This window comes from Meriones unguiculatus, chromosome 12 (genome assembly GCF_030254825.1).
Source record: "Meriones unguiculatus strain TT.TT164.6M chromosome 12, Bangor_MerUng_6.1, whole genome shotgun sequence".
In the NCBI taxonomy this organism is placed as follows: Eukaryota; Metazoa; Chordata; class Mammalia; order Rodentia; family Muridae; genus Meriones; species Meriones unguiculatus.
In genome coordinates this window covers 30,436,293-30,661,446 of record NC_083360.1, presented here as the reverse complement: position 1 = coordinate 30,661,446, position 225,154 = coordinate 30,436,293, and the positions used below count along the sequence as shown (strand labels likewise).

The 225,154-nt window shown below is 47.3% G+C and overlaps 4 protein-coding genes and 1 long non-coding RNA gene across 16 annotated transcripts; 3 read left to right on the top strand and 2 right to left on the bottom strand.

Annotated features, from left to right (window-relative positions):
- The first annotated feature begins 42,836 nt into the window (after window positions 1-42,836).
- Fgfr3 (fibroblast growth factor receptor 3) lies at window positions 42,837-58,126 on the top strand. Of its 5 annotated transcripts, none has more exons than XM_021651626.2 (18): window positions 42,837-43,080; window positions 43,402-43,607; window positions 48,598-48,867; window positions 49,165-49,218; window positions 50,881-51,050; window positions 51,138-51,261; window positions 51,343-51,533; window positions 53,199-53,343; window positions 53,810-54,000; window positions 54,352-54,497; window positions 54,728-54,849; window positions 54,932-55,042; window positions 55,121-55,311; window positions 55,437-55,559; window positions 55,640-55,710; window positions 55,912-56,049; window positions 56,202-56,307; window positions 56,481-58,126. In XM_021651626.2, exons 2-18 carry the CDS (start codon window positions 43,505-43,507, stop codon window positions 56,625-56,627), a joined length of 2,403 nt encoding a protein of 800 aa, XP_021507301.2. In that variant the 5' UTR covers window positions 42,837-43,080; window positions 43,402-43,504; the 3' UTR covers window positions 56,628-58,126. The 5 variants fall into 5 exon arrangements, with proteins under 5 accessions (XP_021507301.2, XP_021507290.2, XP_021507271.2 ...); XM_021651615.2 differs by having other exon boundaries at window positions 54,349-54,497; XM_021651596.2 differs by lacking the exon at window positions 53,199-53,343 and adding an exon at window positions 52,378-52,528 and having other exon boundaries at window positions 42,908-43,080.
- A 2,235-nt stretch (window positions 58,127-60,361) lies between these two features.
- Window positions 60,362-100,165, bottom strand: Letm1 (leucine zipper and EF-hand containing transmembrane protein 1). The gene is made up of 14 exons (XM_021651571.2): window positions 99,883-100,165; window positions 98,485-98,545; window positions 88,071-88,521; window positions 81,943-82,086; window positions 80,888-81,025; window positions 80,194-80,397; window positions 73,844-73,963; window positions 71,295-71,426; window positions 70,728-70,868; window positions 69,968-70,102; window positions 67,847-67,981; window positions 66,002-66,189; window positions 64,662-64,800; window positions 60,362-63,302 (listed from the first exon to the last, which is right to left on the bottom strand). The coding sequence occupies exons 1-14, from the start codon at window positions 99,959-99,961 to the stop codon at window positions 63,153-63,155; spliced, it is 2,217 nt and encodes a 738-aa protein (XP_021507246.2). The 5' UTR covers window positions 99,962-100,165; the 3' UTR covers window positions 60,362-63,152.
- Window positions 100,166-100,265: 100 nt separating this feature from the next.
- LOC132646800 (uncharacterized) lies at window positions 100,266-122,955 on the top strand. 4 transcript variants are annotated; one of them, XR_009585067.1, is made up of 5 exons: window positions 100,266-100,887; window positions 101,117-101,192; window positions 116,409-116,572; window positions 117,914-117,972; window positions 122,200-122,955. It is a non-coding gene; the product is annotated as an uncharacterized LOC132646800 (long non-coding RNA). The 4 variants fall into 4 exon arrangements; XR_009585066.1 differs by having other exon boundaries at window positions 101,112-101,192; XR_009585064.1 differs by lacking the exons at window positions 116,409-116,572; window positions 117,914-117,972; window positions 122,200-122,955 and having other exon boundaries at window positions 101,117-108,104.
- A 2,855-nt stretch (window positions 122,956-125,810) lies between these two features.
- Window positions 125,811-200,359, top strand: Nsd2 (nuclear receptor binding SET domain protein 2). 5 transcript variants are annotated; one of them, XM_060365498.1, is made up of 24 exons: window positions 125,811-126,013; window positions 126,801-126,870; window positions 143,095-143,720; window positions 146,034-146,196; window positions 155,147-155,313; window positions 155,850-156,329; window positions 163,362-163,506; window positions 166,733-166,851; window positions 170,167-170,248; window positions 171,495-171,619; window positions 181,726-181,857; window positions 182,653-182,776; window positions 183,581-183,781; window positions 184,755-184,934; window positions 185,274-185,430; window positions 185,566-185,771; window positions 187,124-187,227; window positions 187,503-187,772; window positions 189,366-189,482; window positions 190,751-190,786; window positions 194,034-194,175; window positions 194,438-194,544; window positions 195,700-195,904; window positions 197,174-200,359. In XM_060365498.1, exons 3-24 carry the CDS (start codon window positions 143,124-143,126, stop codon window positions 197,443-197,445), a joined length of 4,131 nt encoding a protein of 1,376 aa, XP_060221481.1. In that variant the 5' UTR covers window positions 125,811-126,013; window positions 126,801-126,870; window positions 143,095-143,123; the 3' UTR covers window positions 197,446-200,359. The 5 variants fall into 5 exon arrangements, with proteins under 5 accessions (XP_060221481.1, XP_060221483.1, XP_021507219.1 ...); XM_060365500.1 differs by lacking the exon at window positions 126,801-126,870; XM_021651544.2 differs by lacking the exon at window positions 190,751-190,786 and having other exon boundaries at window positions 125,812-126,013.
- A 319-nt stretch (window positions 200,360-200,678) lies between these two features.
- On the bottom strand, window positions 200,679-220,756 carry Nelfa (negative elongation factor complex member A). The gene is made up of 11 exons (XM_021651528.2): window positions 220,324-220,756; window positions 210,633-210,804; window positions 208,764-208,925; window positions 206,175-206,264; window positions 204,497-204,627; window positions 204,339-204,408; window positions 203,671-203,759; window positions 202,818-202,929; window positions 201,752-202,020; window positions 201,504-201,603; window positions 200,679-201,414 (listed from the first exon to the last, which is right to left on the bottom strand). Exons 1-11 carry the CDS (start codon window positions 220,531-220,533, stop codon window positions 201,230-201,232), a joined length of 1,590 nt encoding a protein of 529 aa, XP_021507203.2. The 5' UTR covers window positions 220,534-220,756; the 3' UTR covers window positions 200,679-201,229.
- Window positions 220,757-225,154: the final 4,398 nt, after the last annotated feature.

Genomic DNA, 225,154 nt, shown 5'->3' with positions numbered 1-225,154 from the left:
AGCTCTTGGGAGGCAGTGGCAGGTGGATCTCATGACTTTGAGTCCAGGCTGTGTACATAGTTCCAGAACAACCAAGGTCACAAAGTAAGAACTTGTCTCAAACCACTGCACCCCACCCCGCCCCCCAAAATTCCATGGGTAGTACAGGCCAAGGAAACTGCTTTTCCAGACAGTAGGTGAGCTGTACCTAGCCCCCAGCCCCAGGGATTGCTGTTTGGTTAAGTCCTCTCCCCAGCTCATGGTGACTTTATTTTCACAGGCCTAGTAAAATAAGCTCAGCACCAGAAGAATAGCCTAGCCACAGACCCCCTTCCCCCCCGACTTTAATCAGTAGTCCCAGGCCAGGCTTGTGGCTCCTGGGAGCTTGAGCCCCACCAGAGGAAGCCCAGTCACCTCTGAAGTTTCAAGACCATGTAAGAATGTGGGACCCAAGCTGTCTCCCTAGGCCAAACAAGACCCTTTAGAGAGAGCTAAGTGGACCCTCCAAGTGGATGTTTGAGCCAACCATCATTAACCCATCCACATGCCTGGCTTTCTAAAACTGCCTCCTCCTGATGCTGTGCCCAGCCCAGGATGAACACCAAACACTCTTGACCCCCTCAGAGTCCTGACGAGTGAAGTCCTAGTCTCTGGATGGCCTTGAGTGGTGTTTGTGGTAGTACAGCCTTGACACCCAAATCTGTACCCTAAACTCCCTCTTCTGCCTGATGCGGGCTGCATCCATGTCTGTTGTGTCTCCGGAGAAGGCCTCAGAGAGGCCGGGTGTCTGAGATGGCCACCTGGGAATAGGAACTCACTGGAGTGGTGGACCCACCTCTACGCCTGAGATGGATCTGCCTTTCTGGGGTGTGCTCAAGGGTAGGTCACAGAATTGAGCTATGTCCGAGGGGTACAGGGAATCCCCATGGTAGCCCTGTGTATATATGGACAGGCACATTTGTGCTGATACTCTAGTGGCCTCTGTTCCTGATCCTGGGAATTGATCTCAAGCTTGCCTTTATCAACCATCAGGTCAGGCAGCCTGCAGGGGGCGCCATTGGACAGGCCTGACCCCTCGTGTAGCCTATGGGAGCGGTCTCCCAAGCCAGCCCTATATTCCCAGGCTCCTGCACCTGGGTCTCGGACCTTGGAGCACCCTCCTGGCCATCCCATCAGAACCCGGACCAGCTGCTAACTGTCACTCTGATAATAAATGCCCTCGCCAACTCCCCCTTCGTCAGAATGCCAGGCCACAGCAAGAGGCTCCAGGCCCTAGGGTGGAAATTAGTCACAGCAGGCGCGGTCGGGAGTCCATAAGCAACGGGAAACCTTGCCTGGGGCTCAGTGTTGAGCAGGTGTGGATATTGTGTCCCCCAGACTCACCTAATCGTCATCTATGCAGTCCTTGCTACCCTGTGCTCCCTCACATTCTGAAGTAGCAGGCCAGAAACCCCAGAAGACTGGAAGATCACAGTGTATGTGAAATAGATGAATGAACTGCACAAACTAGGACAGTCACACCCCAGAGCTTGTCTCTCCCACTCAAGCCGGCCCACCAGGGCCAGACTCCTACAAGTGGCCCCCTGAAGGCCATCATCCCCGTATCCTAAGGGTCCTCTGTGTGAGGAGCACCCACAGACATTCAGGAATGTTAGTCACCGGGGTTGCCCCTTCAGTGGGGAAGGAAAAACGCCTGTATTCCACCCAGAAGGCTGAGAGCGGATGCTGCTTGTACCTGGTGACCTGCTATCCAGGGGATAGACCTCACCCACCTTGTGCTATAGAGATGGATATCACCCAAGCTTCCCCGAATGTTTAACCCGGTCTCTCCCTCCCTAGCTCCAGTTAGCAGAACCCACCCTGCAGTCCATGTGACCACACTAGATTCCAGGCCTTTTATCGATAGAACCCGCCCTCACGGTCATAATCCCACCTTCAGCTTTGCTGTGCACGTAGTGGCTGTGGCCAGGAGACTTTCCCAAACTGCTGTTTTAAATACACTGACCACCACCACGCGGCAGTCTGATCCAGGATGACAAAGTCACTCTGAACTGAGCTTTCATCATTTCTTCGCAGGTCACTTCCTTGCCATGACCACCTGCAGGGTCCCCCTCACTCCTGTAGCCTTCCACCCCTTCTGCCCACTCCTCAAACCCTCCTGGAGCCAGTAGCCCCAATCCGGGCTACACTCGGGCTAAGGAGCTGCTGTCACATGCACACAAAAATAGTGGCAGAGGTACAGCCAGAGCCGTGGGAGGAAGGATGAATTCGTGGACAGAGCAAGTTAGCTCAGTATGACATTCACCAGGGCCCTTCTAGAAAAGAAAGGACCCCGTGACAAGCCACCGGCAGGTGACCTGTGCAGTGCTGGTGCTGACGCCCACTCCTGCCTCAAGCGGGTACTCAAGGCCAGAAGGTGTGTCATCTGGCCTCTAGGTCTCCAAAGTATATCGCTCCTGGAGGACCAGTGGTTTGTGGAGAGATTTGGGGGCTGATCTCGCAAGAAGTGCAGTGTGGGCAGAACCCTAGGCCCTCTACAAATGCTTACCAAGGCACAGAGACTGACAGCATCTTGGGATCCTCCGAGTTGAGTAGGATGAACTAGGGCAGAGCTGGGTTACAGATAATCTGTGGGAACCCCCTAGAGGAAACTCTGAGCCCTATTGTGGTACACCATACACCATCTGACAGGGTAATGCCAGAGCCGAGCCCATGAGGCCAGCACTGCACACGCTTCAGGTGGGCCCCCAGGGGGCTCTGAAGCCTGGTAGGGCTAACCCTTCTGCCTGGGGTATCTGTCCGGGCCTTGGGACTGTCCGCCCACACAATGTCTCCCACCCAGCCCTTAAACAACTTACCCACAGTCACATAAGGGTGGGACCCAGTGACAGGGACTGCCAGTCTCCCAGTGCCTGTCCACCAGGGACAGGACAGCCCTTCTACCATTGAGCTAGTCCGACTAGCTGCCCTGGCCTAGAGGACCTGGGCCTGGAGTCTTCAGGCAGACTCCCCCACCCTGCCCAAGCTCCAGGGTAAATGTCCAGACAGCAGGTCTGGCTAAAGATCAGAAAATAACATTCCTTGTCTAGGGCTGGAGTCAGGCAGCGCCAGGCATAGACCCTCACCAGAAACCCAGGTTCATATATAATGAGGGCTGAACCCCAAGACTCTAAGAGTCCTGGAATATTTGACCTTTCACTCCCATGTCATGTGTCAGCACCCCCTCTGTTCCTGGCCATCAAAGTGTGAAGGGAACAGAAGAGAGAAGCAGACACATTTGGGATATGTTCCAAGGACCAGGGTGTAAAGAAGAGGGGGAGTTCTAGGTCTCCCTTTGTGGTCCCCAGTCCTCTCCTCATTGTGTCTTTGACCCCGACCAACACTCACCACTGGAGGCCCATCACTTCTCCACTCCCCACCTGTACCAGCCAACACACTAGAGCACAGAAGGGACTTTTCCCCAGAGAGGGAGAGAGTGGCGGGGGAACCTAGCAAGATCCAGCTTCCCATGCAAGGAGACAACAGCCCCAATTGGCCCAGGGTCCAACCAACACCTGGGTAGGAACGGTAGTTACTCTCCATCTGGAAGGTCAACTGGGTAGGGTCCACCCATTTCCTACTCTGCCCTGGGACAAGTGACACTTAGGTTTCCCTGGACCAGAGTCCATCCCTACTCCCCACCCTAGACATGTAGAGGCCACTGAGTGGCTCATCTTGTACAAGGCCAGGCCGCCAAAGCAGCCTGGCACTGGGTAGGCCTGAGTCAGCCTGCCTCTTGCACTTGGGCCTCACTGAAGAGGCACCAGACATCAGAAACATATGGCCAGCAGTGTCTCCCACCCAGCCTTTGAGCAATTTACCCACAAACACATAAGGGTGGGACCCGATGTGACAGGGACTGCTGGGTCTTCCAGTCCTTGTCTACCAGGGACAGGACAGCCCATCTATCATTGAGCTAGTCTTACTAGCTACACTCTGGCCTAGAGGACCTGGGCCTGCAGTCTTCAGGCAGTCTCTACACCCTGTGCATTTTGTTAAGGGACGCTTGCCTCTCTATGCTGGAGATGAAACACCAATGGCAGAAATTAAGCCTCTTCTTTACCCACCCTGAGCAGGGGACACTATGAGCCCCCCCCCCGTGTTAGGGCCTTTCATCTAGAAGAGGCTTCAAATGCTGGTAAAGGCCTCACTTGTCCAACCTCTGTGTCTCCAAGGGATCCATGCGTCTCTGAGAGGCCCTGCCTGGCACCAGGACTGCCAAAGGCAGGAGGGCTGGGCCAGGTATGTGCTGCCCCAACGTGCCTGCTTGCTCCCTCAGGAGGCCTGATGCGCCAGGTGCTGCTCCCCTGCCAGGAACATGAGCTCACCTAGACCCTGGGGCAGGATGGGAGAGGCATCCCCACCCTACAGGCAACGTGACTTGCCCGAGGTCACAAAGCCATCTCTTTGGCTCCCCACCCTGCCCTAGCTACCCACCTCTGCCACTTCCTGGAACACTCCGGGGGGCCTGAACCTGTTAGTCTCTCGCTGAAGTCCTGGCCTCACATGTGTGGTGATATTGCCAGTCAGCTCTGACAGGGAGCCAGGGACATGAGGGAGGGTCCTCTAGACTAAATGGGTTCAGTAAACTGAGCCCTAGCAACTGGCTCAAGACACCAAAAGACGTGAAGGCAGGATGTCCCATGCAAGGTATGGGATGCCAGAACCCTTTGGATCTTGGCATCATAAGAGGGGGGAGCCCAGGCTCCAGCAGAACCACTCCAGGCCAAGTGCGGAGGGGTCTCTGTCCAAGCACAAGCTGGCAGTTAATGGTTGTTGTTGTTGTTGACATGTTTGGCCTCTGCTCCTGCTAGCCAAGCAGGAAGTGCCAGGGGCTCTCCCTGCGGGCTGACAGCCAGGCCGCCTTGGTGTTTCTGGGAACCCCCCTCCCCACACGCCCAGAAAACAGGAATGTACCCTTGCCCTTAGTCTAGGCTTGTCTGGCTCCAGGTGTCCCACCAAGCCCCACTGCAGTGTCCCCTCCTTCAAGCTGGGGACAACTGGGTGAGGCCAGAGCAGCCAGCAGAGAAGGCTTCCTTTAGTAGGAAGCTTCAGACCAAGAAGAGGTGCAGTAAGTGTTTTTGTTTCTTTAAAAACCCAGTTACAAAGCCGGGAGCAGTGGCACACGCCTGTAATCCTAGCACTCAGAGGCAGAGGCAGACAGGTCCCTGTAAGTTTGAGGCCACCCTGGTCTACAAATTGAGTCCAGGACAGCCAGGGCTACACAGAGAAACCCTGTCTCAAAAATAATAATAATAATAAATAAAAAGTTATGTGGATGTTTTTGTTTTAATCCCAGGTGTGGAATAAGAGGCTGCTTTAGAGGTGATCAGGATTTGCCTCCTGCACTAAAGAGAGCTCCTCTCCCCCCCTCCCCTGGGGCACTCTGCAGAAGGCTACTGCCCTCCCTGCTGTTCCTGGTTGCTGTTGTTGAGGTTTAATGAGGAGAAGCTGAAGACATTCTGAGGAAGATTGGACTTACCCTTGGGAACCCACAGGCTCCAATCAGCAGGAAGTGGTCTAAAGAGATCTACACTTCCTTTCCCCTCTAAGCTTTCTCTACTACCTAGTGTTGGAGGGCTGGAAATGATTAGGGTGGAGGAGGATGACAGATACAAGAACCCAAGTAAAATAGCTAAAAAAAAAAAAAACTACACCAACAGAAAGGTGTGGGCTGGGCCGATAAAGGATGCTAGAGTGAGGAGGTATACATCCCAAGGAAAGGTGAGAAAGCCAAAGATGCGAACCAGGTGGTAGAAGGTCTAGGCCTAAGCTGGGGCATACCTATTTTCTCTAGCAGTTCCTCCGGTATAGCCATGTTCTGTACCCCTTTTTCATAAAGACCCCAATCCTGAACTTCAAAACTCAAACCCTTAACCTTAACCACAAGGGAATATGCAGCCTCTTTAGAGCAACAGCACTACGTGGAGAGAAGAGCCAGAATACACAGGGCAATCACTGTGAGGCTGGACCCACTTCTGGTCACCAGCCTCCAGGGGATGAGGAAGTAGCCCTGCCCTGTACTTCCGGCACACTGATAGATTGCCCAGCCATGTAATCATCTATAGAGGGGGTGGCCCTTGGAGGAGCCTTAGTCCAGAAACTTCTCTCTGGCAGAGTTGATAGCTTCAGGCCCTAAGAGCATTTCCTGCTCAGGAACCCATGTGTGGGCTCCTCCTAGCCATGCACAAGTACTTTCCCACAGGGGGACCAGAAACTGAAACAAGCTCAGGAATAGCCTACGACTGGAACTTGAACTTGAGGGTAGGAGTGGGTGCTGAGCTTTCTGGCACAGGTCATAGAGGCTGGGACCATGGGTGTATTCAAACATGGAGATTGAAGTCCAAAGAAGTGATAGGCCTCAGGGAGCTCCCAGGATGGGTAAGGATGTTCTGGGAACCATCTGGGATGCCTACAGTGGTCTCTCAGGCCTGGATTATTTGGTGCTGGGTTGGGGGCGTGTGTGCCCTCTTAAAGGAATCCTGAGTCTGAGAGCAGCAGCTGCCAAGAAGCTCTGAGCCTCAAACACTAGGTGGAGCCCTTCTCCTGGCCACACGAAACAGGCACCCCAACCGATGGGGAGGTGGGTGTCCTCACCTCAGTTTTTCTGGAGAGGACTGCCTAGTACTATACCACTCAAGGACTTCTTCCTGTGAGGAAATGCCAGGATGAGGAGGCTTTGTGCTGCTGGGAGGTTAGGTGACGGGACATGGCCACTGAGGGTCTGTCACCAGTTCTCTGATTTAAAGACAGTGGGATAGGGATGATAGTCATACTAGGGACTTGATTCTGAGCCAGCTAACTAGGGAGGAAGGCTGGTGGGGGAGGGGCTCCAGCTGGCCATACAGTAGGAATTTAGCAGGGCACACACAGTATACAGCATGTATACAGTAAATGCCTAGACACACAGTAGGAACTTAATCTATACAATAGATGCCTGAGTATACAGTAGACACTCGGAATAGCTTTCTCTTTGGGGCTCTGGAATTGAGCTATGTCGTGTGTCAGCTGCCACTGTCTGAGGAACACAGGACCAGGGGGAACAAAACTGTGGAGAGGGACATTTTGGAAAAGACTATATACTGGAAAGCTGCCTCCAGCAAGAATGGTGATGTCTTCCGGGTCACTCCCTCATTGCACTGATTTGAGGGCTGGAGGTGGTCACGGCATGAGGTTATGAGGGACCAGGGGACCTAGCTTGAAACCTGAGCTAGGGTGGCATGGGGACACTGTGGGCTTGGAGAATGGGAAGAACCTTTAGGGCAGATAGGCAACTCCAAGCAGGAGAGGGACTTACAAGACACAAGCCGGGATCCTACCAAGAGCCCATTCCTTGGGCTCCTCCAGCAGGTACCGCCAGTGGTTAAGAAGCACCTGGAGGGGGGTGGGGTGGCTGGAGAGAAGGCTCAAAGCACTGGCTGTTCTTCCAAAGCAATTCCCAGCAAACACATGGTGGCTCATAACCATCTCTAATGAGATCTGGTGTGCTCTTCTTGGAGTGTAGGCATACATGCAGGCAGAATGCTGTAGAAATAATAAATAATAAATAAATTGAAGAAAAGAAGAAGAACCACCACCACCACCCCTCAGGGGAAAAAAGCCAGAAGATGTTGCAGCCCAGCTAAGAGCAGGCGCAGACAGCCCTCCTGGTGCTCAGAACACAGGCTTCCCATGGAAGCAGCATCTGTGGATGTCTTGGGGGCATGACTCCTCGCCCTTGTCCCTGCCCACGAACACCAGCTTTTGGGGGGCAGTTCCTTTGTCACCAAGAAGAGCTGGCTCTTCTCCCAGGGGGCATCATAGTAGAAGACAGCCGTGAAGCCAGCTAAGCCAGAAAAGCTCTCTAGGTCCACGTGCCCTCATGCTTGATGTCAGCATGATCTGATTTCATAACCAGTCTGAATTCTGCCCCAGTGGAGAGTGGAGCACACAACTCGATATATTTTAATTATATATTTGAACACCACCAGTACAATTGTTTCCAGATGGGGACCCCGAATGGGCATTCTTCCCAGCAAACTAGGGTAGAGGAGGGGACACAGACCACAGACCCACCCCACACTGACCATGGCCCCTGGCACAGGGCTTGCCCCAGTGTTTGCCAAGAAGTCTGTGCTGGCTAGGAGTGGCTGTTACTCTCAGTCATACTTTCCATTTGACAGGGGAAACTGAGGCTCAGAGAATCAAGTTTGGAGACGCTGACCTGTCTGGACAACACAGTAAGATATGGCAGTTGGTGCCATGACCTCAGGCTGGGAGGTTGCTGGGGTGAACAAAGCCAGACCCCGGAACAGTGGGGCAGGGCCCAGGATGACATCTCATGCAACCTGCTTAGAAGCTGACCCAAGGGTTCCACACACAAGGTGAATGTCTCCAGTTCTCATCTCAGCTGGGCGGCAAGGAGGAAGATCACTAGGCAATCAGTGATGGAGACCTCAGAAGTCCGCCAGCTAATAAGATTTGCCCACTCTGTCTTCCTATCGCTTCCCATGGAGGGGCTGCCGGAACAGTCTAGAGATACTTCATCCTGCCTGGCTGCACCCTACTCCAGCCTGATAGGTCTGAGGCTAGGCACAGACCCAGTTCTGTACACAGAGGATGGATGAGCAGTAAGGGACCAGAAGGGCTTCCAGGAGACCCCACCCCAACTCCTGTCCAACAGAGGCTGGGCAGCTAGGCTAAGGAGGACAGGACAGCTTTGAAGAGTAGAGGAGAACTGGAGCCACAAGGCCTTGAACTGGTCTGGTCTCCAGGGTGTGACTACAGTGTGCTTGGGTAGTGGAAGAGCTGCATCCTTAGCCTTGGCCCAGTCCTGATGCTGCTTCCCCAGGTGGGATGGACCAGCGCTGCAGACAGTCCTGCCTTACCTCAGATCAGGGATCATGTGAAATGAGCAGCTAGAGAGAAGGTGCAGGTGACCCAGTGGTGTCCTTAGGTTATAGACACACAGGTCACCAACGAGAACATCTAGGTCATGGCCTTGCTCATGGGGCAAGCTCTTGCTGCCCATGTTTGGCTAAAGCTAGCAACCCAGAAGTAAACTCATCCCTGGTCTGGCTCCTTACAAGCCTCTACCAGAGGCTCAAACAGAGGAGAGGGGAACATTTGGCCACAGTAGGCAGGACAACCTAGTGCTGAATGTGAGGAGCTCAGAGGCACTTAGAGCTACCGCGGTGGGTTTGGGGGGCAGGGGTTCCAGCCTGAAGGCCGTTGGTTGGCTTGTTGGGTGGGTAGACAGACATTATTCTATCTCCTTCACAAGGAGGTTCTACCTTCCTTGTGACCCCCAAATGACCTGAGTGAATACAGGCTGCCAGGGTCAACGCACAGGTACATTGCGCCCTGGGCTCCAGGCCAGTTCACTCTCTTACTGCCAGGCCCGGGGCACCCACAACAGACATGACTTCATCCTCTTTCGGCCTCATGCCTGCTGGGTGAAGAAGAGGTGGGGGCACCTATGGGCCCACCAAGGCAAGCAGGCAAGCGTGGGTGCTTGTTCGCATGGGCTTTCCAAGGCAATGACTCATCTCTCTCCACCCACCGAAGGCCCCAAGCCTGTCTGTGCCGGGTATCCCCAGGCCAGACCCTCACTGTCTCTACGTGGGACTTGGGCACTTTTTAGCTTCTGAGGCCCCTTTCTACTAATACTGACAGCCCAGGAAGAAAATGGCTTACACTTGGACTGCAGGGCCTGCCCACCTATCCTTGTCCCATGGCAAGCAGCTCAGAAACCCACACGTACCTGGAGATGCCAAATCAATTTCCACTCTCCACCCTCCACACCCCCATCACCCATCCTCTTAGTCCTGTCATACCTTCAGGTACAGCTCTCAGGATCCCCAAAAGTGCCAACTCCATTTCCACTCTGTCCTCACACCCCCATCGTTCCTTACCCTACTACCCCTCTCTCCATACCATTCCTAACAGGTGCTCACCCTATCAACCTCCTAGGTCCTCCCTTCCCACTATTTGGCCCCTGCCATGAGTTCACCCCACCACCTCATTCCCTTCACTCTAGAGCCCACACCGAGGGACAATGTAGCCGTCTGCGGTCCACCACTCCTCTAGACTTCCGGCCACACCTGCACTCTCCAAGCTCTCTATGGAGCCTACCCACCATGTCCTCCCCTTGTCCCCACTCTTAGCCAACCTTGTGCATGTCTATCCTGCTCACCCCCCACCCCCAGATCACTCTCTCCATCTGCTGCTGGTGGTCTGTCCATTTATCTGCTGGCAAACATTTACCAACTTCGTACACTATCCCTGCATTGTTGGGAAGGAGCCAAGTTCTCATGGAGCTTGTCCCCCCCCCCCCCCCGCCTGGGTGATGTTGTCAATAAATAAGCCAAATGGAGTGGCCACCAGCTGGCAGTGATGGGTGTCCTGGTGATTATTATGGGTGGGTATGGTGGGAGAGTTAGAGAGGACAGCAGGTGTCAAGGAGGGAGTCCATGAAGGGAAGTGCTTGGAGAGACAGTCCCAGGGCAGAACTCCTGAGTGTTCACTGTATACCTCAAGTCAAAGCTCCCGGGAATGAATCTGAGGGCCTATTTGAAAGCTTCTGGGTCTTTGGCAGAAACACTGAACAGAACTCAGAGGGGCCTTGCCCTATGGTGGGTCTGCCTAGGAGGCTTCACTGAAGTAAAGGGACCCAGGAGTCCTTTGCTCAGGACTATGCAGGTGGAGTGGCAGGTCACAGCCACACACTGCCACCTCCATCTGCCCTGGCCTTCAAGAGCGAGTGACAACATGGGTGTCTTCACTGCAGCCCTGATGGCCTCCAGCTTGGCACCTTTTCTTGGCAGGAAACTCACGGTCCTCACCCCCTCCTCCCTAAACAGCTCGCGACACTGAAAACCTGCTACTGGATTTCTGCCTTGGCCATGGAGAACAGCTTTGCACGAATTCAGAAAGCCCTCACTCCTTAGGGAGCCATGTGTACCGCTGGTGGCTAGGTCCTCCTAGGACATCAGCATCAGGTAAGTATGTGTTCCGTGAGCTGGCCAGCCCTCTGCTCTCAAGCTGGCAATAGGAGAGTATGAGCATAGTTCTCCACATTCGTCCCAGTGCCCCGCCCCCATCTGGGATGGCACTCAGGGTCCAGCCTATCCCAGTACTCTCCCCTCATCTCATCTTCCCTGGGCATCTCACCCACGTTCACCTACCTCCCAGGCCCGGGAGGTAAGTCACAGAGGGTAAGGTCAAGCTAAGCTAGCATCCTGGGGGATGGGGGGCTCTACCATTGAACTCCAGGGCCCTGTTAAGGAGCTGCTGGGCTTTGGCTCCAGTTTCACTACTAGCAGGCTGACTCAGTCCCACAGAGAGGCTGGAGGCTCTAGGGACCCATCCACACCCCTGCCCACTCTACTCCCTTCCCCAGCTCCCAAGACTCTTGCCAGAAGACAGGCTCAGAGATAAGGTCTGAGGGAGAAAACAAAACAAAACAAAACAAAACAAAAAACTGGTGGCCCGCCCCGGGCCTGATTAGTTGCAAATCCCAGGAAGTTTCCACCCCATTCTGAAACCCCATCTCTTCCACTCACTACCATAATTCCATTCATTGTCATCATCCCGATTGCTAGCTTTCAGCCTCTAGCACCCCCTCCTCTCACAGACTGACTATAGAGGTGAACCAAATAAGGCAGGAACTGACCTGTCCCATCTTTGCTTTAAAACACACAAGAAGTCCCCAGTATCCCAACTCCGGCCGGCCCTGCACGGCTGTGGCCTAAAGAGCCTGTGGTGCAGCGACATGTCTCTGTCACAGCTTACTTCCTGCTGTGCCAGACTCCCTCAAGTGAGGCAGGGCAGCAGGGAAGAATCTGCCCGAAGAATCTGGATTGGGGAAACTGGAGACCCTCCAGGCCCTGGAGGTGGACAGGCAGGACTACAGAAATACAGATCGGGCTAGATACCTGAACAAAGTAGCCGTGTGCCCACCAGCTGCCCGGTTCAGCCCTCCAGCTCTGGGGGTGGCAGCTGTCGAGACAACAGGTCACCTACGACTCTGGGGAGAGCCAGATACTTTCCCAGTCCAACATGTATCCTGAGGCCTGAGGACATGGGTCCGGTGCGGTGCCCAAGGCAGGATGACAGGCATTGGGAGGACCTAATGGGCACTGGGGCAAAGAAGCTCCATGAGCACTGGGGAGGCAGATGCCCCAGAGAAGAGGACAGAGCTGAGGACCCAAGGCAGGAGGCTCCGCTGGCCACAGGGTGTGGGCAGGCTCAGCCTCAGTTGGCTGCACGGTGTGCTTGGTGCCGTCGGGCAGATGACTTAATCACAGTCGGGCTTTGTCCCTGGGCACCGGCCCCCCTGCCTGGATCCTCCGCCTGGCCTGGCGGCAGGCCGCACGCCCCCACCCCCTACCCAGCTCCTAGCAACCTGCAGCCAAGCATGGGCAAATTCAGAAGGGCTGGGGGCTCTCACCAGGCCTGGGAACGATGCGGGGGTGGCCATGGGGTGCGGCCAGGGCGGATCCATCCAGGGCTGGACTCTAGGGACTCCCTCCCAGCCTGGCCCGTGCCAGCCCCTGAGGAGGGCATCCTGGGAGTGGCTATAGCTGGCATTTTGGCAGACAAGGCGCCAAAGCCAGGGGCCGGGGGCTGCAGCCCCTTCTCTTCCTGGGGCCCCCACCCGCCTGATCCTGTCAGAGCCTTAGAAAGAGAGACAAAGGCCCTGGGAGGCCCTTGGAGGGCTGGGACAGAGGCAGGAGATGGAGTTTTAATGACCACGCTATAATGGTGGGAGCAAAGGCAGCTCGTTAACCCTGTCGGGGCCTTAAACTGGGCCCACCTGAGGCTGGCCAGCCCCCCTCCCCAGCCCTTCTGCTGTGCCTATCACTGACCAAAGGAGACTCAGGAAATAAGGTGCAAACTTCACCTCCAGAGACAAGGCCAGGATCCCACCCTGTGTTTCCCAGCCACTGCCCAGTACAGAGCAGGCTGTGAAGTGGGTGGGTCATGGTTGGACCCAGGCCCAGAACACCGCACACCCATCCGCCATCATTTCCTTCTACACTTGTGACTTTCCCGTTTCCTGACCCTGGAACTCAAGTCCAGCCTGGGTGTCTCCTGTATGTGGGAACCTGCCCTCCTCCAGGCTGAAAACCCTGGCAGAGCCTGCCTGGGTCGGACTCTGAATGTTGTCTCCATTCTCCCCATCCCTGAAATATCCGACTCTGGAAGGTAGAAGAAATTCAGAGCCAGTTGTGAACTGGATTCTAGAAAGTACCGGTGCTAGCCACCAGTTTATGTCCCTAGGAGGGCTCTAGGCCCTACCTCATTTCCCCCACCTCTAACAGGGGCGTGTGGCCAGGGAGCAGGCAGGTGTCTTAAGGAATGAATGAAAATAGTCAACTGCAAGTATAGGGTTGGTGGCACAGGTGACAGGGTGAAGTCTTGGGTACAAGAAGCACTGGTAAGCTGGGTGGCACACACTTGTGATCCCAGCACTCAGGGAGGCAGAGGTAGGCTGATCACGGTGAGTTGGAGGCCAGCCTGGTCTACAAAGCGAGTCCAGGACAGCCAAGCGTACACAGAAAAACTCTATCCTGGAAAAAAAAAAACAGAAGAAAGAGGAAGAGGAGGGGGAAGAAAAAGCAGCGGCAGCAACAGAAGAAAAAGCAGCAGCAGCAGCAGCGCTGCTGACCCCAACAGCCCTGCCTGAGCAAGGGAGGAGCAGAAAGTTCCATCGGGGGTAGTATATAGACAGCACTCAGGGACTAAAGGGAGTAGCCCTTCCCCAGACACAAGTGGGTAGGCTGGCCATGCTTATGGGGAGCCTTGTGGAGAAGGGAATAAAAACTGTTCAGTGGGTAAAAGCCCTCCAGAGTGGAGTGCTGATCTCATCCCCAAGGCTGCATCCCAGCCAGGAGCCTTGAAATCAGCAGCAGACAAGGAGATGAAGGCTCAGACAGGGTGGTGTGCCCCTCGCTCTTCTGCATTTGCTTCAGGCACAAGGTTCCTGTTCAAGAGGGTTGCTCTATCTGCCCGCTCCCTCTAGGCACGTACTCACACAGACTCAGAAAACAGGGAGAGCTTTGACTCCTCGTTCTTCTGGTCAACAGCTTCTCCAAAGTGGCTTGAGCACCAGAGGCCTGTACTGATGAGGCCTGAGCAGAAAGTAGAGGGTAGAATTATGGAAAGCACCTCTGCCCTCAGGACCCCAACCAGGAAGTTTGGAGAGCACTGGACGTGGGAGGGAGAGCCCTACCCAGGTCAGGTAGGGGATCAGATCATGGGCCGTCAGGGTAGACAAGATAAGTGGAGGATGGAGGAAGCCAGCCAGAGGAGAGAGGGCTGGGAATTTGGGTGGGCAAGATCAGAAGAGTCTTGAGAGCTGGGAGAACAGATCTGTCGGCGGCTGAGTTTGGGATGAGTGTAGCAGAAGCACATGTGGCCGGAGACATAGTCAAGATACCCTAGAGAGTTCAGCTGCCAAGAGCACTTGAGGTAGGCTGGGAGATGGGCTTTAATCCCGGCACCCAGGAGGTAGAGGCAGGCAGATCTCTGAGTTTAAGGCCAGCCTGGTCTACAGAGTAAGTTCCAGGACGGCCAGGGCTACACAGAGAAGCGCTCTCACAGAGGGTCCCAGTTCAGTTCCCAGCACCCATACGGTGACTCATAACTATCTGTGACTCCAGTTCCAGGTGATCCAGTGCCGCCTTCCGACCTCCGTGGGCACTGGACACACACTTGGTGCACACGCACACATGTAGGCAAGACTCTCATACACATACAGTAAAATTATTTTTTAAATCTAAATGGAAAAAAAAAACTTTTTAACTGATGACCATTCATGGGATCCAAGTGCAGAAGCTGCATGGACAGACATGTTTGTCTGCATCAGAAGGGGAGCCTGCATGTGTGTTAAACCACAGTTGTGGGGGCTGGAGAGATGGCTCAGTGGTAAGCTCTGACTGTTCTTCCAGAAGTCCCAAGTTCAATTCCAACCACATGGTGGCTCCCAACCATCTGTAACACGATCTGAAGCCCCCTTCTGGCATCCAGGCATATATGCAGAGAGACTGCCCATAAATGTCAAATAAATAAATAAATCTTAAAAAAACCACACAAACACAGTTGTGTGCCCAAATGACAAGGATCTGGGCCTCTGTGACCTATGCTATCAGGATAGGTCTTGGTGGCTGGCAAAACATTCAACAGCTGCTTCTCCATTTTAGTTTTCATTTTCCAGGTGTTTAAAGGGGCCTAAAACACTGGCTTATTACCCTGGGTGGGACTCGAACCTACAATCCTCAGCTTAGGGCAACAATATTCAACCGTGCCTTTCGTGTACTTGGGAGGTGAGCAATGGCCGTAAAAGGTCACAATGCTCGTTTTCCCTGGAGCTTCCTCAAGTTCTGGGTACCACTGCACCCCATTTCCAGGTTTCTGGCCCTAAGATATGCACCTCACCCCTTCCTCTTTGGGGTGGGAGGTCCTGAAATGGGGTGTGGCCCCCCAGGAAACGCAAGCCTCCACTCAAACAGCTTAATTCAGGATATCCCACTGTCGGAAGCAGTACTGCAAAGCTCAGTTTTCTCTCCAGTGGAACAGGCCAGGGGCATCCATGACAGAGGGAGAGGGCTAACAGTGGGCCCGTAGGTTCACGGGTGTGGCTGACTGCTGCCAAGGCACAAACAGTCAGGTTTGTTTTCATCCACGGGGTTCCGAGGGGTTTCCAAAAGCCCGAATAAGGAACGTGGCCCAGGAGGGAGCGTGCTGCTGTGAATGGAGCCTGTGAGCCATCCTGGGGCTGGCTGGGGGGCCAGGATAAAGGGCCCCAGTCATGCTGCTGGGCTGGCCCAGCGCGAGTGTGCTAAGTTGAAGCTATAAATTACCCACGGCCTCAGCCAGCGCCACCGCAGGGCGGGCGGGGCAGCCGGGAGGGGGCTCAGGCTCTGTAAATCGGCCCTTTCACCGCTGGAGGCCTCGCACGAAAGAAAAACTTTGTTTTATTAAAGCAACATCAGGGTTGTGGCCGCCAGGCCGAGAGGCGCCGACAGTAAGACTGGGCACCAGGCAGGCGGGGGGCTCCTGCCGCACCGGGGCCTCACAGAAAGGCCCCTTCAGGAGCAGCAGGCTTCGAAAGAGGGCCAGTGGGGGGCTCGCTGTTGCACCACAAGCCCACGGCCTCACCCTTTGCCCCAACAGGGAAGACCTTCTTTGGGTCTTTCAGTATTTCAAACCAACCTATGTTTGGCCAGGACATCTGGGACCAGAGATGGGGTCCTAGGACAGCCGCATCCCCGTGGGATCTGCTGTGTCTTGCTTCTGAGTGCTGGCAAGAATGAAGACAGACATGAGTCTAGAGAGCTCAACCTGGTGGGGTCAGGCCCTGCTGAGGAGAGCAAGCATTTGACTGTCCCAGCATATGGAGGCACCAAGGGGGACAGAGGAAGGAAAGTGAGGGTTGGTCACTTAGAATGTTTGGACAGTTTAAGTGGAAATGAGGGGAAACTAGGAGATTTATCCCCAGTCCTGTGATGACCAGTGTGCCCTAGGGTCTGGAAGATCCAGTGAGCCAGGGGGTGGAGGAGACCCAGGAAAGAGAATGGACCAGGCCCAGGATAAGATGGTCCTTGTCCCAACCCCAGCGTTGATCTCTTCAGCAGCTCTCACAGAGCGAAGCCAGTCTTGTACCCATCTGCCTCTGTCTTCAGCCTTCCTACAAGTTATAGTGGCGTATCTGCCTGTAGCTGGTCCCACTGTGGGTGGCATTCATTTGCAAGCCGCCCCCCTCCCCACCCCTGCTTGTGCCACTGCAGGGGCAGAAGCCTGAGCCATTCTCCTGACCTAGCAAGGGACAGGAGCTCAGCACAGAGAGGAGGACCCGGGGCCTCTTTGTCAAAGATGCTGCTGGTTTTGTGTCCAGTACTCTAAATGTGACTGTTTGCCTCCTTGTAGTTTATAGCTAACAACTCACCTCTCCACAGCCCCCGGGGCGACTGTATCCCCTTCTAGGATCCAGAGTGTCTTGGAGAAACACTGTCCCTGGGACTTGGGTCACTCTCCTAAGGAGCACAGACTATGGCCCAAGATGCTACTGTCACTTGGGTGAAAAGTATGGAGCCAGGAGAGGGTGTCTCCTGGAGAAATGTCCAGGAGGGCTTGTGGGAGGAAGAGGCTCTTGTGTCTTCAGGGATGAGAAGTTAGGGTTGGGTGGCTCTTAGGTGCTCAGCACTGAGGTATTCTGGCCCTGGTGAGGAGATAAGAGAAGCTGGCCCCTGGCCGGTACACAGTGGTATAGGAATGGCAAGGAGGACTGGCTCTCTTGCTGCTGAGAGGCTCTCTAGCACAGATCAGGCAGGGTAGCAGCCAGAAGGAAGGAAGAGAAGTTCTGAGGCAGAGCTGGTTTCCCACACCAGGAGGTGAGGAATCTCAGGCCTTAGGAAGCTCCTCCTGGACTAGTCTCCTACCCTGTCTTAAGGCCCCTTCCTAATGCGGTAGGCAGAACCCAGGTGGGCTGTAGGGGTCCGAGCAGGTCCTACCAGGACACTAGAGGGCAGGGCCTGGGAGGCGGCTATGCCCCTGGGGATCTTCCAGCCCCAGCTGCCACCCAGGAGATGAAAGTGTCTGCCCCACAGTGCCCTTTGAAGGCTGTGGGAATGCCCACAGGGCAGACCATGCCGGGCACAGGGAGGGGGGCTACTGGGGCTGTGACCCATCTGAGATGCCAGCAGGCAGAGGAGGGCAGAAAGTGCCATCCTTCTTGACTCAGCTACAAAGGCAAACCCCGTAACCAGCGCTTCTGTCTCCAAATCCCATAGGCTGGCAGAGACCTTAGGAATGTGGCAGTAGATGGTTGGTCCCTTCCAGTCGTTGTCCTGAATGACATGGACTTTAAGGCTCAGCCAAAACCACAGGACCCAGAAGGCTAGCCCTAGAAGGCTCACCCTATTTACAGATCCAGGCTCCAGCCCCTGCTTTTGCACTGGCCAGTAGAGAAACATGTCCCAGGCCATGCCGTATGTATGGGGATGCCCTGGCCTGGGAACCATGGCCCTGCCTCTAGCCTTGCCCTGGCTTTGAGCCCAGTGAGGGCTTGAATCCTGCCTGCCTCTAGGGATGGGGTGGGCGCGGGCTCCCAAGGACCTGAGGACAGGGGCGGGGCCTGTCGTTCCTGGGGTGGGGCCGGTATTGGAATGTTTGCGCTCAATGTTTGTCCTGGGGGGGGTGCCACCCGGGGGAAGCAGAGTGGGAGGGAAGACGGTGCGGGGGTGTTCAGGGCACGGAAGCCCAGCTGGGTCTACAGCTCGGTCAACCAGGGTTAGACACAGGGACCCTCAGCCAGGATGGGGAATTCCAGGGCCAAAGACCTGGACACAAAAGGGTTCTTCCTGCCTGCACCCGACCACTTGTGGGCCCTGGCTGGGAGGCCTGCACGCAGCCCACACTGACATGCCCAGCCCGCTCCGCCCCCGTTAGTCGCCCCCTCCCGGGGCTTCCCAGCCCGGCGCGGAGATTATGCAAATCCCCGGCGGCTCCTTAATTAAATCCCTAACGAGGCGCTGGGGCCGGGCCAGGGGCGGCGCTGAAAGCTGGGGTCACGCTCCGGAGGGGCCGCCGTCTGTGCCGCGAGGGGCCAGCGCCGGGCCAGGCCTGAGCGCAGAGCACGGAGAGGAGGCTCAGTCCGGGCCCCGCGGCCTCCCCGGCCTCGTGTGTGCGCTACTTCGCGCCGAGTCCCCGCGCATTGCGCGGGGGCCAGTCCCCGGCAGGGAGGCCGTGGGCGGAGCGGCCGTCGGGGCCAGGGCCCCCCGCGCCCTGCACTCCCCTTTCAGCCGCCTGTTGTTGGGCCAACAGCTCGGGCCGCGGCCGCCTGAAAGGCCGGGATTAGCGAACATTAGCGGCCTTTGAGCGGCGCCCGGGGCGCCCCTTCCCGGCCACGCCCCACGCGGCCGAGCCCTCGCCCCCTGGGACTGAGCGCTCGCGGCCTCTGGGGCGTGGCAGGCAAGAAGTGCAGCCAACTCCGCGACCTGGCAGCCCACCCGCAGGGCTAATCTTAGGGGCACGCCATACCTTGATCATCCATGGCTGCCAGAGGGGTGGGGGGTTGAAGCCCCTTGGCCTCCAGGTTCGGGGAGATGCGTGCTGCCCACTAGGCCTCTGGCTTCCCATCTTCCTCACCTTTCGACGCACTGTTTCCTCCAGGCAGCCGGCTGGATTTTCCAAGCTCAGCTCCGAGCTCTACTGCCCTTTCCTCTTCTTTCCCTCCCTACCAGCCTGGACTCAGGGGTATATGGGCAGGTTAGCTTGTTACTCTGGTTTGAACTTTTTGTCTCAGTTCTGGGGCTCTGAGGCAGTGTCTCCTATTAGGAGGACACTTCCCCAGACAGAATTCAGGGGTAATTCCCTTTTTCTGAGTGCTGTTTCTATGCTGGGCACAGGTCTTGGGTTAAAGTAGGGAAAAGAGGTGTTCTTACTTTCTACAAATAAGGGAGTGCCAGGATCACTGTCCAGCACAGCTGGCCTCCACTCCCTCTATCGTTACCTGGCCCAGCTCCCTCCAGCCACCTGTCTTCTGAGGAGGGGCGGGGGCTGGGTTGCCCTCGCAATGGTCCTGCACCTTCCTCCCCAGGCTCCACCAGGGGTTGGTTGGACCTCCTCTCCTTAATCCTCCATTCTGTTCTTGCTCCGGTGCCGGGCCTGAGAGCCCACCTGCCTTTTGGGACCTGTTGAGCCACCCAGTCTGACAGACATGGGCACACATGCCCCCACATGCCCCCCACACACACCTGCAGCTCCAAGTGCCCCCGCCCCAGGAGAGTAAACACCTTCACCTGAGGAAGCAGTAGGCTCTGAGAGAAAAAATGTGGCCAAACCTGACCCAGGCAGGCTGTAGAGAGCTGGCAGCCCCCACTTCTGTACCAACACAGAGTTATGCTGGCCTCTCAGATTTGGTGGTAAGACAGTCCTTCCACCTTCCATCCGTGGGCTGGCACCCATATTGGTACTAGAGTCTGGTAGGTGGGCACCCTTTTCAGGGTAGGACTTGGTGTGTGCACAGAAAAGCGGGTTGCTCCTAGTCCTCCTGAAGAAGTAGGTTCTCTTGGAGCATGGAGGGTCCCAAGTCTACATTCTCATTTGCCCAGCAGTTTTGTCTAGAGAAGCCAGGTGTGGCCTACTTGTATAATCAATGTAAAATTTGCCACCTGTGTTGCTCTGTGTCTCTACAGAAGGGTTAGGACCCTATGAAGACCTGTATGGGGCTTAGGAGAAAAACCTAGCCATGGTATGCCTCACAGGGCCTACTGCTGCTGGAGACAGAAATCTGCTGGTACCTTCTGTCCTGGGCCCCACCAGGGCAACTCTGAGCCTGGAAGCCCACCTTTGCCAACAGGGAAGATTCTGTGACTAGCTCGAACCCCTTCAACTTCTGGAACAGCAGAGTGAGGAAGGCTAGGTCCTCTTGGGCCCCCACTAGCTATGACAAGAACAGGCCTGGCCAGATCCTATGGCTCTGGAGAAACCACAGGAGCCTGGGGTTTCTTCTGGAAACCCGATCAAGGATCAAGTAATGATAGGGTTGGTGTGGGGCAGCTGACTGAGAGGAGCCATCCACCATCAGCCGCTGAGGACCCTCATGTCCCTGCCCTTCGAGGCTTCTTGCCTGGACCCTTTTTGTCCCCCAAATTCTCATCTTCAGTTTGCCTGGCTGGCCTCCCTTGTGACCAGTCCAGCCTGTTTTCCAAACAACTTTCTGAAGCTTCTGGGTCGGCTGAGAGTGTTCTTGTAAGTCCTTTAGGGTGGAGTGTCTGGCCAAGCAGACTGTCAACCTGTAGGTCCTCACCTAGACCCCTCTCGCTTGGTCTACGTGAGGACCAGAAATAGCAGCAGATCAGCTAAGGGCCCAAGAGTCCTAGTGGGCAGGGTTGTTCGCTCTGTTTATAGAGCTCCAGGGTCGTAGCTGGGTGGCTTTGGGCCTGGACCTTCAGTTCCGCAGTCCCCAGAGAGCCAGCACAGAGATGGTCCTAGGGGATCCGGAGTGGTTGCCTATGCCCTCTCACCCACCATGAACCAAGGTCTGTTTCTGTACATTGTTAACCCACCGTCCCCAAGCACCCTGAGACAGGGCCCTGTGAACCCAGCTTTTAAAAGGGAACATTGAAGAAGGCACCTCAATGAACAGATACCCTGTCTGTCATCTTGGCATGGAGGATGGGGATAGATGTGACCACACAGGACTCCCAGGCACCAGGGCACACACCATACAAGACAGGCCAGCAACAGAAACCCCCCCTCAACTGCTTCAGCCCAGGCGGGCAGTTTTAATTACCCTTCTCGCTGGGCCCATTGAGCTCTTGCTAATCTGGGGCCTCCTCTGTGGGCAGCTCAGGCGGGCGCCCCCTCCCCCTGCGGGCCGGGCACAGGGTCCCCGGGTTCTCACGTCCAGCCAGCCCCAATTAAAGCGAGCTCCGCAGGGCTGCTGCTGTGCTAATGAGCTCTGTGGGCTGCTGGGCTCAGCGCCAGGGGGCGCAGGGCGGGGGTGGGGTGGGGGTTGGAGTCGGCCCTGGAAGGGTGACTTGGGTCCATTCCCAGGGAGAGGCTCAAAAGACACCCCCCACTTAGCCCACCTGGCAGGATGGGCAAGCAGGATGAGCTTTTTGCCCCTCCCCAAGAGAAAGGCCTGTCTGGGTAAGGCCTTGGGAACTGTGCTTGGGAGTCAGGTTGCACCCACAGCAGGGTAGGGGCTGCTAGGGCAAGTAGAGCTCAGTGAGAGGCTGGACTCTGGGGCCTCAGGCCTACCCTCACAGCCCCTTCAATAGTTGTAGACAGAGGAGCAAGACCAGGGATTTGCCAAAGGCTTTAAGGCCCACCTGGCATGCCCGTCTGAGACTGGGAGGCTCCTGAGAGCACTGGTGGGTTTTGCAAACTTCCTTCTAGTCCAAGATCATCTGGCCTCTTGGGGGCTGAGGTCTGGGCAAGGGACCAGGCCTGGCCTTGAGCCCCAGGGTAAGGCCCAGCATTCACAGTTAATGTAGTGAAGAGGACGCTGGAAGGCCTCTGGGATGGTCCCTGGAGACACTGAATGCTACCAGACTAGGATAGATGGCTGATGGATACTGGCAAAAGGGCTGTGTGTGCCAGGGGCATTCCCCCAACAAGCTATATTGTCCTGTGTGGTCTTGAATTGCCACTTTTCCTGGGATGAAGTCTAGAGGCTGAGCCCCAGGAGCCAGCACTATGGTCAGGGACTCTTGTCCTCTTTGCCCTGTCTAATGCTGGTGCCTCGTGGTTTTCCTAGGGCCTCCAAATCTGAACTATGGTGCACTCTGGTAGGCTCCTCCACCTATACACTGCCATTTTGGGGCTCTAGACTGAAAAAGAGTGAACCAGAGCAGATGAGCAACAGGCAGCTTTGGGCCCTCCAAGCAGGCTAGGATATGGCTGAAAACACAGACCTTATCTTTTAGGTACCAGCAACATGTATCAGAATCCTGACCTTGCTAACCTGGAGCGTTCTTGGGGTCCATTGTCTGTTAGGGGCACTGTTAAAGACTTCGGACACAGAAGCACACACGAACACACAGCCCCCGGGGAAAGCATGGGCCTCATGCCTGGGACAGTGGTGTGTGTGTGTGTGTGGGGGTGTCTTGGCCCAGCTCTGGCTGGGTTGGGGCTCAGTAAATATCTGTGGTGTGTGGCAGTGGAGACCAAATTTGTGTGCTGAGATTTGGAGGCCACAGGATGACCCAGTTTACTGAGAGAGCCTGAGCTGCGCAGGCAAAGGCAGGGGTTGACAGAAGCCAACGCCAGGGCACACAGAGTCCTAAGTGCTTCTCACACATGCCCGAAGACCCAGAAGTGATGGGGACCCAGGGAAGACCACTGGAACCTGAGACCTGAGGTGCATCCCCAGGCTAGTTCCTGGCCAGTACATCTATTTCCCTCCCTCCTGCCCCATCTCAAACTGTGAGACCAAGGCCATGAGAATCCGTAGGTCAGCACAAGATGCTTCTGGTTACCTTCTGTGGGCACAAGGCCATGGCTGGAAGCTATGGGAGTGCATAGAGCTGGCACAGGCCTCAGTACATCTATATAGCCTCCTTTCTGGACTCTCTGTGTGTCTGGAGAGGAAAGCCAGTGGGTACAAGGGCATTTTGTGTTCTAGAGTTTAAGCGGTGCCTTCACCCTTAGGTCAGCACCCCCTCCCCGTGGGTCCCCTGGGGCCACCAGGCTCTGTTGAGCTGAGATCAAGCAAGGGAGGTGCCTGGGACCTTCATGAGACAGGATCAGTCTGAGTCCTGGAGAAAAGCTGCTGGGACACAGGAAGAGGAACAAGCTGCTGGCTTCCAGCCGTCCTTCCCTTGGGCCTTGGCCCTTGGTGCCTCCGCTCTGCCTCACTGGAGCCTGGTGCCAGCCCTTGTTCCCTGGACAGCCGGTGAGCGCTAGAGGTGTTATCTGTGGCAGCAACAGAATGGACACGTCGCGCCCAAAGGAGGTGTCGGCGCCTGGGAAGAGGCCAACTAGAAATCCGACCTCACTGGCTACAAAACTGGAGGGCTGTCCCGGGAGACACAGAGATAAGCCTGACCCTTGTCCCTGCCTCTCCCAAAACCGATCAGTCCCAGATAGCGACAGGGGCCTGGAGCACTTTCCAGAACAAGCAAGCCCTGGGGAGGAAGGCTCTGGCTTGGAGGCAGAGGGAATGGGGGGTGTGTGTGTGACAAGGATTGATCTGTGGCCCACACTCCCAAAACCCGGGGGGGTAAGCTTCCTGATCAGATGGCAGTAGATCTGGGACAGGGTTGGGGCCGGTATTGACTTACCTGGTGTTCTCACACTGCCTCCCCCTGGGCATCCTAGCCCCAGACTCTCCCCAGGGGTTAGCCACAGAACGTTGCTTACAGATGGGCAGCCGGGTTTCTGCTCATCAGTGTCCTCCATCTGTATCCTGAACCCCCCCTTTACTAACCACATGGTTTTCATCACTTAGACCCTGACTCAGATGGGGACCGCTTGGGAAGATCGGACCTCTCGATGACCTTAGGTGCTCATCTTGCAAGTGTCCTGCTGGGCCAGCCTGGGCTTACAGGGAAGGCATCTCAGTCTTGGTTTGGTGGTGGTGGTGGTGGTGGTGGTGGGGTATGGGCAGCTGTCTGGGTAGCGTGCCACACACACACACACACACACACACACACACACACACAGCAGAGCTGGCTCTGGGGACAGAAGGTATGAGAGGTGGCAATGGGGACCTGGTCGTTTGCAGCATCTCTTACTGAAAGCACAAAACCCAGTTGATTCTCACTTCAGGCCCTTGGGAGTTGGGTTGAGTGCCACAGGTCCTAGGACTTTGTGGGACCCAGGCCCCCCACATGTCCTCCAGTGTCCCACAAGCTCACCTCTGTGTTCATACCTCTACAGATAGCTACTGGGAAGTACTGTATCTTTCACCCACCCTGCCTCCCTCTCCCTCCTCCCATCCTCTTCTCTTTGAGATGAGGTCTCCTCATGTTGTGCATCATGTTGGTCTTGAACACCCAGACTCAAGAGATCCTCTAGCCTGATTCTCTTGAGTGGAATGATACGCTTAACCCCACACCTAGCCTCTGTTCTCTCTACCTGATTGGCTCTCCACTCTTGTCCATGAGGAGGCTGTTCCTCTGTGACAGCTCATTCTGGGAGCTGTGCCCTAGCCACCTCAGCAGGATTTGTGTGATCTTGGCCTGTGCTCAGTTCTCATTCCCATTGCAACCAGAGCTGATACTTGAAGGAGCCCAAAGCCACAGGTACATTGGAGGCTAATCAGGTGCCCCCTGGAGCTCTGCCAGTCATGTTCCAGAATTGCAGGAGCAGGGTCACACTGGCTCTCTCCAGCACCAAGGGGAGTGACTCCCAGAATGAGGCCAGAGGATGAATAGGTGTATCAGTGTCTCCGAAGAGACCCTGTGCCTTCTCCAACACCAGCCAGATGCGTCCCAGCCGTGTGGCTTTTGGGTTCTCGAAAGGGCCCCCTGGGCTGAGGCTGCTGCTACAGGCTGTGGAAACGGTGGCCTAGATCCCAGGTCTGATTTGGGAACTCTTTGGTAGTTTTGGAGTGAGCGGCTGAATACAGTTTGAAGCAGAAATTGCTGCCTGCAAATATGCTAGCTAAGCAGATCTGTGGGCAGCAGGCTATAAGACTCTGCCAGGGGACACTGTGACGGCATGTTTGAGCAGTCTCTCACATCTGGGCTCAGCTCCGAAGGTCCTAGATGGCATCAAATGGAGGAAGATAACTTTGGGGCTTACTTTGGGGGTTTCTGGGCACAGGCAGACTGGTTCAGGGGGCTTTGTGCCATGCTTCCTGTCTTTGCTGCCTCAGCTATAGCGACTGTAGCCACAGACTGAGGACCCCAGAGTCCTGCCTTGAAGTGGTATGTTCATCCCATCAGACATAGACACAAAGACACTGGACAGACAGCGCAAGCTCGTACCCACTTCTCCCACCTTGCCTCTGATGCCTGTGAAAGGGCCCTGTTTGTGTGTGTGAGTGCTGGCAGTAGCAAGAGTAGGGCTGGGGTAATGTGGCCAGTGCTGGGTCAGCACTGCTTGGCCTGAGAGTGACAGGAAGCTTCCCCTGCTTCTCCCCAGAGCCCTAGGCCTGGGGCCCAGGACATAGTACTGGCCTCACTATGCCAGGGAGGGAGCCAACCATTCAACCTGGATGGTCAGCTGTGCTCTGCATCTATCCACAGTGTACCTCCACCAGAAAGTTCTCTGGAATCAGAACTACCTGGGTGTCCAGGCCAGACAAGCCTACAGCTGATAGGCTCTGGGACCCAAGTGGCCCAGTGCTGTTAGGAGGGACTATGTGCCATGTCTGTTTAGGGGCCAGCGAGGCTGTACCCAAATCCTTTTCCTGAATGTACCTCCACTGGCCTCATACTAGATAATCTGTCAGCAAATTCACACACTCTGCCTACAAGATACCAGGTTGGGTTTAAGAGGGCAGTACCAAAATAAAGGGTTTAAAGAAGTTATTATTATTATTTTTTTCCAAGACAAAGGTTTCTCTTTGTAGCCTTGGCTGTCCTGGAACTCACTCTATAGACCAGGCTGGTCTTGTACTTATAGAGGTCCACCTGCCTCTGCCTCCCAAGTGCTAGGATTAAAGGCGAGCACCACTACTGCCTGGCAGTTAAATAAAAATGTAAAAGCACATTGGATGAGGCGTGGTAGATCACACTGTAGTCCTAGTACTCAGGAGGCTGAGGCAGGAGGATTGCTTTGAATTTAAGGCCAGTCTGAGCTACATTGTTTGACACTGTCTATAAAAAGTAACAACTAAAACAAATGCAAATAAAAGGCCATACCCACATTGGAAGACCATTAGCCTTCCCTAGCTGCTTCCTGGGTCAAGATCCCTCTCCTTGTGGTGAGACCCTCCATTTACCACATGGCTTGTGTTGAGGCCTTCTGCACCCTCCAAAAAAATAGTTTTTAAAAACCCTAGGTTGGGGTCTGGGGATGTGACTCAGCTAGTCCGGTGACTAACCTGGCATTCGGGAAGCCCTGACTCCTATCTCTCAGGCCACATAAACCGAGCATGGTGGCACAGTGCTCAGGAGGTGGAGGCAGGAAGAGCAGGCGGTCCAGGCCATCCTCAGCTATGTAGCAAATCGGGGAAGAGCCCGAACTACCTGAGACCTGTCCCTCTTCCCCAAATCAAACTGTTAGGTCATGTCTTTCTTCAGACACCCCCCCATGGGTCCCTGCTTCATTCCAATACAAGTCCGTCTTCCTACCCCACCTCCCTCACCTGTGTGTGCGTGTGTGTGTGTGTGTGTGTGTGTGTGTGTGTGTGTGTGTTTGAGACAATGAGATAGGGTTTCATGCAGTTCAGGTGTGAGGCTGTGTTTCAACTCCTGAGCTTCTACTTTGCAAATGATGTGCCACTACATCAGCAAGTTTTCTTGTTTTTTATTTGATTTTATGAGTCTATGTGTGCCTGAGAGAGTATGTATGTCTAGCACATGCATTCAGGGGCATTGGAAGGTCAGAAGAGACACTCTGAAACTGGAATTAAAGAAGGTTGTGGGTGTTGGGACCAAACCCTGCTCCTCCACAAGAACAAGCAAGTGTTTTTAACTGTTGAGCTATCTCTTTCTCCAGTCCTCCAGCAAATCTTAATTGCAACTTGATGAGGTGGCAGGGGTGGGGTGGGGTGGGGCAGCTTTTTCCTTTCTCCTTGCTCTTCCTCTCACTTGCCAAGGCCTCTGGGCCTTTGCAGGGGCTATTCTAGAAACAGCAGCGTGGCACAGTTAGAGTCCGGGCTATGGGATCCTTTCCTCGGTGTCTTCTCTACTCACCGTGTCTCGTGAGGACGGAGCCTCAAGCTTAGTCCAGCGTCTGGGAGTGTAGCAGCCACATCCTCTGGGATTTTCTCTCTTTCATTCATTCACTGGACTGACAGGAGCAGGAGCACGGATCTGTGGTAGGGCTCATGAGTATGGGTCATTTCTATAAGGCTCCCAGCTTGCCATGGGCCAGGCATGTGTTAGTGTTCTGGAGGACCCCCTTGGCAGACTGCTCACTGGCTGTGTGCCCCACCTCCGGCCTGGACCACTCCCCCACCCCCACAAACACACACCAGACTTTGCTCAAACACAGCTCCGTTTCTATTTGTGCTGATGATTGTCTACTTGGACAAAGGCCCCTTTCAGGGACGTCAGAGGTTCAGCAAATAAATAAATGAATAAAGTCCAAGGGAGGAAGAGGAGAACGAGGTGGCGGGCAAGGCAGGGACCAGGCAGCCCCAGGCTCCCATCAACTGGCCCAGCTCTCAGAGGTTCCCAGAGATAAAGGGATGTGCTCTCCCTCTGGAGGCTCAAGCTGCTTTTGTGAGGGTTTAGAATGTGAGGCCTAGGCACAGACAGGGACTTCACCCACAGAGGGATGGCCCCTGGCGGGGGCCTGGAGTTTGTGTGGCCACTGTCACCCTGGGTGATGTGTAGAGCAGAGAAATAGCAGTCCCAATCATGGTAAAGTGGGTTGGCAAGGCTGCATAAGATGCTTGGTGTGTCCCTCAAAGCCATGCACATCTTCCTGGGGGTCCCTATTTGGAACTGGAAGGGGGGGTGACTCTGCTGTCAGAGGTGAGGCTGGGATGAGTCAGCAGGACTTGGAGGTCTCAATGAGATGCCTTCCAGAATTAGAGGCAGGAATGTTACCTCTTTTCTTATGCCCCTCCCCTCTGAGTCCAGATCACGAGAACATCCTAGAAGAACCTGGGTTTATCTCAGCTTGGCCTGAATCAGATCCTGCGGGGAGACACCTCAGGTAGCCATAGCTCAACCTCCTGCCAAGCAGAGTGTCAAGTCTCTAGCGTAGTCCTGAGCCCTTCTGTCCACTCAGCCTTGTCCCCCTGAGGGACCATAGTAGGGCATGGGAAAGCAGATCCTACAGTTAGCACCTCCTTAGCCCATTGTTCCAAACCCATCAAAGCTGGAAAGCCATGAAAGATGGCAGAAGTTGTCCTGGAGGGCTGCCTGGAGGAGTGGGGGACCAGCCTGCAGGAGTGACTGGCTGGGTCTGGTAGGAGCTGGCGGGTTGGCTGTGGGGCCGACTAGCCCCTCTAGTCCTGGCCTGGCCAAGCCCCTAGGGCAGAGCTGACTCCTGGCCATTCCTGGGACAACAATGGCCAGCATTTAAATTCCAATTGAGTCGGCCAGAGTGGCCCCGGGCGTGAGAACAGGAGCCCCCACCCCCAGCTCCAGCCCCGCCTGCCGCATTCCTGCCTCCCCGGAGATGGCCGTGGCCAGGCCGTCTCCAGGGGGCCGGGAATGCAGCACTCAATGGAAGGGGGACAAGGGCCCATTGAACAGTGACGGGCAGGATTGAGCTGTCAGCCCCCCCCAACTCAGGACCCCTCCTCTGCCCCCACCCTCTCTCCCTGGTGTTACTGATGTCGGCTGCTCCTGGGACCCCACTCATACCTCCTGTGGCTGTCCTTGAGCGAGCATGGGCCTTGTCCATCTGGCTGACTGCAGGTTCTGCCCTCTTGGCCCCTTCTACCCAGCAGCCAGGGAACTCTCGAAGCCTTAATCATATCATGTCATGCCCCTGAGTAAAGCCTGTTATTGAAGGCAGGCTAGCTGACCCTGCTTTCCTTTGCTCTGTGTGTTTTCCCCCCTCAGCCTCCTCTGAAACCAGGGCCCCTTTCTCTGTGTAGTAACTGTCCCTGCCTAGCACTAGGGACACCAACACATATTTAAGTATTCAAGGTTTGAATGCCAACCCCGTTGCCCATATTTCCCAGGACCTCTAGGTCCCTGGACCTAGAGACCCCAGACAAGGCATGGTATCTTCAAGGCAGCTATATAGGGAAGGGCAGAGTGGCCTTTATCAGCCCCACTAAGTCCCTGTGGCTTGAGGTCAGTGCTGTGAGGCTGGCTGGAGGCTTGAGAAGCCTGAACCCCAGTTTTTGCTTGGACTTGCCTTCTGTATCCCACCACTGACCAGGCACTAAGCTGAGCTGTGCCCATCAACTTCTGTACTGCCCCAGGCGGAGCTAGCGCTAGCCCAGGACTTGACTGCAGTGCTGGTTATGTCTATTTGTGTACAGCCTGTTTTCTCCTGCCAGCCAGGGCCAAAGCACCAGGAGGGTATCGGGGAACTGGAACCTGGGACTGGCAGTTACCAGGAAGTGCAGAGGCTCTGCAGGGCTGCAGGAAGTCCTGGTTCTGATAAGAGGCTGAGTAAGGTCTGAGGACAGGCAGTCTGTCACCCATCCTACAGAGACACATGGCAGCTACTCGTGCAGTGTCAGTGGTCCCCAAACATTAAGGTATAACAGGCTGAAAAGGCAGGCTAGATGGAGCAACTAATAAGGAGCTCTTGGCAGCACCCCATTCCATCACCACCCCCAGCTCTAGCGTCACCCACAGGACTCTGTAGAACTACCTGCTGTCCATCCTAACTCAGAGTGGCACAATAAAAAACAGGGTGGGGGCATTGCTGGGGATCACTGAGCCAGCCTCCCTGCAGAAGATGTCTGGAACCCAGCTTCAGGTTAGCCATGCTTCTCAGGCTTGAAGGACAACTCCTTAGCCTGTATGGCTCAGATGAGCCCAGCTATGACAGATGTGCAGTGGTTGTGGACACGAACAAATAAATGAGTGACCGCTGATCATACAGATAGAGTAAAGAGAGATAGGGTGAGGAGAGCGAGGAAGCAGGCGCCCAAGAGGCCTGCAATACCGGCCAGTGAAGCCCCAGGCCTGGACCACCCTTGCTCTGATTTGTCAGAAGCCCAAGACCCAAATCCACCCATCTGTATCTCTCCCTGTTTCTGCCTCTTCTGCCTCTTCTCTCTGCCTCTCTCTGGGCAGTAACCGACATCTAGTTGTAGCTGACAAGATGTTGGGTCTAGAGAAGGCTGCAGGCATTAGCCTGGCCCCTGCGAGGAAGCCCTGACCCGGTCTAGTCCCCCAGGCCTCTGTGTGTGGGTGGCCACATATGGTCAACTTCAAAGAACACCTCATCAGACATGTCTCTGGAAAAAAGCCCTTGGTCAGCTGGACCAGCAGAGTGGAATGTGGTGTCTTCTGGTAGGCTGGGCCCAGGAGCCACTTTCTAGGCCATCATCCTTCATAGTTTGCCTGGGCTGGGCTGGTGGTAGGAGCCAAGCAACATCCAGGCATACTAGGAAGTCAAGTTGTGGGTAAGTGCTCTAGGCACTGTCCACCCCCTGAGGATGCTAATTTTATCTAGGTATTCATGTGCTAGGTTAGGACATCATCCATCATGCCTTGGGGCTTAGCTGTTTACTCATTGGGTCATTTTGATAATTCCAGGTCTAAGCACAGGCTCTGCCCCAAGTCAGGAGGTCAAGCCTAAGGCAGATCCATCCTCTGCCCTAGGGATGAGAGTGAGGCAGAAATGAGAGAGGGAGCTGGGTGGTGGCACATACCTGTAAGCCCAGTGCTTGGGAGGCAGAGGCAGGTGGAGCTCATGAGTTCAAGGCCAGCCTGATCTACAAAGTGAGCTCTAGGACAGTCAGGTTACATAGAGAATCCCTGACTCAAGAAACCATTAAAAAAAAAAAAAAAAAAGGAATGAGCGAGGGTGCTGGGGAGTGGGGAGTGGGGAAAGCTCCAGGAAGAGGAGCAGCAGACTAGGCCTGAGGTGGTCTAAGGAGCTGTGGCTATGGTTGTGGTGGGAGTATAGGCAGAGAGAAACTCCAGCTTGGCTTAATGAGGAGCCCAAGAGCCACATATCTGTCAGAGAGTGGCCACAAGCCCACTCAGAGCTGCATAGGTTCCAGGACTGCCTGACAGAGAGCTAAAGGGTGATGTCAGGAAGCCATGAGGACATCAGGTGGTTTGGGGCAGATGCAGTAGCCAACAGCTCTGTGAGGGGAATTCCATCCTACCTATGGCTAAGTGCCAGTCACAGGTACCCCTGCTCAGTGTCCTTCAGCTGTCCTCTGGATGACCTGTCTTGCTAACTCAGTGCCACAATATGATCACATCGTGCCTTTGGCCTTTCTGTTGGTTGCCAGGTCCTTGCTGTTCTCCATGTGTGGTTCAGGATGGGAGAGGAAAAGAACATAGACTGGATGAGCTCTACATTTCATCTATTTTGAAACAGGGTCTCATTATGTAGCTCTACCTGTCCAGGACTTTGCTCTATAGACCAGGCTAGATGTGAACTCACAGACATAAATCTGCCTCTGCCCATTGTTAGATTTAAATTTATGTGCCATCGTACCCAGCTTGTTGTTTTTCAGATATATCTATTATGTAGCACAGGCTGATCTGAATTTGAGGTGCTGGGTGCTGGTATTACAAGTGTAGCTAACATGCATGGCTATATTGTTCTTTTGTTGTTGTTTGTTTTTAGAAACAGGATTTCTCTGTGTTTTCCTGGTTGTCCTAAAATCAATTTGTAGACCAGCCTGGCCTCAAACTCATAGAGATCCACCTATCTCTGCCTCCTCCCGAGTGCTGGGATTAAAGGCATGAACTATCACCGCCTGGCTCTTCTTTGTTTTATTTTGGTTTTTGAGACAAGGTCTGGCTATACAGTGGTGGCTGGACTGGAACATGCTCTCTAGCCCGAGCTAGCTTGGAACTTTTCTGGATCCTCCTGCCTCAGTCTCCTAAATGCTTGGAGTATGGGCACTTAACACCATGCCTGGTTTTATGCAGTGCTGGGAATTGAACCCAGGACTTCATACATTCCAGGCAAATATTTTCCTAGCTGAGCTCTATCCCAGCCCTTGCCCTGTTCTCCTGTCCTTGTTTTGGCTACCAGGGAGCTCAAAGCTAGTCAATGAGCTTTGAGGAGTGCAGGGTGTGTGTGTGTGCACACCTGTAATCCCAGCACTCTGGAGGCAGAGACAGTCTCTGACTTTGAGGCCAGCCTGGTCTATAGTGTTAGTTCCAGGATAGCCAGGGATACCAGAAAGACCCTGTCTCAAAAACAAAAACAAACCCCAAAAACACCTAGGCCCAAGAGCAATAATCCTCTCTCTCTGGAGTTCTGGAATGCTTTTGTTTTCTTGGCCTAAATAAACATGATGTGTAAAAGCTGTATTTTCTAGGAAGTGCCAGGCTCATCCTGCACAGCAGCTGTGTCTGCTTCTCCAACAAGCACTTTTCCTCTCTGGCAGCCTAAGGCCTCAACAGCTTAGCCCCTTCAGCCCCCTCCCGCCAAGCTCCAGCAAAACTAGCTCCTACAAGTGTGCAGCAACTGGCTCTACACTAGGAAAGGGTCAAGTGATAATCCTGGACACACACACACACACACACACACACACCTGTTGTTTATCCTCTGAGACGGAAACATTACCTCCTTCAGGGAAGCTCCTTTAGCAGGAAGGTAAGCAACTCAAAAAGCTTCGGGAAGTCCCTGAAACTGACCAAATTCACTAGGCTCTTTCCTACCAGTGTAAGCAGTGAAAAAGGAGAGTTTCCTCTTAGACAAGCCAAGCTGCAAAACAACTCTTGAGATCAGACCCAAGGCCTGGAAAAAAACAGAAACCAGTGGCACTGCCTGGAAGAGGTTTAGACCAACTGAGGCACGTGGAAAGGAAACTCTCCGGCCTGTTGAGCTGTGTGCAGGCTGTACTTTGTGTTCCAGGGTCCCAGATTTCTGAGCTGCCTCCTGTGCTGGGACAGGCTTTGGAAATGAAGCTGTCTTTGAGTCATTTCTGCTCCTATAAGTAACCCCAACAAAACATTTCACCAAGTTGGACTTTGGTGCTATCTGTGCTTTAGTCTGTTGTAGCGTCTTTATCTGGGGCAAGCAAACATGTATGTTGCGTCTCCCCAGGAAAAGTTTTGCCACGTAACACTGGGTCAGAATATGGTGTTCTTCTGGATGCTCAGGGGCTCCTGTACAGTGCACGTTCACACTCTTCACCCTGTTAATCCCTGCATCTAGCCAGCTGTGCTTGGGGCCACACTGGCTCCTGAAGGGCCTGAGCACAGGTAAGGCCCTGTCAAAGTCTCACTCCACCGTTGCCCAATAATCTCATGAGCTGGTCTTGAGTTTTAGGAGCCCCAAGTCATTCCACTTCAGCTTGCAGCCTCACCCACAGACCTCAGCACTTCTGAAAATACTTATGGCTGATGGCTCGGCTCAGCTTGTTGCCATTAGTCTCTCGTTCATCCCCCTTGGTTAGGGAACCTAGGGGTCTGCAACTAAGGACAGAGCCCCTGAGAGAAGCACTGGAGACCTAGGGTGGCATGGGCACTCAGCTGAAACCCAGCAGCAGGCTTTCTTCTACTGACTTGGTGACCGAAAGTCCCAGACCCAGACTGTGGTTTTTGAGAAAGGGTTTCTCTGTGTAGTCCTGGCCATCCTGGAACTTGCTCTGTAGAGCAGGTTGGCCTCGAACTCACAGAGAGCCTCCTGCCTTTGCCTCCTGAGGGCTGAGATTAAAGGCGTACAGCACCACCGCCAAGCTACAAACCCAGATTTTGGCCACAAGGTTCTATCCATTGTGGTACAGAAGTGTTGGGAAGGATTCCAAGGCCAAGGGAGCAGCCACGTAGAGACTGTGCGGTATTTGACTAGTAATGTCCCCCATGGATGGGGACTGGCATATAGTAGCGTGCATACTATGGAGGTACCAACCCCAGAGTGGACTCTGACAACCCAACTCTTCTAGAATCACAAGGTACACAACCCTGAGAACTCACCTCTGGTTTTCTCATCAGTCCCTTAAGTAAGCCTAGCTGTTGACAGAGGTTGGTTTGGGAGATGCCATGGTCTGAGGAACTTCAGGCCCCCTTCTCTGTGACATTGGTGGACTCTGGCAGAGGACAGGGGGCAGGACTGACCTCCTTGTGAAAGAGAGTGAGGTTGCAGATTCTGACTGTCTTGTGGTAGGGTTTGGGCTACCCTTTTCAGTACTTGTCCCATCCTAGCCTCCTGCTTTCACACAGCCCACCTCAGATGCTTTTTGCCACTTCCACATCCTCCCTCTCTTTGCTCATGGGCCACCTATTCCGAGGCTGAGGGTGGCCTGAGGGTTGATGGTTGTGATTTCAATGTGCCCAAGATCCAACCTGTGCCCTCCTTCAGAAGTCTTTAGTTACTAAGACCTCTCTTCAACCCAAGTCATACTTTTTTTTTTTTTTTTTTTTTTTTTGTAAATAATATTGCAGAGCAGAGATGCCCAAGACTTCTCCTGAGCTGGGGCCCCAAGCCCAACATTGTTTAATAATGGGTAGCTAGGTGGTTGTCTGCTGGGGGCCAAGGCTGGAAGCTAGTAGGGACTGCCTCAGAGCTGGTGTTGCTGGAGTTGGTAATCCTGCATATTTAAAATGTTCAAGAGCCTCCAATAAGGAGCTGGGGGTGTGTGACACTCAGAGATCCAGAGTAGAGGCCTGGGGGAGGGGCATGGTAGCAGGGCAGGTGGTCTAACATCCACCACAGCGGAGGCAGGTGGAGTTCTCTTCACCCTCCCTTCCAGAACAGGAGGTTCAGGGCAGGCCTGGAGAAGCTGAACAGAGAGGCCTTGGGGAGCGGCACCCATCGAGTCTCCACCTGCCCAACCTGCTGGTTTCTGGCACTACCAGTTCTGTGAGCTCCACAGTAGCAGGCTGCAGAGCCTTTAAGCCCTTTACAACGAGAAAGCGTGTGTGTGTGTGTGTGTGTGTGTGTGTGTGAGGTTAGGGTGCTACTCTAGGATACTTGGGTCTGGGATGCCCCTGGGATCAGAAGAGGGGCCTCAGAGTAACAAGGAGCCTCACCCTGGTACAGCCCATGAGCGAATGTAGCAAGGGTCTTGGGTGGACATTCTCTGTCTTAGGAGCTAGAGGAGGGTCTTCTAATGCTGATAGGTGGGTGGATGGGTGGTCATTATTTGGGGAACTTGCCTGCTCTAATGAACCCAGCAATGAGAACCAGGACCAACTTCTGGTGGGGTGTGAAGACAGGCAGGCCTGGGAAACGCAGGTCTTGTGCGGCTAAAGGGTATTCCAGAGATGGAGTAAGGAAATGGGGAAGGATATGGGGTAGGGGTAGCTGCAGCCCTGCTCTTCTGTGAGCCAGGCCAAGGTTGCAACCAGAATGAACACTGGGCACAGAGGGGACCCCCGGGTGAGGTTCACACCATAGCCATAGGTTAGCCCTTGATGATCCTGGCATCTTCTCTAGGGTGTCCATGGGTGAAGCTGGCTGTCCTGGGTACCCTGAAAGTTGTTGGGTGGGAGGATGTGCTGCCCCAGGGGGATCTGGGATAGATTTTCCTGGGGCAGGCACAAGGGGTGGTTCTTGACTTGATATGTGCCTCAGGGCAGGAGGCTGGCTGCCATTTTAAAGACTTATACTTTCCATCAACTACCTTATCTTCATCTCAAGGAACCCCAGAGGTTCAGGGTCTCGGCAGGGAGTCCTTTCCTGAGGACAGTGGTCACTTTGGTTGTCCAGTAAACTCTGGTTACCCAGCTTTGGTGGGCCAGCCTGGGAAGTAAAATGTGCTGGGATATGCTTGGATATGCTTTTGAGCTAGGGTAGGCACATGGGAGACTGATGGAAGCCTAGAATTCTAACTGAGGCTCTTGTAGCTTCCAGATGGTTGTACAGGAGCGCACACAGGACAGAGTCAGGTGTGCCCAGATGGGTATGGGTCCCGAGCTGCCGCCATGAGAGTCCCTGTCCTGCCGTAGGCATGTGCTCTGCTGGGTGAGATGAGGCGCTGCTGGCACAGGGGCCTGCCCAGCCTTGCTCTGACCCAGTTTTCCAAGCCCAACCCAGTCCTCTGCACCCAGGCAGACAGGCAGGCAGGCAAGGGGCAGTGGGAGCTCACAGAACTTTTTTTTTTTTTTTTTTTTTAGGAATGCCAGTGCCTTGGCCCACAACAGTGAGTTGCCAATGATCTCACCTGATCCTTCCTTGGAGTCTCTGTTCTGTGCCTCTGCCTCTAGGTGAACTGATACCTTGTTCAGAGACAGACCCTGTAGTCCTCTACCACAGACCTGGTGGTGTTTCCTTTAACGCCAGCCTGGAAGCCAGTTATGGCCTTCCTAAAGAGGGGGACCCTTAGGTGACAGGTACTTGTGGGAATATGCCATGGAGTCACAAGAGTGGGTAAAAAAGTTTCAGAAAAACATTCCAGGGAAGGGGAGGGTGGAGGGTGCTTGTGGACAAGGAGGCTGGAGTAGCAAAGCCTGCAAGAAGCCTGCTGGGAAGCGGGGAGGGGTAGAGAGTAGAAGGGACTGTGGGAACTCAGCTCTGGTAGCAGACTGCGTAAGCCGCTTTGATCCACACTGAGGCAACACAGACCCTAGTTCTAAGATAACGTGGGCTTGGGAACCAGGGCCATGGCCCCAGCTGCCCTCCCAGGCTTCATCTCTCCCCTGCACTGGAGAGACACTGGTCCAGGTGGTGATTGGCTCTCTGAGCAGGCTCTCCTGAAGGCTGGGGCATGGATTCTTTTGTTTTTGTTTTTTGTTCTTTCTTTTCTTTCTCTCGTCCCCCCCCCCCCCCCATTTTTTTCTGAGATGTTTCTCTATGTAGCCCTCGCTGTCCTGGACTCACTTTGTAGATCAGGCTGGCTGGGAACTCACAGAGATCTACCTGCCTCTGGAATGCCCAGCGGGGGGCATGTTTCTTAAGCCGAGCTGGCAGGACAACATGAGACCCACCAGGCTCCAAGGACAGGGAGTTTGGTGTGCCAAACTCAGGAATAGACAGGTCCCTTTTGACCCTGCCTTCCTCTGAATTAATTTTTTTTTATCCCTTTCCCAGCCAGCTGTTAAGAGTCTTTGACTTGGGACCCACTACTCCCTAGCTGGGGCCTACAAGGACAGACAGCCTTGTTTAGGCAGGGTCAGCATGGACACAGGTGTGGACTGTTGGGGGTATGTGCACACTGCCTGGGAACCCCATTATCAGACTCCTAACCGCTGCCTCAGTGGTGGTCGGTACTCTCACACCCCAGAGGGCTGACTCACCACTCTCTCAGTCCCTATCCCTCCCAGACTAGTGGACAATAAAGCTGTCAGCAGCCAGGGCCAGGGCCAGGCAATGGGCGTGGCTAGGCGAGGGCCTCAGAAGCAAGGACATCTCTATTACAGGCTGTAGACCCTGTCTGTTCATCCTCTTCAGTTCATTCTCTGGGGGGCTGGGAGCGAGTGGTGACTCAGAGAGAAGGGGCCAGAATAGTTAGCAAGGTCAGTAGGGAGCTGGAAGCCAAGGTGGAGACAGGTGCCTGCCCACCCCTCAGGCCTCTTAATGTACCTGCACTCTACAGGTGCCCTCTGGGCAGGAATACCCTGGGTGAACATTCTGTTTAGCCCCTGAGGAGACCCTGAGAAAATGGATTCTCACAGAAAAGGGATGGTCACAGAACATGCCTCAGCTTTCTCGCCTGTGATGGGGTGCAGTGCTTAAGCAGATGGCACTGTATACCTAAGCAAAGGTGCAGAACAGCATCAGTCAGGCCCTGGTGGAGTCCAGCAGCAAAAGCACCTTCAGAGGTGGATTGGAGAGAGCTGGCCTCTGTCCTTCACCCCTCCATCTATTTCCCCTCAGCTAACTCCCCGGCCTAGCATGCCTAGTTTGTGAATGGGGCAGGGACTAGCTTAGGGACCCAGGTCCACTTCTAGGCAGGCCTTATCCTCTTACTGTATTCTGCTGCACACAGAGGTGCTGAAATTTGGGCCTATGGCCCTTGGGCCCTAGCTGGGACACTCCTGAAAAGTGAGCTCCTGAATGGGCTGCGGGTCGTGAGTTGGCAGCCTGTATCTGATGAGTTCTCTGCAAACAGCCACCTCTTCCAAGTAGCTGTGAGCAGCCTGTGTGCTAGCACCTCCAGCATCCTCTGAGTTTCACCAGGCCTTGTGGGTGGGCTGGTTCTCTCCCTCAGGCTGATGGGGGGCGCTTAGCCCAGGGTTGGTGGGGTCCTGACTGCTCTCAGGACTCCCTAAGCATTTGACCGTTCCCAAACTCAGCTGAAACATCTCTGGTGACTGAGTACTAGGACAGTGCCTCCTTATTCCCCATCTGTCAAATGGGGCTGCTGTGAGGGGCTACTAGGACCACCAACTTCACATTCTCCTGGCCACACAGGCAGACACACACATGCACCCAAGCTGGCTGCTCTAAACTCTGGAGACTTGGTTGAAGGTCACATGTGGATGATGGGTGTGATGTCTAACCAGCAGAGGGGGACAGAGCAAGACTGCCATAGGTGATGCCAGGAGGGGCCAGTGGACTGAGAGGAAGGGGTGCAGCGCAATAGAGCCCCACTGGGGTGGAGGAGGAGGGCGTGGCAAGGTCTGCTGGGCCCTGGGGCCTAGATTCCTAGTTCTGCCGGAGCCTGCAGAGTTAGGACTTGTTTATTCTTGGCAGGGAGGCTAGTCCTGGGGGGGTGGGAGGGGGGCAAGGCCTTTTCAAAAAAAAAATAATAATAAAACATTCATTTAGAAGGCTCCCAAGGCGTGCTGAACTGCAAAAGGGTCCTGGAAAAAATGTTGAGAGGGTTTAAGTGTAAATGGACCCAAAACACCATAATTAAATTTCCCTTAAATTTACCAGAGTTTGGGGTCAAAGAAAAAATAAAACTTAGGGAAAATACACTTGAGGTTTCAGGCCAAGAGCTTAGGAAAATAGATTTCTGAACTGCTCAGCAGCTACTGGCCTGGCCCTGCCAGCCCCTTGAGCTGTCGAGGCCTTAACCCTCTCTGCTCAGCCCTGTGCATATGCTGCTCCCAGGGGTGTCCCAGGCACCTTGGCTGCCCTTTGTCAACTCCTGCTGCTTTCTGCCGAGCTCTTCTATGCAAGGTAGCCCTACCCTTGCCCTGCATCTGTCCATAGCTCTGATCTCCATTCTTTCCTCACCCAGGCACATTTTCCAAACCAAAGGTTCGGGCTTGAGGTCTAGTGGTCTGAGTGAACCAAGGGGCAAGAAGGCCAGAAAGCTTGGTCTGGAATATCACAGCGTATCCAGGCTCCCGACAGTGCATGATTCATGTTCTTGCCCTTTTTGCTCAACCTGCCAGGAAGCTCACAGCTAAAATTAAGGATCTTACATAGCAGCTAGTATTGACTGAAGGCTTTTGGAATATTTTCTCTTCTTGTTCATGCTCTTTAAAATTCCATTTCTGTTATAATGTGCAAATCAAATGTTCTTTTTATTTTAATCCTCAAATTCTGAGAATAAATTTGAAAGGCTTAAAATTACCCCCACACTTTCAAAGCCACATCCCTATACAAACTTGCTCGCTCTTTCTTCTTTTGGGGAGCTGGGTCAGGCCAGTCCTCTAAGAGGGAATCCTGAGTCCCTTTCCCCACGGTGCTGCACTGGCTCCTGAGTTATCAGCACACAGTAATGATGTTTCCCAGTCGGTGGGAGAACGGGGACTCCTAGGAGGAGGCAGAGCAGCTCTAGGGCTCAGAAAGCCTTCGGTCCTATCGGCCAGTAGAGAGCACCTGGGGCCCAGCTTCCCTTCTCCCTTTGCTCAGTCTCATGGCAGCTGCCCCTGCTTGACCAGGTGACATCCCTGAGGCAACCTTGGCAGGATCCCAGGGCTTTCCCTGCCTGGATTCAGGCCCGTGTGGCCTATAGCAGCTGTCACATGCCAGGAGCCCTGCACAGAAGAGGTGAGTTGTGAATCCAGGTCAGTCCAGGAGAGCCCCGCTGCTGAGAATACCTCACTGCCATTTTCCCAGCCTCGGCCCTGGCCTGGCTGGGGAGGTCAGGGAAGGGCCCTCTCTCTCCTTGTTGGTCAGCAGCATAAGCCCCAGAAAGCTGAGGCCACCGAGCTGAGTCCCTGAGCGGTCCCTGGTGTGCCTGACTTGGCCTCTGCCCTCCTCAACTCGTGTTCACTGATTCATGCTCATCCATTTGTGTGAGCTTTAGAAAGCTGGTGGGGCTCGGGAGGTGGGCGAGGGGGTTTTATCATCAGGAGACCCTCCCTATCATCAGCACTAGCTGTTGGCCGGATACAACCCTTGTCCCCTGCCAGAGGCCAAAGAGAACCACCTCCTCAGAGCCTGGTTGTAGCAGCAGCCTGGAGTTCAGCTGAGGGGCCTGGGATAAAATGGTGGATAAGTCAGAGACAGCAGTATGGAGGTTTAAGGGTTGGCACCATCATGGCACAGACATGGTGGGCTCAGCCACATCTTATGTAGGTCTCTAAGAAGCAGGTGGACTCCTGCTGAGCCAACTGACCTGGGGAGAATTATTTCATGTAAGAAAATCACACTGACAACAGATCATGCCTTCCAGAAATTATGTGCTGGTATCAAGGGTAAGGTGAAGTGAGTGCAGCTACTTTGAGACCAACTCCCACAGAATCAGTGGAGTCTTGAAAACTCTGTGCCCCTTTGATCTAAGGGCCACCAGACAGTGGCAGCCATGTTGGAGAGTCTATAACCACCAGGCCATGTCAGGATGTGCATGTGTCAAAGGACCAGAAACCGTCAGCTGTGCAGTGGGCAGGGCGGGTCTGTGTGCTGCCTTCTGGGATCTATGAATGGGATCTTATTTGGAAAGAGTCTTGCAAGCTTAACGGTGGGAATAAGTCTGAGGTGAGGTCATCCCACACGTTATGGACAGCCCTGAATCCAACCACAAGTGTCCTTATGAGAGATGGGAGACATGGGAGAGATGACATAGGCACAGAAGCCATGTGAAGGTGCCCAGAGTGAGACGGCCGTCAGTCAAGGACGGACACCTGGAGGCTCCAGAGCTGTAATAGGCAGGAGAAGCCTCCTCAGGGCCCACAGACAGCCCATCCTGACCTCAGACTTCTATTGTCCTGAATTGTGACAGTAAATTTAAGACAACGGGATTTTAATCTGGCAGTAGGCTCAGGACAGAAATACAAGTTGTGAACCCCACACAGGTAGTTTTCTGGGAGGGGGGCCAAGTCCCCCACACTACTGAAGTTGCAGGGGTCCACAAGAGCTGGCCAATGTCAGACCACAGGGTTGGGGAAGGAGCCGAAGAGTAGAAGTACCCTGTCTGGAGTCCTCTTTTCTGCACGTTACCCATTGGCCCAATCTACTCAGAAGATGGAATGCAAGGTAGCCTGGGCGATACGGTCTGTTGGGCCATGGGGCTCAGAGAACAGCCAGCACTCTGGGAGTCTGACTGGATGTCTCCACCAAGGAGTTCATCCCAGAAATAAAGAAGTACCGCTGTTCAGACAGATGCTCAGCTCCTAGTTGGTACCCGGTGCGGAGGGCTCTGGTAAATTGTCCAGAAGGGGGTGGACCGAGGGGTCAGAGCTCACATTCTGGTTGATTTAATTGAATTGCCAGTAGATTAGGAGAGTCCGCTATGACCCCCTGTGGTGGCATCCTGGGAGAGGACCCGAGGGCAGCTTCCTGGGGACGCTATGGGAACCTAGGACTGGATTCTAGACAGTGTTCTAGACAGGGAGGTGTGCGTGGCCAGAGAAGGCAACACAAGAGACAGTAGGCGGAGTTCAAGCTACACACAGCCAGACTGGGCAGAAGCATTGAGCCAAGACCCCACCTATCTGGCTCCCAAGGCCTGTGACCTTGTGGAGCTTGGCTTAAAGTGAGACTAGATCGTCTGTCTTCTAAGGGTAGATTCAGAAGCCACCAGTGTGGTGGGTGCTGTTTTGTAAGGCAGCCCTTACGGCTTGCCAGCATGATGGGGTGGCCAGGCTGATCCTCCAAGAACCAGCTGTCAGTATGATACTCCCCAGATGGTGTGTGTCCCCAGGATGGATGGGGAACGCTAGGACCTCCACAGGCTGGAGTTCAGGCAGCCCTAGAGCAGGGCAGGCTCCTCCACCTGGTATCTGCGGCTCTTCTTGTTATTCTGAGGCTGCGCAGTCAGTTACTTTTGAATTTGTGTCTTCCTGGGCAACTGTGGACATCACCCCCTGAGCAGGACACTCAGCAGCTGAGCTCGCCCGGGCCACTGGCTGGTTAGATAAATATAGCAGCAGAGCAGCGTGCCCTCCTTTTTCAGGGTGCAATCCCTGCAAAAAGTATTTACACAAGCTTCCACCGTGTAAACTTTGCTCCATCCTTTATCGCAAGGCCGCTTGCTTCCCAGGCGTTTGTCCTCCTGGAATGCTGTCAGGCTCTGCTCCTGAGGACCTACCGCTCTTTGCTCAGGGGCTAGTTCACTGTGAAGCCACCCTAACACCTGGACCCCCCCTGAGGTCACCCCCTAAGCCCCTGGGCACAGCTTTATCGCACGTAGGAGCGTGCTAGCAAAGACAGTCCTGAGCTCCGCTTTGCGTTGCTTGGAGGGGTCGAGTGTGCGACCCCGGCCTCGCCCGCCCCGCCCCAACTGGGCTCCCACGCCCTCCGGGACCGCCCGGCGCCCCCGCCTGACCACGCCCCCTCGGGTCCCCCGCCCCTTGGCCGCCGGGGAAGGGGAGTGTTCGGGGCGTGGCGGGAGCAGGCCGTCCCCCCCCACCCCCACCGGCTGCTGCGCGCCGGGCAGCCCCAGTTCAGTGCAGTGTGGCAGCGAGGGTGGCGGGAGCGGCTGGCGCCGTGCGGTCCGCTCCGGCGCAGGGAACTCACCGGTGGGCGGCCGGCCGCTGGGACAGAGCTGACCCTGGGAGGGCGGGCCGGGAGCCGAAGCCGGACCTGCGCGTGCTGAGCTGGGGCTCCAGCGGCCGCCAGGTGGGTGGGAAGGAGCCGGCTGGTCCTCGGAGGGGCCGGGCAGGCGCTAAAGCAGGCACGGCGCGCGGCGGGCTGGAACCGGAGCGGCCCGAGAGTGCCGCGACGTCCGGCTAGGCGCGGGCTTCCCGCTCTGTAAAGTTTGTGGCCGTTGCCGCCGTCCTGGGAGGGCTCTGCGGCAGCCCGGGAGGAGAGGAGGAGGGAGGGACCGCGGCTGGGAGGAGGCGCCCGGCGCCAGGCAGCCCGGGAGAGCTAGGAGGCGGCGGGCGGGGCGGCCGGGGTCCCCGCCGCCCTCCCGGGTAACTCGCTGGTCTCCTCCCGTAGACTCCGGAGCAGCGCCCTCCCGCCGGCGCCGGAGCCGGGCGTGGGGGGGTGCAGCATGCCGGCGCGCGCCGCCTGAGGACGCCGCGGCCCCCGCTCCGGAGCCATGGTAGTCCTGGCCTGCGTGTTAGCGTTCTGCGTGGCGGCCGTGGCCGGAGCTACCTCCGAGCCTCCCGGCCCGGGACAGCGAGTTGTGCGGAGAGCAGCAGGTAAGGGCCGAGCCAAGGTACCGTTTTGGGCGAGGAGGGGCTGTCAGGTTGAGGAGCAGCACCGGGGCCAGGGCGCCGGGCCGTGTCCTCCGCCCCGCAGGCGGCTGTCATCGTCCGCGGCGGTGTGGGGGGTGTCCGGAGTCTCAGAACCGCCGCCCAAGTGCGAGGCGCCGGGGGAGCTGTGCGCGGTGGCTCCCCGCCCAGGCGCGTCGGGAGGGCGCGCGAGCCTCGACTTCCCACGATTCTCACTGTCGCCTCTCGGGTCTGCGGGGGTAAAACCCCCGTTCTCCCAGCGCAGTTCTTGCGCTGTCGCGACCGAGGGGGGCTGGACGCCGGGGCTGGGTCGGAGCGTCCCGGGCAGAGCTCGGCTCTCGGTCTTTCACGTGACAAGGTGACAGCGTCTGGGCTGTCGCTCCCCTCTCCCTCTGCGGGCGGCCCGAGGGGTCGGTTCCCAGCGGCGCGCGCGGACCGCCCCGCAGGCCGCGCTCTGCGAGGCGAGCGGCAGTCGCCCCGGGGTCCTGGCTGGCCGCCGAAGTCCGCTGGGACGCCGAGTGTCGCCCGACGGGGCCGCAGCGCGTCCCGCGGCCGCCGGGAGGTAGGACGGCGCGATGCCCCCGGACTGTGTCCGGTGGCAGCGTGGCAAAGCAGGGCAGCGGTCTGGCCGGAGGCCGCGCGCGGGGAGGCTCTCGCCCGGTAAGCTGTCGCCCCACCCGAGCTGAGGCCCGAACAGCCTCCTCTTTGTACCCCGGCGGCCACAGACCGCGCATTGATGGCGGCGCGGCCTCTCGGGGAGGTGCGAGCGCGGCGGGCGCAGCGGGAGGAGGCAGATGGCGGCGTGCCCCTCCCGGCGCCCCCGCGCCCCTTTCTCCTTCAGCGGCTGCAGCCTCCCGAAACAATGTTTTATGAATGAAAGTGGGCCGGGAGCTTGAATGTGCGTGTCTTTCAGCGGCGTGACAGAGGCGGTCGCGAGGTCAGCGCGCGCTTTTAGCGCCTGTTAGGATAGCCCGGCTCCCCGGACGCCGAATGGGACCACATTAGCATGTGCATTCAGATGAAGATATTACTTGAGTCGGGTGTCAGTGAGCTCGAGCGAGGGCGGTTGGGTGGGGTGCACGCCCTCTCCGTGCCTCCAGGCGCGACCCTGCTGCCGGAGCCCGAAGCTGGGGTGGGCGGCCGGGGCTCGGTGGGATGTGCGCCCGCCCCTCGCTTCTGCGTTGGAACTGATGAGACAGGGAATTGATAGGCCAATAAACTTAATCCGGTTCCTTAACGAGACGGGCCGGGTAGTAAAAATACAAAGACTCAGTGAAGTTTACAGAGGTCCGGGCTGGCGCTTTCCCCGGGAACATAAATTACCAAGCTAGAGCTGTCTGGGGTCAAGGGCTGTAGGGCGGGGCCGGGCCCCAGCCTAACCTGGCCACCTTTGGTGGCCCAGCTCTGGTAGTGTGCTCATGGGGGGGGGGTAACCCCTGGGGTAACCCACAGAGGATCCAGAGGCTGACTCTCCCTCCGTCCTGTAGTAAAGGGAGGCAGGAGCCTGGTCGTACACCATTTTGGGCGTTGCCTGTGTGGTTCCTCCCCACCTCCACCCCCCCAGGTTGGACTTTGAGCCCTGCAGGCCCTCCAGGTGGTTCATTAACCTGGGCCTGTCTTAGACCCTGAAGCTTTGGATCCTATGCCGAGTCTAGAAGCCCCTTGCCTCCAGGCCTCAGGGTTCACTTGGGCCTGAAACTGGGACCTGCTGGGACCTGGAATCCCTCTTTTTGTGCAGTGGTACCTAGAAGAGAAATGAGTTCCCCCCGGGGTGGGTTAGAGGGAGGATGAGGTCTTCGGGGAGAGGTGGCCTGCCAGGTTGAGTAATGACTGAGCTATGAGCGAAGTCACCTGGGATTGCGGCCTGCCTAGACTTGGGTACCCTCCCGGAACCTAAGTTTCCTCACCTGTCCTGCCAAAGAGGACTGGTAATGGCAGAGTTGTTTCGGGGATTAAACCAGATAATCCCCGGTAAGCCCTCATTAGCCCGCCCAGCCTCTGGATTTTTCTTTCTCTTTCTTCCTAACTTTCTTTATTGACTTTGGTGTGAAACTGCGGAAAGTGGAATGTCTCCTGTTGGGATGGTGGGGAGTGGGGAAGAGGAAGACAAGAGACCCTTGGTTGTGGGGCCCTTTCGGGCACCCTCCTTTCTCTTGGGCTACACTCCCGGCTGTGTCCACTACCAGAGCAGACGTTGCTCAGATCCACATCCTGGTCTTGCTTCAAAGTCAAAGTCCCTGGAGTCCCTTAGGGTGACCAAGCTCAGAAACAGGTCTGGTGTGCAGTTGTGTCTCAACAGTAGTGACCAGGACTGGGTATCAGGTCCCTCAGGCGGGGGAATGCAGCCCTCCCAGTAGCTTTTCAGATATGGTCTGATGACATTGTTTGATTCAAGAGGCCCAGGCAGAGGTCCCCCTCCCTCATGCCCACACTTCTTTTTACAGGCCTCAGACACTTAACCACACCTTTCTGGACCTTAGATCTGCAGGGTGGGCTTTGCACATTGTGCCATAGTGGGGGAAACTGAGGCAATCTGGGAGACCCTAGGCTCAGCACAGTCTGACTTGGGACACAGTGTCTCATAGTCTGCACCAGTGAGAGTGTGGTACCCTGGTCCATGTCAGTATCATGTGGCAGTGGGGACAGGTGCAGTGGGGTTCATGTGGTGGGGACATGGCCCCATTAATGGGCTCGCTATCCATGCCTGTGTGTTGCGTTTGACTTTTTTGTTTGCTGGGGCCTAGGGAGTTAGTGTGCACTGCTGGCGGCTGGGAGCTCGGTTGGTCAGTGCTGAATAGGCTACTGCCGCCTCAGAATATGGTGTCGCATATTCCGTGACCATATTCTGTGTTGTTTGAAGTACCGTCCACACTGTCCTTCCCTTGTATCTGCCTGACTCTTGACACAAGTTCCTCTAAGCCCTGTGACCCTGGGGCCGTTGCTATTGGTGGGTATGTTGTTGCCTGAGACCCCAAAGTCCAAGTGTCTGTCTTTTTCTGGTGGACAACATGGTGGACAGGGCAAAGGTTAGCTCTGAGCTGACTGAGCCTTTTCCCCTCACCACCCCATACCTACAGCCATCTGCCTCTCCAAAGTTCTGGCTTGAGGTCTGCTGTGTCCTTTTCCAGTTCATTTTTGGGTTAGGTTAAAGCAAATACTTATGTGAATGGCTTGACCTGTTGTCTTGGCCAGACCAAACCGGAACCAACTGGCTGTTGGCCTTTGGCCAAGGCCTGGGCTAAGGCTTTTGACCAGCCTGTTCTTGCCCTTCTGTGGGGGGAGAGTTCAGGCAGCTTCCAGCAATGGGTGGTCCCCATAGGACATGGTGGCATGACTGGAGACTGGAAGTCAGGATCCTGGCTATAGGACCCTGTACTCAGGACCGCTGAAAGCTGTGGGGCTCCGAAGGACATGAGCTTTGTGGATGCTCTGGGGACATAATGGGTTCCTCTGGCTGTCGGAATTGTGATGGGCTTTGAGCCTGTGGGCTGACTCTGGGATGGACAGAATTCGGCCTGACTAAGGACTGGTGTGGCCAGAGTGGACAGCTGGGCCTCGAATCTAGGCCGTGCGACGGTGGAATGACAAGTGACATTATAGCCAGTCCAGCTGGATCTGAGGAAGGAGGTCTGCTCAGCAGGACCACCCACTCCTGTCCTGGGCCCCAAGCCCAGCTGCTCTGTGATGGGCATTGTCAGGCCCTGGCAGGGAGGCCTGGGGGAGACAGCCCAGCTGGTGGGGTGTCCCTGAGGGTGAGGTCTTTGGGCCCCCTCCTGAGCTGGGCAGCACCTGGGCAGGGGAGAGGTGTATTACCTGTGCTGCCCAGTGGAGAAGCTATGCTACTCCAGTCTCCTAGTCCTCAGAGTGGGTGGCTCGCTCCCCGTGGCTCACACGGCCACTCTTGACAGCACCCCCTAAACCTGGTTCTCATTAGTGAAGGGGTGGAGTTCCATGTCCTCAGCCACCCTGTTAGCTCATGGGAGTCTCTTAGACCACTGACGAGACACAAATGACCAGACTGCTGTCCTTGATGTATGTCCGCCCTTATTTAGCTAACTGGCTGCTATTTGGAATGGGCATATAAGCTGCAAGGCACGGACTGTCCCTAGACTGAGGATCCTGGTATACTTCGGCCCCTAATGGAGGTGCACAGCTCTTGGGAAAGGAGCCCTGTGGTTTATGCAAGCAGGGGTACCCACCTATGGTTTTGCATGACCTTCTGTGGTTTTCGCTTTTTTCATTTACCTTGATTTTGTTTTTTGAGACAGTCTCTCACTGAAGCCAGGCTGCCTCAGTCTTTAGAGCGTATGAGCCACCATACCCAGCTTTCTCTTTCTTGTTAAAGTGTGTTCTGTTCCTTGGCTCTCCACTCAAACTGCTTCAGAAGCCAAGATGAGGGTTGGGTGCTAAGAGGGCCCTGAAAGGGCTCCCTATTCCTTCTCTGAGCTTTGAGCCAGAGGCCAGCGAAGAACAGCCTGTCCCCAACCTGCTTTTGTGCCTCTCTGTGAGCTAAGGATTGATTTTACATTTCTAAATGGTAGCAGGATCAGAGGAAGAAACTGGTGTCTTTTTTTTCCTGGTGCTGGGAATGAATTTCAGGCATTCTGGGCAGGTGCTGTACCACAGAGCTGTCCCTCAACCTTCTTGGCCTGTTAAGATCTTCCAGTTAGTGGGAGGCTGCTGTGTCTCTTCTCTACCATCTCCCAGCTTCCTCCTACAGGGCAGAGCAGAAGCCTTACAGCGACCATTGACGGAGCTGAGATATGCACCTGGGCTCTTAACTAAAAACAGTTTCTCACCCTTGGTTTGAATATCGTCTGGCAGGACCCCAGACCCTAGGAGCACACCCCTCACTTGACCACCACAGCCTTTGCTAGTCTGTTGGTAAAGTAAATTGCTGGGCCTCCAGTATGCTCCTTTGGAGAACCTGTTTCGTAGCTTTCCATTTCCTCCACAGAGGTTCCGGGGCCTGAACCTAGCCAGCAGGAGCAGGTGGCCTTCGGCAGTGGGGACACCGTGGAGCTGAGCTGCTATCCACCTGGAGGTACCCCCGCAGGCCCCACTGTCTGGGCTAAGGATGGCGCTGTGCTGGTGGCCTCGCGCCGCATCGTGGTGGGTCCACAGAGGCTGCAGGTGCTGAACGCCTCCCACGAGGATGCAGGGGTCTACAGCTGCCAGCAGCGGCTCACTCAGCGTGTGCTGTGCCATTTCAGTGTGCGTGTGACAGGTAAGTACCTGTCGGGTCACCAGGTGGGGTGGGCAGCTTCATGGCGAGGACGGTCAGGACAGTCCCAGGTGGCAGTGTGGCTGCAGCATCCCTGGCCTAAGCGTTACTAGCTGGAGATAGGAGGAGGTATCCCCGAGTACATGCTATCTGAATGAATGGCCTTGGGAAGCCAGAACCCCAAAGGCAGAGAGTAGTGAGCCCTGAAGGTGGAGAGCAATGGGGACCCCAAATAGGGAAAGTAGCAAGTCTCTGGATATGGGGTATCACAGAACCACTGCCCACTTGGAACTATTGCAGATGCTCCATCCTCAGGAGATGATGAAGATGGGGAGGACGTGGCTGAGGACACAGGTGAGAGGAGAGCCTGGGCACACTGGGCTGGTGAGGGCTGGGCTGCCTCCTTTCTGTAGACTTGATAGACACTACTACAGGTGGATAGACCGGAGTACAGTGCTCCAGGAGCAGTGAGGGGGTGGGGCTGGTCTGCAGGGACTCTGGTAGGGACTCTGGTGGGAAGGAGCGTCACGGGCGTGAGTATAGCCAGGCACGGAACTCAGGTTGCTGCTGAGGAGCAAGTAGACCCAGGGATTAGGAGAACCAGTGGCTGTTGGTTCAGGAGGTCAGGAGAAGGGGAGAGTGGCTGTGCCTTGCTGAGGGGGTGTCACAGATGGCTGGTGTGTGTGTGTGTGTGTGTGTGTGTGTATGCAGGTGAGGGCCATCATGGTGGCTATAACTTGAGACTAGGCTGTGTGGACTGAGTTCTTGGACCATCTGCAGAATTCTGGGACAGAGTAGACAAGGTGTTGAGAGGACTCAGACAAAATTTATGGGAAAACAGGAATGAGTCTTCTGGGTGTGTGGGGTCAAGAAGTGTGGGCGTCGGGACTTCTGTGAGAATGAGAGTGTGGAATCTACATGGAAGCAGGTTTGGAATCTGGGACTGAAGCCAACAAAGGCTGCTGTCCTGATGAGTGTCTTGATTTCTCGTTTCCCCTTTCCCTTTGGCTACCAGGTTGTTAAGAGCAAAATTCCTAACGCACTCGCCCTATGGCTCCTGCCCTAGCCACATTGCCAGGGCCCCTGCTCTGAGTTTGCTTGCTTCTGTCTTCCTGACCTTTCCAGGCTCTATTTGGTGTTTGTGCCCTATATGGGCTTTGCCCCACATGGCCTTAGGCTATGAGGTGACTAAAGGGTCGCCTTCTGGACCTTGCCTGGCAGTGGGCAATATTAAGTTACCATTGTCTCCTAGTGTGGCAGTCTCTGCCAAGGCTACTGGGAGCCTGGGAGGGCAGCTCAGCTTGGAGGGGCCCCTCATTGGCGTCCGCACACTGTTCTCTCCTACCCTGAGCGGTGGCTCCTCCCCCCACAGATACACATGGTCCTGTGATGAGAACAGTGAGGCACTGCCTCCCTACTTATTTATTTATTTATTTTCGAGACCTGGTTTCTTTTGTAGCTCTGGCTGTCCTGGAACTCACTCTGGACAGAGACCAGGCTGAACCCAAACTCAGAGATCCTCCTGCCTCTGCTTCCTGCTGGGATTAAAGGGGTGCATAACGCTGCCTGTGACTGCCTCTCTATTTTATCCTGAATCCCTGCTGTGTCCCTCAGCTGCTTCATGAGTCCCAGCAGGCTGGCATCCTCCACCTAGCCCAGAGGACGGAGGGAGCTCAGTGGAGGGGGGAAGCATGACCTAAGGGAGCCTGCCAGGCCCTGGGCACTGCAGAGGCTAGCTTGGTGGGATGACCTGGCCTAGCTGTTTCCCAGGATCTGCATCCTTTGGGTTCTCCCTTCTGGGGACCTGCACCTGTGGGCCTGCACCAAAGGTCAAGGAGAAGATATGTTCGAATCCGAGCATAGGGCAGCTGTAAACACTTAAGTGTCCAAGGCTTCAAGGAGCCTGTTGAGGCAGAGCAAATGATACAGAAGGGGAAACAGGCTAGAGGGTGGGCAGGCAGGGGAGTTTTGGAAGAGTGCATTGATTACAGCTGTCACGGGCATTTCTGCCACCAGGGGCCCCTTACTGGACCCGACCGGAGCGAATGGATAAAAAACTGCTGGCTGTGCCAGCTGCGAACACTGTACGCTTCCGCTGCCCAGCTGCTGGCAATCCTACCCCCTCCATCTCCTGGCTGAAGAATGGCAAAGAATTCCGAGGGGAGCATCGCATAGGGGGCATCAAGGTGGGTCTGGGAAAGGGGCCTGGAGGGGGTAGGGCCTGGACACGGGGTGTAGCTTCACTCACACTCACTCATAAACTTCACCCACAGCTTCGGCATCAGCAGTGGAGCCTGGTCATGGAGAGTGTGGTGCCCTCTGATCGTGGCAACTACACGTGCGTGGTAGAGAACAAGTTTGGCAGCATCCGGCAGACGTACACCCTGGACGTGCTGGGTGAGGGCCAGGCCGGGTGGCTAAGGCAGGGTGTCCCTGGGTCCCTCGGCCCACTGCTCCTGACCTGGCTCCCTCTTGCAGAGCGCTCCCCACACCGGCCCATCCTGCAGGCTGGGCTGCCGGCCAACCAGACGGCCGTTCTGGGCAGCGACGTGGAGTTCCACTGCAAGGTGTATAGTGACGCGCAGCCACACATCCAGTGGCTGAAGCACGTGGAGGTGAACGGCAGCAAGGTGGGCCCTGATGGCACGCCCTACGTCACTGTACTCAAGGTGGGCTCCGCTGCCTTCTGGCGGGTGGGTCACTGGGGGCTGCCTTGGCTCTCGTCCATAAGTCCCTCTTAGCTGAGGGATATGTTGGGTTTTAGGCCCAGGTGTTGCAGTTTCGGAGAAGGGACAGCAGAGTCCCAGTGCCCCAAGCAGGCTCTGTGTGACTTGTGCCCTGCCATGGGACCTGTCTGCCACCAGGGCCAGTCTTCTCTTGGGTGACAGTTACGGTGGCCCGGGGCAGGAGGACGACTGCTGAGTTAGTAATCTCTGGGCCCCAGAGGACTGGCTAGATAGTCCCCAGCTGGCCTGGACTGGCTGATGTTCTCTGCCTGCAGTGTTGCACTGGCTCTGTCCTGCCTTCCTCTGCCTGTAGCTTTGTTCTGTGGCCTTGGGTGGGGGCCACGGGAGTTGGGATTTTTCGACACTGGAAGGCCAGAGAGAAACAGCTCTTCAGAGACAAGGAGGTCTGGTGGTAGAGGGGACCAGGAACTGGCTGGAACAGGAATCTTGGCTGTTGAGAGAGATCCCTGGAGTCCCGTCCAGTGTGCCTCTGACCATGGGTGTGGCCATTCATGGGAATAAGCTAGTTGCTCTAATATGACTCCCCGACCAGGGGTTTAAAGGCTGTGGGTTCTCGTTCTCACTCTGTGTGTGTGAGTGAGTGTGTGTGGTGGTGGACATGGAGAAGATCTCTGAAACCACGTCTGCCACTGCCCTCCAGGCAGCCTTCCAGGTGTGGCTGCCCAGCCCCCAGCCCATCCTTGGGGATCTCCCTTGCCCTGCCTCATCCACGTACCCTTCTGAGCTGGCTCGGGGTGTGCCTGAGCCCAGTCTCTTGTCCCCGCAGTCCTGGATCAGTGAGAATGTGGAGGCAGACGCACGCCTCCGCCTGGCCAATGTGTCGGAGCGGGACGGGGGCGAGTACCTCTGTCGAGCCACCAATTTCATAGGCGTGGCTGAGAAGGCCTTTTGGCTGCGTGTTCACGGGCCCCAAGCAGGTAACGACTCTGTCCCACACCTGCCTGGCACGCTGAGCTCCAGCTCCAACGCCCCAGCCATGCACCTGCCTGCATGCCCTGCACGACCCCATCCTGCTTGATTCTGCCTGTGGCTCGCACTGAACTTGTGATGCCCCAGCAATACTGATAGCCCCCAGCTGTCCACCCGCTTCAAAGCCCCCCCGGGCCTGTGCTGTCCTTTCTCATCCCCCACTTGTGTACTTTTTAGAAGACCCTTAGAGCTTGCCAGGGCTGGAGTCCTGTGCTGCTTACAAGCATCGACTCACACCCGTCTCTGGCTGACTGATGCCTTCTGGCTTCCCATCCGCACCTCTGCCTGCCTGTCTTTCCATCTGCACCACTGCCGTTTCTGCACTAACTCTGCATGCTGCCGTCGTGTGGCACCATGCTGCCCACGTGCCTGCTGCTCACACTGGGACAGAGGACTCGCCGCCGGTGGAGGGACTGGCTTCGGGCTCGGTGCCTCGGTGCAGGAGGCAGAAGGCCCCGGGCCCCCGTGGCTGTGGTGGGGCCATGGTGGTGGCCGAGGTTGTGGCGGCGGCGGCGGCGTTTTCCTTGCAGCCTAGCTGGATCATCTCCGTGTGGATTGCTGTGGTGCCCGAAGGGAGGTGCTGGCGCTGGCCTATCGCACTCTCTTCTCTCTTTGTAGACGGCAGGCGCTAACACCACCGACAAGGAGCTAGAGGTTCTGTCCTTGCACAATGTCACCTTTGAGGATGCGGGGGAGTACACCTGCCTGGCGGGCAATTCTATCGGGTTTTCCCATCACTCTGCGTGGCTGGTGGTGCTGCCAGGTACTGGCTTCTGCTGCTGCTCACGCTGCACCTGTCCTCTTGGGGTGCTGGCTCAGGACATGCCAAGGCTGCCAGGGACCGCAAAGGGTTCCCTCATGACTTAACGGTTCCCTGCCCTGTGAAACTTATCCAGGCTTTGTGCTTGGTATGGGAACATTAACCCTACCCCATCTTGGTCCTTCATTCTCCAGCTGGGCCCCCACAGTCCTGCTCTGAGGCTCTGGCATCTCCTGGGCGCCTGGGTGGCGGTGTGGGTGCTTCTGGTTCTGCTGGGCTTCTCTCCTGGGTGTGGCCCTTGCTGACATGTCTTTTTGACTATACTACCAAGCTGAGTGGTCTTGGGGGCTATAGGCCCCCCCATCTTCCAAGTATCCAGTTCCCTTTCCTCTCCTACTGGTACCTGTGGTTCTGCCTGGTGGGAAGTTCAAAAAGGCTGGATGAGGCCCCCAAATTTGTGTCTTTGCAGCTGAGGAGGAGCTGATGGAGGTTGGCCAGGCTGGCAGCGTGTATGCAGGCATCCTCAGCTACGTGGTGGGCTTCTTCCTCTTCATCCTGGTGGCGGCAGCCGTGGCGCTCTGCTGCCTGCGCAGTCCCCCAAAGAAGGGCCTGGGCTCGCCCACCGTGCACAAGGTCTCTCGCTTCCCGCTCAAGCGACAGGTAACAGAAAGTAGATACCAGGTTTTGAGCTCTCTGTCCTGCCTTGGCTCTCCTAGAGACCCAGCAGGGCCCAGGGCCTGCCCAGGAGACATTTCTTTGCAGTTTGGGTGGGCTGATCCCTTCCTACCTCTGATCTCCATAAGAAGCCCAAGTTAGTCTGAGGTGCACAGTGATTTTTAGTAGTCACTGCTGTATAGAAGTCAGAGCAGCTAGCCAGCCTGTTTTTGGCCCCACGCCTTGCCTCACTTCGACTTGACCTGCCATTTTTTGGGGGGGCCACATCACCCCACCCCTTTTCCAATGCCCAGCCTACGTTGTGTGGTACCAACCTGTCTCTGATGACCCAAGCAGGTGTCCTTGGAGTCCAACTCCTCTATGAACTCCAACACACCCCTCGTGAGGATCGCCCGGCTGTCCTCAGGAGAAGGTCCTGTTCTGGCCAACGTCTCTGAACTTGAGCTGCCTGCCGACCCCAAGTGGGAGCTCTCCAGGACCCGGTCAGTGGTGGCGAGGGACAGTATATACTGTGGGGTTTAGTGTATGCCTAGTAGGGAATGGGCGGGGGCCTGTTGGAGGTACACCTGAGGAGGAGTGCTGGGAAAGATGTGAGGGGTTACTCTATGTCTTGTGAGCAAATGACCCTTAGAGCTTCTGGGATGTGTCGGTACATGACCATGAGGGTTGGCGGTTCTGGGCACACACTCACTGGCTGTGCTTCTGTGGCCAGGCTGACTCTTGGTAAGCCTCTTGGAGAAGGCTGCTTTGGCCAGGTTGTCATGGCAGAAGCTATCGGCATTGACAAGGACCGCACTGCCAAGCCTGTCACTGTGGCTGTGAAGATGCTGAAAGGTAAGGAGGAAGAGAAGTAGAAGGGGCATTTGAGGGCTGTGGGGCCATCAGTTGACGCCCCCCCCCCCCGTTCCCGGCACAGATGATGCCACTGACAAGGACCTGTCAGACCTGGTGTCTGAGATGGAGATGATGAAGATGATTGGCAAGCACAAGAACATCATCAACCTGCTGGGGGCCTGCACACAGGGCGGTAGGTGCCGAGGGTGGGCGGCCTGGCACGGCAGGACCTCCGAGGCGCACAGCATGTCTGAGGCACCTGTGTTCCCAGGGCCCCTGTATGTGCTGGTGGAGTATGCAGCCAAGGGCAACCTACGAGAATTCCTGCGGGCACGGCGGCCCCCAGGCATGGACTACTCGTTTGATGCCTGCAGGCTGCCGGAAGAGCAGCTAACCTGCAAGGACCTAGTGTCCTGTGCCTACCAGGTGGCACGAGGCATGGAGTACCTGGCTTCTCAGAAGGTGAGGAGAAACAAGGCCCAGGCCAGGTGGGCCTCTCTGGGTGAAAGAGTGGATGAAGAGTTTGCCTGGGCTGGGGAGGGGCTAGCTCTCTTTTTTAAAATTTTTTTAAAATTATGTCTCCTCAGTGTATCCACAGAGATCTGGCTGCCCGAAACGTGCTGGTGACAGAGGACAATGTGATGAAGATTGCAGACTTCGGCCTGGCCCGCGATGTGCACAACCTGGACTACTACAAGAAGACCACGAATGTGAGCCCTGGCCCTGTGTGGTTGGGGTGTGGGCCCCCATCAGGGGACACCTGAGTGCCAGTGTCTTTTCCTCTGCCCAGGGCCGGCTACCTGTGAAGTGGATGGCACCGGAGGCCCTGTTTGACCGAGTCTACACCCACCAGAGTGATGTGTATGTATCCCCATAGTCAGTGGAGATCTGTGGACAAACAGGATGCAAATTGCCCCTCTCAGAGTTTTCAGGGTCTTGGTCTTCTCATGGGGCCAACACCACTGTCCTGGCCTCTCCCTTACTCTGGTGTCTTGCCCGTTGGTCGGGCTGCTGTAGCAATGGGCCAAGAGTAACAGGCCTTTTGTCCTCTCTCCCTTGCAGCTGGTCTTTTGGGGTGCTTCTCTGGGAGATCTTCACGCTGGGGGGCTCACCATATCCTGGCATCCCAGTGGAAGAGCTTTTCAAGCTATTGAAAGAGGGCCACCGCATGGACAAGCCTGCCAACTGCACACATGACCTGTGAGCAAAGCATCTCTTGCTCATTCCTCTATGCAGTTTCGGGGGGGTGGCAGGATTCCTACCCGGGCCCTTGGGATGAGCAGGGGACTGGTGGCCTGGGGTGAGGTCGGGACGGGCAGCAGGCCAGGGACCCACAGCTGTGCTTGCCACAGGTACATGATCATGCGGGAATGTTGGCATGCAGTGCCTTCACAGAGGCCCACCTTCAAGCAGTTGGTAGAGGACTTAGACCGCATCCTCACTGTGACGTCGACTGACGTAAGTGCCACTCAATCCTGGCCCCTCTGGCTGCTTTGCTTCCCGGGGGTGGGGCTCTTGGAGCTCCAGTAGTGGGACTGGCCTTCAGGGGCACGGCCTGAATACAGATGGCCGTGGGACTGAAGAGGGTGCGTGCTAAGGCACAGCAGTCCTGACAGCCCTGTTCACCACAGGAGTACCTGGACCTGTCAGTGCCTTTCGAGCAGTACTCGCCAGGCGGCCAGGATACTCCGAGCTCCAGCTCCTCTGGGGATGATTCTGTGTTCACCCATGATCTGCTGCCCTCAGCCCCACCCAGTAACGGGGGACCTCGGACGTGAAGGACCAACAGACCCACAGACCACGCCCCAGGCAATGTTTACGCGGACCCTAGCCCGCCCTGATGCTGCTGGTGTGCAGTGGACTCCGGCCAGCCCAGCGCAATGGGCCCAAAATAGACAGGACTTGTGTGTGTGCATCCTCGGCTCCTGAGGGCAGAGGCCCCTTGGGAACAGCATGCACCGCTAAACAGTAACGACAGGACTGGTCAGGGCCAGGAGCACCAAGTGTAGAATGTAAGAGGGCCTACCCTGTGAAACCCCGGAGTCCTGGCTCCCTCACTCCCCACTGCCACCTTGCAGGAACCATCGCAGAGGGCTAGACTCCATGGCCAGGGAGGGCCTTGGCCTTGCTGGTGCCCCAAACTGAGCCTGCAGGGAAGCTCTGCCCTATGTGGCGGGCCTCTCTCCTACCTGGCACCTTGTGCCTGGGGGCGGGTCGCAGATCTCCACATCCAGGCCTTCTGCTTCCCACCCTGCCCCTCAGACTGAAATTACGGGTACCTGAAGGTGGGAGCCATAACTTCTATCAGAAAGGTTTATTCCAGAGGCAAATGTACATTTCTATAAATAGATGTTGTGTATGATATATTTACATACGTATATATAAGAATATCTATATGGAGGAAGGCAAAGCTGAGGCCCAGGGGAGCAAGGTACCCCATGGGGCTCACTGGTAAAATGGCAAGAGCAAGCCGAGAAGCATTAGGGGCTTTTCTGGCACTGCAGTTTTGTTTGTACCTGGACCTGTATATTTGTAAAGCTATTTATCATCCCTCAGCCCTGCACCCCCCCCCCCAGGTTCACAGCCTTTAGCCCCGGGTATTGCAGAGATTTAAGTTGTAACTTATTAACAGCTGAGGATGTTTATGCTGAATTTAGGGGTTGCTGAGAATGTGCATCTGGCCCACAGCAAGGCTGAGTTGGCCCTTCGAGGCTCGAGTGGCCCTCACAGTTAGAGGTGGCCCTGTCGAGCAGTTTTCATTGCTTTTGGCCCTCTTTTGTGGGGGTTAGGTTTATAGAGGAACTTCTCTTTAGGAGATTTTTAATTGCAAGGTGAACTGGTGTTTTTCATACAGATTATTCTAATTGTTATGTATTCCAGGCAGGAGCCTGCGCCCAGGCAGTGGCGGCCCTGCGTGGAGGTTCAGATGTTAATAGATGTTACAAGTTTATCTATCTATAATTTATTGAGTCTTTACAAGTTGTTTTGCTTTAGGCTTAACACTTCCTATGCAGAACTTCTAGACTTTTAGAGCCTAGACTGCTACTTTTCAAAGCTTGGGAGAAAGAGTGCTGAATGCAATATTGTTACTTTTGTACTGTTACTGGGCTGTAGGCTTTGGTGGCTATCAGCCATCAGCCTGTTAGCCATCAGGGCCAGGACAGTGGCTCAGGGTGACTTTTCTTGGGGCCCAGCACAGGGTTTGTCAGCCCACACTGGCAGATGGGGTTTTGTTAATGCAGCCAACTTTCCAAAAAATAAAGATAACTCCTTCTGATTTTCATGAGTGCCTCACTTTCTGTTCTGGGATTTCGGCAGTTGTACCTGCCTGTGGGGACAGGTTCTTAGGGTTGTCCCTGGAGGAAGCGGCTTAATTAGCACATAAGGAATCAGAAGCCTCTGTCTGGCCCCTAGAGCAAGGTGCTGGTCTTAGGCTCCAAGGAGACTAATAATCTTGGCTTGCCCTAGGGTAAGGGCAGCTGAGTATGGGGTGTCTTCCTGTGGCCCAAAGTGGCAGCCAGAACTTTAGAGGTGCCAAAGACAGGATACAAGAAAGTGGTGTCCACAGGAGGGGACCATGGTTTGTAGAGACAGTGCTGTGGGTCTCTAGTTCCATGTCTGTCTTGACAGGAGAGATCTTAGGAGGACAGAAGGTGCTTATGTGTGGGTAACTTCTGGGGAGAAGGCAGGTAGCCAAAGCCCTGGCTTAAGCAGTCTACACTTGGTCAGACATGGTATAGGTGGTTTCAAAGTTAAAGGTAAGCCTGCTCTACGTAGTTCCAGGACAATGTAGAGAGAACTCAAGTGTTCTTCCTATCCATTCTGTCTGTCATACTTTCTAACCTTAGGAGAAGACCTGGGGGCCGAATGAACGTACCCTGGTTCCACCTCTTGGTAGGATCAAGCCCACCTTCTAGGTGAGGGGCAGTTTTTTTTATAGCCAAGGTGACTGGAGTTTAGATTCTAGACTGACATAGGAACTAGAAGATCTTCAGGGAGGTGCTGGGTTTTAGAGGAAGCTGTAGACCTGCCTCTGTTGTCTATCCATAGCTAACTAAGGGACATCAGACTGTTTCATGCCAGGGACTCAGAGCCATGTGGACACCTGATAGTGACCGGGCATCCTGGGTGCGCCCATGCAAGTGTGTAAGAATACAGCCTTAGCAGTGAAACAGGCTTCACACTGAGTAAGTTTTGTACCAGCCTGTAGCGCCCCCTAGTGCCGTGCTGAGCCAAGTTTTATATGGCAACCTGCTTGGAGGTGCTTTTTAAGTCCAGGGCTCTGGTAGATCAGTTGCTTTCTGGGGACAGAGTGGTCCTAAGAAGAGGTCAGCCCACTCTTACCCATGATATTCCCATTGCCACCTTGGAAGAGTCAAAGGTTTGGGCCTTGAGTTGCACCACCAGGGTTTCCTTGGTGGCTGCTATGAGAACACAGGGGCTCCATGCCACCTAACACTGGATTTGCCCTCAAATCTTAAAGTCTGGTTCCTTCCTCTGTGTCTAGTCTCCTTCAGAGGAATCTCTACCCTTTCAGATGTGGGTGGTGGTGATGGTGGACTGTTACCTGGCTTGCTCTGGCTAGCGTCATGGACAGGCTGGCTCCCAGGACATTCCTGCTTATTATCACTAGCCTGTGGCTGGCCAGCGTCCTGGGTTGGGGTAGGTCCTCGTGTTCTGAGGACCAGCAGCAAGAGCACTCTCTGGGCTGGAGAGATGGCTCAGTCGTTTACTTACTCATTGCTGCTTTGGCAGAGGGCCTGGGGTTTTTTGCCCAATACCTCATGATGGTCACAATTCTAACTCCAGTTTGAGGGGACATGATGACCTCTTCTGGTCTCACGGGTACCGCATGGGGCACACACATACTTTCAGGCAAAACAAAATTCAAAATTACCTTCCCAAGATGGCTAGAAACTGACTGTGTGTGTCAAGTGTCCTGTTTTCCCGGTGGTCAGCCAGTCACACCCCGACTCCCTGGCACATGGAGCTCTTTCAAGGGTCACTTGGAGACTGGACTTGCACTTACGGAGTCCACCTCATCTGAATATTCGCGTTGTGCTCAGTGGGCATGCTGTACGCTTGAATGGCTGTCCTTACCAACAGTTCCTACCCTTGCCCTGAGACTTGTATCTCAACGTGATGGTGTCCTGGGCTCTGGGCAGCAGTCTCAGATCAGGGAATGAATTCCATACCTTTATCCCAACATCCAGACCCTCCTCCCAGCTAAGCCACCCCAAAGCAAGCACTGGGGTGAGGCTTGGGAAGCTGCCTCCACCAGGCCCATGGCCCTCTCCACATCCCTGTGGATGGATCCTGGCGCTGGACTGAGGAGTTGATTTGGTGTGGGTACAGGCCCTGTCTCCCCGGCACTCCTTTGCCAAGGTCCTATATTGCGGCTCATGACAGGCACAACGTGGGACTGTGAGGGGACTAGTCTTGGGCCATCTCAGGCCCTGCTGCCTGGTTGTATGTCAAGACTACCCACCCGGACAGACCATTACGCAGCAGACAAGTCATCAGTGGCACTTTATTCGGTCGCCTCCTTACAGCGGGGTGAGAGGAACCACCACGCTAGCCCCCCAGGGCCCCGGTCAGCCTGGAGTCGAAGAAGCCCTTGCTTACCAGCCTTCACAGAGCTGGGCTGTGTCACATGGTGAAGGTGCACCGGCCTCCTTGGGTAGGTCCCGCAAGGCCTGAGCCTGGAGCCAAGGCTTAAGCCCCCACTTAAGCCAAGGCTTAAGCTGGCACTCACTGAGGGGAGGGTGAAGTCCTGTCTAAAATCTGAGCATATCTGGTGCCCACAGCAAAATCCTTAGTGTGTAGGTTAGGTTAGGGTAGTCTGAATTCCCACTTGATTTCTTTGCTGATCAGATTGCTTAGGGTTCAGAGATACGCTTGGGGTTCTAACACATGGGAGATGTTTACACATGACCCAGCTGGAGGCTCTAGGACCAGTGGAAGACAGATGAGAGTACAGAGCTTTCTCCCCTACCATGGTCCCAGAAGGCACAACTCAAGACCATGATGAGGATGGCTTTCCAGAACTGTAAAGTGCCCTTCACACTTAAGATGTTAATAGTCCCGAAAGGAGCCTGGACTTTAGGTGCTAACTTCCCAAATCCTGTGTGGGAAGCTGGTTTGGAGTGGAGAGAGGAACGCCAGACTCCCCCGTTAAAACTCTAGCTTCATTTAACAGACATTTCGGCTCCTGAAAACCAACTCTGGGCAAGTGCTGAGGCGCAGAGCAGTACGACAGCTGAAAGGCAGTCAGTTTTCAAATGCTCAGCTTGAGTACAGTTCTCAGTTCTGGATCTGCCATTTCTTTTTCTTTTGGAGGGTGGCGGTAGTTTTAAGACAGGCTTTCCCTGTGACAGCCATCGCTGCCCTGGAACTCACTTTGTATACCATGCTGGTCTGGAATTGAAGAGATCTACTTGCCTCTATGGCCTCTCTCTGCCTCTGCTGGGGGTAAAGGTATGTGCTGTCGTCACTGGCCAGGGGAGCTGCCATTTCTAAACGTGACCCAGCTGTACTAGGTAAGGTCAGTGAGACAAACAGATGTAGGGACAACTCCAAAAACCAAGGTGGGCACTCACTGCTAGACCTTCTAGCACACACGTATGCTAAGGCCCTGTGGGGGATGGTGGTGTGACCTGTGAGGGCAGAGTCCAGAGTAGAGGGTCATCAGGGAAACCTCAGCCAGCAACAGTCAACCGTCATACAATGAAGGATGAGGCCAACAGGTGAACACAGGACAGGCTCCAGAATGCTAGTCAGAGGAGACACCCTCCACTGTGGGGACACATTGGGCAACTGCAATCTTGTCCTCAGAAGTATACACCGACAGCTAGAAGCAGACTGCCAGGATTCACAGATGGGACCGCGCATCCACTAGGCTCCTTCCACTGTTTCTCTGCACAGGTTCATGTGTAAGAATCATCTTATTCCTGCCTAACCTCATATCCTTCCTTAACGGTCAAGAAAGATGTTTCAAGAAAGTGAGAGTTCCATTCTAGTTGCTGCTTCTCTGGACATCTTCCAAATCCTGTCTGGAGTCAAGAAGGAGTTTTTTGAACAGGGTCTTGCTAAGTAGCCCAAGCTGAACTCAGTCCAGTGCTTCTAGGATGTGCTTCTCGGTGGTGGTGAGACCACAGGATGCCCAGCCCTGGCCTGCCCAAGGAGCCATCTCCAAGAGAGAAAGGCTGCTGGCCACTGGACTCTGAGCTCCACGCAGAGGGGTGCCAGTGACCGCTGACAGGCAGGGACACCTGAGCTCTGTGGGACCACTCCCCAGGGGCAAGAGCACAGCCATGAGTGGTTTTGCTCATGGAGCCTGAGCCCGAGCCTGCAGCGTGCTGAGATTCCCTTGTGAAGCCCCATCTTGGCCACTGTCCTGTAACAGGACTTACATTTTATGCTGAAAGCCGCACAAAGCTTCAGGTATATTCAGGTTGCAGACATCAGTTCTATCCTCTAGGCCTGTTCAGCAATACGGACTGCCCGATAGAAAAAAAGATTCATTTTCAAAGGCTTCTTCAGTGTGTGTCACTATGTTAGGAACTACTCATGATTAGGCGGACGGTCATGGATGAAAATTCAGTAGGAGTCAGTTAAAGAATGATTAGGTGGAGATCAATGGTAGATTGAGAAAGCTCCAGTCACCAGGCAGAATCCATACAGGACAGACACTGCTGTCAGGGACCTGTGCGTGGTTAAGACAACTGTGGAGGTGTGAGCAGACAGAGCTATGTACACTGGTATTTAGGAATCCCCAGTCCTCAGATTGACTGCTGTCTTCAGCACGGTGGAGGCCGGCATTTGTGTTTGTCTAACTCCTAGCCCAAGGCCGCTGAGGACATGCAGGCATATCCACTTGGCTCCACACAGGTGCTGGGAGTCCAGGTGCTCCTCGATTTCTTCTCAAGGGATGGAGGCTCGGTCAGAGCCTGAGCCGGTAAAGAAATGTCTTCCTACTGAGCCTGGCCAGAGCACTCTCTGAAGCTAGGGGTCAGTGTGGGGCTATGATCCTATTGGTAGCTGTACCCTTAACTCAAGGGTTAGGGCCATTTAGTACCACACCATGGCATGAGTCTAAGACCCAGAGGGCTCTAGGGCTCCAGCCTGACTGAATCTTCGTGGAATGATGAAAATTAAAAATTACTTGATTATGGAAGTTTCTGATTTATTCCAGACAAAATATTAGATTTGCCACTAAGAATCACCTCAAAGCAACCACTCTTGTGTCATCCCCACTGTGGTTGGTGTAGCATGATGATGGCAGACGCCGAAAGCAGGCAGCTCTAATTCTTCACTTCTGCAGCCTCTTTCTCAGCCTTCTCCTTGGCCTTTTCCTTCTCTTCCACCTTTTCCTCCTTCTCTAGTGTGGCCACAATTTCAGCCACCTGGGTGGTAGAGATCTGAATATCTTCTTTGTCCACTAAGTCAATTACCTACACACACAGGAGAGGGGAGACTTAGGACGTGCCCCACCACTGCCTTCATCTGCTTCCCTTAACAGCTCTGGGGAGAGAGGACTTGACGCCTCCTCTGAGCCATCTTCTTGGCTGGGCTCTGGCCATTTTGCTGCATGCTATGGATGTCTGGGTTCCTCCTGCTGCTCTGGTCCTCAAGAGTCTCGGACCTCCAGGGGCCAAAGACTTCACAGCAAGGCTGTGGCATCAATGCCCTATTCCAGCCAGCAGAGCCCTGCCACACTGCTAAAGGCCTAGGATCTGCCCTGAACATGGCTTTCCTGGTACAGCAAGGGGCGGGCATTGGGGTACCTTTGCTCCTGTGACGTTGACTGAGGGCAGAGCATGGAAAATGCTCAGCCTGCATGTCTGATAGCACCTGTTTAAGAATGGAACTAAAGGTAATTACCTGGTGTCTCTAGCCATATGCAGAAAAATGGCAAACTGGCCAGGTATGCTGAGAAGCATGAAGACAGTGTTAAGTTCTTTTCTCAAAAACATGACTTACGATTTAAGTAGGTCCATGACAATTTGCAGGCTGGATCCCAACTCAGGTCCTGTGGGCTGGCGTACCTGGAGCTTAGCCACTATCCCTACATGCTCTACCCTCTCAGTGTCCCTCAGGTCTCAGGGGGCCTCAAAACGGGTCCTAGCAGAGGTGTTTACCCTGTTTCCCAGAAACAAGGGAAGGAATCATGCTGGAGTGTGCCTGTGGCAGGGCAGGGACTCATTCTGTTATCTCACCTCACCAAAATGTCTGTAACTTTAGTAACTTAATTCCAATGTGATTTCAAATGAGGGCAAAGGGCTGAGACACTTGGCCTGCAGACCTGACCTCCTCATACATTTAAAAAAATTTTTTTAAGGATTTATTTATTTTTATTATATGCACTGGCGTTTTGCCTGCCTGCATGTCTGTGAAGGTATCAGATCCTGTGGAGCTGGAGTTACAAACAGTTGTGAACTGCCATGTGAGAGTAGAAACTGAACCCCAGTCTTCTGTAAGGACAGCCGGTGCCCAGGCTGGAGAGATGGCTCAGAGGTTAAGAGCACTGGGTTCAATTCCCAGTACCCACATGGCAGCTCCCAAGTGTCTGTAACTGCAAGATCTGACACCCTCACACAGACATACATGTAGGCAAAACACCAATGGACATAAAATAAAAATAAATAAGTAAAAACAAAACAAAACAAAAAACAGCCAGTGCCCTTAACCACTGGCTGAGCCACCATCCAGGACCCTCCTGAGAGTCTTGGGGCCCCCTCCCCAAACCCCCAGCCCTAAAGCAGGAAAGCAGCCAGGCCAGCTTGCCTGGCTCAGTCCTTACTGAGACCCACCTTAACAAGGTCATCGATGTTGATATTGCCATCCTTGTTCTCATCCAGGGCTGAGGCCAAACTGATGAGCTTGTGTTCTGGAATGTCCTTGATCTGCTTCATGGCGCTGATGAGCTCATTGACACTGATGACACTCTCCCTGGGGAGGACAGTCTGTATGTGACATTGGCCAGGTGCTCGGTCTCATGTCACCCCCAGCTCTTCCCGTAGGCCCTAATTTCAAATCCTCAGAACACATGTAAAAAGCTGAGAGTGGTCATACATGTGTCTATAACCCCACAGAGACGGGATGATCATGGACTTATAGGCTGACAGCCTCTGTGTGCACAGAAGTACATACACTAGTACATACACGCTTGTACATATAGCACATATGAAGAACTATACTCACACACATGCTCATACATACTACACACACACAAAATTGAAAAAGGAAAAGATCTTGGGGGCTGGAGAGATGGCTTGGCAGTTAAGAGCACTAAATGCTTTCCCAGAGGACCCTGATTCAATTTTCAGCATCCACAAAAACACCGACTAAAAAACAAAGTTTAAAAAAAAAACCTTGAGGCTAGAGAGATGGCTCAGTGGTTAAGAGCAACTACTGCTCTTACAGAGGACTTGGGTGCAGTTCCCAGAACTGAACCCACGTCGGGTGCCTTACAAATGTCTGTGATTCCAGTTCCAGGGGGTCTGACACCTTCTTCTGGCCCCGTCCACATGTGCACATCCCTACAGTGAGAAGCTCCACAGGTCCTTAGGCCTGTGTCTTCTAGGGAGCCAACAGCCTTCAAGAGGAAACATCTTCCTCTGGAGGTAACAGGGGTCTCTGGGTACCCAGCTGCAGCCGCCTGCCCTCACTGAAAAGGCTATGGTCAGGGCTTGTGGCAGTCCACTCAGAGCTGGGCCGGGAGAATATGGAGTGTGTCACTGTTTCCTGGTGTCTTCTCAGGAAAGCAGACTGACCACAATTGGTGTCATAATCCCAGGGTTAAAGATGGGAGGAAGCAGGAGGAAACCTAAAAGTCTGAAGAACCAGGGGCCAAGTGGGGTTAAGACTAAAAGCTCAAGGGATAGCACCATGGAAAGGAAGGAAAGATGGGTCAGGAGACACGGGCAAGGAAGGAGACTGATCTGAGCGACCCAGGAAAACAAGCATGGGGATAGAGAAACTGAGCTGTAAAGGAAAGAAACATAAGAGCAAAGACCTCTTGTGATCCTGGCTGCCCCTGGGCCCTAGGTGGGGTGGGCAGGCACAGGCCAAAGAGATCTGCTTTGGAAGAGATCCCAGCAAAGCACCTGTCTGCTGCAGGTCAGGCTAGATTGGGCCATGGCTCACTTACCCTGCCAGAGAGCTCTCATCGGGGCCCAGCTTGCCATTCTGTTGACTGGTCTCCAGCTGTGCAATAAGGCCATCAATCTGTCCAATCATCTGCTGGACTCGCTTTGTCAGCCTCTTGCTAGCTTTGGATTCTTCTATGTATTTCTCATCACCCGTCTTTGAAAGTTCCTTCTTGATCTCCTGTAAGTCCTAATTTAAAAAAAGTTTATCCCCCCCCAAACAGGGAGGGATCTACATCAATTTGGACTTGAAAAAGAAAGTAAGCCACTGATTTGTGCTGGTATGTGCTCAGTAGTACAGTGCTTCCTACTGTGCACAGGGTCCTGTGTGTGCAGAACAAAAACCAACCAGACAGGAATTAAACTCAGCCTCAGAAAACTGGGAGATCTTAGTTCTATCATGCAAATTTGTTCTTATTAACTTATTTTTGTAAGCTCAAGTTTTTTTTTTTTCTTTGTATTTGAGGGGAAAAAAAAATCTGTTCTGAATTTCAACTTCCTTTGTAGTTACTAAAGAATAAATATAAAGGCTCAAGGAAACCTAAGCACCTTCTTTCCTTCCATGGATCAAAGATCACAGGGACAAGAGCAGGGTGAGCACAGAGAGGAATGAGGCACTGTCTTGTCTGCCTGCTGAACAATGTGGTTTCTTCTGGTGGAGAGGTCACGCAGCCAGAGGAGACTACCACAGGGAAGACGAGAATTAGCAATTGATTTCTAACACTCTCTGGGTCACGACTTTCCCAACGGAGTGGGGCAAGAGTACTGTTGCCTCGGATTTGAAAACAATGTCTGTTGGGGCTGAGGATGCAGTCAGTGCAACAGCACTGGGCTAGCAGACTCAAGGTCTGGGATCAATCCTAGCACTAGGAAAGAAAGAAAAGGAGGGTGGGAAGGAAGGGAGGGACAACACTACATAGGAAAAGAAAGAAATACCCTGGAGGGTCATGAATGAAAGTAAGATTTCAAGTGTTAAGTGACCAAACAGCTTATACAACACCTGTCACTATCTCCTTAGCAGCAAAAGGGTGTCATTTACTACAAAGTGGCCCAATTAGAATTATGGTGGCAAAGCTTTAAGATAAACTTTCCGTTTTGGTGCTGGCACTCTAAACTCAGGGCTTGTACATGCTAGGCCTTGTGCTCTACTGTTCATCAGATCCCTGGTCAAAATTTTTTCCATTTGCTTTTTCTCCAAATTCTCTCTGGCCAGCATGTTATATGTGTGACAGGAATGTATAGTGGAAGTTTTGGTTTCTCTAAAAACTCAGTTGTGGTATGTAAACAGGTTTTTGTTTTAATCCCAAGTGTGGGATATAGAGCTGTTTTCAGTTTGTCCACAGCTGATACATGCCTTGCACAGCTTAGAGAGGGGCGTCTCTTTGCCAGATACAGATACTTTAATTCTGAAGACTTTGAGAGGGTACAAATACCAGAGTCCAGAGAGAGAGAGAAAAAAAAAATGCTCTGAAGAACACTGAGAGGGAGGAGGGGGAGGAGGAGGGGGAAGGCTTGGAGGAGACAGTCAGAGAAGGGTGCTACTGAAAATCCTGACAACTGAGATTAGTATTGCTCCAAAGAACCAGCAGGAAGTAGCTACAGAGAACTCTGCCCCCTTTCCCCTCTAACCTTCTTTTTCTCCTACCAAGGGTGGGGGTTGGGGGCATTGAAGGGAAATAGTAGCTCAAGACACCAAAATAAAATAGAGTTAAAAAGTAATGCCAACAGGAATGGTTCTTGATGCTTTGGGGTCTGATAAAGCTGTGTTCTAGCTACTCCAGTGTCGGCCTGGGCCCTGAACAGCTGCTGAAGCTACCTACACTGGTCCATATTGTATGGCCACCCACCTCACTGTAGTCCTGCACATCTTCTTTCAGCAGCTCCAGCTCCTCCTTCTCCTTGGTCAGGGACGACTTCTGCTCCTTTAGCTTAGAGCAGGCATCACTGAGGATGTCAATCTCCTCCTTGGTTATTTCTTCTCCCTGGAAAGAAATGCATAAACCTAAGGGGACAAATAATTTCTGTCCCTAAATGTTGAAAGCACTTGACGACAGCCTCAAGTGAGCTACAACTCAGCTCTGGGCTATGCTGGCTATGGCGCCTCTCTGTCTGTGTCTTCTTGGTGTGCCGGCAGAGTGAGCACACTGCTTATCCCCAAATGCTGCCCTATCCCCAGGATTCCATCCCCAGGCAAGACTGACCTGCCTTTGCTCTGTAGGACAGCCTTTGTTTTCTGGAACTTCATAGGAGAGGGATTACCAGATCTGCCTCTTCTGATCAACTCACCTATTTTGACATCCAATGGTAGAGTGTTTCTAACGTGGACAGTAACACCGAAGCACAGCTCTCTCCTTCCTAGGACTTTCTGTGACTGTAGCGGCAGCTGCCGTGAACGGCTGTGCATACGGGTAGAGCAGCTGGTCACAGTCTGCTGCTTTAGAAGCCATCAAAGTGGTGCCCGAAGGGATCTAGGCCCTACATATCCTCACCAACACTGGATGGAAGGCCAAAGATTTTTCTGTTTTGCAATACTGGGCACTGAACCTAGGACCCTGAGTACACTATGTAAGAACTCTGATGGAATCATATCCTTAACTCTTTTTACATTAAAAAATTGTTTATTTTTATGTGTACAGGTGTAGGTGTGTCCAAGATTTATTTTCTTCTTCTTAAGTTGTGAGAGGCTTATTTACTGTTTTTACTTATTGTTGTCGTTATTACTACTCGCTCTGCCGACGAGGCTGGCCTCGAACTCAAAGATCCACCTGCCTCTGCCTCCTGAGTGCTGAGCTGTGCACCACCACCGCCTGGCTTCCTCCACCTTCCTTTGTGAGACAGGACTTGGAGGTTACTAATTCAGCTAGGCTGGCTGGCTATCAAACCCCAGGAATCACGTGTCTCTATGTTACAGCCTGCTTTTGCAGGAATGTCTGGGCCCCATCTTGAGTCTAGGTTTTGGGGACTTCTGTCAATACCATGACCTTCTAGCCTTGATCATGCTACATGTCTATTCTGGGGTCTCCTGGGCCATACAGCAGCCTACTTTTTATAGGCCAAATCTTCAGAGAAGCCCACTAGGGTCTGCCTCGCCCACCCATGCTTTCTTCCCCCTCTCAGCATAGCACAACTTCAGTGGCCAGGCCAGGGCCAGAAATCTTCTCATATTCTCATATCCCTTGCAAAGGTTCCTGTCTGCCAGAGGCATCAGCCGTCAGCACTTCACACTTCCTGCTTTCACCAAGAATGAGTTTTACCTTCCTTCTCTGAGCTCTGCATGTGACCCTGACCATCCATTCAGGGCTCTTGCTATCCCACAGGACCCCAGGCAGAGACCTGCTTGAACACACAGCTTCTATCTAGTTCTCTCAGCTACCAAGTTGTCTCTATCCACTTAAGAGAGTTTCCACCAAATCTGAACATCTGCTTCTGCGTGTGGAATTTCCCTGACATCAGCACAGAAGATCCCAGGTTTTTCTTGTTCTGCCCAATTCACTGACAACAAGCTGACAGGAGTTTCTCAAGAGGCCTCACACTTAATCACCCAGCAAATGACACCAGGGTGGGCCTCTGCAGAGGAAGCTTTGATTTAAAGGGCCATTCTTCACTTCTCTTCCCAACAAAAGGAAACAAGGGCCTAGAAACCCATGAGTAGCATGGCAGCCTCAACACAGGGTCATACATAGGCTTTCAGCTTCTCATACCTTGGCCACTCTCTACTCCTGGCCACTACTACAGCTCACCAGAGATTAAAAGTGTTGTTGGAGGCTACATGGCCATGGAGGAGAGCCCCAACCCACCAAGTGAACGAGTCAAAGGGTTTTCCCAACAATACATACCATGATCTCTGGGAAGGTCACAAGTGTTGGAGGGGAGGAGGGTGCCCTGCCCAGCAAGACCTCTTTAGGAGATAAGGGGCCCACACATAGCCCAGCCCTCTTTCTCCTCCTCCTGGTCATAATATAGCTCACCTTCAAACCTTCCAGCACAGGTGCCGTATCCTTTAGTGCCTCTGAGGGCAGGATCACATCAGGCACCTCTGGCTGAAGCATGGGCCCTGGCTTCCCAGGGACAGTGGCTTCTGCTACTTCTGGCCGGATGTCCTTCTGAAATGTAAGCAAAACCATACTGGTCATCTGGCTTTGGCTCCATACTCAGCATGTAGCCTTGACAAGCAGCACTTGGAATACTCTGCTAAGTGATAAGGGAGACCTACTGATCACTATCCCGCAGAGCAGTTCCTCTGCCCCAGGATGAGGAGGCCACCCGAAGGCACTCGACAGCTTCAGGCAGAGCACGTTGCTCCATCTCTGGGACTGAGTCTAGGTGAAGGGATGTGCATGAGTAACCTAGGCAACTCCAGTCACATTACAGTGAGCTCTGGCAGATTCTATGAGACTATGAAGCCAAGAGGTGAGCAGAGTCATGGGGAGTCAGCCACTCTTAGCAAAACAACCCTGAGAAGTTGGGTCCCTTACTAACTCCTGCTTGGGTGCTAAGCTGGCCTCTCCTATGCCAACGGTGACCAGACAGTTAGATGCCACCCCATGTCTTCTATTGCACTGTTCCTGAGAGCTACAGCTCGACAGGCAAGCCCTCCTGTGTTGTACCATTTGGCCCCTGCAGGGAAGGACAGGGTAGGACTGAGAGCATATACATGGCCCCAAGGCAGGTGCTAAGAAACTTGGGCTGGGACAGCCTGGGGTCGCGAGCGTCAGGGCAGCTGCTTACCACAGCCTCGGCTGCCCTCTGCAGCTCTTCCAGGTGTTCCTGCTGGATGGCAGCCTCTTCCTGCAATGTGGCCTCCAGCTTCGCCTTGTTGTCCACCTGTTCGCCCTCCAGCTCTGCTGCTTTCACCTGAGCTTCCTTTGCCTTCAGAGGAAAGGCAGAAGGAGACGGTAACTGCAGTAGGCCCGAGGCGCCAGCCTTAGGAAGCCCTTACCTCTGAGCAATGCTGCCGCCCAGGCTTCACACAGAGCAGGAGATACACTAACGGGATGTTGCCTCCAAAGTGGATAGAGGGTCCAAGGCTTCCATGGGTGAGGCTGTCCGTCCATCAGAGGACTGTTTGAGTGCACCACAGGCAAAACTCAAACCATCAACTCATATTTGCTACCGTGGCACTGCTGTGCCTGAGGCTGTGCCACATAGAGGGCTGGGCAGGGAGACAAAGTAGGGAGCTAGCGAAGAGGACAGGAAGACCAGGGTCTCCTGGAGAGTCCCCACAGCTGTGCAGGTCAGGGTTCCAGCCCAAGCCCACAGAGGTAACAAGTCAAAGGGTCTTCTGTCAATACATACCACGATCTCTGGGAGGGTCTGCAAGGTGGATTTGAGCTGGTCAGCAGGCGAGAGGGTGTCTGGCAGGTACATGGCCCGGGACAGTATAAGCAATGAGGTGGGGATCTCGTGATGCAGGTGTAAGTCCAGCCACTGGAACCAAAGCACACTCACAGGACATGCTGTCCTCGCCTGACCCGCGGCCCCGGCCTCTCCTGCAAGGTGCTGGCCTGCCCACCCTGGAGTCTCCTTCTGTTGCTTGGGCTTAGTTAAGAGATACCGATTCTGGGTACCACAAGCAAACATGACTTGAGTAAACAGGTTCATTAAATTAGTAAAATGCATTTCCCCCCCCCCAAAAAAAAAATTAAAAGTATCTTTTGGGGGCTGGAAACAGCGCTGGCTGCTCCTGTAGGACCCGGCTTCAGTTGCTAGCATTCGCATGGCGGCTCACAACTGTTTGTAACTCCAGCTCTGGGGAATCCGACACCCTCTTCTGGCCTCCATGGGCACTGCATGCGTGATGTACACCAACATACATGCAGTACACTAACACAAATATTTAAAAATCCAACATATATAACATTAGGTGCAGACACACATACAAACCCACCCCTCTAAGCTGAACAACTGATCATCAGCTTCAGGTACCTTGAGAATGCTCAGTGTGCTCTGTGCTTAAAAACAGCCTGGTACATTGGCCCAGGAATGGTGGTGCTTATCTGTAATCCCTGCACTTGCTGAGGCAGGAGGATCACACTCTATGGTAGCCTGGGCTATATAACCTGACACTTGAAAACAAACAAACAAACAAACAAACAAACAAACAAACAAACAAACAAAGGCCTAGGATACACATGTGAACTACAATTTGTAACTTTTAGGTCTTTATTCATTTACCTCACATCTATTTATCTGGAAGGGAGGGACAGCAGCACATGCCACAGAGGCACACAAACGGAAGTCAGAGATAGAGAATGACTTTTGAGAGTCAAGTTTTCCCTTCTATCACATGGGTTCTGGGAATCAAACTCAGGTTTTCAAACTTGGAGGCAAACACCTTTACTGGTGGAGCCATCTCACTGGCTCATGTGTTTAGATATAAATAAAAACAATGGTAGAAAGGCTGAGGCAGGATACACAGACATGAGGCCAGCCTGAACCATATAGTATGAGACCTTGTCTAAAAAAAAATAAATAAAGTTCTTTCTTTTTTAAATGTTGGAGGGCAGGCTAGATGTGATGGATTACACCTCTGATCCCAGCAATTAGGAGGCAGGGGCAGGTGAGTCTCTGTGAAATCAAGGCCAGTCTAGTCCACACAGCAAGTTCCAGGACAGCCACAGGTAGACAGGGTCTCACACAACAAAATTTTTAGAGGGCACAGGGAGCAGCAAAATGTTTCCCTATTATATATGCATTCTTCGGTTGAACCCCAACACCATGTAAAAACAATTTGAAGGCTGGAAGATGGCCTAGCAGGTAGAGCTAACCCCACCCCTGCCTGAGACAGGGAGGGAATAAAGATGTGGGCCATCACAGCTGGCTTCAAACATTTGTTCATAGACTTCACAACTTGAGTTTGATCCCCAGATCCCACAGGTAGCATGAGAACAGATTCCTGACAGCTGTCTTCTGATGTCCGCATAAGAACATGAAAATGAGTATACATTCATGTGAAGGCATGTCATGGGCTCATGTTATCAGGGTACTTTATTGACACCAAGACAGCCTTTCAAGTAGACAGAAAAAGCTGTTATATTTCATTTACACACTGAATACAGTACAACAGATGAGAAGAGGGGCCAGAGAGAGAGCTCATCTATTAAGGGCACTTGTTTAGGAAGAGGACCTGGGTTCAGTTCCCAGAACCCACACGGATGCTTGTAATTGTCTATAACTTTAGTTCCAGGGGATGCAACACCTCTTAACCTTGGAGGGCATGTGATACATATACATACTTGCAGGCAAAACACTCATATACATAAAAATAAAATAAATAAATCTCATGGTGGTGTGCACCTTTAAATCCCAGCACTCAGGAGGCAGAGGCAGGAAGGTCTCTGTGAGTTTGAGGCCAGCTTGGTCTATGAAGCAAGTTCCAGGACTGCCAGGGACACACAGAAAAGCCTGTCTCGAAAGCCTGCCCTCACATCTTGGGTACCAGGACTCCAAGTGTGCACAACCATGTTCCTATGGTACTTGTGCATGCTGAGCAGGCAGTCTGTCAACTGACCCCAGACCTTTCTTTCCCTCTGTTTGTTCTGAGACAAAACTCGGTGATCCTTCTGTTGCATCATGTGCCACCACATTCAGGTTTCTGGGTATGTGTATACTCCCATGCGGTGTTGAGGAAGGAAGTCTGGGATCATGTGTGCCAGATATGCATTCACTTGGGCCAATCTCAGGGACTTTTCTAGTTGAACCCCCTGGCCCCCAACACCCCCCCCAAAAAAAACCCAAACAAACAAACAAAAAACCCACCTGTGCTAGTCTAGAGCAAAGGCAGACAATTCCCAACAGAGAAGAAAGTTATGGACCCACCCCAACCAGCCCTTTAAGCCACATACCTGTTTGAGCTGGCCCTTCAGACGGTCTTCCGTGACGCCAAGCGCTCGCATACCTCGTGCTCGACACGCTGCCTGCAATTCCTTGACAGTCAGACTGTCCACTCCTTCCTCAGAAATCAGCTAGAAAAGAAAGCAAGCCAATTACTGCTTCTCAAGATCACCCCAGATCTATCACATTGATGTTAACACAACTGGGGACAAAAGTACTGAATTAGAAACCATTTTCCTAGGGCTAGAGAGAGGGTTCATCAGTTAAGAGCACTTGTTGCTCTTGCAGAGGACCTGGATTTGGTTCCTAGCACCCACATGGTAGCTCACAACTATCTTTAACTATAGTTAGAGATGCCCTCTTCTGACCTCCTTGGTCACTAGGCACTCATGTGGTATACATGTAGGTAAGACACTTATATGTATACAATTTTAAAAGTCAGAGGAAGAAGCAGCAGCAGCAGCAACAGCCACTGCCATTTTCCAGATATGTTTTGTCACAGTATTAGGTTGAGGTATAGTTCAGTGCTTTGAGAGCCAAGGGTTTCTCCCTGGCACCAGGAAGAGAAAAAAAAAAAAAAAAAAAAAAAAAAAAGGAAAGGGCAAAATAGTACCACCAATGCAGGTTCTGAGTCTGAAGCGACTCAAGCCATCCTGGAAAGGTCACGACCTTGAAGCACACAGTGGCCAGACTTAACCCCAAGATGTCAAAAAGCCCATGTTGATGTATGCACCGCCTGGAGAAGATGCTAGGAAGTACCTGCTTCTTCCTGTCAGCAGAACCAGCCCTGCCCTGTCTGCTCATGACCTGCCACAGAATGTTTAGTGTCCACAGTGTTGAATGACAGAGGCACAAGACCCTGAAGGCACTTTGGCCTCATACCCAGAAGTGTTTCCTCTACTTCAGTCTATGCTTACGCAGCCATACTGACTCCAATTTGGAATACAGGAGACCTGGAGGCCAGAGGAAGCAACAGGCTGAGAGAGAGAAGAAATGAGGTAAACACTGGGGTGCCACTTTGTGCTTGGCAACTTCCGAGCCCTTGCCAAGCCTATGACTGCACAGCTATGTCACTGCACCACTGCTCTGTTTTTTGAATTAAACTTTTTGAGATTATTACAGACACATGCCCACCCTTCTCACTCTAGGCAGGACGGCACCACATCCCCCAGACTAAGGCTCCTTATGCTGTCTTTTGTATACACCCTGATTTCCATGGCTGACACTTGTTATTTCAAGAATATCATAAATATGGAAAAACACAGAAATCACGTGGTAAGAAGCCCTGCAGCTCCTGAGGACACATCTGCTGTGGGCATCAAGCTCGCTCCTGACTGATGGGCAGCTTCCCACAAGCTGGGTCCATCATTCCGCTTATCTAGTCTTCCAGGAAGATGGGGCCATTTCCAGTTTATTAACTGTGCAAAAGCTATTTTTGGTTGGTTTTCTTGCCCCTGTTTCCCTCTGGCCACTGCAGCACTTTCTGGGAAGATAGGAGTGCTCTGGAAATAGAGCACACTTACAGAGCGCAGCAATGGGCAGACACTCACTCTCCTTTGCCTTCTCCCATTCCTGATCTTGTCATGTATTTTCTCGTCTCAGAGAACTACATCAAAAGCACTGCAGACCTCCAGTTCTAGAAAGTAGCAGTGGCCACACTTGTTCAAAGTTCTTCTATCTGCCTCCTTTCTTCTGATATTCCAAAGTCTCATCTTCCACTGTATAATCATTTTGGGTAAAAACTTTCCTTGGCATTTGTATGTGTGTGTACTGTGTTGTACATACACTGTTTTTACCCATTAATGTGTGCATTTAGATTTCGAAGGCAGAGTTATATTTGGGTGTCTTTCCTTGATCACTCTGCTTCTTCAGGGACAAGAGCGTAACTGCACCTGGTGCTCATTATGCAGCTAGGTTGCCTGGCCAATAAGCTTCAGGGAGCCACTGTCTCTGCCTATGCAAGTGCTGGGTTTATAGGCACACAACTCCGTACCAACTTTGCACTTGAATTCTGGGAACCTCAGTCATTACCCTTGTATGGCAAGCATTGTACCAACTAAGCCATCTCCCTTGTCTCTTTGGCTATTCTTTAAGGACATTATGACAACTCTTGTGTTCCTTTACCTGGTTACCCTCATTCCTTTCTTTCTGTTTTGTTTTTTCAAGAAAGGGTTTCTCTGTGTAGCTCTGGCTGTCCTGGAACTCTGTAGACCAGGTGCCTTGAACTCACAAAGATCCAACTGCCTCTGCATACCAAGTGCTGGGATTAAAGGGGTGTGCCACCACCACCCAGCATTGTTCCTCATTCCTATGGAACCTTTGGCTGCATGGGAAAAAGACAACATTTTGGCTGTATGGGAAAAGTCATCAAGCATCCAGCTTCACAGTTTTGAGGAAACCACTGTCCCTATGTTCTTTACATCCCTCTTACTGCTCTGCACGGTGTCTGTGGTGTTAGTTTGAATAGGAGTATCATGGGTAGCAATTTCTTCAGATGCACCCCTTTAGAGGTCTTCCCCCTCATCCCCCATTTTGAGACAGGGTTATTCTGTGTAGCCCTGCCTGTCTTGGAACTCACTCTACAGACCAGGCTATCCTGGAACTAAGATCTACCTGCCTCTGCCTCCCAAGTGCTGGGAGAAAAGGTGTGCCCACCATCGCCAAGCTCATTTTGCCTTTTAATACATGTCATAAATGCACATATTCTCTTGAATTTGAGAAGCTTAAGGTCATTATTTCTTCTAGCTTCTTGTGATCATAGTCACCGTGTTTCTCATGTCCTCTGGCTCCTTTTAAGATAAACAATGGACATTGTGCTTGAACTGAGTACTACTGTTCATTTTCCAGAGGCAGCTCCTGTCCACGGTCCCACCCTCTTTGACTGTTGCTGCACCCTATCAGCAGGCTTCCCACATGGCTCTAACTCTTCCTGTGACTCTTTATATCCTTGTGCACCTGAGATTTTTGCCTAGTTCAGTCTGTAAGTTGTGTTTAAACATCTATATAATGGCTGCATCAAGGCTGCTATCAGAAGCTTGGTACAGTGGTGTGTGCCTGTGGTTGTAGAAGTCTAAGGCAGGAGTTTAATGGTGGCTTAGGCAGCAGAGCAAGACTACTACCTCAAAACAAAATCAGGTCAAAACCTCTCCAGTTTTTCCAGTATCCGCCTCTCAATAGTGGCATCTGCTTACTGCCTTTTTCTGCCTATGGACTGCATCAAGGTTCTTGGTGTGACACGTGATTCCTCTTTTCCTTTCTTCCTTTTTTAATTTTTAAAGACTTATTTATTTTATGTGTATGAGTATTTTGTCTGCATACATGTATGTGCACCACGTGTGACTGGTGCCCAAAGAGGTCAGAAGAGGTTATCTTCTGGAGCTGGGAAATGGCGGTGCATGCCTTTAATCCTAGCAGGCAGTGGCAGGTGCATCTCTGAGTTCGAGGCCAGCCTGGTCTACAGGGTGAGGTCCAGGACAGCCAGGCTACACAGAGAATCCCTGTCCTGAAAAACAGAAGGAAGGAAGGAAAAAAGGAAGAAGGGAGGGAGGGAGGGGGGGAGAGAGAGAAGAGGGAGGGAGGGAGGGAAGGAAGGAAGGAAGGAAGGAAGTTAGGAAAGAAGGAAAGAAAGGGGAAAGAAAATCTCCTGGAGCTGGAATTGCAGATGGTTGTGAACCACCATGTGAGTGCTGAGCCAAATTCACATTCATTGTAAAGACAACAAGTGCCTTAACCAAGAGTCATCTCTGTAGCCCTGACAAGTGATTTTTCAATCAAACCTAGACACATGAGTACACAGCAGAAGACTCTGGACAGGATTCTACTTTCTGCCTTACTGGCTTTCTCGACACTGCTGGGTGTGGGGTTACTACCTTTATAGATGCTGTAGTTATGATCTTGCAGCTAACAGCCATAGTTGCTCTGTGATCTGACTTTCTCAACCAAACACAAACCTTATCTCTCTGTTTCACGTCCTAAGTGAAAACCAACCTCTGGCTGCTCCCTAAGGGGACAAAGGCACAGTGCCAGTTCCTCGTGCTATCTGTCCCTACTCCATGGCAACGTTCCGTATTCCTGCTTCCCACCTCGCGCCCACTGATACCACAGAAACTGGTCTTGTTACTGCTGGACAGGTGTTAAGGTCCTGACTCCACTGGGCCTTTGCTGACCCCATCTGACACTTGTCTCTAATGACACCTTGGTGGAGTGGAGATACTTGTTACTACCTGCTAAGGAAAAAAGTCAACGCCTTGAGCCAGGTGTGGTGGTGCATGCCTATAATCCCAGCACTCAGGGAGGCAAAGGAAGGTCTCTATGAGTTTAAGGCCAGCCTGGTCTACAAACCGAGTCCAGGACAGCCAAGGCTACACAGAGAAACCCTATCTTGAAAAACCAAAACCCAAACCAAAACAAAACAAAAGCTAGCTCCTTGCTAGCTTCCTCCTTTTTAGTTCCGTGACACATTCCTAGCCCAAGGCTTTCCTGACAAGGATAGAGACAGCCAGCCCCTGAGCTTGCTCACTGAGTCCTTTCTGAGAGAAGAATCTCAGTTAATACAGTCAGTGCCTGTATTTCAGAAAAATGAAATACAGCAAACAGACAAAACCAAGAAGAACAACAAACACAAAGACCCACAGACTCCCCGGTCCTGGTCCTATAATACTGAATTATCTACATATGGAGTTCCAGGACAGCTAGGGCTAAGTAGAGAGGCCTTGCCTGTATCAAAATAGATGCACAGATGGACAGAAAAATAGGGAGGGGAGGGAAAGAAAGGGGAGGGGGGCCATGATAGAACATGCCTTTAGGTCTTGGGGGGGGGCTTTAATTACAGCACTTGCGAGATAGAGGCAAGTGGACCTCTGGGAGTTCAAGGCTAGCCTCGCCTACAAAGTGAGTCCAGGACAGCCAGGGCTACACAGAGAAACTCTGTCTCAAAAAAAGAACAAACAAACAAACAAAAAGTAAAGAAAAGGTGTGCTGGGACATGCTTACAATCTTAGCTCCTAGCACTTACAGGGTAGAAGCAAGAGGGAGAGGAGAGCTGAAGGCCAAGACAGCAAAATAGCACTTCCCACCAAGCTTGATAACCTGAGTTTGAGCTGAGACCAACATGATAGAATTTAAAGAACTGACTCATGCACATGTAACTGACTCCACATATACAATGTGTGATGTCCATGCCTGTGTGCACACACACAGACACATTGTATTAATAAATGTTTTCAAAATCTGTTTTAAAAAAGTTACATGCTAAGCTTGGCTGCATAGGGAATTGGACAGCTAACCCGGGTTATGTGACACCCAGCCTTGGAAGACAGAGGACTCCGAGAAGCAAGCTGGCTAGGAAACTAGCCATAGCGGTGAGCTTGGGTTTGCCTGGGAGACCCTGCTGCACTGAGTAAGATGGAGAAACAATCAAAGATGATTCCCAACATCATCCTTGGGCTTCCACACGTGTGTGAACCCACTCATGCAAACATACATACACACATAAATACTACACATGAGAAAAATGGAAAAAATTTAAAAAAGAAAAGAGAGCTGGGCTGGAGAGATGTCTCAACAGATAAAGGTACTGGCTGTTCTTCCAGAGGAAGGACAAGGGTTCAATTCCCATCACCCACATGGTGATTCACAACCAGGTATCACTGAAGTTTCAGGATCCCATGCCCTCTGAAATCTGAGGGCATCAGGCACAAACATGGTACACATATATACATGTAGGCAAAACATTAATACATATAAAAATAAATAAATCTAAAAAAAAAAAAAAGAGGACTAAGGATATTAAGGAATTAGGAGTGCTGACATCAAACAAACAAGCAAACAAATAAATAAAATAAAAAAGTTCGGGCAGTGGTGGCACATGCCTTTAATCCTAACACTCAAGGAGGCAGAGATCGGTGGATCTCTGTGAATTTGAGGCCAGCCTGATCTACAGAACTAGTTCCAGGTCAGCCAAGACTACATAGTGAGACCCTGTCTTGAAAATCCAGAGTGCTGCTGACATAACACATGAGGCTCTGGATTCAATCCCCAGGACTGTTGTTCCCAAGGTGGTGGAGGGACAAAAACAAAACCCCAGGAATTGTGGTTTATGCTTATAATCCTAACAATCAGGAACCTGGGGCAGAATGATTGCCACAAATGTGAGGCTAGCCTGGGTCATTCAGTAAGTTCTAGGCCAGCCTGAGCTATGTAGAAAAAAGGAATGACAAGAAAAGGAGGAAGAAAAACAAGAAGAAAGAGTATTGCAGACAGAAAGAGCAATCAAGACACGTGTGCACAAAACAAAGACAAGAAGATGCCTCACGGTGGGCAGAACAGAAGCTACAATAGGTTCAAGTTTGGCCCAACTCACTTTATCATCAGCCTTTATGGACCTCAGGCGCATGGTGAGCTGGAAACGCAGGAAGTTGTTGGTGCCGATGGACTGAAGCTCCAGCAGCTTGCACAGCGCCACCAGCTGAGGCCTCGTGAGGTTGTCCAGGGTCAGTTCATCCTCAAACAATTTGGAAAAACGCATGATTTCCTCATTGCTGGGTCTCTCGCCTGTCTCCCGGATCTGTAGAAATAATCCCAAGTATTATCCACTGGGTCCAAACTATGCATTCTCCCACTCCCTGGACTTGCCTCTGGTCCCAGCTGGAAGGACCTCTCACCAAGCTCTCTGGGAGCTGTCCTAGCTCAGGCACCCTAAGCCTGTGCTATGCACTAGTATACACAGCATCAATCCTGCAGCACCATCCAGGCCCCTGTCCCAGGAGACTGGGAGTACCAGCTGCGGGCCAACTCGGTTGACCTTTTCCCACCGGGGCTGTGGGAGTGCCCTGGGCTCTCAAGCCACACCCCAGTTTCTCACTGGCAAGAAGAGGCCACATTTGTATATACCTACAGCTCCCTTGAAAGGGACTGAGCACAGGGTAGTTAGCTTAAGCTCTGTCTTGAAGCTTCATTCTGCTGAGTATACAAAAACAGGAAGGAAGGAAGGGGGAAAAAAAGGCCCAATAGTGCTCGAGCATCAAATCATCCTCTGACAAATGGCAGTACTACACCTTCTGGAAAAATGCAGAGAAATCTTTGGTGGCATTCCCCTTGGCTGCCTTGTTCTTCAGGGCCATTTCCTCTATGGTGTCCTGGAGAAACTTGGCCAGCTCCAGCTTCACCCGAAGCTCTTTCTTCAGCCTTTCCTCCTGCGAGAGTAAAGTGAAGGTTATACTCCAGCCCTGGCCTGCTCCCTCTTGCATTCTACCCGTCTCTACCTGGAAAGGAGCCTCAAGCCTGCTTCTTACTACAAGACAAGTCTCCCACATCCCATACCCTTCAAGGAACAAACTCTAGGTGCGATATATTCTTTTTTTTTAATATTTTATTTATTTATTATGTATACAATGTTCTATCTGCATATACTCCTGCATGCCAGAAGAAGACACTAGATTTTATTATAGATGGTTGTGAGCCACCATGTAGTTGCTGGGAATTGAACTCAGGATCTCTGGAAGAGCATGTAGTGCTCTTAACCTCTGAGCCATCTCTCAGCCCCATGTGATATATTCTTAAACTCTATTTAAAAAAAAGTCTGCATGAAGCCCCAACCTTACCTCAATAGCAGAAGTTGGTAGACTTATTTCATGGGGCCAGACAGCGAGGCTTTGGGGCCTCATGGGTCATTTGTTCTCACACAATCACCTGACTCAGCTGGTGCTTTACAAAAGAACCAGTCAACAACTAACAGTGTGAGTCTGGAAGGAATTGTAGGCTCATTTCCTGTTATTTGTGTGTGCACATGTGCGTGTGTGTTGACTTACTGAGTGTGGATATATGTGTGGAGACCAGAGGCTCCGCTGGTCCTCACTATCTGCCAGTCTGAGGCAGGGTCTCTTCTTTGCTGTTTGCCAGCAGCTGGTGCACAATCTTTGGGAACTATCCTGTCTCCACCCTACACTTTGCCACAAGAGCACAGATGCATTACCCAGCTTGGTTTGTGCACGGATCCCAAGATTGAAATTCAAGACTTTGTGTTCTCATGCATGTGCTTGCTTTACCCACTTAGCCCTCCCCCCAGTCCTCAGACTCATTTTCAAGTGGACTCAAGTCCCAGTGCCCTCACCTTGATGGACTGGGTCTCGAATGTGGACGGCAGCATGTTGGGGAAGAGCTTAACAGCTACGGGCAGCAGGAACTCCATGAAGGGCACCACCACGAACACCAGGAAGGGCACTAGGCGGAAGAGGTCTGCACAAATCCGGAGAAACTGCAAAGATGTGAGCACATCAGCAGGACAGAGCAGGGCAGGGCCATTTGTCCTACCATCACTACAAACCGAATCACAGTGTGACTCAAGAGCTCTTAACAGAGACTTTCAGAGACCCATTTCTTTCTTGGAGTCTAAGCTACATGCCAATGGTCTTCAGAACAGGAAGGGGCTAACCTGTGGGTCACCAGATGTAAATGACCCATGTAGAGATAAACAAGGCAGGTGCAAAGGAGGACAATTTAGACAAGATAGCATCTGTGAAAGATGTCTCTGACCACCCCCTGCAGGTAGGAGGCCTGTGAAGTCCTTCAAAGGAGCTTATAATTTTCCACAGTGGAGCCATAGTTTGGCCAATTTCCTAGATGCCCTAAAGGCTTGTTTCTTAGAAGTACTTGCTTGTTTTTAATGGTCCCAATCTCTTAAATTCTTTTTTTTGTATTTATGTATGTGTATTGAATGTTTTGCTTGTATGTTTGTATGTGTACCATGTGTGTGCCTGGTGTACAGAGGCCAAAAGAAGGAATCTAATGCCTTGGAACTAGAGTTAGAGATGGATATGAGCCACCACATGGGTGCTGGGATTCAACCAGGTCCTCTGCAAGAGCAACAAGCGTTCTAAACCATTGAGACATCTCTCCAGCCCCATGGTCTCAATCTCTTTAACAAATGCAGTATTGTTAGCTCCAACTTTTTACTCACTTTTCTGGACCAAGTACACGGCTCTCAGGTCTTTTAGTCCATATTTTTTCCCTGAGGCAGTGTTTCTCTGTGTAGCCTTGGTTGTCCTGGACTGACTTTGTAGACCAGGCTGGCTTCAAATTCACAGAGATCCACTTGGCTCTGCCTCCCTAAGTGCTGGGATTAAAGGTGTGCACCACCATGCCTGGCTCCTTTTTACTCAGTGTTTTTCCTCCTGATCCCCATTATAAATCAGGTAAAAACATCCAGGAATAACCATTCCACAGCCTGATTCTATATCTTTAAATTATTATTATGTGTGTGTGTGTGAGCACGTGGGTGCCTAGGATGCACGTGGGAGGGCATGTGTGTACCACAGCACACACATGAGGAAGTGAAGAACAACTTTGTGCCATCATTTCTGTCCCAATATACCCTTACATGTTTCAAGAACTAACTCTGATGGTCAGGCTTTAGTGACAAGCAATCTTCTAGGCCTCTGATATTTTTTTTTTTGTCTTGAATTTTCTCTGGCCAGATAAGTCTATCACCTTTAAACTCAAACTCCCACAAAGTCTCATGACACAGATGACATTTGGACAAGCTCCTTGCCAGAATATAACACGAGTGGCCTCCAAGCCAATTCTCAACCAAGTTCTGTTTCTAACTGGAACTTGACTGTAAGTGGTGTGTGTGCGTGCACACTGGCCCATAACTGACATTAGGTGTCATCCCTTCATTGCTCTCCACTTACTATTTCGAGAAAAGAGACTATCTCTGAACTTGGAGCTTGCTGTCTTGGCTATGCTGGTTGACCAGTGAGACCCTGGACCTGCCTGTCTTCACACTTCCACAGCTGGGTTTACAGACATGTGCCACCATGTCCAGCTTTTATGTAGGTGCTAGGAAGCTGACCCCTGCCCCACACTTGCACAGCAAACACTTCCGCCACTGACTAATTGCAGTCTCTACTGGCCATTCATCTGTCAGAATTTTGGTCACCTGAGCGCCTACCAGAATCACTCATTAAGCTCTGTACAAATTTAATCACTCATTAAGCTCTGTACAAATTTCTTCCTGGTAGCAGCTCTAAAGGCTTAAGAACTGCAGGGGTCAGGATTAATACTACAAATGACCCTATTTCTGGTATCAACTTTCTGTATTAGTAGGTTTTCTTATAACTGTGACTTAATACCTAAGAGAACAATTTAGGAGGAGGAACAATTGTCTTTGCTCATGGTTTCAGAGGTTCCAGTCCACTGTGGTACCCATGGGTTGGGAACACAGGGATGCTCAAATCAAGGTAGCTGGGAAGCAAAGAAAGCAACAAAAAGGACCAGAGTAACAGTGAGCCACAGGGACATACCCTCCAGGGGTCTATTTCCTCCAACTTGGCCCCACCTTCCACATGACCTGCCAACGTGCTAGTCAAATTCTGAATGCATCAATGAATTAAAGGGATAGTACATTAGCTGACAGCCCTGACAATCTAATCATTTCTCAATGACCTGATCCAGCAGTTGGCTTTAAATATTTAAAGGAAAGATCTTTTGGGTTAGGGATGTGACTTAATAGTAGAGCACTTGTTTATCATGAAGAAAACCCTAGACTTGATCCCTTGCATCACAAAAAATAAATTAAAAAATATAATAAAAGCAAGGTCTCCTTAAGTGTGTATAAACATAAAAAGCAGAATTATACCAGGCAGTGGTGGAGCATGCCTTTAATCCCTGCACTTAGGAGACAGAGGCAGCTCAGATCTCCAAGTTCGAGGCCAGCCTGGTCTACAGAGTGAGTTCCAGGGCAGCCAGGGCTACAAAGTAACCCTTAGAAAACAAAAACAAAGACACCCCCCCACACACACAGGAATGCAACAACAACAACAACAAAAGTAGAAGTACAACTCCTTGTTGTGTGGTGCCTCAGTCACTCCACAATTACCTTTGAAGCGGAAGGTGACTATAACAGGCATAGAGGCAGTGCACACCTATAATCCTAGCACTTAGAAATTTGAGGCTGGAGTTCAAATGTAAGGTCAGCCTGGGCTATACAGCAAGACCCTGTACCAAAACCAACCAACCAACCAAAAAAAACAAATGAACCTGTGCTGAAATATCATATTATTCATAAATAATTTTTTTAAATTTAGGTTTATTTAATTTTATGTATATGTGTGTATATGTATGTGTGTGTACTTGGTGCCAAAGGAAGTCAGGATAGTATCAGATGCCCTGAAACCAGAATTACAGATGGTTGTGAACCACTATATGGGTGCTAGGAATCAAATCCCGGTCCTCTGAGCATTCTCCAGCACACAAATAGCCTATTTTTTGCTTTTATATAACACCTAAATAATAGTAATAGGTTAACAGACTTTTGATCTAGGTACTGAAGAGGCTAAGCAACACTGAATTCCAGGCCAACTTCATCTATCTCTATCTCAAAAATAAACTGATGGGCTGGGGCTGGAGTGAAGAAATGGCTCAGTAGTTTAGTGCACGTCCACTCCTGTAGAGGATCCGAGCTTGAGTCCCAGCGCCACTGGGGGCTCACAACTATCTGCAACTTCAGTTCGAGGGCTCCCACACCTTCTGGTTTTCGTGAGCTCCTGCACACACATGGTATCCATAGGACACATAAAAACATACATTCTTTTCTTTCTTCTAAGATTTATTTATTTTTATTGTATGTGCATTGGTGTTTTGCCTGCACAGATGTCTGTGTGAGGGTGTCAGATCCCCTGGAACTGGAGTTACAAACAGTTGTGAGCTGCCATGTGGGAATGGAACCTGGGTCCTCTGGAAGAGCAGCCAGGGCTCTTAACTACTGAGCCACCTCTCCAGCCCCAAAATACATATATTTAAAGAACGAATTAACCCAGGCACACAAGCGAGGCAGAGGCAGGTGGCTCTCTGTGAATTCAAGGCCAGCCTGGTCTTCAGAGTGAGTCAGGAGCTAGAGCTGTTACACAGAGAAACCCTCTCTTGAAAAACCAAAAATTAAGATAAAATAAATTAAAAATTAATTAAGAGGCTAAATTTTCAGAGACATTGCATCTAGAAAACAAAAACAAACAAACAAAGAATAACCTGGCGAGCCAGGCATAGTTGTAGTATAGCATTTGGACAGACAAGAGGATTGTGAGTCTGAAACCAGCCTAGGTTATACAGTGATAACTTGTCTAAACAAACAAACAAACAAACAAACAAACAAACAAACAAACAGCTAGGGATAATGGTGCAGTCCTTTAGTCAGAGACAGGTGGATTACTATGAGTTCAAGGCCACTCTGATCTACATATCAAGTTCCAGGACGCTAACAGCTACATAGTAAAATCCTGTCTAAGGAAAAAAAAATGGTAAACGGGGTTAGAGCTGGCTCACTGGTTATGAACACTGGCTGCTCCTGTAGAGGACCCAGTTCAATTCCCAGCTTTCACACGGCAGCTTTCACCTATCTGTAACTCTAGTCTTAACAGACCTGATGCCTTCTTCTGGTCTTTGAGGATTCCAGGCATGCACATACATACATGCAGGCAAAACACCAACACACACCTAAAACAGAGATATTTGCTAAACACTCACACATATATGGCTTTGTTAAAAAATTATTACCCTAGTATATCAACGTGTGGATGGGTCTCAATGCAAAAACAAATCAAAAGCTAATTTTTTTTCCTTCTTTGTGTGTGTCACAAATAGAGCCCAACGCCTCTTTTATATACAATGAACAAGGGCTTTACCATTAATATACGCAGCCCACTAAGCTAGCTGTTTACTGGTATGAAAAGTGCCAGTGGACAAGTGATCTAGAGCTGCAACGACTGAGATGCCAAAGCCAAATACATACATTTACACACACGTTTATTTATTTGTGTGTGTTTATATATGTGAAAATATGCATGTGAGTTCAGGCTCCTTGAAAGGTCAGAAGGATGCAGGGATTCCCTGGAGCAGGAGTTACAGGTGGCAGGAGTTACAGGTGTTTGTGAGCTAGCTGCCTGATACCAATACTGGGAATTGAACTTAGAGCAACAAATGCTTTTTTTTTTTTTTTAATTGCATTGGTTTTTTTGCCTGCATGTATGTCTGATGTCTGTGTGAGGGTGTCAGATCTTGGAGTTACAGAGAGCTCTATGTGGGTGCTGAGAGTTGAACCCAGGTCCTCTGGAAGAGCAGTCAGTGCTCTTAGCCGCTGAGCCATCTCTCTAGCTGCACAACAAATGGTCTTAATTGTGGAGTCATTTCTCCAGCGCCCAAAGCCTCTTCTTACTTAGGCCCTCCCACCTCAGTAAGGAGTTGGGCAGAGATGCCACCCAAATTTTCATACCTAGAAAAGTGGTCCCATACCATTGTAGAAAAGTTGGTGTGTCTTACGCTTCCACGGATGGCTTACCATACTTACAAGAACTCAGTGACAGCATCTCCCCTACTTCAAATACACATAGGAGACAAATACGATAAATGCCCACCTATGTTAAGGCATAAACCACTAGTATGTTTCTTTCTTCTTTCTTTAGGTTATTTCTGGTTTCATTCTTTTTTCATTTGAATAAACTGATAGTAACCAACCAACCAAACACGCACATGCCACCAGAACTTTTAGAAGTGAAGACACAGGCCCAGAAAAGCATAACGGACCAGTTGGAAACACTACTTCAGCTGAAAACAACGGAAGGGAAAACCTGACAGTAACCCCTAGAGACATAAAAACAATAGGCTATGTTTTGTTTCTTTTTGAGATGAGGTCTCACTATGTTACCCAGGCTGGCTTTTTGTGTAAGCGGCCAGGACCCACGGGCACAGCTATCACTGCCCTTGGTTTAAGACTCTCCCCCAGCCTTTTTAAGATTTATGTTTATGTTCTGTGTATAGGTGTTTCAGCTGCATGTATGTAAGGGTACTAACTGTGTGCCTGGTTTGCAAGGCCAGAAGAAGGTATGGGATTCCCTGGAGCTGGTGTGCATAGTACAGTTGCGAACCACTGCTCGGGTGCTAGCAATTAAACCCAGGGCCTCTAAAAAGCAAGCTTTTAATGACTGAACCAGCTCTCTAGCCCCAGGAAGGGCCTTTTCAGAGCTTAAGGAACTACATACCAGGCCCACAGGGCCAAAAAAATAACTTTAACAGACTTCCCCAGAGAGACAGTGTCTCTGAAGACATACGAGAAGCAGCAAAACAGAGACCAAGGGCAAGGCTTCAAGAAACCACCAAGGGAGGAAACAGCATGTCAGCACGGACATTACAACTCACTAGTAGTAGGAGACAGTTTCTGTAAGCTCTACAGTACAATGTGACCCATACCTGCCTGCGCTCCCGGCGGGTCAGTGTGTGGCCATTGAGGATGCGCCACAGCATTCGGGCGGCTATCTTGGTGTCGATCCAGAGCAGGCGGAAGCCATGGTAGTAGTGCTTCAGCTCATCCAGTACCTTCTGCCCCAGGGACTTCTTCACTGCCACCTCGGCTGGCGGGCTGTACACGGGGCCTCCCTCTTCCAGCTTCTTACTCTTGTCCTTTAAGGACTTAAGGGACTTCTCTATCACAGAGTCCTCTCCTAGGGGGGATGATGAGTGCCAGCCGCGCACAGGACGGTACTGAGGTCCTGTAACAACCAACCTCGCAGACGCAGGTGTCCATGTTGCCCTAGCCACAGTGCCCTGGCACTCAGGCCTCTGAGTCCAACAGCTGAGGGGCTGGCCTTTGAAGCAGAGGTACACAGGGTTGGCTGGAGTACAGCAACGAGATAGAACATTCCTTGACAGGAAAAAACAGAAAAGTGGCAATGAGAAAATTTCACTTATCTGATCACTCAGCACTAAACATCAAACTATACTTTGTGGTGGATCAAATTATGTATCTCATCTACGTCCTTGGAGGGAGCCTTTGGAGGGCTTCCACCTGAAGCTAGGACCTGAGGCTCATTGGCCTAACTCGTTAAGTCCCCAAAGACATACACATGTCAAGAGTGTGGACATGCACTCTCAGCAGAGCTTGACTGGATTCATCCTAACCTCGGCGACTGACAGAGGAAGTGATATTCATGACTTTGGGGCTTGAAGAGTCAAGAGTCCGTCAAGCTTGGAGAGCCTCACTTAACAGGTGACTCTTGGTTGACAGAAGGCACTGGAACAAATGGGACACCCCAAAGGAGAGTCCAGGGCCCATTCCCTTACCTGGCTCTAGCCTGACTCCCCAGCTCTGTCCACTTCCCCCTTCGTATACTCTTTGAGGCATGTACCTACACAACATCTGCCACAAAGAGATGAGGAGCACACGTGTCATCAGGCCTACACCTCTTTACCACAGTGAAGGCACCATAATAGCCTCAAAAGAGGAGGCCACAGCTAGGAGCTGTTAGCTAAAACCTCAGACATCTTCATCCACACTGGATCAGGCTCACAGGGCTGCCTAGAACCCACGTTTTAACTATAAAGACCAACTGTAGCAGGACCATGCCTAAGCTGGAGCCAGGAGTTTATACGTAAGTGTTGGCATAAGACACCTTGTGAAGGATGTCTCTGTATATTCAATTGTTGACTGCTAAATTGGCAGAGAGCAGAGGACTGGCCAGACTTTGGTACTGCTTACGGCTTATCTCCTGCCTTGTATTTTGTAAACACTCTTCCTCCATCACCTGTTGATTGGCTTAATAAAAGGCTAATGGCCAATATCTGCAGGCAGGAGAGGAAAGGTGAGACCTCTGGACTGAGAAAGGTTCTGTGTGAGAGGAATCAGAAGCAGGAAGATTTGCCAGTGACGTGGGAGGACACAGGAGCCAGGACTGAGTGAGAGAGACGTGACAGGCCAAGTGGTAGGAGGAAGGTCATGACTTGTCAGGTCAGAATAGCAGAGAGTCTGTCCTTTCATAAATAATAATAGGTTTATATAATAATAATAATAATAATAATAATAATCTTTTATAAATAATAATAAGTTTCTGTGTCATTTTTATTTATAAACAAGACCTTTTCCAGACCCCATATGGAGCCAGTATTAGTACTAAGTTTACAATCTGACTGTAAAAAAACTGATCTGCACAATCCTCCTTCAGGTTTAAAGTGTATATTAGGAACCTCTCCAGACTAGTCATTTATAAACCAATCTCTAGATGGCCACAGACTCCAAATTCACTCTGGAGGCCTGTTGTGGGTGCCCACAGTCCCCATTCTTCCCCCTTAGTACTTGGCTAGATGCCAGCAGGAGGGCTGGCGTTCTGAAGCAGACTGTCCAAGCTCAATAGCTGCAGCTCTGGGCTGCTGAGGTGGCTCAGTGGATAAAGATGCCTGCTGCCAAACCTCAAGACCTGAGTTAGAGCCCTGGGACCCACACTAGTAAGAGAAAAACAACTCCCATAAGGAAACTGTCCTGAGTTCTATGCTGGTGCCATGGCATGCACCCCTGCCCCTACACACAATAAACTAAAATGGTTAGAAGTTTTAAAAAGCCCTGTGTAATGGCGAACAGCTTTAATCCCAGCAATTGGGAAGCAGAAGCAGAGTATAGACCTCTGTTGCGTTCTGAGGCCACCCTGGGCTACAGAGCGATTTAGTGAGTTAGTACTGGCTAGTTAAACCATCAAGCGATGGTCTCTCTTTCTCTCTCTCTGCTGGTCCACTTGTGCAACTGCAATAACCTTATAACCTGACCTCTCTGTGCTTTAGGAACTTGTGTGTGTGTGTGTGTGTGTGTGTGTGTGTGTGTGTGTGTAATCTCATGTTAAAATACACCAACCACAAATGGAGACAACAGTGACAGCCTTATTAAAGTGAAAAGAAGCAAGGTATGAATCTCCATAGCCACTATGCTTCATGGTGGGCTCATAGAAGAACAGTGGTGCACATGGCCTCAGCTTACGGTGTGGGATGGACAGTAAAAGCTGGCACACAGCACTATCAGATCACAAAGAATTAGGGCATGGGACTCACTGGGCTCCAAAGCTGCTAGGCTTAGCTCTGGTGCCATCATTGGTTACGACACTCCCTAAACTCCAGCGCTGTGTTCTGCCTGTCACAGATCAAAAGCCCACACTGACCTTACAGTAAGCAGTGATACCAAAGAAGAGTGGTACTGACGTTTCTATGGATCAGTGAGAACAGCGACAGTGTGTCTGTGAGCATCGATACATGACAGGTAGCCCTCTTCATCTATCTCCTTGGGGGTCCTGTAAAGTACTGTCAATCTCTTTCTAAGCCCCACCCAACTCCACACTACCACAGCTCTGGATTTCCTTGGCTCTGCAATCTTGGGGCTGTGAAGAAGCCCTTGAATCCATTATGTCCTGAGCCTGTGTTACATGACTCAGGGTGAGACCACATGGAATAAGACAGAGACCAACCAGATCCAGAGTATCACTCAGCTACTTACCAGCAGACAGATGCAGGCCTACTTGCTACCTTCTTACCTTGGCCTTGCCTCCAAGTATAGGATAAGGCAGTTCCGCACATGGGAAAAGTGCATCATCAAGCTTAAATATCAGTTTCCCATCCTCACCGAGGAAAAGTATGGCTTCCACAGAAGGCTTGATGCCTGCATGTGCAAGGACAGCCAACAGGCCAAGGCAAGGACACATATACAAAGATGAAGCAGGCAACAAAGCATTCTGGGTAAGGGCTGGGCCAAGATCTTGCTTTTCTTAAACTCCTCAGAGAGTTTGTTGTTGTGGGAGGATGGGGTATAAGAGCCTCCTAGGTTAGAGGACAATTTGTAGGAGTCCACCATGTGGGCTCTCAGGGATCAAACTCAGCTCCCAATAGGCTTGGTGTCAGACGCCTTTACACACTGAGCCATCCTCAACCGGCCTACCAGAGGCAACTAACTAGTATTACTAACAACTTACATGATGCTTTGCCCTTTTTCTTGTCTTTTTTTTTTTTTTTTCTTTTTGGTTTTTCGAGACAGGATTTCTCTGTGTAGCCTTGGCTGTCCTGGACTCTGGCCTCAAACTCAGAATGATCCACCTGTCTCTGCCTCCCCAAGTGCTGGGATTACAGGTGTGTGCCACCATGCTTGGCTATTTTGCCATTTTCAAACAGTGGAAAATCATGTAACCTTTTTTTTTGGCAATGCTGAGAATAGAACCTAGGGCCTCCCACATGCTAGGCCAAGTGCTGACCATTGAACTACACCCAGCCCAAATGATATAATTTTAAAAATGTTCTACCAATACAGTACTGCTGGTACTCAACCAGCACTAACCAAGGGGAGGACTATGGGCCTGGCTTCCATCATCCTGCCTCCTGCCTTCCTCTTGATTTTGCCTTTCACTTCTGAAAATCACTTACAAAATGGAATGAAAAAGCACCAACCAAACACACTGTTTCAATAAGAAATATACTGCTGAAGCTGGCAAGATGGAGCAGTGGGTAAGGGTGCTTGTCATCAAGTCTCATGACCTCAGTTCAATCCCTGAGATCCACATGGTAGAAGAGAGAGCTGCCTTGCACAGTTTGTCTTCTGATCTCCACATACGCACCATAACACAGGTTCACCCACAGACATGTCCCCCTCCTGAAATAAATAAATGCAACACACACACACACACAAACACACACGGTGACCTAGCACCCACCTACCTACATTACAAAGTCGGGAATCTTATCAAGGGTGATCGTCTATATAAGGGTCCTGAGCCTATGTCCTGCCCATCTTGAACCAGCCTTCATGTTAGGAGCAGGAAGACTAAAGAATGCCTAACAAGCTGGGCGTGATAGTGCACACCTTTAGTCCCAGCACTCACAGAAGTAGAGGCAGGTGGATCTCTGTAAGTAAGACCAGCCTGGTCTACAGAGCGAGTCCAGGACAGCCAAGGCTACACAGAGAAACCCTGTCTTGGAAACAACAACAACAAAAAGACTACCTAACAGAAGAGGAGTGTGTATGATCCTTACAATATCAGCTACATAGTCTCAGCTATCTGTCAGGCAGGAACAGGAATAGACACATGGATTGACATAAATACACGCAACATACAAACACACACAACGAAAGGACACGGATACCTCTTCTGCTGTCAGTGTTTCCCTCCCTCCCTCCCTTTCTCTCTTTCTTTTTTCCTTTTTCCGAGACAGGGTTTGTCTGTGTTGTCTTGGCTATCCTGGGCTCTATTTGGAGACCAGGCTGGCCTTGAACTCACAGAGCTCTGCCTGCCTCTGACTGAGTGTTAGAATTAAAGGCATGCGCTACCACACCTGGCTGTTGTCAGTGTTTCTAACTCTTAACAGCATTACACAAATGTCAGAGGTATGCCTGTACTCCCACGAGGATAACTCCTTTGAAACACCCCAGAGCCCCCAACCACAGGCTACCCTTAGAAAGGCATGAAAAAAGCTAGTAACCAAAGAAGAGGCCTAGTCAGGAAGGACACCAACCCTGTTTTTCAGGAAAGTGGTGTCAAGGAACCAAGTCATCCTCAGCAAAAAGGAAGTACAATAGAGTGAGAGCCTCCAAGATCAAGAGATGATTTCCAATTTTCTACTTAGAGGCCTGGAGTTATACTACATCAGATCACACTTGCTTCCTGGCTGAGAAACTAGACAACACAGAAAAAAATAGTATAGTATAGTAGACTCCTTAGCACCTAGTCCCAGGCCATGACATGAGATTTTGAGCTTGGACTGCAGTATCATTATATACTGGGCCTATACTCTGCAAGGAGACCCATTAGCATGGCACAATTTCCCAAAGCACATTTTGCCACTGTGAGCTCTAAACGTAGTGTCTAGGAGCTGGCCAGATGGCTCACTTGTTACTAAGATAGATAGGCACTTGTTACTAAGTCTGATGACCCAAGTCCATTGCTCAGATCCACATGATAAAAGATCCAAATCCCACCAAGCTGCCCTCTGACCTCCAAACCTGCACTTTAACATTTATGTGTGTACATTCTCTCTCTTTCATATATACACACACAGACATGCTGAAGAACCAAAACTGGGAGCTAGCAAGAAGGCTCAATGGGTAAAGGCACTTGCACTACACCTGGAGACCTGAGTTCAATCCCTGGGACCCATAAAGCAGAAGAAAAGAACCAACTCCCAAGTTGTTCTCTGACTCCCATATACACCCCAGCATATGACATTCGCACTCATAGGTATGTGTGCGTATATTACATATATTTCTTTATACAGCCAGCCAGGCACAGAGGTGCGCTACTTTAATCTCAGCACCCAGGAGGCAGAGGAAGGTGACCTCTCTGAATTTGAGGCCAGCCTGGTCTACAGAGTGAGTTCCAAGATGGCCAGGGCTACAAATAAGAGATTTGTCTTAAAAAACAAAACAGTAAACACAATAAATGAATACCAATGTGTGCCTATCCATTACAAGTCACCTCCAGGGCTTAAGATTTCTTTCTTTTTAAAAAAAACAAAATCAAAACATTTCTTAGGGTTATCTTAAACTCAGCATTCTTTTTATTATTATTATTTATTTTCATTTTTATATGCACTGGTGTTTTGCATGCATGTGTATCTGTGAGGGTGTCAGATCTTGATATTTGGAGTTACAGATAGTTGTGAACTGCCATGTGGGTGCTGGGATTTCAACCTAGGTCCTCTGGAAGAACAGTCAGTGCTCTTAACTACTGAGCCACCTCTCTAGTCCCTCAGCATTCTTTTTTTTCTTTTTTTAATTGTTTTATTAATTACAGTTTATTCACTTTGTATCTAGGCTGTAGCTCCCTCCCTAATCTCCTCCCATGCCCTTCCCCAAGTCCACTGATAGGAGAGGTTCTCTTCCTCATCCATCTAATCCTAGTCTATCAGGTCTCATCAGGAGTCGCTGCATAGTCTTCTTCTGTGACCTGGTAAGGCTGCTTCCCCCTCAGGGGGAGGTGGTCAAAGAGCCAGCCACTGAGTTCATGTCAAAGACAGTCCCTGTTCCCCTTACTAGGGCACCCACTTGGATACCGAGTTGCTATGGTCATCTTCTTTTTAAGACTTATTTTTGTGTGGTATTTTGCTTGGGGTGACCATGGAAGACAAAGGAAGGAACTGATCCCATGCTACGGAGTTACAGATGGTTGTGTGGGAATCAAACCTGGCTTGCCTGTAAGAACAGCAAGTACCTTAACCAGTGAGCCACCTCTTCAGCCCCAAGATTCAAGAGTCCTTACATGGGCTAGAGAGGTGGCTCAGCTGGTAAAGTACTCGCTGTGCACGCATGAATGAGCACCTGAATTTGGATCCCCAGCACACACGTCAAAAGCTGGGCACAGAGGTGTGCTCCTGTAATCCCAGTACAAGGAGGTAGGCACAGGCAGATCAGTAGTGCTCAATGGCCAGCTGGCCTAGCAAAATCAGTAAATCCTGTTTTCAAAATAAGGTGACGAGTGATCAAGGAAGATATTCCATGTTAATCTGGGGCTTTCACATGCACATACATGTGCTTACACACATATACCATATGCATGCACACGAAGATTTCTTATCCTGAATAGCTAAAATGAAAGTTTTTGCTGCTTATCCATAAGCGTTGACTTAAAATGTGTAAGTTGCTCAACAGAACGCCACAGTTATTACTGTTACCTTTTGAAGCAAATGTCCAACATGGTTAACAAAAAGTTAAACTGGGCTTGGTGGAACATGTCTATAATCCCAGTACTGGAAGGCAGAGTTGAATTTGGGACTAACCTGCATTACACAGTGAGAATGTCTCACACCAAACAAGGCCTGAGGATGTAGAGCACCTGTCTAGCAGTACAAGGCCCTGGTTTTGACTCCCAGCACTGAAAATAAAAACATTTTTAATTAATAAAGCACAGCTCTTTATAATTTAATATGAATCTTAAATGCTAAAAAGGTACTTGACAAATCTAACATATATTCCTAGTGAGAACACTTTAATAAGAATGAGCTCCCAGGTAGACAGGCATGAAACCTCAAGGCTAGCCTTCAGCATGATGAGCCCTGCTAAGCTGGCTCTGAGGCTGCCATGCTGTGTCGCTGACTGAAACCGGCCTGTGGCAGAGCTTGCTGCTGAGGCAGGCCTTGAAATTACAGAGATACAGGCACTACGTCAGGAGAGATGGGTACTGCTGGTGCCAACAATATTCCAGCCATAACCTGACCCTGTGCTGCCATGTGGGCTGAGCAGGAAGCAAACACATGAGGCGAAGTGGCCAGACCCTAGACTATTTTCATACAGACTGGCAGCAGCAAGCGCTCAGCAAGAGAGCAGAAAAGGATGGCGAGGGCAGAATATACCTGAGAACTGCCTTAAAGGCCAAGCTTATGACCGGACAGAAATGACACCACTTTTTCTGAAAGAAAAGGAAAAAGTCTTGTATGTGTGTGTGTTGCAGGGGTGGGGAGAGTTGGGTGAGACAAGGTCTGACGATGTAGCTCTGGCTGGCCTGAAACTCATTATGTACATCAGGCTGGCTTTGAACTCATTGAGATCTGCCTGCCTCTGCTGGGATTAAAGGCGTGTGCCACCACTACTGGCTACCATCCCTACTCTTAAACCATAAATCTTGGAAGATGGGGCCGCAGGATCAAGAGTTAAAGGCCAGTCTTCACTATAGGAGATTCTGTTTTAAAAAACAAAACAAAACAAAACGTTGCTACAAACCCAAAGCTTTAGGTTCTATTCCTAAGTCCACAAGACAAAACAAAAAGCTGCCAATTTCAAGCGGTTTGATAGCATTTCAGTCACAACTTCATAAAAGTGAAGACTGGAAGAACTAATGAGATTATCTAGGACACTCAAACTCTTAGAGAATAAGGCTAGGGGACTGGTCCCTTTGCAAGTGCCAACTAGAGAACTTAGTAAGGAAAATGGCAGACGGTGGATCTCACTACTAGCCAGTTGTACTGCCCCACAGCAAGGATCACCACTAGGCCAGTTCAGTAATAAATCATAGTCCCTACATACCACGCCTTCATGGACTTATGAAGGAAAACTTATGAAGGAGCCCACAGAACACTCCACTGATCTTCTCTTAATGTTGGCACTTTAAAACCAGAGACTCCTTGAAAAAAACCCAACGAACCAACCAGAGACTTGACACCAAATCCTATTCTAACTTCTCCTGACCCTCAAAGCAGGGTCTACCAGGCCCCACCAGCTCAACAGCACACTTTAGGAAGAGCAAAAGAAGCTAAACTAGGCATGGTGGCATTCATCTTTAATTCCAGGACTCAGAAGACAAAAGCCTCTGCAGAGGCAGGCAGATCTCTGTGAGTTCAAGGACAGCCTGATCTATAAAAGGAGTTCTAGGACAGCTAGGGCTACACAGAGAAACTGTCTTGAAAAACAAACAAAAAAGAGTGAAAGACAAATTTCTCTGTTTTCCCCACCCCATCCTCTGCATGCAGAAATTAATGCTGTTACTGGCACAAAGAAGATTCCATGACAGTGGTCTTGAGACTATCCAAAGAGAAATCTAATGGACATCACAGCCAACAGGCACATGGTGGGAACCACACACAAGAACTCTCTCCGTGTGTGTAGTGGCCATTCAGACACAGAAATGCTGCCTTGTCCAAGAAGCCTGCAGGCCTTCCTGTTCATCCCCAGCACTCCAAAAAAGGCATCAAGCCTAGGGTGCTTTAACAGAAACCAAGTCTTCACAGATGACTTGTCTTTATTTTAGGGACTTAAATCTGTCTCAAGAAGCACCACTAGTCATGTTTCGAAGCTGAGCAATTAGTCAACAGGTTCAAGTGAACACAAAACCCTGCAGAGACAAGGAGCTGAAGAGACAGGGAGGTGCACAGAAATCAGCACTGGTTTCCTGCTCCCCAGAGGAGGAGACAGGGACAGGGAAGTGGGAAGAGATGAGCACCCATTCAATGATCTGAAGTGACAGCAAGGGCTTTCTCCTGGCCCCACCTCTACAGTAAGACAGGGCTGAGGCAGAGACACGGGGTGCAGGACATGGTTCAAAACGCACAACAACTCCGGGCAAAGTCTACATACAACAGGAGTACAGGTGCCACTTTCTTGAAGAAGCTCCACAAGACTGGCCTTGCAGTGCCACCAAAGCCTCATCTGAGACACTACCACCATCTCATAGACACTGTTATCCTGTAGGCTAAATACACCAGACTCACCAGGCCTCCAGAGCCCAGTGCAGAGCGTGCTGTGAGCACCCGAGGCAGGTACCCTTGAAAAAGCTAAGTTTTCAAGGGAAGGACTGCCTTGTCACAGATAGATCCCAACAGTCTTAACGCTGTCATGAACAGCTTAAAAGAATTAGACAAGATTCTACGAAAAGCCATTAAAGAAGACAGCTGTGTAAGCAGGGGAAGATTAGTCATTCAGAGTAGACAAAACTATAGTGATAACAACCACACCAAAAACCAGCGACAGAATTAAAAATGTCAGGCTGGCCATGTTGGAGCACTTGTGTAATTCCAGTAAATGGAAGGCTAAGCAGGAGGGTTATAAAAAACTCAAGGCCAGCCTAAGCTACATATTCTATGGAGACTCTGTCTCACAAAACAAAAACAAAAAAACCAAACCACAAGACAAAAACAACAACCCAAAGCGAAGTACACCACAGTGGCTGTGCCTAACTGAGTACTTATTCTCTTAAAATTCACCAACAGCATATGGCTATAACCATCAAAGTAAGCAGATGAAGACTTAAAAGAAACAGGCACAAGGACTATAAGGAGAAAGAGGCCATCGGTTCCCCAACGAAGCAGAAGTCCAGGCGCAGGGCAGCATCTTCAAGTGGACATACACAGTGACATATTCAGTGATGGGTTTACTTACTCATGGCTTATCAACCCCACGGTCCGGATACAGCTGACACAGGCTCGATCCCTCAGACTACCTATGACAGAGATAAAGAAAAGGTAAGCAAACAGGTGTCAACCGGGCATCTTTTGAAGGTCTGAAGGGAACACCTACTGGCAAATTTCTGGGGGAACTACTGTGAATGATGGAGGACCATGGTTGAACAGAGCATGTGATCTCCCCAGCTTGGAAACTGGCTCTCAGGCTAAGCCCCAGTGAGGGAACACTAAAGGCCTTTGGGCTTCTCCCAGTGTGGGACCCCTTCCGACTAGCTATAGTTGGTGTTAGTAGGCAGGAGGAAGGGCACACTGACTCCTAGCAAACAGACACCTATCCTACAGGTCAAAAAAAAAAAAAAAAAAAATTCCAGGGACAAGGGCTGAGAACTACTGACAAATGACAAGAAGCCCCTACAAGGCAGGCAAGATGGCTCAGTGGATAAAAACATTTGCCACCGAGACCTGAGTTCAATTCCAGGGCCTACACAGTAGATGAAATATCTCCTAACAGGTTGTCTTCTGAACTCCATAAGCATGCTGTGTCATGTTGGGCATACATGCACACATGAGCACGCACACATGCACACACACAAACAATAAATGTAATTAAAGAAAAAAAAGTAAAGCCATTTCTCGAAAAACAGTAGTGATGAAATACACTTTGAATGCTTTCCCTAATCCACTCTAATTCTCCTAAGGCATTAAATTGAGAGTTTATTCACACCACTGTTGCCTGTGTGAGGAAGGAAGGAAGTGCAGAGAACAGGCTTCCTGCACAGTTCTCAAAAGTGGCGATGTGACCCCCTGTAGATTTTAGGCAACAGCAGGGGCCAGCAAGGCGGTAGGTGACACTCTGCCCCAATCCTCCAAAGCAGTGAGAGCAGCAATAAAGACATTCATGTATCATTTCCCTGTGCTTCTGCCAGGGAATCATGAGGTCTTGGTTTCTATTCTCACGGACCAAGTTTCATCCTTACCGTAACTTACAAACAGGACACATACAAGTTTCCTTAGGAAGCCCAGTCAGCGGCCACCCCACCCCAGGGAGCGGCCCACCATGTTGGCATCACCCACAACCCAATCTCTCTGTCCCGTAGTTCCGGCTTCCAGGCCTGAACTGGCCAAAGGGCAAGCCCAGGCTCGGTTCGTCAAGGGGAGCGCCAGGAAAGTCACAGCCCTAAGGAACTTTCCCAATGCCCCTGTCGGCAGCGGTGACCTGCGGCGACCAGGGCAACTAAGGTCACAGCGAAGCTGCCCAGTCCGGGCGGCACAGAGCCGCCGGCTGATTGTCATCGCTGCGCTGCCTCGGGGCACCAGAGGGTACGCGCGGGCGCGTGGCCGCCCACAACAGGTCCGATGCACTGCGCCCGCTTACCGCGCGGGGAGGCGGCCCGGGGACGCGCGAGGCGAGCAGGGCCCCGGCCGCGGCAGCTCCTGAGCAAAATGGACGCCATGTGCCCGCCGCGGCGGCTTCCTACGGCGGCCTGCGCTTCCTCGGTGGCTCTTCGCCGTCCCGGTGCCTGGGCCCGGCCCGCCCGGACAGTTGACGGCGGCGATTAGCTCCGGCAGCGGGCGCTCAGCTCAAGGACCCGGCATCCGCAGCGGCCATGTCCAGGCGCAGACGTCCCGAGGCGCGGGGCGGGGCAGGCCGGCCGGCAAGTCTCCCATTGGCCGCGGTGCACCCGCCCTGGCCAGGTGAGGCGAGAGCCAGGGCAACAGACTACCAGTCCCAGCATGCATCCGGTGGCTTTCCTCCGGGGATTACAAGACCCAGCATGCGCTGCGCCTCCCCGATGAATGAGTCGCGTTCAGTCTCTTGGCGGCGGGCGCGAGGAGGCCCCAGTGCCAAAAGGCGATCCTAAGAGATGGATGAGTGTTGTCTTGCTGCTGATTGGCTCGGACTGGAATATGGTTGTGTAATGAAAGAGCCGATGCCAGGGGCTGGGGCAGGAACTACGGGGGCGGGTCTTTTGGGAAGGCAGGGCTGTAGGCCGGCCAAACAGACTGGGGAGACTGCGCCGGAGGGCTGCGATAGTGGAGAGGTCTGGATAAGTTTAGATGGCCAGCTGAGAGAAGGCCCCAGCCAAACACCAGCTTCCTTAACGTGTATAGACGCTTCTGTGTCTTAATTAAACGTCAGGCAGGATCCGAGAAAGTGTTGCAGCTCTGAGGGAAAGGCTTCCTCTACACAAGTGTTGCAGCTGCGCAGCGGCCAAAGTGTAACCAGAGTGTAACAGTTCCTGATCCGCTCTGCTCCAGGGAAAGTGCTACAGCTCCGAGAAATCACACCGCACAGCAAACCCCACATAGGAGACTCTGGGAGGGAAAAATACAGTAGCGGCTACCCCTGATCCCCGGGGAAGCAGCAGCAGATTGAGAAGTATGCAGGGTTTACAGAGGATTTTTTTTTCAGGGGCGGAGCTTTCCAGAGCGGAGATTTCCAGGGAAAGGATTGGTGGGATTTCAAGTCCTGAACTTCCGAACCTCGTGCTTTAGGGTTTTCTTGTTCAGGGGTTGGGGGAGTATTGTGAGAAGCTCAGGGATTGGTGGGTTTTCTTGCTCAAGGATTTCACCTCTTTTTTTTTTTTTTTTTTTTTTTTTGAGGACAGGAAGACTTTCCCTGCTGCAGGCGGCTTTGGCTGAGGCTCCATCACTGCGGAGCGGCTCAGGGAGGCTGAAGAGGAGGTACTGTCACTGTGGCAATTCCTGGGTTGATATTTTATGGCAGCGGCTGCAGCCTGAGGCTGGAGAGGAAGGTGCAGCCATCTTGACAGCCCTGGCAGTACCTCATGGGATGAGTTGCTGGCCGTCCCTGTGGTACACCACTTAGGGACTACGCCCGCAATATTTGGCGCACCATTGGAAGGCCCAAGATTCACGTTAAGATCATGAGTTCGAGACATGAGACCTGGACAAGAGAATCCACGCACGAGGTCACCCCAGACACACAAACGTGGGTTGGAGACATGGAGCGGTGGACAGGGAAGCAGAAATGTCAGACTTTAGAGTCAGTGATGTATGCTCAGAATGGGCCATCCTCAGAGGACAGAGTTTAGGGACACGTAAGTGCTGAAACAGTAAGTTTGGAAGCAGAAAAAGAGAAATGTAGAAATGTTTTGTAAATGTGCATAGACACTTAAGAAAGGAAAGAAACTGAGTACAGACAGTCATAGAAAGAAAAAAATATTGTTTTAATATAATAAAGTGAAACCTCCAAAGGAAGGAGAAACTTAGCATGATTAAAAAAGAAAATATTTTCATTGTTAAAAAATAAAAAACACTATAGCAGAGGGCACCTGGACCCTTTATACTTTTGTTTTAGTTGTCAGCATGGAGCTAAATCAAATAGGTTCATAACGATTGTAGTTTTCTGTGCCCTCTTGGGAGTGATCTTTTTGTGCACTGTGTAAAGACTGTCTTTGTATATTCAAATGCTGGTTTCCTTACAGCAGAGAGCTAAGTACAGTCCAGACTTTGGTATTGTTGACACCTGTCTCAGTGTTTTGTAAACAAACTTCCATCACCTTCTGATTCATCTAATAAAGAGCTAAATGGCCAATAGCAAAGGCAGGAGAGAGAGGCAGAACATCCAGACAGATGTAGGAACTCTGGGAAATAATCAGAGGCAGGAGGAAGTCAGACATATGGAACTGAGGAGAGGTAATGACCGGGTGGCAGAACACAGATGTAGATGGGTTAACATGGGTTATAAGAGCTAGTTGGGAACAAGAGTAAGGTAAGGCCTAAAGCTGTTATACATAAATGCAAGTCTCCATGTCATTAGTTAGAGCTGAGATGGGCATAGAAAGTTCATAAGGTTTTAGTGCCTCTCTAAGAAAGAAAAAATGAGAAAAATCTTGTCCTTCTCCCTGGAATTCACAGGAAGTGGACTTCGATAAGGAGATGACTGAGAGGTGTAATTCTAGGTTACAAGAGGTAGAACAGAAATCAGAGGATCTTTTAACTCAGAATAAAAATTTTCCCCAGTCAGGTCAGAAGAATATAATCTAAAGCTTGCAGCGCCACCATATGACTGCAGGATGGCCGTTCAAGCCTACTAGAAAGCCCACAATAGCCTTTTCAGTTCCTGTAGGACCCCGAGATGAGAGAGACCTATAAGGTTGTGATGAATTTGGATGGCAAACCATAGAGATAGCAGAAGAAGTAGTGGCAGCATATGGAATGTACTCATTCTATGTAAAACAGCCATGAAGTGACTGGGTCACACAAAATTTTATAATCAAAAGGATTGGAAAGATTTAGTGGCAAATGTTTTGGAAGCTGACCCTCAGCTACAGTGGCTGACCTGGTGGAGAGAGGAGGCTTCAGCTATGGATAAATGTAATAGGACTAGAGGTCATATTGTCAACCATCAGCGTGCTAAGTTACAAACACAGATTCTGTTTGATGATGCCATCTTAGAGCAATGTTGTACAGTAGCTTTAAATGTTTAGGACAAAGTTAAACAACAGGGAAGATGATCTGCATCATTTACCAGGATAGCCCAGTGTAGTGGAGAGCCATCTGTAGCAGTCTTTTTTTAAACTCTACTTTATTTGGGGTGTTTAGGCCTCCACCTCCCTCCCACCAACCCCTAACCCTAAGTAGGAGAGAGAAAAAAGTAGTGAGTAGAGGGAGCCCAGACTTCTTTACTTCTGGCTAGTTAAGGTCAAGGGGTTCTTTTAGGGCTCTATACCAATCTCTGTCAACTAGCAGGCTCCTCCACAGTGCTGCACCCAAAGTGTTTCTCTCTGTCTGTCTACTCCAAACTGCCACACTGTCTCTGGTCTCTGATCTCTGGTCTCTCCAAACTGCTCCACATCATTCGCCAACACTGACTATCACAGTGAACGCCACTGAACACCACACTGTCTGTTTCTTGACCTCATATTTATACTCTCAGAGTCCTAGACGACACCCCGCTCTGTGCAGCACATTGGAAGGTTGCTAACAGCTGGCAGAGATCATGCCCCGCAGGTGACAATTAACAGGTGTGGACAAACTGTAGCTCAACTAAAATCCCACACTTGGGATTAAAACAAAAACATATTTATGTAATATGCAAAGAAACCAAAACTTCCATTACAACCCAATGTTCAGATGAATCTTTTACTGATTTTTTTTTTTTTTTTTACAAAGATTAACTTCAGCTGTAAATAGAGCACTATCAGATCCAGATTCAATTGAGGTACTAATTGAGTCTTTAGCTTTTGAGAATGCTAATACGGAATGCAAAGAGGCTATTAGACCTTTGAAAGCAAGATTAGCAACTATTTATGAAGCCATTAAAATTACTGTGGATTTTGGATCTGATGCTTTCAATACTGCTATGATAAGACAGGCAATTCCTAAAAGTGTGAGAGCGCAAAATGTCTGATGCTTTCTTTGGCTGTGGACCAGGTCATTTCATAAAAGACTGTAGATAAACAGTTTCTAAGGATAATATTCTTGCTAATGATAATCCAGGGAGAAAGCTTCCTGAGATATGTTAAGATTTGGAAAGAGCAGACACAGAGATATATGAGGCAGTTCCTTACTATTGGGAAAATGCCTAGGGGGCTTTGTTCAGACCACCCTCTCCCTTCCTCCCCCCAAAAAACCCCAACAACATGAGCCAGTCATTTCCTGTCAGCCAAGTAGAGACTGTTCAAGAGAGTAACTAAAAATATTAATGCCTGAGCTGGGCGTGGTGGCACATGCCTGTGATCCCAGCACTTGGGGAGGCAAAGACAGGAGGATTTCTGTGAGTTTGAGGCCAGTCTACAAAGCTAGTCCAGGACAGCCAAGGCTACACAGAGAAACCCTGTCTCAAACAAATAAACAAATAAATAAATGCTTCATATTTTCATAAAAGGCATGGAAGCTTGAAAATTTTTTCTATAACCTGGTGACAAGCAAAGGAAATTTTAAAAAAAGTCCCACTTGTTCTTTATATAATCAAGGTCAATTACCTGCCAGAAGTAACCCTAAAGGTACCCAAAGAAATGAAATTTGGCATTTTGCAGAGTTTGGAAAATTAAAGTATGTGCATCATACTTTTGATACATAGTCAGGATTCCAATGGGCTTCTGCCTTGAGTTCTGAAAAGGTTGATATTGTAATTACATATTTACTAGAGTGATGACTATCTCAGGGATACCTTTACAAATTAAAACTGATAATGCTCCAGCATATGTATCCAGTAATATGCAACAATTTAAAAAATGTAACATAAACATGTTGCAAGCATACTTACAGTCCTACAAGTCAAGCAGTTGTGAAAAGTCCTAACCACACTTTAAATGCTCATAAAAACAGAAGGGGGATATGAGAGCTCTCAGAGATAGATCATATAATGATTTATTAACTTTAAATTTTTTAAATGTCTGTGAGACAGGTTGCATAGCTGCTGAAAAATACTAGATTTTAGAGAGGACTTCTGAATTAAATCAACCTATATACTGTAAGAATGTGTTAACCTCAGAATGGAAATCAGGAATTGTGTTGCATTGGGGAAGAGGCTATGCATTTGTCTCCACAGGAAACAAAAGCTATGGATGGATTCCTTCAAAGTTAATAAAGATTAGATTTGACCATGGGAGACCTCCTGAAAATCTTGGCTGCAGACATGACGGAAGAAACCTAGAAGAACAACAAAATTGATCCCCCTTCATGGGAACAGCTTGGAAACTGGCTGAGACATGAATTTCTCTGCAGTAGCCAATGAATCTTGTTGGCTAACAGGTCTTCATGACTTATTATTACATGCCATCCCTTCATATGGCAGGGATGGAGATTTATATATCCTATTACAGTTTGGTTATGCAGTCCAAATGGACTTACAAAGATTGAAAGATGCCTTTCAAGCAAGCATAGAGCAGAGAATCATATGTAGCTGATTATTGCACACTGCACATTCCACACGTGTTAAAGCAGAAGTGTCACAATAATGTTTGCCGGAGCCCGCCAACAGTCAAGCTGTTCTTGAGTCGGGAGTGAAAATTAAAATTAATAAACTAACACACAACACATGGGACCTTTCCGAGAGGCTCTAGTAGCAACTAGACTAGCCACCTGGCTTTATTTCAGACTCCTTTTAAGCCAGAGTAAAAACAGCTCAGCACAATGAGTTAAATTCACAAGGAGGTGAAACAAGGTGTGATTTTGACAAGCTATCCCACCTGCTGTCACAAACAAAAGGAGATAGACTTGGAAATTCTTCCCTGACTCCAGTGAAGTCCTAGTAAAAGCAATCTTTCCGCTGAGATTTAAATATCAAAGCAGCTGCTAAAACAGCAGCTCCCAACAAAGGTTACCTTTAGAAGTTTGATGGAAAGCAGAGGCAGATGGATCTCTGTGAGAGTTCAAGGCCAGCCAGAGTTATAAAGTTCCAGGGCACCCTACACTATTTTACAGAGGAAACCTGTCTCAAAAAATAAAACCCCCAAAACAACCCCCCCAAATTGTGTTTTCAGAGCAAAAGGACCAGACACCAATGAAGATAAAGCAGCTAGTCCTAGACGATCCAGTTTCTTAGACTGCCTCATTTGATATTTCCTCAAAAATTACATCCAGGACAGCTTCAAATTGGCTCGCCTCAAGTGGTCCAGCCTCATAGACTACTTCAGCCAGGACTTCAGTTAAGCCCTGCACTTTCCTGTCCCAATATGATCCCATAGAGCCTGGACAGTGAGTAAAGCAGCCAGCTCTCCAAGGACTTGGCCCATACCCCAGTTTTTTTAGGGCTCCCCAAGACAAGAAGGAAGCAATGTAAGAAAACAACACCCCCATTCTGAGAGGTGGGTGAGTGGTTATGGATGTTGTCCTTTAGGGGGGTTGTTGCAAGTTGGCTTTGATCATGGTCAAAGGAAAGGAAGTTAGATTCAAGGATCTTCCTCTCTCCCTTCTATCCTTCTTTCTCTTCTAAATAGTTAGAGGGTGAAACCAGGGTAAAAGGGGGAGTGGGTGAAAGGGAAAAGAAGGGCAGGTTATTTTATCTCCTTTCAGAGCAAGAAAGCAACTAGTCTCAAATATTTTAGATTGGTATGGATTTCTGTATTTTGATATAAATTTAAGGTTATATTTGCTACAATATACTGTGTATAAAACTCAACTCTTGTTTAAGGTATTGTGCATATGCAACTCACTAAAAAAAAAAAAAAAACACAACAAAAAGTTGGGCACTCGTGGTGCTCGCCTTTAATCCTACCACTCAGGAGGCAGAGACAGGTGGATCTCTGCGAGTTCAAGGCCAGCCTGATCTACAGAGTGAGTTCCAGGAAAGTCAAGGCTACACAGAGAAACACTGTCTCAAAAAACAAGCAAAATGTAAAGTCTTAGTCTTATGAAAACTACTATTAGAAACTGTTAAGGATAATTACAAAATACAAATCAGTAGTCATCTATAAATAATCATATTCTTTAATGCATTCAGAACTGTACTGCAGTCATGCTAGGTGCTAATGTAGTTGATTACGGGAGTAGACTTCATTTAACCTCCTATATCTGTTTTCAAAGTTAAAAAACAAACAAGTTTGTCTATTTAGACATACTTTAGATAGATATCCTCAAACACTTCACACATTTGCAGGATATGGTATTTAAAATATTTAATAAAAGTTTTTTTGTGACAGAGAGACATATCAGCCCCTAGTCTCCTCCAGAGAAGATGATGGGCACAGAAAACCCTCTACCTGGAGCTTGCTTCAAATGTGGCAGAGGTGGCCACTGGGCTATAAACTGCCCTTTACTTCAACAGCTGACAGCATGCCATCCAAACTATGGACAGGAAAGACACTGGGAAGTTGATTGCTCTACTTTGCTGAGATAAGGTAGCACCGTCCTTCAAAATTCCTGTTTAACAGGAAAGTCTGTCAGATCTTCTGGGCTTGCCCCACTTGACATAGAGGAACCTTGGGTAACTGTCCAGGTAACCAGTAAGTCTCTGTCATTTTTAAAAATTTTTATTTATTTTTATGTACATTTGGCATACATATATCTATGTGAGGGAGTCAGATCTACTGGAATTTGAGTTACAGACCAGACAGTTGTGAGTTGCCACGTGAATTCTGGGATTTGAACCAGAGTCCTCTGGAAGAGCAACCAATGCTCTTAACCCTCCTGCCCCCGTCCCTGTCATTTTTTTTTTTTTAGATTCAGAGGCTACTTGCTCCGCACTTCCTGTTTACTCAGGTAAAATTTATCCTTTTCAGGTCTCTGAGTATTAGATGGTATGAGGACCTGACTGACTCACTTTGAGACTGGGTGCAAAGCTAGGCCAAAATTCCTGCCACTCTTCTCCCTTTTCTGTTTGACAAGTTCCTGAAAAACAAACAAACAAAAAACTCCCAGAAGATGGTCAGGCAATCAGCAACTGCCTAGACATCTGACCTGGGGCTATCTGAGGTGACTGTTCCTTTTCTAAGGTTGGAACCAACCAGGAACATACAAGTATCCCCTTACTGTGAACCCATCTAACTCTGGTAAGGTTTACCTAATCCCCTAGCTGGTTTTAAAGGGAGCCTGTAGGCTCCTCTCAGAGGCACCATTTTGTAAAGTGGCTGACCCCTGCATGCAGGATTCTTGCTTTCGAGAAATAAAAACACTCTTGATTACATATGTGAATGGTGGTCTCTGTGCAGTGATTTTGGATTTAACTTCAGTTTAGTCTTATAGTTTTCCTTGTTATCAGATTCACAAAAGAAAACTCACAAAAGAGGTATAAAATTTATAAAGCTTAAATACATAAAAACTCAAGTTGTTTAGAATCTAAGAAAGTGTTTTAGGGTTTAAGAAGATGTTTTAAGGTTGATAAATTAAAATATTCACCTTTAAGTTAAATGGTGATAGGAAAGTGATTTAGGTACAGAACTTTGAACTCACCAAGACAGGATAGAGAGTGGAGTACTTTCTCCAAGATTGCAAAATACACATGGACTGGACATTACGAATATAATTCTTAACCTGATAGTTCTCATAATTGTTCTTATTGTATATAGTTTATTGATGTCAGAGTTAAAGCTATTTCTTGGACAAAGCAGGGAAATGTTGGGATGGCCTTCCCTCACTTTGAGAAGGTGTGTCCCTGTATTTTCAGTTGTTAACTGGTAGAGAGCTAAGTGCCAGCAGGATTTTGATATTCTAATTTTTATGACCCATCACCAGTTTTCTATTTGTAAATGTTTGTCTTTCCTCACCTGCCCAGAAGATGATTCTTTGAGATCATCATATTAAAAAGGGAACTGCTGCTGTGGTGAAGGTCAAGCAGTCCCCAGTGCTAAAAGGCAACCCAAAGAGATGGATAAGGAGTTGGCTTGCTGCTCATTGGTTCAGACTGGAATATGGCTTTTTGTATAATAAAGAGCAGAGGGCCAGAGTTGGGGCAGGATGTAAGGGGGTAGGACTTCCTGGCAGGCAGGGATATAGGCAGAGAAGCAAGAGACACAGCAGATGCAGTGAGACACAGAAGGGAGATGGACAGACAGAGCTGGAAGCAGGCAGTGAGACACATGTGAAGAGGTGGGATGGTAGTGAAATCAGGATAAGTTTAGATAGCTGGCTGAAAGACTTCCCCAGCATAAATCCAACAGCCTTAAATTATATAGATGCTTCCATTTCTTAATTAGACCTCCAGCAGAATCCTTGCCAAGGACAGGGCAACAGGCTCTAAGAAGGAGGCTGTGCTAGGTGGTCCCAGCTCCTTGGGTCATGGCTTGGCCAGCAACCCTGCTCAGCAGTGGTCTGCGAAGCTGGCATGTACCCTTTGTGGTAGTTCACAACCACCCCTCCCCACTCTAGAACAGACCTGACAACATCCTATTCTTCAGTGACCAGAATGGAAGGTTGCAGGATTGAAGAGATCCAGGACCCTACACTGTAGTGTTCCACAGTAGATGCCCCCTCCACTTTCCTTGAGACTTTCCATGTTGCTTCCTACGTCCTACATTTGGTTCTCTGTGGAACGCCTTTTTCCATTCTTTCCCTGTTCCTGGATTGTGAACTTAGCTTTGTAGCTGGTTTCACCCCTCTCACTAGATAGGAGAGAAACAAGGATAGAGAAGAGAAATCCCTGAATCTAATTTCCTTCTTATTTCTTCTTTGAGCATGACTACTAACAAACCATAACCAACCACCCTGAATGAACAACCCTACCCCCAAGAGCCCTAGCATTCATATATGTCCTCTGAGAAGTTCCCAGAATTCCAAATGTCACACAATCACAGAAACTATCTGCAGCTCACAAAACCATGCCTCTGCTAGAGCATGGGACAAATCATAGTCAGCTGCTGTGGACAGCCCCATATTCACACACTTGGGATTAAAACGAAATGGTCTTGTAATATTTAAAAACCACATTGTGATAATGTCTTTGTACACTGTATAAAGCTGGGTGCCATTTGATGTTGTAAATAAGAAAGTTGGGCTATATATTATTATTAGTCTTATGATTATCACAAAGGTATTATTTAATCCACTATCACAAATAATAAGACACAGACACTGTTAGATTTTATAATTGCCTTATTTACCTTGGGACAGGCAGATAGTTCACCTATCCTGGCTCAATAACCTCACCATCCCTCTCCCAGCTCCATCCAAAGCCATACACTTTAATCCTCCTCATCTGGTCTACCTTCCATCCATAATCCATGGTACTTGCTTGTATTCCTCATCTGGGGCTTTTTATGCCATTATTGGAATCCTTTCTCTTAGCCTATGTGGTTTTCTTCACATTAACCCATCGTGGTGTCCTCCTTTCTCCTCTCTTCCTATCAGTCTCTCTCCTGAACCTGAAGCCCAGAAACCTTAGCCATGCCTACCCCACTTTGTCCTGCCTAGTAAGCTGTTTAACCAGCCAATCAGAAAAGATGACTTAGGCAGGTTTACACAACAAGGATAGGTTTATGTGAGAATGTGCTTGTCTAAGCAGGGTCAAGATCTTGGGGGCCAATAGTTAACATTAGAATACATAGCACCAGGCCGATCCCCAACATATACTCAAATGCTGATTTCTGTGCCAGTGCCAATTTGATTCAGGCTGGACGTGGGCACTGTAATTTTTATGAAGCATCTCCTGTCTGAATGTTTTGTAAACATTGTTTTCCATCACCTTTTGATGGGTTATAATAAAAATCTGATAGCCAGTAAGCTGATTAGGAGGCAGGACTTCCAGGACCAGAGAGGGGGTCCAAGGTGGGGACCTGAAAGAGGGGAGACACTGAACAAGAAGCATTCCAGGACTGAAGGAGAGGCAATAACAAGTCACATGGCAGAACTTAGATTAGTAAAAATGGGATAGTTACAAGCTAGTTGGGAACAAGGCCTAGGTGTTCATAAATAAATATAAATTTCTATGTCATTATTTGGGAGCTGGTGCCCAAAAGAAAGCCCTATTTTACAGAAACCAAAATTCCAGAATTGTCACTACACAGCATAGTTTACCCCACGAGAAGTTCCTTATCCTATCCTATAAAGACTCAAGGTTGCTGGGTGCAGTGGCACATGCCTGTAATCCCAGCACTCAGGGAGGAAGAGGCAGGTGAGTCTGGGAGTTTGAGGCCAGCCTGGTCTACAAAGTGAGTCCAAGACAACCAAGGCTACAAAGAGAAATACTGTCTCAAAAACAAAACAAAAATTAAAACTGACAACAACTCTCCCTGCCAAAACCAAACAAACTGAATCTGGGGTTGGGAAATCACTCACTCACTCAGTTAAACGCTTGCCATTCAATATGAAGACCCAGATCACATCCTCAGAGCATACATTTGAAAAACAAAACAAAACAAAACCAAAACAAACAAAACCCAAGACCCCTTCACCTGCACTCACAGACTCCACTCCTAAGGAGAAACTAGTGTGTTTCGGTTATTTTGATTAAAGGACAATCATTTTGTAGAGTTTGGTCTTTTCTCTTTTATTTCTGTCACCTCCATCTGTCCTGGGCTTGTGCTACCCAAAAATGTTAAGGGAACTCCATCCCTCAGAAGAGAAAGAAGTAGGGAAAAAGAACAGACAGTCCTTGGCCACCCAGAGCACATGATTGGTTAGCCTTGGCAAGAACTCGGGCTGGAGAGAGCCGTGTGACCAGGGGCCCCAGCCTGGAGCAAGAGTGAGGTTGAGCCAAGTTCAAACCCTGAAAATCTCCTCTTGAGACCAGCAGGAGTAGGACTGTTCCCTCCCTGTCCTGGGCTTGCATGACCCAGTACATGTAGCCTTAAGGCCCCTACCTCTGCAGGTAGGTGGTCAGGTAGCCTGGCAGCCAGGTTACAGGTTAAACTTCCTCTCTCCTTATAAGGTCATGTCCAGCAAGCCTTTTTATGCAAATGAGGCATTCCCAGCAGCTGGGCCCCCATACCCACTCCTCCAAAAGCCTCTACCAACTCCCCAAATGTTTAAATAGCCTTTGTTCCCCTCAATTAAATGAGCTGTCTCACTGAAGCCTGCCTCCTGGGCAGTCTATTTCTCATGCGCTCACTCAGCCTGAGGTCTCTGTTGGAGTGATGTTTTTGTTCGCTGTGTAAAGACTGTCCTTGTATTATTCCAATGCTGATTTCTGAGCTGAGAGCCGAGCACAGATCAGACTTTGGTATTGTTAAGCATCTGACTCAATGTTTTGTAAACACTGGTCCCCATCACCTTTTGATTGGTTAAATAAAGAACTGAGAGGCCAAAAGCAAAGGCAGGGCTTCCAGCAGAGATAGCAACTCTGGGGAACAGAAAGAGGTGTGAAAGGGGGCTGGGGAGATGGCTCAGAGGATAAGAGCACTGGCTGCCCTTGCAAAGTTCCTGAGTTCAATTCCTAGCAACCACATGGTGGCTCACAACCATCTATAGTGAGATCTGGTGCCCTCTTCTGGTCTGCAGGCATACATGCAGACATAATACTGTATAAGTAATAAATAAATGAAAAGAGGTGTGAAAAGATTTGCCTATGATATGGAAGAAATCAGAGGTATGAAAGAAACAAGAGGTAAAGAACCATGTGGCAGAACACAGATTAAACATAACATGGGTTATAAGAGTTGGGGGAGGGGGAGCCTGGAGAGATGGCTCAGAAGTTAAGAGCACTGTCTGTTCCTCCAGAGGTCCTGAGTTCAATTCCCAGCAAACATGGTGGCTCATAACCATCTGGTGCCGCCTTCTGGCCTGCAGGCACACATGCAGGCAAAACATTGTATAATAAATAAATAAATAAATAAATAAGAGCTAGCTGGGAACAACAGTAAGCAAGGCCTAACGCTATTATAAATAAACATGTCTCTGTGCCATTATTCAGAGCTGTGATGAAGGGTTCCAGGTCTCCTTGCTCCCAGCTGTTCCTGCCTCCTGGTTTTGGCCAGGCGTGGTTGCAACCATGCTGGGTTAGGCAGGGAAATGGAACCGGCACAGCATTGACACTGACCCTGAGCTCCAGATGGCCTGCCCAGATACCACTGATATAGGGAGAGGATCCTTTAGTGTTCTGCAATTGGATGCTCCAGTGTGGCACCCTGCACCATCATCTGTTTTGACTTTGACGGAAACAGTGGGTCACTGGCATTGCTCTTGACTGGTCAGCCCAGGTGAGAGAGAAGGGAGACAGGAAGGAAAGAAAACCAAGACAGAATCTAGCAGTCTGACAGTGCAGAGTAGGGTGCTAGAAAATTCATTTTTCACTAATAGAAATAGCCTTCCTGGGTCTTCTAATTATCAAGAGTATGGGCCGAGCAGAGACATTCAGGTTTACATAAACTAAGCCAAATGGAGTAGACTGGATATTCCTCCGGCTCGCTACAGCCAAGAGAAAAGTAGCATGCCCACTTGGCCTGTGTCTTATGCAGCAGCCCAAATGTTAAAACATGTCAGGCTGGTTAAGACCATTGCTCTGTTTTTATATTTTATCCTATACAGAGTTCAGGGTAGCTTGGATGTGGAGATCCTCTGACATCAAAAGTGCTGGGATTACTGAAGTAGGCCACGAGAGCTGAAACAGGAAACACTCTTTAGCCTTTTTGTTTCTTTTTTAGAGGGCTCCCTTTCCTCCTCCCTATACTTCCCCTAAACTACAATCTTCCAGTGTTTACACTGGTGGACAAACAGAGCAAGATGTTGAAGCAACACAGAAAGAAAGGGACTTAGGGAGGGAGGGTTTGGCCAAGGAGGGCTTAGAGTCACATTGGAGGACTCCGCAGGGCTGGGGCTGCCATCCCTGAATGGTATGAACAGCCAGAGGTGGATTTGCTACTGGCGTTTTGATGGGAAATGAGGGCAGAGCCACAGTGGACTAGAGGGTGTGTACAAGTTTAGGAGAAGGATTAGATGGGGGAAAAAATACTTACTTTGTTTCTTGATTCAGGGTCTCAGGTAACTGAGGCAGTCTTTGAATTCACTATGTAACTGAAGCTGGCCTTCCTGATCTTCCTGTCTCAGCCTCACAGGTGCTGGTGTTTGGGGTGTGAATCACCCACGTTACAAAGAACCCTAAATTGTCCTATGACATGCACACCATGCCACTCATGCTTACAGTGTGTGCATGTGCCCACACCACACACACACACACACTACATACATAAATAAGCAATTAAATGTAGCCAGGCTTGGCAGCACACGTTTTTTAATCCCAGCACTCAGGAGGCAAAGAGGCAGGCAGATCTCTGTGGGTTCAAGGCAACTTGATCTATATAGAGAGTTCCAGGACAGCTACAAAGTGAGACTTTGTTTTTTTCTAAGACAGGGTTTCTTTGTGTAGCCCTGGCTATCCTGAAACTTACACTGTAGATCAAAGAGCTTACTGGGCCTAGATGTCAACATTATATTCCATCACTGAAGGAAGCCAGATCAGGATCTCAAACAGGGCAGGAACCTGGAGGCAGGAGCTGATGCAGAGACCATGGAGGGGTGCTGCCTACTGGCTTGCTCTCTATGGCTTGCTCAGTGTAGCTAGTCTTTGCTACTTTCTGGGTTCTTTTTTTCCCACCCTTTATCCTTCTGTTTCACTCCCTAACACTAGATAGCAGAAAAAAAAGGATAGAGGAGAGAGAGGAATTAGGAAAACACCTGAATTTTAATTTCTTTCCTTTTGTTTCTTCTTTGAGCGCACCTAATAAACCATAACCAACCTCCCTGAACAACCACCAACCACTGACTCCACCTCTCCTGGGGCCCTTGCAGTTATGTAGCCTCTGAAAAGTTCCCAGAATTCTAAATGTCACACAATTGCAGAAAGTATCTGAAGCTGGCAAAACCATGCCTCTACTAGACCATGAGACAAATCTAGTGAGCTGCTTCAGGCAGTCTGAAATAGCCTCACATTCCTACACCTGGGATGAAAATGAAAGCACATTCTTACCACTAGTCAGTCAACTTTCTGACAGAAACTAGGACCACCAGCTTAGGGATGGTACCACCCACAACAGCTGATTTTCGTCCGTAGTCCACCCCCAATCAGTCAATAATGAAGAAAATACCTTACTGCTGGATTAGGGGAGGAGTTTGTTTTTGTTTCTGAGACAGGGTTTCTCTGTTTAGCCCTGGTTGTCCTAAAACTTCTGTAGACCAGGCTGTCTTCAAACTCAGAGTTCCTCCTGCCTCTGCCTCTGAAGTGTCGTGATTAAAGATGTGTACTCAGCATGTAAAGGCACTGACATCAAACATAGCAAGTTGAATTTGATGCCTGTGTCCCACATGATGGAGAGAGAATTGACTCTGACCTCCATGTATACCTTATAGCATGTGCATACAAACAAACACAGACACACATAAAAAAGTAACAAAGTTTCAGAATATTTTTAATTATTAAAAAATATTTTGTGGGGGCTGGAGAGATGGCTCAGAAGTTAAGACTGCTCTTCCAGAGGTCCTGGGTTCAATTCCAAGCAACCACATGGTGGCTCACAGCCATCTATAAGGAGATCTGGTGCCCTCTTCTGTCATGCAAGTGTACCCACAGACAGAACACTATACACAATGAACAAATCTTTGAAAAAAAAATATTTTGTGTATGGATGTTTTGCCTGCATGTATGTGTGTGTGCCACTTACATACCTGGTGCCCACAGAACCAGTAGTGCCCACCAGATCCCCTAGGAATGGACTTAAGGATGTTTGTGAGCTGCCATTTGGGTGCTGGGAACCAAATGCAGATTCTCTAAAAGTGTAGCAAGTGTTCTTAACCACTAAGCCATCCCTCTAGCCCCTATTTATTTATTCCTGAGACAGGGTCTTGTTGTGTAGTCCAGGCAGTTCTCAAATTTATCCGCCTCCTGCTTCAGTTCCCCAGGTATACTGATTACAGGCTTGCACCACAGGCCTACTTTCTACTGTTTTGTTTTGTTATTAAGGCCTTATTTTCTCCTTGTTTTGTATGGTTATACTTTTTACTTTTTTTTTTTTTTTAATGAAGAACATGATATGGCATCTCTGGCTTCTGTTTTTTTGTCCTTTTGAGACAGGGTTTCTCTATGTAACAGAGCCCTGGCTGTCCTGGACTTTGTAGACCAGGCAGGTCTTGAACTCACAGAGATCCACCGGCCTCTGCCTCCTGAGTGCTGGGGATTAACAGAGTGCACTACCACACTCAGAGGTGCTGTTTTCTTTCTTTGGGAAGCACTGATTTTCATCCTTATCAGGTAGTTCATTTGCTACAGTGGAACACCTTGAACTAAAGTTGACTTGTTAGCATGCTGTCAGATCATCTCTCTGAAAGGTCTAACTTTCTGAGAGCTACAAACTGATTTGTGTGTGTGTGTGTGTGTGTGTGTGTGTGTGTGTGTGTCTTGTCAGAACTTGTTTTTGATCTGTCCTGGATATTCCAGGTAGGTTCAAGGATACCTGTTTCTATGTATTTACATCCACATTCAGAGGGCTGACATGTTTAGCCAATAGGATTTTGTGGAAATGATAAGCTAGATCACCAGACTCTGGTTTCTGCCTTTCTCCCTCATAGATTCCTAGTCACAGTGTCGTGAGAACACTCAAATATCTATGGAAAGAGCTCCATGGAGAACTGAGGTCTCTTGCCACCAGCTTCATAGCCTAAGGAGGCTGTTCTGGCAGCTCAGTGTTGGCCCCAACCAAACCTTGGGATGACTGCAACTTCAGAGTTACCAGGTATATATAGCTCAGCTATTTTCCAATTATTATTTTTTCTTGTTGTTTGAAGTAGGCTCTAACTACGTAACCTTGGCTCACCTGGAAATTGCTATATAGTCCAGGCTGGCTTTACACTCATACTTGCCTTTGTGTCCAGAATACTGGGATTAAAGGCTTGTGGCACCACACTGGCCTACTCCCAAGTGTTTTTTTCTTTTCTTTTCTTTCTTTTTTTTTTTTTTTTTAAAGATTTTTCAAGACAGGGTTTCTCTGTGTAGCACCCTGGGCTGACCTGGAACTCCTTTGAACTCACAGAGATCCACATGCCTCTGTCTCCTGAGTGCTGAGACTAAAGATGTACACCAAAGCGCCAGGCTTACTCCCCAGTTCATGACCAAGGAAACCACAGGTGATATAATTGTTAACTGTAGTGCCAAAACACTAAGTTTTGGGGTGGCGATAATATAGCAATGGGTAACAGATTATGTGAATCTAAACAGCATTTTGTTCCAAGAAGCTGTACCATTACTTGGGAATGGATTCTGGTTTCAGCCAAATTTGAAGGCCATTCAAGAGGCTTGAGTGAAGTCTTTCTAGCCTGTCAGAATCTCAATATGTGTGACTCATTTCTCAGCTGAAGACAGGGGTAGCTCAGGCTCCCTCCACATGGTCCCTTTCTTCCTGTGCCCTCTCTGTGGGTTCCAGCTGCCCTTTAGCTTAGCAATGGCTTCCACCTCCACCTTTATTAGTTTTCTTTTCCTAGTAGTAGTAGGGATTGAACCTAGGGCCTTGTGCATAAGAGACAAGCATTCTACCATTGTGCCAAAGCTCAGAAATGTCTTACTTCCTTTCAGTGCTGGGGATCAGTGTTAGGGACCTTTCCCACTCAAGGCTTCATTCATGCTAGGGAAGCTCTCTCCTGCTAAGCAAGCTATATTCTTGCCCTTGCTCTTCAAGTCAGAGAAAGCACGGCTCCCTGAATGGACTTGATGTTTTTGTGCCCTGCTCAAAATGGCCGGGGAAAGTAAGGCTCATTCATGGACTTCCGTGCCTTGGGCATGGCAGCTGTGGGGTTCCCACCTGAAAACAGATGTCATATCTGCTTTGCCCATATTACATGGTCATAGCTGGTCTGCCACAGGCTTCTATAAAGGCCAATGTCAAAGTGTTGGTCAGAGGCTGGTCAGAGGCTTTTTTGTTTTGTTTTTTGAAACAGGGTTTCTCTGGGTAGCCTTGGCTGTCCTGGAACTTTCTCAATAGACCAGGCTGGCCTTGAACTCACAGGGATCTGCCTGCCTCTGCCTCCTGAGTGCTAGAATTACAGGCGTGTTCTTGATTCTCCTTCTTCTACCTCTCAAGGTCTAGGATACAGGCATATGTCACCATACCCAGCTCTTAAAATCTTCCAGGGTACAAAGGTAAGTTTTTGGGAAAAAATAAAAAAAAAAAAAAAAAAAAAAAAGCTTTGAGTCAAGTTTGGTATTTAGTAACAGGCCAAAGTTATATCTTAACTTCTTGTGGGTGTTGGGGACAAAACTCTAGGGCTTTACGGCATGAGGCTAATGCTTTACCACTGAAATGCACCCAGACCTGATCTTTTACTTTTGACAAAGGCTTTATGTCAAAGGAGGTACAGCATGTTATCAATAATGAGAAAACAGGTGAAGAAACTGTTATCTTCTAAACTTTTCAGTATATCTAAAATTAAAAAGGGTGCTCCTGGGTCAGCGAATGGCTCAGTGGATAGTGTCTGCTGCTGAGACCGACCTGAATTCTGTCTGGAGACCCCATGGCAAACAAAGAGGACTGCAGTCGGCAAGCTGTCCTTTGACCACCACATGAGTGCTGTCACATGTGTGCACACTCTTACATACACATGCCAAATAAATATAATGTTTATATTATTATTTTGAGGCAGGGTCTATGTAGTCCTGGCTGTTCTGGAACTCAGTATATAGGCCAGGCTGGCCCTGAACTCATTAAGATTTCCTTGCTTCTATTATTATTATTTTGTGTTTTATTTGTTTTCCAGACAAGGTTTCTCTGTATAGTCCTGGCTGTCCTATGTAGATCATGCTGGCCTTGAACTCATAGAGATCTTCCTGCTTCTGCCTCCCAAGTGCTGGGATCAAAAGTGTATGCCACCACTGCCTGGCAATTTTAAAAAATATTTTCTTTATTTTATGTGCATTGGTATAAGGGTGTCAGATCCCTTGGAACCAGAGTTACAGACAGTTGTAAGCTGCTATGTTGGTGATGGGAATTGAGCCTGGGTCCTTTGGAAGAGCAGACAGTGCTTTAAAAAAAGAAAAAGATTTATTTATTATGTATATAATGTTCTGTTTGTATGTATACCTGCATACCAGAAGAGGGCACCAGATCTCATTATAGATGGTTGTCAGCCACCACCTGATTGCTGGGAACTGAACTCAGGAGCTCTGTAAGAGGAGCTATTGCTCTTAACCACTGAGCCATTTCTCCAGTGCCCTACCTGGCAGATTTTGTTCATTATTATTATTATTGTTATTATTATTATTATTATTATTTTGTTTTTTTCAAGATAGGGTTTCTCGGTGTAGCCTTGGCTATTCTAGACTTACTTTGTATACCAGGCTGGCTTCAAAGTCAGAGATCCACCTGCTTCTGCTTCCTGAATGCTGGGATTACAGGTATGTGCCACTGCACCAGGCTAAATTTTATTATTTTTAATTATGTGTATGTGTTTGTGTCTGTATCTTGAAAGCAGAGGTGTTGAAGCCAGGTGTAGTGGCACACACCTTTAATCCTAGCTCTCAGGAGGCAGAGGCAGGCAGATCTCTCAGAGTTTGAGGCCAGCCTGGTCTACAAAGAGAGTCCAGGACATCCAAGGTTATACAGAGAAACTCTGTCTCAGAAAAAAATAATAAAAGAAGCAAAGCTGTTAGGTTTTCTATTAAGTTACAGGCAGTTGTGAGTTGGTGCTGGGAAATGAACTTAGTTCCTCTGCAAGAGTAATATGTGTTCTTAGCCACTGAACCCTCTCAGTGGCTAAACATAATTTTAAAAATTACAAAAACAAAGAACAGGTGGTGATGGTGTTCCATCTTTAATCTCATTGCTTGAGAGACAGAGGCAGGTGGATCTCTGAGTTCCAGTCTAACCTAGTCTAAAGAGTGAGTTCCAGGCCAGCCAACGCTTTGTAGTGAGACCCTGTCTTAAAAACAAACAAACAAACAAACTAAGGGCCAGTGAAATGGCTTAATGGGCACTTGAGTTCAGTCCTTGGACCCAAATGGTGGAAGGAACAAATTGACTCCTTCCACTTGTCTTCTGAGCTCCTCATGTTTGCCATAATGTATGTACACACACACACACACACACACACACACACACACACACACTGAATAAAATGTAATAAATTATAAAAACAAAAGTCAAACCAACCAACCAAAACAACACAAGACTTTGCCCTGGATGGAAAGCAGGGTGTGGGAAGGTAGGGAGAAAGGCAGGCTGGGTGATTCAAATGACTATCCACAGGGTAGCAATCTCCATTAAATTTCTGAACTCAAAAGTCAAAGGACATTCACTAGTCCAGAAAAAGTGGCGCATAGCACAAGCTCATGGCTTAGGAGGGGCTTAATTATCTTCTTTCTGCTCTTATGTATTTTAAGTCCTCCCATTTTCATAATTAGAAAAAGAAGTGCTGTTTTAGCATTGAACCCCGTTTCTTAGCCAGAAGAGGGAGTAGGCAGTGCTGGCCACATGTCTTGGCCCACTTTGATTCTCGTGCCTGTGGCCATTTGGGCCTGGCTCCCTTCCCCTGAAGTAACCCAACACTACAAAAATCAAACAGTGGGTGGGCCCGGAGGTATACCCAACTCCAGTTTAATGTGAAAGAAGTGTTCTCCACTCTGCCTCAAGGGCCCAAGTGGATGGACAAGCAATCCCTTCGTTGGAGCAGACCCGTGCCAGCTGGAACCCCAGTGGTGGGACCATTGTAGGAGTTTGATCAACTTTTAGTATGGCCAGTGCTGCTCCTTTAAGGGTCCTACTTACCCTAAGTTGTTCCTGCAGCCTGGTGGCCATCCTCATGTCTCATAGAACTTTCTTCATCATCCTTTAGCCAAAACATGGGAGTTTGCTGCAGTGCTGGGGAGAAGTGAGCACATTTTGTCTGGGATGGCACATACCATACCTTCCTTCCCTCTAGTAAGGAGAATAGGAGGGTAAGAGTTAGTTAGAGCTTGCAGGGACATGACCCTTATCTGTTTTCCCTTTTTCTGGGGACCAGAGAAACAAGTACTGATTATTGCCACAACTTCACAGTCCCAACATCCTGACCTGCCAACATTTTGAATCAAGTAATTGTATAACCTCAAAGGTATTGTCACGTCCTAACCAGGGAACCTGTCAATGTAACCTCACTTGGATATAAGGCCTTGGCAGATGTAGGCTACTGTCTTCATAGGAAGAGAAATAAAAAACAGGGATAAGCAGACGAGAAAAGGCCATGTGAAAACACTGGCAGAGATTACACTGATGCTCACAGGGGCTGGAGACTTCAGTTAACAGCCAGAGAGGTGGGAAGAGGCAGGTTTGGGGCTTTAGCATCCACAACTATAAACCAGTAACTTTCAGTTGTTCCATGTCTAAGAAGCCAATCGTGGGAGCTGGAGAGACGGTCAGTGGTTAAGGGCACTGGCTGTTCTTCCAGACGTCTTGAGTTCAATTCCCAGCAACTACATGGTCGCTCCCAACCATCTTTTTGAGATCTGGTGTCCTCTTCTGGCATGCAGGCAGAACACTGTATACATAATAAATAAATCTAAAAAAATAAAAGAAAAGAAAAAAGAAACCAATAGTGGGGAAACCAAATCCAAAGGCAATGCTTCTACCTGAGGATGAACACCTGGAGCCGGGATCCATCAAGAAAGACTCTGGGGCAGGCCTGGTGGGGACATATCTGTGATTTCGATACTGGTTCATGTATGTGTACAAGAGTTGGAGGCCAGCCTAGGCTACACAGTGAGACCCTGTCCCCAAACAAAACAACATGAAAAAGAGAGGAGGCTGATGAGATGGTTCAGAGGGAAAGAGCACTTGCTGTTCTTGCACAGGACTGGAGTTTTTCAGCACCCACAAGGTGGTTTTCAAACATCTGTAACTATTTCTACACAACCTCTTCTGACCTGCAGGCAATAGACAGTAATGTGGCAAAGCATTCATATGCATAAAATTAAAAAATAAAAAGAGGGCTGGAATGATGGCTAAGACTATGTACATACAGTTCCTAGTGGACCTGAATTTTCAGCGACCACATCAGGTAGCTCACAACAGCTTATAACTCCAGCTTCAGGTGGCCCCACACCTCCTCTGGAACCTGCACTCACATGACATATGTAGTGGAAAGATTTGGTGTCTTTTTAAAAAAGATTTATTTACTACACATATAGTGTTTAGCCTGTGTGTATGCCTGCACACCAGAACAGGGCATCAGATCTCATTATAGATGGTTGTGAGCCTCCATGTGGTTGCTGGGAATTGAACTCAGGACCTCTGGAAGAGCAGCCAGAAATGCCTTTAATCTCTGAGCCATCTCTCCAGTCCAGTTTTGATGTCTTTAAAAAATCAGTTATGTAGACATGTTTTTGTTTTAATCCCAGGTGTGGGATATGGGGCTGATTCAGACTGTCCACAGCAACAAACTATTTGCCTGGTGTGGGCTTCGAAATGGGGCTGTTTACCAGCTGCAGATGGTTTAATTCTGAGGAATGCCAGAGCCCAGAGAAAGGACAACCCAAGGTGCTCCTTGCTGCTGCTCCTGGTTGCTGTTGGTGCAGTTTGACAAGAAGTTGGAGATATCCTGAAAGGAAGACTGGACTTGCCCCAAGTAATTAACATTCCTAATCAGCAAGAAGTAGCTGAAGAGAACTCTCCCCCCTTTCCCTTCTAACCTTCTTTCTCTCCAATTGGGGGTTGGGAGGTAGAGGCTTAAGGAACGCCAAATAAAATAGTTTTTAAAAGGTACTTCACACATACCCATACCCACAATTAAAAGAATAAATCCTTTTTTTCTTTTCTCTCAAGACAGGGTTTCTCTGTGTAGCCCTGGCTGTCCTGGAACTAACTCTGTAGACCAGGTTGGCCTTGAACTAACAGAGACCTGCCTGATCCTACCTCCCAAGTGCTGGGATTTAAGGCATGCACTACTACAATAGGCTAAGAATAAAATAAATCTTTTTAAAAATGAGAAGAAAAAGTAGTCTCTCACCTAGTATCTGGAAGGGGTAGTTTTTTCTGAGTGACAATGTGAGTTGGCTGTCCCAGAAGCTCTGATGGGTTGGGTGATCAACATAGGAGCATCTTTGGTGAAAGATGGGTCTGCCGTTATTCTGGGCTGAGGTTTGTACCTGAAGTGAATACTGGACCCCAGAGACAGATGCCTCAGGTCTCTGAGGCAGGACTTGCATGTGAGAAGGGGTTCTTAGCCAGATTTCTGCCTTGTGTACTTCACTTCTACCTGATGGGGGGCCTAGGTAAGTGGAAAAGCCTTGCAGAGTTGCCCAGGAATCCAAGAGCATTCCCAGGGATTTCCAGTGGCCTTTGGCTGGGTGGGACCTCAGGTGGAGCCCTGGCCTGGGGACTGCCTAGACAGCAGAATGATCAGTTCTGGGGAGGTTGGGGTTAGGAGGTCCTTCAGTGGTTCTGCCTGGGCTCTGGGCCTTCCCCCACACCCTTTGTGGAGACAGAGGCCACCTGGGGCATGGGAGGAGGGGCAGTCCAAACTCTATTTCCACTTGGAAGCCCTCTTTATTTGGCCTGGGACAGAGAAAGCCTGGGGTCAGAGTGCACACATCTCCATGGAAACAGCAATGAGCCTGGCCCCTAGGGGACCCTAGGCCTAGTAGGGGGTCTCAATTTTTTTTTTTTTTTTAAACTAAGGGGCCTGGGCCCAATCTATGGTAAAAGCTTTAAAAAAGTGCCAGCCATGAGGCCTGGAAGAGCAGGCAGGCAACTGGACTTCACTCAGGGACACACAGAGAAGCAGAAGAGCCGATTGAGCCTTTTAGGACGGCAGGCTCCAGATAGGAAAATACTGAGTGAAACAGCTTGGATGTGGCTTTAGAGAAGGGACAAGCTTTAGAGAGACCAAAGAAGGGTTAACTGTTGTTGCTGTTCTTGTGGCCTGCTCCACTAAGGGCCCACCTGGGATTTGAGTCTCACCGGCTGGCCAAAGACTTCTAAGAATATTTCCTCTGATAGTCTCAGAACTTCTAGCTGCCAGTGCATCTAAACAGGTTACCTATAGAATGAAAATACTGACTTGGATCCCCTGGGAGTCCGGTATTGGAAGTATGCATACCTTGGTGGATGAGTTTCTTTTTCCTCAGGAGTGGAGTCCTATTTAGGCCCTTTTTTCTGCCTAGGAGTACTATACCACACATAAAGTATATGTGGTTAGAACCCCTGGGTGAGGCTGGCTAGACTTGCTGATGGGGGCTTGTGAAGGCTCAAGCTGAGCAGGAAACGTACAGCTTCAAACAACATTCAAGATAATTCAAGTACATTTTCCTGTTTTGGATTACATCTGCATGCTGACTCCAGTACTCTAAATGCAGCTTTTTTTTTTTTTTTTTAATATTCCTACTGTCAAATCTGACATCAGTAAACCGCATGGTTTCCCACATGTGCTGTGGGGACTACGAGGTGCTGGGGGGTTAAGGTGGTGGGCCTAGGGGGACAGAGGTGACTTACTCAACACTGCTAGAGGAGTTTGGATGATGTCCCACGAGTGCATGGTGCTCGGTGCTAAAGCACTGGCTAACCATCTCAGTGAACACACATCCTGCCTGACTCACCATACTGTGTGGATGAAAGGTTATGTGGAAGGCCTTGTGGAGCCAGTGTGCCTTTGGCCAGCTCCTGCTAGTACTGCGCAGATGAAGTCTGTTTCAGCTAGTCTCTGCGATCCTGCCCCCAGGCCTTTCCTGGGCTTGGATCCTCAGGGTTTCAGGGCTTGCTTCGTTTTCATGGACAACGCCTGGGTTTGAGGGTTTTTTTTCCTCACCCCTTTCAATCCCAAGAACCAGACTAGAAACATTCCTGGGGATTAGGGGCGACCTGTAGGCAAGTTAAGTATCCTCAGAGCAAAGGGATGGGGCTGAGTCCTGGACCACAACCCACAGCAGCACCCAGAGCTGGAGTCTGGACACGCGCCAAACCTGACAGGAAGTGGAGGCAATCGGAGTGCTGACAGTAGGAAGCAATGGGCTACAAAAGTGATCCGAAAGGGAGCCAGTCCCACGCTCTGATGCTCTGGGAGCTGTCCTCAGGAGGCTGAGAACATTCTGCGGCTGGCTTGGTCCGAGGGACACTGGGTATGGGGCCCAGGGTCTCGGCCTCCCGAGAGGCTGAGTCCTAACTTGTAAAAACCGAGTCGGACCTGCCCGGACCACCGCCCTTCTCGCGTCTCTAATCTCACTCCTCCGACCCTGCGCCACGCGCACGCGCTCCGCGCAAAGTACGCAGGCTGCCCCGACCCGCCGGGGCTGCGTTCTGATCCGCCGTTAGCGACGCATCTCCGGAGACTCTGCCTCCCGACGCCTCCCTGGGACGCCGAGTCGTTCCTCTCTGACAAGTGATTCTCCCCCGCTGCTGACAGCGGGGCCGGCCCGGCGACGCAGGACGAGGCCAGGCCCTGACCCTCAGGACCCGGAGCGCCCCGCGAACACGCTCAGGGACGCGCGCCCCGCCCGCGGGCGACCCGCGCCGCCGCGGCCAGCCGTCCACGCCGGGAAGCGAGCGGGCTCCCGCGCGCCACGAGCTGCTCCCGCCAGCCGCTGGCGCTCGAGGCCCGGACGCTGGGCGGGGCCGCGGCCTCCCGCGCTCCCCATCTGCCCGAGGCCGTGCGCCCGCGTCCGCGCCCACGCCGGACTCCGGGGCCGCGCGCGGCGATTGGGCGGCGGGCGTGACGTCACCGCGCCGTGGCTCCCCGCGGTTGCGGAGCTAGCCGCCGCCCGCGCGCCGCGCCACGAGCCGGAGCGGGAGGCGAGCGGAGCGGGCGCGCGCCCGGCTCCCCAATCCCCGCGCTCGGGACCGCTGCCTACCCCGCGCGCCCCGCCGCCCGGCCGCCCTCCGCCCGCCGCTCTCCGCGCGCGACCCCCGGCGCGGATTTGAAAAGCCCGGTCCGCGGGCGCCTGGAGGCGGCAGCCAATCAGCGGAGCGCACTTTTCCCGCGGCTTCTGGGGGCGGCGGCGGCCCCGGCGGCGGCGGCGGCGGGCGGGAGGCGCGGGGGCGGGGTCGGCGCCGCGCGCGGAGAGCCTCGGCCTGGCCGCGCTGCGCCCGCCGCTGCCGCCGCCGCCGCCCCCTCCCGCCGCCCTGCCCTCCGCGGCCTCGCGCCCGCCGCCGCCGCCGCCGCCGCCGCCGCCGCCGGACAGCCGCTGCCGGACAGCCGCCGGAGGATGCGACGCAGAGCAGGTCACTGGGGCCGCCGGCCAACCGCCGCGGGAACTAACCGCTGGCCGGGGAAAGGGAGGCCGGGCCGGGAGGCCGGACGATCGAGGCCCGAGGGGTTGAGGGGGCGGCCCGGGGCGGGGGCCGAGGGCCGCCCGGCGCGGCCAGGACGGGGGAGGACGCGCGGCCCGAGGCGAGGGTGGAGGATCGGGCGGCCCGGGGGGACGCGGCCTGAGGCGCCGGGCGGACGCGCACGGCCGGCGACGGCTAACGGGGCGGCGGGCGCGCGGCCATGTTGGGCCCGCTGGCCGGGGCTGCACCTGTGCCGGGCCGGCGGGCGGCCGCCTTTGTTTCCGCGGCGCCGGGCGGGCCGAGCCGGCCTTTGTGCGGCGCGGGGCCGGGTGGCGCGGTGGGAGGGGCGGCCGGGTGGCCGGGTGGCCGGGGAGGCACTTTTTGTGTGCGGAAGCGTCCGGCGTTGACACTCGGGGCGCCGGCCGTTGGTCAGCGCGGCGCCGCGCCCGCCGGCCCTTGCGGGGCCTCGCAGGTGGAGACGAGGCTGGCTGGACCCGCGGACCCGCCCGGGGCTGTGGCCGCGCCTCACGGGGCGCGCTCCCTCGCTCGGGATGCGGCTCGCAGCCTAGGAGGCGCAGGGCGCGGCGAGCCGGACCCGTGGCGACCGAGCGCCAGATGACTGCCTTGGTTTTAAATCTCGGCATTTAAAAGATGTTTGGTTTGAGTTTCGGTGAGAAGAAAATGGATGAGGTTATTGCATAGGAACCCGTTGCAACACTGAGCTTTTCTCCCTCCTCAGCTCAGGACGAGGTTTGACATTGACGACGAAACGGTATGAAATCGGATGTTCTGACTGGAATCATTTCCAGGTAGATAATTGTGTGAGTGTGTGTGTGTGTGTGTTTTATAACGGACCCTGTAAAGAGACCAGTTCGATACCGAGGGAGTTGAGAATTACCTTAGAGAAGTTCCCAAGTACTGCCTGTCTAATCACAGACTTTGAAGGCCTTGACTTTTAAAGGAATTAAATTCCAAGATCATGCATTGATTAAATTAGTTCTGTTTTATGTGTTTGAAATAAGGTCATCACCATAGAAAATAAGTTAAGAAGCATCTCACTTAGGAAGCTGAGACTTTTAATTCCCCCATTTCTCATATTTTAAGTTCTGGTTACATATTTAAGTCGATGATATATATACACATACATACATACTCACAAATACAAAGAGCACGGGCAGAGCAAGTCCTGTAAACGCAGTTCTTTTCTGTGTGTTCTCTCATTCTTCAGGACCCAGAGTTCAAATCATAACTGCCGTCTAGAGATGAAGAGGGTTCACGCCTTATGCACTCGATTATTTTGAGTCATTTCCTTTTCTTTCCTTCCATTTTCTTCTCTGCCCAGCAGCCTTCATTTTTGGCTTGATGACTCTTAGAATGTGGACTTACTATTTGTGAATTTGTGTAAGCTTCTGTGAATAACTCCTACATATTCAGAATAGAAACCCTCCCCTTTCTGGACTCTAATTTTAAGGGACAACATTCCACTTTTAATAGTATTTATATAGTTAACTTCATGAATTTTAAAAAAATGGACAATTCTGTGTATGTAGATGTGATATGTTCATTGTAATGTTATAAACTCTCATAATTTGAAGTTTGTGGAGACATACAGAGAAAAACAGACTGCAAGTGAGATTACTAGGTTATTTCTGTGCAGCCAAGCTTATACAGGGTTGTTAAGCCATTGCCTGTAGAAATGTGAAAAAGCAAAAGACTTAAGTCAGAACTGCAGAATGAGTCAGGCGTTAGAGACCCTGTGGGTTACTTAAAGGAGGGGTCTAGCCTTTCATCTATTCAACATCCTTTCCAAGAAGTACTCAGTCTTTGAAAAGGTTTGCTCACATGGCAGAATGTGAACTAATTAGTTACTTCCCCCTTTTTTTTTTTTTTCCAGTTTTGACAATCCAGTGTAAAATGTGAATGTAGGTGGAATTAGACCAAGAAGTGAGGGTGAGAGGATAGGAACCGCTACCTAACTGCCCTGTGTGAGCTTTGGAGTGACTCTCCTTACCAAGTAATTGCACATGTAAAAGATGGTGCTAAAATGAGCTCAAGAGTAAAATTTGAATGTATTTTTAATCCAGAAAATAACTTTTTTTGGGTAAGTGCTTTAATTAGAATGAAAAAATATTTTTTGAGACAGGGTCTTGGTAAGCCACTATGGCTGGCCTAGGACTTGCTACCTAGACTAGGATGGCCTTGAACTTTGAACAGTCCTCATAGTACTGAAGATGTGAAGGATTAGTCTAGGGTGCTGTGTGTATGTGTTGAAGGCTGAGCCCTGAACTTGAATATTAGGCAAGCTCTCAACCACTGAGCAATGTCTTTAGTGCTGAAAATAAGTCTTTATGTTTACATATTCCAATAGTGTCTCTTTCCTGGTAAGTTGCTCAAGACTATAGCATGCGTACAACTTTAGATAAGTATTGTGGCTTCACACTCCTCTTTCTTTTTGGTCAGTACAGCCAGAGTATCTCTCTTCCCAGGATTGTAGTGTTCTGTCTTCATCCCAGGCTTTCGTACAGGTTGTTGTTGGGCACAGGCCTCGAACTGTTCTACATAGCACACAACACAGAGGCTGTTAATGGGGTTCTCATCTTTTGGATAAATTCGTAGAAGTGGGATTCTTAGTTTGGGCACCCTTGTTTCTGCTTTTACTTTTTCACATCAGAAATTCAATTAAATACTGCTAAGTGGGCATATGGCTTAGGCCAAGCAACCCATTTAAAGTTAGCATATGATCTATTTGCCTCTCTTTAAGTCATGTTGGAGTAGGAAAGTTCCAGAAAGCTGAATGTGGAAGAGAGAGTTGAGCCGAGGTCCCCTTCAAGTACGTCTTAGCTTGAGTTTCATGTGGGAAGCTGAGTCCTGTGGGTTCTACCTGTTTTGGAAGGCCCTTGTAGGTATGATTTACTTCTTGTGTTTTATCTTTATTTGGTCTCTTCTGGCTAAATAATAAACAAGTATATGTATGTCTTAGCTAAGGGGGCCAGTTTGCTGGTTTTTGCTCATCATGCTAAATGGAGATTAGCTTTTGAAACATTGCAAGTATGTAAGTGCAACAGATATAAACAAAGAGCAAGAGTTTCTGCTGTTTCTAGTTGTTGATTTCTCTGTATCATTGGGTGATACAAACATAAGAATGGAAAGTATATAAAATACAAAAGCAAAAGGAGTCACTTATGCACTAGATTAGGCTCATGTTTACAAACTATCAGTATAGTTCGTTAGTTTCTCTGTGAATGGTTATTTATAGTGAACATTGTGGGAGAAGAGATAATAACGTTAGTTCCAGGAGACCTAACACCCTTTTCTGGTCTCCTCTGGCACTAGACATGTGTATGATTCACATACGTACATAGAGAGGCAAAAGACTCATCCATTTTAAATAATAAATCTTTAAAAAAAGTAATTAAGATTTATTTATGTGTGTGTTTGTGTGAGTGTATGCTGTGTGTGCGTTTGCCTGTGCCCAGTGAGGCCAGAAGAATGTGTCTCATCTTCTGGAGCTGAGGTTAGAGGTGATCCTGAGCCTCCCAACATGGGTTTGGGGAACCAAACTCTGGTTCGCTTGAAGAGCAGCAGGTGCTTTTTCTTTTCTTTTCCTTCCTTCCTTCCTTCCTTCCTTCCTTCCTTCCTTCCTTCCTTCCTTTGCTTTTTGAGATAGATTTTCTTTCTCTGTGTATTAGCCCTGGCTGTCCCAGAATTCCCTTTGTAGACCAGGCTGGCCTCACACTCACAGAGATCTGTCTGTCTCTGCTGGGATTAAAAGTGTGCGCCACCACGCCTGCCTAGCATCAGCCGCTTGTAACCACTGTGCTATTTCTCCAGTCCCCCATCTTGCTTATTTATTTGTGTGTATGCCTACTGCTCTTTTTTAAACACTCTTATTTATCCTCCCAAGCCTAGGTAGGAAAGAGAAGGTTAGTGGGGAGAGAGGGCTACTTTATTTCTTCCAGCTGTTTAGGGTCAGTGGGTATTTTAGGGCTGTACCAATCTCTGTGAACAGCAGATGCAGCCAGCGATCTCCTCCAGGCTGCTGCACCCCAAAGCGTTTCTCTTCTGTCTGTCTGCTCCAGATCACCACACGGTCAGTCTCTAGCCTCTCCAAACTGCTACACGCCATCACCACACCTTCTCTTTCTTGGCTCTCATATTTGCACTCTCAGAGTCCTAGACCATGCCCCTCTCTGTGCCTCTCGTGGAAGGTCGTTACCAGTTGGCAAAAGCCACACCTCATACTGGACAATTAACAGCTGTGGACAAACTATAGCCCAACTAAAATCCTACACTTGGGATTAAAACAGAGCCGTATTTACATAACATAACCAGAACTTCCATTATATGAGTATATGCGCACACGTGTCTATGTAGAGGTCAGTAAATAATTTTCAGAGTTCTTCTACCGTGAGTTTAGGGGTTTGAACTTAGGACATCGGGCTTGCACTTTTATTTGCTTAGACTTCTTGTCAGCTCCGTCCCATCTCTTTTTGCCATGGTTCCACTTGAGCCTTTGAATGTTTATTTTTTTGTTACTCTTTTCCTTTTTGTATGCGTGCTCTGCCATTTGTGCATGGGCTTAGTTTTCCTTCAGCTAGTTCTTAACTTGAGCCTTATGCAGGAAGCCTCTATTTTGGAAGCATTCTGTTTTAGAAGGCTCTTGTAGGTAAGATTTGTGACTTCTTTTATCTTTTCTTGGTCTTTATTGTCATCTGTTCTACATACACCTCTTGTTTGCCCTAAAAACTAGTCCCACTGTGCCTCAGAACACTGGAATACTGTTTGTTCTGTCTGGAGTATTCTCTAACAGTCTGTGTGACTTGATTTTTACTCAAACTTCTTAGGCAATGTCCCTGACTAGTAATTTAAAATACTCCCTTGATGCTGGGTGTGGTGGCTCATTCCTTTAATCCCAGCACTCAGGAGGTAGGAGGATCTGTGAGTTCGAGTCCAGCCTGGCCCACTTAGTGAGTTCTAGACCATCTAGACCTACGTAGTGAAACCCTGTCCCAAAAAACAAACCACAAACATACTTGTCTTATAGTCCCTTCAGTCTTAGCATTTTCTCCATAGCATTATGTGTTTTATTTGTTAGTCCTTCCTGTCTCCTTTAAGGTATTTGTGTAGGAGGAGATTTGGTCTCTTAGCCTTTACCTTTAATAACTAAAATAGTGTCTGAAGACTGGCAGAAATGCACTGGCTATTTGAACGAACCATCATTCTGTCCTTATAGGATGCTTTAAAAGTGATGTGGATAGGAGAGAGGTACGGGGGGATACAACATGAATAAACTGTAATTAATAAAATAATTATAAAAAAGAGTGATGTGGATGAAGGGGGTTGTGTGAGCATACTGGAGTAGAAAGAGGAGAGCCAAGGACTGGTGGCAGAGGTCAGTAAAAAGCCTGTAGGCCAGGACTAAGATAAAGTACTGGACATAAGAAGTGGGGTGGGAAGAGAGAACAGATGCAAGAGTAGGAGCTGATGGCTATGTTTTTAAGTTACAATTATTTATCTGTATGTGTGTATGTAAGTGCTCATGCCGAGATTCACATGCTGCCATGCCATGGTGTGCATATGGAGGTTAGAGGACAGTTAACAGGAGTTCTCTTCATCTGCTAATTGGTGAGTGAGAGGGAAGAAGGGCCTGGTTGGTGACGTACCTTGTTCTTTCTGAAAGAGGCTTTGATCTGTTTGTTTTGGAAAGTATCCTGGATCCATCCTGGTGTTCCATGGTACTCAGAAGACTCTCTAGGCCTAGAGGATCCCTTGTCTTCCTGGACTGTCCTCTGGCCAGTCTTTTGTTGTCCCAAGAGTACGCTGTCATGCTACCCATCTCACTTGAGATAAGTTTATTTGTTGAGCTTCAGGTTTTTTTAAATTGTAGTTTATTTGTTTTGTTAGTTTGTATCTATATGGGTGTTTTGTCTGCATGTTTGTACATAAATCGTGTGTGCCTAGTGTTTGCAGAGAGCAGAAGAGAGCATTGGTTTTCTGAGACTGAAGTTATGTTGTGAGTCCTGTGTTGGTGCTGGAAACTGAGGCCAGATCTTTGCAAGAGCAGCAAGTCTCTTGAATGCTGAGCCATCTCTACAGTCCCGCCATGGTTTTGATGGCTCAGATCTTGTCTCTGGAAAGCCTGCTTTCACTGGTGTTGCATATCTGGAACCAAAGCCCAGATATACCAGGTGTACTTGTGCTAGATTTGTCATGGTATTGTGTTAGGCCTCCAGCACGTTGCCCAGGTTTTAGATAGTTTTTCAAGGGGAGGATCTTGACTGGTTCTTTGCATGTAGAAGGGACTCAGTTAACAAATGGAGTCAGGTTTTTGGGCATTATCTGATATTTTCCTGCAAGTTTTTATTTCACAGGAGTGTGTGGGTTTAGGTTCTTTTTTTTTTTTTTCCAATTAGAAATAGGTCTGTATTGCTTCCTTTTAAAGATTAGAAGGTAGTGTCCTCTGTGTAGAGTTATGCTCTATGCAGTTTAAGAAAAGTGTGTGTGCACCTGCGAGTGTGTGACGTGGTATGCGGTTTGCATGTAAGGATAAGTGTACAACTTTCAGGACTCAGTCTGCTGCTACTACATGGATCTTGGCCCCTCTAATATAGCTTTTGAGTTGCAAATATATATATTTTTTTCTTTTTCTGTTTGAAACAGTTTATCTGTGTAATCCTGGCTGTCCTGGAACTCTCTCTGTAGACTAGACTGAGGTTAGGGGTCTGCCTGTCCCAGCACAACCTCCCACCCCACCCCTGCATACCTCTGTGCCTTTTATTTTTTAAATTTAGTTGAGTATTTTATGTCTGTGAGTGTATTGTTTGCGTATATAGACACTGTGTGTAGATACAGCATGTGTGTCTGGTGCCGAAGGATGTCAGAAGAAGGCATTGGATATTTGGGATGGAGTTTAACATAGTTGTGAGCTACCATTTGGGTGTTGGAATAGAATCCAGGTCCTTTGCTTGACCACTAAGCCAACTCTCCAGCCCCTGCAGGTCTTCTTTACTTCATTTTAACAGAATATCACAGCAGGAAATCCCAGAGCTATTAGTTAAGTAACTTTCTTAAAGTCGCTATGCTTTATGTGATAAAGACTGGGCTTTTGAGGGGTCTGGGAAATTATTGTTCTGCCGCCCAGGAAAGGGTTTTAACTAAACTGTAAGTATAGAAGGGGCGAAGGCCATTACAGTTTTGTACTTATGCCTCATATTACCTTTCTTATTTTACTGTATTTACTTACTCTTTTCTAGTTTTTGAGGCAGTCTTCCTGTGTAGTCCTGGCTAGTTTAGAACTTGGTGTGTATAACAGGCTGACTTTCAGCTTGTGGTGATTGATTGATTGATTATTTATATTATAAATTATAACGTATGCTTATAACAAATAATATAATTATTATAACAAATTATTATTATTATTAGAACTTCCAGTCCTCTTGCCTCCACCTCTCAAGTGGTAGGATTAGAGGCATATACCACCATATCCAGTTATGTGGTTCCAGTTTATGAGCCTCAGGCTTCTTGCACGCTATGCAAACCCTCTACTGCCAGTTGTGCCATCTCCCCAGCTTCTTGTCTGACCTTTCTTTATTGAAGAAATAACTGAGATTAACCCTGTGACAGTAATAAGCTAGAACACTTGTCCTTCATCCAATGGAATTTGGAGACCTGTGAGCAGGGGGGGAAAAAAAGGACAAAAGATTTTACTTTTGGAAACCCGTGCAATAGTCTTAAAGGGAAGAAAACAGCTCCCAAAGTTTTGGTGAATATCCATGTTTAACAGCTGATAAAACTACTAAAGAGAGAGAGATGTCTTAAACTATGCCACAGGCCTATCACTGGCAGAAGGGCACAGGAAACCTTAAGACTTAACCTGTTTTCTTCCACAAGGAAAGACAGGAGAGGACTGTAGAAGAGAAGAGGTTGGAATTACACTGACTGTGTAGGGTTTATTGGCATCTGTGTCTGGTTAACAGAAGACCTGGCTAAATACCATTTATCACATTGGAGGAAATTAGACATTAGCATACCTGAATGCTGAGGATGTAGTTCAGTAATAGAGCTTTAAAGGCCCTGGGCTCAGTCTCTAGCCTCATCATTCCAAAAAAAGGGAAACAATGTCTAAATTTGTTACTAAGAAAAAACATGTTTGAAAAATTCTCTGATAGAGTTGTTATAAACAGCACAAGAATTTCTACTTTTTAAACACACAAACATTTACTAACATTTGCAGTATGGGATTTATTTTATACTCTTAACAGAGAGGGGGTGAGTGTGTGGTTAGATTAGAACTGGTTTAGTGGGTGATAGTATAAGTATTTAGGTTCTGCCTGATCTATTTTATGTGTACTCAGAATTCCCAGAACAAAAAAGTAACTTGAAGAAAAGATCTAGGCACATTATTACTAAGGAGGTTTTACTGATGGCATCAGGAAGAACTTCCTCATGGGTTGATTTCGAGCAGAAGTAGAGGAGATTTGGGGTGTCACCTCAGTAGATGGTATATGTACATGCCATCACATCAGCAGAGCCCTCGTATTGCTAGAGTGGAAAGGCTGTGGAGGATCTGGGAAGATGTATGGGATGTTGGGGAGGATCTTTTAGATGTTGATTAAGTATTTTCATTCTGAGGCAATGTTAGGTTCCAGAAGTGTTTTAAGGGAGTTAGGTGATATGTGCAACATAAATTTATGTGCTTTGCAGAGCCTGTTTTTTAGAGGACACTGGATGCAAGTGATGGGATTAATGTTTGGTTTTGGTTTGGTTTTTGAGACAGGGTTTCACTATGTGGTCCTGGCTATCCTGAACTTGTTACGTAGACCAGGCTGGCCTTGAACTCATAGACGTCCTTCTGTTTCTGCCTCTGGAGTGCTGGGATTAAAGGCATATGCCATCATGCTGGGTGGGAAGAGTATAAGTAACCAGCCTGCAGTTACTGTGTCTGTTCAGGTTAGACACTTTGCTTTTCTTTTTCTGCTTTGCGTGTCTAATATGTTTGAACATCTTGTCCCTTTGAAATTTGATGTGGCTGTGTGGTTTGCATTAGTTAGTGAAAAGTGGTACATTGTGGGCTGGAGAGATAGCTTAGCTGTTAAGAGCACTGGCTGTTCTTCCAGGACCCAGGTTCAATCCCTAGCATCTACAAGTTCACAAATGTTTGTAACTCTAGTCCCAGAGGATCAGATGTCCTCTGCTGGCCTCCATGGGCATTGCATGGGTGTGGGACACAAACATACAGGCAAAACACCCACACACATAAAAATAAGTGAAAAAAGTAGTATATGTTTTATGTATGTGTGTACTTAAATTTATATTTATTTGAATGTGTTTGGTTAGGAGTGAGTTCTCTTCCTTTGACCACATGGGTTCTGGGGATTGAACTCAGGTCATCAGACTTGGTGGGAAGCATCTTTACCTTGCCAGCCCAGTGTACCACTTCTAAGTGAAAGTTGTTTTTTGTGCTTTTTTTTTTTTTTTAATTATTTTTTTTGGTCACATCAGGCAAAACACAGCCATGTATGTGTGTGTATGTAACAGGTTGACACTGGCTGCATTTCTTAATCACTCTACATTAATTGAAAACATTTTAAATACTCATTTATTCTCTGTGTGAGTGCTTGCTTATATGTTTGTTTGTGTACCATTCAGTGTTCCTGAGGCTAAAGGAGGGCATGTGGATCCCTTGGAACTGGAATTAAACAGGTAGTATGAGCCACCATGTGGGTACTGGGAACCAGTCCTGCCTCCTCTGCAGGAACAAAGTGTTCTTAACCGCTGAAGCATCTCTCCAGCCTTGCTGCCTCTTTTTTTTTTTTTTTTGAGACAGGGTCTCTTTGTAGCCTCGCTGTCCTGGAACTCGCCATGTAGACCAGGTTGCCTTCTAACTCCTAGAGATCTGCCTGCCTCTGACTCCCAAGGATACCACTAGACCTTGCCTGCACCTTATTTTTTGAGTTTCTTACTATTTTGACTAGCCTGGGTGGCCAATGAGCTCCAAAGGCCCTCCTATCTCCCCATTGTAGTGTTGGGATCTGATATCAGGTCTTCATGCTTGCAAAGCAAGCACTTTACCAACTGAACTTTCTCACTTGCCTGTTTGAGTGAAAGTTTTAAAACGATATGTATGTTTTACCATTTCTTGCCCTAGCTCCTGAATGACACAGAGACCTTTTTACTGTGAGTTTTAGGCATTGTAGCCGGGCAGATACTGAACTGTTGTAACCCAAGTGTGCTGGCCTGGCCTACTTCCCAGCCACCTGGCCTGTTACCTGTCATCTCAGTCTTGCTTTGGCTGTTCCTTCTTCATCCTTGCCCTCATGGTGACCCTTTTCTCTCTGGTTCCCACCTGAGACCCCTTCTCTGGGATTGGAAGTTCTGCCTTTGTAGAATTGGCTGGCCTCGAACTCAGAGCAGTCTGCCTGCCTCTGCTTTCCAGAGTGCTGGGATTAAAAGTGTGCACCACTACACCTGGCTTCTCTTTTATCTTTCACTTTTTCTCAAACTAAAAGACATACATTAAAGACCAGTTGCTATGAAATTAGATGTAATCATATGGTTTTTGTATGCCTGCCCTTGCTCTGAATAATGACACGGAGGCCTTTATATTTATTAAAAGCTTAAGGCACTATAGCTGAGCAGATACTCAGCTATTCTAACCTGACAGTACCTGGCCTATATCCTGACATGTTTCTCATTACCTGCCATATCTTAGTTTCATCCTAGCGCCTGCTTCATCTCTGTCCTAATGGCAGCTCCCCTCTCCTTCCCACCTGATACCCTCTTGCTGGGTTCTGAAGTCCCACCTTCCTCTCCTGCCCAGCTATTGGCCATTCAGCTCTTTATTTAATGAATCAGAAGGTGATGAAGAACAATGTTTACAAAATAATGAGGTAGGAGATGCTTCATAATAATGACAATACCAAAGTGTGGCCTGTAATCAGATCTCCGCTGGCACAGAAATCGGCATTTAAATAGTAGAGAAACAGTGCACAGACACCACTTCAACAATTAGGAACATTGGCCTCTATTACCAAGACAACGGCTTTGCTTTCAGTTGTTGTTTCTGGTATTTATTTATCATTTGTTTAAACAACTTACTTATGTTGCCAACTTAAAAACTTTGACATTAGGTTACTTTATCATAGAAGCTTACACCCATGCTGGCTCTCTCCTCTCTCTTTCTTTCTTTGATTCATTCATTCATTCGTTAATCTAGCTAGCTAGCTAGCCAGTATGAGGTCTTTTGTATCTGGTGTTTTTACTTATTTTCAAGGTTTATTTATGTCAGCATAAAGTCAGCACTTTAATTCTTTTTTAAAATTTACTTTTATTACTTTTGATTATGTGTATGTCTACTGGAAGGGCGGAGGGGTTAGGTTCTTTGGTAAATTGTGAGCTGGCTGACGTGGGTGCTGGGAGCTGAACTCATACCCTCTGCAAGAGTAGTATATGTTCTGAGCTACTGAGCCATCTCTTCCAGCACTGCACCCCTTCCCTGTTTTTTATTTATTTAATTTTATTTTATGTGCATTAGTGTGAAGGTGTCAGATTCCTTGGAATTGGCATTATAGACAGTTTTGAGCTGCAATGTGTGTGCTGGGAATTGAACCTGGGTCCTTTGGAAGAACAGACAGTGCACTTAACCACTGAGCCATCTCTCCAGATGGCTGTTTTTTTTTTTTAAGATTTATTTATTATGTATACATTATTCTGCCAGCACATACACCTGCACACCAGAAGAGAGAACCAGATCACATTATAGATGGTTATGAGCCACCATGTGGTTGCCGGGAATTGAACTCAGGACCTTTAGGAAGAGCATTCAGAGCTCTTAACCTCTGAGCCATCTCTCCAACCCTCTTTCCCTGTTTTTAAGACAGGCACTTGTAAGCCAGATATGGTGCACACTGTCTGTAATCCTTGCACTTGGCAGGAGGACCCCTATGAGTTTGAGCCAGTCTGGTCTACATGTTGAATTCTGAGACAGTCAGGGACTACATAAGAGACATGTCTCAAACAAACAAAAAAACTGCATGCCCCACAGAAGCCAAAAGAAGATGTCAGATCCCTGAGAACTGGTGTTGATAATTGTGAGACTCTTTGTGGATCTTGGGACTAGAACCCTGGTCCTCTAAAAGAGTAACAAGTAGCCTAACCACTGATCTATCTCTTCAGCTCCGCCTCTCACTTCTTAAAACCTTTCTTCAGTCTTTGTATTTAAGTATATGAGTGTTTTGTTTTTTGTTGTTTTTTTTTTCCTTCTCCTGTGTGCCTGGTGCCCACTGAGGCCTGAAGAGGCTGTTGGATCCAAGTGATTGTGAGCCATCATGTGGGTGGGTATTTGGAACTGAACCCAGGTACTATCGAAGATTAGAAAGTTGGAGGTCCTGTTGGAGGACCTTCCATTTGGGTGGCTTATACACTCTCTGTAACTATAGCTTCAGGGGATCCAGTGCCCTTTTCTGTACTCCACAGGCACCTGCATTCACATATGCACAGACTTGCCCGCCCACCCACACGTAATTAAAAACAAAAGTAAATCTTCAAATATAAAAATTGTTTTAGGATTGCAAACTCTTTTCACCTTTGCAGATTGATCTTTATTTCTGGGCTTATGAAGGGGCTATGTGTAAGGCTCACTTCATCTGCACATTTGGTACATTCAGCTTCATGTTTGCATGATAATTTATCTGGGCATAAAGTTCTAGTGAAGAAGTTACTTTCCTTCACATGTTGGTCACAGGACAATTTTTGTAGAGTCTCCCTTCTACCTTTATGTGTGTTCCAGGGATTGAATTCAGGTAGGCATGCTTGTTGTTGACTGTTAATCACTTTGATCTGCTGAGTCTCAGTCTCCGGCAATTCTTTTTTTCTTCTTTTAAAATTGATCTTAAGAGATCTGTAGAACATAGGGTCTTGGAAATGCTAGGTAAGAGTTAACTCATGGAGCCATCCTAAGTTACTAATTCCATCCTAAGGTACTCTTTTGGGTTCTTAGTAATAAAGATGTTCTTAATTTTTGTGTTCTGAACTTTCAAATGTTGATCTGGAGGCCTGTTTTATTTATCTTTCTCTGAGCATAAGAAGCTCATAATCTGAATTAAGGTGTCCTTTATTGGCCATCCCTTTGAAAATTGCCTTTCTACTACTATTCTTCCCTGGCTTTCTAGAATTCTCTTTAAGATATAAGCTTCTTGAAAGCAGTCTTTGTTTATTTCTGATGGGATGTTATGTATGGGGTAACATATATGATAGAATTTAGCATTTTGACTATTGAAAAGTGTGCATAGGGACTTGTGGGTACAGCTCAGTTGTAGAACATTATTTACCTAATATGTATGAGGTCCTGACTTCAAGGTAAAAAAACAAGAAACAACCAGATTTTTAAAATTCCAGGTGAGATTTCTGTGAGTTCATAGTCAGCTTGGCCTACATAGTTAATTGAAGGCCAGGGCTATATAGGAAGATCCTGTCTCAGGAAAAAAAAAATTTTTTTTCTTTGGGAATAAGCATATTTATGTTTTTAATTTTAATAAGTTATTTGTCAGAATCTCACTATGTAGCCCTGGCTGGATCTTACTGTGTAGACAAGGCTGTCATAGAAGTTATATAAATCTGCCTGTTTCTACCTCCAAAGTGTCAGGATCAGGATTAAAGGCCTGTACCATTATGTCTGACTCTCAACTTGAACTCAAAATAAAAAATTGATTGTACCTGTTTCTGTACTATGATCAGAGGACAACTTTGTGAAATGCTTTTACTGGCTGAGCTATTTCTCTAGCTCACCACCACTTCCTTTAAAGCATTTCTTCCATGCCTGCTGCTAACAACTTTTAGTTTGTATTTCTCAAGGTATTTGACCATTTTTCTTGAAGGCTATTTTTTTCAATATGTGAAATTGACAGCCTTTCAATAACTGTACATTGGCTCTGGTTGGCCTTCCTTTCCTTTCCTTTCCTTTCCTTTTTCCTTTTTCCTTTTTGAGGCAGGATTTCACTATATAGCCTTGGCTGTCCTGGAACTTACTCTGTAGACCAGGCTGGCCTCAGACTCACCGAGGTCCACTTGCCTCTGGCTCTTGAGTGCTGGGATTAAAGATGTGTGCCACCACTGCCAGATTCTCTCTCTCTCTCTTTTGGGAGGAGATGGTGGTACTATCCTTAACCCCAGCACTTAGGAGGCAGGTGGATCTCTGTGAGTTCAAGGCCAGCCTGGTCTACAGAGTGAATTCCTGGATAGCAGGAATACAAAGAAACCATGTCTCAAAACAGATGTATATAGGTGTTTTGTCTGAGTATATGTCTATGTAACCTTTGCGTGTATGTTACCCAAGAAGCCCAGTAGAGGATATCAGATCCCCTGAGATTGTAATAACAGAAGATTGTGAGCCTCCATGTGGGTTCTGGGAATTGAATTCTAGGTCCTCTGGAAGAATAGTCATTGTGCTTAACCTCTGAGCTATCTCTCTAGTCCCTGGTCTTGGTTTCTGGTTAAGTCACTATCTGTATTACTGTTCTATATTTAAATGGATATTTTAAAGTTTTGTTGCTGTAGATTGAATCTAGAGCATTGTACATGCTAGACAGACACTCCACTAGTGAGATACATACTCCAGCCCATGATTTATCTATTTATTATTGTTTTTTAAAGATTTATTTTTACTATGTGTATATTTCTCTTTATGGGTATATGCATGTGAATGCAGGCTCCCCTGGAAGCTGGCGACATAAGATCTTCCCACATCAGTTCTCTCTGGAGCTGGAATTACAAATTGTGAGCTGCCAGTGGGTGTGTTAGGAACTGAGTTTGGGTCCTCTGGAAGAGCAGTACACACTCTTTTGAAAAAGATTGTTTTATGTGTATGCATGTTTTGTCTGTGTCTATGTTTATGGACTACATGTGTGCTTGGTGTCCACAGATATCAGAAGAGAGGGTGTTGTATCCCTAGGGACAAGAGTTCTGGGTGGTTGTGAACCAGTGTGTGGGTGCTGGGAATTGAACCTGGGTCATCTAGAAGAAAAGCCAGTTCTCTTTAATAGCTGAGCCATCATCTCTCCAGGTCCCAGTAAATATCCATAACTACTGAACTGTCTCTCCAGCCTAAGCTCTTAATTTTTGAAATATACTCCCTGTAACTCAGGATGACCTTGAGCTTACAACGTAGCCTGGACTTAATTGACTCCGTTGAGTGACATTTATTTGTTTATATATTTATTTATTTGATTTTTTTTTCCTGTTTTTCATCAGTTTGAACTATGTACTTTGGTATGAGTTTCTTGTATTTTCATCATGCTTGGGATTTGCTAAGCTATAACTATTAGTTTGTCTCACTAAATTGGGGACCATTTTCAAGTATTTTTCTGACTCATTCTCTTTATTTTCAGTGTGGGAGTACAGACTTTATTTTGTTCCACAGCATGGTGAAACAGTATTCTGCCTTCTAATTTTTTTCCGGTTTTAAAGTGTAGATATTTTTCATCTAGTTTTAAGTTTTTTGACTATTCCATTTTCTCAAATGTGCTTTTGAAAAGTTTGTTTTGAGAGAGGGTCTCTCTTTGTAGTTGAGGCTGATCTTGAAACTCTGTAGACCATGGGGCTGGAAAATTGCTCAGTGGTTAAGGGTTAGCGTTGATTTTTCTAGAAGACTGAGCTTGAGTTCAAGCAACCGTTTCGGGTATCTATGAGTTGAACACACGTAGACATACACATGAATAAAAATAAATAAAGGATAGGAATCTCTTGACCAGGCTGGCCTTGAATTCAGAAAGATCCTCTGCCTCTGCCTGTTGAGTGCTAGGACTAAAGCTGTGCACCACCACATCTAGCTTCCATTAAGACAGTCTGTTGAGGGGTTGGAGAGCTTGCTCGGTGGTTAAGAACACTTGCTCCTCATGTAGAGGACTTAGGTTTCATTTCCAGCACCCACATGGTGCCTCACAACAGTCTTTTAATTCCAGTTCCGTGGGGCCCAGGGACCTCTTCTGACCCTTGTGGGCACTAGACACTAAGCACTCTGTGGCGCACAGACGCATCCGCAGGCAAGACACTGGTGCGCAGTGTTGTTGCTGTTGTTTTCTTGTTTCTTTTTTGGTTGTTTGAGACAGGGTTTCTCTGTGTAGTCCTAAATGTCTTGGAACTCACTCTGTAGACCAGGCTGGCCCCAAACTCACAGAGATCCACCTGCCTCTGCCTCCCTAGTGCTGGGATTAATGGTGTGCACCACCACACCCAGCCAGCTATAAATTTTCTACTCTTTCCTTCATCCTTTTTACCTTTCTCAGTAATTGGGATTGAACCCAAGGCTTGGTGCATAATGGGCAATCACCCTACTACTTGAGCACATCCCTAGCTCTCTACTTTTCGAGACAGTTTTATTAAGTTATAAGTTAGCTAGGCAGGTTTTCAGTTTACTCAGTAGCTCATAAAGGCCTCAAACAGGTGATCTTCCTAACCTCCTCTAGTGTGGCACCATAAAGTCTTTTTAGTAGTATCTGCTTCTTTGTTGCCATTTTTAATTATTTTAATTTAAAAAATGTGTATGAGTATTTTGCCTCTGTATTTGTGCACCACAAGTGTGCCTGGTGCCTGTGGAGGCTAGAAGGGAGTGTGAAATTCTTGGAGTTGCAGGTGGTTGTGAGCCACCATGTAGTTTCTGAAAACTGAAACTGGGTCCTCTGCAAGAGTAGTAAATGCTCTTCACTGCTGAGCCAGTGCTTTAGCCCACAAGTTAAATTCTTAAGTTAGGCGTCCTGCCGTACTGGTTGGTGGTGGCAGTGGTATACCTGGATTTTATTCTCCCATATGATTTTACATACCATACGATTCCATGTCTTTTCAGTTGCATTTTGTGATATTAAAATTGCCTTCTACAGCCCAAATTATATAAACCATCATAAATTGCCTCAAAAGACAAATCAGAATAAAACCCAACTACGACAAAGATATAGAGATGTTGGCATACTTATCCTAGGTTTAAAATGTAATATGTTGCTTTTTTTTTTTTTACTTTTTTTTTTTTTTTTTAAATGTTGTAGTGTTCTAAGAACCAAAGCATCTAGGCTGGATGGAATTTAGCATCAGAAAAAGTCCTCTTTCTGTTCAAAAAGTTGTAAAGTGCATGAAGATGAAGCAGGCACCAGAAATCCTTGGCAGTGCAAATGGAAAGACTCAGAACTGTGAAGTGAATCACGAATGTTCTGTATTCATCAGCAAAGCTCAACTTTCTAACAGCCTACAGGAAGGGGTCATGCAGAAATTTAATGGCCATGATGCACTCCCCTTTCTTCCAGCAGAGAAGTTGAAAGATCTTACTTCCCGTGTGTTTAACGGAGAACCTGGTGCTCATGATGCTAAATTGTGTTTTGAGTCCCAGGAAGTGAAAGGAATTGGGACACCACCCAATACAACCCCTATCAAAAATGGCTCTCCAGAAATTAAACTGAAAATCACCAAAACATACATGAATGGGAAACCGCTTTTTGAATCTTCAATTTGTGGTGACAGTGCTGCTGATGTGTCTCAGTCAGAAGAAAATGGACAAAAATTGGATAATAAGACTAGGAGGAACAGGAAGAGGAGCATAAAATATGACTCTTTACTGGAGCAGGGCCTTGTGGAAGCAGCTTTAGTGTCCAAGATCGCAAGTCCTGCAGAAAAAAAGGTATTTGTGAAGGATTCTGTTGGGTTATGTGACAATGAATGGTGAGCATGAGATCCATGTGGAATACCTTAACATGTATGATGTCAGGTAGAGGGATGGGAAACCACCATTTGCTGCGATTTGCTGCCGTCTTGCCTTGGCCCTGTGCAGGTGATGCTGATGGAGGCTTGGCTCCTGGTTGGTTGTCGGCCTTCCAGATGTCTGGACATTGCCTTCTTTAGGTACCACTGTTGTGCACTTGAGATCCTAGTGCAGTAGGATAAAAACCCAGACGTGGTTGTCCACATCTTTAATTCCAGCACTCAAAAGACAGAGAGGTAGGTGGATTTCTGAGTTCAAGGTCAGCCTATTAAAACCCTGTCTGGAAAAAAAAAAACAAAAAAACAAAAGAAAGCCAAAAAAGCAAAGTAAGAACAACAATTTTTGAATTGAAGTCTGTCAGTTTTCATGACCTTGTAAGGTCTGTTGTTTTTATGGGTCCATCTCTCAGGTGTTTTTAGGCTGACTGGTCAGGGGAGATGCATTAAACTTAAGTCTGTGCCATCTAGTGAATGATGGAGCAGAGCTGTGCTCTGCAGAGGTGCTGCTGTAATCTTTTGTGCATATGCCACTGTCTGCTCAGTGGTTTTTCTGAAGTAGTACTTCAGCAGCTGGCTGCCTCCTTGACAACTGAAGTGTCACACACCTTCTGATTTTTAGTGCAGAGCTCAGCATTTTGTTTATAAGCAGGCATGTGCTGATTTCATCCAGCAAAGACTGAGGAGGAAAAGCTCTGACTTCAGGTCGAAGAACATGGGGTTCTTACTCTGTTAGATGGTTTATGTCACTAGTGTCATAAAAGTGACCTGCAGAATGGTCCTGACAGTTGAGTGAGTATAAATCATATAAACAGCTAAGTGACCTTGGCCTTGATAGAAAGAAATGAAGCAGATCCCTGCTCATTCAGTCTGTTGACCTGGAGGGTACCAGGTGTTTGTTAACCTTCTGTTACACCCAGTGGTACACCCACTGAGAAAACTTGGGACAGGAAAGTTGAAACTCATAAGAATTGTGGGCATCATGAAAGTTGGAATATTTAGTTAAAAATTGTAGTTGTGAAATTTTGTTTAGAATTACCACAGATAGAGAACAGTTGAAGTTTCCTTGAAATCCTTAAAACCACAGAGTGCTTTGAGGTTTTAAAAGCAATGTTTTTGAGGATCTGTTCCATTCTTGCTAACGTAATTCCAAAGGCAAATCTTTGTTTTTCCCTTTTTTTGGGTGTGGGGTGGGGCAGGGCAGGGCATGGTTTCTCTATGTAGCCCTGACCTGGAACTCACAGATATCTGCCTGTCTCTGCTTCTTAAGCGCTGGGGTTTGGGATTAAAGGTATGCACCACCATGCTCATCCCATAGGTAAATCTTTTGAAGACCAATATAATAACCTGGGCTGATGTAGAGGTTTTTAGACATGCCTATAGTGTAGTGAACCTTAAGACTTTCACAGTTTTTTGAAGGGGCCTATGTGTATTGTCACAGACTAGCCTTTTCTTCCTAGTCCTGCCACTTGAGTCCCCTCTACTATACAGTGAGGTAATATTGAGATGCTGTGCAATTATTTGAGCTAACATCTCCTGAAAGTATAATATGAATCTCCGGTAGCCTTCACTGCCATACTTACAAATCTGTAACAGCCAATGAGATTTGTGGGTAATTATGCAACAGGAGCAAGACTTACAGTGGCTTGGGGAAGAATTGTCCTGAGAGAGGGTGTTCAATTTGCCCCTGTTCCAGAGATGGAGAAACTGAACTTCATAGAGCTTTGAGTACTCAGAAAGCATGCTCACACATGCGTGCAAAATGCTTATCTCTGCACTAGTGGTGTGGCTAGGATCCCTGTTTCAGCACAGACTGTTGATATGTTGATTGGGGCATCTATTCTCAAAGACTAACTATCAGATATGTATGTGGCCAGGGCAGGGAGCAATATGTTTGAAGGTTTTGTGAATAAAGCACCAGCTTTACTGTAGTATTGAGAACTCACTGTATCTCAGGCCATATGATAATGCTGTAGGTGAGAAAAGCAGCTGTGAGAAGTGATTGATACTGGAGATGAATATGTGAAATATGTTAAGGGAAGCATTCTCTGAAGATCGGGCCTTAAAAGCGTTGAAAACACGTGCTCTTCCAACAAGTCACATCCCCAGTCTTCCACACTATGTGTTTTGGACCTTTAATTAACTTCTGATTAATACTTGTTCTTTTATAGATAAAAGGCTGAATTTAAGGGTAATTATTGAATATTAATGTTTGTCTTTTGGTGTTCACTTTCAGATTCCAGTTAAAAAGGAGTCCTGTCCAAATCCTGGCCGAGACAGAGACCTCTTACTGAAATACAACGTTGGTGACTTGGTATGGTCCAAAGTGTCGGGTTACCCTTGGTGGCCTTGCATGGTTTCTGCTGATCCACTTCTTCACAGCCATACCAAACTTAAAGGTACTAAATTTTGACTCTTTTTCCATCTTCCTGTTCTGTACCAAACCTTTCTAATTTGTATGTTTCTTTCCAATGATTTGCTAAGTGGCCTTACTAGCTACTTTTGTAGCTTTGCCCAAGGTGGGTGATTGGGTGAGATATGATATATTCATTTCCTAAATTTAGGCTTCATCAGATTGAACTGGTACTAACAGGGAATCAAGTGTTTAAGAAAATTTATTTTAGAGTTAATTTATTTTAGTGTTTTGTCTGCGTATGTGTGTGTGTATATGAACCACATAGTTACCTGGAGCCATGGAGTTTAGAAGAAGCCATTGGCTCTTTTGAAACTGGATTTATGGAATGTTGTGAGCTACTGTATGAGTGATAACAACTGAACCTGGGTCCTCTGTAAGAACAAGTGGCTTTAAACCACTGAGCCATCTCTCTCTAGCTGGGGAAACACTCTTTACATTGTATTTAGCTCCAAGTTTTATGATAAAAATTATTATAGTAATTGTTTATTTGTAGATTAATATTTTTATAATACACTAAGTTAGAAATATAAAAATTTTCATCTATGTTAAAGGTGGTAGCACACACCTTTAATTCCAGTGCTTAGGAGGCAGAGGCAGGTGTGTCTGTTGAATTTGAGGCCAGCTGGTCTACAGAGTAAGTTCCAGGACGGCCTGGGCACAGAGAAACCTTGTCTCAAAAAAAAAAAAAAAGTTCTATTTCATTAGGCTTAGGAAGGGGGGGAGAATGCTAAAAATTCTAATCTTTGACTTAGAAAACTTATAAATTGGCTCATGAAACAGCAAAAGAACATTTAAAATGTAGTGTTACTGATAACAGAGCAAATACTTTAAAATAATTTAGCTCATAGTATGTTAATTACATAAGAAACACTTATAGAATGTAGTTTAGAAGGAAAAGTAACAAAGGATCATGTAGTTTGAATTTTTTTTTTTTTTAGCCTTGTTAGATGTGGCTCAGGCTGGCCTTGTAAAACTCATGATCTTTCTGCTTCATCCTCTAGTGTTGGGATGTGTGGTACTATTCTTGGCTTTCAAAAGTTCTAGAGTAAAGTTTGAATTTGATTTGAAGAAGTTAAGGTGTGTTACATGGAGTTTGGCTAGACAAGTGTATGCTTTTGACCTGTGTGCCCCTCAGAAATGTGGACAACCATAGCTGTGACTGTCCAAGGTTGATATTCTGTCCCTGTTGCTGACCAGTCAGTCTTGTGTGGTCTTTTGTGGTATACCCAAGCATGCACCTCCTGGCTTTGACTATTGTCTTGAGGTCTGACAGGAGTGGGACCTGCTTCCATTTGGGTCTGAATCATTGTGTTGTCACTTGCATGTCACATAGGTTTACTGGCTAGCTGTGGGCAGGTAGTTGCAGGAAATGACATAGGGCTATATCTCCTAGCAAGTTTGTACTGGAAGGGATGTGCTCAAGGTAAGGAGAACCTGAGCCTTGCTGTGTCTTGCCATCCCTTCTCTCCTAAGGGTGTAGGGTTTTGTTGTGGTGATGAGAGTCAGTTATAGTCTATGGGGCGGGTAGCAGGAGAGGATCCTGTGGTTTGGTTTTGTCTTTGTCTCCTCAGAGAACTTTTTTGGTTTTTCAAGACAGGATTTCTCTGAGTATCCTTGGTTGTCCTGGACTCACTTTGTAGACCAGGCTGGCCTTGAACACACAGAGATCTGCCTGCCTCTGCCTCCCAGAGTGCTGGGATTACAGGTGTGTGCCACGTGCCTTTTGATATTATAACTTTTTCCAGAATGAGGAAAGTCCTTCCCAAGGGAAGGATTTCATGGTATCCAGATCAGGAATATGTATCCTTTTGAGGAAGCATGAATCCTCCTTGTGTCATATAGTCATGTTGCAGCCATGTGTGGGGTTTGTCTGAGGAGCTGCCATTTCCTTTTCGGCCGTTCAAAAGAGTAAATCTTTGTAGACTATAGTATCTGGAATTTTTAGCCTGTTCATGTAGAATGGTGTTTAAATTTTTTACCAAGAGATAGCAAGATGGCTCAGTGGATAAAGGTACTTGCTACTAATCCTGCTGACCTGAGTTTGATGTCTGATGGGGAAAAAAAGTCCATATTACGACATATACATGCATGTGCACAAATATAACACAGAATAAATATGTAAATTTTTTTCTCCTGAGGTAGTAGTATATTTACTATCTTCTATTTATATTTTTTTTTTTGTCAGCTTCTACTTTACCTAGTTTGGGGCTTTGGTGCCCAACCAAGGTCTAAATCATAACCTTATGCATACTAATGCCTATCATTTGTCCCTTGGAGCTCTGTGGTCTCTTATCCATGTGACTTTCTTTATGCTTTATTCTTATTTTCGTAAATTCCTGGCCTTGCTTACATTTAAGGCTTTTCTTTTTTCCCCAGAGTTAGCTCTGAAGTAGTCTTGTAGTATCTACTCTGTATGGATAAACAGCTGCTGTCGTCTCAGTAGGGTCCATAGAATCTGGAGAGTCTGGACAAATCTCTCTAGCTCAGAGGGACAGGGGTCACACTGTAGACTGTCTTGATGAGTGGTGATGAGCGAACAAAGGAGCAGAGTATACAACTGGACTTTAGGGTGTTTAGAGAGGACCAGGCTCTCCTAGGTACACAAAGGGGTAGGGTCAGTGATAAGCATTTTCACTCAGACTGTGATCCATGAACTTTAGGTTTCCATAATAAGAATAGATTGGTAATCAATGACGTTGGAAAATTGGCTAGTTATGTGATAAGATAGAACATTGAGGATTGGTGAGGTGGCTTAGCAGGTAAAAGTGCTTGCCCAGTAATCTTGACATCTGAGGTTGATTCCTGGAACCCCATGGTAGAAGAGCATTATTGTCCTGAAAACTTTAGGACTTTGTTGTCTGTTTGACCTTCACCATCACACTTGTATGTCACACACACACACACAGATAATAAAAATAAAAATATTTGGAATAGAACATCAACTCTTTTGGTTTTTCAAGACATAGTTTCTCTGCATAGTCTTGGCTTTCCTGGACTTGTTTGTAGACCAGGCTGCCCTTGAAATCAGAGAGATCCACTTACCACTGCCTCCTCAAGAGATACTTACTTCTTAAACCAAAATAAAAATTTTTTAATTAAAGATTTACTTTTATTTGTTTGGCTGTGGTGTGTGTGTGTGTGTGTGTGTGTGTGTGTGTGTGTGTGTGTTTTGAGATTGGGTTTCACTGTATAGCCCTGGCTGTTCTGGAACTCTTGTCTAAACCAGGCTGGCCTCAAGCTCCAGAGAGCTTGGCCTCTGCCTCCCAAGCGCTGAGATTAAAGGTGTGCACTGCTGTAGCGCCACCACCACTTGGCTACTTTAATTATGAGTATGTGGGCTCTCTCTCTCTTGCTCTGTGCACATGTGTGTTTATATCTCTGGGAATATGTGCCAGAGGCCAGGGATCCTCTTACAGGCATTGTAAGCCACTATGTGGGTCCTAGAATTGAATTTGGGCCCTCTGGAAGAACAGCAAGCACTATTAAATGCCGAGCGAGCTTTTCAGCTTCCAGATAAAATTCTTATAGTTGAAAGATGCTCATAAAAAGTAAAAGTGTTGGACATGTGATAGTGCACACCTTTAATCCCAGTGCTAGGGAGTAGACACAGGCAAATCTCTTGAGTTCAAGGCCAAGCTGGTCTTTAGAGTGAGTTCCAGAACAGACAGGGACATAGAAAGACTACCTCAAAAAAAGAAAATTAGGTTATGTTGGCAATTTAAGAATTATTCATGTATTTTATGAATATGAGTGTTTTGTCTTTATACACATCAGAAGAGGGATTCAGATCTTATTACGATTGTTGTGAACCACCTTGTCGTTGCTGGGAACTGAACTCAGGATCTCTGGAAGACCACTCAAGTGCTCTTAACCCCTGAGTCGTTATTCTAGACTCTTGCTGGCAAACTTAGGTAGGAAAGAACTTTAGAAATACTATACTCAAAGCAAGTGTGGTCATTTATGCCTGTAATCCCAGCACTGAGGAGGTGCTATATAAAAAAGGATTGTAAACTGAGGCCTAAGCTACATTGTGAACTACTCCTGTCTAAAAGAAAAGAAAGTACCTGGGTATGGTGGCACACACCTTTAGTTCCAGCATGGAGAAGGCAGGAATAATTGGATCTCTGTAAGCTTGAGGCCAGCCTGGTCTCCACTGGAAGTTTCAGGCTGGCCAGGGCTACATAGTGAGACCTTGTCTCAAGCAAAAAGTAGGAGCTCAAGAGATGGCTCAGCAGTTATGAGCATGGGTTGCTCTTTCAGAGATCTTCAGTAAAGTTCTTGTCATCCACTCACGGCTAACTGTATATAACTGTCTGTATAACTCTATACAGTCTTAACTATAGTCTTAACGGATCCAGTGTTGTCTTCTGGTATGAGTACGTGCAGAGAAAGCACCCATACACATAAAATACATAAACAAATTTTTAAAAGTAACATTTTACAAACCTTGGGCCAAGCTATAGTAATCTGTTTTATCAGCTGATATATCAGGATTATCTTTTTTTCTGTCATTAACTGTTTTTATTTCTTTAGTTAGTTTTTTTTTTAATTTTTTTTTTTTTTCGAGACAGGGTTTCTCTGTGTAGCCCTGGTTGTCCTGGACTCACTCTGTAGACCAGGCTGGCCTTGACTCATAGAGATCCATTTGCCTCTGCCTCCTTGAGTGCTCAAGTTACAGGCGTGCACCACTGTGCTGGGCTCTGTTTTTTTTTTTTTAAGATAAGGTTTCTTTATGTAGCCCTGACTGGCCTGGGTCAACCTCTGTCAACCAGACTGACCTCAAACTTTGAAGATGCACCTGAATCTGCCTCCTGAGTACTGAGATGGTGTTTGCCATCATACTTTGCAAGGCATTAAATTTCTTCTATCCTTAAAAATAAGCAACACTAAGTTATGTGTGTCTGTCTCTGTGTATGTATATGCATGTGAGCGCAAGTTCCCATGGAGACAAGAGGCATCAGATTCCCCTGAGCTGGAGTTACAGGTGGCTGTGAGCCACAAGATATGGGTGCAAGGAACAGAACTTGGGTCCTTTGGAAGAGGAGCAAATTGAGCTGTTGAGCCATCTCTCCAGCCTGATAGTAATTATTTTTAAACATCATTTAAATTAATTCAAAGCTTTTAATTCCAGCACTCAGGAGGCAGAGGCAGGCACATCTCTGAGTTTAAGGCCAGCCTGGTCTATAGAGGTAGTTCCAGGACAGCCAAGGTTGCATAGAGGAAACCCTGCCTCAACAAACAACAACAAATTAATATTAATTCATCACGTATACTATAAAATGTTTTCTTTATTATGAAACTATGACACATCTGTTAATTTTCATTACTAAAATTAAAGTATTGACATAAACTAAAAACTGCTTATTTTATTATTTTAACAAGATTTTTATCAGCTTAAAGTAATTATACACAATGGGCTTCATTATGACATTTTCATAACACATGTATATATTTTGTTAATTTCACATCCATTACTCTCTTTTTGTCTCTCTTACCCACTTCTTCCCAGCTACTCCTCCTACTTTGATGTTTCTCTTTTCTTTCTTGAGGAAAGCAAGACAAATTAGTTTAATTAGCAATACTTAATAAGAGGATGAGTAGAGGGTTAATTACCTTTACCCATAGCAGAGACATCTTAACAGTAGCTGTATCACTGTTCTTAAATCTTCAAGGCATTTTCTTTTCTTTTTCTTTTTTTCCAAAGATACACACACACACACACACACACACACACACACGCACTGTTCCACCTGCACACATGCCCGATTTATTTATTTGTTTATTATTTGCTTATTAATTATGTATGTACTGTTCTGCCTGCACATCAAAAGAGGACACCAGATGTTGTGAGCTGCCATGTGGGTGCTGGGAATTGAAGTCAGGCCCTCTGGAAGAGCAGCCAGTGCTCTTAACCTCTGAGCCATCTCTCCAGCCCTTTCCTTGTTTTTTTGAGACAGGGTTTCTCTGTGTAGCCCTGTCTATCTTGGATAGTGCTTTGTAGACCAGGCTGGCCTTGAACTCACAGAAATACTTCCTGTCTCTGCCTCCCAAGTTCTGGGACCAAAGGTGTGTGTTACCATACCCTGACTCTTCAAGGCATTTTCAACCTTGCATATTTCTAAACAAATCAAATTGTACTGAGTGATAAATATTTGCCTAGTATGCCCTGGATTTGATCCCTAGCACCATAAAACCAAGCGTGTATGTATGTGTATATGTTTGTGAGTGTATGTATCCACAGAAAAATGAAAAGGTACTTGGGCATGGTGGCACACTTCTTTAATCTCAGCACTAGGAGGCAGGGACAGATGGATCTCTAGGAGTTCAAGGCCTGCCAGGTCTACACAATGAGACCTTTGTCTCAAAAAGAAAAAAGAAAAACAACAACAACAACAACAAAAATTAAAAAGTAGTCTTTAAATTTTCGCTTCCACAGCCGGGATACGAAAGTGAATAAATTATAATAATAAATATATATTTCATCTCCAATCCCAGTACTGTTTGGACAAAAAAAATTGACAACAGAAAGTTAACTCCTGCTTTTGCCTCCCAAACTGAGAGATAATTGAGACCGTAGGAGGATATTGGGTGTCTTGCTCTATTACTCTTCACTGTTTTACTTGGAGAAAGTCTCTCACTTAACCCGAAGCTAGGTTCCGAGTAAACCCCAGTGATCCTGTTATCCCTATCCCATCATAGCTTGGGGGATAGAGGTATGTTTTGTGTCCATACCTGACTTACTAAGATATGTCTTGTTTGTTTGTTTATTTTTGAGATAGTTTCTCATGTAGCTCTGGCTGGTAGAACTCACTGTGTAGATCAGATTTGGTCCCAAACTCCTCGCCTGTCTCTGCCTCCTAAATGCTGAGATTAGACGTATGCACTACCACTCTTGCCTGAGTAAATTTTTTTCTTGGTTCATCTTTCCAAAGGCTGTTGTCTAGGTATGTAATCTCTTTTATTGGTGTTGTAGCTTTCTTACATAGGAATAAATACTGCTCATATTAATATTTTTCCAGTAGATTTCTTATCTTAAGCCTTTTTGGTCTTCTTAAAGATTTATTTTTGCTTATTTGTGTGTCTTTGTGTGTACTCTCTCCTCTCTCTCTCTGTGTGTGTGTGTGTGTGCGTGTGTGTGCACGCGCGCGTTTCAATTGAAGTTGTGGGCATGTGTCAGCTACCAGATAAGGGTGCTGATAACTGAACTCGGGTCCTTTATAAGAGCAAGAAGTGTTCCCAACCACATAACCATTTTTCTAGTCACTATTACACCTTTAGAAATATACTCATTTTAACATTGTATGAATATTTGCCTATGTTTATGTATGTGTGTGTCTAGTGCTAAAGGAGGCTAGGAGAGGCACTACATCCCCTGAAACTAGAGTTATGGACAGTTATCAATTACTGTATTGAGTCTGGAGACTGATCACACCTGAGTCTTCTGCAAAAACAGCAAATGCTCTTAAGCACTGAGCCATATCTCTGGCCTTAAAAGATTTTTTAAAAATATATTTTATTTCTTTTTATTTTCTATATATGAGTGTTCGAATATGTTTGTGCATCATTTGTGTGGAGTGCTTGTGGAGGCCGGAAGAGGGCATCACATCCCTGGAAATGCAGTTACAGGTGGTTGTGAGCTGACATGTAGTTACTGGGAATCGAACCCAGACATACATGCAAGCAAAATACTTACATATATAAAATAACAAAAATAAAAATTAGCAGGTTGTGGTGGCACACTCTTAATCCCAGTACTCTCAAAGCAGAGGCAGGCAGATCTCTGAGTTCGTGGCCATCCTGGTCTTCAAAGTAGGTTCCAGGACAGCCAGAGCTACACAGGGAAATCCTATCTCTAGAAAAACAAATATAAAAATATTAGAATTAAATTTAAAAATTTGAAATTATTCTTTTCTTAGCAAATAGGCTCTTTCTCTGTTCAGGGTCTTTACTTTTGGTTTGTAAGCCCGAGAGCCTGTCTAGAACCTCTTCTGTATTTTAGAAGCTTCCAGGTCCTGGGTCCTTGTGTTGCCTTTGTGTGTTACCGTAGTATTTAGAGCCACTGTAGCCACAAACATAGAGCTTTTGGCACCTCGTCACCTTCCCTTTAAAGGATTGGACTCACCATGAGCCACTTTACTGGAGAGCCCCCTCCCCTTTTCTTAAAAAGATTTATTTATTTTATTATGTTTACGTACGTGTTCTGCCTGCATGCCAGAAGAAAGCACCAGATCTCATTATAGATAGTTGTGAGACACCATGTTTTTGCTGAGAACTGAACTCAGGACCTCTAGAAGAACAGCCAGTACTCTTAACCTCTGAGCCATCTCTCTAGCCCCACTGGAGGCATCTTTAAAAATGCAATGAAGAGGTTTTTCTTTTGAGTGCTTTAGCTATCCAGGAAGTCTCCTTTTATTTCCTTTAAAATAAGGGCTAAAGATCTCTTTTCCTCTTGTTCCTGAGATCTGCCCTTTTGACTAGCTTACCTGTGTCTTCCCTGTCCTTCAACCTTAGCAAAATCTGAAGTTTCGGTGGATAGTAGTCTCTTTGCTCATCCTTCTGGTTGCATTGATAGATGTTATTTCTTTCTGCAGCTAAGAGTGATGGCAAGGAGTATCTGAGGGGGTTTGGTGTGGTCTCAGTGACTCTTTGAGGTTGAATGCTCTTATTTAAACACTGTGCCCATGCTAGACAGAAAGGGACATCAGTCCCCTGGAAGTGGGTTGGACCAGGCCCTCAGTGAGTAGGGATGGGTTGAGTTCTGATAAGTGAATTTTCCTTTTGGACATGGAGTATGTTGAGGATAAAAAAGGGTAGAATTCATGTTAAGATTAATAAGCATAAACACCACCAAGTAAAATAATTTTAAAGCATTAGTAGATTTGCCCAGCTTCATCCCAATTTCTAATGTTCACATTTTTTATTTTTAAAATTAGGTCAGAAAAAAAGTGCACGGCAGTATCATGTACAATTCTTTGGTGATGCCCCAGAAAGGGCTTGGATATTTGAGAAGAGTCTTGTTGCTTTTGAAGGAGAAGAACAATTTGAAAAATTATGCCAAGAAAGTGCCAAGCAGGCACCCACGAAAGCTGAGAAAATCAAGGTGATAGATGTTTCTTTAGTGTGTTTTTAGAAATTTTAATTCTTAGTAAGTTTGTTTTGACCTTATAGTTGCTTTAAGTGATTTTTTTTTTTTTTTTTTAATGTTGGTCATTTGCTTCCCTACCTACCCTCCTTTAGACAGGGTCTGACTATGCAGTCCTGACCTGGAACTCTGTAGATTAGGCTGCCTGGAAATGCATAGAAGTCCACCTGGCTCTGCCTCCTTAGCCCTGGGATTAAAGATGTGAGCCAGTACGCCCAGCCTAAATTGTCATTTACATACGTTATTTTTATTTTACTCATTTGATGACTCACAGACATAATTTATTTCTGATTTATTTTCCTTTATAGATGAAGCTATTAGTTAAAAGTATTAGAGTTGATTTCTAGTTTAAAGAAACAATAGTCAGTTGAGTTATATCTAAAATTGTAGTTGGGTCTTTATAGATTTTTCTTATCTGATATAGCAAAAGTGCTTTTAATTGAGTCACCTTTATATTATGTAATAAAATTTCAAATGTTTTTTTTTTTTTTTAGTTGTTAAAACCTATTTCAGGGAGATTGAGAGCCCAGTGGGAAATGGGCATTGTCCAAGCCGAGGAAGCTGCTAGCATGTCAGTAGAGGAGCGGAAAGCCAAATTTACCTTCCTCTATGTGGGGGACCAGCTACACCTTAACCCTCAAGTGGCTAAGGAGGCTGGCATTGCTACAGAGCCTTTGGGAGAAATGGTGGACTCTTCAGGGCCCAGTGAAGAAGCTGCAGACCCTGGGTCTGTGAGAGAAGAGGATATTCCCATGAAGAGAAGGCGAAGAGCCAAAAGATGTAGTTCTGCAGAGAACCAAGAGGGTGACCCTGGCACGGAAAAGACTACTCTTCCAAAGATGGCAGAGGCTGAACCTAAGAGAGGAGTGGGATCTCCTCCTGGAAGGAAGAAGTCCACAGCTTCTGCTCCACGGAGCAGGAAGGGAGACTCAGCATCCCAGTTTTTAGTCTTCTGTCAAAAACACAGGGATGAGGTAAGTATTTTGGTGGATTTTGCTACAGGTTTTCCAAAATTGAGGATCATCCCTTTAGTGCAGAATCCTCTATTTCTTTCTACACTGCTTAACTCTATTTAGTTTTTAAATGTAACAGTTATTGTTGGAAACAGCCGTTAGCACTCTTGGTTGCCACCATGTCTTTTCAAAGTAGATAAAAAGTACCAGCAAAAGTGGGAAGTGGTAGGAAATGGCTTTCATTGGGCCTCCCTTTGCTGGAAGTTGGGCTACTCCTTGACATTCAGCTCTTGGTAAGCATTTTCTTTTAACAAGCTGTTGTGAAGTGTTCAGTATGGGACATACTCACTTATAAAGATGGTGCATTTGTTATCACCGAGTATGATGACAATTTATTTCTATAATATTTAAAAGGATAGTATAGTCTATATATAAATGAGTGAATCACTGCTTGGCTGTGGATTCCTAATTAGTTTTACCTACAGGGTTTTCTTAGTTTAATTTGGTTCTCCATTTCCCTTTATTTTTAGTGTTAGGGGTAAACTTTCAAAATGTTCAAATGTGTAATCAATTATTTATTTATTCTGAATTTTATTTCTGGCAAAATTAATATTCTACTCTTAATTAAACGTGATGTTAGTTTGTCTACTATTTCACTTATTCTCAGACATTTTGTCTGTCTTGCTTATATGAACTATATAAAATTTAATGTCTTTGCTAAGTTTCACTAGGTTGTGCCATTTTCATTCATGCCTACCATGACTAGGAATCTTTGCCACGTATCTGCCACTCGATGGTCTTCCATTTTAATGACTGTACAGCTATACCATTATGTACACCATGAACTGGAGAAGATAGAGGTTTTACTTTTGCCTTTTTAGTTGTTTGTCTTATAGACAGTACTGCTGTGCTGATTTTGTGGTTCCTTTATCAGTATTGGCCATTCCGTATCCACTCCCCCTCGTCTGTAGGCTGCCATTTTCCATTAGTTTTGGTTTCATCGGTGGTTGATAAACCATCATTAAACCATGTATTGCCTAAATGTTGTGTCCATTTCATTGGTCCCACACTTCTTTGTGAGGGGGAGCTAAGAGGTTTTGGGATGGGAATTATTGACATCTGAGCCAATATTTCTCTTTTCTATCGCCGATTTCCTCAGTGAGACAAGGTGCAGACCCCTCTGCCACCATACCCTGGTCTTGGATGAATTCAGATAGGGACCAGTCCTACTGCTTCCTTCTGTGCCTGAGCCTTTGAAGGACCCTGCTTTCCAGCAGATCCAGGCCATCCTGTAGGGGCCTTTATGACCACAGGGTGGTTGGCAGTGACTGAGTATAAGGTTCTCTATGCCTGGTAACGTGTCCAGATTTGTTTCTCAAAGAGAGAGAATATTTATTCTCCATGTATGGAAAGCGTTTGTAATAGAAGCTCACAGGAAGATGTTGGTGGATTCCTTTTTGCTCTATGAAGAGTCCTCAGTTGTTGTGATATTTATAATTATATGTATATATAAATATATACATATAATTTTATGTTTATATAATTTATATTTATAATAGAATCATCTGATTCAGTATTGGTCAGGGTTGCATTCGTGGAGATGAACTTACTGGCAGTTGCAAAAGCTATTCTTTGTTCTGCCTCTATTGGAAATTGGCTGTCTTTTTAGTAACCTTGTAGAGGGTTTTTTTATGATAACGTGTAAATATGGTGATTTCTTTAGTGTTAGGAGCTGTATCTGAGTTTTGTTCCCGTGTGGTGAGATTAAAAGTATGTGCTTGTTCATTGTGATTCTAGAATTTTAAAAAGCAAATAACTTAGAGATCTGCCTGTTTCTGCTTGGATGAGCTGGGAATGGTGGCGCACACGTTTGATCCCAGCACTTAGGGAATCAAAGGCAGGAGAATCACTGTGAGTTCTACAAATCCAGTCCAGGACAGCCAAGGCTACACAGAGAAACCCTGTCTTGAAAAACCAAACCAAACCAAAACCAAAAAAGGCATGAGCTACCTTGCTCAAATATTTTATCTTTGCTCCAAATCATTCCAGCTCTTAGAGATCTAGAAAGCAAGTTTGAACTGTAGTAACCCTTTGAATCTACTTAAAACATTTAAAATCTCTTAACCATTTTTACTACAAAACAACAAAAATATCCATTTTATTTAAGAAGAAAATTCAAAAGCTGATGTCCAAAATGGCGTGGGCCATGAGGCAATCTACAGTTTAACATTCCAACATGGAATTAAAACACATGGTTTAAGAAAACCCATTTTTTCATTTTATGACAGTAAGGCAAGTCTGCCTTTGGTAAATTATCATTTGAAAAAAAATTAAAAATTTTTTATGCCTGATGAAATGGAAGACATTTGTTAGTATTTATAAATTAATTTGGACTGAATGAGCAAGCTGTCTCTCATTCAGGGGTCCTCTCCTGTTAGAATATAGTCTTTATCGATTTTGATGTTATCCACAGCTTTTCTTCTTTGGAAACAAAGGCAAAATCTCTTCCCCAACATAACACATGTCCCTGTTTCCATTCTGAGGTCAACACATCTTTAAAATAATACAGGTTGATTTTTTTTTCTTACTATCCAATGTTTCTCCACAGCTGTTGTGTCCTGCTTATGTACAACCTGAACTGTCTGTGACTGTTCTTGACAATACTTTTTAATACTTTTCTTAGAAGCATTCTTTATTTTTGATTTATTTCTGCAATTGGAAGAATGTTTATCTTTGTTTTCCATTACTGCGACAAATCATCTCTATAAATTCATGGCTGTATTAGCCACATATGGCTCTAGTGTTCTCTGGTCATTTGTAGCAGTTCACCAAAATAGTTTTGTGGTCTCTCCTGAAATTTTTTACTTTGTTAAAACTGTTCTATTATTGATTACATACAGAGCAGAGTTGTTTTTAATAACAAGCATTAATCTTTTTATTGCTCTATGTATGAGTTTCTCCAATGCTGATAGGAACCATTGAATTGAATTTGATATTGGGGCCTACAGGAGGTCCCCTCGGCCTTTTCCTGATGACAAAGGCTTACCTTGCCTTTTCCTTGTTGATCTACATTCATTAGCACAGTGCCAGCCTTTGCCACACCTCCTGCATATTCCAGAAGGCTGGGACTTTTTGGATTATCTCTAGAAATAAACATTGTTTCTAGCAATGCCTTGCTTACAATCCCTTTTCAAATGACCTGGCTTACCACAATTAAAACATAGGACATTTTAATTTTTTAAAAACCTTTTAGAAATTACTTTTATCAGAGTAGCATAAATGTGAGATCTAATATCAGTTGTATTTCTAATCCATTTATCTATTGGTGCTGATCTTGCTTTTAAAGGCCCAATCACCTTTTTGCATTCTGAGTTAGCATTTTTAAAAGCCAAAGATTCAATTAATATTTGTCTGACATCTGAGTAGGAATTCTAAATCTTCTATTTACAGCTGAAGTCAGTCTGCAAAAAATCACCGAAGCTTTTTGGGCCTTGTATAATTTTAGTAAATGACTTAGACCTCTTTCCTGATTTTTCAACCTTGTCTCAAGCATTTTAAGCTGATAAATGACATAGCACCAAGATGATTATCAAATTCAAGCTGCCTTTGACACTCAACATACTGACCTTCGCCTAGCACCTGATCTTGGGAAATATTAATACCTCTACCCGTATTTTGTTGTTCTATGTCCCTGGCTTCCTCTTTCTATCATGTTCACCATTGTAACTGAGGACTAGCTTCCAATATTGCTGTTGCCAAATTTTTCCAGTTTTGGGGGGATAAATCTGTTCTGAGTTACCCATGAATTTAATATCTGCTTCATATAGGATGAATGCATACCATATGAAGTGATTGCTTCCTTAATTCTTCTTAAATCTAATATGGCTATGATTCTATTTAACTTCTTCATAACATTGGCAGTCCCTATCTTCTGGTAGGATTTATATAATAACCGGATAAACTAAGGTTGGTTTTCCTTAAACTCTTGGGCCATCCCTCTTTGGTTCCATCATGCAGTTGTGCAGTAGGTTCTTGTCAAAATTTCTCTGTGTCTGAGTATTTTTATCATTTTTATTCATATGTCTCATTTTACTTGTAAGGCTTATATCTTATCAATCCACTTTCCATATTTTTCTTTTTCCTGTATCTCTAAAGTGTTTTTCCTTGAGAGAGTACAGAAAACCACTTTGACTATTAAGAATAAAATATAAAATACCAAAATGATAATCATAATTGGTATTGAGCCAATTTCAGTTACGTCGTCATTTAGCTTAGCTTTTCCCCCTTTCTTTTTCTTTTTTTTTTAAGATTTATTTATTATATAAACAGTGTTCTACCTGCTTGTGTGCCTGCACACCAGAGGAGGGCACCAGATATCATTATAGATGGTTGTGAGGCACTCTGTGGTTGTGGGGAATTGAACTCAGGACCTTTGGAAGGACAACCAGTGCTCTTAACCTTTGATCCATCTCTCTAGCTCTGCTGCTTCTATTTTCAAGCCATCTAAACTAGCAATGCCCAGGGTCCTAAAGCCTTCTATTATGGTATTTCTCATAACACTCCTTGAGTGACTTACCAAATTTGATGGTTCTCATTTTGTTTGCAGCTGGTGTGATTTCTTTGTCTGCATTGTCATGCCATGTGTTAGAGGACCAAATGTTGTTTTTAACAAAATCTCAAATGTTCAGCTTTCCAATAAACATTCAGGAGCCAGATGCTGGGTGAAAGCGTGCTAAATAACTCAGAGAGGCAGAGAAAGCACCTCGCTGATTTTCCTTCTCAGTCAACACCCCAAAAGAAGGAAAAGACTGCTCCTTCTCCACACCATCTCAAAAAACCCTTAAACTGATATTCTTCCCTTCAACTTGCCGTGCATCTCCCTGTGTCCTCCTTACTTTCTCTGTTTTTTTTTTTCTATATTCACTTCCTGTCAACTGTTTGCTTTCTCCGTCCCTTGACCCATGGTTGACTTTATTTAATCTGCTAGTGCTGAGCCATACCACAACTAGAAATGGATTTTTCCAATAAACAATACAATCTCTGGGTTCACAGTGTGATTTAATGTCCTGCAACACCAGCCCTCAAGGAAAGGATTTCTTAAATAAGCCAAACTGACCACAGAGTATAAAGGAACTGTTTTAAAGTGGAGATTTTTTTTTAACATGTTGAGGACTCCATACACAAAAAGTCATCAGCAAGTCGTAAGGGACAAAACGGCAATTTACTGGTGTGCTTCAGTGAAAGATAAGTACATGAAGAGGTACTTATCCCGCACAGAGACAGGGACTTAAGAATTGAATTCATGCTGGCTCATTATTACATAACCATCAGGTGAGCAAATAGTGAACTTGGAGCTAGCTACTTGGGGCTTACGAAGATGAGAAAAATAGCAACTCTTGCACAGTGTTGGTGGGGATTAAATACTTTATCATGCTTGTTTTAGAAGTTGGCAGTATCTGGTGTGCTTTGTTTCTGTTCTATAATTTCATGCCTAAGTATTTCAAGTAATGTCACCCTTGCATTGAACCAAAGAAAAGCACAACAGTTTTCCACACTAAAAAAAGTTAGTGATAGTTCTGATCAGTTTCTGTAGCATATCATATACCAAAGTGAATTTATTGGTTGTTGTTGAAAAGGAAGCAAACTATAGAAAGCTATGTAGATCCTGTTGCTTCTATAAAGTCTGAAATATATTCCCTATTTACTTGTATCTCAGCATCTCGTCCAAAAAGAGCAAGTGGTCAGCTGAGAAGGGTGTGCCTCTGCCCAGGTACCAAGTATGCCCAGAGACGTGTTAACACCTAAGGACCCGGGGCTGTAGAGATGGCTCAGCAGTTAAGAGCATTGTCTGCTGTTCCAGAGTTTCTCAGTTCAATTCCCAGCAACCACACTATAATGTGATCTGATGCCCTCTTCTGGCATGCGAGTATACATGCAGATAAAGTATGATCAGTTATGACAGACCTGTGGAGAGGGTATGCTGATAAGGTTTCAATGGATACCACCAGTACTTGTCAGCTTAGCCGAAACATAATTGATGAGGAGCTGTGTGCCCTTATTCTTTGGAAGTTGGGAAGGACTATGTCAAATAGGAACTCTAGTTAGTTGTATTTCAGCGTGTTGTAGGCTATTTCTCTGCCATATTGCCATAGAAAAGTAGGTACTTGAGAAACTAGACTAATGCTCAGAGACCTCTTCTCTTCCTTTTTCTTTCTGGAACCTAGATTCATTTGTTAGCCCCTATAGTGCTAAGAATTTTTAACTGAAAGCCTAGAGTGGCACCATGGTGAGAACAGTGTAGACCAAGGTGAAGGTGTGCATTTAGAGTTCACTCAGACACTCATCAATCTCACTCCACTCAACACTTGGTCTTAGGCTGGATCTAAACACCATTGGCTTTCATTCATGGGGTTATTGCCATCTACAGTTAAAGTTGGGGCTTACAGATCACTCATTACTGTGGACCTGAACTACCTACAAGACGTGTGAAAATGCAAATTCCTTGCTGGTAGGTTTGGATGGGCTATTCTTAACATACTCCAAGGGTATTGATCCTCCATAACTGAAGAATTTGTTTTCTGTGTTGATCAGTTGTCTTTGTGTTTGCTTACCGTGGACAAAAATTGGGGCTTGCTTGTTGGTAGACTGTTATCTATATTTCTTGTCTATGACTTGAAATTGAAAGATGGCATATGACTATTACAGTTGGTGAAAATGACAAACCAAGACCCCACTCCATGCTAAGAGGAACAGTTTTGCACAGCTTGCCCTACTATTAATTTTTCAAGAAGGCCTAGAAAATTGTGACCTAACAAATGATTCAGTGATTTTTAGAAAAGTGCATGTTTTCTCATCATCATTTATCAGTTATTTTTACTTAGAAATTTTTAGTGTGCCACTGCATTGGTTATGTGCTTTTTTTCTCGGGCAGTTCTAGGCTGTGGGAATAAAAATTCTACATACCCAGTTCTAAAGGACCATGTATTTGATTTGCTGTAAATCACAATGAATTTTGTGAGTGTACAGTTCTTACTAACCTTTTTTTGTTTATAGGTTGTAGCTGAACACCCAGATGCCTCGGGGGAGGAGATAGAAGAATTGCTTGGGTCCCAGTGGAACATGCTTAATGAGAAGCAGAAAGCACGATATAATACGAAGTTTTCCCTAATGACCTCTGTCCAGGCTGAAGAAGACTCTGGTAAACATATACCTATACATAAGTCTTCTGTTTGGGTGTGATGTAGAGTGTGGCCACATGAACAGTGTGTATGATCTCATCAGTGCCTCTTATCATTTCCCCCTTACTACCAATGCAGTTCCTTTTGATAGTCTACAGGACTCTTGCTTTATTGTTTACACAGAGTAGGGATTCTGGCTGCAGTGCTTGAAGGGGTCATGTACGAAAGAAAGGTAGGTAGGTAGGTAGTTCTAATTCTTCAGGCTTAATGGCATGGGTCAGGCCATTTTGCTTGAGAGTTTGCACAGTGATTGGTTGACCTTCACTTGGTATACCATTTCTAGGCTTTCAGTTTAAAAACCTTAAAACATACTATAGTAAATATCAGTTGTGCTATGGCAAGATGAGAAAGATTTGGAGAAAAAGTGTAACAGTCAAGTTTGTGGTGTGTAGGCACTTGGACATACAAGTTGTAAAGAAACCTGTTAATACAAAAATAAAGTAATATGTTTGAAAGTTAAGTAAAAATACAACATGGTCTGTAATTTCTAAGATTCATTATTGAGTTTTGGAGATGCTTGCATTAAAGCCAAGGTGTCCTAGCTAGTCCTAGAATAGCTGCCAAGTTTTAGATTGTCACACACACACACACACACACACACTAGTAGCTCCTCTGCCCCTGTGGACGTACTCATCTTGATTTAGGGCTTGCTAGGTGTCTTAATTACTTTTCTGCTTCTATGACAAAGCACCATGACCAAGGCAACTGACAGAAGAAAGTGTTTATTGGGAGCTTACAGTTTCAGAGGGTAATTCCACGATTATCATAGAGGTAATCATGACAGAAGGCTGGTAGACATGGTACTAGAGCAATAACTGAAAAGTACATCGTGATCTATAAGCATGAGACAGAGGGCCAACTGGGAATGGTAGGGGCTTTTGAAACTTCAAAGCCTATCCCCAGTAACAAACCTCCTTCAACAATCAGTCCTGACCTGTTCAGTCCTGACCTAAGCAGTCCTGACCTGTTCCACCTGCTGGGAATCAAGCATTCACATTCAAATATGTGAGCCGGTAGGAGTCATTCTCATCCAAACCACCACACTAGAGTTCTGTATCAGCTCATTATATTGATCTTGAATTTTATTTTGCTGTGTTTGTTTAAATGTTATAATTTAAAATAGCAAGGATGTTTAGAGTTTGTGAACTTTTTTTAAAATGCAGATTCAGTTGATGGTATACTAGTACACTAAGTCTTGAGTGATTTCTTTTCAATAGCTTGTGTATTTAAAAGAGGTTAGCATTTCTGAAGTCAGGGTTAGCTTACCCTTACAATAAGTGTATTTGGGGTTGTAGTAAATAGATATATAATGGCAGGTTTTCACTCATACTGTGTGTCAAGTGAGTGACACAATTATTCCTAAATTCCTTGGACCATGACTTCCTACTGACTTTGGTACTGAAGATGTATGATGTCCCATTGTCGAGTGTTAGGGAACTCAGATTTCTGTAGGAAGAACTGTGTCTCATTCCAGGTAAGTGTTCTCTAGGTACCTACGGGAAAGAATCACAAAGACTCACCTTACAGTGCAGTGCCTGCTGCTGGTCAGTACCTGGGGCTCAGTGCTCAGGGCTGTGAGTGCACAACAATATGGCACTCGTGATTCCAGTAGTGGCTGGGGAAGCTAGCGCCTGCTATCCTCAACTCTGTAGACAGACCTTTTTACCCAGCTTTTTGCCAGTCCACAGAAGTGTGGTCAGGCGTAGAGCCTAGTAAAGATTTTGTTGGGCTTTGTTCAAAATAGTCTAGGGTAACTGTGACTGCTTGATTCCTCTAGTAGTAACTGACGTCCCAGACCTGAGGAGCAGCTCCGTGCAGTTGTTGGCATGCAAGGCATGGCACTTGGGCTTCCTCCTGAGTCTTCCTGGACGTTTGTGCTGTTTTCAAAAGAGTATTAGTTTGAGAGTGGCAGTGTTCTTAAGCAGTTTTCTAACTAGTGAGGCCTAGTGGCATACACTTGTAGTTCCAAATACCCAGGAGGCTGAAACAGGAGGATTGAAGGCATGTCTGACCAATGTAGTGAAACTTTTTTTCAAAATAAATAGTAAAAAAATGTCTGGAGATTAATGTCTGGGTTCTATCCTCAGTACTACACATATGTATATACAAAAGGAAGTTTGATAAATAGAACCTGAACAAACAGTTGTGCAAATGAAAATAATTTGTATTCATAATAAACATTGGCATATTTGAAGTGGTTGTTTCTCTAAATTTTTTTTTCCTTCTTTATCTTTCTAGGTCAGTAATATTTGAATACTTTATTGTAGATTAGTGATATTTTCAGGGACAACTAAAATAAGGTATGGTTAAACAAACATAACAGGAAGAGCTTAATTTTCAGATGCAGATGTAACTTTGCTACTTAAAAAATTGTTATTTAAGCTGGACACGCATTTAATCCCAGCATGTGGGAGGCAGAGGCAGGCAGATCTCTAGATTCAAGGCCTACATAGTGAGTTCCAGGACAGTAGGGCTACACAGAGAAACCCTGTCTCAACAAAAACAAACAAAAAATAGTTATTTAAGAGAATATATGGTAGCAAGATGTACTTCTTATTTTTATTTTTTGAATTTTTTTAGATCTGTCTTATTTTATGTGTGTTTTGCCTGAATGTGTACATGTTCACACAGAGGCCAGAAGAAGATATTGGAGCTCCTGAAACGAATTATAGTTGATTGTCAGCCATTATGTGGATTCTGGGACTAAAACTTAGGTCCACTGCAAGAACCATCTTTCCAGACCCAAAGTTGTAGTTTTTTATAAGTTGGCCTACATTCTACTTGTCTTTTCATGTCAGTAAATAAATGCTTCTTTTTCCTTACCCTGAGACAGTGTCTTGCTGCGTAGCCAAGGCTGGTATCAAACTCAAACTCTTCTCATGTAGTAAGCCTTCCTGTGTGCTGGGATTACTATGTCCAACCATAACAGAGTTTTTAAACAGACTAGGCTATACTTATGTTCACTGTTATAGTATATTAAAAACACAACAGATACCAAGATAATAATTTTTAGGTAAATATTTGTGGGTTCCTAGTTCTTCTTTTCAAAGAGATTGGATTTGTAAAACATAGGCCTTGGACATGAGCCTGGTTACTGAATATACCTGTTACTGGTTTGCATGTTAAATGCCAGAGCAGCTTGTGGACTCTTGTGTATTTATTGCAACTCTCATTTTCCATTTCAAGGTAATATAAATGGGAAAAAAAGAAATCACACAAAGAGAACAGATGGTCCTCCAGAGGATGTCGATGTTGAAGATGCACCCCGGAAAAGACTTAGGACAGATAAGCACAGTCTTCGGAAGGTAATATGCTGGGCTCTTCTGGCCTGTAAGGACATATGCTATAAAAGTCTTGAGACTCAGATAAGATATAGGCAGTGGGGTCTTCTGGGCTGTTGCCATAGTGGCATTCAGTAGTAAGGCTTATCCTTTTCTACATTGAAAAGGCCATTGAAGAAAGGACATGGTTATGGTCATTAACAATTAGAACATTAGCAGAAGAACTATTGGTATGAGCTTGTTTAATGAAACAGTGTCCAAATACTTTGAGTAATACATGTTTGTTTGTTTGTTTGTTTGTTTTTTAATGTGTTAAAAAATGACTGTTAGGGTTGAAGGGCAAAGGTCAGTGCTAGAATGCTCAAGTAGCATGAGCCTCACATTCAGTTTCATTGCCAGTACATGGTATAATGTTTTGTCTGTGGCTATTATTATTTATTGTGTAAATGAGGTACGTGAAAATCTATTACAGACACTTCTCACTGTAAAAGGAAGTTAAAGAATCTGTGATAGATACTGGGAATGAATTATATAAATTTACTCACTTTGTTAATAATTCATGATTTTATTTACTCATTGGAAACCCAATGTGGGCAGCATTGAGGTAAAAAATAAACTACAGCATTGATTAAAAGTCAGTCCAGGGTCTTGAGCCTCAGTTTTGCCAGTATCTGTTAGGACAACCTACCTAGTTCCTGAAGGGAGCGAAATTAGCCAAGATATGTGTGCTAAATAACAGTGGATTATTGTATCTGTCATATGAAGTCGCAGGTAGAGAGAGTGAGCCTTTTAACACCATTTGTTTAAATTGTCTTGAGATATATTTAGTTAACTTTATGGTAAATTCAGTTTAATTAGGCTTTGTACTATATATTTAAATTTATATTTTGCAGGAGTTCCGTCATAGTAGTTATGTATATTTATGATTTTGAGTAAAGCTTGATAATTTACTGACCAAGTTGCCTTTTTTTTTATTTTAAAGAGTAGAAAATCTTACATTGATGAAGTGTAAACTATATTATTTATCTTTAAGGTTCTGCTTAGTGTAGTGTGAAATAGACAGGTTTTGTAGCATTTTCCTGGGGAATAAAGTGTTATTTGGAGTCATTTGCCATCATGTGCCCTATGTAGTAGTAAAGTGTTACTATGAGTTACTGGAGTGTAAAGGTACCAGGAAGTACGTACTCAAAGAAGCCCTTTAAATATGAGTGATCAGAATGTTCGAAATAGTATCATTCATATTAAATAGTCTTACTTTTATATTAAATAAACATCAGAAAATAGCACATTTTGAAAGTATTGGTGTCTGTCCTTAGTTTCAGTACTTGAAAAGCAGAGGCAGACAGATACCTAGTTTCAGGCCAGTTAGGCATACATAATGAAGTCCTGTCTTAGAAAGCAGTGTTGTCTCCCTGGTCTGGTTTTTATAAATCTAAGTCATATTAATATACAGTTCCCAATATGTATTGATTACGTTTGATGAACCAGCAGCATTCAGAAAGCTAAACAGAATTCATGTGACTACTCTGAGTGGAGTTTTATTTTATCTGCCCTGGCTTTATAGATGTCAGTGAATGAGGTCTGAGGTCTGACATCTATGTAAGGCCCCTGTCTCCTGGAGTGGCGTTGTCACTGTGGGGCAGGATTGTTCCTGTGCTGTTGAAGCATGGTTCTTGTTTGTTTGGTTTGGTTTTTGTTGTTGTTTGAGATAGGGCCTCATGTAGTCCAGGCTGGTTGAGACTTTTTTGTAGCCTAGGCTGGCCTTCTAATTCCCAGTTGTCTTGCCTCTGACCTCTAGAGTGCTGGGGTTATAGCGTGTGCCACTATACCTTGTTGAGGGCAGTTTGAACTATGTTTTTCTTTATTTTTTTATTTTTAATATTTTATTTATTTGAGACATAGTCTAATAATGTAGCCTTGGCTGGCTTGGAGCTTTCTATGTATTCCAGGCTGGCCTCAAATTCATAGGGATGCACCTACCTTGGTTTTCCGAGTGGTGGGATTTAAAGATGTGTGCCACCACATCTGGATTGAACTACATTTTTCAAACTCTCAGCACAAAATATTCTTGTGACTATTATGATAGTAAACCTTTATTTTTATTTTAATTTTTTCTGAGACAGGGTTTCTCACTATGTGGCCCAGGCTGGCCTCAAACTGACAGGGATTCTTACCACCATGCCCAGAGTTTTCTTTTCTTTTCCTTTTATTTTTTAAAACTAGGAATTGAATCCAAGGTTACATGTTCTACATATGTTCTACAACTATAGCTAGTTTCTTTTTATTTCAAATCCTTATTTTTTAATGATATTTTATTTTTTTTAACATTTCTTTATTATGCATACAATGTTCTGTCTTCACAAGGGCACCAGATCTCATTATAGATGGTTGTGAGCCACCATGTGGTTGCTGGGAATTGAACTCAGGACCTCTGGAAGAGCAGTCAGTGCTCTTAACCTCTGAGCCAGCTCTCCAGCCTGATATTTTATTTTTATTATTGTATGTACATGCCTATTTGTGTAAGTGTATTCTATGGAAGCCCAAAAAGAGGTTTGAATGTTTTGGAGCTCAAGTTCCATATGGTTATGAGTTGTAAGACAAGGGTGCTGAGATGCAAACTTAGGTCCTCTGAAAGAACATCAAGTGCCATGTCTTCAGCTCTAGTTTTTCACTTTTAAAATAGTATCTTATTAGGTTGTCTAGCCTGGTCTTGTACTCACTCAGTAACCCAGGCAAGGCTTGAGCTTGTGATTCCTCCTTCCTCAGTCTCCCAAGTAGTTAAAATTATAGGCCTATGACCACTGGCTTAGTATTTTTGAAACTCTTCCCTTAATTTTTAGTTGTGAAAGGTGTTTTATTTATGTTCTCTGTGAGATAAGTAAGGAGTTTGTCTCAAATTTGGAAACCCCCAATGTGGTAGCATTGTCAGTTACATTAGTAATACTGGCATTGACAGAGCAGGGATGACTTCAGTTTGATTGGGCCTCTTGAACAGAAAACTAGATTTCCTCTTATTTTTCATTTTGTTTTGGCTTCAGTGGGAAATTTGGGTAGCACATGAAATATAAGTTATGTCAGCAGATATTGGCACAGCCCTGCCCACTCTACCCTTCTGAAAACAGTTTCTAGAGCAGGAAGTAAGAAAAGAATCAGTTTAGGGTATTTAAAAAAGTCAGTTTGGGCAACTGTGGTCCTCTTGAGTGTGAGGAACACATTTCCAAAGGAAAAATTTTCTATTGTGTAAATTTTCAGCAGCCTGTGTTCATTCACATTAGGAGAATTTTTTTCCTTTGTTTTCTTTCTCTTTGTCTGCCCTCCCCCCCTTTTTTTAAATAACAGAGAGAGACAATCACCGACAAAACGGCCCGAACAAGCTCTTACAAGGCCATAGAGGCAGCCTCCTCGCTCAAGAGCCAGGCAGGTAATGTGGTCAGGCTCCTTCCTGGCTCCTCTGGGTGCCTGGGCGGGTGAGCAGGGCGTCCTGGTCCTGCTCTTGGGGAGCCTCTAGCGTGGGCATCTGAGAGCAACAGGAAAGTGAGAGCAGGACTGGGCAGGAGGGATCTAGGGATGCCTCAGAAGAATCAATAGTTAAGCTCGTATCAAAAAAGTGGGAAAAAAGATCTTGTGGAATTGAAAAATAACTGATTTAATGTGTAAAGTGTAAGGATTCAGTCATTGAAATTTTTTGCTGATTTTCACTTGACTTCATTATTTTTCAATTTGAAATTTTATTAGAAGAGAAATTTATACCAGAAGTACTTGTTACCATAAATTCTGCCATTCTGATTTAGGCTCCTTATGGTTCATACTTACCAGCCAGTAGTAAAAGTCATGACTAGTTATTTTTATTTCATATGATAGAGAAATCAGTTTAAAGAACTTTCTGTGAAAAACAGCTTAGTTAAGCAATAAAAAGGAAAAGCCAGACCCTTTGACCTATTTGTGAGTGATGCTGTGGAGACAGGAGACACCTGTCCGATAGATTTAGCACAGAAGCTCACCATCTCCAACGGTTGGAGAGACTGTTTTCTTTGTGCTGCACAAGATGATCAGGTTTTTAAAAATCAGCTATTTTTTAAACAAGCATCTGTGAATGATTGGAAATTTGAACATAGGATCACTGTTTTTAAATATGGAAGTGGTATTGTTGTATTAAAATTTTTATTTTAGAGTTATACTCTAGGCTTTTTATGCATGAAATTATGTGTAGAGTTTGCATCAGATAATTCTCCCAGGGGCCATGGATCCAGGTGTGGATGAAGCTGCACTGGCCCTGGGTTGTTGGTTTGTGGGTGGTGGGATGTGGGATTCATTGTATAATTTATCTGCCTTTTCTTTTTTTAAAACAGTTTTCCATGATAAAAAGTTAAGCCCTTAGTGCCAACTAAGGAAACCAGATTTATCTTTAGGATTTTACTGATTGAGGAGTTATTTTAAAGCAATAAGGAGACAGAAGGTTTAAAGATTTTAAACTTCAGCTGGGCGGTGGTGGCGTACACCTTTAATCCTAGAACTCAGGGAGGCAGAGGCAAGCAGATCACTGTAGTTGGAGGCCAGCCTGGTCTACAGAGTGAGTCCAGGACAGCCAAGGCTACATAGAGAAACCCTGTCTTGGAGGGAAAAAAAAAAAAGATTTTAAATTTTATAAAATAAACTTATTTTTACAGCAACGAAAAATCTGTCTGATGCTTGCAAACCACTGAAGAAGCGAAATCGGGCTTCTGCAACAGCATCTTCAGCACTTGGGTTTAGCAAAAGTTCATCTCCTTCTGCATCCTTAACTGAGAATGAGGTAAAATAATGATGATAGTGATACCATGGCATTCATGTGAAGGCCATTATTTACTGAAGCTGCAATGGGAGTGAAATCCTACTTTAAAAGAATTATATTGGTGTTCTCCTTAGGTATAGATGAGTTTTCAGGTGTTCTTAGCCATCTGAAATTCACAAAACTGAAAAAATAGTGCACTATTTTAGTCTGAGCTCTTTGAGTATAAATACATACATGCACATGGTGAGTGTGTAAGTGTGCACACACTTCAGTCTTATTGCCGAGTAACTGTTGTTGCAATCTGTTTTAAAATGGTGTTCTGTAAACCTAACTCTTGTTTTCTCACATGAAGGGAAATTCACACTGGTTCTATCAGGACATGCTATGCTGACATTGGCAGCTGTGCACCCACACTGGTGGAATGAAGGGGCTCACAAGCCTGTGGGGAAGCCAAAAGTTTGTTGGTCCTCATGCATTGTGTGCCTCTGGTCTTTTGTTCTGGCATGTCTCAGATGAGAGTGTGGAGGCAAGTTAGAACTATCACTATACGTAACGATTTCTTATAATGTCTTGTGTTTCTGGTCTTACAAAAACATGATAGCAGAGAAGAAAAGTGGTATTATAACAGGCTACTGCTGCTGCCATCACCATAACATGGCATGTAGATGGTGTTACCAAATCTAAAGTCTGCCTTTTTTTTTTTTTTTTTTTTTTTTTGTAGTATAGAGGTAGTTCGAATTTCTTGATTCTAGTGACTGCCTTTATTGTTCTTACTTTCCATTTTTAATTTCTTGTTATTTTGATCTCTGTAGTGGTTTTTTTTTTCTTTTTTCTTATTGTAAACTGGAGATTTATTTTCACAGTTTTTATAAGGAGTTGATAACCTTGGTCTTCATTAACAGGATAGTGAAATGGGAACTAGACAGGCCCCTTTCTCCAATTGGATCAAAAGCAGCACTTCTGGTCTGGCCTCTGCCATGGTCCTTAGTAGGGTTGGGTGTGTCCTTGCTGTTTCTTTCTAGTAGTGGATTGCTGGGCCTTCCCTTGCACAATGGTCAGGGACCTGGATGACCTGAGGAACACCCTGGAGAACTCTGTTGCTCACTGGTCTGAACCTGGAGTGTGGTGTGAATCTAGAGTGTTCGTTTAGTAGGATCTCAGTCACATAGACTAGCTCAGTCATAATCTCATGTGCTCATACTCACGGGACTGGGGCTTGCTTCTGCTTGTTATATGTAGAAAACTAAGCATTTCTTATATTTGTATACATTCACTTCGTTGCTGAGCTTCTAAAATGTTACTGAAATAAAAAGGGTAGTTTTATATAAAGTACTTTCCATTTTTCCTCTCTTACCCATATTTAGATTAGCATTTTAGAAAATTAAAGATGGTCTACAGTTCTAGTTAGCCATACAGTTCCAGGCAATAAAGTTGGACTTTTCATTGATGATTTTTTTTTTTTTTTTTTGAGTGCTAGGGTTGAAACCCAGGGATTTGTGAGTCTAGGCAAGTGTTTTATCATTGAGTTACTTTCTAGCCGTATAAAAACTTTAAGTTTTTCTTGATTCACATTTTGATCTGTTTATCCAGTTGGCACTTTACATATGCTGTTGGACATGGGAGAGAAAAAAACATTCAGTTACTGAACCTGTATCCATTATTCTTGATCATCAGTATTGGATGTTGAAGGTGCAAACAGTGAGGATGAACAGAGAACAGCAGCTGGTGCCATCTCTGCCCTGGTGCCATGTTTGCCTTAGTAGTTTGAGCATGGCAATACTAAGATTTTGTAAAAAGACTTAAGTTACAACATCAGAGGTTGATAGATGATTTTTTTGATAGATGATTTAAGTACATTTTTATTATGTATGCAATGTGTTGAATTTATATCCCTTCTTATGTTTTGAAGGTGATACATAAATCTCACAGTATCATTATGTTCATTAAATAAAATAGTTCAAATTTCTAGGCCTTCTCTATTAGGCTACTTGTGTGGCTTTATGAATATTCCTTTGTAGCTTATTTTATAGAGTTGCACTGTTAATTTAAAAACTTTAGGTGAACAAGTAGATTTCTCTAGTATACATCAGCACTGCTGAAGAGTTATACAGTTAGTTCTAAGTGCCTGCTAACACATGAGCTGTGGAGACTGTTGAGTCTGGTTCTGATGTGAGAATTACTGTTTGGGGTCAGACTGCCTCCTCACTGTGGACACTTACGTTTGCATGTTTATGTTTTCTTCCCTTCACCACATTTTATTGAAAGAAAGAGGATTATGTAGGGTTGGTATTACAAGACATTTTAGGACATGTTGTAGTTTAAGTTCTTGAAAAATGTGTATGATAAATTTATATTGGAATAATTATGAATAACATGGTATTACATCACCCCAATGAAGAGATTAAAATGACACACTTGCATGACAAAGGCCTGTGAAGGAATTGATGTGATTTAAGTGTTTTGTAACTTCATTTTTTGTTCCCTTAGTAGAGCAAATTCTTATTTTTTTCGCCTTCACTGGTAACAGCTTTTATGGGAGCCCACATCAGTCAAGTTGGACTTGAACTCAGCCGCCCTGTACTGCACTTAGAATGATGTAATACCCCAAGATGTCTGCTGCAGGTGGTGCATCATCGTATACACTAAGTGACATTTCTATCACAATCATTTTATGGAAGATGTGTGATAATCTGTTTTTACTGGTATTAATAAACACATACAATGAAGAAAACAGATAACAAATTTTAAGACCAAGGTAAGATACCCAATCAAGGCCATTTAATCAATCACATTCATCTCATAATAGAAACACATTCATATTCTAATGATCAGTCTAAATTTGAAGTTGAGGAAACCCTTCAATTGAGGCTATCCCAGAGCTCTGATAGTGGCACCATATTGAAGGGGTTATCCTGTTAAGGCTCAGTTTTTCCTCTAATTCATATAACTTACTGAATTTTTATGGAAAAATGTCAGCATCCGTTCCATCCGTAAGAAAGAACAAGCAGGACACATTAAGGGTCTTTTGTCAGATATTTTCATTGTTAATGAAATGTATTAGTATTGTAGATATTAAACCAGTTTTCCCACATTAAAGGCAGGAAGAGTTTTGATTCTGTCCTTTTTTACTTGACAGTTTTACTATGACACTAGACACAGTAGATTTTTAGGGAAAAAATACCATTTCCAGTATCATTGTGAACCATTCAACTCTTGATCCAGTCACTAATACTGAGAAGATACCATAATCAGGTTATTAGGACAACAACCACATCACCAGTTACTTTTATAGAATATCAGCATCATGTTTTAAACGTTGTGGTCCTGGATGCCCAGCTGGAGCATACCTAGGTTGCCCGCATGTTTGCATGGGAGGAAAGGCTCCACTTGCCCTCAGCTCAAGAAGCAGAGCTTGTGCACGGGGTGTGTGAATGGTACCCAGGCCATTCCATACAGACACCTCAGTGTTGGACCTGTGATGAAAGTTTCTGAGAAGTACTTTTGTTCAAAACCATTAAGTAATGTAACGCATGTAAAACACGTACAGTGCCTGGCACCTTGCAAGGACTCAGTGGTTCACTATTGTGACAGTAATGGTTATTACAATAAAAATAATAAAAATCACCATCATTCCATTTTTATCCAAAAGTATAAATTTTGCTTTGGCATGAAAAATGATCCTCTTGACTGCATCATGCATGTGCGGATAAAATAAATCCAGGTGTAGCAGAACCCTAGCTCTGTTTGTGTGACACAGTAGGTCTTAGACTATGAGGCTACAGTCTCATAGGTTACTCAGCTGGCTCTGCTCAAATGTAATGAGAGACATAACCTCAGAGAATACCTAATGTAAGCATTCTAAGTTGTACTGTTCTTAAAGGACATGAAAGATCTCAGGTAATTTAAAAATAGAAATCACACAATTAAAAAGTATGTGAAGAAATATGATGGTGTAGAAATGGCCCTGGTTCAAGAAGTGGTTTCTCACAAGTAAAGATACTATCCTGAAAGGTCTTGAGCAAAAATGAAGGGATTTCATTTGAAATTAGAGCATGATGAATTTTGAGTGAGTGCCCAGGAAGTAGCTGCAAGACAGACTCTATGCTCTGTGGTGGGAAAGTGAGGACTTCAGAACCAGTGGTGACAACCACAGAGTAGCACAGTTAGTACCTGCCGAATTCAGAGAATAAAAGGGGAACAAGAGTGGGCATCTTGGAATATTCATCAGCTGGGGAAGACATAACCACCTTGGGGCAAGGGCGGGAGCAGGGTTCTTAGCAGTCTGCAGTGAGTGCAGAGTGTAGGTTTTCCTGCCCCAGAGACTAGTGGTGGTCTCACAGCAAATAAGCAGAGTTCCATGTCAGCTCTTACCTGAACTCTCCTCAAGGAAGTGTGTAGAAAAGAGACTCTTGTTTAAATCAGTCCAGCAAGAAGCAATAGCTTGTCTGCTAAAAGTACAAAGATTATGTGACAAATTTATTATGCTACAAATTTAACATGGAATTCCTTCATTTTCTATAAAAATGTCTAAAAAAAAAAAAAAAGCATTGCTACCTCTCTAGTCTTAGGTCTTTTGAACTGTCCACTGTTGAGATGAGTTTTGCTTCTGCCACACAAAGAATTATTACCATTTGATCCTATTTGATCTTCCTTCAGAACCACTGTTTATTCTACATTTGCCTGCAAGGGGAGGTAGCTTTCTTTATAAAACTCAGAGTCTAAAGAGTTGAAGACTTGTGTGAATGTACAAAGGTTTGGATTGTAGCTGTTCCCACAGAGCAGCACCCCAGGGAGAGCAGCACCCCAGGGAGCACATGTCCTGGATAAAGACCTGTGCCCAGCAGCCAGGTCCTTCAGGTGCTACTCAGCCCTTTCTGTTTGGAAGGACTTCTCCCTCCCTAGCGGCTTTTCTTCAAGGTTGATGAAAGTGAATGTTGTCCTTTGGTCATGATGCCTTTAACTGTAGTTGTAGCTCAAAACTTTCTTCAGTATTCATGTCTATTTACATCTGTGTTTCCCAGCAGAAGACAACTTCAATATTTTTAAGAGGATGTCCTGAAAACCAACAAGAAATCTAAGCATGACAAGGAAATAAAATACCATAAGATCTAAGAGGAAAGGGTCCTTGCTCCATGCATGAGGGCATCCATTCCGTCCACTGCCTCTGAAGAGGTGTAGAGCAGCCTGCTTCTGGCATGGGATGGAAGGCTTTTTAAGTTGGTCTCAGCCAAGTTATATCTAATTCTGGGATAAGTTGAGATAGTTCATGCAAAAGCACCAGAAAACTTAAAACCGGGTTCTCTGGAGCTAGTAGCCAGATGAGGGACAGGACTTTTTCATAAATGAGAGAATATGTCACAAGTAAATACCAACAAAACCTAACTTGGCAATGACATGTCTGTGACTCTATGTACTCATCATAGGGTTGAATCTGGAGCCTATGGGCTGCCTAGATGATATTGGTGACTAGCACCAATTAAGAGTTTATAACATAAATGCCATATAAGAAGGAAATAAAGATCTTAAGTAAAAAACTCATTTCTCAAAGAAAAAATGATGCCTGTGATTTTATAAAATTTGAATGATTAAAGAAAGAGTGCTCCTGAGAAAGGATCTCATAGCCTGGAGTGTGAGGCCTGATCTGGATTTAGTTCTGTCTGTCCTTCAGCACTGGTATATATTCTATATAAGCTCCTAGTTCACTCAGCTCACTTGAGCAGAATGGGGAACCCTGAGTGAATGGTTCTTTGCTGACCTCAGTTGTTTTTTGTGGGCCTGAGATGCCCTATGAGGTCATAGCTCCTTTTAGGAAATGTTTGTCCAAAGGCAGGTGAGCCGTAGGGTCATTAACACTTAGTAAGTTTGCTTTCTTTCTCTGTCACTGATTCTACGGTACTGTCTGTCTCACATGTATTCAAACATACAGGTTGCTGATCACCTGCTGTTCAAGTGGACTCTCTTAGGGACCCAAAGGCCCTTTGGATTGTTAAGTGTGTAGCACCTTTTTTAGCATCAGTAAACCCATTATTCCAGTTTTTGAAAAGTTAATTAACAAGGACTGCATTTTATCTTTTAGATGATGAAATCCAAATTGTCTTTTGCTACGGTAAAGCAGAAGGGCTTTCCTAACGTGCTTTCAGAGCTTTTGTTACTTCTTATTGATAATGACTTAGAAAGCTTTTTTGGGTTTTGTTTTTGTTTTAAGAAACATTGATTCCTGTATATTTCAGCATTTTTTGGTGACTGAGATTGACTTTGCTCCCTTTAGGTACTGTTTTTATTGTTTTGCTTAGATTATTAGGATTTTCCCCCTGTTTTTCCTGCCAGTGATGAAAAATGGTCATCTTTAGTATACGCGAAAAGTATGTCTGCATTTTTCCTTGCTGAGGAAGGGTTAGGGACGTGCTCTCTGGGGCCTAAATAGCAAGGGTGTGCTCCCAGCGACCTCGCGTGTCTCAGCTCGCCAGAGCCCTGTGTGCCACGTCCACATCCGTATGCTTTTCCTAGCCTCTGTAGTTGTTCAGCATTGGACATACAACTCTGGCAGTGTGTTGAACAGGATAGCATTTCAGGGGAACTTTGCTTTTACAAAACCTCTGGGATAGTGAAGTCCTAGGTTTCCTACAGGGACATTGCCAGTCACATGAGCTAAGGAAACAGGCTGGAGGGTCTTCTGTTTTCACGCCCTCCAGGTGAGGACACATGGCCTGTTGCTGCAGCTGGCTGGACTGTGCCTCTCTGCAGCCTACTCCCAAGGGCTTGCTGCTTCTGAGGACACAGCTGGAACATGGTTGAGTCAGTAGAACATTTAGAGACTCAAGTAACTTGGGAGAAGGGCATACCTTTATGGGAGTATTAGCCATATGGCTAAATGGGGACAGCTCTCACTTGGTCTTTCCTGTCCTCTTAGGCTAACATTATAGAATCTGGCAGAGATTAGGTGACTATGAAGCACAATGACATTCTGTGGACTAAAGGTTTTTTGTTGTTGTTGTTGTTGTTTTGTATTTTTTTCTCTTTCATGCCCTCAGTAACTTATACCTGGCTTTAAATTAGGAATAGCTAGGAGGATTTTAATCTGTACAAACTTTAATAAAAATTATTTTGAATTTTGGGATTTTAGAATGATTGACTTAATTTTAAATTGTCTTAATTCCACTCTTAATACTTCACTGTGATGTTAACTTGGAAGACCTGGTTGAGATTAGTCTTTTAATTTTAGATCATTATATCTACTGAGCACAGGATTCTTATCATTTGTAAATCTAAACCGTCTGTGAACGCACTTCTATACTTCTTCCTTTATGAAAGCATAACTTAAACATGAAAATAATGTTGGTTATAGAAATATTTATTGTTCAAGGTCTGTAATTGTATTTTAAAATGATGTAGTATTCAACTTGTGAAGGGATTTGTTTTGTCAAAAAATTAAAAACTCAATGTGTATCAGCCCACAGAAGGGCAGGGGTCTACTTTGTGGCCACAGTGGGGTAATTTCAGTTGCATTCTTTGAGCCTTCCTGATGGCCACATAGCTCCTGGCAGTGGGTTGGAAGATGTCTACTGGGTCACATGATGTTTGGTAATGCCATCTTCAAAGTCCCTGTAATAGATGGAGACTGTTGGAGACTGCACTTCCTGCTTCTGGAGGAAAGTGTGTCTAAGGCAGGTAGGCAACTTCGCACTATCACATACTGAGTAGAGAGTGGAGAAAGTATTTTCAGACTCAAGACAACTTTGTAAAGTCAGGAACTAAGCTGCTTGGAAATCAGTGCTACAAGCCTGACCTTGGTGGACACAGGAAGCCACAGGAAAATTCTTGACAGTCTGTGTCCCATCAATCACTGCATTTTTCTTTTTCCAAATACATCCTGTTGGATACTGAATAGATCATAGATGTTGTAGACTGAGATCTGGGACTGTGTTGGGACCATACAGGTGATATGTCACTTCCACAAATGGCATCTCCAAGTAAGCTGTCACCTGGTACACATGGAGGTGGAGCCTGCAGCTGGAGTGAGGCGCACACTGGCTCTACTTGCAGGTGGTTTGCTGTGCAGAGCTGAGGGACCCTCTTGACTGGGTAGGGGTTTCGTCCATCTGTGGGGGAGGATGTGGTTGGTGAAGGCGGACCTTCTACAATCTGTCATGGACTGTGATATTGTAAGGTCTATATTCTGTATGTGGATAACAGACCCAATTAGGAAACGAGCCTTATGTGTGTCGTTAACATTTATATTTCCATTCAAAATATGTATTCGGTGTTTATTTCCTCAAACAGACTTTGTTAATTTAGGAAATATCTCCAAGTGGAAACGTGCTAACTTTCTGTAAATCTTAAATAAAAGGTGCTGTTCCTTCCTCTGACCCAGGACTGGTTTGTGTTTTCTGTCTTTCTTTCCATTTCTTTCTCTTTTTATAGCTTTTAAATTTGTTTGATCCACACTGAGGGAAGAAGTGGGTTGGTGGATGGAGCATGGGCTCTTTTCATGGATGCTGTGCCAAACATCCTTTGGGTCTCAGTGCCTTCATTAGTCAGATGGGTCAGCCTTGTGGCTATGGGAGCTATGTGGTCACTGATCCCTGAGGCCTGGGCTTCCCTAGGCCTTACCCATCTCATCTCAGACGTGCTCAGATTCCACCTGTGAGCCTCATAGCTGATGGACATACTAAATTTGGAGTTTGAATTCTGAGCATTTCAAGTTGCCTCTTTCTGGATATTGATGTTAAAGAAGTGGGAGGTGAGCTGATGGGCGAGGGATTGGCAGTGGGCCCTACAGTTCCAGCTAGTCAGCCTCCTATATGACAGACCTTATGATGTGACACTAATCTAGTGTTCTTCATGCTTTTCCCATCTGCCCGCAAAAGGTGAGAAAATTATATTAAAAGGCCTTCCCCCCCTTCATTACATTCTTGTTGCTGGATTTGTCTAGTGAGACTAGAACGGGATCACACAAAGCCTGTCTGTTGCTCCAGTGGCCCATCAGAGCCACAGGAGTCCTTGGTAATTTATCCCACTTTAACAGGAGTGGAAATCAGAAACATGCCTGTTTATCTCATTGCTCCCAATAATTTCACTGAGATAAATCTGGGGAAAGCTCATCAGTAAGGCTGCAGAATCAATGGGCCAGAGTCCCTGGTGAGTTTGTTTTTGTTTTTTAATATGGCCTCATTACAATGTCTAGCTTTGTGTTCACTGGCAAATAGCAAGCCTATAGCATAATTACTTGTGGTTATTGAAGTAAACAAGAAACATAGTTAATACTTTTTTTTGCTTTGTTTTAGCTCGAAAATCCAGTTCTCAGCACTTATTAAGATCAATAACACTTAACTAAGATCATTTAAGCACTTGAATTTGATAGATGAAGGATTTTGTTTTACCCATTTAAATGTTTATTGCTAGCACTTTTCAAGTGAGGACAGGATGGTTTGTGTAGCAAGGGTGAGCTTGTAGCTAGTTCATAACCTCTGTTGAGTGGAAGGAATCCAGTAAAAAATAGGGGCTTTCATTTGCACACACACTGCATTTCTCCTGTCTGTTCCAGTGTTAACAAAACAGGCAGAAAGTATTCTTTGCCATTCTGTGAGGCAGAGTAGATGAGCTGGGGCAAGTTAGCAGTGAGGGGAGAGGCAAGGCAGTAAGGCTGCAATGCAAGTCAGTGACCCTGCTGACTCAATTTCAGCAGTGCAGCATGCTTCTGGAAAGAAGAGCAGTGTCCTCCTCAGTAGAGTGAGATACAGTTGTCTTTTTCGCAACTTCACCTTTTTTTTTTTTCTTTCTTTTTTTTAATTCATGTGTTATTTGGGTCTGAACACACTGGGTGAGAAAGGGCAAGAATATTGATCTCAGAACTCAGTTTACTTAGCAGAATTAATTGGATTTTCACAAGTTGCTCTATTTAAAGGAATACATCTTATGTACATTTGTATATTAACTATTGAGTAGAATAAGGTCCAGTTCTGAAGTTTTCTATGCAGCTTTTACAAGTTTTGTTACTTCCAAGCCAGTGATAATGTGTATCCACACCACATCACTGGATGGTAGGGCAGGAAGTGGGCTGTGTCCAAAGGATACAGCCACCTTTTTTCTGTGGCTAGTGAACTGTCGTCCACCTCCTTCATCTTCAGGTCTCAGACAGCCCAGGAGATGAACCTTCAGAGTCTCCGTATGAAAGTGCAGATGAAACACAGACCGAAGCATCCATCTCATCTAAAAAGTCTGAAAGAGGAGTAGCTGCCAAAAAGGAGTACGTGTGTCAGGTGAGGGGTAGGCGATGCCTAATGTATTGGTGAAGTCCAGGACAGCAGAGTGAGTTTCCAGCATCATCGTTTCCCAGACTTCTCTTTTGCCCCGTTATTACTCAGGGATACCTCTTTGGAAGAGTTAGACTGCCATCACAATTCTGGTATTAAGCTGCCTAACTTAACATTACGTACTCTCAGATGGGACATGTTTCATGTACAGCACCGTTGCTGTTTATTTAGTTCATTGGATAGGGCAGTCATGGTGTGACTAGACCTATATCCCTACAGTGGTATTGCCTGGGAGAGTATCCTATCAGTGCTGGATGCTGGGTTGGTGATTTTAAGAAAGCAACTCACCTTTTTGTGCCTTAGTCTCCGCACCATTGTGAGGTGCAGTCGGTGGCTGTCCATGTGGGTCTGTGGGTCTGTCTGTTCATAGTTGGAAAATGGCTGACAGTTGGCTCCATTGCTGCCAACGGTGGAAGGATGGCTGGTTTATGATGAAAGTATGCTATGGGTCTTGGGGTTTTGTTTAGTTTCCTTTGTTTTTGACATTCACATCTGATCTGAAACATCTGGAATGATTTTAGAATGAATCCTTCAGTGTTTTGGTCTTTTGTTTCCTTAGCCCTTGCTGAGAGACTAACTAGCATTTTTATGTAACTTAAACTGGCTGCAGTCTGGTATCCTGCTGGGCGGCTCACTGTATGGTTGTGTTCATTTGCATGCCACAGTTGAAATAAAATTGTCACCGGTGGTGAGGATAGGGCCGGCTGGGTGTGGGCTCATGCTGCCCTCTGTTCCCCACAGTTGTGTGAGAAGACAGGCAGTCTCTTGTTGTGTGAGGGCCCCTGCTGTGGGGCGTTCCACCTAGCCTGCCTTGGACTTTCCCGAAGACCAGAAGGAAGATTCACCTGCACTGAATGTACCTCAGGTAAGTTTCAGCTTCCAAATCTGGGGCTTGTGTGTAGAGGCCAGCACTGCTTGTTTCTTTCTTCTGTGCTTCCTCAAATGGTGTCTGAGACATTTGGCAGAGAAAAAGCCCCACACATATTAGCTCAAAGGTGCATGTTTGTAAGCTGCTCGTCCCCTGTACTGTGGGCTTTACTACTTGAATGACAGTATAACCAGGCAAAGTATTTCAGGACACAGTGACTGTGGGGTGAGGGACTAAGAGGCTGTGTACTTTTCCAAGTCCCTCCTGTGGGGTTTACCTGAGTCTGCTCTATGGGTGGCGGTTCCAGGGCAGTGTACCTCTAAACAGTCCTGCCTCTACAGAACACTGGTACTGGCAGAATACTCAGTTCTTGAAAAAGACTAGTTGTCGCTCTTAGCTTATTTTCAACAAGAACTTAACTGAGGGGTTAAGCACCACTCTAGTGCCTCAGGATTCGTCATAAAGTCTAGATCATACTGAGCAGAAGACTGGCTGCATAGTGGTCCCTGCTCCCTATTGACTAGGCCCAACAAGGGTCAAGCTTCCCAGGCAGCCCAACAACAGTAGCACACTTCATATGCTAGTCTTCCTGTGGTTGTAGCAAGTCTTTGCTGCATTGGTGAGTGGGCCAGGAGGAAGAAAGACTCTCCTGTATTTAAGGTGAGGCTTGACAGCAAGCTTAGAAATAGAGCTAGAAGCTCTAGTAATACAGGCTGTTCCAGAAAAACTGCTTTAAATTGCTCCGACCTGAAATTAACTGTTCTCTGCACCTTTCTCTCTACCTCTTTGACCACTTGTTAGGGATTCATTCATGCTTCGTGTGTAAAGAAAGCAAGATGGAGGTGAAGCGCTGTGTGGTAACTCAGTGTGGGAAGTTTTACCATGAAGCTTGTGTAAAAAAATTCCCTCTCACTGTGTTTGAGAGCCGAGGCTTTCGCTGCCCTCTCCACAGCTGTGTGAGCTGCCATGCTTCAAACCCTTCAAATCCACGGCCGTCGAAAGGTACAGATAGATGTGCCCTTACTACTCGGGTGTGGGTTCACTGGCAATGTGTAGGTGCTTCTGAAAGTGGGCCCACTCAGGGCAAACAAGTGTCACTAGAGCTCATGGACTGTGACAGTTTCCAATTGCTCCTGTTTTTCTGCTGATTCATCATGAGTCAAGTGACTTTTTTTTTTTTTCTCTGTAATATAAGACCTGCTCCCATTCCATTCTTTCCATATCAACCAGCACTTTCAGATTCTTGATTTTCAACAAAGGATATGACCTGAGCTGTCTCTGGATTCTGTTTGCTTATTTTTAAAGGCACTTTGTAGATAAGGGAACTTTTATTTGTAGTATAAGAGGTAGAACCCTGGGCTTCACACACTAGGCAAGTGCTTTACCGCTGAGATTCATCCTCAGCTGGAAATATTTTAAAAGCAAATTGCATATGTGAAAGATAAGGGTAGCTATGTGGGATCTGGGAAGGCAGGTGCTTTGTCTTTCTTGTCACAGGGCTTCTCTGGCAAGACACATTTTGCAATATTTAGGGAGAATATGCTATCAATATCTAGTAGGTAGGGTTTCCAGAAGAGGCTCTCATAAATCCCAAATGATTGAAATGCTGGTTAAGAGCCTCGCATAGTAATGCATGCCTGTAATTGCAGCACCCAGGGAGGCAGAGGCGGCCAGCCTGATCTACAAGGTGAGTCCAGGATAGCCAAGACTACACAGAGAAACCCTGTCTCTAAAAAACAAAATAAAAATGTTGGCTGAACCTGCTTTAGAAAGTGACATTTAAATGGTGTCTGTTTTCTCAAAACATTTTTTGCCTTTCTCATACAGTTTTGAAATACTTTGGCCTTGATGGAAGGTAATGTTATGAAGTAGCTCCAGGGTCTTCCATCATAAATTTTCCGGCTTTCTGAGGCTTTGTGATTTTGGTCGTGGAGTCAGCGTTATTTGTGATCCTCAGAGTGTTTCTCTTCTGTAGGTAAAATGATGCGGTGTGTCCGATGCCCTGTTGCGTATCATGGAGGGGATGCTTGTCTGGCAGCAGGGTGTTCAGTGATTGCTTCTAACAGCATAGTCTGCACAGGCCACTTCACTGCCCGGAAAGGGAAGCGGCACCACACCCATGTCAACGTGAGCTGGTGCTTTGTGTGCTCCAAAGGTAAGGAGGGGTTCTGCTGAGTGCTCTTAGCTAATGTTGGAGCCCTTTAAGTGAGTCGTGTAGACTTCAGATTACTTGATGCCATTAAGTATTGACTCATGAGTTGATATACTGGCACTGGGGCTTCTGTTGGTTTGTGCCAGTTACAGGCTAAGTTAGAGGGCCTAGAGAGAGCCTTGCTGGGCTGTGGTGGCACATGCCTTTAATTTCTGTACTCAGCCCAGGCAGAAACAGGTGGATGCTCACTGAAACCCTTCTCGGAAAAACAGACAAGGGTAGGTGGTGTCTCCAATCTGACCTGGTAAGACAAACTCATTGTAGCCTGCTCTCTTCTGGTAGGGGGAAGCCTTCTGTGCTGTGAGGCCTGCCCAGCAGCCTTTCACCCTGATTGCCTGAACATCGATATGCCCGACGGCAGCTGGTTCTGCAATGACTGCCGGGCTGGGAAGAAGCTGCACTTTCAAGACATCATTTGGGTCAAACTTGGGAACTACAGGTATAAAATAAAAGCCTATGCTTTTGTAGAGTCTGTGTTATTCAGATGTGTTTGCTTTACTTTACAGTACTAAGTATTAAAAATCTTGTCATTCTCTGAAGAATTTGTGAATCCTGTTTTTAATATTTATAATAGATGGTGGCCGGCAGAAGTTTGCCATCCCAAAAATGTTCCCCCAAATATTCAGAAAATGAAGCACGAGATTGGAGAATTCCCTGTGTTTTTCTTTGGGTCTAAAGATTATTACTGGACGCATCAGGCACGAGTGTTCCCATACATGGAGGGGGACCGGGGCAGCCGCTACCAGGGGGTCAGAGGGATCGGAAGAGTCTTCAAGAACGGTATGGAGATTTCCCAGTGGAGAATAAATGGCACTGTCTTATGGCTTGTTAATCCTAATTTTTGTTCTTTTGAAATTTGATCTTTTTAGAAATTTCTGGACTAAACATTATATCTTTTCCTTTATACTAGACAAAAAAAAAAGTGTGTAGGCTGATGTATTTATTGAAGTATATGTATGCTATTTAATAACTTGCATTATTAACTTATAATCAGTTTTAGTAGAATGAAGTAAAGCTTTTTTAAAGATACTATCTTCAAAACTCATTATAGATATTTTCCATAGCTGGCCTTTGTGTGGCATCTCTAGATATGATTTCCCATGGTTGGAACCTTAAGTTCTAGCTCTCTCGCTGCTAATTCATTCTAATTTAGCAGACATAGTGGGACCTTGGGTACATTACACAGTGTCAGGGTAGGCCGATTGACAGGAATGATGTATTAAATTCCACAGTCTGGGAGACAGAGTATAGAAAGCATGGTTGAGCTAGATAATGACTTGGGCAGGAAGGAGACAGGAGCTAGAGGTAGGAAAAAACCAGCATTTTTCTCTGAGTGAAGACAGGAGGGGAAGCTTGAGGTGCTTAACATGACCCACGCAGGGAGAACTAAAGCTGTGTCACTGCTGATGGGATTTGCCATGGGAGATGAAGATCTGTGCCTTGAGAGCCATTGGCTCTTTTGCTGCTGAGAGTTTAGTAGCTGTCAAACAACAGCAACTTTTCTTTTTTTCCTTGATGCCTCAGCATTTGGGGGCTGAGTAAGAATGGATAGCTAATCAAAAGATTCTTGAAAATGATCAGAAGGGAGAGACTGTTAGAGACTGAGGAAACCCAGTGAGTTTATGGTCGCAGATGGTGAAAATGGACTCCATGCTCATGACAATGGCCTGCTGGCTAGTCAGGCCCTCCAATGACTGACAGCAGCTGCCAGCGTAGCCCAACCAAAGACCAGGCCTCAAAATGACACTGACAGTCAGTCTGTGGGCTTTGGGTGTTGACGTGACCTCTCTTATCTGAACCGGTGCTTATTCTCAGAACCCATTTGCTTTCAAAGAGAATAGAAGTTCACGGTTTTCTTTTTAGCACAATGTGTCCAAAGTACCAGCACCGTTCCCTTGTCCTTAGAGCTCAGTACAGAGACTGGGTAGTGCCTGACGGAAGAACAATTGGGCTTGTGCTGAGCTGGCACAGGTCAGCTCCCAGTGCTCAGCCGCCGAGTCACCTGCCTTTTACAGGGTCACAGCCTTTAGTTTCCTGGAAGCCACAGCAGTTCTCTGCAGTGAATGTAGAGCTTAGAAGGTAGACATGCTTATTTACTGAAATATATTTCTTGTATTTTGTTGACTTTTTAGCACTGCAAGAAGCTGAAGCTCGTTTTAATGAAATCAAACTTCAGCGGGAAGCCCGAGAAACACAGGAGAGTGAGAGAAAGCCTCCACCATACAAGCATATCAAGGTAATGGTTGTGTCAGGATTATGTGTACATTTGTGTGTTTGTGTCTGTCTTCTCCACAGAGTAGTTTGGAAGTTGCTCATGGGCTACAGATTTTTCACACCCAGGTTGTGGCTTTTAAGAGGTCTGCCAGAAACTATCTCTGTAGGCCCAGTAATGATTACTAGATACATGTGTCCAGGGTGGGTCCTTGAGGGGACAGTATGGGTGTGCCTGGTTCAGGGCTCTCTGTTTACAGAGTATAGTCAAGACAACTTGCCTTTTTTTTTCCCCTACAGGTGAATAAGCCTTATGGTAAAGTCCAGATCTATACAGCTGACATTTCTGAAATCCCAAAATGCAACTGCAAGCCCACAGATGAGAACCCGTGTGGCTTTGATTCAGAATGTCTAAACAGGATGCTTATGTTTGAGTGCCACCCTCAAGTGTGTCCTGCAGGCGAATACTGCCAGAACCAGTGTTTCACTAAGCGCCAGTACCCTGAGACAAAGATCATCAAGACAGATGGCAAAGGGTGGGGCCTGGTTGCCAAAAGGGACATCAGAAAGGTATGCGATATGTTCCCTGCTTTTGTACTCGAGTGATTCTTAAGTGTGTGTGTGTGCACTGGAGTCTGTGTGGACGTGCGTATGCCTTGGCATGTGTGAGATCAGAGGACAACTTTTGAAAGTCAGTTTTCTCCTTCCTTGTTGGTCCCAGGGATTGAACTCAGGTCCTTAGGCTTGGTGGCAAGTAACTTTACCTACTGAATCATCCCACTAGCCTTCCCTTTCCCTTGTAAAAATTAATGACTTGCTGCTTACTGTGTTGGGTGTTTGTTTGTTTGTTTTACCATCTGTGTAAAGTACTCTAAAACCATGTTCAGATTGAATTTTTATAGTTAAATGTTGTAAGCCAGGTATGATAGTACATACGTGAGATGTGGCACAGGCTGACGGATCTTTCTGAGTGCAAGGCCAGTATGGTCTACATAGTTAGTTCCAAGCCAGGTAGGGTTAAAATAAATAACCAAAAACAAACAAAAAAATTAAAACATTATATAACTGCTGTCAAAATTTATACTCATAAACTTCCTTGAAGCATGTTTTCGGTCAGAATTGGAATGTTTGCCTCTAGGAAAGAACGTCTTTTCCTTAAACTGGCAGTCAGATGCTTAGGCAATCCTGCAAGAGCTAAGGAGGCGTCACTATTTAACATAGTCTCAGTATAATCCAGTAAGCAAAAAAATTCTTTGGCAGGGCTGGATAGATGGCTCAGCGGCTAAGAGCGCTAGTTACTCCTTTAAAGGACCTGGGTTCCATTCCCAGCACCCACGTGGTGGCTCACAGTCATCTGTAACTCGTTCCAGGGGATCCAGTGCTCTCTTCTGGCCTCTGAGGACACCAAGCACACATGGTGCCGATATACATGCAGGCAAAACACCCATAACACAATCAATAATCAAATTCATTGGTGAGAGAGACTAACTTCCTTTAACCCTGTTTCTGCTTTCAGATTCACTTGCCAGTATATCCCCTTCATAGAGGTACAAGTGGAATTGCTCGTTTACCTTGTTGCACAGCCTGTCCCTGATGTGCTTTGTCATAACCTAGGGACTAGCAGTCCCAGACCCAAGGCCCATGACCAGAATTAAGTCCAGCATAGAAAAGGCATAAGCTGTAGCACTAGTCATAGCCATGTTTTTTGTTTTGTTTTGTTTTGTTTTTTTAAAAAAAGACTACTTAAATACACCCTTCTCCATCCTTCTTCCCTGGTTGCCTCAGTTGTTGCTTCATTGTAGACTTGCTGTAGAACTTGCCTATCAAGTTCCTTATAATCTCTTTTCTTTTGGGGGAATCTGCGTGTAATGATTACTTACATGGATGCTGGATTATCAGACATGTTCCTAAGAGGTAAGACATTGTAGAAAGCAATCTGGAATGTTGCTATTCTCTAGACTACATGAATATATTTGCCACTGGCAATCTTTGTTTATAAGATATATATGAGATCATTTGAATGTGAACTTGACAAAGGACTTCTAGAACTCCAAGGTAGTAACGTGTTACCCTAGACTGATTGATGGTGTCTTGGTATTTTGGGCCCTGATTCTGAGAATTGGTCAATATGTACTCAAGTCATTACATTCTTCTGATTTGCAGGGAGAATTTGTTAATGAGTATGTTGGTGAGCTGATTGATGAAGAGGAATGTATGGCAAGAATCAAATATGCACATGAAAATGACATCACTCACTTTTACATGCTCACCATAGACAAGGTAATGGGAAGTGTATCTTTACTGTTCATTCCTGAAGTCTTGAACATGGACCTGGAGAGTTCACCTGTAGGATTGGCCTTTGTATTTTGTTGACTTTTCATTTCATTTCCTTAGTAAAATTTCCCCAACATTTACTTTTTTTTTTTTTTTCCTGAATGTAGACCTGCCTCTTGGCAGAGAGCATCCTAAGAGTCATGTGTGTTCAGTACAATGTAAATAGTCTACCAAGAGTCTTCTTAAGATGAGGGGAAAGAGGGAAAAAAGCCTAGACATAGGGATTTCATGCTGTCTGGGCTACAATATAAAGTGGTCTCTGACAGCATTGCTCCACTGCTTGTGAATCTTGTACAATTCCTTTTTCTCTGTGTGTTGCTCAGGCTGACTTCAGACTTCTGAGTTCAAGTACCTCAGCTTCCTAAGTAAGCGGGACTGGAGATGTTGCCACTCCCCAAGGCTCATAGCTTTAAATAGCTGAAACCTAGATACTAGAGGTTTATGGCATTCTCAGACTGAGGGTAACTTGGCCTAGGTAAAGAAAGGGCCTCAGACTGGTACTTCTGCGTCTTCTGAAACCAGTAAGCTCAAAACCCAGCAGAAAAGTGGGGCTGCAAGACTATTAATAATGCTTGAAAACAAGGTAGAAAATGGCTATGAAGCAGCCATCTTAAGCAGAGCATAGCAAACAGATTCTGATATTAGGATGAAGGGCCCCTGTAGAATAGGAATGGCTCCAAGGGCCCCAGCCAACAGTCCCCTTGGGAAGCTTGATTATTTTTAGTCTGTGGAGTAGTAGTGGGCTCCTGTCATTTGCTGTAGACTGTGGGGTTTGGACCCTTTAGTGAGGTCGATATCAGAGGGAAAAGGTTAAAAAATAAGAAAGACTTAGGAGATACCCAAGCCAGTTATAGTGCATGCCTATAATCCCAGTAGTTGGGAGAACAAGGCAGCAAGATCCTGAGTTTGAGGTCAGTGATCACAACTCATAAAGCTGAGATGTTAAGGAGGAAAGAGGGAGAATGTGTGAGCAAGCAAGCATGTGTATAGGTGTGGAACAAGTTGTTAGCAGCTAGCCTTGAAGGGTTTGTGTGTGTGTGTATGTATGTACATATATACACATGTATGTCTGTAAAACAGACACTGTAAAACAGGAGACAAAGTGAATGTGGCAAAATACATGCATAGGTGGGTGGGATGCACTTATGTGCATGGTAGTTTTCCATTTCCTCCCTCTGGGCCTGAATTTTTTTTTTTTTTTTTTAAATTAAAAGATAATTGCAAAAAGTGTGGATCCTAGATCTCTAGAGGTGAGTAGCATGTCTTCCTTCAGGCTCTGCCATAACACAGGATTAAGAGCAGGTTCGTGGAGGGCCTTCTGTAAGAGGTCATTGTAGTTTTCTCAGAAATCTGGCACTAGGATTCTAGAGGGCAATGAACAGAAACCAAGAATTACCACGTAGTAAAAAGAACTGCTTGACTGAACCCCAGGGATGCTCTGTTACCCTGTGTGGTGATATCTAAAGCTGCTGCTGCTTGTTTTCCCACTTCATTTTCCCCCTTCTTTTTGGTGCTATACATTAAAAACTAAGACTTTCCCAAATGCACCTGCCCTGGAGAAGGCACAGGTACAGAAAAAGCCACAGATAAGGCCCTCTTAAAAAGAGCCTAGAAGAGTAGAAGGAAAATCACTAACAATGAATGAATATAAGAACAAAACTAAGTAAGCCCAGAGGAGGTGGAATAATGTGGTTTTTCAGAGTTACTGTATTGTTAGATTCCAATATTCAGTTTCTAGCCAAAAAACCCTAATATCTCATTCCACACTGGGAAGAGCATGAGCATAGGAAACCTGAAAGCCATAGAGACACGCTTCCTACAACAAGGCCACACCTACTCCAAGCAGCCACACCTCCTAATAGTGCCACTTCCCTTGGGCCAAGCATTCAAACACATGAGTCTGTGGGGGCCAAATCTACTCAGACTGCCACACCAGCCTAGTTTGGGAATTACAGGCATGGGCTATACTATACCTGCTCTAACACCGTATCTGCAAAGATATCTGAAGAATCTAAAAGGCTGGGCATGGTAACCCACACCTATAATGCCAGCATTTGAGAGATTAGCCATGCCATTCCCTGTTGTATATATGTAAATAGCAAAGGATTAAAGATGGCACCCTTACACATGTATTTATTATAATTAATTATACACATAAAAATAAATTGAAGCTGCATAGATAGATGGCTTAATTGCTGAAATGTTTGCAGCACAGAGCGTGACGACCCAAGTTCAGCCATCAGCACTCACATAAAAAGCAGAGCATGGCAGCACACTCTTACAGCCCCAGGGCAAGGGAGGGAGAGACAGGAAGATCCTTGGGTTGCTGACCGGCCTAATATAGTGGGTGTCACACAGATTTCAGTGAAAGAGCTTGCCTCCAAAAAACAAGGTAAGCCTGGCGTGGTGGTGCACACCTGTAATCCCAGCGCTCAGGGAGGCAGAGGCAGTCAGATCTCTTTGAGTTCGAGGCCAGCCAAGGCTACACAGAGAAACTTTTTTTGTCTCAAAACAAAAAACAAAAACAAAAAAACAAAAAACCAAATAAACAAATAAAACAAAACAAGGTAGTGATGGTGCTGAGGCAGGATGGCTCATTGGATAAAGGTGCTTGGCAAAAAGCCTAATGACCTGAGTTTGATTCTTCCAGGACCCATGTGATAGGAAGAGCATAACTTAAGAAAGTTGTCCTCCAGCCGTCACACATGTACCCGGCATGCACGGTATATGCACACACCCACAGGAAACTAACAGGATATAAAAAAGAAAAACAAGACAGCCTTTGAGAAATAGCACCCAAGGTCGACTCGACCTCTGCATCAGTTTACACACATGGACACAAACCTTGATGCTTTTCCAGTGAGGACCTAAGTTCAGTTCACAGGACTCACATCAGGCAGCTCCCAGCTGCCTCTGACTCCAGCTTCAGGAGATAGTACACTCTCTTCTTGCCTCTGAGTAACTGCACTCAGGTGACATATAGTCACAAAAACACATAAATAAAAATAAGTCTTAAAAATTCAGTTGGAAAGCGCTCAGGTCAGCTAGACTGGAGCCATACATGGTACAGCATCAGAAACCGAAGACCTTGCCTCAAAACAAGGTAGAAGCAGAGAACCTACTTCTAAAAAATTGTCCCCTGACTTCACACATGTGCCTGTAGTCACACACATTGTATGCATTTAAAAGAATGTATTTACTTTGTGTCTGTATGTGTGTGATTGTGCACATGTGTGGAGGTCAGAGGCAACTTCCAGAAGTCACTTCTCTCCTTCCATGATGTGGAGTGTAGGGGTTCAAGCTCAGGTCACGGGGTTTGATGGCAAGTGCCTTATTCTTGGGAGCCATTTCACCAGCTACTAAAAATATACAAATACTCTGTAGGTATGATTCAGCAATATCTACACAACATTGGAGTTCAAAAAACACTAGCTAGAGTGTTAGTTTCGTATACTAAAATACTGAGCTACATCCTGGTATTGTTTCTACTTGTGTTCTCCTGGGGTGAATTCCAAGTCCTAGGCTGAGGCGACTGTCCTTCCTTCCCATCCTAAGCAGCTAGGACTACAGGCATATGCCAAGTTTCTCTTTCTGTGCTTGCTCCAATTGATAACGTGCAAATCCTGGAGTTTTATCCAAGGACTCAAATGTTTACCACCAAGAGAAACCCCAAGGTCAGCACCCATTGGGTGGCACAGGCATAGTTGCAGTGTGGTTAGCACTTGCAGTGCTCTGGTCCACAAGGTACAGCTAGGAATGCTGTTGGCAGATTCATCTTTACTCAAACACAGAGTTTTGTACCATCTCATCACTGACCTCAGAAATAATCACTGAAGATGAGCGATCCTACTGAGCTTGAGATTTTTCAGCAGAGAAGGAACAGCTGTGCACCCACCTGCCCATCTTGTGGTCTGGGCTGTGATACAAAGTTCTCATTTCTGCACTGGGCTTGGACACTTTGATTTCATTGAGTCAGTTCCCAGGGCCACTGTGTGCTATTTGTGACTCTACAGATTACTCTCTCAGAACTGTCACCTGTGCCTGTCCCTCTCATGGCAGCATGCATCAGCCTCGTAGACAGAGTCCATTGCTTCCAGCTGGAACTTGCGTGTGCTGTGCTGTGCTTTCTTTACTCTCTGAGAGGTGACGCAGTGCTTGCCTGTTTTTAATCAGTTTGCTGTTGTGGCAGGGCTAGTGTCTTGTAGGTTCTGGCTGCCTTTCCAAATCTGTGATACTTGTGTTTCTTCTAGCTTATTTGTTGCTTGGGGTGGAGTTATAGGTGCCAGTCCATTGTCCTTAGCACTGCTCACTTAGGTTCAGTCTCTCCTTGTGTTCTGGTCCTAAGCAAGGGAATCTGGACTGGCTGAGATGTGTCTGGCCAAATGGAGAGCATGATACTATGGTTTTCAGTATAATGAGCAACACTCTCATGATACTCTACAGCATCTACAGAAGAAGTTCTTTAAAGATACCATGTCCTTTACTTTTTTCCTGTAGGACCGCATAATTGATGCCGGCCCCAAAGGGAATTACTCACGATTCATGAACCACAGCTGCCAGCCCAACTGTGAGACCTTGAAGTGGACAGTGAATGGGGACACACGGGTTGGCCTGTTTGCTGTGTGTGACATTCCTGCAGGTACACCACTGGGGCCCTTCAGATTTCTGGAGCCGTGTGGACTGGCAGAGAGGCAATGGCGGTACTCGGTGTGGCTGAGTTTAGAAGTGCTCTAGGATAGTAATTTTAGATATCTATGTTAGGAAGCAAATTGATGACCTTATGTGAATCATGCCATTGTGTGCCTGAAAGGGAGCAGGTACATTTTCTTGAGACTGACTCTTAAGCTTAGCATCACCTCAGGAGGACAGGAGCCTCTAACACAGCATTGTCTCTCTTTTAGGGACAGAGCTGACTTTCAACTATAACCTCGACTGTTTGGGCAATGAAAAGACAGTCTGTCGGTGTGGAGCCCCCAACTGTAGTGGGTTCCTTGGAGACAGACCAAAGGTAAGGGCATTGCCTTCTTTCTCTTAAGCTGAAACACACAGCTGTGATGCCATGGTGGCATCTGAGGAGATTGTTTTCCAGTACGCAGTCCTTCCCAGTAGACCTGTTGCTGTGACACAGGCAGGACACCTGCAGTGTGTGGGTTGAGGTCAGTGTGGGACACTTGCTAAGAGTTCCTCACTGATACAGTTCCTGTGGGGACTATCCTAATGAAGCACCAACAGATGTGTGGCTTAACCCTCAGAAACGCGGACTCCGTCTTGAAGGCAGGTAGGTAAAATCAGTTCTCAGCAGGGAGTTTGAGACTTTCAGGCCTCTTTCCAGCTCCTGTTGGTGATTAGGGTGTTCTCAGGCTACAGCTTACCTTGACACTCTGCTGCTTCACTTGAGGTCCTGTGTGCTGTCTGTCTTGACCCCTGTCTCCATGGTCTTGCTGCCTTTTTGTTGTCTACATTGCCCATACCTACTAGGCAAGTGCTCTCCCACGGAGTCACATCTTTGGCCACCAGTCTTTTTCAGTCTGGTCACAAATCATGCTTGCTTTATGTGACAGTTGATTTTACTTTAATTATTTACAATTACTCCTAAAGTTATGTTCCAAGGTCCTCGGAAGAACATAAATTTTGGGGCACCCCTTGCATGCAAAAGGCCAGGGTTATCATAGGCAGCTCCACTCTCAGCTGGAGACTGAGCCCACCCTAGAGATGTTTTCTGAAGATTGCTGCTTTAACACTGATTTGCCCTCACCTGTTCTGCTCATAACTGAACTTTTAGCTAAGTGGCCAATAGGCCAGTACTCTGACCGAAGAGTGTCTCTGTCAGCATGTCCCTCAAGAGATCCCAAGTATGACATTTTTGAGCCTCTATAGTGTCTTTTGTCGGCAGGAGTTGCCTAATGTGTAGCAGACCATCCCATTGGCCATGAGCCTATTCTCTGTGTAGGTGGCATACCCTTTTGTTTTATGGTGCTAGAAGTTGAATCCACAGCCTTGAGCTGTACCTTCAGCTCAGGCACCATTTTTACCATGTTGGAACACTCCAGTAATTTATAATGTACTTTGGACCTTGCTTTTTGGGGCTTCTTTGTAGTTCGCCTTTTATTACTGCTTTAGTTTGTGTTCTTTGAAGTGAACAATGCTTAATTCTTGATTCTAGACCTCAACATCCCTTTCTTCAGAGGAAAAGGGTAAAAAGGCCAAGAAGAAAACCAGAAGGCGTAGAGCCAAGGGAGAAGGGAAGCGGCAATCAGAGGATGAGTGCTTCCGCTGTGGTGATGGTGGACAGCTGGTGCTATGTGACCGGAAGTTCTGCACCAAGGCCTACCACCTGTCCTGCCTGGGCTTGGGCAAGCGGCCCTTTGGTAGGTGCCCTGCACCCATGCCAGCTTCTGACAATTTGCAGTGCACTTACTTGCCTGCTGTTCTTAGTGTTTCTCTTTACTGACTAGGCCTTATCTGGTTGCAAATCATGGGAAGGTCAGGTGATAAATGTTCCCAGTCCAGGGAGCGTGCAGCAGGATGGGTACAGACAGAAGCTTCTAACACCCAGCCAGTATAGAGTGACCATTTCATTAGCACCAAGATCTAAAGTGATACACACCAGGCTTCTATTGCAGAAGATAGGTTCCACTGTAGCAGCCTTGGCATGGCAGGGCTCAAGTCACTGGAGGGCCTGATTGTTGGGCAGCTCACCTAACTCCCTCCTCAGGTCTTACACTATCCCCAGAGATGAAGCTAGCAGGAGCTGCTATTTAAGATGGAGCCACAGATTTGGCTCCCTGGAAGATGATAGAATAACAGGCTTTGCATCTTACTACTCCTGCACACTCAAGAGAAATCACAGCATCAGGACGAAATGCAGACTTTACCCAAAGACAAGAAACCTAACAATAGCTTGACATATATATCTGTAATAGATTTAACAGTTATCCCTAGTCTTAACAAAGAGCTTCAGAGATTCATATCTAAGCAGAAAACTGGTTCCTTATAATAGCCAATCACAGTTTGGGGCATGATAGCTCACACTTTTAATCCCAATAGTCAGGAGGCAGAGAGACAGGTGAAATTCTGAGTTCAAGGCCAGCCTAGTGAGTTCCAAGACAGCCACAGCTACACAAAGAAACCTTGTGTCTGTGTGGGTGATTAATGCAAGTCATAGGGAAGCCATTTCCATCAGTAGACACCTGCTAAGAGGATAGGTAGTAGTCCTTGTATCTGGTGTGATGCTGCAGTTAGCAGGGATGTAGGCTGAGTCTGCAACACTTAGTACCTGCCTGGCCTTTGAGAGCCAACTACTAGCTTCTTTTTCTTTCTTGTCAACTGAAAAGCATTCTCGTGTTAATTTGCATTTATTTGGCGAGGCAGTTTTAAAACAGTAATTTTAAATTAGGAATGCTAGTATGTTTCAGTTGGCCTACCAACTTGAAGCTAAAGCAGGAGGATGGCTGGTGAAAGGTCAGCCTGGAAAACATACTGAGGATCCATTTCTTAAGAATAAGACTGGACATTAACACTGCTAGAGCACATGGTTGAGGCCCTCAGTTCAATCCCCAGCACCACTCAAAAAATTAACCCAAAATGTTGACACTTTGATTCTGTCGCTTGATTGCTAATGGTGTGCTTTATTGCAGGGAAGTGGGAATGTCCTTGGCATCACTGCGATGTATGTGGCAAACCTTCTACCTCATTTTGCCACCTCTGCCCCAACTCATTCTGTAAGGAACACCAAGATGGGACTGCTTTCCGTTCTACCCAGGATGGGCAATCCTACTGCTGTGAGCATGACTTGAAGGCAGAACCTGCAAGAAGTACCAAGACTGAGAAACCCTTCCCAGAATCACTGAAGTCCAAGGGGAAAAGGAAGAGGCGGCGGTGTTGGCGAAGGGTCACAGAAGGCAAATAGCGCTTGGTCACATCCAGGGGTGGCATGGGACAGCCAGCCCTGCCTACAACGGGAAGGCAAGCATGGCACTCACCCCAAGGAACCCAGCTCATAGTGCTACATGTACGGGCCTCCTTGGGTGGAGGGAGCACCTCTCACCACTGAGCCATCCTCAGCAGCTGTGCTGCGTCTGCACTGATGCTCATCAGCTGCACGCTTGTCAGTCCAGGACAAACAAGCCTTACTACGCATTATCACCGCTACACTTGAATCTGAGACTCAACGTTAAGGTGCCCTCCCGTTTTTATTTTAGATTAAAGTTATGATTGAAGATTAACTGGCATGTGAAATGCTTTTATCTTACCTGAACCAGTAAGAATTTTCTAAAGGTCACCATTAACTCTATCCTGATGGTACAGCTTTTACTCACATACTGCCCCCTACTCAGGACAGACTGGGACTCAGGCCCTGGGCTCCCTCCAATCAGGACTGATTATTATTTTACTCTTTTGAAACAGCCTATGTTCTTTGTACTAATGTGAATTATTCCTCAAAGTGTGTTGTTTCCACTTTGAGTGGTCGTGGTGTTGCAAGATTTCTTTTCTTTTTTTTTTTTTTTTGGACTTGACCAGTGATGGCAGTGTGGCCTGTGGAGCAGAGCAGCTGCCTTTGTTTTGACTTACTCTCTGATGTCTTATGAAAACAGGTTCCATGACAAATGTATGGGGGAAATGTATATTTTCTTCACTTAGTATTTCTGTTTCTGACATTTATTCCCAATATAACTTTGTTAAAACTGTTTTGCAACTTATTACCAGCTAAAATGTACTTGAGCTGTCAGCCCAATATAAAGGGTTGAGCACACAGGGAGGTAGCCACAGGATCCTAAGGGCACAAGGTACACAGCCTGGAGCCTAGGCTAACGCCGGCTGATGTGCTCTTTCTTTCCCTTGCGCATCTGTTTGTGGAGCTCCAAGCTATGCTGCCCTCATCTCTCCAGCAGGGCACCACCAGGAATGGTGGTGGACAGATCTGATGGTACCTGTTTCCCTAGGACACTTAAATTTCTTCTAAAGGCCCAGCCCAGCGACTACTTAACTTTGGCCAAATTGTTTCTGCCCTTCCAGGAGTGCATCTTGGCCCTGGAAAGTTTGAAATACCAAGAAAGGAGATGTCGTGCTTTTCAGAAGGAAGGTGCATGGCAATGCGTCAGCAATGGTGGCTTAAGCCACCATGCCAAAAAAAATAAATAAATAAAGCCTAAATTTAAGTCCCCAAGCAGGGTTTGCTGCCTGCTGCTGTCCTGTTGCCGTATCGTGTTGTAGAACTGCCGTCTCCATTTGGAGCAGGACTGACCATTCATAGTGATCAGTGTGAAGCATCAGCCATGACACCTCCAAGCCTAGCATGCCATGAGCACTGACCAGTGACCATCCCTTTGTCCCTTTTATAGTGGTCCTCCAAAAGTTAAAACAGCTTTGCAGGCAGCCTGTGGCTGACTTGTGGAGATACCCATTTGACTAGATGAGGCCAGGAACATTTTTCAGTTTAGAATTTAATCTGGCTCAGACTGTTCTATAAGAAAATACTAGATTTCTAGATTTCTAATTGTGGCCTAACTTTGGAAGGCTGATGTAGCCTCTTTCCATGCACGTGGCCTGGCCTTTAGAGCCATGGCCCCCAGGCTGCAGGGTGCTCCCATCTTAATCAGTTGTCCAAAAGCATCCTTTCCCACCAGCTGAGTGGCTTCTGTGAAAGATAAAGCATCAGAACTGGCTTTGCAGGACACTTTGTTAACTTTTTTTAGCCTTAAGTAAAATCTTGGGGGTTTTGTTCCAAATTACTTTATGATCTTCCTGAAGGAAATATTGTTAACTTTTTAGACAAATTCCCCATTTCAAACAGTATTAATGAGTAAATAACACTAACACTAAAACCAACCGAAGACCAATTTACAAATCTGACTAAATAACATCCTGGGGTGATGGCCTTTCCCACAGAAGGACCAGTCACAGGGTCAGGGCTGTGACTCTGGATGTGGTAGGTGTTCTGAATTTAAAAGAGGTGACTTTCTGAGCATCAGCTCCATTTTTTTAATTCCTTCATGTGACATAAGCCAAATGAAAACTGCCCATATTCCATGCTCCGGGGGGGCCTTTGGCATACCAACCAGGCCGAGCGCTGTTCCCTAGTCAAGCGCACACCTGTTGATGTGTAGGCTTCTGCAAGGCAGCAGCAGCACAAGCCAGTGTCCACACCAGCACTGGTCGATGAGAATGTGGAGCCAGAGCAGTTAAGAAAACATAGGCACCCACAGGGCGGTGCATCTGTCAAGAGTCATGAGCACCCAGGCACTAGTCCAGAGGAACTTGCTGGCACTAGTGTGTAGGACTCCTTGGGTCTCAGGCAAAAGCACACTCAGGTTGGCATTTCTGATGACTTCCAAGTGATGACTTTCAAGCTGTAGCATGTGTGAAGTACCCAGCTTCCAGAGCTACCTTATTTTCAAGAATTAGAGATAAAACCGTTTTGATTAAAGTTAACACAAGTGTCAGTTGCCAAATACCTTCATCTACAAGGAGTATAGCTGATGACTGTTAGCAGAATCAAATGCCGTGTCCATGTGTATCATGGTGTCACCGTATTCCTGTTGAGATGTGAAATGCCCTATCAGAAATTAAATTTAAGTTTAAATGTGCCTATTGGTGTCTAAACTTCATACAGTATAAATAGTCAGGTTCCTTTTGGGAATGCTGGGTGCTGTCACTAGGTCTCAATAGTGAAGGCTTAAAAACTTGAAGTTTGGGGGGCGGGGGGAAGTAATATACTGAAATATAGATGAGAATTACCAGTTGGGGGAAAATAGCATTTAAAGTGGAAAGTTGTGTTTGGAAAACTGTAATGAGTATTTTTTTATTAAAAAACTTTAAAGGCCTTTTTCTTACACTTATTTTATATGGAACTGTGTTTGACTCCTCCACTCCCTGGGTGCTATGAATTCACGGTGGCTGGCATAGGCCATTCCCGGTACTGTGGCTGGTGAGGTGGGCCATCCTTTGGCCCTCGACTTTCCCTGCTATTGCAACACCTGTAGCCTCACTCTACAGAGTGAACACCCCCAAGGTTGCACTACCCATCACTTACCTCTGTTACCTGCCAACCCTGCCTCTCCTCCCGCAGGTGCTAACAGCTGTATAGGAGGGGTTTGGTTCCAGAGCAGGGAGTCAAGCTAACCTGACACACAGCTCTGTTAGTTTTCTTTAGAAAAACTAAACTTTAATACTCAGATCATTTTACAATGAAAATAGGTATCCAGAGACAGGTGTGAAATGTTTACAACTGTACAAAAGACATATACAAATCCCTGGCAGGCAGTGGCATCAGGTCAAGCCCTGCTGACACCCTGGGCTGCCAGGGTTACCTTTGGTCCCCTCAACCTCATGAGGGAGGGCATGCACAAGCAGAGAAAGCCCTCTGAGCCAGTGCTTTTTTTTTTTTTTTTTTTTTAAAGAAGAAATAAAAAAAGTAAGTCTAACAGGCACTAAAATTATGAAGTAACTTTTTTGGTTTGCATTCAAAATGTAATATTGAATCCAAAAAAAGTATCTTAATCACACAAAAAAACTAACCCATATTAAAATATAAAAAAATAAGCCTAAACTCCCCAGAGAAATGGCTGGGGCCCAGTAGCCTGTGGATGGCTGGTGCTGGATGGAGCATATCCTTCAGTACCTGCTCAGATCGCTTAGCAGAGCCAGCAAAATTTGTCCTCTGGCCTGGTGAGAAGCAGCAGCACAGACAGCACTCAGGACACATTGGTCATGGGCTTGTACTTCTTGAAGCGTGTCCACTGGCCTGTGGCGTAGTTCATCTCGAACACTGTGTCCACTAACATGGTGGTGCTGCCCTGGCCGTCTGCCTTGGGCAGATCCTCAGTGTGCTCGCTGAGCTTGATCTGGATCACATCTCCCTGCTCCGGGCATGGGTTCTCTGTGGGGAGCAGGGGTTGCTGGGCAGGTGCCTGGGGCCAAGGAACCCATCCCCCACCCCACCTCCCAGGCCTAGTAGCACAGACACACCTCGAGAACCAGCCATGAAGCCCAGGATGAGGGCCTTCTCTGGCCGAGTGACCTTGTTTGCCGTTTTGAACATCTCCTGGGCAGCAAACATCTGTTCTCTCTGTGAGGAAAGGATGTGAATGCCTGGGCTGCCAGGGCTACCTGGTTCCACTCACTACCCCTGCTAGGCTCATCTTACAACACCCCCAACTGCAAACAGGAAAGCTATGCTATCATCTAATGAGCATGGGCCCTGCCAGGGTACCTACCGTGAGGGACAGGTTCTTCTTAGGTTGCTGAACAGAGGCAGGAGCCTGGGTCTGAGGGGCCACCATGGCCACTGGGGGTGTCTGAGCAGTGGGAATGACAGCTGGGGGAATAGTAGGTGTCAGAGGCGAGGTAGGTGCTGCAGGGGTTGGTGTAGCTGGACTCAGGCCACTGTTATACATAGGTGCCCTTTGTTTAAACTGTGCTGGCAGTGTGGGACTTGGGGTGCTGGGTTCCTCAGGTGGTCGGCTGGCTTCCCGGGACGGTGGGGCTGCAGGCAAAGCAGGTTTATTAAGGAGAGTTGTCGAGGAAAGGGAGTCACCATTCCTAATCTACTCAACACAGACTGGTCCCCCAGGCTGCCCGCCCCAGACACTATTTTCTGGAGAGGCAACAGGCTCAGCTCCACCTCCCAGGCCCAGACAACAATTGTCCCACACCTGTCTGCTCACTCTGCCTTGCTCCCATCACTGCTGCCCAGAAGCCCTCGATGGCCTTCACAGCCAGGGACATGAGCCCTGGGCTCTTAATACCCAGCAAGGCAGAGCCCATGTCCTCAGGCACTTTTAGACCCTCGGATAAATTGTTCAGGGCTGGTGAGCTCCTGGCCTATGACAAGTTCCCCCAACTCTGGTGCTGGTTTACAAGGCACTGAAAAGCAGTTTCCCCAAGCCTATTACGGCTCTTTGCCTCAGGAAGGCTGGTAACCCACTAACCAATAGAGCCAACCCCCTAAACAAGTGGCTAACCCAAGCTTATGTCTGACCCTGAAAGAATGATCCCTGTGCCATATCCCTCATCTACGAAGAGAATCCTCGGCTTCCCACCCACCCAAAGAACAGGTGCCAAAAGTCTTGGCAGCCACTTGTTCACTCAAATCAGGCTTGCTGCCTGGGATGAAGATACAATGGGACAGGGGCCTTAATGCTGGGCAGCACCATATGAGCAAGGCTCCTTCCTAGGTGAGCATGCCAGCTTCAGTCCAGGTGTCCAAGTGAGCCGGTAACCCCAGGGCAAGCTCTGTGTGGGTTGAGAGGAGGACTGGCTTAGCATACTGCTGCCACTCACCTGGAGGGGTCTCAGAGCTGGGGATGTAGGATGAGGCAGGCACCACACTGGGTGTAGAGGGCAGGTAGCTGGTGGAGGGAAGTGCTGGCTCACTGTTCAGAGAGCCAAGTTTCTGGAAGACAGAGGCCATGGTCCCCCCAGGCAGAGGCCGGGCTTTCAGTACACCTTCCTGGGGTAGCCTGGGCAGCCTCTATCAGCCCCCACCCATCAACAGAACAAGATAGCAGGTACCGCTATCCCCAGGCAGGGACAGTGCCCCTGGCTATAGTGACGATGGATTTCAAACTCAAGCCATGGTCATCACCCTATGCTCGCAAACTGACATCCAGGAAAGCAGTTCAGCAATGCAAAGGGTACCACAAAGAAAATGGGCTCAGAGACCACACCGTGAAACAGGGCCACACTCTGCCGCCACACATGCAACCTATGCACCCGTGTCCCTGAACACCCACTTCTATTTCCACAGACTGCAGGGAAGAGCCACTCTGGCGAGTCACCCTTTCCACATGCATACAATGTCTGGTCTTCAGGGAACTGAGGCCTCAAACTGGAACTACACCCAATGGACAGTGAGGAGAAATGAGACACAGTGGCATGGAGACACCCCAGGCAGTAATCCTATTTTGAGGCTGATGCCCAAGTCAAGCTCTGGCTCCCTCTACAACTAACATACATATACACACATGTTCACATATGCAAACACATCTGCACACATGTATACACACACTTTTAAAGAACACCTTAGTGGCCATCGGTCAGGAAAAGAGGGAGCACATTATTTGGGCTGTGTCAGGACTGGCAGCGGCTACGTGGCATTTAGCATGTCCATGGCTGCACCACATCAAAACCCTACCTGTGTGGACACCAGGCCAGCAGCATAGTCAGGGGTAGCATTTTCAACAACTGTCTCTTCCTTGGCGGGCTTTTCTACCACTTCTGTGTCTGCCAATAAAGGAAGAGAGCTGGTTAGCGGCTGTCTGACCCAGCTCCAGTTCAGAAGTCACAAGTGTCCTCTATGTAGGCCAAGTGCAAAACAGCACTGTGCACTCAGGTCTCTAGGCAAAGAAATGATTCCCTGGGTCAGGCACTATAGCCTGTAATCCTGGCACTTGAGGCCAGGATGTCCCAAAAAGCCACTCCGCACCCCTTTAAAAAAAAAAAAAAATTCCTGGGAAAAGTCCCATCACTGTGGTAAGGATGTAAAATAAATAAAAAAATATTAAAAAACTTTTATTTATGTCTGTTGGTGGCACTAGCTAGGGAACTAGGGCTTTCATATGAGCTAGGTGACAAGACTATCATCCAGTTGCAGTGCTCAAGTCTAAATTTTTTCACCTTATGAGCATCAAGACAAGTAGAGCAGTTTTGGTCCTCAGTGTCTGCACACAGGCAGACTGGACCAGGAAGGGAAGCCCTGAAGAACCTCAAAGGACCTAGATACTACACAGGTAGAACCAACCACAGCACGCGAAGCTGCAGTGCCTCCAACCTCCCTCCAGACCTTCGACACTCCATACATACCTAAAGTCTTTCTCCTCCTCTTTGCCTCTCGGCCAGCACCAACTGTATTCAGCTCAGAAATATCCAGCAGCTGCCAAAATAAATACACGCCATACTTTAATTACAGAGCAGAGAATCGAGGCTTGGCCTTGCCAAGATCATGAGAAGGGATGTCCCACCTTCACACCCCTTTCTTTCTGCAGTGGTGTCCTTGAAGGTGGTATTGGTGTTCGGTTCCCAGAGGGGCTGAAGACGCTGGGTGTGGTAGGACTTCTGAAGGGGGCTTGCTTCGGGATGCCTTTGAGAGGGGCTACAAAAAAGACACTGATGTCAGTGATAAAAATGCCCCTGGGAGCCCCAGCAGCCTTTTGAGCACAGGGCTGTGCAAGGCCACCTCTGCCTTAGGGAAGCCCTACAGAAAAATTAGTCTCCTACCATATTTTGTACTTTGCACATTTCATCCTGTGCTAAAAAGAACTCGGGGGGCTGGAGCAATGGCTCAGTGGTTAAGTGCACTGGCTGTTCTTTCAGAAGACCCAGGTTCAATTCCTAGCATCTATTATACATAAGCTCCAGTTCCAAGGAATCTGGTGCCCTCTTCTGTCCTCCAGGAGCACATACACAGACAAACACCCAAATACATAAATAATAAAATAATTCAAAAAACAAAAAGCCCATGAGGCTGTCTTTGCCAGTATTACTATGGTGAAGGGACACCCATTCAGACCCTACAAGCCTAATGCCATCCCTGAAAGTCTGTTGGGAAGATCCAGGCTTAACAATGTGGAGGTGTAAGACGCCTTTCTACAAAGGCTGGAGTAAGGGAAGGTGACACCTGAGCCCTCCTGAGCCCTGCAGACCTTGTGGGACAAGAACTATCCAGGTATCAAACTCTGCTCAGAAGAGCGACGACACCCCAAACTGACATTTTTGATAAGAACAAAGGCAAGTATCTTCAGCTGTGTGACCTTATAATATCAAGTCTCTCAGAACACTAACTTTCCACAGGAGGGGCACCCATTGAAGGAACTGTCCCTACTATACCTCATCCTTGTGTCCCAGGAAAATACCGGAGTTCTGTGCCACTGTGTACCTATATCCATCTGTCACCCCTCAGGATGCCTTATGTCACATGCTGGGTCAGAGGCAGGGTACACAGTGATGGCTAGCCTATTCCTTCTCAAAGAAGTTTGGGGAGTGTCTGTGCTCAGCGGCAACGAAAGCAAGGGGGAGCCTATGCTACAGCAGCAGACCACACCAAGGACAGAACAATGCCCTGCAGTCATAATGGCAGAACGGTCAGCCAAACCAAGACTCTCCACTAGCTATGTGCCAGCTTTGGGGTTATAGGAACTTGCTATGCCAAGATGCCAGATTTCCCCTTATTTTACAGTTGTCCTGCCCACTGGGCCCTGGACATGGTTCTAGTGGAGCCCTGTCTTCTTGTGTGTAATACAATGCTAAATGCAAATTTATATAGACACACGCATGAAGGGCCAAACTGCTGTGTGATCCTCCAGCTTGGAAACTTGCCCTGGGCGCTCAGCCTAGCCACCTGCCACAACTGTTACACCCAAGAGGGTGGCCACAGGTGAAAGGGGTTCAGCGTTCGACTCCTCCACAACCAACTGCTCTGTTGGTTTGGCTTACCACATATGGCCTCCTTCCTTTTCCCAGGCAAGTCTGCTCATGGCCTTGCTTATCCTCAGACATATGAACTCACTACAGAGCCAGTGGGCCTCACCCTCACGACTAATGTCCGAGTGATCATTCTGGTGAGGAAAAGTCATACCTTTCAAGTCAAACCATCCTACCTGGCAAGTAACAACACTGGCTTGAGAGCACATGTAGCCTTACTTGTAGTGTCCATCTTGCGGAGCAGCCCCCGGCCCTTGGCATGGAATGGCACCCCAGCACTTCTCTTCAGCTGCTGGGCTGTCTCAGTGGCTATGAGAAGAAAGCCACAGGGTCAAAGGTCACTTATAGGCCCTCTCAGTCCATAAAGCAACCTCAACAAAAGTGACTCATAAATATATCCAAGGTAACTTCTTTGTATAATCCAGCAAGGATGCAGCCAGAAATCACTCAACTTTATAGATAATTCCTTAAAAAAAAACAAAAAAAGGAAGAACTATTTCCTGGTACTTGTTTTTGTTTTTATAAATCATTGCCTGTATAATTTACCATTATGCTAAGAATTAAGCAGAATTTTCTTTTTTTTTTTTTTTTTGCTACTTTGTGATTGTTAGAGCTTTTGAGATATTTGATTTTTCCTTGATTTTAATCACTGTCTCCAGGGCAGCAAGATGGAACAGAATGGCAACATGAGAAATGAAAATGAGCTACAGCATGTGGGGCTTTGGTTTTCCTGGCAAGAAAGGGGGAGGGTGGCCCAGTGCTTACTGCATGGCTTCTGGGTGCCTGCTGCTAGGTGCTTCTGAGAACACTGTTTGGGCAAGAGTTAGTTAAAGACCATCTAAATCCCCACTACATCTCCTCCAAAAGGAATAGCACTGCACTGGCCTTCCCTTTGCTCTGGTAACCAAAGCTTGTCTCGGGACAGAAGGCAGCATCCTGAAGGCAGCCCTTAAATGGACAGAAAACCTGAAACCAACACATGGCTAAGTCTTTCCCCTGGGATGCCCCTGATTTGTCCGCCTGTCGTCACCCATGGATTCTCTGACCCCTGCCCAACTCTGCTCCATTCCCCTGTGACTCTGTGGCATGGAAGAACTAACATCAAGGCTAGTATTACGGAAAGTTTTCCTCTTCTTGTGTCCCGTAAGAGAAAATATTAAATTTCCCTCTAAATTGTGTGCATTAGCTTTCTAAAGTGATGGACCTAAGCCAAGAAAATACCACCAAGGGTAGTGATGAGACATTCAAGACAGCAGTGAGGTAGGTTCTGCTCTCAGCAGAGCAAGTAAGAACTATAATAAAGAGCTGAATGTTAAAGAAAGGGAAATGACTGATGTAATAAAACTGAATATCAAACAATAAAACCCACCATCTGTTGTAAGGTCATTTTGTCTGAATAAGCCTTCCCCTGTTCACTGAGTAGCTAAACATAAGCTTAAATAAGGCAAAGGCTTTCTGTGTCAGGAAATTAACACATAAGTGGCTCCAGAGTCATCACAGCCACCTGTTGCATCCCAGGGAACCAGGAGCCAGAGGAGATGAATCTTACAGGTCTCCATAGCTGTCTTTACAGCCAGGCTCAGCCTAAGATGCCCCTCACAGAGTTATACACAAATATGAGAAAGAAACAAGAGACTTTCCTCAAGTGGCTTAGAAACGCTGGAGGACAGGGTTAGCCCCAGTGCATCAGCAGGACCACTGAGTTCCTGACACCTGGGGTGGAGGAGCTGAGCAGAGGCCTTCCAGAGTAGCTGGGTCGGCCTGGGCTCCACAGAGCTACCAGACAGTAGAGAGCCCAGATCACTGTCGTGTCTTGATGTCTTCCTTAGGTTCCTATAAACAAGGCATGTGCTGGCCTGTAAGCCTAGCACTCAGGAGGCTGAGGCAGGAGGAGGGAAAAGCCTTGCTAGCCTATGCTACACAGTGAAACTCTTTCCCAAAACAATGCAAAAACAAACAAAACAAAACAAAAACAGAGCTCTTCATAATTCGTTATTTGTTGCTAATAATTATTAGTAATGTCAATTGCCAAAATAACAGTTTATGGACACCCATGTTTTTTATTTTTAATTTTTTTCATTTGTTGGGTTTTTGTATTATTTTGCCAAAATGAGATATATGTTGCCTAGGCTGGTCTCTCTCTCTCTTTTCATTTTGGCTTTTTCAAAAAAATTTTTGTTGTTGTTGTTTGCTGTGGTTTCTCTGTGTAACCTTGGCTGTCCTGGACTCACTTTGTAGACTAGGCTGGCCTCACAGAGATCGCCCTGCCTCTGCCTCCCTGACTGCTGGGATTACAGGAGTGAACCCCTGTACCCTACACTGGTCTTAAGCCAGTGTGTATTCACGTGATTTTTCTGTATCTCAAGGAGGTGTGTGACCCAGGCACACAGTGCACCTGGCTTAAAACCTATGTTTTAATGTTATCTGGCTGGAGGACACCTCTGTGCCCTTTCTCCAGCAAGCAAGCGCCTTCCACATAAATTTTCCTAAGACATGATTTGGGAAAGCACTTAATGAAACCATGCTACATCTATGAGAGAGACCAGATGTGACTCAAGCCCCAGGTCAGGATACAAGCAGCAGCCTTACACCAATGGGCCGCCATGAGGGACCCACACCGTCTTGACCAGCATAGATTCCATTTTGTGAGATCACAGGCACCATATCTGCAAACCCTGAGGTCTCTAATACATGTTTCTAAACAGCAATGGCTAACATGGAAACCTCTGATATCTTTTTGAGCTCTTGTAAAGTAAAATATGTGAAACACCAGAGAAAGTGCAGGGTTGTCCTAACTCAGGCACTCACACTTCTGTAGCAGTTCTGCCCGCAGAGTGGCGCTCTTGGGTTTCCGCTTCAGCTGAAAATGTTTCACTGGCGGGGTGAGGGGCCCAGCAAGGGTTGTCAGGGCATTCTTGTTCAGGTACTGGCACTCCAGTGGTAGCATGGCAGATGCCTCGCACTCGCTTACTGTGGAGAGCCAGAGGAAGTTGATAGGCACAGGAAGTTAGAGCTCTTACACCAGAGAGCTCAGGCTGTTACCTCCACAGCTCACATGTAGAAGGCTCCCTGGAGGCTTTCATTATTTACCACCATAGCAGCTTCTTGCTTTGGTTTCAACCCCCTATGGTCCCCATTATTTCAGTTCCTCCATTCCTAGAACCCAAGACCATCCAGGTGCATCAGTTATGTCAGCTGCAAGCCACTGAGCTGTGGAGGTCCAGGAGCCACAGGCATGCAGTGTACAGCAGCATGGAGAGCAGCCTCGTGCACCTTCACTCCAAGGTGGCCTCAACAGCAAGAGGAACAAGCATGTGGCTACCACAGCCCTCCCCTGTGACTAAAGCCCTAGTGGTCTTTCCTGACACTGCTCAGCTGCATTCTTACAAAGCCACCAACGCATGCTTCCTGACTCAATGTGGTCACCAAGAGGCTGAAGCCTAAACAAAATGCCAAGGGGTGCTCCAATCAGTTACACAACTGCGAAGCAGACCCATGAGAAATGAACTGCCTCATCTTCCCGTTCCCAGGAGAACCAACCCCCAACAGGGCCATGTGACCTGTGCAAGCCAATGTTCCCAGTCTGCAACTGGAATCAACAAAACCCTAAAACATCCTCAAGCCTCTCGAGCAGCCCTGTTGCTGTGTGAGCTTGAGCCTCCAACTTCACCTTTCTTTCTTTTGTAAATACTTATTTATTACAAATTATTCACTTTGTATCCCGCTGTAGCCCCCTCCCTCATCTCCTCCCAGTTCCACCTACTCTTTTCCCTATGCCCTTCCCCCCCCCATGCCCGTTCCCTAGTCTCCTGATAGGGAGGTCCTTCCCCCCCTTCCTATTTGTCCCAAGCCAATCAGGTCTCATCAGGGCTGGCTGCATCATCTTCCTCTGTGACCTGGCAAGGCTGCACCACCCCAGGGGGCGGTGATCAAAGAGCCAGCCACTGAGTTCATGTCAGAGACAGCCCCTTCTCCCCTTACTAGGGTGCAAATCAAAACGACCCTGAGATTCCACCTCACACCCATCAGAATGGGTCAAAAACTCAAGAGATAATGTATGCTGGAGAGGTTGTGGAGAAGGGGGAACCCTTCTCCATCGCTGGTAGGAATATAACTTTGAAAATCAATCTGGTGCTTTCTCAGGAAATTAGAAATAGTGCTACCTCAAGATCCAACTATACCACTCCTGGGCATATCCCCAAAAGATGCCCCACCATTCAATATGGACATTTACCCAATTCCACCTTTCTGAAAGAGTTCAAGGCAAAGGTTTTGATTCTCCAAAGAGGTAGAGCATCAAAGGCACAGACAATCCTACTATCACTTCTCTAAAACCACATGGATTGTTTTCTAGTTTTCACTTCATAGCCTAGCAGTTTATTTGCTGGTATTTTTTTTATGAGTATCTACTTCAGGACAAAGAATGTTTTAGGCTTTGGAGACACAACCTACAGGGTTTTCACTCTGGTGGAGCTTATGGCCAAGGAAATCACGGATGAGCCATAATTTCAGACATAGAACTCACAGTAGGGCTGAGCTGTGGTGAGTCAGACTGAGGCACGCGGGGAAGGACAGCCAGTGTCAAGGGGCCACAGCACACTTAGACCAACAGCGTGATACTAATAACCGAGAACATAGCCCCTTCCTCTTACTGCAAAATAAAGCCAGGCTACTTACCTTTTTCTCTAAGTTCTCCTAAGATGTCTTGAACATTGGGGTTCTGTTCCTCGAGGTCCAGATTCAATGAGCCCGTGTCAGGAAAGGACTTCAGAATGTCAGCCACCATGAGGACCCAGGGATCCGAGTCCAGGGTGGCCAGCTGGATGATATCCATCAAAGCACACTTCATCTGCCAAGACAGAAGATACTGACTACATGCTACCAGCCTCATTTGCCCTCCTGGAACAGCTTAAAATGTCCCCTGTGATGAACCTACCCATTTTCACATTTTTGCTCTGGGTGGCCTGTGGCAGGAACCACTGTGATAACCCTCAAGGCCCACGGCTCCACATGGCCTTTGCTTCCTCCATCTATCCTGCCTGAATACAAGGCCATCGACTTCCCTGATCTGCTATAACCTTTGTTAGGCTGTGATGGCCCATTACCCAGGATCTCCCACAGTTTTCCAGACTGTTCCTATGCTTGCATAAGGCACTTTGGTTGGGCAGTTACAACAAAATATAAGATTCAAAATGTAAGACTGTGCTAATTAAAAACCTGCCCAGCTATAGTGCTTGAAGCTTATTAATAAATATAATAGGGAATGGAGAGCTATCTCAGGTTAAGAGCTCTGGTTGCTCTTCTAGAGGTCCAGAGTTGAATTCTTGCAACTACATGGTGGCTCATGACCATCTATAATGAGATCTGGTGCCTTCTTCTGGCATGCAGGCAACACACACACAGGCAGAACACAAATCTGGAAATAAATTTGGGAGCAAGGGTGGATTATTAGAAAAGCCCCTACTTTTAATTTTACACATAAAAGCACATGCCATGCAAGCAGATCTTTTTGAGTTTCAGACCAGCCAGGGTTACACAGTGAGATCTTTGGAACAAATACATACCGCACAGGCCTAGCGATTCAGAAGTGGAAAACAAGGTGGTAGCAGATGTGTCTACTAAGGGTGGATTTCTGACACATCCCATCGTCCTAGAGGGGCATAATCCCATTCTGCTGCTTAAGCTCTCAGTATGTTACTGAACGGGTTGAGAATTCAATGTACCAACCCAGGGGAGACACAGACACTGGAACAACAGTAAAGCCCCAGGCCATACATTCTCAGAGAGGGCCTTTGGGAGACAACAGGATTTGAGTTAGGGCTCTGGAGGTCTGACAGGGTGCCCCATCTACCATGTCACCTCAAGAGGGCTTGGGAAAATGGCAATGGCCTACAAGCTGGGAAGAGAGACTCCTGCGGAGATTTAGGGGATGGTTGCCCCTGGGATCTCAGGAACTCCACTTCCAGAAGCAACAAAACATGGGTTCAAACCACTCAGTACTAGATGCTGTCAGACCTCCAAACCCATTCGTCCCACACCTGTGGATTCAATTGGAAAAACTGTAAAGAAAGGGTGCTCACTAAATGTGTGTGTGCTCTTTTCTTGACACCACTCCACAGAAAATGCTGCACAGTTAGTTATACTAGAGATCATGAATGCTGTAAAGACAATCTAAACACACGATTATGCCATTATACAGCGGGCACCTGAGTATCCTGGGCTCAGAAGTGATGCCCTAGAGTTACTGAGGGATAGCTGTAATGTAATGGCAGCCCAAGTTAATACAGTCACTTATACACCGAGTTAAAACCATAAACAAAAAGCTCTCTTGGGTCATACTCTCACTGTGCTTACCACAGGCACTAACAGAACAGGTGATAACCAAGCCCCTTACCCTCTGTCAGGACTACCTCCAAAGGTACATGGCAGACAAGCTTCCTATCTTGCATCCAGCTGCAGTCAAGGACATGTGCACACATTCCACAAATCCAGAAGGGGATAGGGTGTGTGTTGGCTAGTCTTAGGCCAACCTGACAACATTAGAGTTATCTGAGAGAACCTCAATTGAGAAAAATGTCGCCATAAGATCCAGGTAAAAGGTATTTTCTTAATTAGTGATTGATGGGGGAAAGCCCAGACCATTGTGAGTGAGGCCACCCCTGGGGTCCTGAGTCCTCTAAGAAAGTAGTCAAGGGAAGCAAGACAGTAAGCAGCACCCTTCCATGGCTTCGGCATCAGCTCCTGCTTCCAGGTTCCTGTCCTGTCTGAGTTCTTGTCCTGGCTTCCTTCAGTGATGGACTACAATGTATACATGTAGGCCCAATAAACCCTCTCCTCCCCAACTTGCTATTTGGCCATGGTGCTTCATCACAGCAATAGTAAACCTAACTAAGACAGGGTGACATATAATATGGCCCTGGATTCAGATTCCCAACAGAACAGAACCTGAGAGGGCAGATCAGACACTTACCCAAGATGCCAAGAGATAAGAAAGCACACCTAATGTCTTTCTCTTTGCTCCTTACCATTTACTGAGATTGTGTTTTCTTTTATGAGCATGAGTGCATGCAGAGGCCACAGAGGCCCTAAGAAGGCATCAGATTTCCTGGGACTGGAATTACAGATAGTTGTGAGCTGTCACATAGGTACTGGCAAATGAACCCAGGCTCTCTGCAAAAGCAGAAAGTATCTTATACCATTGAAGCATCTGTCTAGACCTCTCCTTCCCCTTTTTTTGGACCAGGTCTTATAATCTATAACCCAGGCTGGCCTGGATCTTCCTGGACCAGCCTCCTGAGTACTGGAATCATAGCCATAACATTTCACACCAGGTTTCTATCTAATTCTTAACAAAAAAGTTAAGAGGCTGGTGAGATGGCTCAGTGATAAAAGGGCTTGCTACAAAACCTAAAGAGCCGAGTTCAATCCCTGGGACCCACATGTTACAAAAAGAGAACCAACTTTCACAAGTGTCCTCTGATCTCTACATGTACGCATAGCATGGACACTCCATATACAGATATATGACCACATACAAAGTAAAATTTAAAAACACAATACGAAAGAATTTAAAAGTACAAGCCATGGGGCTAGAGATATATTGAGATCAATGGTAGAGTGAATCCTATGTACGGGCAACTCCCTTCATCTGAGAATGTATCTCAGCAAAGTAAAAGTGAGAGGCACGGAGAGAGCCATGGTCTAGGACTCAGGGTATAGATATGAGGGCTGAGAAAGAGAAGAGGTGGTGTTCTGTGTGGTGTTCAGCGTTGGTGTGTGGCAGTTTGGAGCAGACATACAGAGAGAAACGCTTCAGGGTGCCATGTGGAGACTGCTGCATGTGGAGACGGAGATCAGTATGTGGCCCGAAAAGACCCATTGAACTTTAAGATGGAAAAGCCATTAAGTGATCAGAGCTTAGTGGGCTGTCAGGAGAGCTTGGAAGATAGGAGTAGGAAGGTTTAAAGCGCTGCAGATCATAGAGGCCTGGCATGTGAACTTTTAAAGAGAAGCAAAGGCTATCGATTGACAATTGAGAATCTGTGGTCTCTGGTCAGCTGGAGCTGAAGAATCAGCTGTGGTTAACAAGAAACATCATCAATTAATAGCATCATTAAGGCAAAACCTTTTGGGAAATGTTTCCTTCAGGTCAGCACACAGAGCCGTGGTAGAGTGGAGAAAAGGCTGCATCTTAAGCTGGCAGCTGAATTTGGTAAAGTACAAGCCTCCCAGGTGTTGCTGGCTTTCGTGGCATGAGAGTTGCAGGACTGAAGGAGTCACGGGGAACAGGTGAGGTATGGCACCATGTAGTAGTGCCAAAGTCCCTGAATAGAGTTCAAGAGGCCATTGGTAAAGGTCAGCCTATGGAGAAGCCAGCTTATTGTAGATGCCAGTACCACAGGAACAACCAAGAGCAGCAGAAATTGAGTAGAGCGAGTGTGGGCTATGAGCTTACAAAACAAGCTGCATGCGCTGTGGATGGCAGAGGAAGGGAGGTAGAGCTGCCCAAGCCCTTGGGAACCCAGAGGGTCAAGAGTAAGCCCCTTTATACTTTGCAATACTGGATTTACAGGGAGCTTGGATTTTTAAAGTGATGTGTTTCATGTACATACGTGAAGCAAATACTCAAAAAAAAAAAAAGCTTTAAAAATAAATTATGTGGCTAAACCAAGCTGGTGGTGGTGCATGCCTTTAAGCCCAGCACTCAGGAGGCAAAGGCAGGTAGAGAGAGTTCCAGAACAGCCAGGGCCATACAGAAAAACTATGTCTTGAAAAACAAAACAAAAGGCCGTGGGACTAAAAACATTAAGCGTATTTTATATTTTGACATTAATATTAACATTATTTGTGAGACAAAAAAGAAAAAAGGGAAAGGTTACGTTTTAACAGTCATGTGTTTGTGTATTAAGATGAATGACAAGGGGTCAACTGTTGTCAACTCAACAGAAACTAGAGTCACCTGGAAAGAAAGACCCTCAACTGAGAAAAGGTCCCCTTAAGACTGACCTACAGGCAAGTTTGGGGGACTACTTCATCCTCCTCATCTTCATTTTTTGATGAGACAGTCTCATATAACTCTGCATGGCCTGGAACTCAGTCTCATATAACTCTGCATGGCCTGGAACTCAAGAGGCCTACTTCTGCCTCTTGAGTGCTAAGATTAAAGGAACGTACCACCACACCAGACTTATTTTCTTGATTTATGATTGATGTGGGAGGGCTCAGCCAGCTGTAGGTCCTGCCATCCCAAGTGGGCGATCCTGGTTTATAAGAAAGCAGGTTGAGCAAGCCAGTAATCAGTCCTCCTCCCTGGCCTTTGTTTCAGTTCTCACCCCTCTAGGCTCCTGCTTTGAGTTCCTGCCCTGACTTCTCTCCATGAAAGACTATAAAGTTAAGCTGAAAGACTTCACTTCCTAAGTGCTTGTTATGGAAGTTTACCACAGTAAGAACGAAAACTAAGACAACCCTGTTTCAGGTACTTTTCTATTGCTGTGACAAAACAACGTGACCAAGGCAGGGAGGTGTGGTAGCCAGCAAACACATGGATGGTACAAACACATACACACACACACACACACACACACAAACAAACAACGCTTCAGGTTTTTCAAGACAGGGTTTCTCTGTGTAGCACTGACTGTCCTGGAAGTCACTCTGTAGACCAGGCTACCCTCTAACTCAGAGAGGCACATGCATCTGCCTCTTGAGTGCTGGGATTAAGGGTGTGTGTCACTACTGCCCAGAGAGGGTTCATATCTTAAACCACAATCATGACACAAAAAACAACTTGAAATAGTCATAGTCTTTAAATAAAATCTCAAAGCTCACTCCCAACTCACTTCCTCTAGGAAGGCCACACCCCCTTAAGCTTCCCAAAACAGTTCTACTAACTGGGAGCCAAGGATTCAAATGCCAGAGCCTATGGGGACATCCTCATTCAGACCACTCCAACACTTTCACCAGGAAGAAGGGTGACCACACCAGTATGAATGTCACATAAAAACTAGCACAAAGGCCAGACATGGTGGTGCATGCCTTTAATTCCAGCACTCAGGAGGCAGAGGCAGATGAATTGCTCTGTGAGTTCCAGGTTAGTCAGGGCTGCAGAGTGAGACTGTTATTAAAAATAAACAGAGCCAGGTATGGTGGCACATGACTTTAATTGAAGCACTCAAGAGGTAGAGGCAGGTGATCTCTGAGTTCTAGGCCAGCCTGGTTTACAGAGCAAGTTTCAGGTCAGCCAGGACTACACAGAGTAACCCTGTCTTGAAAATAAAAATAATATGGGGTGGTGGTGGCACACACTTATGATCCCAGCACTCGGAGAAGCAGAGGCAGGGTGGATCTCTGTGAGTTCAAGGCCAGCCTGGTCTACAGTGTGAATATAGGACAGCCAGAGCTAGACAAAGAAACCCTGTCTCGAAAAATTAAAAAAAAAAAAAGAAAATAATAACGTGAAACAATCTGTATAAACTCTTAAAAAAAACAAAAGACCTAAGGACAAAATGTTAGCAAACAGCAAAACACCTGCTGTTCAGTTACAAGGTAACTGTAACAACTACAAAGTCCCTATTAACAGGAACCCCCCAAAAACAGAAAACAGCTGATAAGGAAGAACAGGCAAATCCAGTCCGTTACAGTGGGGAGGCTCAACAGTAAAAGCAGATAGCCGACTACAGTAAGGTAAGAAAAGCACCAATAAACCCTGATTTCACACAGAGAACAGCCTGTTCTCAGCCCAGGTGCTATTCACTCCTTACCTAAAGCCTAAAGTATTTCTATGTACCATTAGCAAACAAAAATATGAACTATACAGATACAAGAGAATCACAGAACTTAATAATGTGTTGGAGGTTGGTCTAATGCTAATTACTGGGACTAACAATCTGGTTACACCCATCCTTGTTGTATAAACCTGCCTAAAATATTATACCTGATTGGTTCATTAAATGGCCTATACCTGGGCAGGGCAGAATGGGATAGGCGTGGCTAAGGTTCCCAGGCTTCAGAGAGAATCAAAGGAAACAAGACACTGGAAGAGAGGAAGGCAGACACTATGATGGGTTAGCATGGAGAAAAAAACCGAGAGAAAGGACTTCCAACAATGGTGTGAAAAGTCCCAGATGAAGAAGAAAAGCAAGTATTTATAAGATATGATGGGATGGGGTTGGGAGATGGATGGTGAGGATACCGAGACTCTAAATAAAATATCTGCCCAGCCCAAGGATAAATAAGGCAATTATAAATCAAACAGGTGTCTGTGTCTTATTATTTGTGATAGCAGGTATGATATGATAGGGATAATAATAAACATTAGATAGCCCAATACCTTTTTTATATTTACTACAATAATGGTTCTAAATAAGTGTCCAAATGTCTAGACTACAAGACTATATTATTAATACAATTTTATTTACACCATGAGTTGACAACATGGCTCAGTCCAAACCAAGCCTGAGGACCAGAGTTCAGATCCCCACACCCACATAAAAAGCCTTGCTCAGTGGATGCATACCAACAGTCCAGCATTACAGAGGTGAAGACAGGAGAAGCCCAGTGGTATGCTGGCTGGCCAGGCTAGCCAAAGGCATTAGTTCCAGATTCAGTGAGAAACTGTCTCAAAAAATAGATGCAGAGCAACTGAGGTAGACACCCAAGCTGGACCTCTGACCTCCACACACATGTGCACTCATGAATGAACATGTAAAAACAAAAGAGATACACAAACACACTAAGAGAGAGACTGACAGACATTAAGTGTCAGGGGCCAAAAAAGCTAAAGCCATTTCTGAAGATTAAGTAGAGGGTTGTTTGCTCTCTATGTCACACATCAAAACACACTAACAATAAAGTGACAGTAAGTAGTTTGGCTAGTTATTAGCATGACACACAAATGACTTTAAAAAAACAAACAGAAGCAGAAGCAACAGGGCGGAAAAAGACAGTCATCTGCAGGTGGTGCTGGGCCCTCACACAGCCACAGGTAAAACTGAACTCAGCTGCTCGAAACTCCAAGCCCAGCCAACGGAAGACTGAGGTAAGTGCGGTAAAGCACAGGGCTAAGATACCACAGGTGACTGGCCTCAAGGACCGAGCACTTCCTGAACAAGGCCAATCAGGCACCTACCACAGGGGAGAAGAGGCCAACCACCACCTGGAACCAGGCACTTCATTCAGAGAGCCTAGCTGCAGCAGAAAGCCGACAGTAGTGGTCTTTTATAAAACTTACTTTATTCGGGTTGTCCAGGCCTCTACCTCCCTTCCGCCACCCCACAACCTTAAGAAAAATGGTTAGTGGGTAGGGGAGGCCCAGACCCCTTTAAGTCTCCTGGCAATTTAGGGTCCAGGCTTCTTTTAGGGCTCTTTACCCATCTCCATCAACTGCAGACACAGCCAGCAGGCTCCTTCACACCACCGCCCCCGAAGCAGTTCTCTCTGTCTGTCTGTGCTAAACCAGCACACCATCTCTGTTCTCTGCAAACTGCTCCACGACACACTCTAACACGGAACGACACCGACACCCCCACTCCCACCCCCTTTCTTGGCCTCATATTTCTATTCTCAGAGTCCTAAACCACACCCTTTGCCCTGGGGCATGTGGAAGGCCGTTACCAGCTGGCAAAGGTCACGCCTGGCACATGACAATTAACAGCTGTGAACAAACTATAGCCCAACTAAAATCCCACACCTGGGATTAAAACAAAAGCATATTTACATAACATACAAGGAAACCAAAATTCCCATCACATTAAACCATACTTGGAAACAGCTGTGACACGTCAGTGAACTAGGATAGTAGTCAGCATGTATTAAAAAAGAATATTCCGGGGCTGGAGAGATGGCTCAGCAGTTAAGAGCACTGTCTGCTCTTCAAAAGGTCATGAGTTCAGTTCCCAGCAACCACATGGTGGCTCACAACCATCTGTAATGTGAACTGATTCCCTCTTCTGGCAGATGTAAATGCAGACAGAATCATATACATAAAATAAATAAATCTTTAAAAAAAAAAAAAAAAAAGAATATTCCTCCAAAACAAGAAAAAAAAAAAAAAAACACCCATTGGGGGAAAACTGGACAACTCACAAAAAAACAGTCAAATACGCAAATGACATAAAGTTCAACAATCTTAGTAATATCCACACATTTACTTGAACATTTTTGGTAGGTCAAGTAATTTGTAATTTTAAAAGTAAGTGTAATTTGACAAAACCACTTTGAAAAGCCACATGGCATAATCTTGTTACCTCCAATTCTACTTCTTAAATTCACCTGAACATATGTTGGTATGAGTCACAACAGAACACGCAACATGGAACAGGAAAAAAACACAACAAAACAGAGAAAGAAAAAAATGAAAACAACAACAAAAAATTAGCCACAACCTAATCATTCATGTGCTGTGTGCTTGGAGAACGAACACCGGAAGGCAGGGAAAAACCAAACTCTGCAACAACTTGGATGAATCTGCCCAACAGAAGACACGCCCACACCACACCGAGAATGCATGTAATATGGTAACATGTTGCCACATTAAGGTCAAACGAGGCAAAAAGCCAAATATTCCTGCTAGGAATGCACATACAATTGATAGCCGTGGGGGCAGCAGGAGACAAATGATTACTCCAGCCGGGAAGAGAGAGAAGAAAGGAGGTGCTCTGGAGGATCCAGCCTTGTTCTCGTGTGTGGAGATAACAGGTGTGGGTCAATAATTAGCTATTAGTATTTGTTAAAGTGAATAAATACGCAGTTCTGTGTAAACGGTATAGGGCAAAAACTACCTTAATGATATAAAAATACAGTAATAACTAGGAATGTTTAAAAACTAAGGTACTTCGGTGTTTTTGCCATCAGATGTGGTGGCCCAGACGTGGAATCCCGGCCCTCCAGAGGCTGGAGGTGAAACTGGGCTGCACAGTGACACTCTGTACATGTATTATTTGTGTATGTATTTGCAAAGCACCGTACATGTTGAAAAGAAAGCTGCAATGTGAATAAAGAATGAACTGAAAAGAATCCACAGAATAGAGATGAAGCTAAGCAGACTGAACTTGGTAAGGCAAAAACAACTGTCACTTAGAAAGTTGCGCTAAAAGCCCCAAACCAAGAGTAGCTTCGGAGCTGTAGAGTCCAGTCCTCCGGGCCGGGCCGGCCTGGCTGAGGGCTATTCCGGCCCTGGGCTCCCGACCCACGACCGCAGACAGCGCCCCGGCGGATGGAGGAATGAAGGCGTCGGGGCTACGTGGGGAGGCCCGGCGGCGCCGACCCGGAGATGCTCGCGGCCAGCGGGAGAAGGCCAGGGTACGGCGCAGATGCTGGCGGGAGGCAGGAGCAGCGCTCCGGCCGGAGAGAAGCCGGCCCGCGCCCTCACCTCGTCCACAGTGCGGCGCGGAAGATGCAGGGTTCCGAGCAGCAGCTTGAGCTTCACGGCGGACGAGAGGCGGTGGAAGCACAGGCGGATGTTGTCGATGACCGCAGCGGTGAGCAGGGACGCGATGCTGGGCGGCGCCCACAGCTCGTCCGTGGCACCCAGCTTGTTGTGCAGCCACAGGCCCGTGTCGCTCTCCCGCATGGACGCCATCTTGGGGACAGCAGCGCGCACCGGCCGGCATCTTACGCGGACGCCTACGTGTCCCCAGCGAGGACCCCCAACATGGCGGCGCCCGTTGGCGCGGGGCGGGGCCTCGAGCGACTGACAAGTGCGGTTGCGGACGGCCGCACCTTCTGGAGGCTTCCAGCCGAGGCGCGACAACGGGAGCGAGCCTCCGTGAGGAGGCCTCTGGGTTTCCGTAGCTCACCGAGGCGGCGCCGGGCAATGACGTAAGGCCGAGTTGAGTCGCACCCGTGTGAGGTCAAGGTGCGCCGCTCGGAGTCCTGCCTTGCAGTGCCCTGTGGGCTGCCCAGTGGGCGAAGGTCTGCAGAGATCACCGGCCGCGTCCTCCACAGCCTAGCTTCGCAGTGTTGAATTCTCTCCTCCTCCCCTTTGCCCATCCTGCACCCGGGGATAGGCTTGCCTACAGCTGGTCATCCCCCCTCCTCAGCCGCGCTGAGGCCGAGTTACCAACCAGCTCCGCTGTAGGGAGAACTTGGGAATTTATTTTATTTTAAAGACGGCCAGCCCCAAGGGACCTGACAAACCGGTTATCGGGCATTTGTGAAGCCACCAAGACCACCCGCCGATCACCTGGAACGACCTGCGCATGTCCTGGATCACCTTATAAGAGAACTCCTGGAGCCTTCTCTGCGACCTCTTTTTCCCTTCCCCTAATAAACCTCCCACGTGGAACTGGTCTCGTGGTGTAATTTGTGAACCTTCACAGACACACGTTTCCTAACAGCCATTCCTAGTCAAACCATCATACTGATCTATTTCTCTCTCTCCTCCCTTCTTGTTTGTTTGGTTTTTTTTTTTTTTTTTTTTTTTTTTTTTTGAGACAGGATTTCTCTGCGTAGCCTTGGCTCTCCTGGACTTGAATCCAGAGAGCTGCCTGCTACCTCTGCCTCTCTGAGTGCTGGGATTATAGGCGTGCACCAACCAAATCTATTTCTAACACTTGATCCCAGTTGAAAAGAAGCAAAGGTTTTTATACCAATTTACAAGTTGAAAAAGCATGTTAGCTTAGCGTGGTGGTACACACCTTTAATCTCAGCACAGGCAGAGGCAGGCAGATCGCTATGAGTACGAGGCTAGCCTGGTCTACAAAGTGAGTCTAGGACAGCCAGGACTACACAGAGAAACCCTGTCTCAAGAGAAAGAAAAGGAAAAGCAGCATGGTGAGGTTCCAGTTCTAAAAAGCGGGAACACCCACCGATTTACTTTTGCGGTCTGGAGAAAGTTTGCAAGGTGAAGGTGAAGTGCTGTTACTATGTGCAGTTTTTCTGTGTCGGTCTTTTTTGTGGGATTTGTTTGGGAGTGTGGGTACGGGTGTAGTAATGTGAAGGCCTGTGGCCAACATCAGATGCGCTGTGTAACACTATTCCCGGGAAAGACATTGAACAAAGTATAAAATAAATCTCCTCACCCCGGGTAAGGAACCAATGTCTGACCAAAGTGTAGGCATCACCAGAGTCCGGCTTGGCGAAAGAATGAGTTTTATTGGGATTACTTAAAGGAATATGGGTGAGGGGTTACTTACAGGAGCAAAATGACTCAAGCCCACTCCAGCATGGATGACAGCAAGCAAAAGCTGGAAATCTGGAGCACACTGCACAGCTTTCAGGCACCTAGCAGGTTGGAGGGTGTCTTTTCCAAGTGGCTCAGCTGCTCTTTGTTTCTTTAGGCAGTTTGGCTTGATGCTGTTAGGTCTTCGAGGCAGTCCAAGTGTCCAGAAGTGAGCGCAAGCTGCACTATAGGATCTCTGGGGTAGAAAAGAGCCAGCATTCCTCAGGGACTTTTTGAACTGGCCTCCCCTCTGCCAAAGAGTCATTTCCCTTACCTCTGCGAGAAGGGACAAAAGGCCACCTGTGGTTGCATACCAAAGCCCGTGCTGACTCCAGGCTCTCCCAGGATTGCAAGCACCTGTTTTACATGTCAAAGTCTAAAACAAGCCCTTCTCCCCTTCCCAGGATTCCCTCCCCTCAGACACCTGTTTATTCTCTTTATACTGTCCAGGGATTTGCATTCCCCATGCCGTTCTTACTCTATGTTTTCTGTCTTATTTCCACTCCCTCTCTCTCACTGTCTCACACTATGCTCTATTCTCTATTTCGTGCTCCCCCACTATCTCCACTATTCTCTCCCATCCTCGCATTTCCTCTGCCCCAGCCACGTCCAGTCCGCTGGCCATGTTCAGTCTATGTCTTTCTCTCTTTGCGCTGGCCTCTTCCAGATGTCTCTAGCTGTTCCCTTGCTCATGACTACAATAATAACCTTAATCATATCATGGAGCAGTTGTTGGCAGGTTTTTTAACTGCACCCCCTCACATACTGCTCAACACCAGAAGGGGTCCAGCTCTTACAGTGGGCTACAAAGATAACCCACTCAGACACAGTTTATAGTCAATTGAAAGTCTACTCTAGCTGGCTGAGGTTGCTCCCAAGTATTTTAAGACCTAAGTCTAGCCCTAAGTGTCCAGAGTACAGGAATTTTGAAGGAAAAAAATATATCTTGGCATCTGACTAAACAGCTGCAGAAGCAAGGGCTTTAACAGAAGCTAAGGTAAGCAGTTCGCTGGAGGGGCTGAGAGACCAAAAGATTAAAAATCAGCCGTTATTATTAAAGTTTAAGGCCTGAACTAGCTGGGTGAGGTCCAGCAATGCCCTGAGGGGAAGAACCTGCCTACTGCATTCTTTCCCCACCCACTAGAGATACAGTTGCTAGGAAACTGGTCCATCTCCCTAAGGAGGGACACCAGATCATTAATGGTTTGGGGACCTTCCTATAGCCAATCAATTCAAAATGTAGCATTTTGACCAATGTAGCATTTTGGCCAGGAGTCACCCCTCCCTTGGGCATGCTGGGAAGGACCAGAATCTTTAAATCACCCAACTAACTTGAGTACAGGGCTCTCAGTTCTCACCGTTTAGGCCCGTGGGGGGTGTGAGCCCGAGCTGCAGCTTGTAATCTGTAATAAAAAGATCCTCATGTGGTTTGCAACAGACTCAATTCCTGGTGGTGGTCTTTTGGGGTATCGCGGTTCGGGCACAACAGGGCTTTCATACAAACAAACAATTTCACAGAAGCTAAAAATAAATTAGTTAGGACTTGGGTTCCTGGAAGAGAGTTGGGTAATTTTTCATCTTATTCTTCATGAAAGAGATCAAATCCTAATTATTCCTGAAATGGCTTCAGTGAGAATAAAAGATGGGCGCTGAAGAGATGGAACAGTTGACAGCACTGGCTGCTCTCCCAGAGGACCTGGGTTCTATTCCCAGCACCCACATGGCAGCTCACAACTGGTAACTCCAAGACCTGACACCCTCACACAGACATGCATGCACATAAGAGAAATTATTTTTTTTTAAATGAATGAAAGATGAAGGAACCTCTGTACTGTCTTACCCTGTCACATGGCCTCTCCTAATTGAACAAAGCTGCTAATTTGACTCTCCTAAGGTATAAGTGTTGCATCTCTGAAGGTAAGTGTTCCCCCGCTGAAGTTCTGCTCCAGCTGCTAGGGAAGTTTCCCTGATGCAATTGTAACAGCTCTGCTCCATCTAGGTAAACTTCCCCCAAGGAAACTGTTACAGTTCTGCTCTGCAGGAGTAGGTTTCCCTAGCAGAAGTATTACAGCTCTGCTCCTAAAGGTCTCCTGACAAAGTCAGGCTGCACAACAAACCTCGCACAACAAACCTTGCCTAAGAGATTTTGGAGGGAGAGGGGAAAAAGCCAGGAGAGTGTCTGCCTTTGCTCAGGTGAGCTGCGACAGAGAACTGGGCAGAATACAGGGTTTATTTTGGGTTTGGGGGTGGGGAGAGAGTTTTCCAAAATGGGCTGGGACTGGAGAGATTATGTGGCCTGCTCTTGGGCAAGCTCAGGGATTGGTGGGAATAACAGTATTAGGGAAATCTGGGAGGTGGGGCCTGGCTGGTGGAGCCTCCCAGAAGTGGGTCTAGCTGGTGGAGCTTTTTAGGTTGGGGCCTGGGTACTAGGAACCTCAAAGGGTTAGGCACTGCTTCAAGGGGTCCACTGCCCGAGTAGTCTAGGAAGTCTCCAGAGAATGGGTTTACAAGGTGTTCGAGAGCAGGAAAAGCCCTCCTTGCAGATGGAGTCGGTCTGAGTAGCCAACACTCCCTTTTTGTCTCAGCTTTCTCTGTCCCCTCTTGCTCGCTTTCCGGAGCCAGAGCTCCACAGCCCCACATCTCTTTCCCTCCTTGGACTCAGAGGTTCCTTTAAGGCCTCACTGTCTTACTGCAAATGGCTTGTCATTGCTGTCTTACTGCAAACCACCGGCCTCTGTACAGCTCAATGGCCAAAGATGGCACACTTAATTTCTAAAGTCTTGAAGATTGTACCTTATGCCATCATGCAAGCAAATGATCCCAACAGCTCTGATCTCTAAATTTTCACTGCTCTCCACTCTCAAAACATTGCTTTTTTTCTTTTTTGTAATGGAAGTTTTGGTTACTTTGTAAACTCAGTTATGTTATGCAAATATGTTTTTGTTTTAACCCCAGGTGTGTAATTTTAGTTTGAGCTTTAGTTTGTCCACAGCTGTTAACTGTCTTACACAGGGTGTGGCTTTTGTCACAGCCTTCCATG

Excerpts from the sequence above, each read along its gene's own strand:
- Letm1 (XM_021651571.2), bottom strand. The coding sequence starts at position 99,961 with ATGGCGTCCATTTTGCTCAGGAGCTGCCGCGGCCGGGGCCCTGCTCGC. Across the intron at positions 67,982-69,967 it reads CTGTGCTGGAAGGTTTGAAG|GGAGAAGAAATAACCAAGGA; the intron begins GTGAGCTATATT and ends ATTTCTTTCCAG. Across the intron at positions 66,190-67,846 it reads ATGTGCAGGACTACAGTGAG|GACTTACAGGAGATCAAGAA; the intron begins GTGGGTGGCCAT and ends TTTTTAAATTAG.
- Nelfa (XM_021651528.2), bottom strand. The coding sequence starts at position 220,533 with ATGGCGTCCATGCGGGAGAGCGACACGGGCCTGTGGCTGCACAACAAG. Across the intron at positions 208,926-210,632 it reads AGGAGAACTTAGAGAAAAAG|TAAGCGAGTGCGAGGCATCT; the intron begins GTAAGTAGCCTG and ends GGCTCTCCACAG. Across the intron at positions 206,265-208,763 it reads GGCAGAACTGCTACAGAAGT|CCACTGAGACAGCCCAGCAG; the intron begins GTGAGTGCCTGA and ends TTCTTCTCATAG.
- Fgfr3 (XM_021651587.2), top strand. The coding sequence starts at position 43,505 with ATGGTAGTCCTGGCCTGCGTGTTAGCGTTCTGCGTGGCGGCCGTGGCC. Across the intron at positions 55,711-55,911 it reads TACACCCACCAGAGTGATGT|CTGGTCTTTTGGGGTGCTTC; the intron begins GTATGTATCCCC and ends TCTCCCTTGCAG. Across the intron at positions 56,050-56,201 it reads GCCAACTGCACACATGACCT|GTACATGATCATGCGGGAAT; the intron begins GTGAGCAAAGCA and ends TGCTTGCCACAG.
- Nsd2 (XM_060365500.1), top strand. The coding sequence starts at position 143,124 with ATGGAATTTAGCATCAGAAAAAGTCCTCTTTCTGTTCAAAAAGTTGTA. Across the intron at positions 155,314-155,849 it reads CGAAAGCTGAGAAAATCAAG|TTGTTAAAACCTATTTCAGG; the intron begins GTGATAGATGTT and ends TTTTTTTTTTAG. Across the intron at positions 194,545-195,699 it reads TCCTTGGAGACAGACCAAAG|ACCTCAACATCCCTTTCTTC; the intron begins GTAAGGGCATTG and ends TCTTGATTCTAG.